Consider the following 288358-nt stretch of genomic DNA (forward strand, 5'->3'; position numbering starts at 1 on the left):
GTTGTTGCTTAAGCTTTTGGTGCTATATCTAAGAATCCACTGCAAAATCCAGGATCATGAAGATTTAACCCTATGTTTTCTTCTAAGAGTTTTACAGTTTTAGCTCTTACATTTAGATCTTTGATATATTTTGAGTTAATTTTTGTCTGTAGTGTAGGTTCATTTACATGTGGCGATCATTTCCCTACTTCTGGAGTATCTTTTCCCTGCCTCATTAGACTGTTTCACACCTTGGCCTCAACTTTGGTATTCTCAAATCAGAACCAAAAAAGTGAAGCAGAGTCAACCCCCAAAGACCAGTGTCAGTGGGAGGCAGGAAGTGCCGAGGAAGCCCCCCATCTCCTGTAGACTGTGAGTTTAATCACTGCCCTCCACTGGGGCTTTTACTGTTTCAAGTCATCAAGCTTTTGTCTCAGCACCATTTGTTGAAAAGACAATTCTTTCCCCGTTGAATTGTCTTGGCATCCTTGTCCAAAATCAATTGAACATGGATACATGGGTTTGTTTCTGGATTCTCAATTCTATCCCTTTGATTTGCAAATTTATCTTTATGTCAGGACCGCAATGTCTTTTTTTTTTTTTTTCTTAAACATCTTTATTGGAGTATAATTGCTTTAGAATGGTGTGTTAGTTTCTGCTTTATAACAAAGTGAATCAGTTATACATATACATATGTTCCCATATCTCTTCCCTCTTGCATCTCCCTCCCTCCCACCCTCCCTATCCCACCCCTCTAGGTGGTCACAAAGCACTGAGCTGATCTCCCTATGCTATGCGGATGCTTCCCACTAGCTATCTATTTTACATTTGGTAGTGTATATATGTCCATGACACTCTCTCACCCTGTCACATCTCACCCCTCCCCCTCCCCATATTCTCAAGTCCATTCTCCAGTAGGTCTGTGTCTTTATTCCCGTCTTGCCACTAGGTTCTTCATGACCTTTTTTTTTTTTTCTTAGATTCCATATATATGTGTTAGCATACTGTATTTGTTTTTCCCTTTCTGACTTACTTCACTCTGTATGACAGACTCTAACTCCATCCACCTCATTACAAATACCTCCATTTCATTTCTTTTTATGGCTGAGTAATATTCCATTGTATATATGTGCCACATCTTCTTTATCCATTCATCCGATGATGGACACTTAGGTTGCTTCCATGTCCTGGCTATTGTAAATAGAGCTGCAATGAACATTGTGGTACATGACACTTTTTGAATTATGGTTTTCTCAGGGTATATGCCCAGTAGTGGGATTGCTGGGTCATATGGTAGTTCTATTTGTAGTTTTTTAAGGAACCTCCATACTGTTCTCCATAGTGGCTGTATCAATTTACATTCCCACCAACAGTGCAAGAGTGTTCCCTTTTCTCCACACCCTCTCCAGCATTTATGGTTTCTAGATTTTTTGATCATGGCCATTCTGACTGGTGTGAGATGATACCTCATTGTAGTTTTGATTTGCATTTCTCTAATGATTAATGATGTTGAGCATTCTTTCATGTGTCTGTAGGCCATCTGTATATCGTCTTTGGAGAAATGTCTATTTAGGTCTTCTGCCCATTTTTGGATTGGGTTGTTCGTTTTTTTGTTATTGAGCTGCATGAGCTGCTTGTAAATCTTGGAGATTAATCCTTTGTCAGTTGCTTCATTTGCAAATATTTTCTCCCATTCTGAGGGTTGTCTTTTGGTCTTGTTTATGGTTTCCTTTGCTGTGCAAAAGCTTTTAAGTTTCATTAGGTCCCATTTGTTTATTTGTGTTTTTATTTCCATTTCTCTAGGGGCTGGGTCAAAAAGGATCTTGCTGTGATGAATGTCATAGAGTGTTCTGCCTATGTTTTCCTCTAAGAGTTTGATAGTGTCTGGCCTTACACTTAGGTCTTTAATCCATTTTGAGTTTATTTTTCTGTATGGTGTCAGGGAGTGTTCTAATTTCATACTTTTACATGTACCTGTCCAATTTTCCCAGCACCACTTATTGAAGAGGCTGTCTTTTCTCCACTGTATATGCTTGCCTCCTTTATCAAAGATAAGGTGACCATATGTGCGTGGGTTTATCTCTGGGCTTTCTATTCTGTTCCATTGATCTATATTTCTGTTTTTGTGCCAGTACCAAACTGTCTTGATTAATGTAGCTTTGTAATATAGTCTGAAGTCAGGCAGCCTGATTCCTCCAGCTCCATTTTTCGTTCTCAAGATTGCTTTGGCTATTCGGGGTCTTTTGTGTCTCCATACAAATTGTGAAATTTTTTGTTCTAGTTCTGTGAAAAATGCCAGTGGTAGTTTGATAGGGATTGCATTGAATCTGTAGATTGCTTTGGGTAGTAGAGTCATTTTCACAATGTTGATTCTTCCAATCCAAGAACATGGTATATCTCTCCATCTATTTCTATCATCTTTAATTTCTTTCATCAATGTCCTATAATTTTCTGCATACAGGTCTTTTGTCTCCTTAGGTAGGTTTATTCCTAGATATTTTATTCTTTTTGTTGCAGTGGAAAACGGGAGTGTTTTCTTAATTATATTTTCAGATTTTTCATCATTAGTATATAGGAATGCAAGAGATTTCTGTGCATTAATTTTGTATCCTGCTACTTTACCAAATTCATTGATTAGCTTTAGTAGTTTTCTGGTAGCATTTTTAGGATTCTCTATGTATAGTATCATGTCATCTGCAGACAGTGACAGCTTTACTTCTTCTTTTCCGATTTGGATTCCTTTTATTTCTTTTTCTTCTCTGATTGCTGTGGCTAACACTTCCAAAACTATGTTGAATAATAGTGGTGAGAGTGGGCAACCTTGTCTTGTTCCTGATCTTAGTGGAAATGGTTTCAGTTTTTCACCATTGAGGACAATGTTGGCTGTGGGTTTGTCATATACGGCCTTTATTATGTTGAGGAAAGTTCCCTCTATGCCTACTTTCTGCAGGGCTTTTATCATAAATGGGTGTTGAATTTTGTCAAAAGCTTTTTCTGCATCTATTGAGATGATCATATGGTTTTTCTCCTTCAATTTGTTAATATGATGTATCACGTTGATCGATTTGCGTATATTAAAGAATCCTTGCATTCCTGGAATAAACCCCACTTGATCATGGTGTATAATCCTTTTAATGTGCTGTTGGATTCTGTTTGCTAGTATTTTGTTGAGGATTTTTGCATCTATGTTCATCAGTGATATTGGCCTGTAGTTTTCTTTCTTTGTGACATCTTTGTCTGGTTTTGGTATCAGGGTGATGGTGGCCTCGTAGAGTGAGTTGGGGAGTGTTCCTCACTCTGCAATATTTTGAAAGAGTTTGAGAAGGATAGGTGTTAGCTCTTCTCTAAATGTTTGATAGAATTCGCCTGTGAAGCCATCTGGTCCTGGGCTTTTGTTTGATGGAAGATTTTTAATCACAGTTCCAATTTCAGTGCTTGTGATTGATCTATTCATATTTTCTATTTCTTCCTGGTTCAGTCTCGGCAGGTTGTGCATTTCTAAGAATCTGTCCATTTCTTCCAGGTTGTCCATTTTATTGGCATAGAGTTGCTTGTAGTAATCTCTCATGATCGTTTGTATTTCTGCAGTGTCAGTGGTTACTTCTTTTTCATTTCTAATTCTATTGATTTGAGTCTTCTCCCTTTTTCTCTTGATGAGTCTGGCTAATGGTTTATCAATTTTGTTTATCTTCTTCAAGAACCAGCTTTTAGTTTCATTGATTTTTGCTATTGTTTCCTTCATTTCTTTTTCATTTATTTCTGATCTGATCTTTATGATTTCTTTCCTTCTGCTAGCTTTGGGGTTTTTTTGCTCTTCTTTCTCTAATTGCTTTAGGTGCAAGGTTAGGTTGTTTATTCGAGATGTTTCCTGTTTCTTGATGTAGGCTTGTATTACTATTAATTTCCCTCTTAGAACTGCTTTTGCTGCATCCCATAGGTTTTGGGTCGTCGTGTCTCCATTGTCATTTGTTTCTAGGTATTTTTTGATTTCCCCTTTGATTTCTTCAGTGATCACTTCGTTATTAAGTAGTGTATTGTGTAGCCTCCATGTGTTTGTATTTTTTACAGATGTTTTCCTGTAATTGATATCTAGTCTCATAGCGTTGTGGTCGGAAAAGATACTTGATACGATTTCAATTTTCTTAAATTTACCAAGGCTTGATCTGTGACCCAAGATATGATCTATCCTGGAGAATGTTCCATGAGCACTTGAGAAAAATGTGTATTCTGTTTTTTTTGCGTGGAATGTCCTATAAATATCAATTAAGTCCATCTTGTTTAATGTATCATTTCAAGCTTGTGTTTCCTTATTTATTTTCATTTTGGATGATCTGTCCATTGGTGAAAGTGGGGTGTTAAAGTCCCCTACTCTGATTGTGTTGCTGTCGATTTCCCCTTTTATGGCTGTTAGTATTTCCCTTATGTATTGAGGTGCTCCTATGTTGGGTGCATAAATATTTACAATTGTTATACCTTCCTCTTGGATGGATCCCTTGATCATTATATAGTGTCCTTCTTTGTCTCTTGTAATATTCTTTATTTTAAAGTCTACTTTGTCTGATATGAGAATTGCTACTCCAGCTTTCTTTTGATTTCCATTTGCATGGAATATCTTTTTCCATCCCCTCACTTTCAGTCTGTATGTGTCTCTAGGTCTGAAGTGGGTCTCTTGTAGACAGCATATATATGGGTCTTGTTTTTGTATCCATTCAGCCAATCTGTGTCTTTTGGTGGGAGCATTTAATCCATTTACATTTAAGGTAATTATCGATATGTATGTTCCTATTCCCATTTTGTTAAATATTTTGGGTTTGTTATTGTAGGTGTTTTCCTTCTCTTGTGTTTCTTGCCTAGAGAAGTTCCTTTAGCACTTGTTGTAAAGCTGGTTTGGTGGTGCTGAGCTCTCTCAGCTTTTGCTTGTCTGTAAAGGTTTTAATTTCTCCATCAAATCTGAATGAGATCCTTGCTGGGTAGAGTCATCTTGGTTGTAGGTTTTTCTCCTTCATCAGTTTAAGTATATCCTGCCACTCCCTTCTGGCTTGCAGAATTTCTGCTGAAAGATCAGCTGTTAACCTTATGGGGATTCCCTTGGGTGTTATTTGTTGTTTTTCCCTTGCTGCTTTTAATATGTTTTCTTTATATTTAATTTTTGATAGTTTGATTAGTATGTGTCTTGGCGTGTTTCTCCTTGGATTTATCCTGTATGGGACTCTCTCTGCTTCCAGGACTTGATTAACTATTTCCTTTCCCATATTAGGGAAGTTTTCAACTATAATCTCTTCAAATATTTTCTCAGTCCCTTTCTTTTTCTCTTCTTCTTCTGGGACCCCTATAATTCGACTGTTGGTGCGTTTAATGTTGTCCCAGAGGGCTCTGAGACTGTCCTCAGTTATTTTCATTCTTTTTTCTTTATTCTGCTCTGCAGTAGTTATTTCCACTATTTTATCTTCCAGGTCACATATCCGTTCTTCTGCCTCAGTTATTCTGCTATTGATCCCGTCTAGAGTATTTTTAATTTCATTTATTGTGTTTTTCATCTTTGCTTGGTTCCTCTTTAGTTCTTCTATATCCTTGTTAAATGTTTCTTGCATTTTGTCTATTCTATTTCCAAGATTTTGGATCATCTTTACTATCATTATTCTGAATTCTTTTTCAGGTAGACTGCCTATTTCCTCTTCATTTGTTAGGTCTGGTGTGTTTTGACCCTGCTCCTTCACCTGCTGTGTGTTTTTTTGTCTTGTCATTTTTCTTATCTTACTGTGTTTGGGGTCTCCTTTTCACAGGCTGCAGGTTCGTATTTCCCATTGTTTTTGGTATCTGTCCCCAGTGGCTAAGGTTGGTTCAGTGGGTTGTGTAGGTTTCCTGGTGGAGGGGACTAGTGCCTGTGTTCTGGTGGATGAGGCTGGATCTTGTCTTTCTGGTGGGCACGTCCACGTCTGGTGGTGTGTTTTGGGGTGTCTGTGGCCTTATTATGATTTTAGGCAGCCTCTCTGCTAATGGATGGGGCTGTGTTCCTGTCTTGCTAGTTGTTTGGCATAGGGTGTCCAGCACTGTAGCTTGCTGGTCGTTTAATGAAGCTGGGTCTTGATGTTGAGATGGAGATCTCTGAGAGATTTTCACCATTTGGTATTACGTGGAGCTGGAAGGTCTCTTGTGGACCAGTGTTCTGAAGTTGGCTCTCCCACCTCAGAGGCACAGCCCTGATGCCTGGCTGGAGCACCAAGAGCCTTTCATCCACATGGTTCAGAATAAAAGGGAGAAAAAAATAGAAAGAAAGAAAGAAAGAAAGAGGATAAAATAAAATAAAATAAAACTATTATAATAAAAAATAAGAAAAATAATTAAGAATAAATTTATTAAGAAAAAATTTTTTTTAATTTTTAAAAATAGATTTATTAATTTTTTTTTCACACACACACACTGTATTTTATTTTTACAAGAGATAAATAGACTGACACCAAGCATTGTACATGGATGACCACAACAAAAGCAACAATGATTGCAATTACCAAACATGAAACACACTCATACTATGTCATAATATTGACATTCAGTCCAGTAATCCTCCACTGTAACAGCTCCTTTACTTTGCAGTGAAAATTGATTTGTATATTTTTTGCCTGAGACCTTGTGGGATTTTTTTTTTTTTAAATTCAGACAGAAAGTCACAAAAATTATACTCATCCTCATCAGTTCACTCAGTCCCATGTAATTCATTTTTTTTTTCATCTTGATATTTTGTTAGCACTTTTATGAGTTCATCAGTTTTTCATTAGAGTTCTGAAAATGCTTATTCATTCAGTTCAGCAGTACAGTCAGTTACCAGAAACCTGTACTTGTCAGAGTCTTTTCCATGAATTTCTTGAAGATGAAACCCTTTTATAGGAACATATTTGCAAAATCATCAGAGTACACCCAGAACTGTCTGTAAATGACAAAAGACTTAAAAATGACCATGGTTAAAGATTTGATGAAAGTTCATAATAATGCAGTTGACAAGAAAATTAGTTATTTCTGAGATATACATTTTAAAGTAATAACTAGGATTATTACTTATAACATTATACCAGAACATATAAGATTTTTAGAAATTTCATGTAATGTCTGAAACATTTATATTAACATATTTCCAAACATATTTCCATACAAATACAAATATAAGATTTTTAGAAATTTCATGTAATGTCTGAAACATTTATATTAACATATTTCCATACATATTTCCATACAAATACAAATATAAGATTTTTGGAAATTTCATGTAATGTCTGAAACATTTATATTAACATATTTCCATACAAATAACCCAATGAAAGTTTAGTATTAGTTGTTTTGTTTGTTTTTTTATACTGCAGGTTCTTATTAGGCATCAGTTTTATACACATCAGTGTATACATGTCAATCCCAATCGCCCAATTCAGCACACCACCATCCACACCCCACCGCAGTTTTCCCCCCTTGGTGTCCATATGTCCATTCTCTACATCTGTGTCTCAACTTCTGCCCTGCAAACTGGCTCATCTGTACCATTTTTCTAGGTTCCGCATACATGCATTAATATACGATATTTGTTTTTCTCTTTCTGACTTACTTCACTCTGTATGACACTCTCTAGATCCATCCACGTCTCAACAAATGACTCAATTTCGTTCCTTTTTATGGCTGAGTAATATTCCATTGTATATATGTACCACCACTTCTTTATCCATTCGTCTGTTGATGGGCATTTAGGTTGCTTCCATGACCTGGCTATTGTAAATAGTGCTGCAATGAACATTCGGGTGCATGTGTCTTTTTGAATTATGGTTTTCTCTGGGTATATGCCCAGTAGTGGGATTGCTGGGTCATATGGTAATTCTATTTTTAGTTTTTTAAGGAACCTCCATATTGTTCTCCATAGTGGCTGTATCAATTTACATTCCCACCAACAGTGCAAGAGGGTTCCCTTTTCTCCACACCCTTTCCAGCATTTGTTGTTTGTAGATTTTCTGATGATGCCCATTCTAACAGGAGTGAGGTGATACCTCACTGTAGTTTTGATTTGCATTTCTCTAATAATTAGTGATGTTGAGCATCTTTTCATGTGCTTCGTGGCCGTCTGTATGTCTTCTTTGGAGAAATGTCTATTTAGGTCTTCTGCCCATTTTTGGATTGGGGTGTTTGTTTCTTTGATATTGAGCTGAATGAGCTGTTTATATATTTTGGAGATTAATCCTTTGTCTGTTGATTCATTTGCAAATATTTTCTCCCATTCTGAGGGTTGTCTTTTCGTCTTGTTTATGGTTTCCTTTGCTGTGCAAAAGCTTTGAAGTTTCATTAGGTCCCACTTGTGTATTTTTGTTTTTATTTCCATACTCTAGGAGGTGGATCAAAAAAGATCTTGCTGTGATTTATGTCAAAGAGTGTTCTTCCTATGTTTTCCTCTAAGAGTTTTATAGTGTCCAGTCTTATATTTAGGTCTCTAATCCATCTTGAGTTTATTTTTGTGTATGGTGTTAGGGAGTATTCTAATTTCATTCTTTTACATGTAGCTGTCCAGTTTTCCCAGCACCACTTATTGAAGAGACTGTCTTTTCTCCATTGTATATCTTTGCCTCCTTTGTCATAGATTAGTTGACCATAGGTGCGTGGGTTAATCTCTGGGCTTTCTATCTTGTTCCATTGATCTATGTTTCTGTTTTTGTGCCAGTACCATATTGTGTTGATTACTGTAGCTTTGTAGTATAGTCTGAAGTCAGGGAGTCTGATTCCTCCAGCTCCATTTTTTTGCCTCAAGACTGCTTTGGCTATTCGGGGTCTTTTGTGTCTCCATACAAATTTTAAGATGATTTGTTCTAGCTCCGTAAAAAATGCCATTGGTAATTTGATAGGGATTGCATTGAATCTGTAGATTGCTTTGGGTAGTATACTCATTTTCACAATGTTGATTCTTCCAATCCAAGAACATGGTATATTTCTCCATCTGTTGGTATCATCTTTAATTTCTTTCATCAGTGTCTTATAGTTTTCTGCATACAGGTCTTTTGTCTCCCTAGGTAGGTTTATTCCTAGGTATTTTATTCTTTTTGTTGTTTTTATAATAAAAAATAAGAAAAAAATTAAGAAAAAATTTATTAAGAAAAAAATTTTAATTTTTAAAAATAAAAAATATGAAAAAACGTATTAAAAATTTTTTTTTAATTTCTAAAAATAGGAAAAAAGTAAAAAATTATTAAGAAAACATTTATTAGGAAAAAAATTTTTTAAGTAAAAAAAGAAAAAAAAAAACAACAACAAAAAAACGGACGGACCTAACCCTAGGACTAATGGTGAAAGCAAAGCTATACAGACAAAATCTCACCCAGAAGCATACACATATACACTCACAAAAAAAGGAAAAGGGGAAAAATTAATATATCTTGCTCCCAACATCCACCTCCTGAATTTGGGATGATTCGTTGTCTATTCAGGTATTCAACAGATGCAGGCACATCAAGTTGTTTGTGGAGCTTTAATCTGCTGCTTCTGAGGCTGCTGGGAGGGATTTCCCTTTCTCTTCTTTGTTCGTACAGCTCCCGGGGTTCAGCTTTGGATTTGGACCCGCCTCTGCGTGTAGGTCGCCTGAGGGCGTCTCTTCCCCGCCCAGACAGAACGGGGTTAAAGGAGCAGCTGCTTCGGGGGCTCTGGCTCACTCAGGACGGTGGGATGGATGGGTACGGATGTGGTGTGAGCCTGCAGCGGCAGAGGCCGGCGTGACGTTGCAGCAGCCTGAGGTGCGCCGTGCGTTCTCCCGGGGAAGTTGTCCCCGGATCACAGGAGCCTGGCAGTGGCGGGCTGCACCGGCTCCCAGGAGAGGCGGTGTGGAGAGTGACCTGTGCTTGCACACAGGCTTCCTGGTGGCGGCAGCAGCAGCCCTAACGTCTCCTGCCTGCCTCTGGGGTCCGCGCTGTTAGCCGCGGCTCGTGCTCTTCTCTGGAGTTCGTTTAGGTGGCGCTCTGAATCCCCTCTCCTTGCGCACCGCGAAACAAAGAGGCAAGAAAAAGTCTCTTGCCTCTTCGGCAGCTGCAGACTTTTTCCCGGACTCCCTCCCGGCTAGCACCGAAGCTAGAGCCTCAGCTCCCAGCCCCTGCCTGTCCCGGCGGCTGAGCAGACAAGCCTCTCGGGCTGCTGAGTGCTGCTCGGCGCCGAGCCTCCATGCGGGAATCTCTCCGTTTTTCACTCTGCGCCCCTGTTGCTGTGGGATCCACGCTGATAGCCGCGGCTCGCGCCCATCTCTGGAGCTCGTTTAGGCGGCTCTCTGAATCCCCTCTCCTTGCGCGCCGTGAAACAAAGAGGCAAGAAAAAGTCTCTTGCCTCTTCGGCAGCTGCAGACTTTTTCCTGGACTCCCTCCCGGCTAGCACTGAAGCCCGAGCCTCAGCTCCCAGCCCCGTCCGCCCCGGTGGCTGAGCAGACAAGCCTCTCAGGCTGGTGAGTGCTACTCGGCACTGATCTTCTGTGCAGGAATCTCTCCGGTTTGCCCTCCGCACCCCTGTGGCTGCGCTCTCTTCCGTGGCTCTGAAGCTTCCCCCCTCTGCCACCCACAGTCTCTCCCCACGAAGGGGCTCCCTAGTGTGTGGAAACCTTTCCTCCTTCACAGCTCCCTCCCACTGGTGCAGGTCCCGTCCCTATTCTTTTGTCTCTGTTATTTCTTTTTTCTTTTGCCCTACCCAAGTACGTGGGGACTTTCTTGCCTTTTGGGAGGTCTGACGTCTTCTGCCAGCATTCAGTGGGTGTTCTGTAAGAGCAGTTCCATGTGTAGATGTATTTCTACTGTATCTGTGGGAAGGAAGGTGATCTCCGCGTCTTACTCTTCCGCCATCTTGCCTCGTCTCAGGACCGCAATGTCTTGATGCTTGGAGTGGAGCTTTTTATGTGACTCATTCCCCCAACTAATGAACTGCTCAGGTGAGGTGCCAACCCAGGCCCTGTCCTCTGCACCTAAGGGTGTGGTGCCTTTTAAAGGAGATACTGCACTAGGTATTAGGACCTGTGCTGTATCTCTGTCCACGTCTTTTGTTTCTCCTCCTTTCCTGCCTTTCTGTGGACTTCGTTGGACATTCCATCACTCAGGAGTATTCCCTTAGGCTGGTGGCAGTGGCTCGTGATGACTTGAAACAGTAAGAGCTCTGGTGGAGAGCAGTGATTAAGCTCACAGTCTATAGGAGATGGGGGGCTTCCTCTGTACTCCCTGCCTCCCCCTGACACTGGTCTTTGGGGATTGACTCTGCTTCACTTTTTTGGTTCTGATTTGAGAATACCAAAGTTGAGGCCAAGGTGTGAAACAGTCTAATGAGGCAGGGAAAAGATATTCCAGAAGTAGGGAAATGATCACTAGGAGGAAAAAGACATGGGCTCAGTTCCTCAACACTTGGGCCTTTAGCCATCAAATGTTCTCTAGCTTTCCATCCCTTTGAAGGGAGGTAAAAAACAGATGCTGAGAAGTGAATCCATTCATCATCAGGAGTACCATGCCTGTAAAAACCTTCCTCAACCTGAAACATTTCCAAAAAGGGAAATTTTACAGACTCGCTAGGGAACATAATAGAATCTGGAACTGGGAAAGCAAGTGAAAAGAAGCAAAGGTCACTGCCTTCAGGAGAGAAATATTGGGGAAAGGAGACATCCCAAAAGAGTGTTTTTCATATGGAAGAGGACGTGCGGAGAGCTCAGGTCATACATCTCCAGAATGAGGTCACTTCAGGTGATTTGCTGGGAACCAAGAAGACCTTATATGATCTGGGAATATCTTTAATGAAAGCATCACTGGCAATGATTTTACACAGAGGAAGTGTTGGTTAATATTTCTCATCTGGAGCCCAGCTGGAACAGGATGGGGTGCAGGAAGGAGTCCAGGGATATCTAGAAGGGCCTCTTTCCTGGATGAGAAAACAGCATCACCATTTTGCAAATAGGAAGTGAAACATAAAGAAGGCAGGGACCACACCAGATTTAAGTTATACAATCAGAATACCAGAGCCCATATCAACACTATACCCACTAGCCCCTGACCCCAGAGGCCATGGGAAGGAAAAAAGTAAAAGACATAGAGATAAGGCCTAGCTTAGACTGGACTGCCATGTCTAGGGTGGCTCACCTTGGCTTTCTCTGTTGGGACACTGAGGCCAGCCTTTTTGTTCTTACCTAAAACAATGCATATTTATAATAAACACCAGGGTAGCCAAGGGGTGGAATGAAGACTCTAAGGGGTCCCCTTTGCACAGTGTGCAGAGGACACAATATGACAAGAGTGTCTAGAGCTGTGCCCTGTGGGGACCCTGGGGCTTTGGTCTGTCCCCAAGGTGTTATAAGCAGGATATTTTTTAATACCTTAACAATTTTCTTACATGTTAATTACATGTTGATTTAAACAGTGCAAGAAACAAAACAAAAAAAAGTGATAATGACCTAGAATTCCACCTGTTAACTTTTGAGAATATTTTCACATCTACTCTCCATGACTTAAAAATATACTCTAACTCACATACACACACACAGAGGCACATATAATTTCTTCAAAAATTGAGTTTCACAGTAGTACGTGTTCTTTTTTTTTTTAACATCTTCATTGGAGTATAATTGCTTTACAATGGTGTGTTAGTTTCTGTTTTATAACAAAGCAAATCAGCTATACATATACATATATCCCCATATCTCCTCCCTCTTGCATCTCTCTCCCACCCTCCCTATCCCACCCTTCTAGGCGGTCACAAAGCACCAAGCTGATCTCCCTGTACTATGCAGATACTTCCCACTAGCTATCTATTTTATATTTGATACTGTATATATGACCATGCCACTCTCTCACTTCGTCTCAGTTTATTCTTCCCACTCCCAGTGTCCTCAAGTCCATTTTATACGTCTGCCTCTTTTTTCCTGTCCTGCCCCTAGGTTCTTCAGAACCTTTTTTTTTTTTAAGGTTCCAAATATATGTGTTAGCATACGGTATTTGTTTTCCTCTTTCTGACTTACTTCACTCTGTATGACAGACTCTAGGTCCATCCATCTCACTACAAATAACTCAATTTTGTTCCTTTTTATGGCTGAGTAATAGTCCATTGTATATATGTGCCACATCTTCTTTATCCATTCATCTGTCAATGGACACTTAGGTTGCTTCCATGTCCTGGCTATTGTAAATAGAGCTGCAAGGAACATTGTGGTACATAACTCTTTTTGAATTATGGTTTTCTCAGGGTATATTCCCATTAGCGGGATTGCTAGGCAGTATGGTAGTTCTAAGTTTAGTTTTGTAAGGAACTTCCATACTGTTCTCCATAGTGGATGTATCAATTTACATTCCCACCAACAGTGCAAGAGGGTTCCATTTTCTCCACACCCTCTCCAGCATTTACTGTTTGTAGATTTTTTGATGATAGCCACTCTGAGTGGTGTGAGATGATATGTCATTGTAGTTTTGATTTGCATTTCTTTAATGATTAATGATGTTGAGCATTCTTTCATGTGTTTGTTGGCACTCTGTATATCTTCTTTGGAGAAATGTCTATTTAGGTCTTCTGCCCATTTTTTGATGGGGTTGTTGTTTTTTTTGATGTTGAGTTGCATGAGCTGCTTGTAAAATTTGGAGGTTAATCCTTTGTCAGTTGCTTCATTTGCGAAGATTTTCTCCCATTTTGAAGGTTATCTTTTTGTCTTATTTATGTTTTCCTTTGCTGTGCAATATCTTTTAAGTTTCATTAGGTCCCATTTGTTTATTTCCATTTCTCTAGGTGGTGGGTCAAAAAGGATCGTGCTGTGATTTATGTCATAGAGTGTCTGCCTATGTTTTCCTCTAAGAGTTTTACAGTGTCTGGTCTTAAATTTAGGTCTTTAATCCAATTTGGCTTTATTTTTGCATATGGTGTTAGGGAGTGTTCTAATTTCATTCTTTTACACGTAGCTGTCCAGTTTTCCCAGCACCACTTATTGAAGAGGCTGTCTTTTCTCCACTGTATATTCTTGCCTCCTTTATCAAAAATAAGGTGACCACATGTGCGTGGGTTTATCTCTGGGCTTTCTATCCTGTTCCAGTGATCTATATTTCTGTTTTTGTGCCAGTACCATACTGTCTTGATTACTGTAGCTTTGTAGTATAGTCTGAAGTCCAGGAGCCTGATTCCTCCAGCTCTGTTTTTCTTTCTCAAGATTGCTTTGGCTATTCGGGGTCTTTTGCGCTTCCATACAAATTGTGAAATTTTTTGTTCTAGTTCTGTGAAAAATGCCAGTGGTAGTTTGATAGGGATTGCATTTAATCTGTAGATTGCTTTGGGTAGTAGAGTCATTTTCACAATGTTGATTCTTCCAATGCAAGAACATGGTATATCTCTCCATCTATTTGTATCATCTTTAATTTCTTTCATCAGAGTCTTATAATTTTCTGCATACAGGTCTTTTGTCTCCTTAGGTAGGTTTATTCCTAGGTATTTTATTCTTTTTGTTGCAATGGTAAATGGGAGTGTTTCCTTAATTTCACTTTCAGATTTTTCATCATTAGTATATAGGAATGCAAGAGTTTTCTGTGCATTAATTTTGTATCCTGCTATTTTACCAAATTCATTGATTAGCTTTAGTAGTTTTCTGGTAGCATCTTTAGGATTCTCTATGTATAGTATCATGTCATCTGCAAACAGTGACAGCTTTACTTTTTCGTTTCTGATTTGGATTCCTTTTATTTCTCTTTCTTCTCTGATTGCTGTGGCTAAAACTTCCAAAACTATGTTGAATAATAGTGGTGAGGGTGGGCAACCTTGTCTTGTTCCTGATCTTGGTGGAAATGGTTTCAGTTTTTCCCCATTGAGGACGATGTTGGCTATGGGTTTTGTCATATATGGCCTTTATTATGTTGAGGAAAGTTCCCTCTATGCCTACTTTCTGGAGGGTTTTTATCATAAATGGGTGTTGAATTTTGTCAAAAGCTTTCTCTGCATCTATTGAGATGATCATATGGTTTTTCTCCTTCAATTTGTTAATATGGTGTATCACATTGATTGATTTGCGTATATTGAAGAATCCTTGCATTCCTGGGATAAACCCCACTTGATCATGGTGTATGATCCTTTTAATGGTGCTGTTGGATTCTGTTTGCGAGTATTTTGTTGAGGATTTTTACATCTATGTTCATCAGTGATATTGGCCTGTGGTTTTCTTTCTTTGTGACATCTTTGTCTGGTTTTGGTATCAGGGTGATGGTGGCCTCGTAGAATGAGTTTGGGAGTGTTCCACCCTCTGCTATATTTTGGAAGAATTTGAGAAGGATAGGTGTTAGGTCTCCTCTAAATGTTTTATAGATTTTGCCTGTGAAGCCATCTGGTCCTGAGCTTTTGTTTGTTGGAAGAGTTTTTATCACAGTCTCCATTTCAGTGCTTCTGATTGGTCTGTTTATATTTTCTATTTGTTCCTGGTTCAGTCTTGGAAGGTTATACCTTTCTAAGAATTTGTTCATTTCTTCCAGGATGTCCATTTTATTGGCATATAGTTGCTTGTAGAAATCTCTCATGCTCCTTTGTGTTTCTGCAGTGTCAGTTGTTACTTCGTTTTCATTTCTAATTGTATTGATTTGATTCTTCTCCCTTTTTTTCTTGATGAATCTGTTTGTCTGTTTTCTATATAGTAGTTTGTATTTGCTAATCCCAAACTCCCAGTTTATCACTCCTTCCCCCTATCCCCTTTGATAACCATAAGTTTGTTTTCTATGTCCATGAGTCTGTTTCTGTTTTATACATAAGTTCTTTTGCATCATGCACATCATTTTTAGTGCTTGCTTAGTATTCCATCCCAGGGATGTATCACAACCTTCAAGTGGGTAGTATATTAGACTAATAATTATAATCAGAGCAACACATTTTTGAGTCTCCTGGGCAGAGCCAGAACAGGGCTCTCTGTTAGACATCCATCTTTCATCTCCCAAATTTTCAGAAAGAAATAGGGGTCTATACAAAGGAGGACTGGGAAAAACAGTGGTCCCATGCCAAGTAAACACTGAATCCTGTTTAAGAATTCCTTATTTCTGATGGTTCCCTTAAGCTTCAGTGAAATTAATGGCTTCCTGGAATAGATAATTTCTAAGTGAGATAACGCATTTAAAGTGATCTGTGAGATATAAAATTGCTATATAATCATAATAATAATGATAATGGTAACAACACAATAATAATAGCATTTTTATTATAAATTAAGTTCTAGACTATGGGTCTACAGTGGGAACCTATAGAAGATTTAGAATTACACAAAGCAATAGCTTGTTTCACTTTAGCTGTTTGTGCTACTGAAAGATTGGGATAAAATAAATGCTTAATAAATTAAATCATACATTCACACTTAACTTGGAAATGGCTCTATTTTCCTTTCTGATTGGTGTTCAATTTTCTCTGCTCTTAAAACTTTAGTTTTAAGTTCTCCCGAGATACTAAGGTTTGGCAAACACTTAAACCTTCCAGGGGAACCTCCTAAAGGACTGGTCTAAGTGCTGGGCATCCTGTTTGCCACCTTCCCCCTCTCGCCATCCACCCTCACCCTCCCAACTGACCCCATCCTCGGAGTGTGGCTTGTATGGACTGCCTTCTACAGTTGCCAGTTCCTCAGGCTTCTGGGTGGGCTTGGCCAATGGGGGCCCCAACAGGAGATCAGAGGGAGCGGGGGGGAGAGGGGTCCAGGGTATTCATTTCTCTGGCTTCCTCCCTGCAAAGTCACCTCTCAGGAAGGCATCCTCCACACAACTCTCTCCTTCCAGGAGCCCATAACTTCTCCTTTCCTCATCCCATTTGGTCTGGTGGTAATAACAGCTCCACTGCCTTAGCCTACACCTTGTAAATAGTACCTTTGTAAAGAAACCCTATTCTAATTGTTGTAATTTGTGTGTGCCTTCTCTTTCCTGTTGGGTCCCTGTCTGATAAAGTCTGGAGGGTTCAGGAATCATTTGACAGTAGATTGCATCCTTCTTTAATTTGGTGGCTAGAATCCAGTGGAGGCTTTGCTATTTCTTTCAAGGGCTCTGTGAATTAAAGATAAGGACACACAAAAGAGGAAGGGCATCAAGGATCTGGGTGCTAGACAGAAATGGCAAAGCCATCAGTGGTAGAAGATCATAGTGGTTAGGCGTGTAAGCTTTGGTGCCATACTGCCTGCATTCAGATAAAGCACTGTGCTTACTGTGGTAACCAGCCTCGATGATGGCCTCCAGTGATCCTGCCTCCTGCATTCTGGCCCTGTGCAATCCTTCCCTTTGAGAGTGGGAGCATGTGACTTCTTCTAACTAACAGAATATGCCATTTTTGTGATTATGTTGCATTAGATTGTAACTTCTTTGCTAGCAGACCCTCTCCCAGGCGGGCTTTGATGATGCAAGCTGCCATGCTGTGAGTCATCATAAAAAGAAGCCCATGAGACAAGGAAATGAGGTGGTATTTGGCCAACAGTCAGCAGGGAACTGAGGCTTTCACCCCAACAGTACTCAAGGATCTGCCACCTCCAAAAACCCTGTGAGTTTGGAATCAAATCCTTCCCCAGTCAAGTCTCCAGATGAAACCCCAGCCCTGGCTGATACCTTGATTGCAGCCTCATAAGACACCTTGAGCCAGATCACTCAGGTAAGCTGTGCCTGGTTCCTGACACAAGAATAATAAATAATATCAGATAATAAATGAGGTAATAAATGAGCTTTGTTTTGAGCCACTGACTTTGTGGTAATTTGTTAGGCAACAAAAGATAATGATATACTTACTAACTGTGTGACTGCAAGGAAGTTACTAAACCAATTTATGTCTTAGTTTCCTCATCTTTAAAACTGGAATTAGGATAATAATTATACACTTCTGCTTTGTAGGGCTGGGGTAAGAATGAAATGGGTGAGCTGTAACATGCCTAAAGCAGCACCTGTCATAGAAGTGGCTGATCACATAAATGCTGGCTAATATTTTTAGAGCAGACCATGTAGTCCCTTCAGGGATATGCCACCTTCCTTGATAATAAGATTCAGTTGACCCTGAGCCCCAACTTTCCTCCCTCATTTGTCTCTTTGCTAAGTCTGGCTTTTAATAACAGATTTTCACAGAGCAGAAAGCTTTTGCAACTTTGCAGAGCCCTAGAGCATGAAAACATTGCCCTGAACTTTTTCTGAGACTCAGTCACCTGCTCTGTCATCCTCTCTATGCATTCTTCCCTGCTGTGATTTCTGAATTCCTTAGAAAATCAGCTGGAGACACAGTTTGGCTGACTTGTGGAGCTCTGGATCAGAGCACAAATCTGGATGTTTGTTTGGTGGCATTTATTATAATGCATCCCTCTAGGGGCCAGCAGAGCATCAGAGACCCGTGGCATTTGGACAACAGAGAGGAGGGTCTTCAGCCCTGCATCTCCCAAAATAAAGTGTTCAGCTCCTTAAGTGCCATTTCACTGTTCTGCCCAGACCTTGGATCCTTCTCTCTTCCTGCGTCTGATAGACTTACGATTTCAAGGATCTTTTCCTGTCGGTCCTCTTTCCCCATACCTTCTCTCCATACACTCCAAACTTTCAGATCCATCTTCTTACCAGAGTGAGGCCTAGGCCTCCAAGCTCCTTCCCTTCTCCTTGTACCCACCCATGCTCCTTTTTCTTCATAGAATTTTACCTTTCCATCCAGTAAGCCCTCTCTGATCCAGATTCATTTTTACCTCCTGTTCCTACCTACCTAGATTTGGTGGACATGGGTTTTCCCCATTGTTCCAAAAGCCACCCCCCCCAAATAAACACACATAAACCTATGCACATATGTGGGATATACTGCCACACATGCTGTGGGAGAGCAAACAGACCAAAAGAGGAAAAATGACTCTTCAAATTAGCCTCCAGCTAGTGGTCATCACCCCAGGAGTAAAATCCAGGTGTCCCGACCCAGAGTAGACACTGTAAGACAACAGATCTGACCTGTCAGCTGGGTCTAGTCAGCTGTGCGATAGTTTTGGTTATTTTTGACCCCATGGGGTAGGGGCAGAGCTGGATGTGGGCAACACTCAGGAAATATGGGCTGACTCAGAGGGCAGGGAAATTAAGTAGTTGGAGCACATTTGGAAAAACAGCCCACACTTTTGGGTGGAGCCTTTCTGGGAGGTGCATTTCATGCATTTCACAATAGCTGTTTACCTTTTAGTGTGCTGCCAGCTCTCAGGGACTCCACCGCATGTGTTCTGTTTCAGTGCCAGGGAAAATGATTCTCTTCATTGCCAATTGTGGTTTTTTAACATGTGAGTAAGCAGCTCCCCTGCATCTTTTAAATCTCCCTTCACTGAGTGCTGGGCTGCAACAGAGAGGAGAGAAAGGGGGAAACAGAGAGGGGATTTGTCCACAGGGATAATTTATTATTAGCAGCAGCACTGCTTTCTCCCTTTTACCCCCCTTTTTTGTGGGGTGGTGGGTAGACACTACAGTCCTGTGTGTGGGTGGGCAGATGAGTGAGTGGATAGATAGAAGGAAGAGGGAGTTTCCTTCTTGGGATTCTCATAATCGGTCTGTGGTTTACATCCCATTCATCTGGAGGGCACCGGGATTAATCAGAAACAGCTCGAGCTGAAACTGCCTCTACCGTCACAAACATGCTGAACTCCGTCAGGGTCTCTTATCTCCTTCCCACCAATCAACTCCTGCTCTATTTTAAACAAAACTCCCTCCAAGTGTCCTTAATCTCAGGTAACCACCACATACAATGCTCATTATTTAAACTAAAAGCAGTACGTACATAGAGTAACAAAACAAAACAAAACAGTACAGAGAAGTGTACAATAAAATCCCAGCTGTTCCCCCCAAAAGAAACTTTCAGAGATTGGACATTTACAGAAAAATGTCAGCTCCTAAACCAGGAAAGATTATATACTTTTTATTTATATAAAAGTAATTTCTCTCTATCCACAACTCTGGCCCTTGCTGATTTTACTTTCTACACATTAGAGCTCTTTCAAATTAGCATGTGATCACTCTAGTTCATTCTTTATAATGGCTGTATTGTATTCCATCATATGGTTGCATCTAATTTATTCAATCAGTTTTCTGTTTATAGTTGTTGTGGTGATTTGCAGTTTTTCGCGTGGCAGCTTCAGTGGCAGAAGTCTCCTGACTGGAATGCGGACCCTGGCAGTCATTGGCATGTTGGTCCTGCTTAAGGAGTCTGCCAGCCAGGCGCTGAGCCCACGGACTCTCAGAGATGTTCCCTCCTGCAGCGAGGCCCCACCACAGGAGGGACAAGGCCCAGGCACTGCATGCTAAAGAGGTGCAGAAAAAGGTAATTGGGCTCCAACACACAAGACCTCCAGAGGGAGCAGGGAGAACATTCTCTGGGAGCCTGAGCCATGGGCTCTGGTCCTACCTCTACAGAAGAGTAAGAAACACAAGGGGCATGGACCAGCAATTCATTGTGCTCTGACTCTGAGCCAGCCACTTTGCACAGGCCGTGGCCCCTCCTCCTCATCACAGGGGGAGGTATCATCAGCCCCTATGGGTGTGGGGACTGAAGCACTGGTGCTAAGTCGCCTGCCATGGGTCAACACTATTTTTGTCCTAGTGGCACATGCCAGGGATCGCTTCTCTGTTAATTCCAAGTTTGAAATTCTCTTCTTCCCAACCTCACTTTGCTCTCCTTTTAGCCACTCTTTTCTTTTTTTCTGCCCTCTCTTTTCTGGATAAACTAAATGAGGCCAAGAAGTTTTTATTGAGCACCTGCTCTTTTCAGAACACTTCTTTTTCTCCTTATCCTGTAGCTTCCCAAATGGGAGGCACGGTTGTCTAAGAGATTCCATGGTCTCAAATCATGCCCATTGGGCCGCAGACTCAAGAAGTCTGTCTTCTTGATGCTCAACATCACTAATTATCAAAGAAATGAAAATCAAAAGTACAATGAGGTACCACCTAATACCGGTCAGAATGGCCATAATTAAAAAGTCTACAAATAACAAATGCTGGAGAGGGTGTAGAGAAAAAGAACCCTCCTACACTGTTGGTGGGAATATAAATTGGTGCAGCCACTATGGAAAACAGTATGGAGGCTCCTTAAAAAACTAAAAATAGAGTTGCCGTATGATCCAGCAATCCCACTCCTGAGCATATGTCTGGAGAAAACTCTAACTCGAAAAGATACATGCACCCCAATGTTCATTGCAGCACTATTTACAATAGCCAGGTCATGGAAGCAACCTAAATGTCCATCAACAAATGCATGGATAAAGAATATGTGGTACATATATATAGTGGAATACTACTCAGCTATAACAAAGAATTGAAATAATGCCATTTGCAACAACATGGGTGGACTAGAGATTATCATACTAAGTGAAGTAAGTCAGAAAAAGAAAGACTCACAGACAGAGAAAACAAATTTATGGTTACCAAAGGGGAAAGAGTTTGGGTGAGGGATAAATTAGGAGTTTGGGATTAGCAGATACAAACTACTATACAGAAAATAGATAAACAATAAGGTCCTACTGTATAGCACAGGGAACTATATTCAATATCCTGTAATAAACCATAATGGAAAAGAATATGAAAAAGAATAGTATATATATATGTATAAGTGAATCACTTTGCTGTACACCTGAAACTCACACAACATTGTAAATCAATTATACTTCAATTAAAAAAAAAAAAAGAAGTCCAACTTTCCAAGGTCTCCTTGGGAGGAAATCACAGGATGCCCTCCTGACGTATAGGACAAGTGGCTTGAGGAGGGGCCTGGTAGTGACGTGGGTCCTCTCTGCCTTCACGGGTCTCCTGCCAATGCAATGAGCCCAGGGCTTCTCTAGGTTGCACTCTGAGCTTCAGTGCTGAGTGTATCAGGGGCTGGGATGCTGGAGGCTGCACCAGGGCTCAGGCCACAGGGGGCTTGGAGGGGAGGGAACTTAGAGATCCCTGGGGCAGGGTGAAGACAGCATGCTGGTTTCTCCAGGGGTTGTATACTGAAGGAGGAAGGATATGCAGTCAGAAGTCAGACACCCACGTCCTGTCCCCACCGCCACCCCACCAGTCCCCATGGGAAATGGGCTCTGAGAGGTGGATTGACAGCAAGTAACACAGCCCCAGGCCCCTTGCTCCCATCGAACTCCTGGGTTGTTAGCAAGGCTATGGGAGCTCCCCAAAGTGCTTCAAAGTTTGAATGAGGCAGTCATTCATTGGGCAGTTGCTGAGGCCAGGCACTATCTAAGCCGGGCCCTTTTCTAAACCCCATAACAGCCCTGCAAGTCAGCTATCAATACTCACATTTTACAGATAGGAAGATAGAAGCTAAAGTAAGTCAACTGTGTGCTCCAGAACCCGGAGCACGTATAAGGCAGGCAGACAAACTGTGTGAGCCCAAAGCGGGGAGGAAACCTGGGTGGCAGCCTGGGGTGGCCAGGAGGTGGCTCTGGCTGGGGAGCAAGAAGCAGCGGCATTATAAGAGCCCTTTGGGCCTTGTCTTCCTTGAATGGGGCTATTTACTGGTGAATCCATAACACTGGAGCAGATTGGACTCTGACAAATCCCTTGGCAGGCTTTCCCTAATGGAATATCCAGAGAGAAAAAGTCCCCTGTCTTCCTACATGTCCCTTGTAACCTCCTCCCCACCACGGGGACCTTGTTTGCTCTGGCAGACAGGGAGCCCATTCAGAGTCCTGGGGTGGCACAGGCAGAGTCTGGCCTGGGAGCCTGGACCCCACGCCTGGTTAGGGGGGTTGGAGTGGCCTCTGGAAGCCTCCTTTGGCTCAAGTGGGGGAGGGCGCTGACCTTATTCTGGCCGATGAGAAGGACTGACTTTACGGTTCTGTCTTGCCCCATACACCAGAAAGCCACTTTGAGCTGGTGGAATGGGGCCTCGTGGGCGGGTGTCTGGTGCCATCCTGCCGTGGGAGGGTGGCTGCAGGAAGGCGATTCTAGAGCCATCAGCAGCCCCAGAGGGTGCCAGGCCGCGTCCACAGGGACAATCTTAGCTGTACCTGCTTGGGACACCACAGCTACCCAGTTTAGCCTTTTATTTACGCTGCAATCATAGGGCTTTCTTTCTTATACAAGGAGGGGCTGCCCAGAGCTTTTAATTTTTCCAAGGGTGGGAAAAACGACCTTACCTTAGGCTCAGACCACATCTGATTATGAAGGGGCTCTGAGAGAATTACACTCAAGCTGCCACACAAACTGCCCCCGGGCTCTCCCTCCCTTGGAGGCCTTGGAGGCGGGACAGGCCCTCATTCCCAGCTCCAGGCACAGGCAGCTCAGCCCCGCCCAGGGCCAACCCCTCAGAGGAATGTCAAGGTCACTGTGAGGAAGGAACATTCACAGCTTTTCCCCTGGCCACAACTGCGTACGACTAGTTGAAGCTTATTATGTTTAAATATTCGAAAATGCTTCTCTAAATACGGCGGCTTGTTTGCTTTTGCTGATAGTAACAGTCTACCCACAGAGCCCTTTCAAACCTCAGCGGTGTTTGGGAAAGTGGACAAGGGACTCATTCAGTGACGTGCAAGTTTGACCGGAGCCAGGAATGAAGCCTGGATTTCATGAAATGAGGAGTAGCCTCAGACCACACACAGAGATGGTTCTGAACCGGCGGTGCCTGCCCTCCCCCCTGCCCCCATCTCTCACACACACACACACACACACACACACACACATACACACACACTCCCCTCTCCTCGCCCTGACAGAGGGCCCCAACTGACAGAAGGAAAGCTCATTGGCATCCACAGCCGAATGTGAAGGGGTGTCCCAGGCTTAGGCGGCCCTTTGTTAGCAACAAGCTGATGAAAAAAATGGATTACTACAGTGTGTGCACCCCATCCTAAAGAGAGCTCACACAAAAGCCAGCGCCACCTAAACACAGCTGTTAGAGAAGAAAATGGAGCCGAATGGAATTGTTGAAATCAATTTTGTGTGGGGAGGCAAGAAACACACAACATTTCCCCCCGAATGAGGTCCATTTTGTGAAAACTTGCCCTGAGTTCCGCGAGTCCAGGGGATGCCTCTTCCCCCCGGCCCCACTTCCTGAAATGTGGGCCCCCCTAAATGAGATTATGAGGGCTCTAGGAGTATGCTTCTTGCAGGAGACATCGGGGCAAAATTATTGTTGTTTCCCTGTCACTGACTGCAAACTTCATGCAGGGTAAACTGAACCCGACTAGCGCCCTGTTTGAAGTTTAGAAGATTTAGGCTTTCTTTTTTTCCCTTTTGAACTTTTATGTAGACATAGGTTCCAATGCATCCAAGGAGCACGAGGCAGTTACACTCAAGAAGCACTTATGGCGCTTCGGTTAACTGGGTGGGTTAGAGGCGAGCTGGGCAGGGTGAGGGAGGGCAGCCCCAGGCCCCAGCCCCAGCCCCCAGTCCCCAACCCGAGTCCCGGTCCCAGGCAGACATCACTGCCACATCTAGCTTGGCAAAAACTGCCACGCTTTTTCACGGTTTTTGTTTTTCCTTCACCATCCACTGCCCACCCCCGCCTCTCCGCGCACCGTGGAGTGGCTGTCCTGGGGGCGGCGTGGGAGGCAGATTGCCGGCGCCTCCTAAGGTTGTCCCCGCTTGCCTCTCACACTAGGGTGCTTCAAGGAGAGTGACCTGGAGGGAAGACTTGTGGTGTGCCTTCTTTCTTCTTACACTCGCACTTTTTGAAAGGAGAAAATGATTTTGCCAAGAATAGGTACAAAGTTGGAAGCCCAGGGGTTCTGGTTTGGTTTGGAACGGGAACCACACAGTTCCAGGATGTCTTAATGGGGTACACAGATTCTTAACCTCAAGCAGTGCAGACGGTCAGGAGAATGAGTTCTCTCTTCCGAGCTTTCTTGGGGTTTTCCTGAAGCTTCCCCTTAGTCTGTGACCATGCTGGTGAAATTATTGACCTCGGCTTCCCTAGCCCAGAGCACAAACCACAGAGATGGAACAAGGGCCAAAGGTTCCTGGCTGAGTGGTCACTTCACATCCAGGAAGGTTTCCTCCCTGCATCCTGGGTTGTTAGAGCCAGCTCCCGCTTCAGGTGATGGTGTCACCTCCCACAGTAAACTCACTCATACTTTAACCCAAGAGCTGCGCTTTAATCCTTCTGCTCTGCACCGCTGGGAATTCACGTCCTTGTTCCCTTGCTAAATAGACACCCAACCTTCTGCTCCCCCGGCATCTCTGCTCCTGCACCTCCACCCCTCCCACTGCTGCTGCTGTTGCCTCCAGAACACCAGGTGAACAGAGGGCTGGGCCTATAGCATCCACGCGTCCTCCTGGAGAGCCAGCCTCTCACACCCAGGTCACACCCAGGTCAACCCTCCTCCACAGGCCTCCCAGGAGGGACAGAAAAATACAGCTTCCCCAAGCAGTAAAATAGAGATCATGAGTCTGATCTTGCAGGACAATGTGAAAAAAGTAAGATCCTCCCTTTTTTAAAGTCCACCAATATTTATCAAATATCTATTACAGGGGCTTCCCTGGTGGTGCAGTGATTGAGAATCTGCCTGACAATGCAGGGGACATGGGTTCGAGCCCTGGTCTGGGAAGATCCCACATGCCGTGGAGCAACTAGGCCCGTGAGCCACAGCTACTGAGCCTGCGCGTCTGGAGCCTGTGCTCCGCAACAAGAGAGGCCACGATAGTGAGAGGCCCGCGCACCGCGATGAAGAGTGGCCCCACTCGCCGCAACTAGAGAAAGCTCTCGCACAGAAACGAAGACCCAACACAGCCAAAAATAAATAAATAAATAAATAAATAATTTTTAAAAAATATCTATTACATTCCAGGTACAGAAACATTGCCAGCTCCCAGTTATTTGGTAAATATTCTGGAACACATTAGCAGAGCAAGGAGTAACATTTTTGAACATTATAACTAGGTGTGGCAGAGACTGTAGTGCTCACCAATCAATACCTGATCCCTGTGATCCTCTCTTCCTGCTGCGCACACCCCTGGAATACAGTCTCAGCCTCCCTTGCTGTCAGGTGGAGCCATGTGACTGGGTCCCAGCCAATGAGATGTGAGCATGTGATGTGTGCCACATCCAGGCCCAGCCCATAAGAACTTCCCACACTTTACAAAAATGAACTCAAAAGTGGATCACAGACTTAAACATAAAACATAAAATTATAAAACCTTTAGAAAAAAACATAGAAGAAAATCTTTGGAATCCAGAGCTAGGCAAAGAGTCCTTAGGCTTGACATAAAATCACAAACCATAAAAGGAAAAAAATCCTTTAGACTTCCTAAATTAGACTTCATCAAAATGAAAGCCTTTGTTCAGAGAAAGACTCTGTTAAGAAGATGAGAAGACAAACTACATACTGGGAGAAAATATTCGTAAACCATATATCCATATATCTAGAATACATACAAACCTCTCAAAACTCAGTAGTCAAAAAGCAAACAATCCAACTAGAAAATGGACAAAAAAACATGAAGAGAGACATTTCACTGGAAAGGATATACAGAATCAAATAAGCACATGAAAGATGCTCAGCATCATTAACCATTAGGGAAATGCAAATTAAAATGACAATGAGATAACCATACCAGAAAACAATTTGGTAGTTTCTTAAAAAAACAGAAACAAAAACAAAAAAACTAAACATGCAAATATCTTCTACCCTAGCGATTCCACCCGTGAGCATTTATCCCAGAGAAATGAAGACTTATGTACTTATGTTCACATAAAAACCTCTACACAAATGTTTACAGCAGCTTTATTCATAGTAGCCAAAAATTGGAAACAGCCCAGATCTCCTTCAGTGGGTGAATGGTTAACAAATTGTGGCACATCATACCATGGCACACTGTTCAGCAATAAAAAAGAACAAACTATTGCTACATGTAACAACCTGGAAGAATCTCCACAGGAATTATGCTGAGTGAAAAAAATCCAGTCTCAAAAAGTTACATACTGGGGCTTCCCTCGTGGCACAGTGGTTAAGAATCCACCTGCCAATGCAGGGGACACAGATTCGATCCCTGGTCCGGGAAGATCCCACATGCCGTGGAGCAACTAAGCCCATGCGCCACAACTATTGAGCCCGTGTGCCACAACTACTGAAACCCACGTGCCTAGAGTCCACAATCACAAGAGAAGCCACCGCAATGAGAAGCCCACACAGCACAACGAAGAGTAGCCCCCACTCGCAGCAACTAGAGAAAGCCCGCACATAGCAACAAAGACCCAACGCAGCCATAACTAACTAACTAATTAAATTTTTAAAAAGGTTACGTACTATATGATTTCACATATACAATATGATTGAAACGACAAAATTATAGAACTGGAGAACAGATTAGCTTGCCAGGGATTAAGGAGGAGATGGAGGTGGGAGGGAAGCAGGTGTGGTTGTAAAAGGGCAACATGAGGGATCCTTGTGTGATGGTACTGTTCTCTATCTTGACAGTATTGATGTCAGCACTGGCTGTGATCTTGAACTAGAGTTTTATAAGATGTTACCATTGGGAAAAACTGGGTGAAGGGTCCATGGGTTCTTTCTGTATTATTTCTTACAACTTCATGTAAATCTACGATTGTCTCAAAACAAGTTTAGTTACTGGACCCCCCAAATACCCCTAAGACACATGATCCAGTGATCTTCCATCACTGAGAAAGATTAACAGAGGAAGGCAAACCCCAAAGTGCCCCTGAATGGCCGTGTGCTGCAAAGTCACTCCCTCAACCTCCCATACTGGGCTGAGATGTAATCAAGAAAAAACTTTTCTTGTGTTAAAGCACTGATGTCTGGGGATTGTTTGTTACTGCAGTCACTTCTACTTCTACTTACCCTGACTAATGACACGTTGAGGATCTGGGACTTTAACCCAAATTCAGGTTCCACAGGGAACTGACAAGTTGTGCTGACTTTCCCATGATACTATTTTGGTCTCTACTGCTGAGAAATTACCCCATCTTTCTGCCTGTGTGCAAACCAGGGATTGACTCCCACTTCAGCACTTACTGGCGGTTGGAGTTTAAGTCACTGGACTTCTCTAAGCCGCATTCTCCTCTGCTGCAAGACTAGGGAGTAAAGAAGTGAGGTACATATACGTGTAATTACCTGTGCATCTGAGATTGGGGGTTGTGTGTCCAGCAGCCTCCTCCTTGTTCTCTTTGTGATCTGACTCTTCTGGTCTCGCAGTAATTCTCTATCTTAGCTCTGGAGCGACCTTTTCTAAAAATGGACCTGATCATTTGCCTCGGTTAAAAAACAACAATAATGACAATGACAAAATGGTAGTGATGCTGTTATTAATAATGATAGCTGCCATTCATCAAGCACTTATTATATTCCTAGAGACACTCATAAGCGACCTCAGCCTTCACCCTAGGGTTTGTGCTGGCATTTCCAAGCCCAGCACCTTCTGAACTGCTCTTCCCCCAACCCTCCTGGGCAGGTCATGCTCCACCAGGCAGCAGTTCTTCCCCTCAGCCCTCCACAACTTGCTCTTGGGGCACTGTGTCCCTCATTTGAGGCTGTGACCTCGGAAACATGTAGGTGGGGCCTGAGCTTTACCCGCTCCCGAATGGCTTTACATGCCAGGCACTGGGCACAGTTCTCGTGTACATCGTCTTACCTGGTTATACGAAATGTCCTTCTGTAGAATGGGAAATTCTGAGAGGCTCTTTCAAGGATGGGCTTCTAAAGCTAGGGGCCCCCCAGACCTCAGTCAGGCCACGATGAAGTTTCACTGGTTGTGCTAGTTTTCTATTGCTGTTGTAACAAATTACCACAAACTTAGTGGTTGAAAACAACATGAATGCATTATATCTTGCTGTTCTGTAGGTTCCAGGTCTCACTGGGCTAAAATCCAGGTGTCAGCTGGGCTGTGTGTTTTCCTGGAGGCTCTGCAGGAGAATCCCTTCCCTAACCTTTCCAGCTTCAAGAGGCCGCCCTCCTGCCTCGGCCCACGGCCCCTCCTCTGTCATCACAGCCACAGCAGTGGGTGGAGGGCTTTGAATATGGCATCACTCCAACTTCCTCTTCTGCCTCCTTCGTCCATTTAAGATTACACTGGACTTGTGATTGCATTGGGCCCACCTGGATAATCCAAGATATTCTCCCCATTTTAAGGTCTGTTTGTGAGCAACCTTAATCCTGTCTGCTACCTGAATTCCCTTTTGTCAGATAAGGTAACACATTTACTGGTTCCAGGGATTAGGAGGTAGCCATCAGACCTACCACACTGGTCCACAGCAAAATGAGAAAAATAACGATGTAATGATTTTCCTATGAAGCTATTTTTAGAAAAAAAATTGTAATTCTGAACGTATGCCTTTGCAATTTGAGGGAGAGGATGTTAAATAGTATGAAATGTCCTTTTGAGAAAAAACGAAAAGTTGGCAAACTGACATTTTCCTGGTCCATGAAGTTCCAACCTGTGGGAAACAATGCTCTGGGCCAAATAGTACCATGGGCATGCTTCCCCAGAGCATCACCTGCATGGCAGCCAGAGGCTGGCAACCTCAGGGTGCTACTGAGGGGACCAGGGGTCCTGAAGGACGCAGCCCAACTGAGAAACATGGAGACGTGAGGGTGTCGATGACAGGGGCTTATCATCCCATTCAGATCGGCTCCCTGATTAGTACTTGGGTTGGGCTGAGGAGTGGGGTCCCAGGCTGTGAGCAACCACGGGATGGCTGCAGGAGGCAAGCTGATATAACATGTGTCACGATCCTTAGCTGACAGGTGTTTGTCTAAGGCTAACGTGGGTCCATGGATGCAATCAGAGGGCTGTGTGGTTTTTGAGAAGCCACTCAACCTCTCTCAGCCTGTTTCCTTGTCGTCAATTAAAAAAAAGAGCATAATACCTTCCTTAAGGGCCTTATGAGGCTAAATGAGATCCTATACGAGAGGAATTTGTGTAGGCCACACACTTATACTATATAAGCAAATTAACAAATACCAGTTTTTAGCTTACCTGATAGAGAATACTCTTGATATTTTTGAGGGTTAAAAATAACTGTAATCTTTAACAAAATGTATTTCTTGGTTTTTGCCATTGTCATTTGTCTTTAGAGAAACAAGTTAAAGCAGACAACTTTAAAATAGCTTCTAAGTCAGCATTTCAGTTTCAAGATGTTGAGAGACAAATTCACTCAAGAGATGGGATAAAATCCAGCCATTAGCAAGCAGATGAATTTAGTTCAAATGTTGTGTGTTTATAATATTTTGAAAATGTTTAATGGTCTATTAGTTGTGCAGGTAAGGATTTACCTACTGGTGAGGGCTTTTAAAATATCAGCAAATGATTTGAAAGGTTAAAAAGAAAGAAAGAAAAATAAAAGGAGAGAAAAAGTTTGGTTTTGGTTGATTACCTTAAAAATCATATAAATGGCTTTTTAAACAGATAGTAAAATTAATATATAGATATTGATGGATATATAAAGAGATTATATAAAGGAGAAAATAATAGTCACTCTTATTCCCATGACCCAGAACGCTGCTAACATTTTGTTGTATTCCCTTCTGTTGTTTCCTTTTTAACCAGCAAGAATAAAGTGATTTTCATACTGTACTGCTATCCCATAGAATCCTACCAGCATAGACAAATGACTTTAGCTCAACAACAGAAAACCTTGTGGGTTTTTCTAATTATTACAGAATCTATATTTACCCTCCAATATTTCTAGATGTCCAGCAATATCTGCTTGGATTCCCCCTATATTTTCCATTTTTCCTCTCTCCTAGAAATTCCTTGAATCTTTCAGTACTCTCTACAGCACTGGTCTAAATGAACACAGCTTTTAGAACCACACTGGGGTTCATCCATGGCCACAGATGCTGAGGAACCCAAGGACAAGGAAGGCAGGGAGAGAAGGAGACACAAGTCCCGTTTCCCTTCTCCCTGTCCTTAGGCATTTATCTCATGACCACCGTGGTAGCATGGTGGCTGGGACTTGGCCCTTGTCCCACCTTCTTCTCACACTCCTGATCTGCTGGGGCCGGAGCACTAAACAACTTTACCAAACTCTCTTGTACCTGAATGTTTTCACATGAGTTCGAGTTAACCACTCAGATACATCTGAGACAGGCTTGAAAGATGGGAGTGAGGCAGGGTTGACGTCTGCGGTTTCTGCAGGCTTGCGGACATCAGGAGCCATGGGCGCCTTCCATTTAGCTGGGGTAGCTGGTAGCGAACAGGTGTGATTTCTGGAGCCTGCCTCTGTAGTGGCTGTTTCTTGATTACAGAAGAGGCAGCAGCCCTTTGGTGGCTCCATTCTGCAGAGTGGCTTTGAGAATCACCTCTGAAATCTCTCCCTAGAGGTGGTTTCAGAATCACCTCCCACTGATTTTACAAGCCATTTTGCTTAATTAAGCCCAACTCACTTACACTAGCTAGAGTGGATTCTATTCTCTGCAACTGAGCCCCCACTGATACAGCTATTCTACAGGATCGATCTATTTTGAGCATCTGCTATGAGTTCACATTGTACTAGGCAAGAAGTAGTCCATCAGAGAAGTACTAGAATGGCTCTCAATGTGCTGCACCAAAGTTACGTTAATCCTCTCCATTGCCTTAAGAGCAAAGTACTATTATCACTCCTATCATACAGAAGAGGAAATGGAGTCACAGGTGAATTAAATAACTTTCCTGAGAGATTTTGAAACCTGAACTCAAACAAGGGACCATAAATCTCTCTCTCCCATTATGTTTTTCCACATAGTCAGGCTCTTTTCCACCCCTCCCTTACACCATCCCCCAGCAGAATGATATTCCATAAGAAGCCTGTTTAGCTCTTAGAAACTGATTTCTTTATGTCCTGCATTTGAAGTCTGGAATATTAACCAAATAGTGCTACTGCAAAAGACATTCTCAGTCTGTTCCTAAAGCGGGCTGGAGTGTGCACTACATAGTTCTTGCTTTCTTTGTAGGGGAGATTAGCAGGGGGGGATTGCTCTTCTTTTCACTCCTCCACAGAGATAATTTATCACTCTTTGAAGAATTGTATGTTTCTGTGGTTTCTTGGTTTGGAACTGCAACAGACACTGAGACTTCTGCAAAATTTCAATTATTTTCTGCGTGGAATGCAACTGAATGCACTGATGTCTTCCAGAGAGTAGGTCAACAAGAATAATTTTCTAATAATTAGTCCTATGAATAACACAATTCTCAGAGCCCCCTTTCACTCAAGCCTTTCCATTGATGGTTTCAGTAGCTCCAGGTCAGGATTTCACTTTACACATCTAAGGCTCCCCGCCTCCCCACCCCTGTCCTGCTCCATCCAGCACAAAAAGAGGCAATGCAAACTTGACAGAAAGGAAAATGCCAAAACCACACATAAGAATCAGGCCTGGGTGTAGCACTCATCTGCCAAGTAAGAAATCTTTCCCCTGAGTGAGTCCTCCACAAACAAGGTCAGTCCCAAAAGCCCACACTACCTTAGCCAGGGAGGGGCCGATGGCGCCATTAAAAACTCTTGCCAGCGGTTACCTCAGACAATGTAAATACAAAACTGGTGCTTGTGTTTATTTAAAGTTATTGGCATCGGGCTCATTCCTGGTAGACAAGGATAATCTTGTTTACAGCAGCATCAGATGACGGACAAGACTCTGTATGACATAAATCAAATGATGCAGGGGGGGCATAGTTTAAACATCCTCCCCCCACCCCGCATAACAACTAGGGGCATAAACAACTTCCCTCAAGCAAAACAAATCCTGCCAAGACTCAAGCTGGAATTCATTTATTATACAGCTTCAAGTTGACTTGTTTCAACATTAAACAACTGCAAAAGCAGAGGGATAAGAACTGATGTCCAAGACCATTACAAGCCTGTCATTTTACTCCTAACATTTTTTGCAAAATGTGTTTTTGGCTCTGCTGTGTGTTTGTTTGGCAATATTCACTTTCCTGCAAATGCTGCCACTCGTGTCACTTCACAGGGAAGGTGTGGCTGTGGACTACGCATGCGTATAGACAGCAGAAAGGGTCAAGGGGGCCACCCGAAGAGTTGCCATTGTCCTTTCAAAGGCATTTGGCCTGGTGGATAAACCTGGACCTGGGAACCTTAGTGAATTTAATGATATAGAGACAGATATTAGGATTTCAGGGCAAATGTACAGAGCTCAAGTAAGGGTCTTGGCAATAAGCTCTGCCTCCTTCTGGGGTTCAGACTTGCTGGAACTGATGGCGAGGTCTTGCTGAGATTTACTCACATGAGGAACTATAGGGCCTCCTGGGAAAGACTCATGTCAGTGAAGATGGAATCTAGCAGACAAGCCAGTCCAGAGAAAAGAGTGGCCTTAGGCCTACCTGGTGACTCAGTAGCACAGACTCTCAGCAGGAGGTAGTGCCTGGGGAACACAGCAACCCCCAGAAAAAAGGGGGTGTGGCCAGGAGAAGGAAGAACAGCAGTGGTGGTGGCACACGGTGTGGGAGGGGCACCCGAGGATAAAGAAACACTGTGTATGGGAGGAGGAAACAGGACGTGAGGAGGAACAGGATCCTGCCTCTGACGGGGAGAACAGTAAATGAATGAAGAGTCCCCTCATCCCAGCACAGCACACGTGACACAGGAATAGGAGGCAGACCAGCTGGGAGGGGCCGGCAGGACTTTGTTTCTCTGAAGCCCGATTCCCATTCTGGGTTTTTCTCCCTTTGCTGTCTGTTTCTCCCCTAGGTTAGGACACGTCTTCATCTCAGCGTCCCTGGTATCCTGCAGATGGTGGGATTCGACACTGGGGATGACTCCATGCCCATCTGTGGCCTGCTCTCTCCTGGCCACACCATCTTCCTTGCAGCCCTCTTGGGGTGGGGGCATCCTGAGTGCCATCCTTGGCTCTGCACAGGCTGTTATGGCTCTACTCTTTGGAAAAACCTCCCTGAAGCCTCAAGCTACCCAGAGATGCCACCTTTACCCCCTGTCACCTATCGGCCTGACACTCCCCCATGCATGTTAAGACCTTTGGCATCTGAAGGTAGGTCTTTCTCTCCACCTTAAGTCCTGCCTCTGTCCTGACTCCCTTTTCTGTCCATGAAACTTAACTCCGCTGTCCTCAACTTTCCTTAACCTTCACCCTGTCCGCCTGAACATGTGCTCCTCAAACAAGAAATCCCACTACCTGACTCCCCTACACCTCACCCCCTCACCCCTACTCCTATACATATGCTCTTTGATTCCTCCAGGCCTGTGCCTTCTCCATCACCTTCTCACCTGAGAGGCGCTTCCCAGCCCTACTTCATTCTATTCTCATGCCACTAATGACCCTATTTTCCTGCCCCTTGACCTCTACCAGGGCCCACCTGCCAAACCCTGACCCTGGATCAGTCTCACTGTCTGCCTTCTCTGCTCTCACACTTGGGCAATATATTGGTTATCAATTGTTACTAACAAATCACTCCAAAGCTTAATAGCTTAAAATAGCAAACACTTAGTTTTCTTTATTTAGTCTCTGTGGGCTGAGCTGAGTGGCTGTGGTTCAGGGTCTCTTGGGAGGTTGCAGTGAAGATGTTGGCCAGGGTTGCAGTCATCTGAAGGCTTGACTAGGGCTTTAGGGTCTGCTTCCAAGGGCTCCCTGTGTGGCTATTGACAGGAGGCCTCAGCTCCCGCCACAAGGACCTCTCCATAGGGTTGCTTGAGCATCCTCAGGACATGACAGCTGGCTTCCCCCAGAACAAGTGATCCAAGAAGGAGAAAGAGCAAAGGAGAAGTCACAAATCTTCTGTGACCTAGAATTGGAAGTCACACACTGTCACTGGCACTTCTGCTACATTCTATTCCTTAGAAGCAAGTTGCTAAGTCCAGCCCATCCTCAAAGTTAGGGGAATTAGACTCAACCTTTTGAAGGGAGGAGTGTTGGGAGCATGTGGACATTTTTAAAAAGCACCACAACTCACTTCATTCCTTTCCTCTCATGACAGCAATCACTCCACTTTCCTGCCTCCTTGACTACAGTCAGAGCAACTTGTGAAAACTTGACTGGGATCAATCTTGTCATCCACCATCTCTTCCGTGCATGGGCAACTGAGCCCTGATGAAGAAAAATCTCACAAATGGGCGATGGGGTTCATGCTGACGCATTTTCTCCAACCTCACTGGGCTCTTCCTGCTTCTGGTGCATCTTCTCTGCCGCCCTAGGTGACTCTCACTGCTGTTTCTTGGTGGCACATCCAAAGTCCGCCTCCCTCCTCCGGACCCTCACACCACATGCTCTCAGCAGGCAGTTGCCTCCCACTTCATTGATGGCATCAGCTTCCTCCCTCTTTCACAAATGAACCTGTATCATAAACTGCCTTCCCTCCTTTCTTAGGGGAAAAGGGGCTTCTCTCCTTTATTCAAGCTTGACCATGCCTGATCCAATGCCCTATTCCTCCAGCAATCAGCACAGATTCCTCTCAATCCTTCACCTTTCTACTGGGTTCCCCTGCCCCTCTCACCCCCAAACTAAGAACAAACTCATGTTTGTTCCAACCTTTTTTTTTAAAAGGTGAGACAAAATAACAATCCACCCTTGGCCCAGTCTCCCCCCTACAACACAAGACACCCATAGTTGGACGGTCTTTTGTCTCTTCTACTTCACAGTTGAGCTTCTAGAAAGGGTGGTCTGCACTCTTGGTCTCTTCTTCCACCCTTCCCACCACCACCCACCTCTCAACCCTTGGCAACCTAGCTTTCCCCTCCCTGGCTTCCATGATGCCCTGGGGGCCACCACACAGCCAGCTCCACAGATTATCCTGTCTTGTGTGGCCTCCACGTAGCCCTGGACTCCCTGTCGAAACGTCATTCCCTCTGACACTCTCTCCTCATTCCTGTCTGTCTCCTCATTCTCCTCTGGCTCCTTTCTTTCTTCCTAGAATGTTCTTGGTCTCTCTGAGGTATCTCACCAAACTCATGTCACCTTTGCCCTGGCCTTCCGCAGCTGCACTTCTAGCCCCGTCCTTGTTAAGGAATTCACAACTTACTGCCCAGCGGTCCATGGCCCTGCTCCACCTGGATGTCACATGCGAACCTTGACCTTGACACGTCCAAAGCTAGACTGATCGCATTTCCTCCCAAACTTGGCATCCCTGTCCACCTGGTCACTCAAACCAGAACCTGGGAGCCTTCCGTCTTACCCCCCATATGACCAATCAATTAAGTAATCTTGGGAAACAAACAAAACAATAATAATTACAAAAGTGGCTGAGGCCATAGTGCCGGGGTTCACAGCTGCCTCGGCCACCTCCTGACCTGCTGGCATGGGGCAAGGCCCGTCACCTCTGTGCCTCTGCTTTCTCCTCAGTAAACTGGGCATAATAACAGTATCTACTTCATAGGGATGTTGTGCTGGTTTCATGATGAATGCACGTAGTGCCAGAGAGTAAGAGCTCAGTAAAGTCTTGCTCTGACCATCACTGCTCTTCACCCCCAGGGATAGACATGGCCTAGGAGTGCTACTCAAGGTCTGGTCCACAGACTGGGGCCAGTTTGGGAAATACTTGTCATTGGCTTGCAACGAGATAAGTTCAGAAGTTGAGAGTAAGCGTGTTAAACTGTTTTAAACTGTTTTAACCCTGAAGTGTTCTAAACTGTTATAGGGTCTGATGGATAATTTTATACAGGTTGAATCTAATGATGAGAAATTGGGGCTTCATCTCACACCCATTGGGGCCACTATCAAAAGACCAGAAGATAACAAGTGCTGGTGAGGATGTGGAGACATTGGAACACTGTGCACTGTTGGTGCAGATGTAAAATGGTGTAGCCACTGTGGAAAAGAGTATTGCAGTTAGTAAAAATTTTTTTAAAAATTACCATACAATTGGCAATTCTACTTCTGGGTATATCCCCCAAAGAATTGAAAGGAGGGATTGAACAGATATTTGTACACCCATATTCATAGTATCATTATTCATTAGCCAAAAGATAGGTGAAACCCCGGTGTCCATTGTAGGATTAAAGGATAAACAAAATGTAGAATATTATTCAGACTTAAAAAGGAAGGAAATTCTGCCACATGCTACAACATGGATGAAATCTGAGGGCATTATGTTGGGTGAAACAAGCCAGACACAAAAGGACAAGTACTGTATCATTCCACTTGAATGAGGTACCCAGAGTAGTCAAATTCAGAGACAGAAAGTAGAAGGGTGGTTGCCATGGGCTGGGGCAAGAGAGAACAGAAAGTTGTTTAATGGGTAGTTTCAGTTTTGCAAGATGGAAAAGTTCTGGAGATTGGTTGCATAACAGTGTGACTGTACTTAATACTGCTGAACTATATATGATGAAAAATGGTTAGGATGGTAAATTTTATGTTGTGTATATTTGATCCCAATTTAAAAACTGTTTTGATAAAAAATTAGGGCTTATATTTTGTATGTTCTTTTAAAATTTTACTTTCTCTGGTAATATGTTTTATAAAAGTATCTGTCCAAGAAGGATTGGAAACAAAACAAACGGGTCTTCCAGTGCATACTACAGATGCTTCCAGAAGTTCTGCCCTGGGTCAGGCTCTCCACCCTTCCTTACTGGTTTGCCTGCCTGCACTCTCACCCCTCTCCAATCCATTTCTCACCCTGTGGCCACAGTGATCTTTCTAAAGGGCAAGTCTAACATTGTGTCTGTCTTGGGCAAAGTTGTTCAGTCGTTTTTTGCTTGCTTTGAGAAAAACCTCCAACTCCTCATCTGGGCACTCCTCTGGGCTCCAGTCTGTGCCCTTGCCCAGCCTCACGGCTCCTCACCCATGGATGGATCTGCCAATCTTCTGAGCATCCCAGGGGGCTCTGCATCTCCTGGTGGGGGCACTGGCTGCCCTTTTGCTTGTAATGCCTTTGCCTCTGTGTCCCATCCACCTAATTCTGGCTTGCCTGTCAAAGGCCATCTTTTCCCAGAAGCCTCCTCTGAAAGTCTAGGAAACCACTAGGAGTATGATTAACCATGGGAAAATGAGCTTCCTTGGCATGGACACGAATTTAAGAAGCTGTAAAGTAAGAGGTCAGGCACTTTGATGTGCTATAGGAGGGAAGCTTTAGGCAAGCCACTACTTGACACTCCCCAAATGATGCCTGGAAGGTCCTCCGCCACTTGCCATGTGTTTTTGTGTCTCTCACTGTTTCCTCCTCCAGATTCTTTAGCAAATCAGGGGTTCTTCAAAGCCAGCGGGCTACAGGCATGTGGCTGGTGTCAGACAACAGGGCCCTGAGGGTGTGAACCTCTGGGGACTCCCAGCCGGGCCCCGCCCTGTCCCCACCCTGCGCCGCATGGAGAGGGCAGACAGTGCAGGGTCCCCTGGGCCTGTCAGGCCCCTGAAGGTTGCTGTCTTTCCTTTCAACTTGGGAGAAGAGAGAGAGGCTTCAGGACAGGTTTCGGATGTGCTTCCCAGCGAGTGGGGAGTGGCCCGGGCAGAGCTGGCTGCCACAACTCAGCAGCTGGGCTGCGCGGACAGCTGGCCCTTCCATGGCTGCTTCCCGCCCGAGGTCCTGCAGTGGCCTTGACCTCCCTGCTCCATCCTGCATGGGGGTTGGGGCTTCCTGCCAGTGCTGGCTCGCACCCTGCTTGGGGTGCCTAGATTCAAACCATGTGCCCAAACCCCCAAATACATTTTTGTAATCTGTCCAAATGATAACTGCTGACAGAAAGGGGCATCTCTTTTATTTTGTGATGGCTACAAGAAGGGGCAGTGTCGTCCCAAGGCCAGCATTCCTTCCCGGATACCTAGTTCCCAGCCTCTTCCTGTGTGGGGCAATTCTTCAAATAGCAAAAAAAAAAAAAGAGAAAAAAAAAATTATTATATGAAGACCCAAAGTAGAAATTAGGAATTATCTATGGTTTCCTGTAATCCTCTCAGGTATAATATGTCAGATTCAAACTGGAAACTATGTCTGGGATGAAATCCTACTTGAAACAGTTTTTTGTGGTTCACAGTAATGACTAGGGACTGGCAGGTTTACACAAACAAAATGAATATTATAATTTTGTGGGTAAGCAAATAAATTACTTTTATAGGATTTAGGCACTTTCCATGGAAGCTTTATCTAAAAATGCACTTATGCATAAAGGTTGCTAAATAGCCAACTTGTGACTCTTGAGGCCTGGTTCTTTGATTAAACAGGAAGTGGGGGCCGTGCCTCTGCAGGCTTTCTGATTAAATAGGGAAATACAGAATGCTTGATAAGTAGAAAGATTCTTGCTTGATTTGTAAGCCAGCTGGGAGCCTTGAGACTTTGGGATTTGACCTACATACAAGGGAATTGCCCTTTTCACAGGCCATCAAGTACCTGATGGAGTCTGTGGAGGACAATGACATTTTAGAGGTGGTCAGCATTGTATCTTGGCCACAGAGAAGCTCTCTCTGGCCCTGCCAGCCCCAGGCTCTCCATGAGATCTCTGCTGTTTTTAAATTGCTGCAAGGTATAATGGGGTTCTTTCGAGTTTTCATAGCTCTGAAGCATGACATTACTGACATATAAAAAGGCTCCGGAAGGATGACTATCAAAGCTGAAGGGCTGTGTTTGTATGAGTACCCAAACAAACCCGCCAGGGAGATATATGGTGGGAGACAAACTTGGAATCTGAGGCAAAGATAAACAAGCCAGTTTCAGCGCCAGAGCCAAATCACCGCCGGGGCTCCTAGGAAATGTTCTCTGAGGAGCTGGCACTGGCACAAACCCTCTGGGGAGAGAGAGGCTATGGAAACAGAGCCTGAGCGAGATGCTACGTGCAGGTTCCACTTAGCAGGCCTCGCTCAGCCCAGTTCCCGTTGCCCCAAGTGAAATGGATCTGCCCTTTCCTGGAGGCTCCAGTGGGAGACATGCTCAGATCTGGGGTCCCTGGCTCTTCCTTGGTGAAGGGAGGTATGTGTAGCGCTGGCCTTGGGGCCCAGGGTATGTGTGGAAGGTTCCCAGTGCGAAATACCCAGACCCAGCCTGGGAGCTTTGAGGAAGGGGAATGTGGAAGCTGTCAGCCCCTCTCTGCCCCCAGGCATACGCATCCCTTAGCTGCAGGCCCCTGGACAGACCTGCATCATGTCAATGACCCGTATTGTGCCACTGATGAGTTGAGGGCCCTGAGATTTCATTTTTCTACCCTTATTTGATTCAAATGTTGTCCAAAGTAAGTTGGATCTTAAAAAAAACTGGTGGAAATGTTGTTTGCTCTTAATGTGGATGGTGGATGGCCAGCCTGCCCTTCCTGGGGTGGGCCTGGGGCAGGGGGCAGGTGGGAGGGCAGTCAGGTCTGCAGTGGCCAGGGAAGGCTTTTGTCAGTGCGGAGCTGAACCAGGCAGTGGGTGCCCAGGGATGGAGAGCAAAGAGGGCTCAGGGCTCTACACACTTCCTTTCTATTTGTAAACAGTTATGTAAGCACATATGCAAGCTGGTTGCTGCCCTGAGGTTTTAGGCAGGTAGCCCAACCATCCCCTGGGTCCTGGTGCTTGGGCACCTCAGCTTTATAGCATTTGGAAGGCAACTTGATTGGAGCAGGCTGTGGACTTTGCTGATGCGGGTAAATTATTTTTTGTTGGATTCAAGCCCTCCTTTGCTTGTTGAGAAAGGGAGAAAATTTGTTCTGGATGAGTACTGGCAGCAGATACGTCATTCTGGTTATTTTGGATGACTCCAGGCACTCATCACAGATCTCTGGGTGCCCTTGGTATACAATCATCTATTCAGGCCCTGGGTCAAGTGTCACCTCCTTAAGGGGAGAACTTCTCTGACCAGTCTTCCTAAAAACCAAACAAACAAAAACCAAACAACATAAAATGACCCATCCTGGCCTATTTCATTCATACCACCTTAACTCTATCTGGAAATATTTATTTCTTTGCTTGTTGATTATCTCTGTCTCATTAGACATGAGCTCCATGAGAGCACAAACCTTGTTTGTATGGTCACTGCTCTATCCTTGGCATCTAAAACTATGCCTGAAATATAGCAGGTGCTTAAAAAAAATTGTGGAATGAATGAATGTACTTTGAAATGTACACAGGATTTGTTTTTATCAGGTTGGTAAGACACGTGGAAATGACTGTCATTAAAGAAGAAGTCTATACTCACAGATCCCTAGAAACTGGAGGCATAGCAGGGCCATGTGGGGAAGCACCAGGGTCCATCAGGAGGCAGAAAGAGAGGGTAAAGCATGGGCTTTAGGAGTGTATTGCCTCTAGGAGTGTAAAATCCAGATAGAGGAGGTGGTTTGGAGTGTGGGCTCTGGATGGGTTAGTTTGCATATGAAAGATATGCAGGTAAGTTGTTTGCTGTCTGGAGGAATTAGCTAATCCTGGGAGGTGCAGTCCCTCACTGGGTCCCCAAAGTCCTGAGATGTCAAAGTATCATAAAATATAGACAACATAAAACATGATTAATACAGAATGACTCTTTGACATGCATAGAAATGTAAAAGTTATGGGTACAGATGTTTAGACAAATGTGATAACCAAACACAGAGTGAGCTAAGACAACTGGGGCTATCATATTGGAGCTATCATTTATATTGGTCCTGAAATCAACATGTTCCCTCTGGGTGGTTTTGCCAATGGAATTGTCAGCGGGGAATGACCTTTTCTGACACCACCCCTCCAAAATTTTTTACTGAAGTATAACATACATACAGAAGAATGCATCCATCATAAGGTACAGGCTCATGAATGTTCACAAAGTGAGCACACCCAGGAAACCAGCCCTCTTGTACCCTGTTCATTTCCAATGGCAACCACCATCCTGACGTCTAATAGCATTGGTTAGTTTTGCCTGTTTTTTACCTTCATAAAAAAGGATTCATATTATGCCTCACTTTTTGTCTAATTATATTTGTGAAATTCATGCATATTATTGCCCATGTGGAAGACAGTCCATTCTCATTGCTGTACGGTATCCCATTGTAGGGATACACCACAATTTATTTATCCATTCAAATGTAAGGGGTGTTCGGGAAACTTCCAGTTTGGGACTCTGGCCCCTCCACTGACTTTTTGCCCACTGGTGTGTCAGGCAGCATTTCAGTTTTGACCAACAGAACTTACACTGGACAACTTGGTTCAAAAAGGTGGGTTTATTGGAACCATTCTAAGGAGCTCACAGAATAGAAGGAAGAGAGGGAACAGCCAGGCTTTGAAAAGGATGTGAGTCAGGTCTCCCCCTACTAGCGGGGGGATCTTGGTAGGGAGAACTTGTGGATGACCTCTTTAGGTGGAATAGTTAGTTGTCCCACCTGCATAGAGCAAAGTTTTCTACCTGTTGTGTGAACACTAGTGGCCCACAGGAATTTTATAGTGTGGCATGGAAAAAAAAAAAAAGGCCCTATGGCTAAGGCAGTTGAAAAAAGTGGTTAAAAAGGTTATGCTTCTCAGGACCTTTAATATAACAGAGTATATATTAACTTTCCAGGAGAGCAATATTTCTCAAACTTGACTTTTTTCATGGAGCATCAACTTCTATCTTAAGGGATACTAGTGTTCCAAGTAAGACAGCTTTGGGATATGTTTATGCAGAGCAGAGCGTGAATGAATGGGGTAGTAGAAAATAAACTTCGGGCTGAATTTTTAATGCAAAGAGGGATTTGGGATGTTTTTTCTAGAAAATAGAGAACTTTGAAAAGTGTTACAATAACAACATTATTTTGTGTGTTTTACAGTTTACAGAGTATCTTCAAGTACATTACTCCAGTCAACTCTGAGGGTGGGAGTTATTAGTCCAGATTACAGAATTGATTATTGATGTAATGTGCTCTGAGAAAGCTGAGGGTTGGAGGGACAGAGGAGGACTGAGGCTCAAGTGCAAAACTGAATCAAGCTGTCAGAGGACTCTCTGATAGTTGCCAATTTGAGACTGGGTTCTAGATCAGGATTGTAATTTAAGTCATGGGTGTGGGTGAGATCACCTGGGAGAATGTGGAACAGAAGATCTAAGAGTAAGGCTTGGACAATACCCATGTATAAAGGTCACGTGGATGAAGATGAACCTGCAAAGAATTCTCAGAAAGAACATCCAGTGACATCTCAGGTAAACCAGGAAAATACTGAGATACAGAAGCCAAGGCAAGATAGAGTCTCAGAAGAAGGGACGGGTCAAATATCTTGATGTTCAGAGAAGTCAGGTGAGATCAAGGCTGGAGGACGACCCTGGGTTTATTGCCACAGTGGCCATGGTCACATGTCAGTACACCACTCAGATCCCCCTGCCAGGGAGGACCTGGCCCAAGGAGTGCAGTTTCTGACACCCTCTAGCTGTGGTGCCCTCAGGATCTGCCTCAGCATTTGAACAAGGCCTGTTCCTCCAGGGCAGCCCTCAACCAGTGGCTGACCAGAGTGGTAGTGCTAGGGCTCAGACTCCCCGAAGCCCAGTGTCCTTCCTACCCTCTCCCCTTCCTGCCCTCTCTTCCTTTACAGGTGTCAGATCTACATCAAAGCGTGGTAGAGGGCTCTCCCTGCCTGCTCCTTCTTCCTGCTTTATCTTTCACAGGTGTTAGCCCCAATGAAACACCTCTAACTCTATCTCAGAGCCTGCTTCTAGAAGTACCTGAATTGACACAGTGGCCATTGGTGACTTCAGTGAGAGATGTTTAGATAGAATTATGAGGCTGGAAGCCAGACTAGGGTGAATTAATATTGAGTAGAAATTGATAAAATGGAACCAGAGTGTATAAACAATTTTAGGAGGCTTGGATGGCCCAAATGCTTTAGGCCATTCGAGGACAGAAACTTTTTGTAAGTATCCTGTAGTCCTCAGAAGAGGTGAGAACCATAAAAAAGAAAATCAAAGTAATAATGATGAATCATTTTCTCTTTTGTAGGTACATCTTTCTCAAAGCTGTATTTTTTTGGATGTCTTTGCATAAAGGACCACCCAAAGAAAAGCAAGTTGATTAACATTGCCTCCTCTTTTCCATTTATTGGAAAGTCTTCAACTCCTCACTTTCTTTACCACCCTTACCAGATGATACAAAAACTGTTCAAAAGCCCTTTAGGATATGAAAGAATTAATAAGGTGCTGAAATCAGCACTTTTCAGAAAAAGATAAACTTAGGGTTTTTTTTCCCCCCAACAGAAGCTACCAAAAGGAAATTCTGGTATGCACTTCAGATAGATGGAAAAAGGGATGGACGGTCAAAGAAGCAATAAGGATTGATGAACAAAGAAAATAAAAATATGGACATAAATGTAAACAGAATTACCTGTATCAAACCCAAATAACAATAATGTTCTGTGGGGTTTTTAAAGAGATAAAACATAATAAAAAGAGCACACAATTTGGGAAGGGAGACTCAGAGTTAAAATGTTCTAAGGTCCTTGAATTTAAGGAGGAGGATAAAAATATTGATTACCCACAGATTTGGTCTGTTTAGTACGCATGCTAAAATGTTTAGGGAAACAAAATAAGGGAAGTAGCGTGTTCAGCTTTTACCCAAGGAGAGATAAAAACCGAAATGATAAAAATACTCCACTGTTTCCAAGGCTCAGGCAGATCTCTTTCCTGGAGTGTACACTTGATATATGGACTCCTGGGTCTGAGGGGTGGCCAAAGGGTATGTATTCGGTGGAACTAGAAGTTATATGCACAGAGCTGGGATGTCCACACAGTTACATGTGAGGCCCCTCTCAGTGACTAATGGAGCCATGGGCAGGGAGAGAAGGAGGGTAAGCTGTAGGCTGGAGCCTCCACATGCAATGCTACCCAGGCCCCACAAGTGTTAGGAAAGGAAGGAAAGAAAAAAGGAAGGAAGGAAGGAAGGAAGGAAGGGAGGAAGGAAGGGAGGGAGGATGGAAGGAAGGAAGGGAGGGAGGAAGGGAGGAAGGCCATTTAAGAGTGCCAACTCTGAATACCACTCATCTTGACCTGGAATGGAACTGCAGGGTCAGCCATTGGTTAAGAGTCGCCAGGGCAGAGGAGGGTCAGGCACTGCTGACTCTGACTCCTAAGTGCAGGAGTATGAAATCCAGGCTCTCTGGCCTCAGGTTAGGATGGCTGTGGGTACAACTTAGCCTCCAGAGTCCCCAGCAAATTCAGATTGAAGCTACATCCACTGGATGCAGCCTGAAATCACATCCTTGCTTGGCTTCCTGCCTCCTCCCCCTCCCCTGGTGGCACTTCTTTAATATATCACATGCAGACCAAACCTTGTCCCAGACCCACTTCTGGAGAACTGGACATAGGCTGAGGAATCTCATGAGCAAAAGCATGGTGTATGTGTGGTGTGTGTGGTGTGTGTGTGTGTTGTGTCTATCTGGTGTGTGTGGTGTGTGTGTGGTGTGTTTATGTGGTGTGTGTGTTGTGTGTGTGTGGTGTGTATGTGTGGTGTGTTTATGTGGTGTGTGTGTGTGGTGTGTTTATGTGGTGTGTATGGTGTGTATGTGTAGTGTGTTTATGTGGTGTGTGTGGTGTGTTTATGTGGTGTGTGTGTGTCGTGTGTTTGGTGTGTGTGTGGTGCGTGTATGTGGTGTGTGTGGTGTGTATGTGGTGTGTGTGGTGTGTGTGTGTGGTGTGTGTGTGTGGTATGTCTATGTGGTATGTGTGGTGTGTTTATGTGGTATGTGTGGTGTATTTATGTGGTGTGTGTGGTGTGTGTGTGGTGTGTTTATGTGCTGTGTGTGGTGTGTGTGTGTGGTGTGTTTATGTGGTGTGTGTGGTGTGTGTGTGGTATGTGTATGTGGTGTGTGTGTGTGGTGAGTGTTTGTGGTGTGTGTGGTGTGTGTGTGTCATGTGTGTGGTGTGTGAGTGTGGTGTGTGTATGTGGTATGTGTGCTGTGTGTGTGTGCTGTGTGTGGTGTGTGTGTGGTGTATAGTCTGTATAGTATACATGTATGTGTTGGTATGTGTTACTAACTCTGGCGTGTGAAGTGGCAGGTAATGGGCTTGGGGCAAAGTCAGCCCATCTGACACTGTTTGTTTCAAGGGTATTCTATCTTCTCTCCATTTGATGCCCCAGAAGAGGTGACTGGGGAGAACTCTCCCACCTTCTCCCATAGCTATGTCTCTTCCCCTGCTGGTGATTCCTGCTCCCAGTCTCCCTTCTCTTTGCCCTTCTCCCCTGTGCCAGTTATTAAGCTCCCAATCCAGTCAGCTCTGCTCTGCTCTGTCCTGTGGGACCATCAAAGGACTCTGACCCTCCCCTCTGTCACTGGCCCCGTTGGCTCTGCCAATAGGGGGCACTAGAGGGAGACTGCAGAGCTGCAGCCAGAAGCAGACCATGCTCCCTTCCTTTTTTTTAATTAAAAAAAAATTTTTTTGGACATCTTTATTGGAGTATAATTGCTTTACAGTGGTGTGTTAGTTTCTGCTTTATAAACATGCGTATCAGCTATACATATACATATATCCCCATATCACCTCCCTCTTGCATCTCCCTTCCACCCTCCCTATCCCACCCCTTTAGGTGGTCACAAATCACCAAGCTGATCTCCCTGTGCTACGTGGCTGCTTCCCATTAGCTATCTATTTTACATTTGGTAATGTATATATGTCCATGCTACTCTCTCACTATGTCCCAGCTTACCCTTCCCACTCCCTGTGTCCTCAAGTCAATTCTCTACATATGCCTCTTTATTCCTGTCCTGCCCCTAGGTGCTTCAGAACCTTTTTTTTTCTTTTTTTTAGATTCCATATATATGTGTTAGCATAAGGTATTTGTTTCTCTTTCTGACTTACTTCACTCTGTATAACAGACTCTAGGTCCATCCACCTCACTACAAATAACTCAATTTCATTTCTTTTTATGGCTGAGTAATATTCCATTGTATATATGTGCCACATCTTCTTTATCCATTCATCTGTTGATGGACACTTAGGTTGCTTCCATGTCCTGGCTATTGTAAATAGAGCTTCAGTGAACATTGTGGTACATGACTCTTTTTGACCTATGGTTTTCTCAGGGTATATGCCCAGAAGTGGGATTGCTGGGTCATATGGTAGTTCTATTTTTAGGTTTTTAAGGAACCTCCATACTGTTCTCCATAGTGGCTGTATCAATTTACATTCCCACCAACAGTGCAAGAGGGTTCCCTTTTCTCCACACCCTCTCCAGCATTTATTGTTTGTAGATTTTTTGATGATGGCCAGTCTGACCAGTGTGAGATGATATATCATTGTAGTTTTGATTTGCATTTCTCTAATGATTTGTGATGTTGCGCATACTTTCATGTGTTTGTTGGCAATCTGTATATCTTCTTTGGAGAAATGTCTATTTAGGTCTTCTGCCCATTATTGGATTGGGTTGTTTGTTTCTTTGATATTGAGCTGCACGAGCTGCTTGTAAATTCTGGAGGTTAATCCTTTGTCAGTTGCTTCATTTGCAAATATTTTCTCCAATTCTGAGGGTTATCTTTTCGTCTTGTTTATGTTTTCCTTTGCTGTGCAAAAGCTTTTGAGTTTCATTAGGTCCCATTTGTTTATTTTTGTTTTTATTTCCATTTCTCTCCGAGGTGGGTCAAAAAGGATCTTGCTGTGATTTATGTCATAGAGTGTTCTGCCTATGTTTCCCTGTAAGAGTTTTATAGTGTCTGGCCTTACATTTAGGTCTTTAATCCATTTTGAGTTTAGTTTTGTGTATGGTGTTAGGGAGTGTTCTAATTTCATTCTTTTACATGTAGCTGTCTAGTTTTCCCAGCACCACATATTGAAGAAGCTGTGTTTTCTCCATTGTATATTCTTACCTCCTTTATCAAAAATAAGGTGACCATATGCGCATGGGTTTATCTCTGGGCTTTCTATCTTGTTCCAGTGATCTATATTTCTGTTTTTGTGCCAGTACAATAGTGTCTTGATTACTGTAGCTTTGTAGTATTGTCTGAAGTCCGGGAGCCTGATTCCTCCAGCTCCGTTTTTCTTTCTCAAGATTGCTTTGGCTATTCGGGGTCTTTTGTGTTTCCATACAAATTGTGAATTTTTTTGTTCTAGTTCTGTGAAAAATGCCATTGGTAGTTTGATAGGGATTGCATTGAATCTGTAGATTTCTTTGCATAGTATAGTAGTTTTCACAATGCTGATTCTTCCAATCCAAGAACATGGTATATCTCTCCATCTGTTGTGTCATCTTTGATTTCTTTCATCAGTGTCTTACAGTTTTCTGCATACAGGTCTTTTGTCTCCTTAGGTAGGTTTATTCCTAGGTATTTTATTCTTTTTGTTGCAGTGGTAAATGGGAGTGTTTCCTTAATACCTCTTTCAGATTTTTCACCATTAGTGTATAGGAATGCAAGAGTGCATTAATTTTGTATCCTGCTACTTTACCAAATTCACTGATTAGCTCTAGTAGTTCTCTGGTAGCATTTTTAGGATTCTCTATGTATAGTATCATGTCATTTGCAGACAGTGACAGCTTTACTTCTTCTTTTCCGATTTGGATTCCTTTTATTTCTTTTTCTTCTCTGATTGCTGTGGCTAACACTTCCAAAACTATGTTGAATTATAGTGGTGAGAGTGGACAACCTTGTCTTGTTCCTGATCTTAGAGGAAATGGTTTCAGTTTTTCACCATTGAGAACAATGTTGGCTGTGGGTTTGTCATTTATGGCCTTTATTATGTTGAGGTAAGTTCCCTCTATGCCTAGTTTCTGGAGGATTTTTATCATAAATGAGTGTTGAATTTTGTCAAAAGCTTTTTCTGCATCAATTGAGATGATCATATGGTTTTTCTTCTTCAATTTGTAAATATGGTGTATCACATTGATCGATTTGCGTATATTGAAGAATCCTTGCATTCCTGGGATAAAACCCACTTGATCATGGTGTATGATCCTTTTAATGTGCTGTTGGATTCTGTTTGCTAGTATTTTGTTGAGGATTTTTGCATCTAAGTTCATCAGTGATATTGGCCTGTAGTTTTCTTTCTTTGTGACGTCTTTGTCTGGTTTTGGTATCAGGGTGATGGTGGCCTCGTAGAGTGAGTTTGGGAGTGTTCCTCCCTCTGCTATAATTTGGAAGAGTTTGAGAAGAATAGGTGTTAGCTCTTCTCAAAATGTTTGATAGAATTCGCCTGGGAAGCCATCTGGTCCTGGGCTTCTGTTTGTTGGAAGATTTTTAATCACAGTCTCCATTTCAGTGCTTGTGATTGGTCTGTTTATATTTTCTATTTCTTCCTGGTTCAGTCCTGGAAGGTTGTGCTTTTCTAAGAATTTGTCCATTTCTTCCAGGTTGTCCATTTTATTGGCATATAGTTGCTTGTAGTAATCTCTCATGATCCTTTGTATTTCTGCAGTGTCAGTTGTTAATTCTACTTTTTCATGTCTAATTCTATTGATTTGAGTCTTCTCCCTTTTTTTCTTGATGAGTGTGGCTAATGGTTTACCATTTTTTTAATCTTCTCAAAGAAACAGCTTTTAGTTTTATTGATCTTTGTTATTGTTTCCTTCATTTTTTTTCATTTATTTCTGATCTGATCTTTATGATATCTTTCCTTCTGCTAACTTTGGGGTTTTTTTGTTCTTCTTTCTGTAATTGCTTTAGGTGTAAGGTTAGGTTGTTTATTTGAGATGTTTCTTGTTTTTTGAGGTAGGATTGTATTGCTATAAACTTCCCTCTTAGAAGTGCTTTTGCTGCATCCCATAGGTTTTGGGTCGTCATGTTTTCATTGTCATTTGTTTCTAGGTATCTTCTGATTTCCTCTTTGATTTCTTCAGTGATCTCCTGGTTATTTAGTAGTGTATTACATAATAGTTCAAGTATTACATAATAGTTCAGTTCACAGAAATAAAAAGCAGGGATTCACTTGAGCAAATGGTAATCAGATGGTTCCTGTTTACCGTCTCGAGTGTCTGCCCATCTTACCTAGGTCATAGAAAGGCCAGTGGAGAGGAATCACCCCTAAGTCGTAGACAGGAAATGGGGGCTAGGGACTCTTGTGGTGCCAGTGTGGGTCCTGGAAAGGGAGCAGGTGCTGTGGGTCATTCCATCCCTGATAGGAATGTCAGGGCTTTCTGCAGTGGTGGAGAAATTGACTGGGGGCCGCATGGGGAGTGGGGGAGGACTGCCTGACTCCAAATTGCCTCTGCTACTCATAAGCTGTGTGATCCTCTGTGCCTCAGTTTCTTCCTTCATAATAATAGATGATAATAATAATAGATAACAATACTTAATAATACCTATCCGGAAGGGTTGTTGGGCAGTCAAATGAGAATATCCACTTGAAGTGTTTAACAAATGACATAGTAAGCACTCAATAAATGTGAGCCGAAGTCCTCAGAACATTTATTCCCCAGCCCAAGCACCCTTAGCCTGCTTAACAGAGGAAATACGCGGTTTACCACCACCGGGGTCCCCTTGTGCTTCAACAGGCTCTTGGAAGCAGTGTGAAAAACGGATTAGGGAGGGAGGAGGAGCGAGAGTAGGAATCCAGGGAGAAGTCTGCAGGCATCCAGATGGGAGGTGGAGGGGCGGGACCTCGGGTCCTTGGCAGTTTGAGTCGTTACTTTGGAGAAATAATCTCCAGGACTTGATCTCTTGACTTTCTAGGCTGGGAAAGGGCCCTTGGTCAAGCACCAGGCTTGGATGGAGGGAGGAAGATGGAAGGTAGGGAGGGCAGGTGCAGGGATGATCTTGGGGGGGAGGGTACGACACGTGCAGTTTGGGACAAGCAGCAGGCCCAGAGGAGGTGGGGAGTGCAGGGATGGAGTTAGGGCAGGAGGTGGGGTATTTTTACACGTTGGGGGCCTGCTTCTGGAGCAGCTGGCTCTGGTCTAGGTGCTGTGCAAGTAGGTGCTAGGCCCCATTTCCTCCCCGGACCGTCGGCTTCGCGGCTGTTGGGTGTGCCTGGACGAGCCGGCCAGGGGCACTCGCAAGTACCGAGCTTGGAACCCGCCAGGAGGAGTTCCATCTAGCCGCTGGCTTCCTTCCTCCCTCCCTCCGCACCTCACCGTCCTCCGTCAGAGCTCCCATTCCGCCCACCTCCCCGGCGCCTCCGCCCTCCTGCTTTGCTTGACCTCAGTTAGACGCGCTGGGGATCAAGCTGAGGCTGATCTTTCGGCCGGCCGCCAGCCAGACCGCAGAAACCGTCGCCCTTCACACCCGGTGGCCGCGCGCCCTCCGCGGCCAGGGCGGGACAGGCGCGGGCGGCGGGGAGGGGCCCCTGTCGGCTCGGTCCCCCAGCCCCGGCGCGGCCGGCAGAGGGTCTCGCCTTTCACAACCCGCAGAGTGCTGACCCCGCCTGCCCGAGCGGTGTCTGCGTGCTGGGCGATCGCGGGCTGCGCGCAGCTAACTGTGGCGTGTGCGCGCGGGGGGAATTCACGCCGCCGCCAGCCCACATCTCTCGCCCCTGTCTGTCCCCGGCGGGGTCGCAAGCTCCCGACTGGTCCCCCAGACCAGGGTTGGGGATTATCAAGCGCTCCCTGCACCCGAAGCTCGAGGGTAAGCAGGACCCCACAAACGGCCGCCCCTCCGCCTTCCTTGCCTCACTTTTCGCGGTGGACGAGACCCCGGGGCGCGGTGGAGATCGGCCACCCATCGTTTCCTGCTTACAGAGGGGCTCGGGGACTTTCCTGAGGCTTGCGGCTAGTGGAAGATCACGCGCCCTCGAGACGCAATCCCTGCAGTTTGCTTCCATGTTTTCCGTCAATACAGCCAGAGCGTAATGTAATTAGCTTTCCTTCTTTTTTCCCCCAAAAGGAGAAAATAAACCTGATTCGGAGGAACAGATTGTCTCCACTGCTTGGGGGGCGGTGAACCCCCTCTCCCGTTTTGTGGCACTGCAGCGGGGGTTTCCAGCGACGATCCTCAGCGGCGGCAGGTGGCCTTCTGGAAACTCGCTGAGGAAACTTCACATGAGCTTTACTTGAAGCAATTTCTACATACACTCTCTAATATTTGCCTGCCGGGCGGGATGGGAAGGCAGAGCCGGGAGTAAGGTGGATTCCCCGACAGCGCTCCTGGGAAAGGGAGTGCAGGGCCGGGGAAAAGCGGGGGCGAGGGGCAGAGCAGAGCGCGCGCTCGCGCTCGGGTCCGCGGTCCTACCCAGCACCGCAAACCGCACCGCGGCTCCACGTGCCCGACACCATCCCACAGAGTAACAGGCGAGGGAGGAAAAGCCCATCAGCCTCCCCTTGCCCAGAGACGGAAATCTGCGAGGTGCTGCCAGTGCCCCGACACTCAGGACTTGCAGTCATTGACACCCGAGCTCTCAGTCTCCCCCTCCGTCCTCTTGTTCCCCGCCCCTCTTACATATTTTGGAGGTTAGGTAAGTCGTCAGAAGCATTTTTATGTTTGGCAGTCCAAAGCTCCAACTTCTCTACTAGGCCCACGTTCCTGCTCATTTAGGGTTTTAAAGGCCAAGGGAGGAAGTGATGTTCTGGCCTTCCCATTCTTTCAGGTCTGGCCACCGACCCATCTCCAGAATTTGGGGGTGACCTGCTCTTATCACTCCAGCCCAAATCATGCTTCACTCAGAGAGCACCCGTCATTTGTGCCTGGGTTCCTTGGCGGCTCTTGTTTCCTTACCCACATACCTTCCTAGGGGACCCTCCAGTCGTCCTGTGACCTGGCTGTCCTCCCCGACATCCCCCAGCACACTGCTGTGCCCTAGGGTGTCTTTTAGGACTATAGGGGCTGTTATGCCTTTCAGGGCAATGTGGCAGCTCTGGGCCATTTCAGGTGGTGAATGGCACCTCTGCAAGGGCCCCACTAACTGGTTGGTTTTCCCTTTTCATGGGAGGTCAGTGAATTGCTGCCTCTGGGGTTGACTTGCCTGGTGATAGGGCCTCTGCAGTGTCCCACATATGACATTCAGAGCTCCTTTGCTGATGGCATTTCCCAATATGTGAAGCCGGAGGGTGAGGTATCTACTAAATAGGGAAATTGGGGAGTTAAGAAGTCTGAGATGCAGGTTTGATGTAGTGTTTGCGGAGAGTGGGGAAAGCTGATTGAAGAGGGGAAGCTATTAGGTTGCTGGGCAGGGCACTGGGGGCTCCATTGATACTGGTGAGCAGGATGCTTGGGGGCAGGGAGGGGTGGGTAAGGACTGACCTGGAAAAAACCTGGGGTTTTGCCAGGCAGTGCTGAAGGGAGGCCACTCAGGGCATTGGCACTGGGTCAGGAAGGCGGTGAGTACTGGCTGATACAGTGAGACAGAGTTGACTGTTGGAAGCATAGTGAGGACGCTGGCAGATGGGCAGGCCAGGCAGACTCTGATCATGCAAAATCAGAAGTTCCCATGACCACATGTTGACATTTATGTTTTGAAAAATTAAGATTTTTTTTTTTGTTTTTATCAATACTTTTATAATGGCTTTAGGAAAGAAGAAAATATATATGAATTAGCTATTATGAGGCTTCTTTTGAAGTCCATCTTTCAGTCCAGTTTCACTTTACAAAGTTTCACTTTACAAAAAATAGAGAAAAACCCAAAGTTAAAAGATATGGGGAGGGGGACAAAAACTCATATTTGACAAGAGGACTCACTGGAGTTTCCTTAGAGATGTATAGGAAATTCCAAGATTTCCTATACATCCAAGATGCACACTTTCCCCCTTGCTTAAATATATAAACAATATAAATTGAGTTTCAGTTATTTCTTTCAATGAGAGGAAGGGGCGCAAAAAGACATCTGTAGAAAGAGGCATTCTTGATTTTTAACTATGAGAGAAAGCAGTACAAAACCAAGAATGTCCACTGGGCATTATCCATGTCAGTGACATAAGGGCATCATGCTCATAGAAATAAGATTGGTCTTAAATTTGGAAATTTAGGGGATAAATATTACCACAAAAATTGTTAACCTACAGTAAAAAAAATAAATAAATGAAGTATTTTTGGTAAAGTTTAATCAGAGAAACAATTCTGTGTGTGGGTATTTTTATGGAAACATAACAACCACTTTGGGGCCTAAAAAAAATACAGGATGGCTCCAGCGTGAGCTCAGTTGCATGTCCACTGGTTTCACGTGGGTTGGGGGCTCACGGGAGAGGTCAAGTGAGTCCTGTCCAGCAACAAAGTCTCAGACAAAACATTAACATATCAGAATTATTGTGAAACTTTAAAAATAAAAATGGGTATCTATGCTGAATCCTAGACCTTCTGAACTAGAATCTTCTGGGGAGGGACCTGGGCACCCGTGTGTGGAAAAGCCTCTGCAGGTAGTTCTGACTTGCCACTTCAGGGCTGGGGACGACACAGACTTAGACTTCTGAAGGGAAGGTCAGTCCGAGTCTCTCCCCGTAGGGGCAGAAAGTAAACACCCAAGTGGCTGTTTTCATACTTAATACTCTGCAAGATCCTGTGAGGCAACGGTGTTCTTTCCACCTGCCACGAACACCACATGGAGCCAGCACTGGGGGAGGTGTGGAGACAGGGCAGTGCATGGGGCTGTCACCCAGGGCAAATGCAGTGTCACCAGTGCCAAGACCTGTTCCTCAGCTTACGAACCTTCCCTTTAAGGCCCTCCAGAAGCGCTGGGTGGAGGATGCTTTGCAAAAGGTGGAGATAGAACTGGGAAACAAGATCACATCAGTGATGATTAAATGAGAATTAGGTGAGGAGCCTAAAAAGTGCTCTGCACTCTGGGCTCTTTGAAGGCCGATGCATCTTATAGGATCTTATAGGTTCACTGGCATCCTTGGTGGGTTCTAGACCCACTGTTAACTGGGTTTATGACATAGTGACCGTGGAGCTCTATTGCCTCATATGTGAAAAATGACCTTTGAGGCAGGCAGTGAACCCATTCTTTTGGATTTTATAGACTAGTAAATGTCAAAACTTTTGGGAACTGACATATGGTTATCAATTTTTATATCAAGTAAGGACAATGAAATAGGCGAAAAACTATGATATGCTATCATTTTATAAAAGATGACTATTTTATATCATGAAGGATAACTTCAGAATCTTAAAACTGCTCATTCAACTTTAAAAACAACCCTATACTGTCCTTGGCTTTCTCATTTTCTATGGATTGATGAAAAGTTTATCACCAACTCATCTCTGCAAACTAAGGCTCTTTCACCTTGAACACTTAGGAGCAGCTGCACTGCTTGCAGATGATGTTAATTTACTCAAAAAAGTGGTTTCAGGGCTTGAAGGGAACTCTGAAGAGTTCAAGTGCAATGGTCTCACAGTATCTTGCCTCAGTTTCCAATACTGATAATTATGTTTTGAGTGCTAGCAGCCAGAAACTCTATTGCTGCTTTGAAGAGAAGTAAAAAATACAGATTGTGGCAAATAGAATCATGGAAACTTGAAGTTGGAAGATTTTTTGGCAATGATCTCATCCCTGTCGTTTTCAAACTAATGCTCCACGGAGCCACAGTGGTGCTGCTTGAATCAACAGACCTCCATTTTAATTCTTATAAATAATTGAGCCTCTAATTACGGTAGAGTTCCTTTGCTTAAAAAAATGCTTGGGGGCTTCCCTGGTGGCACAGTGGTTGAGAATCTGCCTGCCGATGCAGGGGACACGGCTTCGAGCCCTGGTCTGGGAAGATCCCACATGCCGCGGAGCAACTAGGCCCGTGAGCCACAACTACTGAGCCTGCGCATCTGGAGCCTGTGCTCTGCAACAAGAGAGGCCGCGACAGTGAGAGGCCCGCGCACCGCGATGAAGAGTGGCCCCCACTTGCCGCAACTGGAGAAAGCCCTCGCACAGAAACGAAGACCCAACACAGGCAAAAATTTAAAAAAATAATAAATAAAAAATTAAAAGAAAAATGCTTGAACACTACCGATACAGTCCATCTCAAATTTAAAGGGGAAACTGATGCTGAAAGAAACCCTGGGATTTGCCTGTGGTCACCTTCTTAGTTGGGAGAACTTGGTGGCATGACACTAGTGGAGTGGGGAAGGAAGAATTCTTATTACAGTGTCTGTTCTCACATTCATCAATAGTTGAACCAAATCTTCCCACTGCTCCACTGCAAGGAAGGTCAACCCTTAAAGTTACCCTTCTGGAACGTTCTGAGTGGCTCATTTCCATACTGAACCTCATACTCTCCTTGGCAAACCATTCCTACATGATAATTATGACAAACATTTCACTGACAACTGTTGGAAACTAATTTTTAAACTCCAGATCTGTACTTTTGCTCCCATTTTGACCAGCACTGATAAAAATCTAAAATTAAATAGCATTTAATTATATTTGAAGAGTATAGAGGTAATATTTGTATGAACATCATTTTATGTTTCTAAGGTCATGTCTATGTAAAAAAATTAAAAGGTACTTTATTTTATGAAAGATACACTTTGATTAAAATGACTGAACTCTACTGTCTGATATATAAACTGAGATGAAGATGCATCTACTTTCTTTCTGAGCTCCTCGTACAGCTGACCCCACAGCAGTCTAACATTTATATGTCAAGTCTATCACACACTGCACAGCACATTCATTTTGTAGCAAGCTCCTGGTGGTGAAATGTAGCATCTAATAAGTCTGGACACAACTCAGCTGCGAGCAGCAAAAAAAAAAAAAAAAAAAGACTAAGTCTATATAACCTAAAACAGAATTTTTGAACTGCGGTTCCCAGTCACTAGTGGGTCATGAAATCAATTTAGTGGGTTATGAAAGCATTAAAAAACATACATACACAAGAGGCAAAAGTGCAATAGAAGAGAAAATACCAAAATATGTTGCATGCCTTAAGGGTAAATATTATTTCATAAACATTTTCATTCATATATATGTATTAACACGTGTACTGGGTCATGAAATAATATATATTTCACAGCTCTCAACACTGCCCTAGAGAAAAACATACTTGGCCATTCAGTCCCTTAAGAAAAGATTTTTCTTTCTTTTTTTCCCCATTTCTGAGCAATGGCTCCACACTGCGATGGCTGGGTACTCCAAAGGCCCCCTCCCCTCAATACAGTAACAATTCACAGTGATCTCCGAGCACCACCATTTCCTGGTTCACTGCTATTTTCTGGATATTTCCTCCCATCATAGCCCTGCGGGTTCAACTGAGGGAAAGTTGCCACAGTGTATCTGTGTGTGGGTCAGTAGAAGCCTCAGGTCCTGCTACCATGTGCCAGGCATGATGCCAGGGGCTTTACAGACCCGACTCTTTATACATATGGTTTCCTTTGTTTTACTGGTAGCAGTGCCTCACCTGTACATCTCGAGCTCCTAGCACAGCACCCATAGGGGCTGAGTGAATGTTTCCAAATAAGTGAATTCAACAACAAGCACATTCCATTGGTTATAAACTATATAAGTTAAGTTCAACAAAACTTAATAAGAGTTTTAAATAAAATCAAATGTTTACTCGTTTATTCATACTTAAAAAAATGCAAAGTACTATACAAAGCTTTATATAGTTGTACAAAAAGTTGACGCATTGGTGTTCTGTGGCTAATGATAATAATTGTATACTTATTGGATTACTGCAACATATATTAAAGTGATACAACATTAACCCTTTGATTTTGAGTTTATAAGCTTACTATTTTAATACACATCATGTATTCAGTACTAGTTATTACTTTTGTATAAATAATTTCATAATAGTAGTACATGATACTGAGGGAAAATAAAAGTTAATAATTTTCCAAATGGTAGTAAGAAAGAAACTCATTAGTATACATTTGATTTGGGGGGTGAGCATAATTTGGCCTATGACTTAATGGAATCTAGGAGAGTGAAACAAAGCTTTTTTAAACTGGAAGGACACTCATGTGGATCAAGTTCAAGCCCTTCGTCTTTCATGTTAGGAAATGGTTGCACACCAGCCTAAATGACTTATCTAAGGTCACATAATTATACAATAAGAGAGATACCCCAGGTCTCCTGATAACAAATCCAGAATATTTTCCATTTCAAAAAAGAGGTTTATACTATAATACAATCATATTTTTTTAAAAGATCAAATCAGTTATCAAGGAAAACCAATACATGATAACATTTTAGACTTAAAAAGAAAACCCTAGAGCAAGAGTTTATTAAAAATATATGTTGACAACTGTGTAACATAATTAGTGTGGAATACAGTGTTGTAAACGTTGATGGCAGAAGTTCATTGGTTGTAGTAATTTGTGTGTTTATGTATTACTCTTGTGTATTAGTTGTGCTTTCATCTGTATCAGTGGAGTTCAATTTTTTCCACAAAAATTTCTCATTTGATTTCCAAAGAGGAGCTTCAAGATCCTCTTTCCTTTTGGAGGATGCAGCAGAAGGCACTTTTTCACACAGAGTCTCTATTACTGCCAAGTCGGTGAGTTTACTAAGACTCTCGTCATTCTGTTCATTCAAGATGTCCCAGAAATCTTTTGGTCTCTGTTTTGCTTTCTCCATGGGCCCTGAAAGAACTTTCTTTGGCAGTCGTGTGGGACTGTTCCCGTGACTTTTAAAGAGGTCATCAAGAATAGAGGTGTCACCAAGTAAGCTTACCACAGAAGTGTTTTCTAACACTGGATTTTCTATCTTTTTGTTTTCCACTTTGAAAAGGGGTCCATTTCTTGAAACATCCAATCCTGTGAGATTCTGTCGGTTTTTCATGGTATTTTCCAACATTTCCAACTCATACGCTCCAGACTTACTGTTCAGGAAACAGGATGCTACAGTATCTTTGGATGCTTGGCTGTTTTTCCCATTGTTCGTCTCTTGGGTAGAGCTTATAGGTAATTTCTTAGTTTCCACATCATTAGAAAGCACCTCTTCTCTACAGAAACTGTGATTTCGAAACTTAATAGATTTTTCTTTATATATTTTTGGGCTGCAAATTTGAGAAAATTGTTTGGTAGAATTTTTAAATGACAAAGTTACAGAATCTGACACCCTTTCTTTTATAAGAGACTCTCTTTTTTCAGACAGATTCCTGACTCTCTCTCCTTCCTCATAGGCAGATTTAATGCATTCTGAAGGGGAATCCACAAAAAATTCTTTTACCTCTGGATACTGAGAAGCATAAAAGTCTCTTAGCATTTTCTGTCGTTCTTCTGATGTGGCATTAGTTATATATTTAGCAAATTCCTGTACAGAAGACAACTTAAAATAAGAAGCCATTTCTTCAAATTGTTTTCTGAAGATTTAATGAACAAAACCAGTGGTTATTTTTATTACATTTTATTTTTAAAGAGCTTGTTTTCAGTGTTATGCTATGTAGCAACAAAGCAATGTAATCGTATTCCTTTAGCATATATTAGCTTAATTCCATAATGAACATGCATTTTACACTTAGGATAATGTGATCTCTTTCCTTACACTATTGAAAAAAATATTCTAGCTCATGAAATTACCAGCTTTTTAAGTTATTCTGACTTATACTATCAGGCATTTCCTGGGAATTGTGTGATCCCAGCATGCTGCTACTCCAGTCAGCCAATTTATGCCTTACATGAAAATCATAATTTATCTAATCTGTATTTGGAAATCTATATTGCATTCAAGATCCATGAAATAAAACAGTCAAAGAAGGGTCTTAATAAATAGAAAAGAGAAAATGCTGAAAAATTAAGACAGGAATTTTTTTCATCTATCTCCTCTTTTCTCCTTCCACAAATATCAATACAATATAGAAATTGTATTTTTTGATGAGCCTAAAGGAAAGTTCTAAACTGATAAACCTAGATTCTTTTTCAGTATTGATCTGACTTCAGTACAGATAGCTAAACTAATAAGTCAGATGCTATTTGAAGAAATGCGTTTCAGTCCTAGTATAAGATATTAATAAAAGCTGTCATATGCATGTGTGAGGAAATGAGCCTTCTGAAACCCTGCTAAGATGGAAGTGGAAAGGTTGTTTAGGAACCCTGGGCACTAGACTCTGCTCCCTTCCCTAGGTGAGGGTTCTATGGACTGAACTGTATCCTCCCCCAAAATTCATAAGTTGAAGCCCTAAACCCTAGTGTGACTGTATTTGGAGATGGGGCCTTTAGCAGGTAATTAAGGTTAAAAGAGGTCATAAAAAGTCACCAGAGAGCTCTCTCTCTGCCATGAAAGGACACAGTGAGAAGGTGGCCATCTGCAAGCCAGGGAGAGAGCTCTCACCAGGAACCAAATCAGCTGGCACCCTGATCTTGGACTTCCCAGGCTCCAGTACTGTGAGAAGTAAATTTCCGTCTTTTAAGCCACAGTCTGTGGTATTCTGTTATAGCAGACTAAGACAGAGGGTATTGGTTTGCTGATGCTGAGTTTAGGCCATGAGTCAGGAGAGCCCAATGCTTATAAATGTTCTTTTAAACAAAAGCCATAGATAGTGCTGCAGCATATGATTAAAAGTCCCCAAATTGTAGAATTATATCTATTTTTATATAATATTTCCTTACAACATTCATTTATCCACTCAACAAATATTTATAGAGCCCTCTTATTTGCTAGGCACTGTAAAAGAAACTATACAACAGTGAACAAACCCCAGTTCCCTGTCGTCAAGGAGTTTATAGTCTAGTTGGGGGAGAGAGATACATGAAAATCAAACCAGAAGGGAGTGATAAACCCCATGATGGAGGTAAATACGGCACCCTGTTGGCACCCACAGAAGGGGTACCTAAGCCAGTGACTGGTAGTGGACAAGGTGGCAGGGAAGGCTTCTCTGCTGTCACCACAAGCCAGTCAGGTAAAGATGAGCCAGGAAGCCTTCTAGGGAGACAGGGAACGTGCACGGGCCCAGTTCCAAGAAGACTTGGTGCACATAGGGGCAGGAGAATCTGCCAAGAAAAAGGCTGAAAATCATGAGGGATCCGTACGCCAATTTCAGAAGTTTGAATTTTATCCTGTATACAACAGAGAATCCTGAGGGTAAAAAATGATTTTTTTAAATGTACGTAAACGGGAGCTTTATTTAAAGCCACTATTATTTTTGCCACTCAGACCAGGTTATATAAAGTTTGTGTTTCCTTTGATTTTAGTGGCAACCCATGCTGCAAATTCATGACTTTCTCATGTGGCTTCAGACGAGTACCCTGGCTTCTAGTCCTCACCACACCGGTCCTGCTACTTGTTCCAAATCCAGGTACTATCTATGCCTGATCAACAGCCACTCTCATTGCCAACAAAATAGTTAATAACACAAAAACAAGTTTCCAAATTTCTGTCCTGGATATGGCCAGTGTTCTTTGTTGGAAAGCAACAAGTATGTTCTTAAAAGGTTCCAGTTTTAACTTCACATGAAGTAATGAAGTGTCATTATTTTGTTTATTAATCATCTCTGAATCATTTTCATGGCCTTTCTCATAAATATTTGTGCTGTGAAGATTAAGTTATTGGCAGGGTTACAGGCTGATGTCTTTTATTCATCCAAGACTTGGTAGTGTTTCAGCAGTTGCCAAAGTACTTTCACCTTTGCTGTGCTGACCTCATCCATGACCCTGCAAATCTGTCACCTCTGGGAGGAGAGGTGCTTCAGACCTTATTCTACCTGAGTAGTATGCTAGTAAATTGGGCTGTGTGGTTGCCCTTTACAGGATGAGCTATGATTACAATTCATTTTATTTTTGCCTTCTAAACTTGCTTTTGTAATTCTTGGTCTTTCTAAACACTCAACGAATTGCAAGGTACAACCCGGGGATATAAGCTAGCCACCACTTTGTGAAGAAAATGTTGTAGACGCTCATAATCCATTTAGAGAAAGGGGCAGCAGTGGGGCAAAGGAAATCAAAGTTAGGTATCTTTCAGTCTTTCAGCAAGTGTATCAATAGTATTTATGTATCACGGAAAAAATTCAATTTTTCTCCTTTTTTTCTCGAGGAACTGAAGGAGAAGGGATGGAACACAGCTAAAACCATGTTCTTTCTGCCTAAGCTTTCTGAAGTGAAGGTAGGACTGAAACTTCATTCAGATAATCCATGGGGCTACAGCATGGTACAAATTCTTGATTCACGTAAAGTAGGATGGTTAGCAGGAAAGAGGTGCTAGCAGTTTGGACACCGATCCCTAGTTCAGATGTTGGCATTCTAATATTAGACACCCTTCACCTTTTTATTTAGCATGAGGCATTTATCCCTAGGCTAAGTAGAGAAAAAAAAAAGAGGCAAAAACTAATTACTGTTAATACTTTTATTTTTATATACAGTGCTAAAGGGGATAAGACGCTTGTGCTTAAAGACTGGTAAAATGTATATGGTTGGTCTCCTACCAAAAATAATTGCCTGATGAAAATTAACCGCAATTTACCCAAAATCATTGTTGTAAATCTGTTTGTGAGGAGTTGTGTTGCTATAGCAGTGTGGGGTGTTCACCTTTGTGGGCAACGGTGGGCAGCTGAGAGGCGTGCTCCAATCTGCCACACCAGCACCCGAGGAGCTAAGGGACAGGTTGCCTGGGAGTTGCCAAAACCCGAGGGAAGCATCTGGAACACGCAGAGCAACCACCATTTTCCTATTGTCCGTAGAAGTTGTCAGGACCAACTGGACCATGCCTCCTCTCCCTGCTTACCTCAGTCACTACTTCTCAGTTACACATAACCACTGGCTGCTCATCCCCCTGCTAGTCTCTACATCCCTGATCTAATCCAATCCCTCATCCTTCCAGACCATTCCTCGGTGCCCCTGGAACCAGGCTATGATCTACTAACTGTCCTGTGTCTTCTACCCAAGGAGCCCTCTGTCTCCTCCTGATACTGCCTCCCCACTGCAGCCCTCACAAGTCAAGATCTTATACCTCACATCCTTAAACCTCAGGGTTCATGCTTCCCATTGCTGCTTCCAGATCATTTTTTCTTAAAAACTCCTTCCCCTCTTTAAGGTTTGTGCTATCCAGCTTAACCATTCTCACCCTCACCCCACCTTGTTAACTGACTTCCTAGTTGCTTCCTGATAGTGACTGAACACTCAAGATCCTGGATTAATGTTGCTTCCTTTCCCATCTCCTGCCATCATTCTTGATAACATCAGTATCCATGTGGATGTCCCACCCAACTCCTGGCTCACCAGTTTCTTGACCTCACCTCCACAGACTCGATTCCATGTCCCACCCAACTCCTATTCCCAAAGTCATATACCACTGATGTCATTACCATTAACTGCACAACCTCCAAATCCCTGAATTCAATCATATCATGCTCCAGTTCAACTGCTCAATTATCCCAATGACAACAATGCTGGAATATACCCTTCATCTCATCAAGTCCTCCAATTTGCTGACTCTTCTGCTTTCTCACTAACATCAGCCTCCCCTTTTCCAGCTTATGTTCAATTTTATAATCGTTTCTTTGCAAACATCCTTTAGCTTCCTTGCTTCTCTCTCCTTCTCCTGGTAAAACTCAGCTGTTTCCCTATTCTGTGTCTGCAACTGAACAACTGAAGCTTGCTGAATGAAGTCTGCACCACTGCACAGATGGTTTTACTGGAATTACTCTCAAATAGGAACTTAACATCACCCAGGAAGTCTAGGCCCACTAAGCTTGCTTTCCTACTTTATGACTTCCACTAATGACTTCTTTCATAATTTCTCTCTCCCCAAATCTCTTTCCCTCTGTACTGATGACTTTAACTCTCAATTAATTGAGGAAATATCGCTGTATCTGTGCCTTTCTTTATCCCTTTCTCTTACTACTTCTCAAAGGCTAGATCTTCCGCCTGTGGTCTGGATCCCACCCTCTCCTGCCTCCAGGACTTCACTTCTTCTGTTATCACCTCTCTGGCATGATCTCTTTTTTTCCTATTAGTCTTTTTCCTCAACACACAAACAGGTTCTATTATCTTCCCAACTTAAAAACAAACTACACTTCATCCCACAATGCCCTCCAGCTACTGCTAGTTTCCACGTCCAAACTTAAGGAGCAGTCCCAGGGGCTTGCCCTTTCACCGCTTGCCCACCTCACCCTGGCATCTGCCTACTTCGACTGCTCATGGAAAGGTGACCAAAGAGTTCTTCAGCTCCAGGGGCTTTCCCACTTCTTCTGATTCTGGTTCTCAGCAGCAGTCAATAAAGTTAAGTGTTCCCTCCTTTTTGAAACTCTCACTTGTCTTGGACTTTAGGACCTTGCACTGGGCCTCCTACCCAGTGGGCCACAGTCACTCTCCAGGCTCAGTACTGGGGCTTCTCCTCTCCTCTCTGTGTTCTGTTCCTAAGCTGTTCACACAGTCTATGGCTATAAAAACTATCTGTAATCTATTTATAATGTCTATGCTGATAACTTCGAAATTTAGACCTCCAGTCTCCAAATCTCAGAGTAGCATATCCACTGCCCATGTGACATTTCCCTATATCCTCAAATTTAATATGAGCAAAAGAGAACTCTTGATTTTTTTTTTTTACTCCAAACTTGTGTCTCTCCTAGTTTTCCCCATTCAGTGAATCCAGTCTGCTGCTTAAGGCAGAAAATTGGGAGTAATCCTGTCTTCTCCCCTTCTCAAAAACCAGTTCAACATCAAACTGAATTTATCCATTCAGCTCTGTCTCCATGGCAACTACTCTATTGCAAACCACCATCACCTAGTTCCTTATGGTTTCCCTTAGTCCACTCTGCCCTCTTCCATGAAGAAGCTGGAAAAATCTTTTAGAAACATACATAAGATCATGTCATGTTTCAACAGCTTTCTACTGCAGTTGGAACAAAATCCAAATTCTTTTCTATAATCTACAAGGCTTGGCATGCTCCAGCCCCATCTATGTCTCTCCCTTCATCTCATGCCATTCTCTGCTTGATTTATTATGCACTAAGTACACCAGTCTTCTCTCAAAACCTCCTTCCTCTTCAGAAAGTTCTTACTTTGGTTCTTTGCCTCATTATCCTTCAGGTCTTAACTTAAATGTCACTCGTATAGAGAGGTCTTCCCTGACTACCCACTAGAAAGGGAGTTATATCCCTCCCGATCCCATTATTCTCTATAAAGGGGGCCTGTCTACTTTTTTCCTATAACACACCATTTTATAATTATTTATTTATAAGTTTTTTTACTTTTGAAAATTTTACGGTTTGATGCCAACCCCCATCCCACTGTACTGTAAGCTCTATGCCTCTTTTTTTACACTGATATTTAGCATCTAGCAAAATGCCTGAGTGCATATTAGATGCTCAATAAATACTCAATGAGTGAATGAATATAATGCACTTAAGTATTTCATTTATATAAAATAATTTCATGTTTTATCAATTTGGGGATTAGCTTTCTGAAAACACTAAAACATTTGGGATTTTTTTTTTTTTTTTTTTTTTTGGCTGTGCTGCGTGGCTTGTGGGATCTTAGTTCCCCGACCAGGGACTGAACCCAGGCCACTGCAGTGAAAGTGCTCTAAACACTGGACCACCAGGGAATTCCGGGATTTATTTTTTAAAGTGTACAAATTCATATTTCTCTGAAATATTCAGATGCCAGGTATAGTTAAAATTCAAATAATTTGTGTATTTTACTAGGTAGTTATATTTCTTTTGAGAATCATTCATAAAGTCCAATGTTGTTATAGATGACATACCTGCGGATCCCTTTTGGTGTTTCTCCAATTATGAAGGTGGTCTGGCCTGTTCGGTAGACATTTTTCTTCTTCTGGCTTACAGGGTGTGAAATGTAAAGGGGAAAGGAAATGCTGCCTTCACTTGGTTGTTGGCATTCCTTTGTATGTGTCGATGTATCTTCCTTCATTTTTTCCTTATATGTCTGAAAAAAGGATGAAAGCAAAAACTCTGAAAAAACAGTCATTTTTGGTCAAATAAGGAGACTGTCTTACTTTTTCCCAGTATTCTTTACAATTTAGTATATCATATTCTCCAAGTGATATCACTGTCAGATCTTGTTAGATCTTTAAAAAGATATTACTCGTAGCAGTAATGTGATGTTTCTCTTTTCATTGTTTAAGATATATGCTAAAGATATACCTTTCTTAAAGATACAATAAAAGAAATGGTAATATGATGTTTCTACTGTCAAGACTACGGGTATACTGATACACATGCTGGCATCCACTCTCCTAAACAAGGATAAAAATTAATGATTATATAAATAATGGCATAAAAATGGTATATTTAAAATTTTTAATTCAGCAATTTCTCTCAATATTATTAAGCAGACTTTCAGTTATTTAATCTTATATAAGTAGTCAAACTTTTAAGAAATAACAACCTTTATATAATAATGAAATACACTAGGTTTTGTAAATCCTACTTCAATCTCCAGTGGGTTGCAAGAATTACTTAGTGATTGTTAAGATGTTAACTAGAGGTGGTTGAAATTACAGATAGAATCATATTTATTTTACAGGCTAAGGGTGTCTTGCGTAACAAAAATTGTTAAAAATAGTGAGTCAAGAAAAAAATAATTTTAAACTGTATGGTTCCATTTTCCCTGACAAAATGGTAAGGTGAGTATGTGGAAAGTCCCCATCTTATTCCAAAAAGAGAAATACTGGATGCAATTTGACAACAACAACAAAATTATATTTGAGCTCAAAAGTAAGAAAGGAAAATCTCTAGATGCCAAAACCAAGTAACATAGTGGTAAGTGGGAGCTGAAGCTCAGCAGCCCCAGGGATAGGGTCCTAAGTTCTAGTCTGCAGGATTCCATGTGTAGAGGGAAAATGGAAATGATTTAACTCTCTGAATTAAAAAGCAAACAAACAAACAAAATAAAAACACAGCAGGAATTAAATGGATATCCAGTTTTCAAATTAAAGCTAGGAAAGCCCAAACTGGGGGCACAGGATAGAAACAGGCTCCCTTGTTATTCTAGATAGAATCACTGGTGAAAACATGGAATGTCCAGCCTGTGCCATTTGTGGAATCTGATTTTGTAGCACTTGCATTGTATGGAAAAATCTAAGCTAAAAACCAACATAAAAAACTGGCCCAGAACCAGTGAAAACCATAGATCTCAATGAGGAGTGAATACAAAAATATAACATAGGAACACTTTTTAAATCTAGAGAATGCTTGTGATTCCAATGCTGGGGGGAGGGGGAAAAGAGTTCAGGTAAAAATTATAAAGAACATACAAAGCCCACTGCCATGAAAGTGGACAGATACAACAAACGTGAGAATCCATATCTGAGGAATTATAGATAACAAAGCAATCTGAAAGAGACTTTAAATCATTAGCATATCCAGAAAGATAAAGGAAGAACTGGGTATTGTAAAATACCAGATCTGAGAAAGAACCAAATACAAATTCTAGAAAAGAAATATAGGTTTGAAAAAAAATAGACATAGAAACAAACTTAAAATATGGGTTAAGCAGCAGGCTACACAGCCTTACAATGATAGTTGATAAATTGGTAGAGTAAAATTACTCAGAATGTTAGGCAGAGAGAGAGAGAGAAAGAAAGAAAGAAAGAAAGAAAGAAAGAAAGAAAGAAAGGAGGGAAGGAGGGAATAAAGGAAAAAAGGAGGAAAGAAAGGAAGAAAGGAAGGAGGAAAGGAGGAAAGGAAGGAGGAAAGGAAGAAAGGAAGGAAGGAAGAAGAAAGAAAGAAAGGAGAGAAAGAAAGAAGGAAAGAAACAAAGAAAGGAAGGAAGACAGACAAGAAAGAAAGACAAGAAAGAAAAATTAAGAGACAGAAGACGGCAGAAAACATACCAACATTTCTAAAATATTAGAAGGAGATAACAGAAAATGGAAGAGATAATGTCAAAGAAGTAATAGCAGAGAATTGAAGAAGGCATGAATCCTCAAACTAAAAAAGGAGAGAGAATCTCTAGTGTGAAAAATGAAAATAAATCTGTACCTTGTTATATCACAGATAAAGAGAATATCTTAAAAACTACCAGAGAAAAATAAGCTATCCCACAAAGAAATAATAATCAAACTAAAGGCAGACTTCTCATTACCAGTACCACCATCACCACCACCAAGAGAAGATAATGAGAGTATCTTCAACATGCTGGGAGAAAAAAACCGTCAACCTAGAATTCTAAACCCAATTAAACTATCACTTAAGAAATCTGCAGGCATACAAATACTACAAAACACAGATTAGTAACTGTCAATTAGACAGTGATTTTTTCTTTTACAGGAGTTCAATGGGATTGAAGTGGCACATATCACTGAATGTCGGTAGGGAATGGCTTTCATTCCACAAATATTTACTAAGCACCTATTACATTCCTGCCACCATGCTATGCAGTTGAGAACAAAAATATTTACATATACAAAGAGGCCCCTACTCTTAAGGGGCTTAAAAAAGCTGAGCCCCCCCCTCCCTTTTTAGTTTTTTCCATTTTTAAAATAAATCATTTATCTCTTTAATTTATATTCAAGTTCATTTCATTGAAATAAACTGAACAAAAGACATAATTATATGTTCTTTAACAGCAAACCATTTCTAATGAAAAGAAATTGACTTCTTCAAAATCTAGTGTGACTCACGTGGACAAACACAAAATGCCAGGTTGCCATTTTGAACCAGGGCGTTGCTTCAGTCAGTAATGCTGAAAGTACTTTCCTCAAAGACATCATTTCTTAAATCTTAAAACATTATTAATAAAGAGAGGAAAATGCTGATCTTTAAAGATAAATTTGAAAGAGATTTGATGCATTTATTTTACATCACAAGAAAACAAGATGAATGTTAAAAGTTCCTAATAAAATAGCTCATAATCTTTGATGATTCCCAAGAAATAATTATCCATTATTATAAGGAGGGATGGGAATGTTTACATGGGGATAAAGGGAGTAAACCGAAAGAGAAGGAACTGGGCCAACCAAGAACACTCCCTCCTCATATACTGCAATTTCTGAAGCCATGGAGAAATCATGCCAGGCCATGGCAATTTTCAATTATTTACATGATTACTCTGGGTCTTTCTGACCCTGGCAGCATTACAACGCTCATATTTCGAACAGATACATTTTTTTCTTAAGTTGGTTTTACAAATTCTTCAGGGAAATTCAACTTTTCTATTCATAGCTATCAGACATGTGGATCTTTAATTTATGCCAAATATTATACACTTAAAAACCTGGGGCTTCCCTGGTGGCGCAGTTGTTGAGAATCTGCCTGCCAATGCAGGGGACACGGGTTCGAGCCCTGGTCTGGGAAGATTCCACATGCCGCGGAGCAACTGGGCCCGTGAGCCACAGCTACTGAGCCTGCACGTCTGGAGCCTGTGCTCCGCAACAAGAGAGGCCGCGATAGTGAGCGGTCCGCGCACCGCAATGAAGAGTGGCCCCCGCTCGCCGCAACTAGAGAAAGCCCTCGCACAGAAACGAAGACCCAACACAGCCAAAAATAAAAAAAAAAATAAAAAAAAAAACCTGATTATTTTAGATAATAATAAAAAGAGAAAAGCATTTTTTCTCTCACATTGGCTCAATATCCCATCTTTTACTTAAAAAAAAAATCTAGGTTCAGATTTCCATTTTAGTAGGGTAGTTTAACACTTACTGAAACAAGGCTGTGAAACAAAATTTTGTTTACTAATTATTTTAATACACATTTTGATGCCCTTGTTATAAAAGCTGGTTTCACTATTTATAGTAAAATAGTATCTTTTACAATAGCTGATATAAGGAAAATAGTGACAGTGCAGTTGCAATTGAAGGGACAGTTATAATTTATTATAAAGCAAAGTACAAGGCCTGGGGCCAAGATGAAAAGATTCCAGACCATGTGAAATTGGACGCAAACTCTTTCACTACCGCTTATGTCAAAGTTGGGAAGTCATATGACACTGAGGCAACACTATGAAGTAGCAATAGTAATGAAGGGTCAAGTAATGAAAAATTCAGTAAAAATGAGCTGGATTAGGAAATTAAAAGAGAACATTATCACTCCTTAATATTACGGTAGAGGGTGAGATTGCTTGCTCAAGAAAGCAAAATAAACCCACTCTTCTTTCCACCAGAGAACAGAATGGCCAACAACTGGAACACTATGTCTGTATCTGATAGGAAATTTTGAGATCATAACATGAAGAAAGTAGAAAGCCCAGTTTCTGTAAAAGCCCCTAATTGCTCCTAACTTTTTCCTAGAAAGTTTCTTCTAAATTATCCAAGATTTGCTTTGAGAAATTACTTCTATACTCCGTGATTCTGATGAAGGTTTCCTTCCTCTTAAGATTTATGGTTATAATGAAAAGGAGGGAATTATGAAGACAAGAACTTTGTACAGTATTTGTATAGTATAAATATGTCTGCTAATAAGTATTTTAGAAAGTTTGACACTGTTAAAGTTTAATTTATAACTTAGTAATTGCTATGTTCATGATTATCTTCATAAATTAGTGGATATTGTTAGGTATTTCTACTATGGTATTTTTATGAAAATAATCAAGTTCAACTTATGGAATCTTTATTAAAAATAAAACTTAGTAAGTATAAAGAGTGTAGTAATTATTTCTACATAATGTAAACATACAGTTAAAAGATCCATTTGATGATGAGATTAAATGAATGGAAATGTGAGGTTACTTAAGAAACTGAATTTATCAGAGAATATTGAAATAATAATCCTAATTTATGAGTGGTAATATGTCTTCCTCCTTTGGACATATATGTACTATGTGGAGCAGCCAGCTGAACGCTGAAAAAGTAGAAGAAAACCCACCCCCGTCAGAGTTAAACAGGTCTAAAAAGGTAAAAGATCGGCCATGGCTAATTATGTTAAGTCCTAATCTGATTTATATAATTAAAAATTTAAAACATAACATGTTATTGTCAGAAAAGTAAATATTTGTCATTAAAAATAAAATTCGGAATATAAAAAATTATTTAATTCAACAAAAACATTAAATATATATTATTTCTATAAATGGTAATTGTTTTAATATATTTTGGCCAAAATAGTCTCCTCACCTATCCACAATCAAATGTTTAATGTGGAAATGGCTCACTTCAAAGACTTCATGAATAACTGCTTTTTTAAAAATTGAAGTATAGTTCATTTACAATATATTAGTTTTAGGTGTACAACATAGTAATTCAATATTTTTATAGATTATACTCCATTATTATTAAATTATTACATTATTATAAAACAAAGGCTGTATTTCCCTATGCTGCATAGTAATATATCATCAACATCTGCTTTGACTTAATTTTGATAAAGTTATAAAATCATTATTCATTTTTTGAATGTCTCTAAAATATATTTAAAAATACATCATAAAATTACTATTTAAACATGTGTATACAGTCTGTAAAATAAAAGCTATAATTTTAAGTTGTAAAAGATATACATTAGGATTACAATAAATAGGAGGGCACTTTTGTAGGGAAAAATTTCTTCTTTTAGAGTAGCCAAAATGAATTTACACTAGACCTAGTCAACTGTACATAATCCTGTACAACTAATTTCTTACTGTAAACTTTTAGGTTTATATTGGTTCTAGAAGGAAAGTTTATCTTTAGATTAATAGTATGAGACATTCAAATGACCTTTGATAATAAATACTTTCTTTTTCCTTTGGACCCAAAGTGTACTGTCCGTATTTCAAGGCATTAGACCTAAGCCAAATAGCAATATTAATAGCAATAGCCAATTAAAATATTGAACCAGTAGTTATTTTTTTAAAGATATAACTGAAAAAAGATAAGGTATATATAGATTTTCAATATGAAAGAGTAAGAAAAAATAAAACTGACTCTTAAAAAGTTTGCAGATAACAAATTTTAATGTCAGTGCACTGAGAAAAGGAAAAAAGGGAATATTCCCCCTACCTCATGGCCATATGATTACATTAGCATTTTTCTTTTTTCTCTGCTACATATGAAATTTATCTTTATATAATAGAAAACTTCATTGGAATAGTGCACAGAATGTTTAAGGAAAAAAACTCTCTTTCTTTGAAGTAAAAAATAATTTTGGAGGCAAATTACTAAAGAACTATAGAGGGCACCTAGGTAGGAATAGCAAGGAAATGAGAAAAGTTGATAGGAATCAGTTTTTCCCATACTCACCCACCTGTGGGCAACAAATGGGGCAGGAAACATTACAATCCAGGAGACTGAGTTTCAAAAACAGCCATGAACAGCCTCTAGTTCCCATTTTGGCAGGAGAAACACTATCGCAATATCTACCATCTTTCTAAATCTCTTTGGGGCTAATTACGGGAGACACATCCATAGCTGGTACAGATAATGCTGATTCCTTTTCCTCTGCTCATCTGTATTCCCCACAAGTAGAGGAAGCTTGGAGGGGGGACAATGTACAATGAAGAACAGCCTGAAAGAATGGGTAGCCTGTCTATGATAGGCTACCATGATGTAGTGAAATCTTTATTAAGCAATTTTGGAATGGATCTGTCTGCTGAGCCGGTTTCTCCAGAAAACACCTTACAGAGGATATACCAGAACAATGAGCAATGTATATTTAACAGCCACATTCACTGTTTTTTCCATAACTGGATGATCAGCCTTGATGAGTCACTGAGAAAACTGGAGACCGGGGAGGAGATTTTCAAAGGCAATGGAAGGTCCCAATGGCTCTGACTTGTTGAGAAGCCTGAGTTTAGATTCTAAGATCACCAGAGGATCTGCCCATCACAGGAAAGCTCTTTGGTTTACACCTTGCTCCTGAGAATAGCACAGAGCTTCACAAGCCAGTCTATGGTCACGGCCACAAGTGGGCACACCGTGTAGCCAAAGCCCCTCACACTGGCCTGATCACACCAACTTTGCCAGAAAGACTAAAAAACATCAAGTGCTCTTTCATTTTTTTTCTTCATTAAACCTTAAATAGTTAAGTCTGAGAGGCAGCAATGCTTTTGTTTACACATCTGTTCAAACAAAAGATTAAAAAGAAATCTCTCTTTGGGTAAGGGCCAAACCCCATAAACACATAAAAAGTCATAAACTTGCTTGTCTTTGCAAAGCAGGGAATCAGGAGTACCATAAAAACATACAGCACATGTAAATAAATTCATTCAAATGGCATCTGAGAGTCTAAAAGGACAAAGACCTTTAAGTATCTTTGCACAAGTGTGAAAAACCCCTTATCTTTGAAGTAATCATTCAAGATTTCTGCCTGGAGGTAGGAAATATTACTGTAAATGCAGTTTTCCAACATTCAACAAAAACTTAAGGCAAGTATGAGGTACCCCTGAATTGTCTTCACTCAGCCTCTGGAGAAAAGCCAGCTGGTTAGAGGACCCACCACGAATATACGCTGAAGTATAATTTTCTGCATATGTTTAAAAATGTCATTCAAGTCTGAAAAAACAAACACTTAGATTCAAACCTAAAACATTTTTTTTTTTTTGGTGGTGAAGGGAGATTAAAGTTTGTAATTATGGTTCTCTTTTCCTCCTGGAAGGAGTAACCGTTACAATTCAGTTTTTTATATATAGAGATATATATTTTCTTTTTTGATAGTACTTTGCTTGCTGAGTGAGCCACAAAAGGACAACTTTATATTGGCTTCCCTGAGCCTAGCTTCCTTTTTTTGTGCACAGCAGTCCATTTCTCATTGTACAAGAAACTCATCTATCTAAAGGAACGAAGTGATAGCCTCGGGACTGCAGGTGAATACTGTGGGGCACACACGACAAACAGAAATACAAAAGCCCTATCTCCTTGGGATCTGGGAACATGAAGGCAGTGCCACAGCAGTCAACCTGGGGGAAAAAGGCAGGTGAGATGGTGGCAACTACCTTTAAAAAAGCCTGCAGACCAGCAACAGGGAGTGTTGGCTAATATTCCCTCAGTCCTTCATGGGAGGGTGGTCAGGGAGTAAATTCCCCTTAATACCTCCTACAGACAAAGGCAAGGCCTTTTGGGGTAGCTGTCTGAGCACTGGACTCAGCACCACAAGCCCTGGTATCTACTAGTCTTTTTAGGATCTCCAGTAAATAGTAATGAATAGGTCCTTGGCATCTTGGGCCCTGACTCAATTTTAAATCTTTACATATATTATTTATATTACTGTAAAAATGTCTCTAAACACTACTTGAAGGTCCTATACTAAATAATACCTGTCAGTGAAAAGATCACGGAAGGGTGGTGCTGATGGAAAAATTTTAATTAAAGTCTTTCTTGGAAGGCACCCGCCCCTGCTTGCCTTTCCAGTGGCTGGCACTTCCACGGGGAGCTTAGGCTCTCACTTCCTTCCTCCAGGCCTCCAGCTGGGGTAAGTGTAGGTTTCTATGCAGGCTGATTCAGTGACAAGGCCATCGATGGCTCTCCAGTGTCTAGGCAAGAACATTTCAAGCACCCTGCCACAAATGACACCAGGACACTGTAACTAGTTGTGAAGTTGGATGCAGATTATTGTTAATAATAAAGTACTGAAATCTGTGAATAATTCTTTTTAGTAAATTAGAGTGGATTTCCTATAACCACATACTCTCTCCTATTCTGATATGCTTTCTTGAGTCATGTAGAAGACAAAGTAAAGCTTTCCCACAGAGAAAGGCCAACTGAAAGTATGTTCCACTAGAACTGAATTTAATGATCAAGTGACCCCTTCTTATGGTCTAAAATGGCAGTTCTGAAACTTTTTGGTCTTAGGATACCTTTACACTTTAAAAATTATTGAGGACGCCAAAGAGATTTTGTTTATGTAGGTTATATCTATTGAAAGTTTAAAATAATTAAATAACTCTTTACCAGCAAAAAAGTTTATATTTTCCAAGGCAAACAAACAAAAAATTAGCCAGAAGAGTGGCTACATATTACATTTTTGCAAATGTCTTTAATAGCTGGCTTAATAAAAGACAGCTGGAGTCTCATATCTTCTTCTGCATTCAGTCTGCTGCAACAATGCTGTTTTAGTTGGAGTGTATGAAGAAAATCAGCCTCATACAGATATGTAGTTGAAAAAGGGCAGAATATTTTCATAGCCTTTTCAGGTAATTGTAGATATTCTTTTTTGATACTTTATCAAAATTCAATTAAGGTTAGTTTCATGTAATATTTGAAACCATATCAGTGAACTTTTTATATTGTTAAAATTAAAATTCATTGGTATATTTTGTACTTTGGCTGAATTTTTTCCCCATGCATGATTTTGTAGTATCATTCACTGGTCATTTGGAAAATATTAAGTCAGTTATGCAGATCTTCAAAATGTTGACACATTCAATTATACAACATTGGAAAACCATATTTGTTGTTATTACCACCTATGCATCAGAAAAAATCTTTTTAAATATTGGGAAGTGGTCATGGTCACAGTGGCAGACACAAGTTTTTCAATATTTTAATTTTCACTTGAAAGCTTGAATTTTATCACTGGCAACAAGTACTGTCTGTTGTCTTCCTTGAAGTGACAGAAAGTATCTACCAAATACACAAGTCTAAATAACCATAGTTTGTCAGTCATTCTTTCAAGTATTGATACAAATTGTGTTCCATAAAAAAAAGTGGCTAGTTTAGTCTGCAGTTCAATTATACAAGTGCTTCTGTACACTTCCTATTTCATCAAACAGAATATTAAAAAGATGAGTACCAAAGGGTTGAGATTTAAGAAAATTAGTAATTTTTATTGATTCATCAAGGATATTCTTTTTTTTTTTTTTAAGAATCAATTTTATTTATTTATTTTTTGGTTGTGTTGGGTCTTTGTTGCTGCACACAGGCTTTCTCTAATTGCGTCCGGCGGGGGCTACTCTTCGTTGCGGTGCGTGGACTTCTCATTGTGGTGGCTTCTTGTGTTGTGGAGCATGGGCTCTAGGCATGTGGGCTTCAGTAGTTGCAGCACGTGGGCTCAGTAGTTGTGGCATGCGGGCTGTAGAGCACAGGCTCAATAATTGTGGCGCACGGGCTTAGTTGCTCTGTGGCATGTGGGATCTTCCTGGACCAGGGATTGAACCAGTGTCCTCAGCATTGGCAAGTGGATTCTTAACCACTGCGCCACCAGGGAAGTCCCCATCAAGGATATTCTTAAGAGAAACTAAAAGTAGTTTTCCTTTCCTGAAAGTATGCGGTGGTAAATACTAGTGGCCCAAATAATTTTTATGAACAAAGTGAGAAGTTCTTTCTCTTAAAGTATTCATTATTTCATCTGGCCACAGCAACGGGATAGCCTTAAATACTGAATAAAAGTATGATATGGCTTTCTAATTCCATTTTGAAGCAGTTAATGCTAAATAGTCATGAAAGTTGTTTATAGATCAATTGAAATTTGATTCCGATAATAACTTGGTTACAAAATGACTGACACCTTTAAATAAAACATCAACCTACCAACAATTTTGTCGTAAATGCTGTGAGAGCTGACTCTGGTTATGTTAAAAGGGATTATATCTTCATCAGGAAATTTGCAAAAATATCACAACTTCCATCTTAGATCAAGGATCATAGTTCAAACATATTTATCCTGCCTAAAGCTAATCTACTACAAAAGAATTCATGCTTATGCTAATAAATTAGAATAATTCTCCACATTTCTCTGTATAGAATCTCTTTAGTATATACTAGAAATTCAATTAAAATCGGTAAGTTCTAATTGAGTATCTATGTAGCAGGTACTTTTTTAGGTCCTGGGAATAAAAGGTAGAGTAAGATTCACTTCCTAATGCAAAAGAATTTCACAGTCTAACCAGGAATACAGTGCCAGACACTGTGGATGGCCTACTAACAGCCACTGCCTCCCTCTTTGTTGTCTGAACAAAATTGAGGTTCTCTTAGAAATGTGCTCAGGGAAGGTAGATTGCCCTCTCAGTTCTTAGGGGATAAACAAATTAGTCAAGCCAATTATGTTCTGCCAGAAAGATTTTCCTCCCCAATAAAAGGAGAGATACAGGAAGAGAACCACGCCTTCCTGTCTTCGGATACATTTGTAAGAGGAAATAAGTTCTTGAGATGCAGTAGTCATCTTGTAACATAAGGCAAAAGGCCTCATGGAACTAAAACTGAACTTACTGAGGATAGTGGGGCAGAAAATGAGAGAGCCTGAATTCTTATGATGTCATTGGACTGTAGTAATACACCTGGAAATACCTCCCTCCAGCCTTGCTGTTATGTAAATTAGTTCAACAGCCTATTGTATAAGCCATTTTCAGATGGTTATTCTATTCCTTGCAGCTGAAAGCATCCTGTAGATACTTACTTATAAAGTATCACATAATACAATGTGATAAGTGCTATAGCAGACATACATGCACACACAAACACACACACACAAATAAGTAAAGATGAATTTGAGGAAAACATTTATACTGCTTTGGAGAAGACAGGGGACAACTGTCACTGATGATACAAGGAGTAGGAGTTCAACAGGCAGACACAGGTGAAATGGAATTTTAAACAAAAGAACCACAAGAGCAAAGACATGGAAGAGTAAAAGTCCACAGTGTGCTTGGAGACTGATTTATAAACTGAAGGCTGACTAGGAAGAGCCTGATCATCTTTCTATCCCCAGAGTCTAGCACAGTGCCTGGCACATAGTGTCAATAATTCTGAATGAGTATCTCAGAATGAGACTGGAAAAGGAGACTAGCACCAAATTGAGATAGGCCTCATGTGCTATGGAAAAGAAACACAGTTAAGATATTTTATAGAACTTTGGAAGAGAGAAAATTATGCCCCAAAGTGACTGTTCAGATTTGTTACTGCTAGATGAGGAAAGCTTACAAAGTCATGCATGGGTAGGGGTATCTTTCTGACACCATTCTCCATGTTCTCACTTCTCGAGTGGGTGTCTTATACCAGCACTATGGTCAAGAGATGACAGATAATGAGTGAAGATGAAGAATACCAGCATTTATGCTGCTCTAAAATAACTAACATCTTTACATTATCTGCCAGTATATCTCCTTTAACATTAACTTGTGGAGCTAAGAGTTAAGGAGCCTTTACTCATAGTGAAAATGGTTGTGGGGATCTGCCTTATGTAGTACTTTCTTGCAGGAATTACCAGTAACAAATATTTTCTGAACTTCTACTCTGTGCTGCCTGTTGCTAATTGGTGATGCTTACGGACATATATGTCATGGTCCTGATCCTTAAGCAGCTTGTAACATACATGAGAAGAGAGCAAACGTTAATACGGTGTCTGTCATGTCTACAGTGATGACTGGCACAGAGAATGGGTGTGAAAGGAGCTTGGAATAGAGTGATCTCCGAGGACTGAGGCTTCATGTAAGAAGTGAAACTTGAGTGGAGGATCAGCCAGTAGATGATTTACTTGGAGGTGCAGATTGAGTAAATTTATCGAAGACCATGAATGCCAGGCAAGCCTGAGAATACTTCTAATTCAGATAAGGAGGGATTGTTTCCCTTGGCTAATTAAATATATTCAGTAGTAGCTCTGAACAATGGCAGGTCATTGCCAGAGGATTTTCAGGAAAACTATGAAAGTTGTTAATGGAAAAGATAGTTTAAGCCATTTAATTTTCAGAAGATAGTGATGGGGTTCATTATGCGCTGACGACAACTTGAAAACCTAAATTATTCAAAAACTATCAATTTTGTACGAGACACTACTTTAGGTCTCCAGAATTATCAAATGGGAATCTGAGATATATTGTGCTATTTTTTGAAGTCCAGAGTTTATAGAAAAGAAGAAAAAGATGTATACTTACATAACTATGATAAAAATGTGGAAGTCATATGTTAGAATAACAGGCCACATAAAGTACTATTGGGAGAAGCAGAAAGAGTGTAAGGAGAAGGACAGCTTACTTCCATCTTAGGTTGGAATTGGGGCAGGCTTTGTGAAAGAGTGACACATCTGAGGTAGATGCTGAAAGGAAGAGAGGTTTGGAGATTTGGGAGGTTAGAAAAACTAAGGCTGAAGGTTATTTGTGGTAGAGAAAAAGCATAAGTAAAGAGAAAAAAGTAAAAAAAATTATGTCTTTGCCAAAATATCTTTGGCAGAGTAGATATTGCAAACAGTCTTACTATATTTCTTGAGTACAGATAGTTTTAACTATCTAAAAAAATATTTTTTAAAGAGAAAGATGCATTCAGTCCACCTGAATTTTTTGTTTAACTGCTAAAGTGACGGTAATTCTTCACAGGCAAGTTATCTTGGAAAACTAGACTGATTTGTCATATTGGAAAAGCAAAATGGAATTAAAAAAAAAAGTAAAAACCTTCAAAGCAAACTAGAAACCAAAGGAACTGAGGGAAAAGCACAAGAGAAGACAGAAAGATTGAAAGACTACAGGGATTTAAGCTGACTGCCACTGTTGAGCCTGAGGGAAGTCACGTACCCTCTGATTTAAAAAAAAAATCAGTAAAATATTATGTTTGCATTAGTCTCCAAGAATCCTGCACATTATGACCTTATAATTTTGCTTTATTCGTCCTATAAAATTCAGAATTCATATGTATACAGGCAGGATTCTCAGATGACAAGGCAATAGGTGCTTCCATTAAGTGGCCATGTCCAATTGATACCATGGTTTTCAATAGAGGGATAAAATATAATTTGAAAAGGGCTGTTAAGTGCTTAACATTCTCTAAGTCGCTAGGTGGAGTCAATCAGAGTTCAATGAGGCCTTATATCTTTAAGCTTTTATATTGTTACTTAGAAGGCATTATTTGAAGAAATAGTATTTTTAAGCTATTTATAATCTTTCAACTATTCTAAATGGAGAAACTGTTCAAAGAAGCCGTATCAATCGTCTATGCAATTGGAACAATGACCAGCTAGGAGAAGAGTTAGAATCAAGCTACTTCCTAATAAGCAAAGAATATTTTTGTCAGTCTAGGCCATGGTCAAATTAGTTTTTTATAAGTGCTGTCAAATACAATTTTTTTTCTATAGTATTCTTTATGATAAATCAGGCATAGTTCAAGGTGGGCCCTTCATCTATAAAATTTGAGGACTGGACTAGATATCTTTTATGGTATTCTAACATATTCTATTATTGGTGCTATTAACAACAAAAAGAATAACAGGTCATTGCAGAGAATAATAGAAAGAGTTTCACTCATCACCCCTACTAATAAGCAATAATCATAATTACAATAATAAAAATTTATGCCTTTCTTGCAAGGAGTTGAATGTGTTTTGTACACATCAGCTCATTAGTGGCATTATTAATCCTGGTAACGTCACTGTGAGGAAGGATGCCACAGCTTCTCATCACCACCAGCTAGGAGGGGAATAGGTATAGGTGCTTATAGTTAATACCAGATTCTCATTCCTCTAATGAGGTAACAGGTGTTCCTCACAAATGACACACTATCTCTCTGAATCAATCCTAGTTCTAAGGATAGAAACACAACAGCCTTTTTCATGCTAGCACTGGTCACGTAATTTCATACATATACACACACAACTTAAAAAATCCAATCTCTACTAAAATCACTTGAAAGAATAACTTTCTGATACAAACACCATAAAATTAACATCTAGCTATAGAAAGAAAAATCATAAGACCAGGAAAAATCCCACCCAGTAAGAGTTAATTCCTCTACATGCTGAAACCAGAAACCTTACTTACTGGACTACTTCATAAACCAGTCATTTGTGAACAATTACTTTAAACCATCATGCCATTCACTATCCTGAAAACTAGGCTAATGGAATGCTATATCTCCCCAAAGTCTGCTCATTGTAAACAGTCCATCCCTCCTTGCTGACTCCAAAAGCTGTATAAACATACTGCAACTAAATCCACCATAGCTCATAGAAATCCTTTCTTTAAGTAATCTACAAAATGCCAATTTAATACAAATACAAGAAAGAGAAGTTCTAAGACAACATTTTGTATTTACAGTATTCTGAACAGTGCTTAAACCTGCACTGGTTATATAAAAGGCACTCTCTCCCCCATGCCACCCCCGCCTCCAGGCTGTCGGCATGCTTAGTTCTCTCATTTACACCACACTGCAATAACATAAAGAACGGTTTACTATTAATCCAGGTTTTACTACAAAGCAACCCGTTATTTCTCTGTCAAACACTGGCAAGAGTGCCAAATGTCTGTCATCCAATTCAGGGGATTAAGTCTTCTTTTATAGTCTGATACTTGTACCAATTTATAAAAATACAGATATAGTTTCTTCAAGTTGGTCACAGTCTATATTTTGGCTTGGATTCAGGCAGCAGAGGTTGACTATGACAGCTGGCAGGAAACTGAGGGGAGAATACATCCTCCCCCTTTCAGTCACCACGTCTCAGTTGCCATAGTGATTAATCCTTAATCAAATGCTGTCTTTGTACAATTCTTTTTCAGAAAACTTTAAGTAAACTTAAGTTGAAAACATGCAGTTGATTGAAAAAATGAGGTACCATATCACACACAGGTATAGCTAAGTTTTATGACATACTTCCATATATTAAAAGAATAAATTAACTGTAATGAAGTTCCTTCCAATGCTTAGAACATTTCTTTTTGGTCTAAGCTTAAACCTAAATCACACAGGTTTTCCCCCTTGTTATCAGACATCTTGTCTTTTAAAATAAGCTGTCTTCAGAAATGGTTCTAAAATATCCAAGTACAATTGAAGGCAAAGCAAGTTCTAATTTTATATAGTTTGTATTGCTAAATTAAAAAGGTATAATTAGAAATTTATTTTAGGAGATAGGTTTTAATTCAAGACATTTATCAAATATGTTCAAATAAGTAGAAATTATTTTATAAAAGTATAAACTGTAAGAAACCAAAGGAAATATGGAGAAGATAGTATATTCTAGAACTTTTCTTAATATATGGGTGAATTCCATCTGATTCATAGCTTTTGTCATTCTGGTTACCAATAATTACATCAAAGGACTGAGAAACTCTGAAAGACCATAGTATGTTATCTATAATTGTAGTGTACATTACTTCTCTTTTGTAAGTTTTCCATTTAGTATATTCCTTTGCAATTTAGTTAAAAGCTCTTACTTAGACTCAATTACAGTATTCCTTGGAAAGTGAAATACTTGCATATTGTGCCCACTGTTAATCTTGTGTTGCCTTCATACAAATAAATAGGGCTTGTTTTGTTTTCTTAGGAATTGAGGCAACACATCTGCATCTGGCTGCAGACACACAGACACACACAGAGACCACACACAGGCATACACACATACAAACACAAAATCTTTTCAAACACAAAGGTCTCTAATAAAACTTTGGTGACAGACATGAAGCACTCAAAAGAATTCTCAGTAATCAAAAAGATTCTGGATGTGAGCCCCAGATGAAAGATACTGTACTGTAGCTGGGAGGTCTAGGGATTTTTGGAGATTTCAGAAGAAGAGGGTTGTCGATATTTCTAACACTATGGCTGAGACTTTCTGCCTTCATCTTGCTTCATTTACCTTCACCTTAGTTTATTCTCTTTTCTTCCCGTAACGGTTTAAAAGTTTTCCCAAAACTGCAAATCCATTATTGCCAGCCACCACCACAGGGAGAGCTGCAAAACCTCTCAGTGAGTGACATATATATATCTAACCAAAGATGATGGTGTGGTTCAATGATTTACTCATTAAAGGTGTTGAAATAAATACTATCGACCAGATATGATGAAATCAGTGATTGTGATCATTTTTTTCCTTAGAAATTCTGTGAATGGCTTTGACATGTCATCAATATCTCATTTACGTAAAATAATATTTTTTAATTTTAAAAGTCTTCAGAAATGCTTAATTTAACCATCTTTACAAATAGTTTTAGTAAAGAGAAACACAACATTACCATCATTCCATCTCACTGACATTATTAAAGTAGTTTCTAGTTTCCAGAAGAATTATAATGAGGAGAACCCAGAGTAATACGTATAGAGATGCAAAAGGACTAGTTTGATGGCAGAGTGCTGTCTCACTCATTTGAATCTCTGTCAGCAGCTATGGAGATATCATGAATTAGAAGTAGTCACAAACTAATGAATCTAAACAGAAAATAAATCTATCAGCTTTAAGGAGAAAAGTTACTAATAACTTCTACTCTAATACAGAATATCCTAAAACAAAATTAATATAAAGTATAAAGTACTGAGTGACTTTGTTTTCATAAACAAAAACAGTAGTCACATATAAAAATTTGAAAAATAATCTACCATAAATATTCTTGTTTTGTTTTTAAGGAAATTCAAAGCCCCAGATGGACTAGTACCACCCATTCTTTTACTTATAGTTAAATATAGCTGCATACAACTGTTTATAGATTAATTGTTTTTGTTGATCCTCACCCTCCAGGGGAGTTAGAGACCTGACATCAGTCTTATCCATTGGTTGTAGTAACAATACTTATTATTCATTGACTGCTTACTTTGTGTCAGGTACTGTTCAGAGCATTTTACAGGTATTACCTCACTTAGTCTTCACAACAACGATTTGAGGTAAGAAGTATAATTACTTGTATATTAAGCACAAGGAAATTGAGGCACAGAGAAGGTAAGTAACTTGTTCATGGACACAGGAAGTATCAGGTAGAGCTACAATTCAAACTGACAGCCTGAATAGACTCCATGCCATAGGCTAGTTATAACAATCAAAAATTTCTTCTGCCTCTAGAATATTAGAGTTCAACAAACTGAAGATGAGTCTCATTATATGAGTTCTTTTATTTATTTATTTCTAGTTAAACTAAAAGGAGGAAAGCATGAGGTATGTCTCAGGGGTTGCAGTTTTATGTCAAAAATATAGTAGGTTTAGTTTTTGATGTTGGTGAAAAACTAAGAACAACAAAAATATGTATGATCACTAACTATTTTGAAAACTGATTTTATTTTAAAAATTTATTTACTTTATTTATTTTTGGCTGTGCTGGGTCTTCGTTGCTGCATGCAGGCTTTCTCTGGTTGCAGTGAGCTGGGTGGGGGGGGCTACTCTTCGTTGCAGTGAGCGGGCTTTCTCTGGTTGCTGTGCGTGGGCTTCTCATTGCGATGGCTTCTCTTGTTGCAGAGCACGGGCTCTGGGCGCGCGGGCTTCAGTAGTTGTGGCACGCGGGTTCTAGAGCACAGGCTCAGTAGTTGTGGCACACGGGCTTAGTTGCTCCGTGGCATGTGGGATCTTCCCGGACCAGGGCTCGAACCCATATCCCCTGCATTGGAAGGTGGATTCTTAACCACTGTGCCACCAGGGAAGCCCTGAAAACTCTGATTTTCATATACCAAGACTTTTCTTTTTATTTATTTAACTTTTTATTGGAGTATAGTTGACTCATAATGCTGTGTTAGTTTTAGGTGTACAGCAAAGTGAATCAGTTATACATATACATATATTCACTCTTTTTTAGATTCTTATCCCATATAGGCCATTACAGAGTATTGAGTAGAGTCCCCTGTGCTATACAGTAGGTCCTTATTAGCTAGCTATTTTATATATAGTAGTGTGTATCCAAGACCTTTCTTTTTTGATGGTAAGTTTATAATACCATCCCCAAGTGATTGTTTTTTATAGGTAATACATTTCAGCTTTCAAGATGCTAAAGTACAACTATATTATTAACCTGATGTATTAAATGATATAGGTCAAATCTGAGGGATTGAATCTTATTCTGTCAGAATTTTACTGTATCAAGTATTGATTTAAAGAAGTTAGCCACTGAAATAAGTATGTTTATATAGACTATTCTATAATGCCTGCTAGCGTTGGTGGCATGGGACTGGACTTCCTGCTTAATGGCTTTAAAACTTCCCTGAGTATTTTATACCCACCGTGATTTAGTCATTAAACACCAGGTTTCTTCCTATTCCCTGAAAAAGGTCTACTAAATTGGTCTACGTGTGACTGGGGAGATATATGGCCTCAAAGGACATATCAGAAATTCCAGGAGCTGGGTATTCCAATTTGTTTCCTGGTAAGAAATGCCCCTCACTCTGAAAATCACTGTGAAAAGACAAGATTTCTGATGAGACTGTGCTGTTCATCTCAAGAATGCTGGGGCTGAAAAAGGTTGAAAACTACTGGTATTGCTAATGTAAGGATAAAGGAAATCCCTTTGCACACCCACCCCCCCCCCCCCAACTAAAGGCAAAGTATATTTCCAGCATTTTCATTTCTACAATTTTCCTTACGAAGGTTCCAAAGGTACTTTTTATTGCTTCTATATCTAGGGGTTGCTTTTTGGGTCCGTTTTGGGAGGTATTACATGGCTGTAAATTTCTTCTCTGAGAAATATTTAAATAAGCTAGTGACCAATATCCAGTTAAATTATTGCATTAACATTTACTACAGAGTTTGCCAAATTTTCTGACCTTTCACATTAAAATTTGTTTGGAAAAGAGCATGGTTTAAAAAAAAGGCATGGTTTAAAAGAAAGAAAAACCTAATAAAAAATTAGCTGTCTGGGGCTTCCCTGGTGGTGCAGTGGTTCAGAGTCTGCCTGCCGATGCAGGGGACACGGGTTCGAGCCCTGGTCTGGGAAGATCCCACATGCCGCAGAGCAGCTAGGCCCGTGAGCCACAATTACTGAGCCTGCGCATCTGGAACCTGTGCTCCGCAACAAGAGAGGCCGCAATAGTGAGAGGCCCGCGCACCGCGATGAAGAGTGGCCCCTGCTTGCCGCAACTGGAGAAAGCCCTCGCGCAGAAACGGAGACCCAACACAGCCAAAAATAAATAAATAAATAAATAAAGTAAACAATGCGTTAAAAAAAAATTAGCTGTTTAAAAGATTCTGATATGCTCTTCATTTTAATATAGTAAATTTCTGGCAAACCCAGCACATTTCTGCCTACCTTTTTCATATAGCTCCCACAAGGTAGTCAAACTGTAGAAATGCTATTTTACAGCATTGGTTGAGATATGGTATACTCCCAGATCAAATGAGAATATAAAAAGGTGGCATACTTGGGTCATGAAAGTCCTTTCATGAGTTGCATTTTGGAATTGGGCCTTTGGATTACACTGAAAAATGCTAAAAGCACAGCCTTTCAAAGCTCAATATTACATTTACTCTAAGGATATTATAAGACAACTGACAGTTAACTAGATCATTCAGTGGTCCCCATTTAAAATGCCAGGTGACACATTTCTTTCAAATTAAACGCTAGGAAAAGCTTTGCTCCTCCTTAGAAGAGGTGTTTTTTTGTTTTTTGTTTTTCTTTTTTCTTAAGGACAATCATTTAGCTCAGTGTTTCTCAGTAGGGTGTTATGGCATTTTGGGCAGAACAATTCTTGGCATGTGGGATGCTCCCCCCACCCCCCAGGACAGCCATTTAGCATCCCTGGCCTCCAGACATTAATACCAGTCAGGCACTTAGTCATTGTGACCACCCAAACTGCCCAACATTTCCAAATGTACTAGTTGAGAAAACACTAAATACATTGTTCACTTCCTTTGTTTTGTCTACCAGGAAACTCAATCAAGATTTCATTAAAAAAATATATCTGGGAAAGTATAGTATATCCTATATACCTGCATTCTAACTTTCTCCCAGTCTTGAACTTCCGTCTTAATTTATATTTTCCGTGGTCATGAACTTAATTTTGTATTCTGATTTTATTAAGACAATCCAAAATCTTTGTCAAACCAGATGAGGTACAAATAAATGAAGATAGCTTTGATCTTGGGTGGCCTAGGCCTGCAGCGGCTTGAAGCGGGGTTTCGGTTCCCGGCCAGTGACTGAGGTTGGGTCGCGCCGGTGAGAGCACCGAATCCTAGCCACTAGACCAGTGGTCAGTGACAAGGCCCTGGCTGTACGGCTTTGCAGAAAAAGAATTCCCACAAAGACGGAAAGTAGTGAAACAAGTAAAGTATTTATTAGGCGAGAAAAAGAGTATGTGTGGATAGACACACGGGTGGGCTCAGAGAAAGAGTCACACCCTCGTGGCAGTTTGAATCACTTTTATGGGGCATTTCTTCGGGTTTCCTTTGGCCAGTCATTTTGATTTGCCTGGTTCAAAGTCCATATTTGGTAGAGCTCAGGATTTTCCCATGTGTGCGCATGCATCTCTTAGCCAAGATGAATTCTATGCAAGAGGCCTTTGGGTAGGTTTGGACACTTGGCATCACTCCCCTTTTGACCTCCAAGGAGCCTTTCTGCTCATGTGTAGTCTGGGAGGTCTCCTGACTTCAGGAATGAGGAATAAGTGGTCTCTTATCTTCCCTCTGGGCAGGGTCCAGCCTCCTCTCTCAATTGTCCTGTTATTCCTGTCTCAGAGTACCGGTCCACAAGGAACGAACACAAACCGTTTGCCCTGGGGGCCCATCTATCTCCTGTCTCAGCTTGACAGTTCAGATAGCATCCCCACCCCCAACCCCCCACCACCCCCACCCCCCACCCCCGCCCCGTTTCATTCTCAAAAGTAGCACTAACTTGAAACAAAGTGTCATTGTTATATACAATACCAATTTTTTACTTCTACACATAAAGTGGTAGAAAAACTACTCCTCAGACACCTAGCTCTAAGGAATTAAGAAAGAAGAATAAGCCAAAGAGAAGAAAATATTTTTTAAAACTTTTGACAAAAGTGTGTAAATAAAATATCACTTTTATATAAGCCTTATTTCTATATAACAGCAAATTTAAATGAGAAGAGCCCATAGGAAGTATTTATTACTTTTAACATTATAAAAATCCTTTTGTTAAAAATATAAATTCTATATGAAGTTAGTTTTTGTGTGTGTCTTCATTTTAGATGAAAAATTATGGAGGTAAATCTAATGATACATTTTCCTTTTTCCATATGAGAAGTATTTTTGATTCTGATTTAAGTGATTCCCTCAGATTCCTCATTTTTGGCAGACTTTCACTGAGGGAAACTATTAAGCAACTCAACATTATTAGGCATTTAGATATAGATTTGTCTTTTAATATAAAACATCTTTAGTGGATACAGTGCCCCAAATGGTATTCTGTTTTTTACACTTATTTGTAAGTCATTTATAGTCTTGTTGGTACTTTTGAGGGAGTACTTACAGAAGATCCTGTTGAGGAACTTCAGTGAAAATGAGGTTAAAAACTAGAGATACATTATCCTATGTTCTACTTACCTTAGAAGTACAAACAGCTACGTTAGCAGGAAGCTGGGAAAACTGCTTCAATTCAAATACATCACGTGCTGCCCATCGGCTCATGTGATTTTCAGCTTTGCTTGATCCAATCACATTCTGGTTTGAGTGAATGTAAGCCACTTCCTGAACACCACCTAGGAGGTAATTGATGTTTATTAAGTGATGTCTCATGATGAAGCAATATGGTTCAAGGTATACTTTAAAAATTATCAGCAACACATTAAAAACAGGTTATGCTTATTTTATTTTTAATCCTCAAGAAAAACATTGTTTGTATGTCAATATCACAATATTCTTTTTTAAAACAACTGAAAAGAGAAAGAGTTCAAATATATTGGTCTAGGTTAACTTAGAAATGACTTTTCCCTCTCATCAATATAAGAACTTCTGAATCAGGTAACAATTTTTAGATTTAAGCCTGAAATGAGGGTTTTGGCTAAGAGGAAAGTCATAGTGGAAGGTTGTCTCTATGAATTTGTTGTCTCTGTTGATGTAAAAAAAAAAAAAAGTTTACTAATTTAAAAGCAGTGCTAACCTCACCTGTTCCTTTAAACACGTATTTGATTACAGTGACGAAATAGGAGCATGGGGTTTATGACCAGGGAGTTTCGTTTGGTTGGCTTTGTTCAGTTTTACTGTTTGTACACTGTCTTTTTTGTACATATGCCCAGATTTGGAGGTTTTTAGGAAACGAAAAAAATTAACTTACACCTTTTATCTGAAAGAAGTTTAAAAAATGGCTACTTTTTTTACTGCTTTGCTTCTAGGCACCTATAATTTACTTTTAAATTACGGTCATAAAAAAGAAGGCTCAAATTGAGGTCTATAAAAGCTCCCTCAAACAGCTCTGGCAATGAACCTCAATTATGACCTTCAACACTTGTGCTGTTTTAGTCCTGAACCTTTCTCAACCAGAATTGCCAATCATGAGAAAACAAGATGTTGTTAAATAAGATGAGTAAAAGAGTAACCAAGATAATATTCGCCTTAAATTTCAAAATATCAGTAGTAAGTATACCAACAGTTTAAAACCTTCAAAAGGATTCTGGTAGAAAATTTCCCCAGATTTTTCTTAATTCTGATGACACATATTATGCATTATTCAAAATAGAACGAGTTCCACACAAACTATTGACACCTTTTACACAGTAAAAAACAAAAACAAAAAACAGAACTTAGCTGCTCTTTTAAAAAAGTTTATGCAATAATTCCTCAAACCTAAAATCTAATTGTAGCACAGAAACCAAAGGATAGTGCAGTACCGGTATCCCTTAGCTCTTGAAAGTTTGCTTTGCACCACTTAGCTTTTCCAAAAGACCTACGTTAGTACCTGTTTTCACTCTAACAGAAGGAAATCCAAAGAGAATTTTCGCTTTTGTGAAAAAGGGCCAAAGGTGAAAAGTGTTGCAGTGTTTGTTTTGCAGCAAGCCCTTGTAGAGGCAGCACACAGCCCAGCAGCAAGCGTGGCACCACCAAGCTCCTTCCCCAGGAATGACACTCAGCATCTCAGCATCAAGCCATCAAAGCTTTGGACTGTGTCTGTGAGCATCTGTGCTTTATCTGGATTTATTTTGTGCAACCATTAACAAGATGTGTCCTAAGGTAATTGTTTCTTTGCTTTACACCATTTCAGCTTACAAAAAGTTACATAGGAAGGCTATACTTTCGGAGAGCAGGGTAAACCTGTACTTAATTACAAGGGTATCAAAATATATATCATAATGAACTTTTAAATGACACTACTAATAACCACAAAAGAAAGCTTATCAAAATATAAGCTTGCTTACATATCAGATTCTTTCATGTAGTTTTTTTGGGGATGAGTGAGACACTTTTGAAAGCAATGCTAACTCTTAAAAACTACTAATCAGATTCTCAGCAGATGGTGGTAAGGGGAAGCAGTTTTTCAATCTCTCTGAATCCCCACATGAGAACATGAGAACAACTAGACCGCAAAACCAAAAGCAAAGGACAACACTTACAACAAAATTAGATGACAAGATACTCCCATTAGCCCTAAAATACAAGAGGGTGGGTATAACCCACTAATGGCTACACACTCTGCATGGCATCAGGGTCTGTGTAAAAGAAGAAGGAAGCGACAGGGTGGCATCTGATGGATCGGAGAACAGGAGACCCTAGCACGGTGGGTTACCTGGAGATCAGCAGCTGGATCTGGGAAGGTTCTGCATTCTCTAAAGCTGAGTACAGCGTACAGGGGGCTTGTGGTAAGAAGGCCTGAGGGGCTGGGGCAAGCTAGCCCTAAGGAACTCCCCAAACTAACCCTCCAGGGCTCCCAGGCCAGGGCCATACAATGAGGAAAAACTGCTGGGATGGAGTCAAAATGAGCAGAAAAGGAAGAACAGGGATGAGGGAAAGAGATGGTCTAGAGCAAAGCAGGGGAAACAGAAACAGGAAATCCTATCATAGTTTTGAACACTATAGAAAAATAACAAATATGAATGTGAAATTAGAAAAGATTTCTTAAACTCTGCCTCATTTAAAAAAATTCAGGTAAAAGAATTTCTATAAAAATGAGCAAGAGGGTCAAATCTCATAAAAATTATAAAAGAAAATAATATCCTTACAGCAGAATAATATCCTTACAATGAAAATATGCCAGAAAGATATGCTTACAAAACAACAAAATTGTAATTGATTTCAAAATCAGGTAAAACACCTTAAGAAAATGATAAAATATAGGAACCAACAATATAAATCAGAATTAGAATGACTCAGAAATGAGTGGCAGAACTCAGAAAGACATAGAAATTTAAAAAAAAAAATTCAGAAATGGAGACTAAATTAGAAGGAACGTAAGAGAGATACTCTTACACAATAGATACTGATTTAAGAGAAATAGAAGGACATTTTTAAAAAGCAAAAAGAAATGAAAAATAAATAAAATAGGATTTGGGAGAATGTGATAAATACTGAAGACAGGCAAAGAAGACTGAACATCTGAATAACAGAAATTCCTGAAGAGGAAAGTCAAAGTAAAGGAATAGAACAAGTAGCTAAAAATACTAGTACAAATAAGCTTTCCTTAAATAAAAACTGAGTTGAAACTACACTATGAGAATATTGATCCAGACTACTATGGACTGAATATTTGTGTCCCCTCAAAACTCATATGTTTAAGCCCTAATCCCCATTGTGATGGTGTTTGGAGGTTAGGTCTTTGGGAGATAATTAGGTCATGAGGGTGGAGCCCTAATGAATGGGATTAGTGCCCTTATAATAAAAGACATGAGAGATGATTTCTCTCTCGACCATGTAAAGACAGCAAGAAGGCAGTGATCTGTAAACCAGGAAGAGGGCCCTAATCAAGAATCCTTCCTGATCTTGGACTTCCAGCCCCCCAAACTGTGAGAAATAAATGTTGTTTAAGCCACCCAGTCTATGGTAACTTGTTACAGCAGCCTGAGCTAAGACAAACACCAAAATATAATCTAGTAAAATTACTAGAAAATAAGGAAAAGAAAAAACACACTTTGGGCATCTAAGAAAAAAAAAAGAACACATAGCACAATACTTCATGCCAGAAGAAAATGAAGCTACATATTTAAAATACTTAAGAAAAGAAAGTGTAAGCCAAGAATTTTATATCCAGAAAAAATGCCTTTTAAGTATAAAGGGTACAAACTGCTATCAACAAGAATCTCAGGGAATATTACTTTCATGAGTACTTCCTGGGATCTACTAGAAATAAGGGATCTACTAGAAAATAAGCTTCAGACAACCAAAATGACTAGAGAGACATTGACATTAGAGACATTGACTAATGAGAAGCACTAAATTTATAGTTATCTGCAAACCAAGAATAAATGAAGTCTAAGAGGAGAGAGTATAATGCAATATTCATGTGTGTTGACAATGAAGACATAATATATCCATTTTAAAAATGGGGAGAAATGGGAGAGTATATATTAAAAAAAACACCCCAAAACCTTAATGTTTCTAGGAATTATAATATTTTTCTTATTCGACTTTTGTATAACATGGATAAAACATGAGTAATTATGGAACATTATAATTAAATCGTTCCCTATATGCCAAAGAACCGGTATTATCAGCATAGAAGAAGTGGTATGTAAATATGATAGAGAAGAGGTTAAGTAAAAGCTCTATACCCCCAAGGTAAGTACAAATATGTAAGTATCAATATGAATTCATGAAATATTTTATCATCATATATAAAAATACATACATGTACATAAATACATATATAAACTCATATATACCTATATATACACACACACATACGTAACACAAACAATTTATCCACTGAAAGGCCCAAGCGAGTAGTAGCAATGATCATTCCTAGCACCAGACCGTGGTCTTGAAACACACTTTCTCACTAAAAGAAACCAAGATTTCTTAGAGAAATGACTGATTTTAGGTCTGAGGCAAAAAATGCATGATGGAACATCCTGTAATACCTGACAGGTATCAAAGATGATTAGCATCATGTTAAAGATCTCAGGAATCAAAATGCTCATGTTTAAAGGCTCCCACTGTCCAAAGATGGGAAAATTGAGCCTCAATAATGATATTAATTGAAATGGATTTGGACTCATTAAATGTGTTTGAATCAATTAATTCATAATGATTTTAAGAAATCTAAGGATGATAGGAAATCAATTTATACTAAAAGCTGTGAAAGAAATTATTTTTCCTGCCTTCTCTGTATGAACTGTACCACTGGGTAAGTAACAGTAGATGAGGGGAAGTATCTCCTTTCAGAAGCATCCTAACTAACAAATGAAAAAGAAATGAGAGAAGTAGAAAATGTCATTTTGCTACTCTGAATGAATAAATAATTCTAGGCATTAAGCATCAATGGCTGCTAAGATCACAAAGAGAGAAACCAGCATACATTCTGTCAAACACTAACTTTTGTTTTGTCAAAGGAACTGAACCTGAGTTTGATATAGTGTCAGACGCCAACTGATCATTTTCAGGAAATATAGAGGGTGGAAAAATATGTTCAACTGCACCAATCCGCAATATGCAAGTTGCAGAAAACAATTGGCCTGGTTTCTTCAACAGAGAAATATAAATTGTAAAGAAACAAAAGGGATGGAGGAGGAATCCTATACATTAAGCTATATAAAATTTTTTTGATGAGTGAGACTGAACTATAATGTCTAGGGATACACATTTGTATCAACTGTATATACATTTAATAAAGCCATAAAAATGCAAAAAAGTTAGAAAAATTAGTGTATGGGGAAGGTTGTGATTCAGATGGGCCACATGGAAGGGGTCCTGGTCTAGATGACGAAGTTCTCTATCTTGATCTAGGTGGTCTTCCCCTTTATCCTGCCACCACCCACTTCCTCATTTGTGTCTCAATGTAGCATCTTGATTGTAGAGCTAATTCAAGTTAATTCAAGAATCTCTTGCGAAACTATTTGATTGCATGAAACAAATATGCAAAGAAAAGTTTTCAGAATATATCTGCAGTTACCTAAAAATTTATCCATTGATTCACACATCTGATCTTGATTGACAATGCTCTTATTTGGAAATTTCATTGGTTTTCTTGGTATAAAAGTGCTATTTTTCTCATGGCTAGTTAATTTTGCAGAGACACTGATTCTATCTTTTATAGTTTTTGGTCTATGGTTCTGTTTAGAGACACTGATGTGGCTAACAGATAAATCATCATCTGAAGATGTAAACTCATCAATAGCCTGAGAGGTACAGTCTTCATCTGTTGCACACAGTTGGTTTGTTTTCTTCACTGTTTTTGGAAAAGTGTAAAGTTCCCTTTTATTTTCCTCTTTTCTCTTAAACCTCAGAGAACTAGTAGCTCTTTTCTTTCTTACTCTTGACTTGGAGGAAATTTCAATGTCATCAGATTCGTCACTAATATCACTACTGCCTTTTCTTTTTGTATTAGATTTTAGGGTCTTGTTCTCAGGATTTAATTGTTTTGAAATTAGTCCATTTCCTCTGACATCGGTCTTTCTATTATCACCATTATTTCTTATATTTACAGGGTTTTCTGTTTCAGAATCTTCAGATCCATCCACAGGTGGCTTAAACCTTACACTCTTCTTGAGGAATCTTTGAGTTGTGTACTGTGTGGGAAAGATGATATCACTATCTTCTGATTCTGTGACATTCTGTGAAATGCAATGGTGGTCAACTGTATTTTTAAAATTTTTCTCATCATCAGACTCAGAAGAAATATTCTGTTCTAAAACCTCACTTTTATCAAAAATATATTTTCCATTTGGATTTAGGATGTTAGGTAATTTCTGATGCTTTGAAGTACCAAGAGAGTCTTGACTTTTCCGACAACCAACATCTTTGGCTTCTGTTGAAAGGCATGTGGGCTGTTCATCAGAACTTTCATCGTCAGAGGCAGTATTTCCATCACTGTCCTCAACTGCTTCACATTTTGTCTCAAACAATTTAGAGAAACCACACTGGAGTAAGGTAAGCTGTCCAGGAGTACCCGAAGCTTTACTTGAGTCAGATGCTTTGTTTTTAGCAGTCTTTATTATTGAGTGTCCTACTGATTCATCTTCACTAAAATCACTGCAGAGATCACATGCTTCTTTTGCTAGTGGTTCTGCAGGCTGTTCTGGACTTTTGTATTCTTGACAGTCAGGCTCCCTAGCCTATATAAGAAGCAATGGTGGAAACATTAGAAAACGTCAAAATAAGGATATCAAATCTATCACACTGGAAGGGAATTGAATTGGGGCAGATAATTTATGTACAAGTATATTACTTGGTATTTTCTAAAAGTAAAACATTTATTGATAGTAAACAAACATAAAGGATTTAATATTACAGTCTGGTATACTCTTTTAAAGTTGAATAACTTTCCAAATAAATAAAAGTTAAAACTAGAATATCAAATGATCAAATTATTTATAAGGAAAACACAGAGCAGAGCTGTTAGCTTCTAAGATGCAGAGACTGATTCTGGCCTCAAAGTGAAAAGCACACAACTTATTGCTTACGACAGTCCAGCAGATACTTTCAATCATGCGTTAAAAACAAAACAAATTTGTAGGAGCTAAAGAATTCCCAACTGGAAAATGTTTCTAATTGATTAAAAATAGATTGGATAGGATCTTGACCACCATAAATAAAGAAAATATTGAAGCTATTTTGAAGTAAAATTTGCTACAAATTTAAATCCAAAATTTACTTTTTCCACATTAATTAGAGCTAAATATATTCTCAGTTTCTGAAAACTGAGGCTTCATTAGTAAAAGATTTTGGGAAAGTATTATCTGGTAATACTTCTGCCAACATTTGATACTCATGTATTTCTATAAATTTAGAAAAATATTCACCCCATACTTGGTTATATAAATTTATAGGGGTGTTATAAATTTAGTTATCATTGCATATAGTTATCATACAGATTATATGATATACTGTTATATCATATATATATATATGTTATATCATAATATATAGTTATCATAGTTATCATTATATCTTTGGGCTAGTACAAATTTAGAGTTAAATCCCTTAAAAAAAAAACAAGAAAAAAACAGCAATAACAATTTAAAAAAAAATCTTCTATATATATTCTTTACTTTTAAAAAGACTTTAGGATGACAATAAAGTATGTAGTATGTGAGATGACAAACTACCACAAGACAAAGGACTCAAATAAAATATCTGCTTGAGTCAGAGAATGAGTTTGGTGTTTGAATTTAATAATTTTAAATATACATTGATTGCTATTTTTCCATTTAATTTGTTGTGTAGTAAAAAAAGATTATTTAGGTTGGATTGGTCACCTATACAGTGCATTTAATTTTGGATTTACAGTTTGGCATAGTTAAAATTCCAGTTTGGATGTAAACACCTGGTGACTGCTCCTGAATTTTTTTTTATGATATGATATGAAATATTAGCCTAAATTATTAATTTTACTGACAGTCCTCTGACTTTGTGTCCTTGACGTTTTTAAAAAAACATTTTCTTTATGCATTGAAAAATGAAAGAAAAGGAAAAGAAACTTAAAATCTTCACATACATGTTTCCTAGGAGTTCTAGGCTACAGATTCAAAGATTGCTTACTGTTTCTAGTTTGTGTACTGGAGGGTCCTCTTTCAACCATGTTGTAGCTGTCATGACCCCTGCTTCCACTTGGCCTTCTCTCTGTAAAGAATGCAAATAACTGTGTAAAATATAGGGTAGAAACAACCAGATAAACAACAGCAACGGCATGCTAAAACTTAGAGTTAAGAAAATTGAGTACAGGGAATTCCCTGGCGGTCCAGTGGTTAGGACTCAGCGATTTCACTGCCATGGGCCTGGGTTCGATCCCTGGTCAGGGAACTTGAAAGAATGATAAAGAGTTCCTGAATTGCCATGAGATCTTTTCTTCCAGTGCCTAGAGGCTATTACTGTAAGGGAGTGGGAAGCCTCTGTCCGAGAACTCCCTTTTATCTCTTTAACAGAAGCCAAATGGCTACAACAGATGCAACTGGCAGCACCAGAAATCTACAAGCTGTCAGAATCCCTTTGTGACAGGTAAATGGCAACTCCAGTCTTCTGTTGACTTGGAGTCATCCTTAACTCCTATTTCTCATACCCTATCAGACGATCCATCAGTAAATCCTGTCAGTGCTTCAGGGCATCCACCACTACCCTCTGGCCCAAACCACCATCTCTTGGCTGGATTGTTGCAGTATCCTCCTACCTGGCGTCTTGCTTCTGCTCTTGTACTTCTATAGTCCAATTCTTAACATTTAGAATAGACAGTATAGATCAGACTATGTCATTCTTCTGTTCAGAACTCTAATTGCTTTTGTTCTGACTCAAAGTCAAAGCCAAAGTTCCTGCAGGATCTGGTTTCCTGTCATTTCTCTGGCCCCATCTTTTGCTCTTTTGATTACTCCACTCCAGCCACTTTGGCTTCCTTGCCATTTTGAAATCATGCTGGGCATGCTCCTCCCTCAGGGCCTTTGTTTGCATTTGTTCCTCTGTCTAAAACACCTCTTCCTTTCTTGTCTCTTCAAAGAATCAAATGCAATCTCATAGTGCATCCTTCCTTGGCTACTCCATCTAAAATTTTAATGCTCTTTCCTTGACAGTCTCCCTATTTCCCTTCCTTGCTTTATTTTTTTTTTTTTTTGAGATATAATGTACATATAATACTGTGTACGTTTAAGGTCTACGAGGTGTTAATTTGATATATTTATATACTGTAATATGATTATCATCATAGCTTTAGTTAACACCTCTAATATGGCATATAATGATCAATTCTTTTATGTGGTGAGAACATTTAAGATCTAGTCCTTTAGCAGTTTTGAGGTATATAATAATAATAGTATTGTTGACAATACTCACCATGCTGTGTAGTAGATCTCTAGAACTTATTGATCTACTTGCTCTATTTTTATCCTTAGAATCTATCATCATAATATACTAACTTCAGTTATATTATTATTTGTTTCCCCCAAATAGAATGTAAAATTTTGTAGGCAGGGCTTTTTGTCTATTTTATTCATTTCTGTGTGCCTAGTTCTATGATGTATAGTATTGGATATTTAACATATACTCAATAAATATTTGTGAAATTAGCTCTCAATATCTATCTCTAAAGGGAAACCATTAAAAGAAAGTCAATGCAAAATAGAACTAAATTGCCCAGAAATCATCAGATTAAAAGTGTTCTATATATTCAAATTTCTACATCTTAAAACATTTTAAAAGGGATTTTTCTACAACCTTTAAAAATTAAAAATGTATCATAGGAAGTAAAATACTTCTTTTACTTTATAATATATGTTTCCATTATGCAGGGCTTGGACTAATAATATTTTAAAACATCGTTCGGCCAAAAGCACAGCATGAATCTACTAAATTCTGATTGATAACAAATGAGCAATTTTAATTCAAAATTTAATTTAATAATTGAGTGCCAATGATGTGCCTAGCAAGCAGTTAAGCATATTTTACCATAAACAAAATATAAGATATGGAGGGTCCTGTCATTAATAAACAATCCTGGAGGAGAAACAACATATATTTAGGACAACCAGAGAATAAGAGAACTTTCCGTTTCATAACTTGTCATATGGAATGTCTTACCTAACACTTTTTTAACAGAGGAATAGGTGGCTATTCTGATAAAAAAGAGAATAAAACTATTTGATACACAGTAGAAAACAGGATAAGTAATATAATACTAATATATTTTATAGGTAATGATTTCAAATTAGAAACATGAATATACTCTAGTACGTTGGGTAGTACTACCCAACGCTGGAGGTAGGATCTGAGGGGGTCCTGTAGGACAAACAAGGCTATTTACTGATTAGAGAAGAGGAATGGGAAAGAACAAGTCCATCAGAGAAATAGCATATTCAAAACAAGAAAAAGACAGAGAAAGGGGGACTAAATGGGTCACTCAATTCAGAATCAAATAGTTACTATAAAATAAAAACTCAGCAATATACATCAGACATTGTATAATAGTTGTAATATTCACAATATACAAATCATATATACCTTCCTCTTCCCCAACCATTGATGATCACGTTTGAACTGCTACTAAACTTGCTTAACATATGCTTACTGATGTTACGTGTTCTCAGTATGTAAATGTTCTCTTCCACCTCCCATAAAGATGATCTAAGTTCTTTAAGGACAGGGACCAATTGCTCCTTGAACTGTTTTTATGGTACTATTAAATAAATGAAGTACATTAAGGTTTTACTACAAAGTCCTGGAAGTTAAGGGAAATATCCTTAAGTTTTCCAAGACTCAGTTTCCTCAACTGTATGATGATGGGATTGAAAAAAATGACAGTCTAGGATTTTATGATACTCATATCAATATTAACTAAAAAATAGGTTAATATTCTTAGTACTCTGGTATATTAAAGAATTTTAAAGATTTTTTAAAGGATATAAATATCCTGTTAAGAATAAGAAACATCTGTATCCTGAGGATAAACACAACTGGGAGAGTTTGAAATACTGGTGTGGAATTTTTATTGGGAACAGAAAACAAAAATCTCCATGAGACATGAGAGTGCATCTCAGGGAGTATTTGGTAACTTTTAATCAAAACACATTTTATATTTTTGTTTATTTAGGAAAGTCTCTTTTTTTAGTTCCTGACTTCAACAGCTGTTTTCAAAATAATAAATTTCTCTTTACCGTCTGAAAATGGCCTTGGAGGTCATACTGTCTTGTATATGTATCTGAATTTGTGTATGCACATTATTTATAACTATGCATGGGGAAAGTCTTAGTTTAGAGGTACAGTAATTCATTCCCTATTTCTATAAAAGTAGAAATTCTAAACATAAAACATTTTTTAAGAAGAAAACCAAAAATTTCTCTGAAAAGGCACCAGCAATTTTCCTGAGGGAGAAATCCATGTTTAAAGTACTGAAAAGATACGAAAAAAATTTCACACCTCCAGGATGTCCCTTGTAAGACAAGACCCTTGGGACCTCAGTTTGAAGAGATTATAGACCCCAAAAAGCTCTCCTCGATGCTCTTTTGATCCTTGAACTGCTTCAAAATACCGCTTGGCATTTTCACTTCCAACCACCACACAGTGAAGTTGCTATAACAGAAAAAACACAAGATATTTTGAAGTGTTCGCTCCAACAATATGTCAGAATTTCCTGGCATTCCCTGTATATACACAGCTTTAGCTGGAGCAGGCAGAATCTCCGTAGGGAGGAAATTTTATTTTAATTTCCCTGGCAGATGTTGCCATTATGGTGAAATAATAATAATCTGGCCAGTTTTATTAAAGAAGAAATCTTACATTTCCTATTTTATCTGTTTTCTAACAACTGACTCAAGATCATATCTCTATGGACTAGCCACCTGATGTAAAATGTAAAAGGCATACATTTGAATACACTTCTCCTTTCTAGACTCTTATTTCAATAGAAACTACTAAAACTGGCAGAAATAGTTGCTACATCACCAAAGTTAAATTATAATCTAAAGTAATTATACAATAACCATGTTGGTATCAAACTAATTGTGGCCATGGTTACATTGTCAACTAACAGCAAAAACCCAATCATTGTTTAGCAACATTGCATCTCTGAAACAATTCTGAATACAGAAAGAACACTGACATGGAATCCCTAAGGACATATACCACTTTAGTACCAACATAATGTCATCGCTTTATTTACTGTCTATGATGTATATACAATTTGATTAACCCCATGTACACTCTAACATTTCTTGAAAGAAACAAAGAATGAAAAATAACTTCAATCTATTGCTAATGGAAGGATTAGTAAGAAGCGATACTTTATGGTGATTATCATCAGATTGATTTGCACCATAATAAATTACTTTAGGCAAATAAAATTATTCTTATTAATAATAGCTACTATTTATTGAACACATGTGTAGCATTTTTACATTCTCATTTAATTCCTACAACCCTATAAGATATTATCATCTCCCTTTTAGAAATAAAAGAACTTAAATTCAGAGAAATTAAGTGCCTTGCTCACAGCTGCCTCACTAGGAAGCATCATTTCTAGAATTTTTACCTGAGTTTGGCTGAATTCAAAATTTATACTTGTATCAATTTCTCATATCCAGATGTCCCTCTTAAAACAAGACCCTTGGGACCTAAGTTTGAATAAGTTATGGATCAACATACCAACTTGATTAGTTTTATATCAACATCCCAGAAATATGGGCTATAGTCCTGGAAATACAGAATCACAATAGCAATTGATGTACTTGATGGCCCAGTTACCTATGACTTTACCCTTGCTACTGACTCTTCCTTAAACACTGTATTGTCAGACTGCTATACTACTAAATATAATCACCAAAGTAATTTGTAAGCATTAATCTGAATCTTTATAAGTCTCCTACCAAAGTTTTGTCACAAAACTTATAAAAGGCACATTATTTTGTACTTAAGTTTTCCAAAGTGGCTCCAGTAAAAGTAAAGGCCAGATGCATCCATCTGTAGGGTAACTATAACAAAATCATGTTAGAATTCAAGAGGGTAGGGAAAAAAATCAGTATTTGGAAAATGTAGCTTAGTTTCTAGCTTAAGAAGAACCCATACAAGGCTATAAAATGCTTAATTTCTTCACAATATACAAGATATGCAAGAAGTAAAAAAGGAATATTCATCATGTTAGAGTTCATGACCACTTCCTCCATCTTCAAGGCCAGTAATGAGGCATCTTCGTATCATTCTCTGACCCTCTGCTTCTGTCATTACATTGCCGCCTTCTTTCCTCTTTCTGACCCTACTGCTACTCCTCCCTTTATAAGGACCCTTGTGATTACACTGGGCCCACTCACATAATCCAGGTCAGTTCAAGGAATTAGGATGTGGATATCTGTGGGGGGGCCATTATTCAGCCTACCACAGTAAGGAAGTGCAATAAGCATGATGAGGGCTTGTCAAAATGACGCAGAAGCCCCCTTGAAGGGGTTCTCACTGTTCAAAAAATGAGAGTTTGAACATAAAAATAATCAATGATATTCAGTGGGTTACTAAAATCTGTTACTAAAATACTATCCCATGAGTCCACACAGATTAAATAAATGGAAGAGAAGGGAAAGCTCTTTTTTTATGGTAGAATGCCAACAAATATAAAGGAAGTAATAATGGAAATAGAAAAATCACCATCTGACAAACCATCTTAGTAGCAGCTGATTCAGGCGAGAATCATCAGTGAAAGCTAAGGCTGATGAGTACAAGCTTGATGAGGAACAGGATACAGTTGTCCATCATCCCTTGGTATAGGGGGGATTGGTTCCAGGATCCCCATGGATAACAGAACCCATGGACGCTCAAGTCCCTTTTATTAAATGGCATAGTATTTGCATATAAGCCATGAATTATTTCCTATATACTTTAAATCATCTCTAGATTACTTATAATATCTAATACAACGTAAATGCTGTGTAAATAGTTGTAAATACAATGTAAATGTTAGGTAAATAGCACGCAGCAAATTCAAGTTTTGCTTTTGAAACTTTCTGGAATTTTCTTTCTGAATACTTTGAATCCATGGTTGGCTGAATCTGAGGATGCAGAACCCATGGATACAGAGGGCTGACTATATTGGCATAGTCTCTGATGATCTCCCGATAAAATATACACTAATTTACAAATGAAAAAAGTGGTGACTCTGCAGTGGAAAAAGCTGGCAGACACAAACTTGACAGGTGATCAAGGTTAATATCACCAGTGGTGGATCAGGTCACCACCAGGTGCCTTCTGACCAATGCAATGAGAAGAGCACAGCATTCTTTCTGTACCATTCTTGCCAAGGCTTCTTGTCTTGAGTTGGAAGATGAGGAAACATCAAATGGACATATGCTGAGGGAAAGCATATACAAGGAAAGGCTTTACTTTTTTAAAACTGTCAAGGTCATGAAAGACCAGAAAAGCCTGGGTAACTTAAGGTTGAAGAAAACTTAAGAGACACAAAAAGAAATGTAATTATGATCCTGGATTGGATCCTGAGCCAGAAGGAGAAAGGAGACATTGCCAGAAAAGCTGATGAAATCTGAATGGGTTCTATGGATTACAAGGTAATGCTGTATAAGTGTTAGTTTCTTGATTTGGATAACTGCATTTTTGAGAGGAGAGTTGGGGGGAGTCGGTGAGGGAGAAACAAGTTGCAGAACAATATGTAAAATTGAGTGTTTATAATGCATAAAGCTATTTTTATATGTACCTATAAATAGGATGGTGTCCTTATTTGGGAGAAAACAAAGAATTTAAAGGTGATAAATCTTCAACTTCCTCTCAAACGGTTCAGAAGAAGAATAAAGATCATGGCTGAGAGAAAGAGAAAGCAAATGTGATAAAATGTTAACAACTGGGGAATTTGGGTGAAGTTAATGGGGAGTTCTCTGTGCTGTTCTTGTAACTCTTCTGTAAATACATATTAATTTCTAAATAAATTACATATATATGAAAGATGAATTTCTGAATGCCAAATTTTAGATTACATGCAATGCTCCAAACCTGAAGGGGCACAGTTGCTGTATAAGTGATTTTTTTTAAGTATAAAATATACTTTATATTTTATGTTGTGAAGGCATTATCACAACAAACACAAACAAAAACGTCAAAGGGCAAGTCCCCCTTGAATAACACAGATCATCCCTTGACTTGAACAACACAGATCATCCCTTATCAGTCTAACCAACACTGTAATGTTTAGGTTTATCCTTCCTAGATTTTTTTCAATGCAGTTAGAACTATTTATATATACATGTAGAAACAGTTTTATAAATAAACATAATTGACATACTTGTTCTGCAAGTTACTTTTGCCCCACTTAAAATGTCTTAAAGATTGTGCCACATGAGTACATTTGCTCTATAGTCTTTAAAAAATTTTTTTTGCTGTATATGGGTATATCAGAATTTATGTTAATTCTGTTACTATTGGACATTTAGGCTGTTCCTTTTTTCATTTTTCGAACAATTACTAACAATTCTGAATATAAATCCTTGTCATCCTTCACTGTGCATATGTGAGAATATTTCTGCCAGGTAAATAGGGAGAAAGTGCATTTTAAAAATGCTGTTAAATTAGCTTCTAAAATAAGTGCACCAAGTTGTATTCTCAAAAACACTATATTAGCACCTCTTTAAAAATATTCCCACCAACAATAAGCAACGCCAATCTCCTCACCTCCCTAAAAAAACCCCCACAGAACAAAACAAGAAAGTCTTTTGCAGAACGTGCAGAACGCAATCTTATTTTTTACTTCTCGATTATAAGTGTAGTTAAGCATCTTTTCATATACATGTTAACTGTTTGTATTTTTTCTTCACTAAAATGCCTAATCAGTCTTTTTATTAGTTTGTAGGAGTTCTTTATATATTATAGATGCTAATTTGTTTATTATACTTATGGCAAGCATTTCCTCTGGTCTCTCCTTTAATTTGGCTTATAGTTTGTTTGTCATATAGAAGTTTCATATAAAAATGTAGTCAAATTTACAATATTTGCCTTAGAGGCTATATCAGTTTCCTAAGGCTGCTGTAACAAAGTACCATAAACCAGGTGGTGTAAAACAACAGAAATTTATTCTCTCTCAGTTCTGGAGGCTAAAAGTCTGAAATCAAGATATTGGCAGGGCCATGCTCTCACTGAAGGTTCTAAGGGAATATCCTTCCTTTCCTCTTCCTAGTTTCTGGTGGTTGCTGGCAATCCTAGGCATTCCTCAGTTTGCAGCTTCATCACTCCGATCTTTGCCTCAGTCATCACATGGTATCCTCCTTCTGTCTATCTGTATCCAAATTTCCCTCTTATAAGAAATCAGTCATTGAATTAGGGCCCACCGTAATAGAGTATAAACTTATTTAACTTGATTACGTCTGCAAAGACCTTACTTCCAAATAAGATCCCATTCACAGGTACCAGGGGTTAAGGACTTCAACATATGTTTTTTATTTTATTTGTTTTTTGGAGGGGGGCACAATTCAACTTCTAACAGACGCTTTGTTAAAGATTTTTACATTTATGCTCATGAGACATATTTGTCTATAATTTTCTGTTCTTGTAATGTCTTTGCCAATTCTGGCATCGGGATTCTTCTATCTTTCTAAAGTAGGCTGGAATTGTTCCCTCCTCTGTCCTCAAAAAGAATATTAAATGTTTGATAGAACTCACCACTGAAGGAAAAATTTCCACCACTGTGGAAAAGTTTTGAATTAAAAATTCACTTTCTTGACAATATAGAGCTATGATTTCCCCTCATTTGAAGTTATTGCTCCTAAATATCCAGTATTGTTATTAAGAAGTTAGCTAGCTATTTAATTCTAGTACTATTGTAGACAATTTTTTTTCTCTCCATAAAGTTTATCTCTGGAAATTTTAAGGGTTTTACACTTATAGAAAGACAATGTAAGTGTGGATCTATTTTCATTCATCCTATTTAACACTCAGTGGGCTCATATAATCTGTGGACTCTCATCCTTTGGGGCTTCTTCCTTCTCTTTCTTCTGTTCCCTTGCTCAACTATAAGACTGATATTGGAACTTCTAGATCTAGCCTTCATTTCTCCTAAGTTTTCTTACATGTGTTCGTTTTATCTCTGTCTTTTTGCTCTGTAATCTAGAAGAATTGCATGGCTCTTTCTTTTAGATGAAAACTTTGTCCTTTGCTATTCAGCCTATTGCTGGAGTTTCTTGTTTTCTGGATCTCTAATGGATTTTTTTTCTAGTAGTCTTTTGTTGTTCCCAGGATCCTACAACCTCATTTACCTTTTGAATAGTTATATTTCTTTAAAAATCTTTTACTCTTTTCTATTAATTTTGTTTTCTCTGATGTTAATTCTTTTTTAGTGCCTATATGAGTTCCTGTATCTCTTGCAATAAATTATCATAAACTTGGTGGCTTAAAACAACAGAAATGTATTCTCTTACAGTTCTTACAGGAGGCTAGAAGTCTGATATCAGTATCACTAGAATGAAATCAAGTTTTGGCAGAGCCATGTTCTCTTCATAGGCTCTAGGGCAGGATCCATTCCTTGCCTCTTTTCACTTCTGCTGGCTGCCAGCATTCCTTAGTTTATAACTACATAGCTTCAATCTCTTGTCTCTGTGGTTACACTGGCTTCTCTTCTGTCTCTGTCAGATTTCCCTTTGTTTCCTACTTATAAGAATGCTTATGATTTAGGGCCCACCTGGACAATCCAGGCTAATCTCCCCATCTCAAAAATCCTTAATTTAATCACATCTGCAAAGACCCTTTTTTCCATATAAAGTAACATTTATAGGTTCCAGGGATTAGGACCTGGTATCTTTGAGGGCCATTTTCATGGTGTTTATTTTCCTAAACTGTTCAATACTAATTATTTTTTTGGAGGGGTGGGGGGATATTCATCTGTCTTCAAATGCCTTATGGGCTTATCTAGGCCTACTGCAGTAATTATTCAAAGCAGGCAGCAGGTGGAGGGGTTTGCAAGTATTTATTATTTTGGACTTTCTTCTCGATTTCAGCAAAAATTTAGAGCTTTGTTTCCTTCCTTCCAGTATTTCTACTTATTGTTCCTACTTGAGAGCAGACATTTCCATTGTCTACAATCTGGTACAATGGGGGAAAGATCATAAGGGTTAAACCACCTTGTTAGATCATTAATAATACCCCAAAGAGGGGGCATCATAGTTAACTCAAGGCTCCTTTCTTTTTTTAGTATCTGTTGACTCTAAGCTTGGAATATTCACAAGTTGCATCTACCTTTTCCAGTAGTCTTCTTATGACTGAGTCTAGCTTCGTTTCTTCCTTCAATCTCATCTCAACTGCCTTTTGTCTTTCAGGGTTCCTTATCATTTTTGGCCCACAGAGAGAACTCTTTTTTCTTTCCAACATTTTTATAGGATTTTTAAACATCATTTTGGATTGTTTTCCCCCCAAGAGATTTGAGAACACTTGTGAGGCTAGCGTGTGTTTGCCATTTGCACCCTTGGTTCAAATTCCAATCAATGTTTAAATCACATTTATGCCATTTCCTCATATGATTGCCATCTTATCTTTATTTGTGCTTATCAAGTTGTATGGCTGAATGTTCCTTAAGTGGCTTATTTTAATAAGCAATTAGATCATACAAAGTTCTGAAAACTTAAATTACCCTCATCTTCTGAAGCCTTTTTATTACATATTATTATATATTATATAACAGGCCATTTTATTTCATTAAATGAGTCAGATGAATAGGCAAAAAGGAAATACATATAGTAATGGGATCAAGAAAACTTACTACGTGATTGAGGAAAGACTCTTACTTGTGACAAGTCAAAGATAGTATTCTAAAGAGCTGCTCCTAAGATGAAAAAATAATATCTACTTTTTTCCAAGATTAGTTAATGTCTGAAAAAATAATTTTCAAGTAGTTGTGCTATACCTAAGAACAAAAAGATTAAAGGTTTCTTACAGAGCTAAATGCTTTAAGAAAAATAAACACTGCTGTGTACAATTCTATTTTTAGAATTAAGAAAATAGCATAAATTTAAGACTGGATCATTCTTAGGTTAACTACCACCACATGTGGCAGATGTTTGCTCTTAAACAGATTCCAGCTGAATATATAGGGAGTAATTCAAATTTAACATTTATAATTAAACTTGAACCTCATTCCAGATCTTCTCAAGTGGGCAGTTACAGACTAAGTAAACTTTATTTAGAGGCATAAATGGAGTAGTAATTGATACCCTAAGGATATTAAAGAGTTAATGCAATTTTAGATGAATATTAAAAGCACCAGCACAGTAGTTAGTGCGCTTGAGTTCTATTCCTATAATTTCATTTACTGGGGTGTCCTGGATCCCAGTTTCATTATATACAACGTGAAACATTTGTATTAGATATCTCTAAGGTATTCCTCTCCAGTCTTCTTCATGCACACATAGAAAATGGAAACATGTGAACATCTACTCAAAGAGGAGGTTACTCAAGGCTGGAAGCTGGCTTAGATAATCTTGCTGCCCAGAGAGCTATAGGATGTCTGGGTGCACCTGTACCCCATCTGTGGCATACACTTACATCTTGGCCCACAGTTTGGGGAGCTGTGACCTTGCTACTCAAATTGTGATCTGCAGACTAGTACTGTTGGCACTTCCGGGAGCTTGTTAAAAATGCAGAATCTTGCGTTCCACCCAGAACTACTAAATCAGAATCTGTATTTTAAAGACCCCTAGGTAATTCATGTGCACATTAAAGAAGTACTGCTCTAAGCAACTTTCAGCTCTAAAATTCAATGAACCTAAGATTTAATCTGTTTTATAGAAGTGTATTCTAGAGTATATTTCATAATCTTATTAAATTCCTTATTATAGCTAGAATAAAATAAAAAACATATTTGTACACAAATTTATTATTAATTTTTGAAAACTGACAAATGTTTACTTTTAATTAGAAAAAGGGTAATATATTTACCTGCTTGTATACCTGTCGTAAGTACATGATCTCCTCCACAGTTCCCAAGGATATCAGCCTAAGCACTTTGACATCTCTGCATTGCCCAATCCTATATGCTCTGTAAAAACATTAAAAACAAAAGGCAACCAAGATCAAGTGAAACAACTTCGGGTTCAGGAGGTAGCTTTTGGATATAAAAATGAAATATTGCTAAATTTTTAATTTAAAAAGAAATATCTTATGTTTAGATATGCTATATTATTTAATAATAATGTAAAAACAGAAATTCATATAAAAAGGCCAGTCATTGAGGAGGAAAGTATTATAGAAAAAAATATACATATCAACTTCATTTCTGTTACAAACATCGCCTTCTATTGTGCAAAAACTTTTCCTAAATTCAGATTTTTCTTTTATGGCAATCTTAAGCTTATGAATGATTCCATTTATATAAAACTCTCAAAAACGCAAACTAATCCACAGTGACAGAAAGCAGATCAGTGGTTGCTTGGGGGGCCCTGGGAGGGGCCAGATGGATGGATTACAAAGTGGCACAAGGAAAATTTGGGGTGTGATGGATATGTTCAGTATCTTGATTGTGGTAATGGTTTCATGGTGCATACCTACAGCAAAACTTATCAGTTGTACACTTTAAATATGTGCAGTTTATTGTATGTTAATTATATCTCAACGAAACTGTTAAAAACACCTTGGAGGAAAAGCAATAATCAACTGGCAAGCCTATGGAAGTGCAGATTTACAGCCTTCATCCACAGAGATTTCCAAGCAGTCTGTCTGACTGGATCACTCAGTTGATTAGTACCCCAGGTGTTTTGATATGGACTGCAGTGCTAACTAAAACTTTAACCTGACTCACCACACTGATTAACTATAGGTCCAGTCCCTCTAGCTTCTCCCAGGTGGAGGCTTTATTGGATGTTCTGAATGAGGTCACCTGTTTCTAAATACCTGTTATAGTCATGTGGGATCAGGGGCAAGGCCATACTGCTTCATGCTTGAAAATGTTACAATTTGGGGGAAATTTAATTTTGACCTTATAAAGTCACACTGTATTGTTATATTTGGTGCTCCTTCTGCCTCCTTCACCCATTCCTCCTCACAGAGAAGGGCTTTTACTAGAGGACATCTTGGTACTGAAAAATCTTGCATTCCCAGAAAAGAATGGGGGCTCCTGTGACACAGCAAAGCCAGGGGTAAGTTACTACAATTCTCACTTTCATCCTGCAGCCTGGATAGAGAGGGACTCATAATCCCTTTCTCTCCCACAATGGATTTGGGTCTAAAAAAAACAAATATGGATCTAAGGAAATGTCTTTTGGGTGTAAGGCAATTGTTTGCTGAATGGGATAGATTCTGTCAGAATACATATTCTTGAATCTTTACAGACAAAAACCTTATAACGTGTTACACTGGACCTATGCTTCATCATTTTCTAGGTCTATAAAGTACGGATATGTAAATGGTCTTTTATCATGCAAAGACAAGTGTTAAGAAACTGTTATACAGTGTGGAGGTCAGTATTTTCATTTCTCTTCTTTGTTCCTCCTGTCAGAGTAAATGGAAGGAGAGGGAGAGGAAGAGGAATTCTGTTCATTTAGTTTTACTGTCAACTAACTTTCACTGAAAGCTAAAGCACAGTGAACTGTGTTTCGAGGGAACACTGGGATAAATAAGTCTTGATGGCCTAGACGAAAAAGAACAAAATTACAACAAATGTTGTTAAGACAAAAAGAAATGGATATTTTTCTGTGGTTTTCATTTAACTATTTTCCTGGGCAGTTGTCACTGGCAAGAGGCTGGTTAAAAGTGCAGGCTCCGCAAGTCAGACTGTGTGGATTCAAATTTATTCTATCTTAAATTGATACCAACTTAATTTCAATTGCATTAAAAAATTCTCCTTTACAGCTCTGCTTTAAATCATATCTTTATATGTCATGTATTCATTAGCAGATTTATAATTATTTTTATGCATTTGTCTTTTAAATCCTGTAGAAAACAGGGAGAAGAATTGTAAGCCAAAATTATAATAATACTGGTTTTGATATTTATGTACTTACCTGTACTGGAGAACTTTATATTTTCATATGACTTTGAGATACCATTAGAGTCCTTTCATTTGAAATTGAAACTCTCTCCTTAACATTTCTCCTTAGTATAGATCAAGAGAACAGAACAGAGAGCCCAGAAATAAACCCAAGCGCCTATGGTCAACTAATCTATGACAAAGAAGGCAAGAATATACAATGGAGAAAACAGTCTCTTCAATAAGTGGTTCTGGGAAAACTGGACAGCCACATGTAAAACAATGAGAATAGAACATTTACTCACCAACTACAAAAATAAACTCCAAATGGATTAAAGACCTAATGTAAGAATTGAAACTATAAAACTCCTAGAAGAGAACATAGAACAATCTTTGACATAAATCTTAGCAACAGTTTTTGGATCAGTCTCCTAAGGCAAAAGAAACAACAGCAAAAATAAATAAATGGGACCTAATCAAACTGACAAGCTTTTGCACAGCAAAGGAAACCATTGACAAAACAAGACAACAACCTAAAGAATGGGAGAAAATATTTGCAAATGATATGACCATCAAGGGGTTAATATCCAAAAAATATAAATAGCTCATACAACTCAATATCAAAAAAAACAATGTCAAAAAACCCAAACAATCCAATCAAAAAATGCGGCAGAAGAGCTGAAAAGATATTTTCCTAAGAAGACATATACACAGCTAACAGGCACAGGAAAAGATGCTCAACATTGCTAATTTTTAGAGAAATGCAAATCAAAACGACAATGAGCTATCACCTCATACCTCTTAGAATAGCTATCATCACAAAGACCACAAATAACAAATGTTGGCAAGGATGTGGGGAAAAGGGAACACTTGTACACTGTTGGTGGGAATGTAAATTGGTACAGCCACTATGGAAAGCAGTATGGAGGTTCCTCAAAAAACTAAAAAAAGAACTATGCTATAATCCAGCAATTCCACTTCTGTGTATATATCTGGAAAAAATGAAAACACTAATTTGAAAGATACATGCACCACAATGTCCAGAGAAGTATTAATTACAATAGCCAAGATATGTAAGCAATCCAGTGTCCATCAACATACAAATGGATAAAGAAGATGCGGTACATACATAGAATGGATTATTATTCAGCCATAAAAAAAAGAATGAAATTCTGCCAACAGCAGCATCATGGATGGACCTAGAGAATATTATGCTTACTGAATTAAGTCAGACAGATAAAGAAAAATACTATATGATATCACTTATATGTGAAACCTAAAAAATAAAACAAGTGAATGTATATAGAAAAACAGAAACAGAATTACAGATATAGAAAACAAACTCGTGCTTACCAGTGGGGAGAGGGAAGCGGGTGGGGATGAGATACGGGTATGGGATTAAGAGATGAAACTACTGTATATAAAATAGATTAGCAACAAGGAGACATTGTATAGCACAGGGAATTATAGCCATTATCTTGTAATAACTTTCAATGGAGTATAATCTGTAAAAATACTGAATTGCTATGCTGTACACCCAAAACTAATATATTACTGTAAATCAACTATACTTCATTTAAAAAAATACTATAATATGTCAGTTATATCTCAATAATAAAAAATGCAGAAATACAACTTTAAAAATACACTAGAAGGAATTAACAGTTGATTATATGATACAGAGGAATGGATCAGTGAGCTGGTAGACACAGCAGTGGAAATCACTGAAGGAACAGATAAAAGAAAAAAGAATAAAAAGAAAGGAGGACAGTTTGAGACCTCTGGGACTACATCAAGCATACTAGCATTCACATTACAGGGGTCCCAGAAGAAGAGTGAGAAAGGGGCAGAGACCATATTTGAAGACATAATAGCTGAAAACTTCCCTAACCTGGAAAAGGAAAGACATCCAGGTCCAGGAAGCACAAAACAGGATCAACCTAAACAGGAGCACACCAAGAAACACTGCAATTAAAACTGCAAAAATTAAAGATAAAGAGAGAATATTAAAAAGCAGCAAAAGGAAAAGCAACAAGTTACATACAAAGGCACTTCCATAATGCTATCAGCTGACTTTTCAGGAGAAACTATGCAGGGCCAGAAGTGAGTGGCATGATATACTTAAAGTGATGAAAGGGAAAAACCTACAACCAAGAATACTCTATTTGACAAGGCTTTCATACAGATTTGATGGAGAGATCATAAGTTTTACAGACAAGCAAAAGCTAAGAGTTCTGCACCACCAAACCAGCTTCCAAGAAATGTTACAGGGACTTTTCTATGTGAAAAAGAAAAGGCCACATCGAGATATATGAAAATTACGAAAGGAAAAAAATCTCATTGGTAAAGGCAAATATACAGTAATGGTAGTAAATCAACCATGTATAAAGCTAGTAGGAAGGTTTAAAGACAAAAGTAGTAAAATTGTGTATATCCATTATAAGTAGTTGAGGGATACACAAATCAAAAAGATGTAAAATATGATGTCAAAAACAGTAAACATGGTCGGGGAGGAGAGTAGAAATTTAGGGTTCTTAAGTGTATGTGAACTTAAAAGATCAGCAATTTATGTTATCCTTTTGAAGAACTTTTGGTAGCCACAAACCAAAAATCTAAACACACACGAAAAAGAGAAAGGAATGCCAACAGAGCACTAAAGATAGCCACCAAATCACAAGGAAGAGAAGACACAAAAATAATTACAAAAACAACCACCAAACAATTAACAAAATGGAAAGGAGAACATACCTATCAATAATTACTTTAAAAATATATGGACTAGATGCTACAATCAAAAGACACAGAGTGGCTGATTGGATACAAAAACAAGACCCATCTATATGCTGCCTACAAGAGACTCACTCTTGAGCTAAAGATACACAGACTGAAAGTGAGGCAATGGGAAAAGGTATTCCTTGAAAATGGAAAGGAAAAGAAAACTGGGGTGGCAATACTTATATCAGAAAAAATAGACTGTAAGACAAAGACTGTAGTAAGAGACAAAGAAAGACATTACATAATGATCAAGGGATCAATTCAAGAAGAAGGTATAACAGTTGTAAATGGATGTGCACCCAGCATAGGAGGACCTAAATACATAAAGCAAATTATAACAGACATAAAGGGAGAGACTGACAGTAATAAAATAATAGTAGGGAACTTTAACACCCAACTGACATTACTGGACAGATCATCCAGACAGAAAATCAATCAGGAAACACTGGCCTTAAACAACATATTATATCAGATGGACTTAACAGATAAATATAGAATATTCCATCCAAAAGCAGAAAAAATGCACATTTTTTTCAAGTTCACATGGAACACTGTCCAGGATAGACAATATGCTAGGCAACAAACAAGTCTTAGTAAATTTAAGATTGGAATCATATCAAGCATCTTTTCTGACACAACAATATGAGACTAGAAGTCAACTATTAAAAAAAAAAAACCTGCAAAAACACAAACATGTGAGTTTAAACAATATGCTACTAAACAACCAATGGATCACTGAAGAAATCAGAGAAGAAATAAAAATATACCTGGAGACAAATGAAAATGGAAACACAATGATCCAAAATCTATGGGATTCAGAAAGAGCAGTTTCGAGGCTTATAGCATTACAAGCCTACCTCAGGAAACAAGAAAAAAGACAAATCAACAACTTAAACTTACACCTAAAGGAACTAGAAAAAGAACAAACAAAACTGAAAGTTAGTGAAGGAAAGAAATAAAGATCAGAACAGAAATAAATGAAAGAGAGACTTAAAAAAAAAAAGTCAATGAAACTAAGAGCTGGTTCTTCAAAAGGATAACAAAAATTGATAAACCTTTAGCCAGACTCTTCACGAAAAGAGAGAAGACTTAAATCAATCAAATCAGAAATGAAAAAGAAGTTACAACTGATACCACAGAAATACAAAGGATCATAAAATATTACTACAATTATATGCCAATAAAGTGAATAACTTAGAAGAAATGAACAAATTGCTAGAAATGAATAATCTCCCAAGACTGAACCAGGAACAAATAGAAATTTTAAACAGACTAATTACCAGTAATAAAATTGAATCAGTAATCACAAAACTACCAACAAAAAAAAGTGTAGGACCAGACAGCTTCACAGTTGAATTCAACAAACATTTAGAGAAGAGTTAACAATATCCTTCTCAAACTATTCCAAAAAAATTGCAAAAGCACACTTTCAAGCTCATTCTATGAGGCCAGCATTGCCCTGATACCAAAACCATACAAAGATATCATAAAAAAAGAAAATTACAGGCTAATATCACTGATGAACATAGATGCAAAAATCCTCAACAAAATGTAGCAAACTGAATTCAACAGTACATTAAAAGGATCATACACACTAATCACAAGCAATGAAATTGAAACTGTGATAAAAAATCTTCCAACAAACAAAAGCCTAGGAACAGATGGCTTCACAGGCGAATTCTATCAAATATTTCGAGAAGAGCTAACACCTATCCTTCTCAAACTCTTCCAAAATATAGCAGAGGGAGGAACAGTCCCAAACTCATTCTACAAGGCCACCATCACCCTGATACCAAAACCAGCCAAAGATGTCACAAGGAAGGAAAACTACAGGCCAATATCACTGATGAACATAGATGCAAAAATCCTCAACAAAATACTAGCAAACAGAATCCAACAGCACATTAAAAGGATCATACACCATGATCAAGTGGGGTTTATTCCAGGAATGCAAGGATTCCTCAATATACACAAGTCAATCAATGTGATACAACATATTAACAAACTGAAGGATAAAGACCATATGATCATCCCAATAGATGCAGAAAAAGCTTTCGACAAAATTCAACACCCATTTATGATAAAAGCCTTCCAGAAAGTAGGCATAGAGGGAACTTACCTCAACATAATAAAGGCCATATATGACAAACCCACAGCCAACATCATTCTCAATGGTGAAAAACTGAAACCATTTCCACCAAGATCAGGAGCAAGATAAGGTTACCCACTCTCACCGCTATTAGTCAACATAGTGTTGGAAGTTTTAGCCACAGCAATCAGAGAAGAAAAAGAAATCAAAGGAATCCAAACTGGAAAAGAAGAAGTAAAGCTGTCACTGTTTGCAGATGACAGGATACAGAGAGAATCCTAAAGATGCTACCAGAAAACTACTAGAGCTAATCAATGAATTTCACAAAGTAGCAGGATACAAAATGAATGCACAGAAATCTCATATTCCTATACACTAATGATGAAAAATCTGAAAGAGAAATTAAGGAAACACTCCCATTTACCATTTCAACAAAAAGAATAAAATACCTAGGAATTAATCTACCTAAGGAGACAAAAGACCTGTACAGAAAACTATAAGACACTGATGAAAGAAATTAAAGATGATATAAACAGATGGAGAGATATACCATGCTCTTGGATTGGAAGAATCAACATTGTGAAAATGACTATACTACCCAAAGCAATCTACAGATTCAATGTAATCCCTATCAAACTACCAATGGCATTTTTCAGAGAACTAGAACAAAAATTTTCACAATTTGTATGGAAACACAAAAGACCCCAAATAGCCAAAGCAGTCTTGAGAAAGAAAAACGGAGCTGGAGGAAACACGCTCCCTGACTTCAGACTATACTACAAAGCTACAGTAATCAAGACAGTATGATACTGGCACAAAAACAGAAATATGGATCAATGAAACAGGATAGAAAGCCCAGAGACAAACCCATGCACATATGGTCACCTTATCTTTGATAAAGGAGGAAAGAATATACAATGGAGAAAAGGCAGTCTCTTCAACAAGTGGTGCTGGGAAAACTAGACAGCTACACGTAAAAGAATGAAATTAGAACACTCCGTAACACCATACAGAAAACTAAACTCAAAATGGATTAAAGACCTAAATGTAAGGCCAGACACTATAAAACTCTTAGAGGAAAACATAGGCAGAACACTCTATGACATAAATCACAGCAAGATCCTTTTTGACCAACCTCCTAGAGAAATGGAAATAAAAACAAAAATAAACAAATGGGACCTAATGAAACTCAAAAGCTTTTGCACAGCAAAAGAGACCATAAACAAGACGAAAAGACAGCCCTCAGAATGGGAGAAAACATTTGCAAATGAAGCAACTGACAAAGGATTAATCTCCAAAATATACAAGCAGCTCATGCAGCTCCAATATCGAAAAAACCAACAACCCAATCCAAAAATGGGCAGAAGACCTAAATAGACATTTCTCCAAAGACATACAGATTGCCAACAAACACATGAAAGGATGCTCAACATCACTAATCATTAGAGAAATGCAAATCAAAACTACAATGAGGTATCACCTCACACCAGTCAGAATGGCCATCATCAAAAAATCTACAACAATAAATGCTGGAGAGGGTGTAGAGAAAAAGGAACCCTCTTGCACTGTTGGTGGGAATGTAAACTGATACAGCCACTATGGAGAACAGTATGGAGGCTCCTTAAGAAACTAAAAGTAGAATTACCATACGACACAGCAATCCCACTACTGGGCATATACTCTGAGAAAACCATAAATCAAAAGACACATGTACCCCAATGTTCACTGCAGCACTATTTACAATTGCCAGGACATGGAAGCAACCTAAGTGTCCACTGACAGATGAATGGATAAAGAAGATGTGGCCCATACATACAATGGAATATTACTCAGCCATAAAACGAAACAAAAATGAGTTATTTGTAGTGAGGTGGATGGACCTAGAGTCTGTCATACAGAGTGAAGTAAGCCAGAAAGAGAAAAACAAATACTGTATGCTAACACATATATATGGAATGTAAAAAAAAAAATGATTCTGAAGAACCTAGGGGCAGACACGAAAAAAGACACAGACGTAGAGAATGGAATTGAGGACACGGGGAGGGGGAAGGGTAAGCTGGGAAGAAGTGAAAGAGTGGCACTGACATATATACACTACCAAATGTAAAACAGATAGCTAGTGGGAAGCAGCTGCATAGCACAGGGAGATCAGCTCGGTGCTTTGTGACCACCTAGAGGGTTGGGATAAGGAGGATGGGAGGGAGATGCAACAGGGAAGGGATATGGGGATATATGTATACGTATAGCTGATTCATTTTGTTATAGAGCAGAAAGTAACACAACATTGTAAAGCAATTATACTCCAATAAAGATTAAAAAAAAAAAAGAAAATGGAGAAAAAAACAGTTAAAAAAAAAAAAGGATCATACACCATGATCAAGTGAGATTTATCCCAGGGACACAAGTATGGTTCAATATCTGCAAATCAATCAATGTGATATACCACGTTAACACATTAAAGAATAAAAATCATATTATCATCTCAATAGATGTGGAAAAAGCTTTTGAAAAAATTCAATATCAATTTATGATAAAAACTCTCAATAAAGTGAGTAGAGAGGGGACATACCTCAACATAATAAAGGTCATATATGACAAGTCCACAGCTAACAACATACTGAATGGTGAAATATTGAAAGCATTTCTCTAAGATCAGGAACAAGAGAAGAATGCCCACTCTGTACACTTTTATTCAACATAGTATTGGAAGTCTTAGCCACAGCAATTAGGCAAGAATAAGAAATAAAAGTATCCAAATTAGAGAGGAAGAAGTAAAACTGTCAGTGTTTACAGGTGACATGACACTATACATAGAAAATTCTAAAGATGCCAGCAAAAAACTACTAGAGCTCATCAATGAATTCGGTAAGGCTGCAGGATACAAAATTAATAAACAGAAATCTGCTGCATTTCTATATGCTAACAATGAACTATTAGAAAGAGAAATTAAGAACATAATCCCATTAGAATCACATCAAAAAGAATAAAATATCTAGAAATAAATGTAACTAAGGAGGTAAAAGAACTTTACTCAGAAAACTATAAGACACTGATGAAATGGACTGTATAAGAAAGCTGGGTTTCAGTGCTTTATGATCTGGTCCAAACATCCACTGCAAGAACCTTTTGTCAGCCTCATTCCCCACTTATTTATAAAATTTATGAAATGATTCTTTCAGTTTTGATCAAGGAGCACATGTTATAGGTTAATCCCTCTTTATGTACAAGGTGTGGGAGAGGAATTTGTTTTAGAGTCAGCACATTAATTAATTTCCCATAAGGATGTACTTTAGTCTACTCCCATATCCTGAAGTTGCTGATCCCATGCTTGAATTTCTCTGTGCTCTCCTGTTGACTTGGGATTGTGGCTTTTCCCTGCTGGTTCCTTCATCATAAAAATTCTCCCATGAGTTTCTCAAAACTTCTGATCTACTAGTAGTGACCTTTCTATTTTCCTGCAGTACTGGGGATTTATTCTTTCTTCTAAATTAATCTTGTCACAATAATGGGATTTTGAGATGAATGGAAAATTAATGGCTATTATCAGCCTGCCATTTGGATTCAGAAGTTCAGGGTTATCTTAAATAAAAGTTAAAAAAATTTTTACAAGGTCTTCCCTATCTTCTAATCACAGTCACATTGTAAGCAACCTAAAAAATTCAGGAGCATTTTTAGATTAAAAGTATTTGAAGGTCAATTTAAATTTTGTCACCATGGTACCTGTCAATTGCTTGAAGATCATTGGCTGGATTCCATGTAGGATCAAATAATACAACCACATTGGCACCAACAAAATTAAGGCCTAGTCCACCAGCCCTGGAGTAAACAGAATAGAGCACATTAAGACAGCAAAAATAAATTTTGCTCTCTAACTCAATTATGCCAGGTTTCTATAACCAAATCAACACAATATTACATTAACATTATAAAAGTAAGGTGATTAAAACACAAATATGTCACAAGTAAAGCGGCTATGGAACAATTTTTTTTGTACCACTCTAGAATATCCCTAAGAAATTTGAGCATTAGAGACCATGTAAGTAGGTTGTGCTGGTTTTTACATTTTTTTGGATACTCAAATACTATTCTCGAAGATTTTCCTAACATAAGTTTTAAAAACTGCTATTATACTCCAGCTAAATAAATATACACACTTAAAAAAATGCACTCCTCCTTATTCCTCCCACTAAGTGCAGCTAAAAACCCTGGGCATTATATATAAAATAAAACACAAGATTATGAAAGGTAGAGAGAACACAGATTGGCTAGAGACCACAAAACCTAAGGAATGACATGGCAGTGAGTTCCCTGGCTTCATTTTTGCCTAATATATCCCAGATTGGGTTCTGGAGAAGCCAGTGAACTGGAAATGCCAGCAGCCAACAGTCACAGACCAAAAAAGCCCCAAGAAAAGCCTTCTTCCTTTAGCCAAAGAATCAGGAAAGATACAGAGTTTTAAGACCGAAAAATGTTAGATAATAAACAGCCTATTCTTACAAACACCAAAGAAAAAAAATTTGTGGCCCAACCCTAACCTGGTCAGCAAAGGCTAAGTGAGGAGACTAAATTCCCACCTTTGACAGTAATGAGGTACCTCTCATTCTCACTCGGGTGGTGTCAGAGAAGACTGATTGAGGAGCCGGAACTTTTCATTTCTGCCCAGCTATAACCAGGCCCCTCTGTAGTGTGGGTGGAAGCCATGGAGAAATAGCAGTGAAGTGCCTCAAACTCAGGATGTCAACAGAGGCCAAGCAAGAGACACGGATTTCCAGCCCATGTGGCTGGCATGGTGTCTGGGTAAAACAGAAGTTTTAAATAAGATACAGAGTTTCATAACATAATACTCAAAATGTCGAGCATACAATAAAAAATTACTAGTCCTTCCAAGGTCTAGGAAAATCTCAATTTCTATAAGAAAAGACAATTAACATACGACAACACTGCAAAGAATCAGATGTTGGAATTATCTGACAAGGATTTTAATGCAGCCACAATAAAAATGCTTCAAAAAACAATTACAAATATGCTTGAAACAATTTAAAAATAGAAAGTCTCAGCAAAGAAAGAGAGGATACCAAATGAAAATTTTAGAATTGAAAAATAACTGAATTACAAAACTTGCTGGATGGACTTGATAGTACAGTGGAGATGACAAATGACAGAATCAATAAACATAAGAGCACGTCAATATTATTGATATTTACCCAATCTGAACAACAGAAAGAAAATATACTGAAAAAAAAAATAACACTCTTAGAGGCCTGAGGGACAGTAACAGAAGAGCTAACACTTCTATCATTGTAGTCCTGTGAGAAAAGAGTGAGACTGAAAAAATATTGAAAGAAATATAGCTGAAAAATTCCCAAATTTGGGAAAAGAGATAAACTTATAGAATGCAAAAAGTTGCATGAACTCCCAAAATGATAAACCCAAAGAAACCTATGCTAAAATACAGCATAATTAAACTTCTGCAAACAAACGATAAAGAAAAACTCTTGAAAGCAGTCAGAGAGAAATGATACACAACTTTTAAGGAAACATCAAATGACAGTGGATTTCTCATTAGAAACCAAGGTGGCCAGGAGGAAGCAGTGCATTTTCAAGTGCTAAAAGAACTATCAACCCAGAATTCTATATCCAGCAAGAATATCCTTCAGGAATGAAAGGGGAATCATGACATTCTCAGATTAAGGAAAACTAAGAGAATTTGTCGCCCACAGACTTAGAGGAAAGATATAATAAAACAACTAAAAAGCCAACCAATATCCAGTCCTGTCAAATTTACCTCAAAAATGTTTTTTTCATGAGTCCTTTCTCCATTCCTATTTTCACTTGCCCTAGGTCAAGCTTTTATGTCACACCTGTATGTATTACTTCAGTGGCTTCCTGTCTTCCCTTACCTCAGACCTTAAATCCATTCCCACATTACATAAAATAATTCTAAGCACAGAATATAGAAAACTAAGTATGCCATTCCTCTGTTTAAAACCCCTCAATTCTTTGGAAAGCCAAAGCTTTATCTTCACTTAATTGACCTGTGGTTAAAATATACAGTGAAAAGAAGCCACGAAAGATACATGTATATTTTGACAGTTTTTAAAATATGATATTGCTTAATGGATTTGATAGATTCATTTTTCTATCAGTCACAACATGTCAGAATACAAATAATTCATTTTGGAATGAAGTTTATTTCTAAAGATATCTTTTCTAAATGTATCTTTTAGCAAAACTGAATATATAAAATGTTTGTCTACTGAGTTAAAGATTTCAGCTGCCTGCATAGCTTATTAGATTTTACCTAAAAATAACTGTTATCTTCTCATGTTTTGAATTTTCTGGGTCTAAACACCGTACATTTAATAATTATTTTATTATATAATAATGATAAAATTTTGTATTTTTTAAAGGAGAGGTAAAATTAAAATCCAATAATAAAATCATTTTCTTCATTTTCTTCGTTTTTCTAATCTCAACCTTCAAAGCTTTCACTGAGGCTTTCTCTTGCTGATTTTCCCTTTTCAGATGCTTAGACCATCACGTAACTCACACTTAGATAATGCTTTACACTAGATACTAACCATCCAGGGAGGGAAAATGTTAATAATCTTCTCTTATACAGTTTCTATCAAAATAGAAAAAAATTAACATTTATTGAGCATCTACTATATACCAGGAATGGTGCAAGATATTTTCATATATCTTATTCTTTCATCCTCAACACAGCTCTATGAGTTAACTATTATTCTCATTTTACAGATGAGAAAATTGAGAATCTGAAATACTGATTAACTTGCTCAAGGTCTCTGAGGTGGCCAGTGTCTGGATTCAAACCCAAGTATCCTGACTTGTTCAATATTCAATAGAAATTGAATTTTCTCCTTTGGAAAATTACTTATTAGAGGCAACAGCATAAAGATGTCACAGAGACTTGAACTCAAAGAAAGAAGTTAGGTGGGATAAAGAGGAAGTTTGGGAAAGGATTTAAAAAATGGGTAAATTACAGGAGTGGGTGGGATTTAGATACCCAACAAGTAGAAGAGAAGTTAGAAGTTTATCTGTCTATTATGGTGATGGGGAAAATTCTGAAGGAACAAGGTTCATAAGATTATACAATTAGACTAGTTATGTGAAAAATCAACCAGTTATAATCAAAATAAAATTGGAAATCAAGAAGTATTTTCTAACACTTAACACCAAAAGTAAGTCTAGTCAACTGTTCAGTTAGCTTCTTGTCAGTAAGATATGCATGAATTTATTTCAGATGCCCTAAATGAGTCACAGGAAGGTCACCACTTGAGGTAACAATCTTCAAAGATATTCTGAAGTTACAACTTAAGACTGTCCGAGTTAAAGAAGAGGCAATGTTTCTTTTAAAGAAAAAATAATCTCTAAACTCTATCTCTAGAGATGAGATGATTCTCTATTTGACAATAATACAACTCAGACTCATAAATTTTCAAACCTCTCACTCCTCTCATATGGATAACAGCAAAGGCTTACTCCTTAAGCAATAAAATATTTAGAATATAGCCCTCTTCAAGCTGAGGAATGGTATTAAGATAGATTGCTAATAAACATGCAGGCTATTCATTCCTTAGGTCTTCCACATTCTATTTTGTATCAATAAATATGTAAAAAATTGTATTTTAACCATATCTTAATGTTCCACAAAAAAATTCTGTCAATGAATTAAATTTTACTGTTATGTATTAACTATTATAAAAGGTGGAATGAAGTAGTCACTTGAACAAATACTTCTGAGAAACCTAAATATAAGAGATACAATGTTCGTAGATAGGAAGGTTCAATGGCATTAAAATGTCACTTTTCTCCAAAGTCATTTATAAATTCAGTGATTCCAATAAAAATCCCAACCCAAGGAAAAATGCCAGATAACCCTTCCTTAATTAACTGAATGAGATGATTATGGAAAGTGAAGCTTTAAGGTGTTGACATTTCAGAATAAAGATAATTCAGAGAACAAGGGCTTAAAAAAAAAAAAGACTAAAAATCAGGTATTTAAAATAAAATAATAACATCGGAAAATGACATTTTTCAGAATACAGAGCAAAAAAGATAAAAATATGAAGTAAGAGTCCAAGTTCAGAGGTTTAATGAATCATTGTAGGGGAATTCCCTGGCGGTTCAGTGGTTAGGACTCCAAGCTTTCACAGCCAAGGGCCCGGGTTCGATCCCTGGTCAGGGAACTAAGATCCCACGAGCTGCATAGTGCGGCTGGAAAAAAAAAAAGAATCATTGTAGGAGCCCTAAAATCAGATAACCTAGCGTCTGAGAGAAATACCAAAGGAAATGGAAGAGAAGCCATTGTCAAAGAAATAATCAAAGAGAATTTTCCAGAGTTAAAAAATACAAGCCCTCAGATTATGCCCAGCAAAATAAATGAACAAAAACCCAGATCAAGACTCAAATATCATTGTGAAATTTCAGAATACAACAGATGAAGAGAAACTCTTGTGAATTCACAAAGAGGAAGGAGAATCAGATTGGCATTAGACAAAAATTCACCAACACTAAATACCAGAAAACAATGTTGTAATACCACAAAGATCTGAGAGGAAATTATTTTCAATCTAGAATTCTACAGTTGGCCAAAGTAGCAAGTGAGAGAGCACATAAAAGACATTTGCTGATATTCAAAGATAACATAAAATTTACTTTCTATATATTCTGGCATACAAAGTTATTTGTTAAAATAGCTGACAGGCGATATGGACAGGTGACAAAAGTAGAAGGAAGGGTGGATGTGTGCTAATGCTAATACCACACATTACAAGTACTTAAAAGATATTGTAGGAAGTTGCTGGACTAAAAATCAAAGATTGAAGTATATTATTTCAGGTTAAAAAAGTAATTTATAGACAAATAATAAAAATAAAAATAGTAAAGACTGTGTGGAAAATGGGGAGGGAGGAGTGTAACTAAACTAAATCCTCCTCTAACATAACAAAGAGTCCAAGCTGTTTAAAGCTGATAAACTAAAAGATAATGAAGAATTAGGATTCTGGCAAAAATGATGGACTGAGCCATTGTGAAACTCTTTTGTTTCAACACCTAGAAATTAAATATAAATTTTTGCAAAACAAGGAAAACAGAACAAAAACTGAGCATATGTCTTTTGAAAAACATAGCTAAAGAACGGATTTATTATGTCTTGTAAGGTTCTTTATGTAACAAATGTAAGGACTTAGGTAACAAATCACTCTGAATTCAGTCATAGGAAAACAGGAATCCAAAACTCCTCTTGTCCTGGTTGGGATGCCTAACAAAGAAGTCAAAGTAAAACCACAGTAATGGAGAACTCCTACAACCAGTCTCCAAAGTATTTCCACAGAGGAAAGAAGCCCCACTGAAGATAAGCTCAAAATAAAAAATTACAAAATGTGTGAAGAAACCATCTACTATAAGCAAAAGCCAGAGGGAAGAACAAATAGAAGGATTAGCACCCCCCAAGCACAGGAGTTAATAGAGCAAAAATGCCATTCAAAAAGATATTTTAAAAAATGACTAAAATTACTAAAGAAATAAAAGCTAGAAACCATAAAAAACAAAATATATGTAAAACTGATCAGCTAGATTTGAAACATATAAATAAGACTTTTTAAAAAATTGAATATATTCCTATGCTATACATTGCATTGCCATGACTTCTTTATTTTGTACCTTGCAAACCCCTTCACCTATCTCACCCCTTCCCCCCTGGTAACCACTAGCTTGTTCTCTGTATCTATGAGTCTGTTTCTGTTTTGCTATGTTTGTTCTTTTGCTTTGTTTTTTAGATACCACGTGTAAGTGAAATCATATGGTACTAGTCTTTCTCCATCTTATTTCACTTAGATTATTATTTCCATGTTGTCACAAACAGCAAGACTTCATTCTTTTTATGGCTAAGTAATATTCCATTGTGTATATATATGTGTGTGTGTAATCTTTATCCACTTCATTTATCAATGGACACTTAGGTTGCTTCCATATCTTGGCTATTCTAAATACTGCTGCAATGAACACTGAGATACATATATCTATTCAAATTAGTGTTTTGCATTTCTTCAGATAAATGACTAGAAGTGGAATTGCTAGATTGTATGATAGTTCTATTTTTAATTTTTTGAGGAACCTCCATACTGGTTTCCATAGTAACTGTATCAGTTTACATTCCCACCAACAGTGCACAATGGTTCCCTTCTCCCCACATCCTCACCAACACTTGTTATTTCTTGTCTTTTTGATAATAGCCATTCTGACAGACATGAGGTGATAATCTCTTTTTTGTTTGATCTGCATTTCCCTGAAGATTAGTGATGTTAAGCACCTTTTCATGTGCCTGTTGGACATCTGAATGTCTTCTTTGAAAATATGTCTACTCAGGTCCTCTGCTGATTTCTTAATTGGATTGTTTTTTTGATATTGAGTTTTATGAGTTCCTTATATATTTTGAATATTAACCCCTTATTGAACATACCATTTACAGTTATCTTCTCCTATTCAGTAGGTTGCCTTTTCATTTCACTGATGGTTTCCTTCACTGTGCCAAAGCTCTTTAGTTTGATGTAGTCACATTTGTTTATTCTTGCTCTTGTTGTCCTTGCCCAGACAGATCCAAAAAATATTACTAAGATCAATGTCCAATAGCATACTGCTTATATTTTCTTCCAGGAGTTTCATGGTTTCAGGTCTAACATTAGAAGTTTAATCCACTTTGAGCTTATTTTTGCATGTGGGGTTAGAAAACGGTCTACTTTCATTCTTTTACATGTGTCTGTCCAATTTTCTCAATATCATTTTTGAAGAGACTATCTTTTCCCCACTGTATATTCTTGGCTCCTTTGTCATAGATTAACTGACCATGTAAGTGTGGGTTTATTTCTGGGCTCTCTACTCTGTTCCATTGATCCATGTGTCTGGTTTTGTACCAGTACCATGTTGTCTGATTATTATAGCTTTGTATACCACACATTTGATTTTGAAATCAGGAAGCATGACACCCCTAGCTTTGTTCTTCTTTCTCAAGCTGCTTTGGCTATTTGGGATTTTTGTGGTTCCATACAAATTTTAGGACTATCTATTCTGTGAAAAATGCCCTGGGTATTTTGATAGGGACTGTATTGAATATGAAGATTGCTTTGCGTTATATGGACATTTTAACAATGTTAATTCTTCCAATCCATTAACATGGTATATCTTTCCATTTATTTGTGTTGTCTTCAATTTCTTTCATATTTGTGTTATAGTTTTCAGTGTACATGTCTTTCACCTCCTTAGTTAAAATTATTCCTAGGTATTATATTCTTTTTGATGCAATTGTAAATAAAATTGTTTCCTTAATTTCTCTGATAGTTCATTATTTGGTATAGTAATGCAACAGATTTCTGTATGTTAATTTTGTGTCCTGCAACTTTACTGAATTTATTTATTAGTTCTAATAGGTTTTTGGTAATGTCTTTAGGGTTTTCTATATGTAGAATCATGATATCTGCAAATACTGACAATTTTGCTTCTTCTGTTCCAATTTGTATGCCTTTTAATCTTCCTTATCTGATTACTGTGGCTAGGAATCATTGTACCATGTTAAATAGAACTGGTGAGAACTGGGCATCCTTCTTTTGTTCCTCACCTTATAGGAAAAGTTTTCAGCTTTTTACCATTGAGTATATTATTAGCTGTGGGTTTTTCATATATGGCCTTTATTATGTTGAGGTATGTTCCCTGTATACCCACTTTGTTGAGAGTTTTTATGGTAAATGGATGTTGAATTTTGTCAAACTTTTTCTTCATCTATTGAGATGACCATATGATTTTTATTCTTCAATGTGTTAATGTGGTATATCACATTGATTGATTTGTGGGTATTACTTTAAAAAAACATTATTTAAAAAATAAGAATGCTTATGTGTGTCTTATAAAACTTAGCTCAAGACAGGATTCTATGTCATTTAATACTTTGTATTTAAGGACTCATGTGTGAAATTACTTCTTGAATTCATTCACAGGAAAATGGAAATCTAGAGCTTCTCTGCTTGGGCCTTAGTTGCAAGAATTCAAGAATTTTAGTGCTCAACAGTTAAGTAGCTCACTCATCATATATAACACTTGATTCCTCATTTTAAGTAATTTTTTTTTCTTTTTTCTTTTTTAATTTTTTTTTGACCACACCGTGCAGCTTGTGGGACCTTAGTTCCCTGACCAGGGATTGAAACCAGGCCATGACAATGAAAGTGCCGAGTCCTAACCACTGGACTGCCAGAGAATTCCCAAAGTAATTTTTATTTTGACTTAGTTTTTCATTTTTTGTATTTTACATGTTTATTTTAAAAGTCCCTTGAGATTACTTTCTAAAATATACAAACAGCTTATACAGCTCAATATCAAAAAACAACCCAATCAAAAAATGGGCAGAAGATCTATACAGACATTTCTCCAAAGAAGACATACAGATGGCCAACAGTCACATGAAAAAATGCTCAACATCACTAATTATTAGAGAAATGCAAATCAAAACTACAATGAAGTATCACCTCACTCCAGTCAGAATGGCCATCATCAAAAAGTCTACAAATAATAAATGCTGGAGAGGGTGTGGAAAAAAGGGAACCCTCCTACACTGTTGGTGGGAATGTAAATTGGTACAGCCACTATGGAAAACAGTATGAAGTTCCTCAAAAAACTAAAATAGAGCTACCATATGATCCTGCAATCTCACTCCTGGGCATATATCCAGAGGAAACTATAATTTGAAAAGATACATGCACCCCAGTGTTCACTGCAGCACTATTTACAATAACCAAGAAATGGAAGCAGCTTAAATGTCCATCAACAGATAAATGGATAAAGATGTGGTATATATATATATATAATATACACACACACAGTGGAATATTACTCAGCAATAAAAAAGAATGAAATACTGCCATTTGCAGCAACATGGATGGACCTTGACATTATCATACTAAGTGAAGTAAGCCAGACAGAGAAAGATAAACATCGTATCATATCACTTACATGTGGAATCTAGAAAAAAAAAAAAAAAAAGTTACAAATGAACTTTCCAAAACAGAAAGAGACTCACAGACAAAGGGAGGGGAGGGATATATTAAGATGATGGGATTAACATATATACACTACTAGAGATAGACACATAACCAACTGGGATCTACTGTATAGCACAGGGAACTATACTCAGTATTTTGTAATAACCTATAAGGGAAAAGAATCTGAAAAAGAATATATATATATATATATATATATACACACACACACACACATATATATGTATATATATATAACTGAATCACTGTGCTATACACCTGAAACTAACACAAATGACATTGTAAGTCAACTATACTTCAATTTAAAATAAATAAATAAATAAATAAAAGTCCTTTGAAATTCTTTTTGAAAGATAGTGGAAGCACATCTATAAAATACTTATTAGATGCTGAAAGTTACAGATTTGTTACCCCCCAAAAGGGATTAATCTTAGGTGTTTATATCAAATCTTTCTCTAAAGTGAGTGTATTTCATAAAAAGTTTATTGAGAGATTCATAAATAGGTGTTAGAATTGATTTAACTTTTATAAAACCTATAAATGTTGAGCTGCTCTGCTTGAGACCAGGTAGAGACAGAGGAGGGAAACTCCTGGCCCACTAAGCACTGTGGGTTCTCAAGGGCTCCTTGATCACAGTTCAAAAACCACTGCTACCTATCATTCTCAGCTATTTGATTAATAACTTGATTATCCAATTAAGTCTGACTGCTCTAACCACAAGACATGAGTCAAAACAGTACAGAAAATTTCTGAGGAAACATCCATTTTTTGGATTTTTAAAAAATAAAGCCAGACATATAAAGAGAATTCAGTGATAAGGGAACTGAGAGAAAAGTTTAAATAAAACTCAAGATATTGTTATTTCAGTCAAAATTAACAGCATTTTTTTTGCTTCTTCTTAAAGCTAAATGAAACAAAGCAATACAAGCGTAACCACTGAAAATCCAGTACTAGTTTAAAGATTACCTTAAATCTTAAAAGCAATTAGATAAAAATCAAGTTATCAAATTTTATTTTCTTACATTGTGGAGACAAGGCAAATGTTAACATCTTGTGTACTGTTGAACTCTTTCACAATCTTGATTCTTTCCTCTGATTTTGTATTTCCATCAAGTCGTCGGTAATCAAGCCCAGATGCCATACAGTATTGCTGCAGCACATCGAGCAACTAGAGAAAAGATACAGAGACGTGCAAAGACAAATTCATGGTTTAATAAGTTTCATACCATTATAGAGATGAGCTTTACTAAGTATTAATATTGCTGGTCACAATTTCTTATAATTACAAGAGCAACAAATATTTTTCTAATTGCTGACTCATATATATCTTCCCATTATACTGCAACTGACTTTAGTGTTCAGCAAGCTTTGTTTTAAAAAAAGAAAAATCAATCTTTCAGGGGAAAAAAAATCAATTTTTAGTTTTTTAAACTAAAACGGAATAAAAAGAAAAGTATTGGCTAACTCACTTATGTAAATATATTACATTATTTTTGCTATTTTCCACATTCTAAAATTACTTAAATGTCTTAAAGAACACTTTAATTATTAACAAAAACATCAACAGAGAATTAGAAATTTATCTTTGAGTTTGCTATTTGACAGTAAGCAACTCTGATACAATTGAAATTTTAGTATCTTTTAAAAGTTCTTCCTTCATTACCATTTCCTACAGAAGATACATAAGATAGTAAATGTGGCTGGATGCTGTTTTTTTTTTTTTTTTTTTTTCCACACACACACACTGTATTTTATTTTTACAAGAGATAAATAGACTGACACCAAGCATTGTACATGGATGACCACAACAAAAGCAACAATGATTGCAATTACCAAACATGAAACACACTCACACTATGTCATAATATTGACATTCAGTCCAGTAATCCTCCACTGTAACAGCTCCTTTACTTTGCAGTGAAAATTGATTTGTATATTCTTTGCCTCTGAGTCCCTGTGGGATTTTTTTTTTTTTAATTCAGACAGAAAGTCACAAAAATTATACTCATCCTCATCAGTTCACTCAGTCCCATGTAATTCATTTTTTTTTTCATCTTGATCTTTTGTTAGCACTTTTATGAGTTCATCAGTTTTTCATTAGAGTTCTGAAAATTCTTATTCATTCAGGTCAGCAGTACATTCAGTTACCAGAAACATGTATTTGTCAGAGTCTTTTCCATGAATTTCTTAAAGATGAAACCCTTTTATAGGAACATATTTGCAAAAGCATCAGAGTACACCCAGAACTGTCTGTAAATGACAAAAGACTTAAAAATGACCACAGTTAAAAATTTGATGAAACTTCATAATAATGCAGTTGACAAGAAAATTAGTTATTTCTGAAATATACATTTTAAGGTAATAACTAGGATTATGACTTATAACATTATACCAGAACATATAAGATTTTTAGAAATTTCATGTAATATCTGAAACATTTATATTAACATATTTCCATACAAATAACCCAATGAAAGTTTAGTATTAGTTGTTTTGTTTGTTTTTTTATACTGGAAGTTCTTATTAGGCATCAATTTTATACACATCAGTGTATACATGTCAATCCCAATCGCCCAATTCAGCACAACACCATCCCCACCCCACCACAGTTTTTCCCCCTTGGTGTCCATATGTCCATTCTCTACATCTGTGTCTCAACTTCTGCCCTGCAAACCGGCTCATCTGTACCATTTTTCTAGGTTCCACATACATGCGTTAATATACGATATTTGTTTTTCTCTTTCTGACTTACTTCACTCTGTATGACAGTCTCTAGATCCATCCACGTCTCAACAAATGACTCAATTTCGTTCCTTTTTATGGCTGAGTAATATTCCATTGTATATATGTACCACCACTTCTTTATCCATTCGTCTGTTGGTGGGCATTTAGGTTGCTTCCATGACCTGGCTATTGTAAATAGTGCCGCAATGAACATTCAGGTGCATGTGTCTTTTTGAATTATGGTTTTCTCTGGGTATATGCCCAGTAGTGGGATTGCTGGGTCATATGGTAATTCTATTTTTAGTTTTTTAAGGAACCTCCATATTGTTCTCCATAGTGGCTGTATCAATTTACATTCCCACCAACAGTGCAAGAGGGTTCCCTTTACTCCACACCTTCTCCAGCATTTGTTGTTTGTAGATTTTCTGATGATGCCCATTCTAACTGGCGTGAGGTGATACCTCATTGTAGTTTTGATTTGCATTTCTCTAATAATTAGTGATGTTGAGCATCTTTTCATGTGCTTTGTGGCCGTCTGTATGTCTTCTTTGGAGAAATGTCTATTTAGGTCTTCTGCCCATTTTTGGATTGGGGTGTTTGTTTCTTTAATATTGAGCTAAATGAGCTGTTTATATATTTTGGAGATTAATCCTTTGTCCGTTGATTCGTTTGCAAATATCTTCTACCATTCTGAGGGTTGTCTTTTCGTCTTGTTTATGGTTTCCTTTGCTGTGCAAAAGCTTTGAAGTTTCATTAGGTCCCATTTGTTTATTTTTGTTTTTATTTCCATTACTCTAGGAAGTGGATCAAGAAAGATCTTGCTGTGATTTACATCAAAAGAGTGTTCTTCCGATGTTTTCCTCTAAGAGTTTTATAGTGTCCAGTCATAAATTTAGGTCTCAAATCCATTTTGAGTTTATTTTTGTGTATGGTATTAGGGAGTGTTCTATTTCCATTCTTTTACATGTAGCTGTCAAGTTTTCCCAGCACCACTTATTGAAGAGACTGTCTTTTCTCCATTGTATATCTTTGCCTCCTTTGTCATAGATTAGTTGACCATAGGTGCATCGGTTAATCTCTGGGCTTTCTATCTTGTTCCATTGATCTATGTTTCTGTTTTTGTGCCAGTACCATATTGTCTTGATTACTGTAGCTTTGTAGTATAGTCTGAAGTCAGGGAGTCTGATTCCTCCAGCTCCTTTTTTTTCCCTCAAGACTGCTTTGGCTATTCGGGGTCTTTTGTGTCTCCATACAAATTTTAAGATGATTTGTTCTAGTTCCGTAAAAAATGCCATTGGTAATTTGATAGGGATTCCATTGACTCTGTAGATTGCTTTGGGTAGTATAGTCATTTTCACAATGTTGATTCTTCCAATCTAAGAACATGGTATATCTCTCCATCTGTTGGTATCATCTTTAATTTCTTTCATCAGTGTCTTATAGTTTTCTGCATACAGGTCTTTTGTCTCCCTAGGTAGGTTTATTCCTAGGTATTTTATTCTTTTTGTTGCAATGGTAAATGGGAGTGTTTCCATAATTTCTCTTTCAGATTTTTCATCATTAGTGTATAGGAATGCAAGAGATTGCTAGGCATTAATTTTGTATCCTGCAACTTTACCATATTCATTAATTAGCTCTAGCAGTTTTCTGGTGGCAGTTTTAGGATTCTCTATGTATAATATCATGTCATCTGCAAACAGTGACAGTTTTACTTCTTCTTTTCCAATTTGTATTCCTTTTATTTCTTTTTCTTCTCTGATTGCCGTGGCTAGGACTTCCAGAACTATGTTGAATAATAGTGGTGAGAGTGGACATCCTTGTCTCGTTCCTGATCTTAGAGGAAATGCTTTCAGTTTTTCACCATTGAGAATGATGTTTGCTGTGGGTTTGTCATATATGGCCTTTATTATGTTGAGGTAGGTTCCCTCTATGCCCACTTTCTGGAGAGTTTTTATCAGAAATGGGTGTTGAATTTTGTCAAAAGCTTTTTCTGCATCTATTGAGATGATCATATGGTTTTTCTCCTTCAATTTGTTAATATGATGTATCACGTTGATTGATTTGCGTATATTGAAGAATCCTTGCATCCCTGGGATAAATCCCACTTGATCGTGGTGTATGATCCTTTTAATGTGTTGTTGGATTCTGTTTGCTACTATTTTGTTGAGGATTTTTGCATCTATATTCATCAGTGATATTGGTCTGTAATTTTCTTTCTTTGTAGTGTCTTTGTCTGGTTTTGGTATCAGGGTGATGGTGGCCTCATAGAATGAGTTTGGGAGTGTTCCTTCCTCTGCAATTTTCTGGAAGAGTTTGAGAAGGATAGGTGTTAGCTCTTCTCTAAATGTTTCATAGAATTCACCTGTGAAGCCATCTGGTCCTGGACTTTTGTTTGTTGGAAGATTTTTAATCACAGTTTCAATTTCATTGCTTGTGATTGGTCTGTTCATATTTTCTGTTTCTTCCTGGTTTAGTCTTGGAAGGTTATACCTTTCTAAGAATTTGTCCATTTCTTCCAGGTTGTCCATTTTATTGGCATAAAGTTGCTTGTAGTAGTCTCTTAGGATGCTTTGTATTTCTGCAGTGTCTGTTGTAACTTCTCCTCTTTCATTTCTGATTTTATTGATTTGAGTCCTCTCCCTCTTTTTCTTGATGAGTCTGGCTAATGGCTTATCAATTTTGTTTATCTGCTCAAAGAACCAGCTTTTAGTTTTATTGATCTTTGCTATTGTTTTGTTTCTATTTCATTTATTTCTGCTCTGATCTTTACGATTTCTTTCCTTCTGCTAACTTTGGGTTTTGTTTGTTCTTCTTTCTCTAGTTTCTTTAGGTGTAAGGTTAGATTGTTTACTTGAGATTTTTCTTGTTTCTTTAGGTAGGCTTGTATAGCTATAAACTTCCCTCTTAGAACTGCTTTTCCTGCATCCCATAGGTTTTGGGTCGTCGTGTTTTCATTGTCATTTGTGTCTAGGTATTTTTTGATTTCCTCTTTGATTTTTTCAGTGATGTCTTGGTTATTTAGTAACGTATTGTTTAGCCTCTATGTGTTTGTCTTTTTTACGTTTTTTTCCCTGTAATTCATTTCTATTCTCATAGCATTGTGGTCAGAAAAGATGCTTGATATGATTTCAATTTTCTTAAATTTACTGAGGCTTGATTTGTGACCCAAGATGTGATCTGTCCTGGAGAATGTTCCGTGCGCACTTGAGAAGAACGTGTAATCTGCTGTTTTTGGATGGAATGTCCTATTAATATCAATTAAATCTATCTAGTCTATTGTGTCATTTAAAGCTTCTGTTTCCTTATTTATTTTCATTTTGGATGATCTGTCCATTGGTGTAAGTGAGGTGTTAAAGTCCCCCACTATTATTGTGTTACTGTCGATTTCCTCTTTTATGGCTGTTAGCAGTTGCCTTATGTATTGAGGTGCTCCTATGTTGGGTGCATATATATTTATAATTGTTATATCTTCTTCTTGGATTGATCCCTTGATCATTATGTAGTGTCCTTCTTTGTCTCTTGTAACATTCTTTACTTTAAAGTCTATTTTATCTGATATAAGTATTGCTGCTCCAGCTTTCTTTTGATTTCCATTTGCATGGAATATCTTTTTCCATCCCCTCACTTTCAGTCTGTATGTGTCCCTAGGTCTAAAGTGGGTCTCTTGTAGACAGCATATATATGGGTCTTGTTTTTGTATCCATTCAGCAAGCCTGTGTGTTTTGGTTGGAGCATTTAATCCATTCACGTTTAAAGTAATTATCGATATGTATGTTCCTATGACCATTTTCTTAATTGTTTTGGGTTTGTTTTTGTAGGTCCTTTTCTTCTCTTGTGTTTCCCACTTAGAGAAGTTCCTTTAGCATTTGTTGTAGAGCTGGTTTGGTGGTGCTGAACTCTCTTAGCTTTTGCTTGTCTGTAAAGCTTTTGATTTCTCCATCAAATCTAAATGAGATCCTTGCCGGGTAGAGTAATCTTGGTTGTAGGTTCTTCCCTTTCATCACTTTAAGTATATCATGCCACTCCCTTCTGGCTTGTAGAGTTTCTGCTGAGAAATCAGCTGTTAACCTTATGGGAGTTCCCTTGTATGTTATTTGTCGTTTTTCCCTTGCTGCTTTCAATATTTTTTCTTTGTCTTTAATTTTTGCCACTTTGATTACTATGTGTCTCGGCGTGTTTCTCCTTGGGTTTATCCTGTATGGGACTCTCTGCGCTTCCTGGACTTGGGTGGCTATTTCCTTTCCCATGTTAGGGAAGTTTTCGACTATAATCTCTTCAAATATTTTCTCTGGCCCTTTCTCTCTCTCTTCTCCTTCTGGGACCCCTATAATGCGAATGTTGTTGTGTTTAATGTTGTCCCAGAGGTCTCTTAGGCTGTCTTCATTTCTTCTCATTCTTTTTTCTTTAGTCTGTTCCGCAGCAGTGAATTCCACCATTCTGTCTTCCAGGTCACTTATCCGTTCTTCTGCCTTAGTTATTCTGCTATTGATTCCTTCTAGTGTAGTTTTCATTTCAGTTATTGTATTGGTCATCTGTGTTTGTTTGTTCTTTAATTCTTCTAGGTCTTTGTTAATTATTTCTTGCATCTTCTCAATCTTTGCCTCCATTCTTATTCCGAGGTCCTGGATCATCTTCACTATCATTATTCTGAATTCTTTTTCTGGAAGATTGCCTATCTCCACTTCATTTAGTTGTTTTTCTGGGGTTTTTTCTTGTTCCTTCATCTGATATATAGCCCTCTGCCTTTTCATCTTGTCTATCTTTCTGTAACTGTGGGTTTTGGTCCACAGGCTGCAGGATTGTAGTTTTTCTTGCTTCTGCTATCTGTCCTCTGGTGGTTGAGGCTATCTAAGAGGCTTGATGGGAGGCTCTGGTGGTGGGTAGAGCTGACTGTTGCTGTGGCGGACCTGGATGCTGTTTTATCTCTTAGACTTTATGCCTCAGGAATTAGGGTTGAGCCAATCAAGAATATGCTTCAGACAAAACTCACCTTGGTAGAAAAGGAGAAAAGAAGAACTTTATCTTTGTTTTGTCTACAATGGTTTAAAAGCTGCTGAAGGACCTAGAAGGGAACCAGAGAACATCAGTGAACCAGTTTCAACAAAAAGCATACTTTATACATATAAACATCACTTAAGAATTGCTTAAAAATTACTTTTATACAATATAACCTCAGTTATCTTTTATAATTCCCTTCATTTTTTCGAAGTTAGAGAAATAAAGTATTAGATATTACCTGAAATTCATCATCATATTGTTAATAATGAGGTAAAGTTCTCAAAGACCTTTCTTTCATCTCATCTGGTTTTAATAAAAAGGAAGCATTTTAGATTATGGGATGCATTTAAATGGATTAATTTAATTTCCAAATTACACTTTATTTATACCTACAATATGTTCAGAAACTAAATTACAGAGCAGCATTCCTTTTAGGAAGTATTTAAGTTTTCTCTAGATAGATATAATAAAATGTGTTTAATTTCACCTAGGTTCTAAAAGTTCTGATATTTATTTTCTCAGAATAATCAGTCAGATATACACCTCTTCTCATTTTCTCCCGTTTCTCTATTTACAGTAAGCCCTGAATTCCAGATTTGATTTTGACCTCAAAATGCCAATAATTTGCCCCCATATGCAGCGCTTTTAGGGAGGAAACAGATAATCCAAAGCCTGTGTATGACAGTAGTACTGTTATTTTTAAAAAGGCATTTCCGCTCTCGCAATGACAGCTCCAGAACACTGTGGAAAAGCAAACCACAAAGGAAAGAAAAGGAATTTTCTGTACTAAGTATAAGGTTTTTTGAACTATACAATAAACAACTAATTATATTTATTAAATGATAAACATTTAAACTTTTAAATAAAAAAATTTATACTCAATATAAAACTCTTAATAGTTGAGCAAGAAAAGACATTGTGCTAACTCTGACCTCTATGCAACAATCTCTCAAAAAAAAAAAGCTGTGGAGTTAAAAAAAAAAAAAAAAAAAAGCTACTCGGACAACCAAGCAAATGGTAAATAAAAATGTCACAGATCAGGTAAACATTATTTTGATACTTGGAGAACATATAAAGTAAATTTTATTTGTATTAGCTTTATTTTTTAATAAAATAACTGAATAAAGCATGTGCATTTGAATTTCACATAATTCATTAACTTTTTAAAATTAATATATTTTATATTTTAGAGCAATTTTAGATTTACAGAAGAACTGAGTATACAGAGAACTCCCACAGACTCCCTCCCTCCCCCCACTTAGGCCTCTTCCCTGAACAGTTTCCCTTATTATTAACATATTGCATTAGGGTGATATATTTGGCTGATGAATAAATTATTATTAATTAAAGTTCATAGTTTACATTAGGGTTCACTTGTGTTGTACAGTTCTATGGGTCCTGACAAATATATAATGACATGCATCCATGATTACATTATTATACAGAATAGTTTCACTGTCTTAAAAATTCCCTATTCTCTATCTATTCTTCCCTCCCTGCAAACCCCTTGCAACCACTGATTTTTTTGTTTCTCTATAGTTTTGCCTTTTCCAGAATGTCATATAGTTGGAATCATACAGTATGTATGACTGGCTCTTTCACTTAGCAATATGTATTCAATGTGCCTCTGTGTCTTTTTGTCGCTTGATATCCTGTTTCTTTCTATTGTTGAATAATTTTCCATTGTCTGGAGGTACCACAGTTTGTTTAGCCATTCACCTATTGAAGGACATCTTGGTTGCTTCCAAGTTTGGGCAATTACAAATGAAGTTGCCATAACCATCTGTGTACTGGCTCTTATGCAGACATAAGTTTTAAACTAATGTGGGTAAATACCAAGGAGCACGATTAGTGGATCCTGTGGTAAGAATATGTTTAGCTTTGTAAGAAACTGCCAAACTGTCTTCCAAAGTGGCTGTACCACTCTGCATTCTCACCAGCAATAAGAGTTCCTATTGCGTGTTGTCAGTGTTTTGAGTTTAGCCATAGGTGTCTAGTGATATCTCGTTTTAATTAGCAATTCCCTAATGACATATGATGTTGAGAATTTTTTCATATGCTTATTTGCCATCTGTATATCTTCTCTGGTGAAATATCTGTTCAGATCTTTTGTGTATTTTAAATTGGATTGTTTATTTTCTTATTGTTGAGGTTTAAGAGTTCCTTGTATATTTTAGATACCAGTCCCCTTATTGTTTTGCAAATACATTCTTACCAGTCTGTGGCTTCTCTTATCATTCTCTTACAGACATTAACATTTTAAGACAAGGATATCATGCACAGAAATCCACTCTGATTGTTTGAGGGTATCATACCTATTACAATTTCAGGTATTCTTGAACATTTTATAGTAAAAACAAAAAAAAGTAATATGGAAAGTGAATGTTTTTGGACTGAAGGTCTTTATTAGGCTAGTTAAAAAACAAAAAAAACAAAAAAAAACCTTACTAGTTAAATGAATAACTGTAAGCTAAGATTCCTTACTAAAAATTTCAGAAATAACAGTGTGGTCACTATAGTTGGAGTCTTAATAATACAGACCCAATGTTTTGTCACTCAGTTGTCCTCCACAGAACAAGACAATCCACCTGTAAAGGAATCCTAAATTTGAGGATGTTCACAGTTAATGAATCTTAGATCTAATTTTTCTCAAATCAGTCAGGCCTAGAGATGAACATGACCCTTGTATGATTCCAACAGCACTAAATTGGGTTTCCTAGTCTTTTTTCCACCCTCCACAATAAGACTCTGTGGTATTTCCCAAGGGAATTAAAGGGAAAATGAGGATTCTCATCAGGGGAATGAGTGCAACTTTGTGCCCATCCCCTTGAATAGTAGTTGAGGTCAAAAAAGACCTTGGCACTTAAGAGAAAGAGCTGGAGTTCATGAGTATAGCTTTGAGGCTATGATGGGTACAGTAGGTATTATGTCCACAAATAAACTGCAGCTGCAGGCTAACCTATAATAAAAGAAGCAGATCTAGGATCTTTTATCACCTGAATTCAAGAAGTATATGCAATTCGGAGTTCTTAACCCCACAGGCAATAATTCCATTATAAGCCTGTAAGTTTTGTATTACTAGATCACGAGAGGATGTTGCTAATCAAATGATGAAACACAGTCTTGAAAACATATCCCTAGCTTACTACCATCAGTCTCTCTTTTATTGGTGTTCTCCCACAAAACAAGTAAAGTACAGGCTTCCTTCTCATATAAATACACATACCCAGCCTCTGGCAATAATTCCTTTCTAAAAATCATAATAAAAATAAATGTAATAATTATCTTAATCAAACACTATTATTCCTAAATAAGTAACTCTAACAGTATGTTTTAAATCATATAGTTAATGGATATATAAGAATATAAAGTGCAGAGTAATAAAATTCCATTTAATTTCAGGAGTGGTAAATTTTTAGTGAAGAATCACAATGAATAAAATTTAAATAAATAGCCATGAATAATGAAGTTTTCAGAGAAGGCCATGATTTCTGGAAATATTCTATTGGCTTAAATTATAGGATTATAAGTGCTCAGTTCTAAACTAACTGGGCTTTTTACATTTCTCAATTTAAAAATAATTAAATAAAAGTCAATATGGATGACAAAAATATTACTGTTAGGAAATATTGTTAGATTTGAATTATTTGTTGTGATAATAAATCATAGGACATTCTCTCTAATACAAACTTATTTATTTTAAAAATACACAATTTTTATGAAGTGAGTATAGAGGGAACATACCTCAACATAATAAAGGTTATATATGATAAGCCCACAGCTAGTATCATACTTAATGATGAAAAACTGAAAGCTTTTCCTCAAAGATTAGGAACAAGACTACGATGTTCACTCTTGACACTTTTATTGTACTAGAAGTCCTAGCCAGAGCAATTATGCAAGAAAAAAAAAGGCATCCAAATCAGAAAGAAAAAGTAAAACTGTCACTATTTGCAGATGATATGAGATTATAAACAGAAAACCTTAAAGACTCCACCAAAAAAAGTTAGAATACATAAATTCAGTAAAGCTGCAAGATACAAAATCAATATACAAAACTCATTTGCATTTTTGTAGATTAATAAAGAACTATCAGAAAGTGGAATTAAGAAAACAATCCCATTTACATTTACATCAAAAAGAGTAAAATAACTAGTAATGAAGTTAACCAAGGAGGAGAAAGATCTGTACACTGAAAACTGTAAGACACTGATGAAAGAAACTGAAGAAGACACAAATTAATGGAAAGATATTCCATGCTCATGGATTGGAAGAATTAATATTGTTAAAATGTTCATACTACCCAAAGCAATCTATAGATTCAGTGCAATCCTTATCAAAATTCCAATGACAATTTTCACAGAAGTAGAAAAAAAAATCCTAAAATTCGTATGAAACCACAAAAAACTCCAAAAATCCAAAGCAATCCTGAGAAAGATGAACAAAGGTGGAAGCACCACACTTCCTGATTTCAAACTATATCACAAAGCCAAAATAATCAAAACAGTATGATATTGGCATAAAACAGACACATAGATCAATGGAACAAAATAGAGAGCCCAGAAATAAACCGTGCATATATGGTCATTTAATTTACAACAAAGGAGCCAAGAATATACAATGGGGAAAGGCTCTCTTCAATAAATAGTGCTAGGAAAACTGGACAGCCACGTGCAAAAGAATGAAACTAATCTTGAAAAGATATCTGCACCCCCCAGATTCACTGTAGTATTATTTACAATAGACAAACTATGGAAACAATATAAATGTCCATTGACAGATGAATGGATAAAGAAAATGTGATACATATATATGTGTGTGTGTGTGTGTGTGTGTGCGTGTATATATATGCATATATACATATATATATATATATATATATATATATATATATATAAAATACACAAGGAATATTATTCAGCCATGAAAAAGAAGGAAATCCTGCCACTGTGGCAACATGGTTAGACCTTGAGGGCACTGTGCTAAGTGAAATAAGTCAGAGAGAGAAAGACAATTACAGTATGATCTTACTTAGTGGAATCTAAAAAACAAAAAACCTCATAGGTACAGAGAACAGATTAGTGGTAGTCAGAAGCAGGGGGTGGGGAGTGGGTAAAATGGGTGAAGGTGGTCAAAAGGTACAAATTTCCAGTTATAAGACAAATAAGTTCTTGGGGATGTAACGTACAGTATGGTAACTATAGTTAACAATACCACATTGATACCTGAAAGTGGCTAATATTAAAAGTTCTCAGCCCAAGAAAAAAAATTGTAAATATGTATTGTGATGAATGTTAACTAAACTTAATGGGGCAGTCATTTCTCAATATATATATATATATATATATATCGAATCATTCTATTATACACTTAAAACTAATACAATGTCAGATGTCAATTACATCTCAGTAAAAAAAATACACAAGTTTTTAAGGTAATCTTCCTAGCTTTTATTTTGTTTCATTGAATTTAGACATCCAAGCAAACTATTGTGTGCTTATGTACATTATGTTTTAAGAATATTTGCAGGATTTTAAGGGGAAAAAAACCTGACTATTTTAAATTACTTCCTTTTTATTTTTTATTTTTTGCCAAAAGAAATAATTTATTTTTTCTTAATTAAAACATAATAATTGGGAATTGTTCTGTAAAAATCTGAATCCATAAATAAAGTTTCTTGATAGTTATTAAAGGGTTAAACAAACAAATTCTATTGCAAGGTGGCTTGAAGCTGTCAGTATTTCACACAGCTGTCACAGGAAATTCCCAAAGGCCTGGACATGTTTGGAGAACCTAGCCTTACTTTTCACACCCCTCCCTCAGTAATACACCACCAAGAGCAGCACCAACAGGTCAGTTTTCTGGTATACAGCAAATGTCCACGTGTCACAAATGAGATTTAGCAACCTTACAATCTAGGTCAGCAAGTAAAAACAAGAGCCGGAAAATTAGGTCTAGACATAGAAGGCCTGTCCACCTTGAACTCTTCAAGTAGTTCCTTTCTCAAATTTGGAACTACTGGCTATCCTCATCCTCTTATTTGGCATTAACATTTTTATTTCTGGTAGATTACTTCCTTAAACATTTGAAGACAAGATATTATATATGTGGTGACAGCATACATTTTTAACAGGGCATGAATCCAATATATCAATAAGGAAAGTTTGAAGTACACTTGATGTAACTACTACTAACTGAGAAATCTACCATACGCAGGGTTCGTAGTGAGCTGATACAATTATACCAGTTGTCTTTGGTCACTATCTCTTCTGAATGATTGGGCATCTGTTCTGATTAATTGGTGTCCCTGTCATACCATTTGATAAATATATTGTATATCATCCTTGTGTGTATGCAAACTGAAAGAAGAATACTTACCTTCATTTTTCCACTGTATTTCGGGTCAGAAAGTGTTTCAAAGGCTGCATCTTTGCTTTTCTGCACAAAATCTGGGAATCTGGAAAATACCTGATCACATATCTTCTTGATAAGTGTTTCCTTAAGGGGAAAAGGTAGAAGAAAAGAAATCTCAACACAATTTAAACCTGTATAAATTGAAATCATTTATGAAAAAAATCTATTTAGAAGGAATATATATTCCTTCCTAGGTTGAAGATTTGACCTTCTCTAATTCAGAAAACCTTAAAGTGATATGTTAATCATATATGGCTTTGATGAGTTCTGAGATAGTGATATGGCTATTAATTTTGCTGTTACTTTTTTTTAAGATTTCCAAAATAAGGAACTGAATACTTCTCAAAGACCAGTCTTTTAAAATTACATTTGAACAGCCTCAAGCCTATCACACAAAAAGAAAATATAAAATCATTATATAAAAAGGTTTTAAAAAAGATCTTTTTTATTTACATTGTGCTTTAGAATAAGACACAATTGAAATGACTAAAGTAAACGACTGCATGTATGCCTAAATTCTGAAATTACTGATTTTTGCCAGTTTGGGAGGCACTCCTAATATTTAATATACAGACTATTATAAATCCTCATTTTAATCCAGTAGATAAGATAAATGTAATTAGACACATTATTAGTGGAATTAGGACTGACTCATCAAATATCTTTAATTAGTAATTATATCAAAAGATGTTAGGAAAATAAATATATGAACATTATCAGAGGCATAAAAAAGTTATTTTAATTTAAGGTTAACTTTTCTCACTTTGATTAAAAATTTAAGTGCATATACTTCTTTTATACCTAAATTAAAAAACAAGCAAGTCAGTAACCTCTTAAATTTCATACAAAAATAACTTAAGGATATTTGGCTAAGAAATTTTATACCAAATATACAATACTTATTCCAAATAGCATCACAAAGAAATTTAAAAAGCCAACCCAAACCTGTTGTTTGGAGGTGCTAGCAGCCTGCAGTAATGCAACATGGTTAGCTACCTTCTGAAGGACTGCAAGGTAACTGAAATACAAGGTTTTCACTGTGTCGCCATGTGAATTGGTCTGTAACCAGAAAAGTACAGAAAATAAAAATAAGCAAGGGACTAACATGGCTATGTAACTACTTACATCACAAAATATGCCACTTACAATAATACTTATTATCCGGTTACTATTGGCACAATACGCTCTGAGAAAATAATGGTCAATTGATATACAAAATATCCATGAATCTCTAATGTGGAATCGTAGTTTTGGTGAACCATACACAATGATGTTTTTAATAAAAGAGGGGAGAAAGTCCTCATTCCAGGAAGGATACACAGTGATAGAAATGCTGCCATAAGAGGTTCCTGGTCATAAAACTCTACAGTGTGGTGATGGTGTTACAGAGAAGCCTTTACTCTCTCCCCTCACCCATTCCAGTTTTCTAGGAAACTGTGCTATTACAAAAATGTGAAGTGGTTAAAGCCAGCAAAATAAATGACATATGCAATAAATACCAATCTAGATAAATATTTACTTACGGTCCCTCTATGTATGTGGATATGAGTTGATAATAAAGTGGCAAGGTGAAAAAAGGGCAGGAAATACATAGGTTTTTTAAAAAAGCATAAATGAATATTTGCTTCTAAATAAAAATAAAATACTTCACTGTACTGATACACAGTTTCTTTTAAATTAACATTCAATCTCACATAAGAATAATATTTTAAGCCTGCTATCAAAGAGGAAGTATTATCCATTGATGAGAAATTTACTGGAAATGAAATGAAATTTCAAGATTAAAGCAGGATACTTCCCAATAATAGTTGAAAGGGAAGATATAAAATTGGAGCTACTTTTAAAAACTAGTTTTTTGAAAAGATACTTGAATATTGTATTTTGCTGTGATCACTACTTGATATTGTAAAATCTTTTGGAAAATTATTCCCTTTTCGTAACTTACAGCTTCTAAAGATAAAGAACCATGTGAGGAAAAGTTATTTTATCTGCTACTTACTCTGATACTATTAGAATAGAGTCCTGTGTAATCAAAAGCAAGATAGTAAAGATATCATATGGAAATGCTTGCCTTATAACAACAATTTCTCCTTTTTCGGCCACTGCTGCAGGTACAAGGCTCAGAAGACTGAAGTATCAAAGACACATCTTCTGTTTCTAATACTGTTTGATAGACGGCTTTCTGAAAATCTGTCAGAGAACAATATACCATCTGCCAAGATAAAATACAAGGTAACTATTAGTATCTTTTTTATAGCAATAATAATCACAATGCACATCAGGTTTCGTAGACTGTAATAGTGAAAATCGCTCATAAATTTATATTTTTTCTGGATACATCATTATACAGAGGAGAATACAAAAAAATTTCTCCTAATTCTCCCATATTCTATGCTATAACCCTACCCTAAAGTATACAAATTATAACTTACTTTCCAAATAAATCTCATAGTTTGTTCTTTAATTTAAAAAAATCAAAATATGAAAACTATGTAATTTCCTTATAAATTTGTCAACATATTATTGTGGGTCTTTTCAGGGTTCCATATTATTAGCCCATCATGCAAATAAGTGATTAAAGTTTAGGTCAAATAGAAAAACTAGAAAAGGAAAAAGGGAAGATTTTTAGAACAATGGTATGGATAATACTTACTGAATTACTTGAAAATTTAGAAAAAAATGAAAAACTTCCTATTACTGAAAACAGGATAAAGTATTTGTATTTGATATCTTGCTATAAATTCCCAAGATTAGTAAAGATAAGAATTAAGTAAATACACATAAAAGCAAAACTTGTAGAAGTTGCTACTTTGTGCCCAAATTCAAGAAAAGAAAAAAATATAAGAAAACAATGCCACAAAATTATAGTGGATACAGTTTGCCTTATATTTCTGGTAGTACTGGAAATTGGTAAAATTCTTCTACATATAGCTGTATGTAACCAGGGTCATAAAACTAAATATATCCATATCAGGACTTTGAGGAATGTGAATAGGGGAAAAGCCACCTATTCTAAAATACTTATATGTGTGTATCACTACAATAGCATATTACTGCAAACAAAAGACACATTGTGCATATGAGAATATTGAAGATGGGGTCAATGATTAAGGTACAGAGGGAAATCCTGAGTTATTTTCCTCCAGGTTTATTAAGATATATTTGACATACAACATTGTATAAGTTTACAGTGTACAACATTATGATTTGATATGTGTATTTATTGCAAAATGATTACCAGAGCAATAAGGTTAGTTAACACATTCATCACTTCACATAATTACTTTTTGTATGTGTGGTGAGAACATTTAAGATCTATTCTCTTATCAACTTTCAAGTATACACAGTATTGCTAACTACAGTCACTATGCTGTACATCAGATCCCCAGAACTAATCATCTTATAACTGGAACTTTGTACCTTTTGACCAGCATTTCCTCATTTCCCCTAAACCTTAGCCTCTGGAAAACACCATTCTACTCTCTGTTCCTGTAAGTGTAGCTTTTTTTCTTTTTTAAACTCCACATGTAAGTGAGATCATACAGTATTTGTCTTTCTCTGTCTGATTTATTTCAGTTAGCATAATGCCCTCCATGTTGTCACAAATGACAGATTTCCTTCTTTTTTATGGCTGAATAATATTCCATTCTATGTACATACACATTTTCTTTATTCATTCATCTGTCAACAGACAGTAAGGTTGTTTCCACATCTTAGCTGTTGTGAATAATGCCGCAATAAACATAGGAGTTCAGGTATCTCTTCAAGAGTAATTTTATTTCTTTCAGGTACACGATCATCCCTCAATATCTGCGGGGGATCGGTTCCAGGACCCACCTCCCGTATGTTTACCAAAATCTGTGTATGCTCAAAACCCTTATATAAAATAGTGTAGTATAGCTGGTCCTCTGTATCCGCAGATGTGGAACCTGCAGGTGCAGAGGGCCGACTGTATACCTGGAAGTGGGATTGCTGGTAATTCTATTTTTAATTTTTTGATGAATCTCCATACCGTTTTCCGTAGTGGCTATACCAATTTATATTCCCACAAACAGTGCACTGGGGTTCCCTTTTCTTCACATCATCACAGCACTTGTTACCTCTTGCCTTTTTGATAACAGTCATTCTGACAGGTGTGCACTGATATCTAATTGTGGTTTTGATTTGCATTTCCCTGATGATTAGTGATATAGAGCATCTTTTCATGGGTCTGTTGGCCATCTGTATGTCTTCTTTGGAAAAAAGTCTGTTTATTAGGTCCTCTGCCCATTTTTTAATTGGATTGTTTGGTTTTTTGCTATTGAGTTGTATGAGATTTCATATATTTTAAATGAGTCCCTTATCAAATATATGGTTTGCAAATATTTTGTCCCATTCAATAGGCTGCTTCTTCATTCTGTTGATTGTTTCTTTTGCTGTACAGAAGCTTTTTAGTTTGATGTAATCTCACTTGTTAATTTTTGTTTTTGTTGCTGTGCTTTTGATGTCATACCCAAAAAATCATTACCAAGGACTTCCCTGGTGGCACAGTGGTTAAGAATCCGCCTGCCAATGCAGGGGACACAGGTTCAAGCCCTGGTCCAGGAAGATCCCACATGCCGTGGAGCAACTAAGCACGTGCACCACAACTACCGAGCCTGCGCTCCAGAACCTGCGAGCCATGAAAGCCCGTGCACAGCAACGAAAACCCAACGCAGCCAAAAATTAATTAATTTAAGAAAATCATTGCCAAGACCAATGTCAAGGAGGTTTTTCTCTGTTTTCTTCTACGAATTTTATAGTTTCAGGTCTTACATTTAAATCTTTAATTCATTTCGAGTTAATTATTATGAGTGGTGTAAGACAGGAGTCCAATTTCATTCTTTTGCATGTGAATACCCAATTTTCCTGGCACCATTTATCAAAAAGACTGTCTTTTTTTCTCCATTGAGTACTGGCTCCCTTCTAAAATATTGGTGGACTGTTTACACATGGGTTTATTTCTGGGTTCTGTATTCTATTCCACTGGTCTATGTATCTGTTTTTATGCCAGCATCATACTGTTTTGATTACTGTAGCTTTGTAATATAGTTTAAAATCAGGAAATGTGATGCCTCCAGCTTTGTTCTTCTTTCTTAGGATTTCTTTGGCTATTTCAGGTCTTTTGTGGTTTCATACAAATTTTAGGATTTTTTTTTCTATTTCTGTGAAAGATGTCATTGGAATTTTGATAGGGAGTGTACTGAATCTGTAGATTGCTTTGGGTGGTGTGGACATTTTAATATTAATTCTTCAAACCTAAGAATATGGAAAATCTTTCAATTTACTTCTGTCTTCTTCAGTTTCTTTTATCAATGTCTCATAGTTTTCAGCATATGTGTGTTTCACCTCTTTGGTTAAATATATTCCAAAGTATTTTATTGTTGAGTTGCTCCTAAAACATGTAGTAATGTTTACTGAACACTTCTTACATGTCACACATTTCAGAGCAACCATGTGAGGCAAGCACCATTGTTATCATTCCCACTTAAAAGATAAGGAAATCAAGTTTTGAGAGATTTAACAAATTGCCCAAGGTGATAAAACTAATAAGTAGGGGAGCCAGGATTCAAGTCCATGGTATTTGATTTCAGAGACCAAGTTCTAAACCTCTATGCACAACTCTTTCTTCATATACTTAAAATTTATTGTTCCTACTAGATAGATAACTAAAATTACACAAAACATTTAAAAAGTGGGGTTCAAAAAATAAACAAATGGGACCTAATGAAACTTAAAAGCTTTTGCAGAGCAAAGGAAACCATAAAAAAGACGAAAAGACAACCCTCAGAATAGGAGAAAATACTTGCAAATGAAGCAACTGACAAAGGATTAATCTCCAAAATATACAAGCAGTTCATGCAGCTCAATATCAAAAAAAACAAGCAACCCAATCCAAAAATGGGCAGAAGACCTAAACAGACATTTCTCCAAGGAAGATATACAGATTGCCAAAAAAACACATGAAAAGACGTTCAACATTACTAATCACTAGAGAAATGCAAATCAAAACTACAATGAGGTATCACCTCACACCAATCAGAATGGCCATCATCAAAAAATCTACAAACAATAAATGCTGGAGAGGGTGTGGAGAAAAGGGAACCCTCTTGCACTGTTGGTGGGAATGTAAATTGATACAGCCACTATGGAGAACAGTATGGAGGTTCCTTAAAAAACTAAAAATAGAACTACTGTATGACCCAGCAATCCCACTACCAGGCATATACCCTGAGAAAACCATAATTCAAAAACAGTCATATACCACAGTGTTCACTGCAGCACTATTTACAATAGCCAGGACATGGAAGCAACCTAGACGTCCATTGACAGATGAATGGATAAAGAAGATGTAGTACATATATACAACGGAATATTACTCAGCCATAAAAAGAAATGAAATTGAGTTATTTGTAGTGAGGTGGATGGACCTAGAGTCTGTCATACAGAGTGAAGTCAGAAAGAGAAAAACAAATACCGTATGCTAATACATATATATGGAATCTAAAAAAAAGAAAAGTTTCTGATGATCCTAGGGGCAGGACAGGAATAAAGACACAGACGTAGAGAAGGGACTTGAGGACCCGAGGAGGGGGAAGGGTAAGCTGGGACGAAGTGAGAGAGTAACATTGACATATATACACTAGCAAATATAAAATATATAGCTAGTGGGAAGCAGCTGCATAGCACAGGGAGATCAGCTTGGTGCTTTGCGACCACCTAGAGGGGTGGGATAGGAGGGTGGGAGGGAGATGCAAGAGGGAGGGGATATGGGGATATACGTATGTATATAGCTAATTCACTTTGTTATACAGCAGAAACTAACACAACATTGTAAAGCAATTATACTTCAAAATAATGTTAAAAAAAAAAGTGGGGTTCATGAAGTATTCCAACTGAATGATAATATATGCTTTAGATCAAAAAGTCAAATGTTGTATCAGTTTCCCCAACTTGCATATCAAGATCATATTTTCCTTTCAAATCTATTTTTTAAAGTAATAATCAACAGGATATCCTAAGATTAGGGTATTTGATAGGACTGCCCCTATTGAGGACAATATTAATTAGATTTAATTCACAGTAATTTTTAGAAACTTTATTCCATTGCCTGAGCTAGAAGAACCACACAATTAAAAACTATAAAAGACCACTATATTTTAAAAAAATTCTCTTAAGGTTAATGCCTCAAATTTTCTTATACAATTAACAGAATTTAATTGTAATTTTCCTACAAATTCTTAAAATTAGGTTAGTTGTGTAACTGTACATTGCATTCTACAAGAAATGTACCTATATAAAAAAAGCTTTTAACAACTTTGGCCTGTAGTTAGAATTAAATTGCCAAAGAATATACTGGGTTGTAGATGGTACACAGTTAGGAAGGACAAAATATGAACAGAAAACACATTAGGGAAAGAAGTTCTTCTTCTTTCATTGAGGAAGAATTATATTAAAAGCCTTCTTGTTCTAAAATAAGAGAAATGAGTTTAATGTATATTAACAGTAAACCTGTTGGATAAAATGTTAGTAAAGTCAGTGAGGAAGATGATTGGGCTCAATTAATATCTTATGAAATTCTGCACATAACTTTTTTTCACACTGAGTAAAAGGCAAAATACTATATTCATAAAATACCACAGGAGGTAGGTTTCCTCTTCAAAAGGAATATTCTTAGAAAAAATAAAACACGACAAGAAATTCATAATATACACAAAAGCTGTTCTCACCCGGTCTTCCTTCTTAGGCAACTGATCCTTGATTAGAGTCTTGGTACGCCTGAGAAACCATCCAGACATCTTTTTTGCAAGCCTTTGCATGGCCTTTCGGCCAGTAGCTAGTTCTCTTTTTGTTGCTGTGTGTCTCTGACCGTGTTCTACTTGGTCAGAAAACCGCTTCTTGAAATGGATCCTGCTACCTAAAAGTCCTGGCACAGCCCTTTATAAAGGCAATAAGAAAAAATGTTAAGGCTTTATTAAACTATCTAAATAGGAAATCACTGACATCTTTTTGCTTTTAAGAAATATACTAAGTCACTTGTTTATTAATGATAACAATAACAAAAGGTAAGAAAGCAGAATGTTCTTTATGACAATTTTAGTGAACAACTATAAGAAGATGATGGAATTGGTAAATTAGTTCAGATATTTACTTCAGGGACCAAGAATAATAAAGATAGGCTTTCATGGGACACTCTACTCTGTATACTATGTTTGAGATCAAACACTTCTGTAAACAGACAATTGTTTTTCAGAAACAAATAATTAGGAAACAAGGTAACATTAAGTTAAGGAAGTATTAAATAATTTTCCAAAAAATAAAAAGTGTTTTTACTCACCAGTCCATAACACACCACAATTCTTTCATGTTGTTCTGAAGAATGGTTCCAGTGAGGCCAATTCGGACATTACATTTTAAAGCTTTCATAATTTCTGTTACTCTAGCCTTTGGATTCTTGATTCTATGAGCTTCATCTACAATGACAGCTGACCATTCCAAACTATAAAGTGAGGAAAAAGGGAGGAAAGGTTGAAAAAACTTCCCTTTCTTAGTCTATATACTTTTTAGAGTGCAGCTTTCTCTACCAAAGTTTTGAAGTTTTTTTCCTCTTTACTCTTTGTTGATACCACAGAATTCTCACCTCCTTATTTAAATGATCACATCTTTGGACAACCCATGAAAATTAAATGTGTAGGAAGATAAAAAGAAATAGAGATTCTGTTTAGTAACAATGAAATGAAATAACTCATTTAAACATGACTAAAATGACAAAAAAGGAATCTTCTAAAAGTAATAAAGCAGAGAAATAAATATAAAATAAAAGAAGCAAAACTTACCATGTTAATTATGAATGAAAAAATATCAATATAAACTCATGATTTTTAAAAGTTGTACTACATAGCTCTGTCTGCTAAAAAGGTTTGGAATTGACTGTTACCCCAGTAGCAATGAACAACCATAGTGGTCAATCCACTAAAAGGAAGCAGATTCCCATGGTGAAACAGTTGATTTCAGGTGTGCAGCAGGGGAAATACTGGAGAGTGAGAAAGCACAGATGTATTCAAAGACAAATGGGGGCATGTCCAAAGGACACAGGAGCCAGACTAATTAGAAAATTTAAGCATGACTATAGGATAGTATAAAACATTGAATAAATAAAAACCCAGGAGTTGTATGAAAAAATTTACTTTAGACCTTTACCTCACACCATATACAAAAACTAACTAAAAATAGATCACAGACTTAAATATAAAGCTAAAACTATAAAAGTTACAAAATGTAGGAAGAAATCTTGTGACTCAGTTAGGGAAGAATTTCTTAGATATGACACCAAAAGCATGGTCAATAAAAAAATTTTGATAAGTTGGACCTCATCAAAGTTAAAAACTTTTGCTCTTCCAAACACACAATTAAGAAAATGAAAAGACATGCTACAGACTGGGAGATAATATTGGCAAATCATAACCTGATAAAGAACTTGTATACAGAATTATATAAAGAACTATTACAACACAGCTGAAGTTAAAACAATCCAATTAAAAAGATGGGTAGAAGATTTTAATAGACATTTCACCAAAGAAGATATACAAAGGGAAAATAAGCACATAAAAATGTCATCATTAGAAAAATGCAAGAAAAACCCAAGAGATACCACCGAAAACCTATTTGACTGTCAATCAAAAAAAGACTGACAATATTAAGCACTGGCAAGGGAAACTGGAAATCTCATACACTGCTTTTGGGAAAGTACAGCTATTTTTCTAAAACAGTTTGGCTGTTTCTTAAAAAGTTCAATTTCCTCATACCACCCAGCAATTCCATTCCTAAGTATCTATGCAAGAGAAATGAAAATTTACATTCACACAAAGGCTTGTACATAAATGTTCAGAGCAGCATTATAGGTAACAGCCCAAAAGTGGAAACAATCCAAACGTCCATTCACTGGACAAACAAAATGAGGTATGTATATATGTGTGTATATATATATATATATATATATATATATATATATATATATATATATACACACACAAAAAATAGTACTGTTCAGCAATAAAAAGGAATAAACCACTGAAACATCATACATGATGAACCCCAAAAAACATATTAAGTGAAAGAAGCCAGACACAAAAGACTACATATTGTATGAAATTTATATGAAATTTCCAGAAAAGGCAAATCTATAGAGACAGAAAGCAGATTAGTGGTTGCCTGGAACGAGATGGGACCAGAGATTGACTGAAAACAAAAAACTTTTTGAGGTGATGGAAATGTTCTTAAACTGGATTGTGGTGATAAATGCACAACTTTATAAATTTACTAAAAACCATTCTATGCTTAAAATGGGTACATTCTATGGCATGTCAATTGTACCTCAATAATCTATGAGTCCATAGTGATACTCAAAAAACAGGGGTTGGGGGGTGGGAGAGAAACTTTGCTATCATTGCAAATGACCATTGTACCAATTTGTTAGTCTGAAAATTGGAAATTAAAGCAAAAGAATCAAGCATCATTCACCTTGCTTTGCCAGTTGAAATTATAGTTAATTTCTAATTATAGGAGAATGCTGTTAATAAGTGTAGAAGAAATGATAAACTTAAGAAAATATTATTTTGCAAAACCCAATAAAATAACTGATTCAGGCAAGAATAACTTCTGTATGCTAATACCACTAAGTAAAAGGATTGAGGAACCAGGATATTCAAATGGTAGCAAAGCGTAACCCACAAAGTACTTCTAATTGTAAAGGGAGAAACATGTCTTTACAATGGAGAGACCTGATGATCACCTCCTTAGCCTATGGGACAAACTTCGCAACATTAATAGTAGAACAACTTGACATTAATATCTCCTGAAATAATGTAATATGAAGTCCACAGCATCATTTATGAAGTATTCTTGTCAAAAATGTCTGACCTGAAGCTAATTAAGTCTTTAGACCAAAATCAGCTTACAAAACTACATATGTTAGAGGAATACACAACTCCTTGAGAAAGCAATCAGACAAATCTAATGTGAGACATCCTAAAACACAACTGGCCTGGTCCCCTCAAAATGTCTTATAATAAAAAAATAAAGTTGAGGGAATGTTCTAGATTAGAAGAGACTAAACAGACTTAATAGTCAACACACACACATTAACTTATATCTTGCCAACATATATACACACACACACACAACTGGTGAATATAGGTGTTGAGTATATAGATGTTCATGTACTATTACTTCAGTTTTTCTAAAGGTTTGATCATTTTCTTAATATAAAGTTGAAAAAGGATAAGAGATCAAGAACAAAGGAAAAGAGGAGAAAACAATCACAAAATTTTCAAAGCAGGGAAGAAGATGAACAAGACAACTTATAAAAACAGAGGATTATCCCATGCCAGTAGTAAAGAAAGCCAAGAAACAATCTGATTCATATTATTGAGCTCTTTCTTAAATGGTAGCACCAGATGCTTCTGGAAATTGGAGTTAGGTAAATGTTCAACAGTCTGTTTAAGAAGTTGTTGGAGCTCCTATATACTATTCATTATCCCACAAAATAGCCAGCCAGGACACTGTAAAGTAAGCAAAAGAAGGGCAAAATACAGCAAAATCCTCATTTTTCCTTAAGAGGAAATCAACAAGTGATGTTAAAAACTTAAAGGACGGGCTTCCCTGGTGGCGCAGTGGTTGAGAATCTGCCTGCCAATGCAGGGGACATGGGTTCGAGCCCTGGTCTGGGAGGATCCCACATGCCGCGGAGCAACTAGGCCCGTGAGTCACAATTACTGAGCCTGCACGTCTGGAGCCTGTGCTCCGCAACAAGAGAGGCCGCAATAGTGAGAGGCCCGCGCACCGCGACGAGGAGTGGCCCCCACTTGCCGCAACTAGAGAAGGCCCTCGCACAGAAACGAAGACCCAACAAAGCCATAAATAAATAAATAAATAAAATTAAAAAAAAAAACAAATAGAATCAAAAGTAACTTTAAAAAAAAAAAACTTAAAGGACAATTTTTAAGTTGCAGCATGAACATGTTCTTTGAGATATGGAAGTAAAAACTAGGAAGATAAGTTAAAGAGTTGAAGGTGACTGTCTCTGAACAACAGCTAATGGGGGTGGCAGACAGGAGTGAACAGTGTTCATATTTGGCTCTTTAAATAATATGCATATATAACTTTGATAAAAATAAAAATGAAGTAAAACATAATAGTAATAACAAAGAGATATAGCTCACTCATAGAGTGTTTATCTACTCTATGGATTATCTATGATAAATGTTTAATACTGGTCTATCATATACAGCATTCTCACAAAAATTACTTAATATTTACTCAGATTGAATATAAATTATTTCAAATATTGTTAAAAATAAAACCATTCAAACAAATAAAGGAAAACTAAATACAACAAAAACTGTAACATTTGATTTTTCTAATTTTGCACAGAAACCTGATTTATATTTATATAACTTAGAATTCCTATTTAATATTTATAACAATCACAGAAAATAACCACTTAACACTATTATATGCTAGAAGTGTAATAAGCACTGAAATACAGAAATTATTCTATATCAAAGACCTCACAGTCTAAAGGAGCAGTTAAACAAAAATTAAAATATGACTGGTGCTATGATAAATGAATTTATTACATTTATCTAACTATAGAATATCTCTTATATAATACATTGCATAAAAGCCCAAAGTCAAGGTTTAAATCTCATGTCCACCACTGACTTAGTTGCTGTAGGCTTGGGTAAGTTACTTAACTTCATGTCTCAGATTGTTCCTGTCTTCTGACAGCATCCAGGAAATAGTAACAGGCAAACTTATGAGCTTGTAAGTGTAGTAAAATAAAATCCTAGAGCTTACAAAAATGGTAGCTCTAAATCCAACTTTACAAAGTAATTACATTAAATATAAATGGACTAAACACTCCAAATAAAAGGCAGGGATTATCAAAAAGGATAAAAATGCAAGACCCAACTATATGCTAACCACAAGACACTCACCTTAAATATAAAGAACAGATAAAAACAAAAAGTTGGAAAATGATAAACATACAGTAAGCATAAGAAATCTGTATTGTCTATATTAATACCAGATGAAACTTCAAGATTATTAGATATGAAAAGGAACATTTTTAAAGATAAAAGGATCAATTTATAAGGAAAAAAATACTAATCATCAATGTGTTTGTACCTAATTACAGAGCTTCAAAATATATGAATTGAAAATTGACAGAACTGAAAGGAGAAATAAACAAATCCATAACTATAATTGAAAATTTCAACATTCCTCTCTCAGAAATTGTAAGCCAATTAGAAAGAAAATCAGTAAAGATAGAGAATACTTGAACAACACCTAACCAAACTGACTTTACTGATATTTATAGAACATCACATCCAACCACGGTAGAAAAAACACTTTTTTCAAGTGTACACAGATCAGAAAAATGCAAATTACACTGCAATGGGTTACCACTATACACGCTAAAAACAAAAAGACTGACGATACCAAATATTGGTGAGAATATGAAACAAATGAACTTTAATAGGTTGCTAGTTGGAGTAGAATAGTACAACCTCTCTGGAAAATGGTTTATCAGTTTCTTCTAAAGTTAAACCTATACTTACCATATAACCCAGAAATCCCACCCCTAGGAATTTACAGAAGAGAAATCAAAATATATGTCAAAAGAAGGCTTATACATAAATATTACTTAAATTTTTACTTACAGTAACCAAAAACTGGAAAACCCAAATATCTATCCTCAAATGAATGGGTAACAAAATGTGATATATTCATAAAATGCAATACAATTCAGCATTAAAAAAGAATGATCACTGATACATTCAATAACATAGCTGAATCTCAAAAACGTGATGATGAGCAAAAGATGCCAGACACAACAGTTCTGGAGGCTCGAATTCCAAGATCAAAAGTGTTGGCAAGTTTGGTTTCTTCTGAGGTCTCTCTCCTTACAGATTGCTGCCCTCTTGCTGTGTCTTCATGTGTCCTTTCCTCTGTGTACATGAGTTCCTGGTATCTCCTTCTCTTCTTCTAAGGACAACCAGTCAGATTGGACTCCCAGATTAAGTCCCACTATAATGGCTTCATTTTAACTTAATTACCTTAAGTTACATTCTGAGGTTCTTGGAGTTGGGACTTGAACACATGAATTTGGAGGGGACACAATTTAGCTCATAACAAGCCTCCTAATTGGTCTTTCTCCATTCAATTCGGCTCTACTCTGCACAGAGCAACTTGGTTACTTATAAAATGTAAATCTAATCATTTTTATCATAATAGTAATCTCCTGAAAACACTTCAGGGACACTCTGCTGCTCTAAGGATAAAGACCAAAATCCTCTAAGAGGCTTTCAGTATTCTTTATGATCTGTTCCTTGCTTACCACACTGGTGTTGTCTCCTGGCCACTTCCTTCTTACACTCTAGGCTACAGTAATTACATGCAGAAAACATCAGAACTGCTTTCATTTATTAAAAAGTGCTGTGATCTTTGTTGACTGAAGGCCTCTACATTTTTTTTTAAGGGATAAATTTATTTATTTATTTTTGGCTGTGTTGGGTCTTTGCTGCTGCACGCAGGCTTTCTCTAGTTGCAGCAAGCAGGGGCTACTCTTGGTTGCGGTGCTCGGGCTTCTCAGTGTGGTGGCTTCTTTGTTGCGGAGCACGGGCTCTAGGCACACTGACTTCAGTAGTTGTGGCATGCAGGCTCAGTAGTTGTGGCTTGCGGGCTCTAGAGCACAGGCTCAGTAGTTGTGGCGCACGGGTTTAGCTGCTCCGCAGTATGTGGGATCTTCCCAGACCGGGGATGGAACCCGTGTCCCCTGCATTGGCAGGCAGATTCTTAACCACTGCGCCACCAGGGAAGTCCTCTCTGCAAATGTTGTTTGTTCCCTCTTCCTGGATTATTTTCCTACTCTTTCCTATTCTTACCCATCCTTCAATTCTCACTCAGCTCATAGGTCATCTTCTCTGGGAAGCTCCCTGACTACTCTCCTCACTCTGCAGCAGTCAGGCTCCTCATGTGCTCCTATAACATCCCCTGTTTCATATTATAGCATTCACATGACTTTATAATTGCTTGTCTCTAGATTCCCCACTAAAATCTTAAGATACAGTTCATTTCTTTTGGGTACTTATAGTCCTGGAATAGTGGTTCTCAATATGTATATGTATTTTTTTTAATTAATTAATTATTTATTTATTTATTTATTTTTGGCTGTGTTGGATCTTCGTTTCTGTGTGAGGGCTTTCTCCAGTTGCGGTGAGTGGGGGCCACTCTTCATCGCGGTGTGCGGGCCTCTCACTATCGCGGCCTCTCTTGTTGCGGAGCACTGGCTCCAGACGTGCAGTTTTTTTTTGTTTTTTTTTTTTTCAAGAGGGACGTAACTTTATAAAATAAATTCGATATGAAAGAACACAGCATAAACAATGTTAAAATACATGGGAAAACATTCACAACACATTTAACAGAAAAATGATTAATTTCCATGACATAAAAAGTGCTCAGTAATTGTGGCTCACGGGCCCAGCCGCTCCACGGCATGTGGGATCTTCCTGGACCAGGGCTCGAACCCATGTCCCCTGCATTGGCAGGCAGACTCTCAACCACGGCGCCACCAGGGAAGCCCCTGTATATGTATTTTTTGCCACTCTATATTCACAACAGACTCCCATAATTAAAATAATTCATGAAAATCACTGTTTTAGTCCAGAGGTATCATACTCATAAAAGGCTGTACATGAGATTTAGGACAAGTCCTATGCATTAACATGCATTGTTTGGAGAGGTAATAGAGGAAATAAAATAAGGAACTGTAGAAAATCTGACTCAGGTTTTTCTTCTTAGAAAATAAGTTAATTATTATAAACTGTCTATTTCAATAATCCTGAAATCAAGTTAAATCATGCTAAAGAATATTTAGAGCTTTAAAAAAATCACAATATAAAGGGATAAATACAACTGACGTAAACAGAATACTAATGCAATCATTCCCATTATTCCGATTACCTGTTAAGTTCATCCAGACATAAGCGCAGTGTTTCATATGTTGTTAGAGCAATTTCACATTTCCTCTGTTTCACACGAGTCAGTTCATTGTCTTTTTTGTTACCATGTAAAATAGTGACTCTGAAATATCCCCAGGTGTCCAGTTCATCCCTCCAGTTGTAGAGGACAGAAAGAGGAGCAACTATTAAGAACATCTGTAAGAAGAAGAAAAAAAATTTAATGATATAATTTTTTAAATGAAAAAGAACCCCAAAGTTAAATCCAGAATATCAATAGTCCTATTCCTTGATTTTTGACACTGTAGTTAATAAGTATAAACACAACTGAGAAATTGAATATATCTGGACTTAGAAGACCATCAAAAAATACTTTGTTGTTTACTTAGCACCTTATTAGGAAAAAAATAGATACCCAACCTTGTCCAAAGGAGCAGCTATTTTTTATTTTCCCCCCAAAAGGAGTTGAGAGATAAGAAAAAAATAATTCTCCAAAACAGAAAAAGAGTATAATCAGGATCCCAATAATAACTTCAAGGGCCATGTGGGTAATAGAAATATGCAAAGCAGGCCAGGTTTTTTTCTTGAAATGTATGGTCTTCCAGAGCTCTCTTTCCTTTTCACTTTCCTAGTCCATTTCCTGTCCCCCTCTCTCAGATACTATCAGTTGATAACCTGGAAAACTCACTGGAAAATTGACGCAATTAGAAGAAAACCTCCTCTTCTCTTATCACTAGATCAATAACCTACCTATATTTACTTCTATATATTCTGCCCTCCCACCTATTACCATGGGTGAACTGTCCATGTTCTCTTCTAAAGACAAACCCTGAACTTATATAGTGCCTCCAATCACTTCCTGTCAACCTGAAGTCAATGATGAAGAAACTGTCCCCAGTTTGCCCAACATGATTACATTTTGCTTTTCAATGGACCACATACAACCTCAAGCAAACAAATTCTAATATATATTTCTCAGCGTTAAAAAACAAACCAAACAAACAAAAAAATTCTTCCTTAAACCTACATCTCTCTCTAGCTATCCCCCATTACTTTACTTTCTTTATAGAAATGATCCTCAGGAGTTATCAATACTTGCTGTCCATACTTACTCTCCTCCTGTTCTCTCTTAACTCATGTAAGTGGGACTTCTGCCCTAACCCATTAAGATTAACAATATTTCTGTTTAATCTTGAAATAAATGTTTTGGGGTTTCACCGACATTTCCTGTACTAATCCCAAATCCTGTTGTCATCAGCCATTTTAATTTTTAATGTTTTTATCTCTTACTGTTACCACTATTCCTAAGCTATTATCTTTAATAGGGTTTTAAGTAAGTTTTTTTTCTGAAGTTTTATACTTGTCCTACTTGATAAAGACGAACCAATTAAACATACATTCAAACAAAAAAATAAAATAACAAACAAAAAAATAATACAATACTACTCTAAATCCTACACTCTCTTCTATGAAACATTTCAGCTGGGCCATTTGTCAGCTGTAAGATGTCAAATCTGTGACTTTGTTTTAGAAACAGGAAAAAGAAAAAGAAGGGAAGATTAACCTACTAAATGTGAGAGTTCCTTTTTTCTACCCCAGCATCAAGCATATATAAGTACTTTTTCATCATACGTGATTCATCTCAAATAGTTTCATCTTCTGGCTCAGAATTTATCCTATGAATTCCATTTTTCTCCTACTACCTTCAAATAAAAAATTTGGGCTCCAAGTAATAAGCCCAGTTATTGTCTCTGCCCGACCCCCCAACCTTTTTACTTTTTAATATTATAAGATGAAAATGTTATCCAAACTCCAACTGAGCACTTTGAGCAGTTTTCCACTCGAGGGGTTATTCATCAAAGATGCCAATGAATCTACACTTCATTGTACAGAAGAAACTAACACACCATTGTAAAGCAATTATACTCCAATAAAGGTACTAAAATAAATAAATAAATAAAAATCCCAAACCTAAAAAAGAAAAAAAAGGTGCCAATGAACCTGAAGATTCCTAGAATTGGCCCTAAGATTCCAGAAGTTGTTTAAAAATTAAGACATTCCTTATAGACATTATTGGTCTTCAAAGTTGTGAAAGGTAAATCAAATGGATCAATAACTCATTTTAATACTAAAAGAAGTAAGAGAACTGAGTTATGCCATTTAACAGACATTAACCCAAGGACTTCACATAAAAACGCTATAAAGTAAAAATATTTATTATTTCCTTTTTAGAGATGAGAAAACTAAAGTATAGAGATGTTAAATAATATGCCCAAGGTCATAATGTTATTAAGTGGCAAAGTAAGTATTTGAACCCATGTCTGTGTAATTCCAAAGCTCTTAACCAACAATGACATATCATGTTAGCACCTTAAATCAGAAAGCCTATGACCTTGAGACGCATAACTTTCTTATTTGCCACTGTAACCATGGTACTTTGTGCTGTGCTTAGAAAACAAAGGTGTTCAGTTGATAAATGAAATAATGAATAAAAACATGTGTCAGTGGCAAGGTAGGAATAGCACTGTCTATTCAGAGGACAATGACAGACCACCAGAGCCAAAGTAAAAATTTCACATTGGAGGAAGTGCGATATCAAGCTGAAAAATAAAATGTACCTATATTGAGAGAACTTACAGACCATAAAATTGGAATTTTTTCTATTTAACTCAAAGCTCTAAAGCATATTCCCTGTAATTAACTCTACAATCTTAATTCTTTCAAAAATGCCAAATCTAATTAATTTACATCCTAATTGTGCATAATTGATAACTTTTTCTTTGGTATATTATGGCTATTTTATATATGGAAATTTAAGTTGAGAATCCACTCTAGGAGCCTCTGCAAATCCTTTTTAGAAAAGCAGCATAATAGTAATACCAAAACTTGATAAACAGTCTAACAAAGTAGAAAATTATAGACCAATATCACTTAGATCAATGGATAGCAAAACAATAAATACCATCTCTTCTAATTAAACAAAAGTAAATAAAACATGAGTATGGAAATGACAAGTAAAATTATAACTATTTGCAGAAAACATAAGTAAAGCAAATAAATGAACAGTAAATTAACTAACAAGAATATCAAAGAATTAAGAAAGTCAAATTTAAAAATATATGTGGCACCTTAAATGACTTAGACCAGATTGACTTATAACTTATATACAGATGATTCCAAAAGCAGCAGAATATATTCTTAAATTCACATGCGACATTCTCCAGGACAGACCATACATTAAGCCACAAAAAAGTCAATATATTTATGAAGGTTGAAATCATATCAAGCATCTTTCCTGATGACAGTGGTATAAAACTAGAAATCAATTACAAGACAAAAACTGGAAAATTCACAAATTTGTGGATATTAAACAACATGCTACTGAACAACCAATGAGTCAAAGAAGAAATCAAAGGAGGAATCAAAAAATACCTTAGGACAAATGAAAGCGGAAATATAATGTACCAAAATTTATTGCTGCAGCAAAAGCAGTTCTATGAGGAAAGTTCATAGTGATACATGAGTACCTCAAGAAACAAAAAAATTCTCAAATACACAACCAAACTTACACCTCAAGGAACTAGAAAAACACAAACTAGAAAATGAAGACTAAAGTTAGTTGAAGGAGGAAAATAATAAAGATAAGAGTGGAAATAAACAAAACAGAGACTAAAAAGATGACAGACAAGGTTAATGAAACTAAGAGCTGATTCTCTGACAACACACACAACATTGGCAAACCTTTAGCTAGAAGTAACAGAAAAAAAGATAGAGGGCTCAAATAAAATCAGAAATAAAAGAGGAGAACTTACAGTTGATACCACAGATATAAAAAGGATCATAAGAGACTACTACGAACAATTTTATGTCAACAAATTGGAAAACTAGAAGAAAGGGAAATATATTAGAAACATACAATGTACCAAGACTGATCATGAAGAAATAGAAAATCTGAACAGAACAGTTTCTAGTAAGGAAATTGAATAAGTAACCAAAAACCTCCAAATAAACAAAAGTTCAGGACCAGACAGCTTCACTGGTAATCTATCAAACGTTCAAAGAAGAATTAATACCAATCCTTCTCAAACTTTTTGAAAAAATAGAAGAGCAGGGGATGCTTCCAAACTTATTTTATGAGGCCCAATACCAAAACCAGACAAGGATACCACAAAAAAGGAAAATTATAGGCTATATCCCTGATGTACATAAATACAAAAATCCTCAATGAAATATTAGCAAAATGAATCCAACAATACATCAAAAATGATCACAAATTATGATCAAGTGAGATTTATTCCACAGACGCAAGGATGATTCAACCTATGCAAATCAACTGCATGATACACCACACTAACAAAATGAAGAATAAAAATCATACGATCATCTCAATAGAGCAGAAAAAGCATTTGAGGAAATTCAACATCCATTTATGATAAAAACTCAACAAACTGGGTACAGAGACAACATACCTCAACATAATAAAGGCCATATATGACCAGCACACAGCTAACATCATACTCAATGGTGAGAGTTGAAAACTTTTCCTGTAAGACAACGAACAAGACAAAGATGCCCACTTTCACCACTTTTATTCCCACAGTACTGAAAATCCTAACCAGAGGGGGAAAAAAAATCCAAATTTGAAAGGAAGTAAAACTGTCACTGTTTGCCAAAGACATAGAAATACACAGAAAACCCTAAACATTCCACCAGAAAACTGTTAGAATTAATAAAGAAATTGAGTAAAGTTACAGGATACAAAGTCAATACAAAAATCTGTTTCATTTTTACATACTAACAACAAACTATTAGAAACAAAAATTAAGCAAACAATCCCATTTACAGTTGTATCAAAAAGGATAAAATAACTAGGAATAAATTTAAACAAAGAAATAAAAAAAACCTGTACACTGAAAACTATGAGACACTGATGAAAAAGATTTTAAATGTCACAAATAAACGGTAAGATAATCCATGCTCATGGAAGAATAAATATTGTCAAGATATCAATAAATGGTGCTGGAAAAACTGGATAACCACATGCAAAAGAATGAAACTGGGTCACTATCTTATACCATACACAAAAATGAACTCAAAATGGATTAAAGACTTGAAATTAAGACCTGAAACCATAAAACTCCTAGAAGAAAACATAGGCGGTAAACTCCTTTACATCTTGACAATGAGTTTTTTGATTTGACACCAAAGGCAAAGGCAACAAAAGCAAAAGCCAAAAAGTAGGACTATATCAAGCTAAAAAGCTTCTGTACAACAAAGGAAACCATCAACAAAATGAAATCTACTAAATGGAGAAAATATTTGCAGACCATGTATATAACAAGGGGTTAATATCCAAAATATATAAACTCAGCAGCAAAAAATCAAACAAGTAGCATCATTTGCAAGATAATAAACTAAAGAAATAGTGTATAGTAAATAAAATACTGGAAAATTTTTTGTTTAATCACCATTGAAATTGCATCTGATGCTGGTACTATGACTGCTAGAAAAATCCTCCCTCTCTGCATTAATACTGATTATGAATTTTACACAGAATCTTTAAAGTTTTATCATACAAGATAGTAGTATTTTTAAAAGAATTTACTTTGATTCATTTTCATAAAGACTGAATTCCAATCTTAATAGCCTAAATCTAAAGAATCATTCCAAGAATATTTGAAATGCATAGTTTGTATCTTTTCCTTTAAGAATTTATTCTTGGCACAAAACATCTATTTCACACATTCTTAGATGATTTATTCACACTTGAAAAGGTTAAAAATATATATAAGATGCATCGTGTATCACACATACATACCTCAAACCCATCACTCCTTAATTGATAACATTTAAATTCATTAAAAAGATTTTTTTCAAGTAGTTCGAACATTAATTTTTCAAGATTCCATTGCAATTTTTGCATTAGCATAATAAATATAAAGAAATTTATTTCTCTTCTAGCTATTTAATAGACTATCTTTTAAAAATGCACAGAGTTTTTAAATGGATCAAAACAAATTTATCTTTTGTAAATTTCATCACACAAAATTATAAGTTTTGTTTGGATTTGCTTCTGGGGAATACTGTAGGACATTACTGGTAATCTCATTAAAAACTTTCTTTATAGAATTCCAGTTCAAATGATTAACTAAACATATGTATTTATTGATGCCAATAAAACAGAAGAACAAATATAAAAATAAATCCATAATAGCAGTAAAATGCCTGGAAGGGCACTACCGGATGATCAGAACACTACAAGAGCAGATGAGAACTGACATACTTGAAGACCTGAGGAATCCATCCTTTACCTATGTAAGAGAAAACTTCCAAAAAAAAAAAAAAAACCCACAAAGTGAGTTTTCCTAGAAGAAACTTAAATATGACAACAACCAACAAAATAAAACAACAACAAAAAACTCAATGAAGAACAGGCAGTTGGAAAGACTGGGTAATGGAAACGAATGGAACATTAAATGTAAATAGATTAAATTCTCAAATCAAAAGACATAAAGAGGTTGAATGGATTTAAAAAAAAAGAGACCCAAAAAAATAAATAAATAAATAAATAAATAAATAAATAAATAAATAAAAGAGACCCAAACACATATTACCAACGAGATTCACTTCAGCTTTAAAGACACATATAAACTGAAGGTGAGTAGATGGAAAATGATATTCCATGCAAATGGAAACCAAAAGAAAGTGGGGATAGCTATTCTTAGAGACAAACAAGGTCATTAGATCATGATAAAAGGGTCAATTCATCAAGAGGATGTAACAACTGTAAATATTTATACACCCAATATCAGAACACCTAAGTATATAAAGGAAATATTAACAGATGTGAAGAGGAAAAAAATAACAACAATAAAATAATAGGGGACTTCAATACTCCACTTTCAACAATGGGTCACTCAGACAGAAAATCAACAAAGAAACAGTGAACTTAAACTACACATTGGATCAGATGAACCTAGTGACATATACAGAACATTCAACAGCAGCAGAATACATATTCTTCTCAAGCACATATGGAACTCTCCAGGACAGATAAAATGTTAGGAGACAAGACAAGTCTTAATAAACTTAAGAAGACTGAAATCATATCAAATATCTTATCACACAATGATATGATATCAATCAAAGGGGAAAACTAAAAAATCCACAAATATGTCAAGATTAAATAATATGCTCCTCAACAACCAATGGGTCAAAGAAGAAATCAAAAACGAAATAAAAAAATACCTTAAGACAAATGAAAACTGAAATACAACATACTAAAACTTATGGGACACAGCAAAAGCAGTTCTAAGAGTAAAGTATATAGTGATAAATGCCTATATTAAAAAAAATTTTTAACAGCCATATATACAACCCAACTTTATACCTTAAGAATCTAGAAAAAGAACAAATTAAGCCCAAAGTTAGTAGAAGGAAAGAAACAACAAAGATCAGAGATGATAAATGAAATAGAGATTAGAAAGATAATAGAAAAAATTAATAAAATTAAGGGCTGTTTTTTGAAAAGATAAACAAAACTGACACCCTTAACTAGACTAAGAAAAAGAGAGAAGGCTCAAATAAATATAATTAGAAATGAAACAGGAGACATTACAAATAATAACACAGAAATACAAAGGATCATATGAAATTACTCTGCACTATTATACACCACCAAATTAGATAAACTAGAAGAAATGGATAAATTCCTATAAACAGACAACCTACCAAGACTGAAATATGAAGGAATAGAAAATCTGAATGGAACAATTACTAGTAAGGAGATTCAATCATTAACCAAAAACCTCCAAACAAACAAAAATCTAGGACCAGACACCTTCACTGGTAAATTCTACCAGATTAACACCAATTCTTCCCACATTCTTCCAAAAAACACAGAAGACGAAGGGATACTTCCAAACTCATTTACAAGGCCAGCATTACCCTGATACCAAAACCAGACAAGAACACCACAAGAAAGGAAAATTACAGGCTAATATCCCTGACAAACATAAATCCTCAGTGAAATACTAGCAAACTGAATTCAACAATACATTAAAAGGATCATACACCATCATCAAGTGAGATTTATTCCAGGGATGCAAGGATGGTTCAACACATTCAAATCAATCTGAAAGCAAAGCTAAAAACAGTACTTGAACTCTTGAAAACTTAAAACACATTAAGAATTATAATGCTTCTTTAGGATCAAATTTAAATTGACACTAAGAATGGACCTATGCTATTGAAAATAATAGGAAATTTAAAGTAATAAGATTTTTTAATACCTTAAGCCAATACCTCTCAAAATTTTACACTGAAATGCCCGTAATCATAGACAAGAGTAAACTTGGACTTCTCAGCAATCTTATATATAAGAAATATGTAAAAGACACTGTTTAACAATGTGTAGGAAGTGGTTCATCACCATAACATGATAAGGATTTCACGAAATCAGTTAAACTTTATTTCTATCCAGTTTCCTGGATGCTGAGGACAATATAAAAGTCAGACACATACCTATAGTACACCTTTCTTTTTTGCATTTCTTTTTTTTTAGACATCTCTTATTTTTTATAAGAATTATGTATAAGATATTTATAAACACACATTTACAAAGAAGAAAGCTGAAGAATGGATATGAATAGCATTAACAGTCACATGGGCAGAGACAGTGACAAGCCTAGACCTTACTTAGCCTTTCTGATTCCAACTTTGATGTTCCTTGTATAGGAAGGATTTGTTTCATATATTCAGGAGGTAATTATTCTGCTAAGCAACTTCATCATTGATGCACCTTTGTTAGCAATATCTACTACTGTCTGCATTTCATTCTCACATAAATAAAAAACAATACAATGGACTTCAATTAACTTTATATACACATTCATGGAAATTTAACAAATTAATCAAATTAAGTCATGTAAATCTTGCCAGGCAAAAGATTGAAAGCCCCACCCCACCCCCAAAATTCAAACTGAAATTACATTTTGCTATTTTCAGAGTCAATCATATCTAACTTGAGGACAAAACTGATAATCCTTCAGAAATTAGGTCTATGAAAGAAATGTTTAAATAACATCTTTAAATCCTTATGTTTTAAATTTATACTGTAATGTATAATGTTTAAAAGTTTCCAGACACTTTTGCAATACCAGCTTCATGAACTGCACATTTCTAGATATCTTACCTTTTTTGCTGTAGAAGAAAGGGGTTCCTTTTTCATACTTCTTAGTAAAAACTCTGGCATGTTATTTTCAATATCTTCACGAGTTCCCTTTTTACCCAAAACTGCAGCCAAAAATGAAATAACCTAGGAGAAAAAGTCCAATTTTTTCAATCACTGTGTATCGTGATGGACAAAATTTTACTGTTTACCTGAATACTCAGTAAGTGACAATTTGAGTAAGTACAAATAGATTTGCTGGGAGGAAACACAATATGAACCACTAGTATTTGTTTTCTTTATTTGTATTAACAAACAAATCTATAATATAAAAGTTACCCTTGAATGCAGTAAAAAAAATTAAAATAAAAATTCTCACATTGCCATCTCTTTCATGATAAGTTCTACTTACTCAGTGAATTCTTTCTTGATCTCATCAGTTGAGATATCATATTCTCTATCACAATAAACTGTGTACATTCCTTTTTCCTTGTAGAAAATAAACTCATTAAGGGGGTAATACTTGGCTCATAAATTTGTACATTTTTCTGTATCCAATACATATAGGTGCAATGATAGAATGTTATTTTAAGATAAACTAAGGCAATTCATCATTATACACACCATTCTGAATAATAGCTATTCTCCAAATATCAAGTGAGAAAGACAAAAAGACATAGGAAAAAAGGAAATGTAACTTCATATAATGAAGAGCAAGAGATATTTAAACTAGACCTTGGTTCAAATTTCAACCTAAGTTGCTTGGCAGATATGTGAACTTGGGCAACTAAGTTAATCTCTTTGAATAACTAAAATTATATGAAAACACCAAATATAATACTGGAAGAGTTGTTTTAAATATTAAGGGGAAAATATATGAGGTATACATATATATGGGGGAAAATAACTGATCATTACTTTAGAAAAATAAGTTATACAAATATTAAAACCTAAAGAAAAAATATGAGAGAATTAGAAAAACTATCAAAAAATAGTGTTTTCAACATGGTGTGGATACCTACAATGTGAATCTCAAATGATAGAAGAAAAAGAATGGTGCAGAAGTATTTGAAGAGATAAGGGCTGAAAGCTTTCAAAAACTGATTTCAAAAATCAAGCCATACACAGTGGTTAAGAATCCGTCTGCCAATGCAGGGAACAAGGGTTCAACCCCTGGTCCGGGAAGATCCCACATGCCACGGAGCTACTGAGCCCATGCACCACAACTACTGAGTCTGTGCTCTAGAGCCTGTGCTCCACAACAAGAGAAGCCACTGCAATGAGAAGTCCGCATACTGCAATGAAGAATAGCCCTTGCTCACCGCAGCTAGAGAAAGCCCGTGTACAGCAAAGAAGACCCAACACAGCCAAAAATAGATTAAATAAATAATTTTTTTAAAAGCCATATATTCCATATCGACTAAGAACATGAAGCCAAAAAAAAAAAAAAAATCCACAAGTAGTTCCTGCAGAGAAAAAACTGCTCAAAATTTGGGACAGAAATATATTAAAAGTGGTCAGAGGAAAAAACAACAGATTATCTATCTATTAAGTAAGCAACAATTAGACAAATAGCTGATCTTGCAGCAAAAACAGTGGAGACACTATACAACGGAGTGATATTTTTATTTAGGTCTTTAATCCATTTTGACTTTATTTTTTGTATATGGTGTTAGAGAATCTTCTAATTTCATTCTTTACATGTAGCTGTCCAGTTTTCTCAGCGCCACTAATTAAAGAGACTGCTTTTTCTCCACTGTATATTCTTGCCTCCTTTGTCATAGATTAATTGACCACAGGTGCATGGGTTTATTTCTGGATTTTCTATCCTGTTCCACTGATCTATGTCTGTTTTTGTGCCAGTATCATATGCCTTTGATTACTGAAGCTTTATAGAACAGTCTGAAGTCAGGGAGCCTGATTCCTCCAGCTCTGTTTTTTCTTTCTCAAGATTACTTTGGCTATCTGAGGTCTTTTGTGTTTCCATACAAATTTAAAATTTTTTTGCTCTACTTCTGTGAAAAATGCCATTGGTAATTTGATAGGGATTGCATTGAATCTGTCACTGCCTAAATGTAAAAAAACTCCTACAGAAAAACATAGGCAGAACACTCTTTGACATAAAACGCAGCAGTATCTTTTTTGGATCCGTCTCCTAGAGTAATGGAAATAAAAATAAACAACTGGGAACTAATTAAATTGTAAACCTTTTCCACAGCAAAGGAAACCATAAACAAAACAAAAGACAACCTACATAATGGGAGAAAATATTTGCAAACGATGTGACTGACAAGGGATTAATTTCCAAAATATACAAATAGCTCATACAGCTCAACATCAATAAAACAAACAACTCAACCAAAAAATGGGGAGAAGATCTAAATAGACATTTCTCCGAAGAAGACATAAAGATGGCCAAAAGGCACATAAAAAGAATGCTCAACATCACTAATTATTAGAGAAATGCAAATCAAAACTACAACGAGGTATCACCTCACTCTAGTCAGAATGGCCATCATCAAAAAGTCTATAAATAATAAATGCTGGAGAGGGTGTGGAGAAAAAGGAACCCTCCTACACTGTTGGTGGGAATGTAAGTTGGTACAGACACTATGGAGAACAGTATGGAGGTTCTGTTCACAATATGTGTGCCACTTACACAAACAACATCTACAACAAGAGGTAGAGAAAGACCATGCAAACAAAAACTAAACGAAAGTTGATATAGCTATATTAATATCAGATAATACTGAGGCAAAAAGCATTACTAAATTAAAGAGGCACGGAGATTAACCAAGATGGCGGAGTAGAAGGACGTGCTGTCACTCCCTCTTGCGAGAGCACCAGAATCACAACTGGCTGCTGGACAATCATTGACAGGAAGACCCTGGACTTCACCAAGGAGGATATCCCACGTCCAAGGACAGAGGAGAAGCCACAGTGAGATGGTAGGAGGGGCGCAATCAGAGTAAAACCAAACCCCATAACTGCTGGGTGGGTGACTCACAGACTGGCGAACACTTATACCACAGAAGTCCACCCACTGGAGTAAAGGTTCTGAGCCCCACGTCAGGCTTCCCAACCTGGGGGTCAGGCAACGGGAGGAGGAATTCCTAGAGAATCAGACTTTGAAGGCTAGTGGGAATTGGATTGCAGGACTTTGACGGGACTGGGGGAAACAGAGATCCCACTCTTGGAGGGCACACACAAAGTAATGTGTGCATCAGGACCCAGGGGAAGGAGCAGTGAGCCTGGGGGAGACTGAACCAGACCTACCTGCTGGTGTTGGGGGGTCTCCTGCAGAGGCGAGTGGTGGCTCTGTTTCACCGTGGGGATAAGGACACTGGCAGCAGAGGTTCTGGGAAGTTCTCCTTGGCGTGAGCCCTCCCAGAGTCTGCCATTAACCCCACCAAAGAGCACGGGTAGGCTCCAGTGTTGGATTGCCTCAGGCAAAACAGCCAACAGGGAGGGAACCCAGCCCCACCCATCAACAGTCAAGTGGATTAAGGTTTTACTGAGCTCTGACCGCCACAGCAACAGGGAGGGAACCCAGCCCCACCCATCAACAGTCAAGTGGATTAAGGTTTTACTGAGCTCTGACCGCCACAGCAACAGTCAGCTCTACCCACCACCAGAGCCTCCCATCAAGCCTCTTAGATAGCCTCAACCACCAGAGGGCAGACAACAGAAGCAAGAAAAACTATAATCCTGCAGCCTGTGGACCAAAAACCACAGTTACAGAAAGATAGAGAAGATGAAAAGGCAGAGGGCTATGTCGCAGATGAAGGAACAAGATAAAACCCCAGAAAAACAACTAAATGAAGTGGAGATAGGCAACCTTCCAGAAAAAGAATTCAGAATAATGATAGTGAAGATGATCCAGGACCTTGGAATAAGAATGGAGGCAAAGATTGAGAAGATGCAAGAAATGATTAACAAAGACCTAGAAGAATTAAAGAACAAACAAACAGAGATGACCAATACAATAACTGAAATGAAAACTACACTAGAAGGAATCAATAGCAGAATAACTGAGGCAGAAGAACGGATAAGTGACCTGGAAGACAGAATGATGGAATTCACTGCCGCGGAACAGACTAAAGAAAAAAGAATGAAAAGAAATGAAGACAGCCTAAGAGACCTCTGGGACAACATTAAACGCAACAACATTCGCATTATAGGGGTCCCAGAAGGAGAAGAGAGAGAGAAAGGACCAGAGAAAATATTTGAAGAGATTATAGTCGAAAACTTCCCTAACATGGGAAAGGAAATAGCCACCCAAGTCCAGGAAGCACAGAGAGTCCCATACAGGATAAACCCAAGGAGAAACACGCCGAGACACATAGTAATCAAAGTGGCAAAAATTAAAGACAAAGAAAAATTATTGAAAGCAGTAAGGGAAAAACGACAAATAACATACAAGGGAACTCCCATAAGGTTAACAGCTGATTTCTCAGCAGAAACTCTGCAAGCCAGAAGGGAGTGGCATGATATACTTAAAGTGATGAAAGGGAAGAACCTACAACCAAGATTACTCTACCCAGCAAGGATCTCATTTAGATTTGATGGAGAAATCAAAAGCTTTACAGACAGGCAAAAGCTAAGAGAATTCAGCACCACCAAACCAGCTCTACAACAAATGCTAAAGGAACTTCTCTAAGTGGGAAACACAAGAGAAGAAAAGGACCTACAAAAACAAACCCAAAACAATTAAGAAAATGGTCATAGGAACATACATATCGATTATTACCTTAAACGTGAATGGATTAAATGCCCCAACCAAAAGACATAGACTGGCTGAATGGATACAAAAACAAGACCCATATATATGCTGTCTACAAGAGACCCACTTTAGACCTAGGGACACATACAGACTGAAAGTGAGGGGATGGAAAAAGATATTCCATGCAAATGGAAATCAAAAGAAAGCTGGAGTAGCTATACTCATATCAGATAAAATAGACTTTAAAATAAAGAATGTTACAAGAGACAAGGAAGGACACTACATAATGATCCAGGGATCAATCCAAGAAGAAGATATAACAATTATAAATATATATGCACCCAACATAGGAGCACCTCAATACATAAGGCAACTGCTAACAGCTATAAAAGAGGAAATCGACAGTAACACAATAATAGTGGGGGACTTTAACACCTCACTTACACCAATGGACAGATCATCCAAAATGAAAATAAATAAGGAAACAGAAGCTTTAAATGACACAATAGACCAGATAGATTTAATTGATATATATCGGACATTCCATCCAAAAACAGCAGATTACACGTTCTTCTCAAGTGCGCACGGAACATTCTCCAAGATAGATCACATCTTGGGTCACAAATCAAGCCTCAGTAAATTTAAGAAAATTGAAATCATATCAAGCATCTTTTCTGACCACAACGCTATGAGATTAGAAATGAATTACAGGGAAAAAAACGTAAAAAGGACAAACACATGGAGGCTAAACAATACGTTACTAAATAACCAAGAGATCACTGAAGAAATCAAAGAGGAAATCAAAAAATACCTAGAGACAAATGACAATGAAAACACGACGACCCAAAACCTATGGGATGCAGCAAAAGCAGTTCTAAGAGGGAAGTTTATAGCTATACAAGCCTACCTAAAGAAACAAGAAAAAGCTCAAGTAAACAATCTAACCTTACACTTAAAGAAACTAGAGAAAGAAGAACAAACAAAACCCAAAGTTAGCAGAAGGAAAGAAATCATAAAGATCAGAGCAGAAATAAATGAAATAGAAACAAAGAAAACAACAGCAAAGATCAATAAAACTAAAAGTTGGTTCTTTGAGAAGATAAACAAAATTGATAAGCCATTAGCCAGGCTCATCAAGAAAAAGAGGGAGAGGACTCAAATCAATAAAATCAGAAATGAAAAAGGAGAAGTTACAACAGACACTGCAGAAATACAAAGCATCCTAAGAGACTACTACAAGCAACTTTATGCCAATAAAATGGACAACCTGGAAGAAATGGACAAATTCTTAGAAAGGTATAACCTTCCAAGACTGAACCAGGAAGAAATAGAAAATATGAACAGACCAATCACAAGTAATGAAATTGAAACTGTGATTAAAAATCTTCCAACAAACAAAAGTCCAGGACCAGACGGCTTCACAGGTGAATTCTATCAAACATTTAGAGAAGAGCTAACACCCATCCTTCTCAAACTCTTCCAAAAAATTGCAGAGGAAGGAACACTCCCAAACTCATTCTATGAGGCCACCATCACCCTGATACCAAAATCAGACAAAGACACTACAAAAAAAGAAAATTACAGACCAATATCACTGATGAATATAGATGCAAAAATCCTCAACAAAATACTAGCAAACAGAATCCAACAACACATTAAAAGGATCATACACCACGATCAAGTGGGATTTATCCCAGGGATGCAAGGATTCTTCAATATACGCAAATCAATCAATGTGATACACCATATTAACAAATTGAAGAATAAAAACCATATGATCATCTCAATAGATGCAGAAAAAGCTTTTGACAAAATTCAACACCCATTTCTGATAAAAACTCTCCAGAAAGTGGGCATAGAGGGAAGCTACCTCAACATAATAAAGGCCATATATGACAAACCCACAGCAAACATCATTCTCAATGGTGAAAAACTGAAAGCATTTCCTCTAAGATCAGGAACGAGACAAGGATGTCCACTCTCACCACTATTATTCAACATAGTTTTGGAAGTCCCAGCCACGGCAATCAGAGAAGAAAAAGAAATAAAAGGAATACAAATTGGAAAAGAAGAAGTAAAACTGTCACTGTTTGCGGATGACATGATACTATACATAGAGAATCCTAAAACTGCCACCAGAAAACTGCTAGAGCTAATTAATGAATATGGTAAAGTTGCAGGATACAAAATTAATGCACAGAAATCTCTTGCATTCCTATACACTAATGATGAAAAATCTGAAAGAGAAATTATGGAAACACTCCCATTTACCATTGCAACAAAAAGAATAAAATACCTAGGAATAAACCTACCTAGGGAGACAAAAGACCTGTATGCAGAAAACTATAAGACACTGATGAAAGAAATTAAAGATGATACCAACAGATGGAGAGATATACCATGTTCTTGGATTGGAAGAATCAACATTGTGAAAATGAGTATACTACCCAAAGCAATCTACAGATTCAATGCAATCCCTATCAAATTACCAATGGCATTTTTTACTGAGCTAGAACAAATCATCTTAAAATTTGTATGGAGACACAAAAGACCCCGAATACGCAAAGCAGTCTTGAGGCAAAAAAATGGAGCTGGAGGAATCAGACTCCCTGACTTCAGACTATACTACAAAGCTACAGTAATCAAGACAATATGGTACTGGCACAAAAACAGAAACATAGATCAATGGAACAAGATAGAAAGCCCAGACATTAACCCACGCACCTATGGTCAACTAATCTATGACAAAGGAGGCAAAGATATACAATGGAGAAAAGACAGTCTCTTCAATAAGTGGTGCTGGGAAAACTGGACAGCTACATGTAAAAGAATGAAATTAGAATACTCCCTAACACCATACACAAAAATAAACTCAAAATGGATTAGAGACCTAAATATAAGACTGGACACTATAAAACTCTTAGAGGAAAACATAGGAAGAACACTCTTTGACATAAATCACAGCAAGATCTTTTTTGATCCACCTCCTAGAGTAATGGAAATAAAAACAAAAATAAACAAGTGGGACCTAATGAAACTTCAAAGCTTTTGCACAGCAAAGGAAACCATAAACAAGACGAAAAGACAACCCTCAGAATGGGAGAAAATATTTGCAAATGAATCAACGGACAAAGGATTAATCTCCAAAATATATAAACAGCTCATTCAGCTCAATATCAAAGAAACAAACACCCCAATCCAAAAATGGGCAGAAGACCTAAATAGACATTTCTCCAAAGAAGACATACAGATGGCCACGAAGCACATGAAAAGATGCTCAACATCACTAATTATTAGAGAAATGCAAATCAAAACTACAATGAGGTATCACCTCACTCCTGTTAGAATGGGCATCATCAGAAAATCTACAAACAACAAATGCTGGAGAGGGTGTGGTGAAAAGGGAACCCTCTTGCACTGTTGGTGGGAATGTAAATTGATACAGCCACTATGGAGAACAATATGGAGGTTCCTTAAAAAACTAAAAATAGAATTACCATATGACCCAGCAATCCCACTACTGGGCATATACCCAGGGAAAACCGTAATTCAAAAAGACACATGCACCCGAATGTTCATTGCAGCACTATTTACAATAGCCAGGTCATGGAAGCAACCTAAATGCCCATCAACAGACGAATGGATAAAGAAGATGTGGTACATATATACAATGGAATATTACTCAGCCATAAAAAGGAACGAAATTGAGTCATTTGTTGAGACGTGGATGGATCTAGAGACTGTCATACAGAGTGAAGTAAGTCAGAAAGAGAAAAACAAATATCGTATATTAATGCATGTATGCGGAACCTAGAAAAATGGTACAGATGAGCCAGTTTGCAGGGCAGAAGTTGAGACACAGATGTAGAGAATGGACATATGGACACCAAGGGGGGAAAACTGCGGTGGGGTGGGGATGGTGGTGTGCTGAATTGGGCGATTGGGATTGACATGTATACACTGATGTGTATAAAACTGATGCCTAATAAGAACCTGCAGTATAAAAAAACAAACAAAACAACTAATACTAAACTTTCATTGGGTTATTTGTATGGAAATATGTTAATATAAATGTTTCAGACATTACATGAAATTTCTAAAAATCTTATATTTGTATTTGTATGGAAATATGTATGGAAATATGTTAATATAAATGTTTCAGACATTACATGAAATTTCTAAAAATCATATTTGTATTTGTATGGAAATATGTATGGGAATATGTTAATATAAATGTTTCAGACATTACATGAAATTACTAAAAATCTTATATTTGTACTTGTATGGAAATATGTATGGAAATATGTTAATATAAATGTTTCAGACATTACATGAAATTACTAAAAATCTTATATTTGTACTTGTATGGAAATATGTATGGAAATATGTTAATATAAATGTTTCAGACATTACATGAAATTTCTAAAAATCTTATATGTTCTGGTATAATGTTATAAGTAATAATCCTAGTTATTACTTTAAAATGTATATCTCAGAAATAACTAATTTTCTTGTCAACTGCATTATTATGAACTGTCATCAAATCTTTAACTGTGGTCATTGTTAAGTCTTTTGTCATTTACAGACAGTTCTGGGTGTACTCTGATGATTTTGCAAATATGTTCCTATAAAAGGGTTTCATCTTCAAGAAATACATGGAAAAGACTCTGACAAGTACAGGTTTCTGGTAACGGACTGTACTGCTGAACTGAATGAATAAGCATTTTCAGAACTCTAATGAAAAACTGATGAACTCATAAAAGTGCTAACAAAAGATCAAGACGAAAAAAAAAAATTAATTACATGGGACTGAGTGAACTGATGAGGATGAGTATAATTTTTGTGACTTTCTGTCTGAATTTAAAAAAAAAAAAAAAAAAAAAAAAAAAAAAAATTCCACAAGGACTCAGAGGCAAAGAATATACAAATCAATTTTCACTGCAAAGTAAAGGAGCTGTTACAGTGGAGGATTACTGGACTGAATGTCAATACTATGACATAGTATGAGTGTGTTTCATGTTTGGTAATTGCAATCATTGTTGCTTTTGTTGTGGTCATCCATGTACAATGCTTGGTGTCAGTCGATTTATCTCTTGTAAAAATAAAATACAATGTGTGTGTGAAAAAAAAAAAAAAAAAAAAAATTAAAGAGGCACACTTGATACTGATTAATTCATTTGGAAGTTATACGAAGTGTAAACTACTAAAGAAGAAAACATTTACTGAAACAAAAGTAGTCAAATCGATAAGCACAATGGTAGATTTTGAAATAACTTAGTAAGAACAAAACAAAGAAATCAGTAAAGATACAGAATATTTGAAAAAAATGGTAAGCAAACTTGACCTAATAAACATTTGATAGACCACTGTAAACTACAGCAAAACAGTTTCACTTAAAGTACACATAAAATATTTACCAAAGTTGACATGCAAAGTCATAGAGCAAATCTTAATACATCCAACAGACAAAAATCATACAGAATATGTTCTTTGGTCACAGTGCAAGAAATCAGAAATAACAAAAATATAAACAGAAAATCCCCAAATATTTGGAAAGTAAGGAATATCTTTCAAAGTAGAACTCACAATGGAGATTAGAAAATATTTAAGTTGAATACTAATGAGTAATAATTACATATTAAATTTATGGAATACACTTAAAGACATGCTTTATGGACTTAAATGCATATATATTAGGACAGAAGAGAGCCTGCTAATAAAATATCTAAGAATCTATCTGAAAAATATATAAAAATAACAGAAAACTTAACACACAAAAATAGAATTATAAAACATGAAAAAGCATAAAATAAAAAGATTGACAAAGCCAAATGATCATTCTGTGAAAAGATTTTTAAAAGTGATGACCCCTAGAAAATTGATTTAAAAAAAAAAGAGAAACTAAGAGAACAGGCAACACACAAAAAAATATGTATAAGACATAATAAACAATGTTACGCCAATAACTGTGAAATTTTAGGTGAAATGGATGAACAGAACTTAACACTGAAACAAGAAGAAACAGAAATTTTACATATTCAAATAACTATTATCGAAATCTAAATACATAATTACAAACCTTCTACAAAGAAAACTAAGGGTCAAATAGCCACCAATAAAGTCTACCAATGCTTAAGAAAGCTATAATGCCAGTCTTAAACTCCTCCAGATTTTAGAGAAAGGGAGAAATATTCTCAACTCATTTTATGAGTTCAACATAACCTTGATAAGAAAATCTAACAAAAATATGGGACATTTACAGGCCAATTTCTCATACTCACATAGAAGCAAAACTCTTAAAATATTAGCAAATGGAACATAGAAATGTAAAAAAGAAATATATACTAAAACCAAGTTGGGTTGACTCTGGAAATGTAATGTTGGTTTAACCTTCAAAATTTAGATATTAGATATGTATTAACTAGTATCTTAGGTATTACACTTAGCTTTCCTAACTCTTAGTTTCCTTAAAATAAAAATAAATTAAAATAGGACAATCTATTGGGTTGGCCAAAAGGTTTGCTCTGTTTTTTCCATAAGATGGTTCTAGTAGCACTTAGTTGTCTTCTAACTTCATTCAAAACAATTTTGTTAGATTGTATGTGACAGCTGTGATATCAGTGTGTATTTTAAAAAAAAAACATCAAAATTGGTGAATTTTTGTGTAGCCATTTTAATATTGAAGATGGAAGAAAAAAAGCAACATTATCGGCATATTATGCTTTATTATTTCAAGAAAGGTAAAAACGCAACCGAAATGCAAAAAAAGATTTGTGCAATGTATGCAGAAGGTGCTGTGACTGATTGAACATGTCCAAAGTGGCTTGTGAAGTTTCGTCCTGGAGATTTCACCATGGTTGGGTAGAGCAGTTGAAGTTAATAGCGAGACATTAATTGAGAACAATCAACGTTTTACACCATGCAGAAGATAGCCAACATAATCAAAATATCCAAGTCAAGCACTGAAAATCATTTGCACCAGCTGGGTTATGTTTAATCCCTTTGATGTTTGGGTTCCACATTAAGTGAAAAAACCTTCTTACATTTCTGCATGCAATTCTCTACTTAAAAGCAATGAAAACGTTCCGTTTTTAAAACAAATTGTGATAGGTGATGAAAAGTAGATACTGTACAATGATGTGGAATGGAAGGGATCGTGAGGCAAGTGAAATGAACCACCAACAACCACACCAAAGGCCGGTCTTCATCCAAAGAAGGTGATGTTGTGTATGTGGTGGGATTGGAAGGGAGTCCTCTGTTATGAGCTCCTTCCAGAAAACCAAACAATTAATTCCAACAAGTACTGCTCCCAATTAGAAAAACTCAAAACAGCACTTGACAAAAAGCATCCAGAAGAAGTCAACAAAAAACGCATAATCTTCCATCAGGATAATGCAAGACCACATGTTTCTTTGATGACCAGGCAAAACTGTTACAGCTTGGCTGAGAAATTCTGATTCATCCACCATATTCACCAGACATTGCACCTTTGGATTTCTATTTATTTCGATCTTTACAAAATTCTCTTAATGGAAAAAGATAGAATTACAAAGCTGCCTGAAAAATGGCAGAAGGTAGTGGAACAAAAGGGTGAATACATTGTTCAATAAAGTTATTGGTGGAAATGAAAAATGTGCCTTTTACTTTTACTTAAAAACCGAAGGTACTTTTTGGCCAACCCAATATTTCACTTACATTTTACGTGAAGTGATACATTATTAGCTTTAAGCACATAGTAAAAAGTTGGGAATGTATATCTTTATCACTAGAGGAAACATGAAAAAATAATAAACAGAGCACAGTTAAAAATCAATAGAAGAATTAAAATGGAATTCTAAAAAATATCCTATCAACCCCAAATAAAGGAGAAATATTAAAACAGAAAGCAATCTGTTCAAACAGAAAACAAACAATATAACCAAATCCAAACATAACAGGAATTATATTAAACGTAAATGGACTAAACACTCCAATTAAACATCAGAGGCTGTCAGGATAAATAAAAGACTTGTCTCCAAGAGAGACATTTTAAATATAAAGACATAGATAGCTTAAAATAAAGGGTTGGAAAAAGACAAACCATTCAAACAGTCAGCATAAGACTACTGGAGTGGTTATCTTAATATCAGATAAAGTAGATTTCAAATTGTATTACCAGAAATACAGAAACACTTAACAAAGGGGTCAGGAAGAAATAGTGATCATAAAAGTTTACGACCTAATAACAGAGCTTCAAAGTACATGAAGACAAAATTGAGAGAATTAAAGGGAAAAATAGACAAACTCACAATCATAGCAGGAGATTTTAACTTTCCTCCCTCAGCTATTAATACTAAAAACATAGAAAATCTGAATATTATCAATTACCTTGAACTGCTAATTGGTAATTATATAGAATAGTACATCCAACTGCAGAAACAATTGCAGAATAATTGCAGAACTCAATGAAGTAGCAAACAAACAACAGAGAAGATTAACAAAGCTAAAACTTTATTCTTTGAAAAGATCAACAAAATCAATACCCCTCAAGTTATACTAATTAAGAATAAAATAGAGGCTACAAAAGATCCACATTAAGATGCAGAGAGGTATTACTCAGATCCCACAAATACTAAAAGAATAAAAAAGGAACATGAAGAAGTGTTTATGCCAATCAATTTGACAACTTAGATAAAACAGATAAATTCTTTGAAAAATACAAGTTACCAAAATTGACACAGCAAAAAATAGAAAATCTGAATGGCCACATATCTATTAAAGTAATTGAATTCATTAACAAAGAACTTCCCTTAAAGAAAACTCCAGGTTTAAAAGATTTCACTAGTAAATTCCATCAAATATTTAAGTATAAAATAACTTAAATATACAACATTTTTAGAAAAGACAGAAGAAAGAAACACTTTGCAATTTACTTTAAAAGGCCTACAAAACCCAGATACAAAAACCAGACAAACATATTGCGAGAAAAGAAAATTACAGACCAATATCCATAATAAATATAAATGCAAAAATTATTCAAATATTAAAAACTGAATCCAGCAATATAAAAAAAAAATCTGATGATCAAACTGGGTTTAATCCCAGGAATACAAAATTAGTTTAACATTTAAAAACCAACTAATAGGGCTTCCCTGGTGGTGCAGTGGTTGAGAGTCTGCCTGCCAATGCAGGAGACACGGGTTCGAGCCCTGGTCTGGGAAGATCCCGCATGCCACAGAGCGGCTGGGCCCATGAGCCACAGTTACTGAGCCTGCGCGTCTGGAGTCTGTGCTCCGCAACAAGTGAGGTCACAGTGGTGAGAGGCCCGTGCGCCGCGATGAAGAGTAACCCCAATTGCCACAACTAGAGACAGCCCTCGCATACAGACAAAGACCCAACACAGTCATAAATAAATAAATTAAATTAATTTTTAAAAAAAAGCTTGCCTTCAATTTAAAAAAAAACCAACTAATATAAATCTTAGTGATTTATATAATAATATATTAACAGAATAAATGGGGAAAAAACATGATTATCCCAATAGGTGTCAAAAAAATATTTGATAAAATTCAATACACATTAACTATAAAAAAACCTCAGAAATAAGGACTAGAAGGAAACATCCTAACTCTGATAAAAGATACTAAGAAAATCCTACAGCTAATATACGTAATGTTGAAATATTAAATGCTTTCTCTGTAAAAGCAGGAATGAGATAAGGATGTCACTCCCACTAGTTCTATTCAAATTGTACTGAGATCATACCTAGATAGTGAAATAAGGCAAGAAAAAGAAATAAAAGGCATAAAAATTGAAGAAGTAAAACTCTATTTGTGGATGACATGATTGTTTACATAAAAAAATCTAAGGCATCTACATAACAACTACTAAAACTAATAAGTGAAGAATTTAGCAACATACAAAACATACAAAAATAACTTTGATTTTTATATAATACCATCAAAAAATTTGGAAGTTAAATGGAAAAAATCCATTTACAAAAGCATCAAAAATATAAGAATTAATTTAACAAAAAATGTATAAGGCCCATGCACAAAACTATAAAACACTGCTGAGACAAATTAAAGACCTAAATAAGGGAGCTATCACTTCATGTTAATTCTCCCCAAACTGTTGTATAAATTCAATACAACTAAACTCCACAATCCTAATCAAAATCCAGACAGATCTGTTCATTGAACTTGACAAACTGATTAAAACTTTACATGGAAATGCAAAGGGATAAAAAGAGACAGGAAATAACAAGAAGGTACTTAACACAAAATTGAGTGTAAGTGGGATTGATTCAAGATGGTGGAGTAGAAGGACGTGCTCTCACTCCCTCTTGCGAGAGCACTGGAATCACAACTAACTGCTGAACAATCATGGACAGGAAGACACTGGAACTCACCAAAAAAGATACCCCACATCCAAAGACAAAGGAGAAGCCACAATGAGACAGTAGGAGGGGCGCAACCACAATGAAATCAAATCTCATAACTGCTGGGTGGGTGATCAAAAACTGGAGAACACTTATACCACAGAAGTCCACCCACTGGAGTGAAGGTTCTGAGCCCCACTTCAGGCTTCCCAAGCTGGGTGTCTGGCGATGGGAGGAGGAATTCCTAGAGAATCAGACTTTGAGGGCTAGCAGGATTTGATTGCAGGACTTCAACAGGACTGGGGTAAACAGAGACTCCACTCTTGGAGGGAACATACAAAGTACTATGCACATCGGGACCCAGGGGAAGGAGCAGTGACCCCATAGGAGACTGAACCAGACATACCTACTAGTTTTGGAGGGACTCCTGCAGAGGCAAGGGGTGGCTGTGTCTCACCAAGAAGACAAGGACACTGGCAGCAAAAGTTCTGGGAAGTACTCCTTGGTGTAAGCCCTCCCAGAGTCTGCCATTAGGCCCACCAAAGAGGTGGGTAGGCTCCAGTGTTGGGTCACCTCAGGTCAAACAACCAAAAGGGAGGAAACCCAGCCCCAGCCATCAACAGACAAGCGGATTAAGTTTTACTGAGCTCTGCCCACCAGAGCAGTAGCCAGCTCTACCCACCACCAGTCCCTCCCATCAGGAAACTTGCACAAGCCTCTTAGATAGCCTCATCCACCTGAGGGCAGACAGCAGAAGCAAGAAAAACTACAATCCTGCAGCCTGTGGAACAAAAACCACATTCAGAGATAGACAAGATGAAAAGGCAGAAGGCTATGTACCAGATGAAGGAACAAGATAAAACCCCAGAAAAACAACTAAATGAAGTGGAGATGGGTAACCTTCCAGAAAAAGAATTCAGAATAATGATAGTGAAGATGATCCAGGACCTCGGAAAAAGAATGAAGGCAAAGATCAAGAAGATGCAAGAAATGTTTAACAAAGACCTAGAAAAATTAAAGAACAAACAAACAGAGATGAACAATACAATAACTGAATTAAAAAATACACTAGAAGGAATCAATAGCAAAAAAACTGAAGCAGAAGAACGGATAAGTGACCTGGAAGACACAATGGTGGAATTCACTGCTGCACAACAGAATAAAGAAAAAAGAATGAAAAGAAAGGAAGACAGCTTAAGAGACTTCTGGGACTACATTAAACGCAACAACATTTGCATTATAGGGGTCCCAGAAGGAGAAAAGAGAGAGAAAGGACCCGAGAAAATATTTGAAGAGATTATAGACGGAAACTTCCCTAACATGGGAAAGGAAATAGCTACTCAAGTCCAGGAAGCGCAGAGAGTCCCGTACAGGATAAACCCAAGGAAAAACACGCCGAGACACACAGTAATGAAATTGGCAAAAATTAAAGGCAAAGAAAAATTATTGAAAGCAGCAAGGGAAAAACGAAAAATAATATACAAGGGAACTCCCATAAGGTTATTAACAGCTGATTTCTCTGGTGAAACTCTACAAGCCAGAAAGGAGTGGCATAACATATTTAAAGTGATGAAAGGGAAGAACCTACAACCAATACTACTCTACGGGCAAGGATCTCATTCAGATTCAATGGAGAAATCAAAAGCTTTACAGACAAGCAAAAGCTAAAAGAATTCAGCACCACCAAACAAGCACTACAACAAATGCCAAAGGAACTTCTCTAAGTGGGAAACACAAGAGAAGAAAAGGACCTACAAAAACAAACCAGAAACAATAAAGAAAATGGTAATAGGAACATACATATTGATAATTACCTTAAACGTGAATGGATTAAATGCTCCAACCAAAAGACACAGGCTCCCAGAATGGATACAAAAACAAGACCAGTATATATGCTGTCTACAAGAGACCCACTTCAGACCTAGGGACACACACAGACTAAAAGTGAGGGGATGGAAAAAGATATTCCATGCAAATGGAAATCAAAAGAAAGCTGGAGTAGCAATACTCATAACAGATAAAATAGACTTTAAAATAAAGAATGTTACAAGAGACAAGGAGAGGAAGAGCTTCAAGATGGCGGATGAGTAAGACATGGAGACCACCTTCCTCCCCACAAATACATCACAAATACATCTACATGTGGAACAACTCCTACAGAACACCTACTGAACACTGGCAGAAGACATCAGACCTCCCAAAAGGCAAGAAGCTCCCCACGTATCTCAGTAGGGCAAAAGAAAAAAGAAAAATCAGAGACAAAAGAATAGGGACAGGACCTGCACCAGTGGTAGGGAGCTGTGAAGGATGAAAGGTTTCCACACGCTAGGAAGCCCCTTCATGGGCAGAGACTGCGGGTGGCGGAGGGGGGAAGCTTCAGAGCCACGGAGGAGAGCGCAGCAACAGGGGTGCGGAGGGAAAAGCAGAGAAATTCCCACACTGAGAATCGATGCCGACCAGCACTCACCAGCCCGAGAGGCTTGTCTGCTCACCCGCTGGGACAGGTGGGGGCTGGGAGCTGAGGCTCAGGCTTCGGAGATCACGTTCCAGGGAGAGGACTGGGGTTGGCTGTGAGAAAACAGCCTGAAGGGGGCTAGCGTACCACGGCTAGCCGGGAGGGAGTCCGTGAAAAGATCTGCAACTGACAAAGAGGCAAAGGATTTTTTCTTGCCTCTTTGTTTCCTGGTGCGCAAGGAGAGGGGATTAAGAGCGCTGCTTAAAGGAGCTCCAGAGACGGGCGCAAGCTGCGGCTATCAGCGCGGACCCCAGAAACGGCCATGAGATGCTACGACTGCTGCCGCAGCCACCAAAAAACCTGTGTGCAAGCACAGGTCACTATCCACACCTCCCATCCTGGGAGCCTGTGCAGCCCGCCACTGCCAGGGTCCAGTGATCCAGGGACAACTTCCTCGAGAGAACACACAGCACGCCTCAGGCTGTTGCAAAGTCACCCTAGCCTCTGCCGCTGCAGGCTAGCCCCACACTCCGTACCCCTCCCTCCCCCAGGCCTGAGTGAGCCAAACCCCCTAATCAGCTTCTCCTTTAACTCCGTCCTGTGTGAGCGAAGAACAGACACCCTCATGCAGGGCCTACATGCAGAGGCAGGGCCAAATCCAAAGCTGGATCCCGGGAGCTGTGCAAACAAAGAAGAGAAAGGGAAATCTCTCCCAGCAGCCTCAGGGGCCGTGGATTAAATCTCCACAGTCAACTTGATGTACCCTGCATCTGTGAAATACCTGAATAGACAACGAATCATCCCAGATTGAGGAGGTGGACTTTGGGAGCTATGATATATATATACTTTTCCCTTTTTCTCTTCTTGTGAGTGTGTATGCATATGCTTCTGTGTGTAATTTTGTCTGTATAGCTTTGCTTTTATTATTTCTCTTAGGGTTCTGTCTGTCCGTTTTTTAAGGGGGGGTTTTATTGATTTATTTATTTTTAGTATACTTTTCAGAGCTTGTTATCACTGTTGGATTTGTTTGTTGGTTTGGTTGTTCTCTTCTTTCTTTTTTGTTAATTACTTAAAAAAAATTTTTAATACTTATTTTTTGTTTTTTATCTTAATAAGAGTTTTTTAAATTTAATTTCATTTTATCTTTTTCTTTGCTTCTTTCTTTTTTTCTCCCTTGTATTATGAGCTGTGTGGATGACAGGCTCCTGGTGCTCCAGCCAGGCGTCAGGGCTATGCCTCTGAGGTGGAAGAGCCAAGTTCAGGACATTGGTCCACCAGAGACCTCCCAGCTCCATGTAATATCAAACGGCAAAAATCTCCAAGAGATCTCCACCTCAATGCCAAGACCCAGCTCCACTCAGTGACCAGCAAGCTACAGTGCTGGACACCCTATGCCAAACAACAAGCAAGAAAGGAACACAACCATACCCATTAGCAGAGAGGCTGCCTAAAATCATAATAAGGTCACAGACACTCCAAAACACACCACCAGACGTGGACCTGCCCACCAGAAAGACAAGATCCAGCCTCATCCACCAGAACACAGGCACCAGTCCCCTCCACCAGGAAGCCTACACAACCCACTGAACCAACCTTAGCCACTGGGGACAGACACCAAAAGCAACGGGAACTACGAACCTGCAGCCTGTGAGAAGCAGACCCCAAACACAGTAAGTTAAGCAATGAGAAGACAGACAAACACACAGCAGACGAAGGAGCAAAGGAAAAACCCACCAGACCAAACAAATGAAGAGGAAATAGGCAGTCTACCTGAAAAAGAATTCAGAAAAATGATAGTAAAGATGATTCAAAATCTTGGAAATTGAATGGAGAAAATACAAGAAACGTTTAACAAGGACCTAGAAGAACTAAAGAGTAAACAAACAATCATGAACAACACAACAAATGAAATTAAAAATTTTCTAGAAGGGATCAATAGCAGAATAACTGAGGCAGAAGAATGGATAAGTGACCTGGAAGAAAAAATAGTGGAAATAACTACTGCAGAGAAGAATAAAGAAAAAAGAATGAAAAGAATTGAGGACAGTCTCAGAGATCTCTGGGAAAATATTAAACGCACCAACATTCAAACTATAGTGGTTCCAGAAAAAGAAGAGAAAAAGAAAGGGACTGGGAAAATATTTGAAGAGATTATACTTGAAAACTTCTCTAATACGGGAAAGGAAATAGTTAATCAACTCCAGGAAGCACAAAGAGTTCCATACAGGATAAATCCAAGGAGAAACACAACAAAACGCATATTAATCAAACTATCAAATATTAAATACAAGAAAAAATATTAAAAGCAGCAAGGGAAAAACAACAAATAACATACAAGGGAATCCCCATAAGGTGAACAGCTGATCTTTCAGCAGAAACTCTGCAAGCCAGAAGGGAGAGGCAGGACATATTTAAAGTAATGACAGGGAAAAACTTAACAACCAAAATTACTGTACCCAGCAAGGATCTCATTCAGATATGACGCAAAAACTAAAACCTTTACAGACAAGCAAAAGCTAAGAGAATTCAGCACAACCAAACCAGCTTTACAACAAATGCTAAAGGAACTTCTCTAGGCAGGAAACACAAGAGAAGGAAAAGACCTACAATAACAAACACAAAACAATTAAGAAAATGGTAATAGGAACATGCATATCGATAATTACCTTAAATGTAAACGGATTAAAGGCTCCAACTAAAAGACATAGACTGGCTGAATGGATACAAAAACAAGACCAGTATATATGCTGTCTACAAGAGACCCACTTCAGACCTAGGGACACATACAGACTGAAAGTGAGGGGATGGAAAAAGATATTCCATGCAAATGGAAATCAAAAGAAAGCTGGAGTAGCAATTCTCATATCAGACAAAATAGACTTTAAAACAAAGACTATTACAAGAGACAAAGGAAGACACTACATAATGATTAAAAGATCAATCCAAGAAGAAGATATAACAATTGTAAATATTTATGCACCCAACATAGGAGCACCTCAGTACATAAGGCAAATACTAACAGCCATAAAAGGGGAAATCGACAGTAACACAATCATAGTAGGGGACTTTAACACTCCACTTTCACCAATGAACAGATCATCCAAAATGAAAATAAATAAGGAGACACAAGCTTTAAATGATACACTAAACAAGATGGACTTAATGATAGTAATAGGACATTCCAACCAAAAACAACAGAATAGGGCTTCCCTGGTGGTGCAGTGGTTGAGAGTCTGCCTGCCAATGCAGGGGACACGGGTTCGAGCCCTGGTCTGGGAAGATTCCACATGCCGCGGAGCGGCTGGGCCCGTGAGCCATGATTACTGAGCCTGCGCTCCGCAACAAGAGAGGCCGCGATAGTGAGAGGCCCACGCACTGCGATGAAGAGTGGTCCCCACTTGCCACAACTAGAGAGAGCCCTTGCACAGAAACGAAGACCCAACACAGCCAAAAATAAATAAATTAATTAATTAAAAAAAAAAAAAAAAACAGAATACACTTTCTTCTCAAGTGCTCATGGAACATTCTCCAGGATAGATCATATCTTGGGTCACAAATGAAGCCTTGATAAATTTAAGAAAATTGAAATCATATCAAGTGTGTTTTCGGACCACAACGCTATGAGACTAAATATCAATTACAGGAAAAAATCTGTAAAAAACAAACACATGGAGGCTAAACAATACACTACTTAATAACCAAGAGATCACTGAAGAAATCAAAGAGAAAATAAAAAAATACCTAGAAACAAATGACAATGAAAACAAGGTGAACCAAATCTTATGGGATGCAGCAAAAGCAGTTCTAAGAGGGAAGTTTATGGCAATACAATCCTACCTTAAGAAGCAAGAAACAACTCAAATAAACAACCTAAGCTTACACCTAAAGCAATTAGAGAAAGAAGAACAAAAGAAACCTAAAGTTAGCCAAAGGAAGGAAATCATAAAGATCAGATCAGGAATAAATGAAAAAGAAATGAAGGAAATGATAGCAAAGATCAATAAAACTAAAAGCTGGTTCTTTGGGAAGATAAACAAAATTGATAAACCATTAGCCACACTCATCAAGAAAAAAAGGGAGAAAACTCAAATCAATAGAATTAGAAATGAAACAGGAAAAGTAACAACTGACACTGCAGAAATACAAAGGATCATGAAAGATTACTACAAGCAACTCTATGCCAATAAAATGGACAACCTGGAAGAAATGGACAGATTCTTAGAAATGCACAACCTGCCGATACTGAACCAGGAAGAAATCGAAAATATGAACAGACCAATCACAACCACTGAAATGGAAACTGTGATTAAAAATCTTCCAACAAACAAAAGTCCAGGACCAGATGGCTTCACAGACGAATTCTATCAAACATTTAGAGAAGAGCTAACACCTATCCTTCTCAAACTCTTCCAAAATATAGCAGAGGGAGGAACACTCCCAAACTCATTCTACGAGGCCACCATCACCCTGACACCAAAACCAGACAAAGATGTCACAAAGAAAGAAAACTACGGGCCAATATCACTGAGGAACTGAGATGCAAAAATCCTCAACAAAATACTAGCAAACAGAATCCAACAGCACATTAAAAGGATCATACACCATGATCAAGTGGGGTTTATCCCAGGAATGCAAGGATTCTTCAATATACGCAAATCAATCAATGTGATACACCATATTTACAAATTGAAGGAGAAAAACCATATGATCATCTCAATAGATGCAGAAAAAGCTTTTGACAAAATTCAACACCGATTTATGATAAAAACTCTCCAGAAAGTGGGCATAGAGGGAACCTACCTCAACATAATAAAGGCCGTATATGACAAATCCACAGCAAACATCATTCTCAATGGTGAAAAACTAAAAGCATTTCCTCTAAGATCAGGAACAAGACAAGGATGTCCACTCTCACCACTATTATTCAACATAGTTCTGGAAGTCCTAGCCACGGCAATCAGAGAAGAAAAAGAAATAAAAGGAATACAAATTGGAAAAGAAGAAGTAAAACTGTCACTGTTTGCAGATGACATGATACTATACATAGAGAATCCTAAAGATACCACCAGAAAACTACTAGACCTAATCAATGAATTTGGTAAAGATGCAGGATAGAAATTTAATACACAGAAATCTCTTGCATTCCTATACACTAATGATGAAAAATCTGAAAGAGAAATTAAAGAAACACTCCCATTTAGCACTGCAACATAAAGAATAAAATACCTAGGGATAAATCTACCTAGGGAGACAAAAGACCTGTATGCAGAAAACTACAAGACACTGATGAAAGAAAATGAATATGATACAAACAGATGGAGAGATATACTATATTTTTGGATTGGAAGAATGAATATTGTGAAAATACTATACTATAGTATTTATACTATAGTATAAATACTATAGTAGTATAAATACTACTATAGTATTTATACTATAGTATAAATACTATACTATCCAAAGCAATCTACAGATTCAATGCAATCCCTATCAAATTACCAATGGCTTTTTTAACAGAACTAGAAGAAAAAGATCTTAAAATTTGTATGGAGACACAAAAGACCCCAAATAGCCAAAGCGGTCTTGAGGGAAAAAAACAGAGCTGGAGGAATAAGACTCCCTGACTTCAGACTATACTACAAAGCTACAGTAATCAACACAATATGGTACTGGCACAGAAACAGAAATGTAGATCAATGGAACAGGATAGAAAGCCCAGAGATAAACCCACGCAGGTATGGTCAACTAATCTATGACAAAGGAGGCAAGGATATACAGTGGAGAAAAGACAGTTTCTTCAATAAGTGATGCTGGGAGAATTTGGACAGCTACATGTAAAATAATGAAATTAGAACACTCCCTAACACCATACACAAAATTAAACTCAAGATGGATTAGTGACCTAAACGTAAGACCGGACACTATAAAACTCTTAAAGGAAAACATAAGAAGAACACTCTTTGACATAAATCACAGCAAGATCTTTTTTGATGCACCTCCTAGAATAATGGAAATAAAAAGAAAAATAAACAAATGGGACCTCATGAAAGTAGAAGTTTTTGCATAGGAAAGGAAACTACAAACCAGACGAAAAGACAACCCCCAGAATGGGAGAAAATATTTGCAAAGGAATCAACGGACAAAGGATTAATCTTCAAAATATATAAATGGCTCATGCAGCTCAATATTAAAAAAACAAACAACCCAATCCAAAAATGGGCAGAAGACCTAAATAGACATTTCTCCAAAGAAGACATACAGATGGCCAAGAAGCACATGAAAAGCTGCTCAACATCACTAATTATTAGAGTAATGCAAATCAAAACTACAATGAGGTATCACCTCACACCAGTTAGAATGGGCATCATCCGAAAATCTACAAACAACAAATGCTGGAGAGGGCCTGGAGAAAAGGGAACCCTCTTGCACTGTTGGTGGGAATGTAAATTGATACAGCCACTATGGAGAACAGTATGGAGGTTCCTTAAAAATCTAAAAATAGAAGTAACATATGACCCAGCAATCTCACTACTGGGCATATATCCAGAGAAAACCATAATTCAAAAAGACACATGCACCCCAATGTTCATTGCAGCACTATTTACATTAGCCAGGACATGGAAGCAACCTAAATGCCCATCAACAGATGCATGAATAAAGAAGATGTGGTATATATATACAATGGAATATTGCTCAGCCATAAAAAGGAACGAAATTGGGTCATTTGTAGAGATGTGGATGAATCTAGAGACTGTCACACAGAGAGAAGTAAGTCAGAAAGAGAAACACAAATATCGTATATTAACGCATATATGTGGAAACTAGAAAAATGGTACAGATGAACTGGTTTGCAGGGCAGAAATTTAGACACAGATGTAGAGAAGAAACGTATGGATACCAAGAGGGGAAAGTGGCGGGGGTGGTGGTGGTGGTGTGATGAATTGGGAGATTGGGATTGACATATATAAACTAATATGTATAAAATGGATACCTAATAAAGAACCTGCTGTATAAGAAAATAAAGTTAAATACAAAAAAACCAAAAAAAATTGAGTGTAAGTACAGTAAAACTGAACAAAGACACAATAAAAAGACTAGAATCAAGACTCATACATATATGGACAGCCAGCTCAACTAAAAAATGGGCAAAGGACATGTATCTTAGTCACTTTGCAGTGCTATAACAAATTACCATAGACTGGATGGCTTAAACAACAAACTTTTATTTCTCACAGTTCTGGGGGCTAGGAATTTCAAAATCAATGTGCTGGTAGATCTGATGTCTGGTGAGAGCCCACTTCCTGTTTTGCAGATGGCAGTCATCTTGTATCCTCAGATGACAGAAAGCAGACTGAGGGGGTAAACTCCCTAGTATCTCTTCTTACAAAGCCACTAACACCATCATGAGGGTTTCACACTCATGACCTAATTACCTTCCAGGGGCCCCATCTCCAAACACCATCACATTGGGGATTAGAGTTTCAACAAATGAATTTTTGGGAGATGCAAACATTCAATCTATAGGAACATGAATATACAATTCTCCAAAGAAGATATACAAATGGCCAAAAAGCACATGAAAAGTTGTTCAACACTATTGATCATTACAGAAATGCAAATCAAAACCACAGTGAGGTACCACTTCATATGCACTAGGATAGCTACTATGAAGAAAACAGAAAATAACAGTGTTGAGAAGGATGTGAAGAAACATGAAACCTCATACATTGCTAGTGGGAATGTAATACGGTGCAGCCATTGTGGAAAATGGTTTAGCAGTTCCACAAAAAATTAAACACAGAATTACCATATGATCTAGTAATTCCACTCCTAGGTATATATACAAGGGAAATGAAAGCATACGTCCACACAGAAACTTATACACAATAGTCAAAACGTAGAAACAACCCAAATGACCATCAAAGGATAAATGGGTAAACAAAATTGTTGTATTTACATGCAATTGAATATTATTCAGCCACAAAAAGGATGAAGTACTGATACATGCTACAACTTGGATGAGCCTTGAAAGCATTACACTAAATGAAAGCACCAGACACAAAAGGTCACAACTGTATGATTTCCTTTACATGAAATATTCAGAAAAGGCAAATCTATAGATGCAGATCAATTAGTGGTTGGCAAGGGATGGTGGGAAGGGGAAAAGAAAACTGATTACTTAATGCATGTGGGGTATTGTTCTGTGGAGATGCAAAAGTTGTGAAACCAGAGAGAGATGGGGGTTGCACAACACTGTGAATGCACTAAATGCCACTAAATTGCATAAATTGACATGGTTAATTTATGTTATGTGAATTTCACCTCAATAAAAAAATTGTACCTTACAGTTTTATGAGTATGCATTTATGTATGATATAATCATTATTATTTTAGTTCTTGAGAAAAAGAGGAAAAATATGTAAAATGTCAAGCTAGTACATAAGAATGATTCAATAAACAAGAGCTATTTTTGTTAGCATCATTTCACTGAGGTAAGGAGGCTTTATGCCCTGAATACGATTTATGTCAGAGAATGTTTTGCTTATGTTCTCTTCTACAAGTTTTATGGGGTCATGTACTTAGGTGTTAAACCACTTTGAGTTTATTTTTGTATATGGTGTGAGAGAATGTTCTAATTTCATTGTCTTCATGTGGTTATCCAGCTTTCCCAACACCACTTGTTGAAGAGACTCTTTCCTCCACTGTATATTCTTGCCTCCTTTGTCGTAGGTTAATTCACCACAAGTGCATGGGTTTATTTCTGGGCTCTCTATTTTGTTCTATTGATCTATATGTCTGTTTTAGTGCCAATACCACACTCTTTTGATTTCTGTAGCTTTGTAGTATAGTCTGCAGTCTGGACGGGTTATACCTCCAGATTTGTTCTTTTTCCTCAGGATTCCCTTGGCAATTCTGGGTCTTTTGCGGTTCTATAGAAATTTTAGGATTATTTGTTCTAGTTCTGTGAAAAATGTCACAGGAATTTTACAGGGATTGCAGTACTTCTGTAGATTGCTTTGGGAAGGATGGCCATTTTAACAATATTAATTCTTCCAATCCAAGAGCATGAGATAGTTTTCCATTTCTCTGAATCATCTTCAATATCTTTTATCAATGTTTTATAGTTTTCAGCATATAGCAGTGGTCCCCAACCTTTTTGGCACCAGGGACTGGTTTCATGGAAGACAATTTTTCCACAGATGGGGGGGAGGAGTGGTTCAGGCACTAATGCAAGCGATGGTTCAGGCAGTAATGCAAGCAATGGGGAGCAGCAGATGAAGCTTTGCTCGCTCACCTCCTGCTCTGCAGCTCGGTTCCTAACAGGCTAAAGATCAATACCAGTCCATGGCCCGGGGGGTGGGGACCCCTGGCATATTGGTCTTTCACCTCTTTGGTTAAGTTTATTACTAGGGGTTTTTTTTTCTTTTTTAATGCGAATTTTAAATGGGATTTTTTTTTTTTACTTTCTTTTTCTGATATTTCATTATCAGTGTAAAGAAATACAACAGATTTCTGTATATCAATCTTGTATCCTGCTACCTTCCTGAGTTCATTTATTAGTTCTAATAGTTTTTGGGTGGAGAATTTTGGGTTCTCTATATAGAGTATCATGTCATCTGCAAATAGTGACAGTTCTACCTCTTCCCTTCCCATTTGGATCTTTTATTTCTTTTTCTGGTCTGATTGCTGTGGCTAAAACTTCCAGTACCATGTTGCATAGAAGTGGTGAGCGCGGGCATCCTTGTGTTGTTCCTGAATTTAAAGGAAAGGCTTTCAGCTTCTCACAGTTGAGTATTACTTTGGCTGTGTGTTTGTTGCAAACGGTATTTATTATGTTGAGATATGTTTCCTCTATACCCATTTTATTGAGTTTTTTTTATCATGAATGGATGTTGAATTTTGTCCAATGCTTTTTCTGTCTATTGAGATGATCATGTAGTTTTTGTTTACTTTTGTTAATGTGGTGTATCACACTGATTGATTCACATGTGTTGAAACATCCTTGTGACACCAGAATGAATCTAACTCGATCATGGTGTATGATCCTTTTTATGTATTGTTGGATTTGGTTTGCTAAAGTTTTGTTGAGGATTTCTGCATCTATATTCATCAAAGATATTGGCCTATAATTTTCCTTTTTGTAGCCTCTTTGGTTTTGGTATCAGGGTGATGGTAGCTTCATAGAATGAATTTGGGAATGTTCCCTCCTCTTCAATTTTTTGAAATAGTTTGAGAAGGATAAGTATAAGTTCTTCTTGCATGTTTGGTAGAATTCTCCAGTGAAGCCATCCAATCCAGGACTTTTGTTTGCAGGGAATTTTTTTTTTTTACTATTATAGATTCTATTTCACTTCTAGTGATCAGTCTGTTCAGATTATGTTTCTTCTGGACTCAGTTTTGGCAGGCTATTTCTAGAAACTTGTCCATTTCTTCTAGGTTGCCCAATTTGTTGGCATATAACTGTTCATAGTATTCTCTCATGATTTTTTTGTACTGCTGCAGTATGGGTTGCTATTTCTCCTCTTTCATTTCTTATTTTGTTTATTTGGGGCCTCTCTTCTTCTTGGTGAGCTTGGCTAGAGACTTGTCAATTTTGTTTATCTTTTAAAAAAACCAGCTCTTGGTTTTATTAACCTTTTCTATTGTGCTTTATTGCTATTTTATTTATTTCCTCTCTGATTTTTATTATTTCCATCCTTCTGCAGACTTTGGATTTTGTTTGTTCTTCTCTAATTCTTTTAGGTGGTAAGTTAGGTTGTTCGAAATTTTTCATGTTTCTTGAGGAAGGCCTGTGTTGTGATGAACTTCCCTCTAAGAACTGCTTTTGCCACATCCAATAGATTTTATAAAGTTGTGTTTTCATCTTTTTTATCTCAAGGTATTTTCTGATTTCATCATTGACCCATTGGTTTTTTGGTAGCATGTTGTTTAGTCTCCACATTTTCATTATTTTCCTGTTTTTCTTTTTGTGGTTGATTTCTAGTTTCAGACCACCGTGGTCACGAAAAATGCTTGAAATAATTTCTATCCTCTTACATTTGTTGAGGCTTATTTTGTGACCTTATACGTGATCTACCCTAGAGAATGTTCCATGCACCCTTGAAAAGAATGTGTACTGTGGGGTTTTTGGGGGGTTTTTTTTGGAATGTAGTGTCCTTTAGATATCAATTACATCCAACTGGTCTACTGTGTCATTTATGACTTCTGTGGCCTTACTGATTTTCTGTCTGGATGATCTGTCCATTGATGTCAGTGGGATGTTAAATTCTCCTATTATTTTATTATTGTCAATTTCTCCCTTTATGTCTATTAGTATTTGTTTTATATACTTAGGGGCTCCTATATTAGGTGTGTATATGTTAACAAGTGTGACATCCTCTTTTTGTATTGATTGCTTTATCATTATACAATGCCCTTCTTTGTCTTTCTTCATGGCCTCTGTTTTAAAGTATATTTTGTCTGATATGAATATTGCTACCCCTGCTTTCTTGTCACTTCCATTTGCATGAAATATCTTTCCATTCCCTCACCTTCAGTGTCTGTCTCTTCTGCTCTGCAGTGAGTCTGTTGTAGGCAGCATATTGGAGGTTCTTGGTTTTTTTAATTCATTCTGCTACTCCATGTCTTTTGATCAGAGCATTTAGTCCACTGACAAACTAATTATTGATAGGTATGTACTTATTGCCAATTTAATACTTGTTTTCCAGTTGTTTTCATAGTTCTTCTTTGTTCATTTCTTTTTTTTTTTTTCCTTTTGTGGGTTGATGAATTCCTTTGTAGTATGCTTGAGTTCCTTTCATTTTGGTTTCTATGAGTCTACTATACATTTTCAATTTGTGGTTACCATGAAGTTTATGTATGTTGAACCATAACTATATCTAATTGCTTTAAATTGATATTTACATTCAAACACGTTCTAAAGATCTACGTGTTTATACTCCCCTCCCCCACATTTTGTGATTTTGATGTCCTATTTTACATCTTCATCCTTATCCTTTTACTGTTTATTGTAGTTGTAATCACTTTTATAATTTTTTAATTGGTTTTTAACCTACATACTGGCTTATTTATATGATCTTCAATCCTGTTATATATTTGCCTTTCCTAATGTGATTTTCCCTTTCCTATAGATTCTTGCTTTTTCTCGATTTAGAGAAGACCCTACAATATTTCTTTTAGGGTAGGTTTAGTATTGCTGAATTCCTTTAGTTTATGCTTGTCTGAGCAATTCTTTCTCTCTCCTTCTATTCTAAATGATAATCTTGCTGAGTAGAGTATCCTAGGTTGCAGGTTTTTCCTTTCCAGGTATTGGAATATATCATGCCACTCCTTTCTGGCTTGCAAAGTTTCTACATAACTTTATGGGGGTTCCCTTGAAACTCTTTGTTTTTCTCTTTAACTTTTGCCCTTTTAATTATGATTTGTCTTGGTGTGGGTCTGTTTGGGTTCATCTTGCTTGGGACCCTCTGTGGTTCCTGTACATGGATATGTTTCCTTCTTTAAGTTTGGGAAGTTTTCAGCCATAATTTCTTCAAATACATTTACTATCCTCTTCTTTCTTTCTTCTCCTTCTGGAACCCCTACTTTGCATAGGTTGGCATGTTTATATTATCCCATAGATCTCGTATGTTGCTTTCATTTTTTTTTTTCTTTCATCTTTCTGTCTGCTGTTCTGTTTGGGTGATTTCCATTAACTAGCTTTCAGATCACTTATTCATTCTTCTGTGTCATTTAGTCAGCTACTCATTGTTTCCAGATTGTTTCTTACCTTGGCAATTGAATTGTCTGTTTTTGGTTGGTTCATCTTTATAGTTTCTCGTTCCTTGTTACAGTGAGCTGCATTTCTATTGATAATCTTTCTTAATTCAGTTAGCATTCTTATTACCACCTTTTTGAACTCAAGGTCTAGTAGACTGATGAGCTCTGTTTCATTATTTGTTCTTTCAGGGGATTTCTCTTTTCTTTTAATTGGGAGTAGTTCCTCTGTCTTTTCATTTTACTTAACTTTCTCTGTCTCTATGAAGTTAGGAGAAACAGTTATCTACTGCGGTCTTGAAGGAATGTTTTTATGTGGGAGTGTCCCTCTGTAGACTGTGTATCCAATGTTTTTGGTGCAAGGGCTGGCTTTGGTATGGATGCCAGCCACATCTTTCCTCAGGGTATGCTGGCCATTATCCTCTTGAAAGGGGGTGTGGTTGGTATCGTCAGAGTATCTAAAGCTTATGAAGGTGTGAGGCGTAATGTCCTCTCTGCTCTGTGGCTGTTGCCACTCTGTCAGGGGTGGGGTTTGCTGCCCAGTTGTTGGAGTAGAAGCCCTGAGGGTCAGGTTCAATCAAGCTCCATTGTCCTCGAGTGCATGCCCTGCCCCAAAGGTTGTGATTGCTGAAGCAAGTGAGGCTCATGTACTCCAGATTACCTGTGCATAGCCTGTGTAGGCAGCTGCACCTCTGCTCAGAAGCAGCCCGAATTCACATCCCTTTCTCTGTTGTGTTCATCCCACATTTAGTGCAAGGCTAGGGTGTGGTGTGGGCTGGGGGTCAGGGCATTGTGGCTGCAGGAACTCAGGTGGCTGTACAGCTGCCAGACATCTGGGCTGCCTCTGAGGCAGTCTTCTCCCATGACCTGTCTGTCCCAGATCTAGCACTAAGTTGTGGTGTGGACTGCGCAGAGGCAGGGCGTTCTCACTGGGAGAAGAACCACTGCATACTCCTGAACATACTGACAATAGCCACCACTGTCCTTCCCAGATCACACCTCAGGCCTCCCAGGCTGTCTGCATAGCTAGATTGAGTCCTCTCCCAGGGCCTGTCTGCTTCAGGTTCAGCACTTAGCCACAGTGTGTTCTTGTGGCACTGACCTGTGCATGCCATGACAGTGGCTGCAGCAGTCCTGCCTGCTGCCTCATGTGTGTGCTGACAATGGCCGCCACCCCACCTAGATCACACACCAGGCCCCCCTGGTCTGTCTCTGTGTAGCAAGATTGAGTCTTTTCCCAGGGCTCGGTTGGCCATGCTGCAGTGTGGAGTGAACGAGGCTGGGGTGTTCTCCCAGCTCAGATGGGGAAGTGCATCAAAGCGGCAGCTGTAAGTGCAAGGCTTTCTCCGCCATGACTGCTGGCAAGCCAGCATGCACGCATTCCCTGGAATAGAGTCTAGATTTCTCCAGTGCTTCTGTCTGTCCCAGTGGTTTTTTCCACAGGCAAGGGAGCCTGTCTCCTCCACACAGGATGCCACGACTGGGATACCCAGATTGTGCTTCAACCTGCTCGCTCCTGAGGAAAGGGTCTGCCCATGTGGACCTTCTCTTTCTTTCAGATCCTTCCCAGGCGTGCAGGTCCTGACCTGCCATTTTTTCCCATCCTACCTGGTTATGTGGTGATCTTTCTTGCAGTTTTGCTTGTTAGGAGTTCTTCTGCCAGTTTCCAGTTAGTTTTCCGTGAGAATTGTTCCACACGTAGATGTATTTTTTATGTGTCTATGGAGGGGAGGTGAGCTCCACATCCTCCTACTCTGCCATCTAGATCCCACCTCCTGATAAAAGATCTTTGATGCATGCCCACTATTTCCACTTTATAATTTTTTTAGTCAATTTAAAGTTATTTACACTTTGTATTCAAAGATATGTAACTTAAGTTTAGAATTTACTGAATTCACAGATGATGTAAGTATTCATAACACCTTGGGTTCTCAACACTTCCTAGAATGTAACTTAAAACAGAAAGAATCACAGAAAATGTATAATAAAAAGTTTAGGCAACTGGGGTATTAACTGTAAAAGAACACGGGGAAACTTTCTATGGTGAGGGAAATGTTCTATATCTTGATTACAGTATTGATTACAAATATATATATACACACATATATATATTTGTCAAAACTCATTCATCTTAAGGATGTGTACATTTTACTGTTTGTAATCATACCATCACACACACTGATAGGTATATTCTTTTGAATTATAGGCAACTGGTCTTCAAAGGTTACTGAAAAGGCAAGAAAAAGATACCTATTAGATACCTATTAAATGAGGCAGTATAAGACCTAATCCATTGCTTTCCTCTTAACTCATCTCAGATTGTTTCATTATAGGAAAACTACAGGCATACCTCATTTTATTGCACTTCACTTTATTGCACTTCACAAATAATTGTGTTTTTTATAAATTGAAGGTTTGTGGCAACTCTATGTCAAGCAAGTCTATCAGTGCCATTTTCCCAACACCATTTGCTCACTTCATGTCTCTGTGTCACATTTTCGTAATTCTCACAATATTTGAAACGTTTTCACTGTTATTATATTTGTTACAGTGATCTGTGATCAGTGATCTTTGATGTTATTATTCTAATTGTTTTGGGGTGCCATGAACTGCGCCCACATATGGTAGCAAACTTAATCAATAAATGTTGTGTGTATTCTAACTGCTCCGCCAACCAGCTGTTCCCCTCTCTCCTTCTTTCTCCTTGCGACTCCATATTCCCTGAGACACAATATTGAAATTAGGGCAATTAATACCCTACAGTGACCTCTAAGTGTTCAAGTGACAGAGAGAATCACATGTCTCTCACTTTAAATCAAAAGCCAGAAATGATTAAGCTTAGTGAGGAATGCATGTGTAAAGCCAAGACAGGCCAAAAACTAGGCACCTTGCACAAAACAGCCAAATTATGAATGCAAAGGAAAAGTTCTTGAAGGAAATGAAAAGTGCTACTCCAGTGAACACATGAATGATAAGAAAGTGAAACAGCCTTATTGCTGATATGAAGAAAGTTTTAGTGATCTGGATAGAAGATCAAACAAGCCACAACAACTCCCTTAAGCCAAAGCCTAATCTAGAGCAAGGCCCTAACTCTCTTCAACTCTACAAAGGCTGAGAGAAGTGAGGAGGCTGCAGAATAAGAGTTTGAAGCTAGCAGAGTTGATTCATGAGGTTTAAGGAAAGAAGCCATCTCCATAACGTGAAAGTGCAAGGTGAAGCAGCAAGTGCCGACATACAGCAAGTTACCCAGATCTAGATAACTAATTAATGATGGTGGCTACACTGAACAACAGATTTTTAATGTAGACAAAACAGCTTTATATTGTAAGAAGATGCCATCTAGGACTTTCATAGCTAGAGAGGAGAAGTTAATGCCTGGCTTCAAAACTTCAAAGGACAGGCTGACTCTCTTAAGGGCTAATGCAGCTGGTAACTTAAGTTGAAGCCAATGCTCACTTACCATTCTGAAAACACTAGGGCCCTTTAAAATGATGCTAAATCTACTCTACCTATGCTCTATAAATAGAATAACAAAGCCTGGATGACAGTACATCTGTTCACAACATAGTTGACTAAATATTTTAAGCCCACTGTTGAGACCTACTGCTCAGAAAAAAAAGATTCCTTTCAAAATATTACTGCTCATTGACAATGTACTTCTTAACCCAAGAGCTCTAATGGAGATGTACAATAAAATTAGTGTTGTTTTCATGTCTACTATCACAACATCCATTCTGCAGCCCATAGATCAGAAGTCATTTCAATTTTCAAGTCTTACTATTTAAAATATATACTACATAAGGCTATAGCTGTCATAGATAGTGATTCCTCTGATGGATCTGGGCAAAGTAAATTGAAAACCTTCTGGAAAGGATTCACGATTCTGGATGTCATTAAGAACATTCATGATTCACGTAGAGGTCAAAATATCAACATCAACAGGAATTCGGAAGTTAATTCCAACCCTCATAGATGACTTTTGTAAGGTTCAAGACTTCAGGGGAGGAAGTACCCACAGATGTGGTGGAAATAGCAAGAGAACTAGAATTACAGGTTGAAGATGTGACTGAACTGCTGCAATATTATGAGAAAACTATAGGGATGAGGAGTTGCTTCTTATTCATAAGCAAAGAAAGTGGTTTCTTGAGATGGAATCTACTCCTGGTGAAGGTGCTATGAAGACTGTTGAAATGACAACAAAGGATTTAGAATACTACATAAACTTAGTTGCTAAAGCAGTGGCAGAGTATTTTTTTAATTAAGGTATGTACATTGTTTGTTTTTTTAGACATAACACTATTGCATGCTTAATAGACTACAGCATAGTGTAAATATAACTTTTATGTGCACTAGGAAACCAAAAAATTCGTGTGACTTGCTTTATTGTGATATCACTTTATTGCAATGGTCTGGAACTGAACCCACAATATCTCTGAGGTATGCTTATATAGTCCTAATTATGATAATTCATAATTCAATCTGTTCATCTATCTGATATACAACCTTAGCTCTAACTTGTCAGATTCCATGAAACAAAGATATATAAAATGTCTATTTTACTGAAAAATCTGATCTTTAGAAGAAGTTCCATAAAAGATGATTAAATTTGTAAGCTCTAATTATGGATTAGCTTTACTTAATTCACTAAATACATTAATGATTTTAAAGAAAAATTTTGCATCCCTTTAAAATAGTCTACACTACCTCCTAACAGATTATTCACCTACCCCCTAAAATGTAAGTTAAAATGAAAATAAATTTGAATTTAGTTGAGAATACACACTAAATAGAGAGGCTAACTTAAAACCACTGACAAACTTTTTAGCTCATTATACTGAGATAATGCTAGCAGTAATGTGTCAACATCCAGAAGGCAGACAGAGAGAGAGAGAGAAAATGCAAAGAATAGCACAGGTGGATTTTATGTACCAAGATTGTAAATAGCACTCATCACTTCCACCCTCATCTCTGTTGACAAGCCCAAGACATGAAAGGGGAACTGGGAAACCTATTCTTTGTCATTTGGCCACAACTCCAAGAAGGCAAAGGGAATACATAATTTTGATGTAGATCTAGCCATCTCTATCACTCATACTAGCATAGGAGAGGTCTATCAAAATCTTAATTCACAGAAGGAGAACAACATATTTACAACGCAGGTTTACAAAACTAATCTGAAAAAAAAAAACAAAAACAGAACATGCTTTAATGTGGAATACAGTAGTTCTAAAATTATGGTTAAAGATGAAAAGAACAAAAAACTATTTAATCAGCTACCTATAGAACAGTAAAAGGCCAAAAACTGCATTTCAGAAATGATATATCACTCTGGGAAAGCTTTGTTTTTACAGGCGTTCCTTTGAAACTGTCAGGCAAACATTTTTATAGGCCATCTTTTCTCATACACAGTCAGCTCATGATATATAGCATAAGTCAGAGACAGGCAAATAACGCAACAAACCTCCTCTTAGACCAACAGAAGGCAGAGCAAAAATCGTTTATTTCTTATAAGATTAAAAAAAAAAGCCTACTTTCCTTATTTTTCATCTCCCTGGGAGATAAAAAGGTAAGCGAGTACTTTGGAATCATACTTCAAAAAGTATGATGATTTTTTGCTTGCTTTAAACAACAGAAACAACAAAGTGCTATTTTAAAAGGGGACCTAGCCCATTTATCTTTACAAACTTCTACTCCTAAAACCTGAAGTACATGCCAAAACAAGAAAAGCAATTTATCTTCAAAATGCTAAGACATTTTTGTTTCTGCTTTAAAGGCTTTGTGCCTCTGGAGGTTAATTGACCTTTCACATTGGATGTCATGGCATTTTCTCCATGAATGAAAATAAAGACAATATGATTATTTTCTTTATTACTATATTCCTGAGTGAACAACATGACTTGTGATCTAAAGAAATTTTAAATTTTAGTATAGCTTTTGAATCAACTAAAGATCATATTATCCAAAAAACAGTATTGAAAATAACCTAAGAAAGCTATAATTATCAGCAATCCCACCATTTCTCTCAGGATTGAGGTTTACTATACCTATATTTTTTAAATGTATAGTAATGACATTTTTTATAATATCAAATAATATAAAAACAAAGATTCAAAGAATATCTTTAGAGTTTGCAAAATTTTATCTCTCCTCTGCTGCTCAAAAAGTACTAATACCATCTTCTTCACATAGGATGGGGAAATAAACATGTAAAACACATATGTACTTATTTAATAGTAGTGTTTTAAGACTTTGTGCCTATGAAAGCTAATTACCAAATTAAGATTTTCAAAATCACTTTGATTCAATGAATGAGTTCTTTTATGATAAACCTTTTGAACACTGTACTAGAACTATGCCATCAGTGAAAAAAAGAAACAAAAAAAACCTCAACGTCCTAACTGATACCACTCAAATTAGTTTTAAATTTTGGTGAACTTTCAAAAGCAAACCCAACAAAAAGCAAAGGATGAAAATACCAACTTCCTGGGAAGCCTTCCTTGACACCCCCAGGCAGGCTTGCTTCTCCACTTAATTCCACTAAAATATCAGACTGGGTGATGGCCCCTTAACTACATTTCTTTCCATCATCATCTGTGAACTCTGTAAGGGTAGTGATCATGCACATTTATATTAGACTCTTCAGTGCCTATCACAGGGCCTGGACCACGCTAAGTGCTTAATAAATGTCAACTAATTGAATGAATGAATACAGTTAATTAAAAGCTGAACAAAAGGTTGCAAGATGGAGGCAGCAAAGGGAAGAGAAAAAAGGGGAAAAAAAGTACTAGAATGGAAATTAAAATGGTTACTTCCTGTATATGTCCTTAGAGGGAAGCCATTTAGTACTCCTGTGCCTCAGTTTCTTCATTTAAAGAAGCTGAACAAGATTATCTCCAATACCATTTCTGTTTCTAAAATTTTATTTTAGAAATGAAATGGTCATCTTATGTATAAATATTCACATAGACTAAACACTCTCTTAATCAACCTTCACTGAACCAACTCACCAGATTAACAAGTTTTCCATCACCTCTGAAAAATGTATAGTCTGAGCAAAGGTTTTTAAACTTTAGTGGACCTCAAATTGCCTAGAGGGTTTGTTAAAACACATTGCTGGGCCCCACCCCCTGAGTTTCTGATCCAGTATGTCTGGGATAAGACCCAAGAATTTACAATTCTAACAAATTCCAGGTAATGCTGATGCTGTTGGCCCAGAAATCACACTTTTGAGAAACACGGCCTTATAGTAAATGCCCATTCAACTCCATTCCTATCATTTGAGCTGTTTGATTATCAAAGGTCAGTTTCCCAAACCCGTATATTCCAGTTGAAACTGTTTATTATAGTTACATTAGCTGTTTAGATATCATGTAAATATATAGAGAGTCATTTTCAAATTACCTTTGAATTAGGTGTGAGATTTCTGTAAAACACTAAGAAATTTTCATAAAAATCTAGGATTTTGCATTCTTTCCCAATTTAACTTCTTAGTCCAATTAAAAACTAAAAGTGAAAATAGTGGTGATAGAATTATTGGTGTTGAAAAAATCATGGGCACAAATAGACATGAGGAAACTTTTGGAGTGATATATTATTTTGATTGTGGTACTGCAGTGATCATTTCTTGGGTGCAAATATATGTAAAACTTATCAAATTGTACACTATAAATTTACACAGTTATTGTATGCCAATTATACCTTAATAAAGTATGTAAACAACACACAAACTTACACACATACACACACCCAACAAAAATTTAATAAGACTGACAAAACCAAATTTTGTGAGGTTATGGAGTAACCATAACTCTGATACATTGTTGATAGGAATGAAAGAAAAGTGTTTCCAAAGTGTCAGTTTCATACAAAACTAAACACACATCAGCTTATGACCAAGTAATTCCATTCCTAATTATTTACCCAAGAGGAAGGGATACACAAGAGATTGTTCAAGAAAGTTCTTAACAGTTTTATTTCTAAGAGCTAAAAACTGGAAATAGCTCAGGTGTCCATCAGCAGGAGAATGGATAAACAGAATGCAGCATCCATACAACTCAGCAATACTACTCAGCAGTAACAAGAAACAAACTACCCATGCACTCAATAACAAGATGAATCACAAAATATTATGCTAAGTAAAAGAAGCCTTATATAAGAATACATCTGTATGGTCCCATTTATATGAAAAGGCAAAACTAATCTATGATATAAAAAAGCAAAACAATGATGTCTCTTGGGGGTGGCAGGAAGGAATGTGAAGACATCTTCTGGAGTGATAATGCTCTATATCCTGAAAGACCTTACACAGTTTAGCCGGATTACACAGAGACATGTATTTGGCAAAACTCATGGAATTGTGGGTACATTTTAGATTTCTGCATTTCATTGTAAATCTTACTTCAAAATGAAAAAAAAAGAATTATAATTAAATATTGAACCTTGGTAATGATATGCATGCTCAAGTGTTTGGGGATAAAACATACTGATGTATGCCACTTTAAAACGCAACAAAAGATGGTGGGATGGATGGATATGTGAATAAGCCATATATAATGAAATGTTAACAGAATCTAGGTGGTAGGTATGTGGGTATTCATTGTACAATTGTTCCAGCTCTTCTACGTGTTTGAAAAGCTTCATAACAAGATGTTGAGGAAAAATCAGTTTGTAACATAGTAGGGATTCCAATTTTTGCATATTTATGTATGTCGGTGTGTTCATCGACATGCACATATGAAGCATATGCATGTATATATTTATGTATGTTGTATATGCAACTATTCCCTCTCAATCAGATCCTTCCAATTCACTTTAAACATGCTCAAGTTCCCCCTATCCCCAAATGGTACAAAACAAACAAAAAAGAAATTCCCTCAAAATTCCATCCTCCTTCAGCTACTACTAGGTCATGTAAAGAGATGAGCATACTTCTGGTGCCCATGTCTTCACCTACTCCATTCTGGCTTGTGCCCCCAATACTCCAGCAAAATGGCTCTTACTCAAAGATTTCAATGATTTCCAAGTCAGTAGATCAAATGGATATTTTTAAATCCTCATCCCTTGAAGAATGTAAAATATTAAATTTACCCACTTTTCAATTTGAAATGAGGGACGCAAACTTTTTTGGTATGTAAAACAAGCATTTTTAAAAAGAAGAGCTCAATTTCCTACTACGGCCAAGTTAGAATGTAAGAAGGGGAAAACTTAAGGGGAAAAAGGAAAAGGAAAAAGGAAAAAGAAATGAAGAAGTTACTACTATAGTTCAAAGAGTAATTGCCAATGGTCTATTTTCATAGACCATTTTCACCTAATTCTACTACATTTTGAAATTCTAGTGAACTCATTAACTATTGTTCACATTTCTTCAACTGGTTTAGTCATCCTATCTACAGAAGCTCTATCTTAAATGGATCTCCCCAAACCACCTATTTATGTAGAAATTATTTTCTGAGTTACAAGAATAATAACCAGAGAACTAGGTCCCCAAGGATCAGATAAATCCAGCTATGTATCAAAATTAGTACAAAAACTATTTCCTAATCTTCAGAAGGTGAGCCCTCAAAGTTATTCATAGCAGCACTGTCACAGCATATAATACAACTCAAAGCCTTCCAATGATTTCAGTGTGTTAGATAATATAAAATTGGGCAGTAAAATCACTTTTAAAATAATCTTATAAAATGTAAAATAAAGGGAATTTCTTTGTGACATGAGCTTCCGAGATGAAAGCTTAATATGAGCCTAAAATGTGTAGAAGAATCTGAATTGTATTTAGTAGGTTTAGGGTGGGGTTTCCCAAATTGCAGGTCACCTTTTATAGCACCCTCATGTTTCTGATTTTGAAGATGAACAGACATTGACTAGTCAAAGACATGTGGGAAAGAACATTCTAGCATGGGCAAAAACAGTAAAAGTATATGTAAAGACAGTTACAGAAGGGCTTTATTATTTATTTTCCTTTAATATTCATCTGCATATCTTGGTCACAGATGGTAGTTTCCAAAAGGCTCCTATCTTTTTATTCTTGGAACCTGTTCTCCTGAGAAAGTAAATTCGTTTATTCCACAAGCAATTATTTAACACCTTCAATGTGCAAGCCTAGAACTTTGTGCATTGCCTGAGATTAAAGGAAAATAGATTATGGCTAATAGTAATACACTATGATTACTGAGGGACTTAATTTTACCCTAGTTTTTTACACCAGAGCTTTATACATAGCTATTATTTGCCTATTTTCAAATGTTAAACTTAATTTTTCGCTTACCTTTGAACTCCACTAACAATGGAGGTGTCATGAAGAATAAAGTAGCTTAAATTCAATTGTAAAGAAGGAAACACAGAAGGACTTGATCACACTAGACAAACACTCCTGAAAATCCAGAGTGATTGCTTAGTATAAAGTCTAGGTTCAGAACTCTAATCTTTTTGGATTATAAACCTTTGTGGTACACAGCTTCTGACAAGGCTCCCAATAATCCCCACCTCTTGGTATCCATTACTTTATTTAATGTCCCCCCTTGAGTATGAGCTGAACTTCACAACCTACTTCTAATGATGTGAATATGGCAAAAATGAAGGCTGTCTCTTCTGTGATTAGGTTACAAAAGACCATGACTTCTGTCTCACTAGTGCTCTCTCTTGCCCAATCACTTGTTCTCCCTGTTGAAGCATGCTTCCACACTGTGAGAAGCACCATGAAGAGGCCCACGTGGTAAGGAACCAAAGGAGGGCTTTGCCAATAGCTCACGAGAAACAGAGGCCTCAGTCTAAGAACCCACAAGGAACTGAATCCTGCAACAACCACATAAGCTAGGAAGTGAATCTTCCCTAGTCCAACCTTGAAATAACTGCAGCCTTATGAGAGGCAGAGCCAGAAGACCCAGCTAAATGGTACCCAGATTCCTGACTCACAGAAACTGTAATATGATAAATGTGTATTGTTTTAAGCTGCTACATTTTGGAATACTCTGTTATACAGCAATAGATAACTAACATAGAGCCTATCTGCAGAAAAGTATATAAATATACAAATTCTGGCACACATTTTAGAGAAATAGGAGGCCTCTCTGAAGTCCACCAACAGAACTCCTAGTGGCCCAGAGATCCCAGACTAAGAAATTTATGCTATGATAAACTCCAAACAATATGTACAAAAGGCCTGCAGAAGTCAATTTAACCATGCTATGTAGCTTAACAAATGTCAGAATGCTTTCCTTCCATAAAGTATTACTAAGAAAGTTAAATTACTCTAAATATAATTGATATCTTAGTACTAGTATTACCAAAGGTAAAAACAAGTCAAGTTCTACTATAACATCATTTTAAATAATGTATTTCATAGGTACTAAATAAATATTGAGGATAAAATAATGACTAAACACCATCCTTAAGTACTGTGTGAGACAAACACACACACACACACGAAACAATTATAAGATCTGGGATACAAACAGAAATTTGCATATGGTATCCATTCATGTATGTAATATATATGATATAATATGTATGACTTTACTGAATTTTAATTATAAAGTAATTAAAATAAATACCTGTACTGTTTTTCCAAGTCCCATGTCATCACCAAGAATACATCCTCTTCCTTGGATGAAGTGTTCATAGAGAAACAGGGCTCCTTCCCTTTGGTAGTCTCTCAAATACCTATTAATAGTATAAGGAATAGAGTCTCCATTTTCAGATAATTGAAAAGCAACAGCAGATGATGGAAATTTTCTGTCTGGGAAATAAGGTTTTTCCAAATCTTCATCATCAAATATAAAATTCCTGGAGCAATCTTTAACAGATTTCACTTCTTGAAGTCTTTTAAGAGGTACTTTCCTTTCTTGAAAATCTGAATATAAGATGACTGCAAATGACTTCCCATTTTCATCCACTATGACAGATTTTATGCTTGCTTCACAAAGTTTTTCATTATCTGGAGAAGGGGCGAGACATCTTTCTCCTGGATGCCATATATCTATAATAATAAAAGAGAAAATAAACTTTCCGAATCTAACTTATAAAGTAACACCTCATTTATCCACTGCTATGAGAAAAAAGTGTTCCTCACATAAATACCGTTTCCAAAATCTGAAACAAGATAAATTATAACATGTATAAATATTTTCCTAAAGTATATTTTCCTCAAGTATATTATCATAATAAAGGGTACATAATTTATTTCCAGTTTTTCTCACCTTGGCTGTGTGTCATAATCTCCCCATATATGCTTCGTCTGTTGATTCTGATTCAGTGGATATGGACCATGGGCATTTGATTTTATTATTGTGTTTGGTTGTTACTGCTGAATTCAAAAGGTGACTCTGATGCACAGCCAGGATTGAAAACCACTTATTTAAATATTCATGATGACTCATGAACATTAGGTATAACGTTCATGATATGGTAGAGTAACACTGAATAGGACTTGGTAACAGGTAAGCTAAAATCCTCTGAACAGCAATATTTTTGTGATTCTTCTGTCTGCTTTTTTAGTTACTCCATCTCCTTTCTCTGAAGACAGCTGTTTCTTCTCACTGTCAATATTGCTGCTTCTAAAATGTTGCTTGAATCTGTATACAACTAATCAAGGGAATCTCCAACTCAACTACAAAGTGATATGTACCAGCTTTGTCACAGCTTTTTCCCTTCTAGGTTTTGAAGAGCCAAGGTTCTTAAAAAAGAGATGAATTCTAAGATCTCTTTCTGCTAAGATTCTATTATTCTTTGAAGAGTCTGACTTGTCTCTATGTACAAATTTATTCTGTGCTTAACTGTAGAGCTATTTTATTTTCTATTCAGAAAATATAGCACTGTGAATGAGGAGGAGGGCCTCTACAGAGTATACTGTTGGTACAATTAAAAGGTACCAAATAGAGGAAATTAAGTAAAAATAATTTTCCAAATGGAATTTCTTAGAGCAAGAATCCCAGAGGAATTGTATGGCTACAATTGTAAGGATACTAGGAATTATTTTTCTCACGTATTTCTCATTGAGATCATATGATCATTGGCAGTTTCCCAGGGACTTCCTAATGATGCTGAATTAGGCTTTTAAAACATTCATGATTATAACTAGTACATCTATATTCTCTTTAGCAAGAAGAGCTCATTATACTATTTCTCATCAGTTGTTCCTCAAAAGTAAAACCATTATTCTAATTTTGATAAGGTTGTTTTTATATAACAATCAGCAAAAAAAATCTGTTCTCCCACTCTAATCTTTGCATCCAAACTGTTTGAGAATTGTTACATTATTCTAAAAGACAAGAGTTTTAATGTGAAAATAAAACCTTTATTCACTATACAGGGATAAAAAATAGGTTGATGGGCCCTATTTTCATAACAGTACTGTTTGAGCCTTAAAACCTACGTTAAGCCTTGCAACAATTCTTAACACATTATTTGTTTCACATGCTTTGTCTACCTATCCAGCAAACACCTTCTAATTTTTAAAGACTTAATTCATTAATTTATTATTCAACATATATGATTTAACACCAATTATTTACTACAACTGTACCACACAGTTAAAATGAAGAAAACCAATGTCAAAAATGATAGTGATTAACCCTTGCTTAGAACTAGTCTTTCCAAATCTCATTAAAAGGCATCACTGTCTAACCAACTTTTCAAGGTAGAAAACCTTTAGTCAGCCCTTATTCCTCTTTTTATATAAGTCCCTACATCCTCTCCATCAGAATGTCCTGCTGGCTCTACCTAAAAAAGAAAAAAAAAGCATCACTTTGCTCCATGCCACCATCACTTTAAAACAACTGTTGGTAAACTTTTTCTGTAGAGTCAGATTTTAGCTACTTGTTATTTTACATCTTGCAGGCTATACTGTCTCTTGCCCTTGTAACACAAAAGTAGCCACAGACACATAAACAAATGGGTATGGCTGTGCTCCAGTAAAACTTTATCTACAAAAAACAAGTGTCAGGCTGAATTTGGCCTTGACTGTAATTTGCCAAACTTTGGCTTTCTCATAAATTACTGCTACAGACTCCATTCTCTATTCTCCATTCTCTAACCATTCTCTCTGCTGACACTATTTCCCTCTATAATCCATTTTCCACATAGCAGCAATAGTGACTATTTAAGAATATAAATTATTAGTAAATCTTTAATTTAAAATCTTTTAATAATGACCCACTGCACAAAGAATAAAGTCCAAGCTCCTTACTATGGCCTATAAGACCTTGTATGATCTTCCACTACTTACCTCTCCAATTTAATCTATCAATTTTTCCCTTGACTCAAGCATATTAAGCCGGTCTTTTCTCAGGTGTTTTTATGTCATGGCCTCAGAGATTTTATCTTAGACCACCTTATTTAAAGTAGGGAACTCCACTATTCTGTACTATTTTATTGCCTCTATAGCATATATCACAATGTTTAATTATCATGTTTACTTTTTTTATCTGCCTCTCTCACTAGAGAATAATATCTTTTCCAAGAAAATGTCTGTATTCTTCAAAATTTTATCCCCAGGACCAGCACAGAGTAGGCACTCAATAAATGAGCTGAATTTATTAACAAAAACACATCCTTGATCTCATAGAACCTTGACATCTAGTGAGAGAGACAAATACTCAAAAGTTCACACACATGAAATTGCTATAAGTGCTTTGGCAGAACAGAGTGCTGTAAGAAAGAGGTACTGAGGAAACAGTTTAAAAAGTAAGGAGATCTAAGAAGAGAATGTCAGTCAGAGGGCACATACAGCATGTGCAAAATCCTCATGGGCTTCACACAACTTATAGAAGTCTGTTTGGGTAATTTCTAGAACTAAATATTAATAGATTCAGTTAAGTTTGAGCAGGGCGGTTATCTCTCAGTATTCAAACTCCAGAACAATTAGCTTAAATTAGGATGATTTCCTTTTGGACTGAATAGGGGTAAGGCTCCTTTTGATCTGGTCCCTGTGTTCCTCTTTAACTTCATTTCCTCCCTCTCTCCTGATTTCATTCCAAACTGGCCTCCTTGCTATTCCTCAATCATGGTAAGCATACTCCACCTTAGCCCCCTGAGATTTCTGTTCCTTCCGCCAACACTCCTCCTAAATACCAAAGTGACTGATTCTTTCACTTCATTCAGGGTTCTGTTCAAATGGCATCTCCTCAGAGGTATCTTCTCTGACCACCCAATCTAACATAGCACTCCCCGCCACTCTCTCTTCCTTCACCCTGCTTGATTCCATTTTCAGAGAAAAATATGAACTGTCTGGTATTGTTTATTTCAACTTAAATATAAGTTCCCCAGAGCAGGGACTTATGTTCACTGCCATATTCTGGGCACCTAGGACAAAGTTTGAAACTCAAATACTTGTCAAATTAACAAATATTTATATATAGCTAACATTTTGAGGGCTTATGTGTGCCAGACATGCAATTTAGATGTAGTAGTTCATTTAAGCCTCACAGCAACCCTTTCATTACTTCATGTAAGCAATATTATTAGTTCCATTTTACAAATGGTGAAACAGATAAAGGTTAACCATGGTCACATAGCTAGAAAGTGGCAGAGTCTGGATTTGAACCAAGCTATCTGAACTTGTAGCTACAATGCTGTAGCAGTTCACACATGAATGAACAATTCCTTGGAACTGAGTAGCCCTGCCCCTTTTAAATGAGGTATGAGCATCCCAGTTACTATAATCTCCACTCAGCAGCTTCATCCATTTATTTCACCTGCCAGGTTTCTATAGGTATTTATATTTGTGGTCCCCGAATTATAGTGTCATCAATTCCTAACCGTCAGAGCTGAGGCTTGTTACTTAAACGTCTCTGAACTTTAGTTCTGAATCCCTCATCTATTTAATGAGATCAATATCTTCCTCAAAGGAAAACATGTACATTAACAATTAGCATATTTCTGGGCACAGAACAAGCACTCAATATCTGGTAGCTTTTGTTATGCCACTATTAATAATGAAAGCTGTTAATTTAGGGGCAAGAAGCCATCCCAGATGACTTGTGGCAGATAACCATACCCTCCTTAAATTCTCTCTTGGTGACCCAGTAAAGGTGATCCTGACTCAGTACATCATATATTAAGCTCTTTGTGTAATAAACTGAACTAAATATCTCAACCTTTATTCACTTACTTAATAACAAATCTACCATTCACTAAGAACTGAGGCATACAAGAACAGAGAATAAAAATACCAAACGTTTACTTAGGGTTTACTATGAGCCAGACACTGGGTCACATAAATGCTTTGCTTAACACCATCTCATTTAATAATCACAAGAACTCACTCAGCAAAGATCTCAGTTTTACAGACGAGGAAACCACCCAAAGTTACTCAGCAAATGACTGTCAGAGTCAGCACTAGATCCAAGGGCAGTCCGACTTCAGAGTGCAGGTTCTCAACTCTGAATCACAAAGAACTGGTCCCAGCCCTAGAGGTGGTTCACAATCTCCAGCTGTCACTCACAGGAGCCACAGGGTAAAACCCCAACCCCAAGGGAACTGGCAGGAACAGGTCCAACCCTACGCAGTAAAGACAGTTGTCTGGGGAGAGAGGGGAGCTCGGAGCTTATACCTTTGCTGTTGGTTTCCGCGCGGGGCTTCGGGACAGAGAGATCCATCTGGCCAGGGGGAAGGGCCTGGCAGCATTTAACACCTGACAGGCGGCGGAGGACCGCCAGGAGGAGGCTGGCGGGCGGACGGCGGCCAACTCCACCTGCCGCCGCCCTCTGTACATCGAACCCCCCCCCCCGAAGCCCGACGTCACGGGACGAGAGGGAGCAAAGGTGGAGCCTGACGGGGTCCAAGGAGAACGGCCGGTGGCGTTCGAGACAGCGGCAGAGCCGGAGGGCGCTGTGGAAGCTGGCAAGGCGGTGCTCACCTAATCGTCTGGGTCTCCGCCGCCGGGGGAGGACAACAAGCAGGCAGGTCGACCCCCTAGCCTCCCTCTCAGTAACGGGCCTCCCTCTGGGACCCACCGCAACTTCCAGCCCTGACTCGGAAAATCCCGCGAGAACTGGCTCCCGAACTGTTTTCGGGATCTCACGAGAACAAAGTCTTGGTTGACATGGGCGGAGCGATCTTCCGGCCGTCTTTCCTCTAGGAAGCCGGTAACGCAAAGATCCGCGATAGTTGCAAGTATCGCGAAGTTTGATATCGCCTGCTAGCCTGCTGCGGCTCTTGTGGCTGCGGAAAGAGGCAGGATGCTCGTGGGCGTGGATCTGCTGTGGGTCTTTTAAGGACCGGTAAGGAGGGTGACGGCCTGGCAGGAGACCGTCGTCCCCGCGATCGTATCTTGTGGCTTATATTAGGCTCTTGGTTCCTTCGTCGTGTTGCTGGACGCCCAGGGACTTTAGGAGGCGAGCGGTTCCCTCTTGGAGTGCCGCCTCAGCCGTGTGGACTCCGACGGCTCAGGACACCCATAGAAGGCATATTTTCTTAGGTTATATACTAAAATGTAGTAAGTTATAAATAACTTCTCTGAGTACAAAACCTGCAACACATGCCCTAAATAGAAGGCAAAGGTAAAGATACTATGAAAACTTAAAAGTGTTTTTTCGTGTACCATCCCAAGTTACCAGTGGTTTGTATAACACGTTATGGGTAAACACTAAGCAAACCATCAGGCTGTTTTGGTAAGCATCTTCAGGGCAGCATACCACTCAGGAATTAATGAATACTTCTCATCTAATACTTTTCCAGACGTTGTATGTAGATTAATCCAAAAATGCTTCCTCACATGTTAAAATGTTTTTGTGTGCTGTAGGATATTTCACTGAAGTAGATTAACCTGCATGGGCCTGTATTAGTTTCCTATGGCTGCTGTAACAAATTACCAAAAACTTAATGGCTTAAAACAGCATAAAAGTGTTATCTTATAGTTCTGTAAGTCAAAATCCCTACATTGGTCTCATTAGGCTAAAATCAAAGTGTCAGCTGGGTTGCCTTCTTTTCTGGAGGCTCTGCAGAGTATCTTTCCTCGCCTTTTCCAGCTTCTAGAGGCTATACACATTCCTTGGCTCACGGACACCCTTCTGTCTTCAAAGCCAGCAATGTTGCATCCCTCTGACCTTTCCATAGTCACATCTCCCTTTAATTGCAGCAGGGAAAGACTATTTGATTTTAAGGGCTCACATGATAAGATTGGGTCCACCAATAATCCAGGATAATCCTCCCATATCAAGGTCTATACCCTTTTTCACATCAGCAAAGTCCCTTTGCCATATAAAGTAACATATTCATGGGTTCCAAGGATTAGGATGTGAATATCTTTGGTGGATCATTATTCTGCCTACCACAGGGTCTTAATAAGAAAAACTATATGGCTATTTGCTCTGTAAATAGGTATCCATTCTCTGACAGATACTAAAAATTAGCATGTTTTCATAAAATGCTTCATCTAGAATAGCACTTGTTTCTGTTTACCAGCAGGTAAAAATTTTGTACAGAAGAGAAACATCTAATTCATCCATTATGTTGGTCCTCATACATGGTTAAGAGGTTAAGTCATTTAACCCCACTGCTTCAGTGTCCTCACCCATGACAGATTAATAATAGGGTTACTGTAAAAATTAAATAAAATAAATAAAACACCTAAAACAATACCTAGTCTCAGTAAGGATTTAGTATTGCAATACACTATTGTTATCAATAGAATGCATCCACTTGAAAGTTGAATTCTGCATAGCCATTTCTTCAATTTAATATTTTGGCTAATAGTTGATAGTACATTATTAATTAGATTAGAATTTTAGACTAGATTCTAACTTAAACATCATGGATTATAAGGCATATTTTCTAGGTGCAGCTGAAAAAAACTCATTATAATTGTTACTCTTGATTTTAACATGCATCTTGATATTGGAAATTCTAAAATGTAGGGAAAAATCTTCTTGGAATTGGAATTGATGAAATATATCTGTTTTACTTAAATTCTGTTCACATTGTCCCTAAAATCAATAGCAATTGGAAATTTCAGTCAAGCTTACTTTTTTTTTCTGCAACTATCAGAGAAGAAATTTGATTTTTTTCTCATACTGAAATGACTAGTTATGTAATATTGTCTTATTTTTTAATGTCTTATTTTTCCAGAGGTCCACTGATTTAAGATGTTCATTTTTAAAGAGCTGACCTCTAAATAGGAGTGATTAGACAAATCACAAAGAAGTAAATATTGATTTAAATGAAAGAGATCATCTGGGTGATGGAATACTCTTGTGACTAACAGAAGTGAAGGGGGCCTCAATTTCTGAGTGTTTCTTATTTAATCTCACCACCATGGTTATGATACATGGTGAAGCAGAAATAATCATGACATAAAAATTTGTCTTAGTGAATTACATGCCTCACAAAATTAGACATCCTGAAACATTCCTTCCCCCATTTAACAGTAGCTTTTGTCTGAGCCCATTAGAGTGACATCCTTGTCTAGGTGCTGATATTTTAAGCATCCAACACTGTAAAACTGCACTGCAAAGTGAAATTGAAAGCCTTGCAAAATATTGAGGAATTACCAAAAGTCAATAAAAATGATATTGGATAACTAAGTCGGATGCAAAACCATTGGGAAAGTATGATCTAGCAAAATTAAGCCTGTAAAATCTACAAAAAGAGAAAAAACACAGATGATGATAGCATGGGCATTTCAAAAGAGTATTACTTGAATATCAAAGAGGCCCTTGAGAAAGAGGATTAAACCTTTTAATATTTTACAAAAAAGTAGACTTTATATTCACACTGCAGAAGTCAAATATGAATCTATCTGTGGTTCATAGACCTCCAAAATTGTGAGTTAATCCAGCAAAAAGGCTCAAGAAAAAAATAGGTATGTGTCTTAGTCCATTTTGGTTGCTGTGACAAAATTCCACAGACTGGGTAGCTGTGGATAAACAGCAGAAATTTATTTCTCACCGTTCTGGAGGCTGGAAAGTCCAAGATCAATGTGTCAGCATGGTAGCATTCTGGTGAAGGCCCTCGTCCAGTTCATAGCTGGCCCTTTCTTGCTGTGTCCTCACATGGTGGAATGGGCTAGAGAGCTCTGTGGTATCTCTTTTTTAAGAGCATTAATCCTGTTAATGAGGGCTCCATCTCATGAACTAATCACCTCCCAAAGACCTCACCTTCTAAAACCATCACAATGGGCATTAGAATTTCAACATATGAGTTTTGAGGGACACAAACATTCAGACCTTAGAAGTATGAAAACATAAGACAACATAAGAAATTGAGTCTAAGCGTTTTAGTTAGCTGATTTTAGGTTGTAACATTTCTCCCCGATACAGTTTTCCAGCCATTGTATCAAGGGGAAGAAAGGAAGAACAGATGAGGGCAGGGTAGAGATGATAGAAATAGATGTGTCCTTGTTTGCCAATAAGTAACCTAAACCTTAAAGTTTAAAAGTCAATGTTATGCAACAGTGTGAATGTACTTAATACTACTGAACTGTACACTTTAAAATGGTGAAGAAGGTAAATTTCATGTAATACATATTCTTTTACTCTCATTAAAAAACAAAACAAAAAACTTGGGTCAACAAAAGGACAATTTGATTCTTGAGTCAGGTGTAGTGAAAGATATATAGTGAATGGCAGGTTAGTGTTAGGAATGTGATGAGCATTATTACCTCTTGAACCTTCACCAATGCTGTTTTTACTTCATAGACTCATTATGTATTAGAACTTGAAGAAATCTAAGGGATTCCTTGATCCTGTGCTCTAATTTAAAGACAAGAAAGTAGTTTTGAGAAATGTTAGGTTATTTGCCCCTGGTCACAAATAGCAAATAAAATCAGGACTAGAACATGATTCCTGATACTCATTGCAATATGATAAGTATACAAAAATATTTCACAGAAGATACTTTTAGATTTGAAAAATTAAATGCTGTGATTCAATTTCATGTAATACTTCATATCACATGTCATAGTAAGCCTAACAAATCTGCAACAAAACACGAGGGACTGCAGGTTGAAATAATTTTATAAAAATACTCAAAATGCATAGCAGACCTTGCAAAATAAAGTATGTAAAATACTCATAGGCCAAAAGTAAGGAGGGAGGTGAAAACTAGCTTATTAAGCTGGCGCTTATGCCACTGCTGTCCTGGAAGCATATGCCCATCTCAGTTACCAAAAGGTCTGAGTTTTAACAGTTTTGTGGGGACAGAAGACATGGTCTTAAGCTCTCATAAGGTCCCAAATTGGAACTGAGGCTCTCATTTGAAATCAGAAACCTTGAAAGGTAACATCCTCAGTGAAACAGTGGGCTAGAAGAAAACTCTGGAGAGCACAAAACAGGGAGGATGAAGAAGAGAGACTTGTTTTTCTTGGCATGGGCTCTTTGGACAGGGTGTGTGTGTGTGTGTGTGTGTGTGTGTGTGTGCGCGCGCGCGCGCGTGTGTGTACTTCCTCTGACATTTTGAAACCACAGCCATGCCCCCAAATGGATTACAATTTGAATTCACATAATCTGCATGATCTAGGAAACCCCAAGCCATGATAATAGCATAATGTAGTGCCAGTTTAATTACATCCAGGTTGGGAGAAAGAAAATAGCATATCCTCTCTAAAAGAAAACATGTTAAAACAAAGACCCCTCAAAATTCTTAGAGATAAAGCCCTATAAAACAGTTCACAGTCCCCAAACTGCAAAACACAAAAATGAGCCACCATGAACAAAAGCCAGTAGGAAAAACATGCAACAAAGATAGACCCTTAGTAATTTCAGTTATTAGAAGTATTAGATAAAAGTTTGTGTGTGTGTGTATAGATAAAATACGTACTGATATTTTAAAAAATGAAACTGAACATGAGAAAGAGAAAAGACACAGTCAAAAAACAGCAAATAGATTTTTTTAAAAGGACTAGAACTTTTGGAAATGACAATTTTAATTACTGAAATTAAAAACTCAATCGTAAGTTAAATGGCAGATTAAACACACCATAACATACCATATAACACAGGGAACTATATTCAATATCTTGTAATAACCTATAATAGAAAAGAATCTGAACTGACTTTGCTGTACACCTGAAACATTGTAAATCAACTATAGTTCAAAAAAAATAAAAACTAAAAAATATAAAATTAAAAAAATAAAAGCAGAGTGGACATATCCCCCCCTCCCAAAAAAAAGAAAGAAAAGAAAGAAAAAACCCTAATAGAGAATTCATGACCTGTAAGATCTAAAGAAATGACCCCAAATGCAGGACAAAATGTCAAGTAGAGGGAAAGTACAAAAGAAAGGTTAAGAAAAATAGAGGCTAGAATTGGATTTCCAGAAGTAATGAATAGAGAGAATGAGGAAAGAAAATTTTCTAAGTAATGATAGCTGAAATCCTCAGATTCAGGAAGCACAATGAATTGGGTGCAATATTAAATATATATATATACCAGTAGTTGCACACATTGAAGTAAAATTACAGAAGAAAGTAACAGAGAGTCTTGAAAGCAGCCATTAGAAAAGACATTACCTATAGAATAGAATGACAATTTAACTGATAACACTAGACTTCTCAATATTAGAAAGGAAGCTAGGAGACAATGGGATAGTAACTTCAAAGTGCAAAAAGAAAATAGCTGTCAACCTAGAACTTCATAGTCTGCTACACTATAGTGAGTGCAAAATAAGAATATTTTCAGACAAAATCAAAAGCATAAAACCAGTGGACTCTCACTACAAGATCTTTTTAAGGATTTTGAACTCAGAAAACAGATCTGAAATGTAAGAAGAATGATTAGCCTAAAAAAAATTAGCAAACAACCATTAACTGTGTAAAACTATAGTAATGATGTAATTTAAATATATAAAAAATAAAGGAAAATTAAAATGCTGGACAAAAAACTTGAAAATATGATAACAGTGAAAGAATCTAAGGTGTTTAAGATGTTTCTGTTGGAAAAGAGGAGAGTAGAGATACTGATGATTTTTACTAAGTGAAATATTCACATTAAATGTCAGGGTATATGTAATGAAATATTAAAGGAACATATAAGTTCTTAATAAAAAAGTGGATTATAAAATTCAATCAATCCAATACAAAGCAGGAAAGGAGAAAAATAAAGCAAAAGCATGATTAATAGCTCAAAATAATAAAAATTGATCCATATATTTTAGTAAAAGCAATAAATGTATTTAAAAGATTAATTTTCCTGGTAGAAGGTACTTTCTGATTGGATAAAAATGAAATCCAGCTGTATGTCAGTTACAATACATACTCTTAAAAAAGTAAAGGCAAGACTGAAAGTAAAGTAAAAAGATATAATAGAGAAATAGTGGAGGGAAAAGACAATTAGAATAGCTCAGAATATTAATATCTGACAATACAAGCTTTAATGTGAAAAACCTTAAGGACAAAGAAATTAGCCACAGAAATTATAAAAGGCATAGTTTACCAAGGAGATAAAAAAAGGATCTCTACTTATAACCACCTACCAATATTCTCAAATATATAAAAGTTGTCAGAATTTCAAGGAGTAACTGGTAAGGCCATAAACATTGTAGAAATTTTTAATATTCTTCACAGTAATTGTCAGATTAAAAAGAAAGTAGAATCAAGCCACACAATTAACTGTCTTGATCTAATGGACATATATAGAGTACTCTTCTATTATTAGAGAATAAACATCTTCACAAGCACATAGGGAACATTTATAAAAATTGACTATAAACTATGTCATAAAACAAGGCTCAACAGCTTTCCAGCAGTCTGCTTCAGACAGATGAATTAAGTCCCATGAATCTAGTCCCATGAATTAAGTCAGAAATCAATATTTCAAAAATGTTTTTAAAAGATGATATATTTGGAAATTTAAAAACACTTCTAAACTTATGGGTCAGAGAAAAAAAATCATGATGGAAATTAGATAATAAATATGTAATAATTAAAAGGAACAAGTTATAAGACTTCTTCAGCTGAGGCCCTAAAATGACAAACCTCACATTTAATGTAAGATAGTCTTCCATATAAGATTTCCAAAGGAAGTCAACAACATAGATTTTATGATCCTAATTCCTCATCTACATTGAGTATATGAAAGTGTTGGATGGAAGGGATTAGAGGATGGGGATGGGAGGTTAGAGGAAGAGAAGAAAATGTTTTTGATAGAGGTATTGCAGAGCTAAGTTCCACACCTCAAGATAAGCAAAAGGAGCTTCAGAGGAATCACTTGGAATATTTAATATGCATCCCTTGGAATTTTTGGAACATGGTGGACTGTTTGACTCAAACCTTAAGAATCTGAAGGGCAAGTGCTGTGGCTGGCTAACTGCTCTGAAGTTGAGTAAGAAAGTTTAATGTGTTTGGGGAAATATAAAAAAAGCAGGAAAATGTAAAATAAGAAGAAAGCTCCCAAATCAACAACTTTAACTTTACAATTTAAGGAACTAGAAAAAGAACAAACAAAACCCAAAGCTAGCAGAAGGAAGGAAGTAATAAAAATTAGAGCAGAGACAAATGAAATAAAGAATAGAAAAACAGTAGAGAAAATCAATGAAAACAAAAGTGGTTTTTAGAAAAGACCAACAAAATTGACAGACCGTTAGCTAGATGGGCTAAGAAAAAAGAAGACTCAAATTACTAAAATCAGAAATAAAAGTAGGGACATTACTAGAAATCTTACAGACATAAAAAGGATTATGAGAGTACAATGAACAATGGTATGCCAAAAAAATTGAATAACCCAGATGAAATGGACAAATTTCCCAGAAACATAAAACTAACCAAAACTAAATCACAAAGCAATAGAAAATCTGAGTATACCTATAACCAGTAAGGAGATTGAATCAGTAATCAAAAATCTGCCAACAGAGAGAAGTTCTGGACCTGAGGGTTTCATTTGTGAATTTTGTCAAACATTTAAAGAGGAACTAATACTAATACTTCTCAAATTTTTATAAAAAATTAAAGAGGAGGGAACACTTCCTGGTTTATTCTATGAGGCCAGCATAACCTAATACCAAAGTCAGGTAAGACATTACAAGAAAAGAAAACTACAGGCCAAATCCCTATGAACACTGATGCAGAAATCAACAAAATACTAGCAAACAGAATTCAGCAGCATGATGAGTAGAATTTATTCCTGGAATGCAAAGGTGGTTCAACATATAAACTTTGATCAATGCAATATGCACATGAATAAAATGAAGGATAAAAACCCACATGATCAACTCAATGAATGCAGAAAATTATTTGACATCCTTTCATGATAAAAACACTCAACAAACTAAGGATAGAAGGAAAGTACTTCAACATAATAAATCCCATTTATGGAAAGCCTACAGTTAACAACACATTCAATGGTGAAAGACAACACTTTTCCTCTAAGATTAAGAGCAAGGCAAGGATGCCCATTTTCACCATTTCTATTCAACATAGTATTGGAAGTTCTAGTCAGAGTAATTAGGCAAGAAAAAGAAATACAAAGCATTCAACTTGGAAAGAAAGAAGTAAAATTATCTGTTTGCAGATGATATTAAGTGTAAAAAAAGACTACACACATACCCATACAAAAGCTGTTAGAATAAATTAATTCAGCAAAATAACAGAATACAAAGTCACTAAGTAAAAATCAGTTGTATTTCCATACACAAACAATAAATAATCTGAAAGGGAAATTATAAAACATTTCCACTTACAATTGTATCAAAACTAAAAAAGTACTTAGGAATTAACCAAAGAGATGAAAGACTTATACACTGAAAACTACAGAACATTCCTGAAAAAACTTAAAGAAGAAAAAAATAAATGGAAACACATCCCAAGTTCATGGATTAGAAAACTTAATATTGTTAAGATTTAGTACTACCCAAAGCAATCTACAGATTCAGTGTAACCCTTATAAGAGTCCCAATAATTTTTTTTGCAGAAACAGATAAACCCATCCTAAAATTCAGATGAAATCTCAAGCACCCTGAATATCCAAAAATAATCTGGAAAAAGGAGAAGAAACCTGGAGGACTTACACTTCCTGATTTCAAAACTTATTACAAAGCTACGGTAATCAAAACTGTTTTGTACTGGCACAAAGACAGACATAGATCAATAGAATAGAATAGAGAGCCCAGAAATAAACCCTCACATATACGGTCAAATGATTTTCAACAGGAGTGCCAAGACCATTCAATGGGGAAAAGACAGTCTTTTCAACAAACGGTGCTGGGAAACTGGATATTCACATGCAAAGAATGAAGTTGGACCCTTACCAAACACCAAAATGGATCAAGGACCCAAATGTAATACCTAATATAATAAAATTCTTCGAAGAAAACAGAACAAAACTTCACAACATTGGACTTGGCAGTAATTTCTTGGATATGAAAGAGGTATGAATGGCCAATAAGCACATAAAAAAGATGCTCAACATCACTAATCATTAGGGAAATGCAAATCAAAACTAAAATAGGTACCACATCACAACTATTAGGAACACTTACATCAAAAAAATAACTTGTTGGAGAGGATGTGGAGAAATGTCACCCTTGAGCACTGTTGGTGGGAGTGTAAAATGATACAGACACTGTGGAAAACAGTATGACAGTTCCTCAGAAAACTTAAAATGGAATTACTTTACCATTTGATCCAGCAATTCCACTTCTGGGTATATACCCAAAAGAATCGAGAGTAGGGTCTCAAAGAGATATTTGTACACCCAAGTTCACGGCAGCGGAGTGGACAATAGCTGAAATGTGGAAGCAGTTCAAGTGTCCATTGATCAATGAATGGATAAGCAAAACGTGGTATATACAAATAATGAAATATTACTCCACCTTAAAAAAGAAGGAAATTCTGCAATATGCTACAACATTGATGCACCTTGAGGACATTATGCTAAGTGAAATAAGACAGTTAGAAAAAGACAAATACTATATGATTCCACTTACATGAGGTACTTAGTGTAGTCAAAATCATAAAGACAGAAAGTGTTAATGATGGTTGCCAGGGGCTGGGTGGAGGGGAGAATGGGGCGTTATTGTTTAATAGATAGAGTTTCAGTTTTATAAGATGAAAAGAGTTATGGGGATGGATAGTGGTGATGCTTGCACAACAATGGAAATGTATTTAATACCACTGAACTGTACACTTTAAATGGTTAAGATGATAAATTGTATGTGTATTTTACCACATTAAGATAAAAAAAACTATTATTCAAAGACAATATGAGAATTCACATAAAAATAAGAGAATATGCAGATAATATTTTAGAATAAGAGAATTCAAGTACAAGTGCAGTTTATAAAAATCAACTGCATTCCTATACACTAGCAACACAAAATAGGAAACATAATTTTTAAAATATACTATTTATAGTGTCAACTAAAAATATATAAGAACAGTTAATAATTATCTTTTAAAATGTATACAAGATAGTTGTAGAAGGAATAATAAAGTTTATTGGAAACATACATGAAAAAGAGATACACTATGTTCATGGTATAAAAATTTAATATGATAAAGATGTCAGCTTTCTCCAAAATTAATCTATAGAGTCAATGAAATTCACTATCAAATTACTGGCAGAGCTTTTTCCTGTGGACCTTGACAAGGGGATTATAAAGAAGAAGTATAAAGTGCCAAGAATATCAAGACAGTTTTGACAAGATACCAAAAGGAAAGGAGGAACAGTTCAATAAGTAATTGTTCAAAACTGGAACAATTGAGTTTTCACAGGGGAGAGAAGTGGAGTTGAATTTGTTTCCAACATTATACATAAAATTAAATTAAATTCCAAGTAAATGAAAAACCAAATGTAAAATGAAAAACTTTAAAATTTTTAGGAAGTTTAAAATTTAGAAAGAAAGAAAGAAAAAAACCCACCAACCCAACAAATTCTTTTCACATATTCAAAATTTCTGGTCAGCCCAGCACAGCTATCAAACACCAAATGAGTGGTAAAGTAATAGAATGATAAACAAAGTGGTATAATTATGCCATTTGTACGACTATGTACAAGGCAGTTGCCTTACTAGACATGCCTTTATTCTAACTCTTCAGACAACTAGAACAGTATTTTATTGTTTACATGTCAAAATTTGCATAATAATGATGCATATATAGTTATGTTTGAAGTATTTCTTTTAGCATACTTTTATTTAACATAAAATTTTAATTATATCATATATGATTAGCTTATTCTGAAAACAATCAGCATAAAACTAGTATATCCATGTAAGAACATGCTATTCAACTTTATCGTTATAAAAACAAAATAAGTTGTTTAAAACTTAAATGTAAATCGATAGGCTAGTATTGCTTTAAATAAATACAACAATTACAGGCTTAATTGCAATGATATTGCAAAACTAACTTTTAAAAACTAAATTGAAAATTGAATACAATTTTAGATAAAATATTGAAAAACAATACTTGGACTTAACCCATATGTTCCTTCCCTCCTATTTATCCAAAAGTGTGGTAGCATAAAAAATTAACTGATATAAGTATCATAGAAAGACTTTTTGCCCAACTAAAAAAATACTAATGAAGATGTATTTTTCCAAGGAATTAAGTAAACTCCAAAACTTCATTACATATTCATAATGTGATTCTCTTTTCCACAAAAGATTCTAGTTAAAGTAATGGGAATTACATTTAAATAACAGTTAGATAATGCAAAAAATGTAGATTTGCCTTTGCTAAGCAGGATAGAAACATTAAATATCTGAATCACATTAAAAATTTTAGGGTGAAAGATGTTTTCAATCCTTACCATGTGCTCCCCAAATGGTTTTCAGATTACATGATCTGTAGTGTCCATTTTAAGTCTAAAATTCTGTGTAACTTCTGTTAAAGGTAACTTTTCCTCAAGTTATTTTAGCCCACATGGCCTCATTGTTGGTGACTTTACCTGCATTTTCATTGCTTAAATTCTTCAAACAAGGCAACTGTTTCAAAAGGGAAGATATATAGACATGGTTTAAAATGTTAAAGTTCAAATTTTAAAGTATGCCTATATACTTTGTAAAGATGGTTGCCAAAGTTTTAATTTTCAAATATGTTCCCAAATGGAATGATACCTTAGGAACCATGAAACAACAGTAAAAGGGAATTCTGTGGTCATTACAGGATGTACAGACTTGAATAGAGGTTTATTCTGAAAGCAAATATTTTATTATACTTCCTTTATGAGAATCATTTTTACCACCTTGCTCTACATTCATCAATATATTCTAATGAAATAGCATGGGCTAGGAATAACTTGAGGAACTAGTTTAGACAGGGAAATATGAAAAGTATGTAAAAGTTAAATGAGTTTATTTTTAAACTGATTACTATTATTTAAAATATAAGGCAACTCTGCTCTGTCCAATTTATGCATATATTATTTGACATACTGGTTGAAATATCCCATACCACTTTTGCACAGTAGCAATGCAAAATCCAAATAATTCATATTTTCAAGTCTGTTAAAACCTTCTCAAATTTCTGTAATTCATTCAAGTTCTGTAGAAAAACATAGGCTTTATTTTTTTTACTGTTAGTTATTTATACAGTTCAGTGTTACAGATTCTAAATATCTAAAAACCTGCAAGAATTCCACCATCCAAAGCATATTCTTAAGATCTTTTTGCATTTACCACTGTTGTCACAATAATGTCTTTTGTGGCTGTGAATTATCATTAGACTTTCTATATTCACAACCATGAGAATACCTGTCTTTTCTTTTTCTATCAACCTTTTTATTACTTTTCTTCAGGAAAGATTGTATCTGTTTCTAAATCTGTGACAACTTTCAAATGTATAGGACTGTTAAAAGTGGACATTACTGATATTATTTTATTTTTATTTATTTATTTTTTAACATCTTTATTGGACTATAATTGCTTTACAATGCTGTGTTAGTTTCTGCTTTATAACAAAGTGAATCAGCTATACGTATAGATATATCCCCATATCCCCTCCCTCTTGTGCCTCCCTCCCACACTCCCTATCCCACCCCTCTAGGTGGTCACAAAGCACCGAGCTGATCTCCCTGTGCTATGCGGCTGCTTCCCACTAGCTATCTGTTTTACATTTGGTAGTGTATATATGTCAGTGCCACTCTCTCACTTCATCCCAGCTTACCCTTTCCCCTCCCTGTGTCCTCAAGTCCATTCTCTATGTCTGCATCTGACTGCTGTTATTTTAGATGGTAGTTAAGAGAAGCAGAGAATATGATGGTGGGGGCTCACACATGGTTGTTATCATTAGAAAAAAATCATACCACTAAGCATAATAAGCTTAGAACCATAACAAAGATGATTTAAGAAAGAATGTCCCCCATTCTCTCTTCCATTCTGTCTTTTTTTTTTAACTTAGCATTCATTGATGTAAGTGGATATTCTTTTTTTATTTATTGAGATGTAATTGACATACAACATTATATTAGTTTCATGTGTATGACAAAATAAATCGATATTTGTTCATATTGAGAAACAATCACCACAGTAAGTCCAGATAACATCCATCACCATATAAAGTTACAAAATTTTTTTCTTGTGATAAGAACTTTTAAGGTCTATTCTCTTAGCAACTTCTAAATATATACAATGGTATTATCAACTATAGCTACCATGCTGTACATTAAATCCTAAGTGGATATTCTTGAGGGAAAAAAAGAAAACTACCACTTCTTTCCACTTTTAAGTATTTAAGTTATTATAGTGGTACATATCACTAGTCTAAAGAAGTGCAGTACAAATCTTGTCATATACAGTACTCCTTCAAAAACAGGTTGTCCCTCCAAGTTGGTCACAGTTTAGTAGGAGAGGAAGGGCTGTAGACCAAGTACAGTGTGATAAGTGACATGTACAAAGGGCTGCTGCATTTATGACTGAGACTTTTATCTTTTAGGCTCCAGATTTGTGTAGAAGCCAATGATAATTTGCATGATCCTTTTCCTGACTATGTATTTCTTATATTTCATAGATCATTTAATGGAACTAATTCAGTTTACTGTTAAATTCTATTAAATGTCTATTTCTCACATTTCTGCCATAAAAATTCCCTAGCTATTGAGATAAATTACAGAAGAAATATTAATAAATTTTATAGAATCTTAGGAAAATTGGCAGTTCCCTTAGTATCTATTCATTTAGTCATTCATTCATTCAACAAATGTTTATTTAGCACACCTGTCATATGCCAGGAACCCTTCTTGGCACTGAAGATAAAGCCATGAACCAGAAAGACATGACCCCTACCCTCATAAAACTCAAAGTCAATAACATGCCCAAAATTAATACTTTAAAACATGGAGATTACATAGACTCTCACACAGTTAAATAAGACAGATTGCTGTTATTTGGATAGTTTTCATACTTTGCCTCACTTTAGTAAAATTTAAGAATATCAAAAATAAAGAAAAACTTCCAGAGTGAAAGAGCAGATCACTTACATATGACCAGGCAATATACTCATTTTAGACATTTCAAAAACTTTTGTAAAAAGATAACTGAGTTATACGTTTTAGTATTGTAGGGGAGACAAATTTCTGATGCTAGAATTTTGCACTTATCCAGATCATCATTTAAATATGAGAGTACAATAAAAAATCATCTCAGCCATTTAAGGCCTCAGAAACATTGCCACACACAGACTGTATTAAAAAAAAAAAAAAAAAAAAAAAGCTCTTTGCTACAATAATAGCAGAGGACTTTAATAGCCCACGTTCAATAATAGATAGAAGAACTAGACAGAAGATCAGTAAAGAAAGCATGGACTTGAATAACACTATAGACAAATTGGACCTAACAGACATATACAGAACTCTCCTTACAGCATAATATACATTTTTCTGAAATGCACAAGGAGCATTCTCCAGGATAGACCATATGTTAAGGCCACAAAACAGTCTTAATAAAGTTTAAACGATTGAAAACATACCAAGTGTCTTTTCTAATCACAGTGGAATGAAACTAGAAATCAACTGTACAAGGTAAACTAGAAAATTCATAAATATATAAATATTAAACAACACACCAATATGTCAAAGAAGAAATCACAAGGGAAATTAAAAATATCTTGAGAAAAATAAAAATGAAAACACAGCATATTTAAACTTATGTGATGCAGCAAAAGTAATGCCAAGTGGAAAGTTTATAATTGTAAAGACTTACATTAGAGAATATAGGTCTCAAATCAACAACCTAACTTTACAACTTAAGGAACTAGAAAAAGAAGGACAAACAAATCCAAAGCCAGCAACAGGAAATAAAGATTAGAGCAAAAATAAATAGAGAATATAAAAATGATAGAGAAAATGAAACCAAGAGTTCTTCAAAAAGATCAACAAAAATGACAAACCTTTAGTTATATTGACCAAGAAAAAGAAAGAATACTGAAATAACTAAAATCAGAAATAAGAAAGGGGGCATTACTATTGATTTATAGAAATAAATAGAATTATAAAAGTGTATCAATAACTGTACACCAACAAATTGGATAACCTAGATGGGATGGACAAATTCATAGAAACATACAACCTAGCAAGACTGAATCATGAAGAAGTAGAACATCTGAATAGACCTATAACCAGTAAGGAGATTGAATCAGTAATCAAAAATGTCAATAAACAAAAGTCTGGACAAGATGGCTTCACTGGTGAATTCTACCAAATATTTAAAGAAGAATTAAATCCTTCTGAAGTACTTCCAAAAATTTGAAGAGAAAGGAACACTTCCTAGCTCATTTTAGGCCTGCATTATCCTGATATCAAACTCAGACAAGAAAACTACCAACATTATTCCTTATGAATATGAATGTGAAAGTCCTCCACCAAATATTAGCAAACAGAATTCAGCAGCATAGTAAAATGATCATACACCATGACTAAGTGGGATTTATTCCTGGAATTCAAGGATGGTTCAACATACAAAAATCAATCAATGTAATACACCACATTAAGAGAATGAAAGACAGACCAAAAAACAAAATGAAACGTGATTATCTCAGTTGATTCAGAGAAAACATTTGAAAAAATTCAACACACTTTCATGATAAAAACACTCAATAAACTAGGGATAGAAGGAAATTACTTCAGCATAATAAAGCCTATTTATGGAAAACCCACAGCTAACATCATACTCAATGATGGAAGCCTGAACATTTTTCCTCTAAGATCAGGAACAAGGCTAAGATGCCTGCTTTCACCACTTCTATTCAACATAGTTCTGGAAGTCTTAGAGCAATAAGGCAAGAAAAAGAAATAAAAGGCATCCAAACTGGAAAAGAAGAAGTAAAATTATCTCTGTTTGCAGATGATATGATCTTGTATGTAAAAAACCCTAACAACTACACACACATAAGCTTTTAGAACTAATAAATGAATTCAGTGAAGTAGCAAGATACAAGTCAACATGCAAAAATCAGTTGCATTTCCACACACTAGCAAGGAACAATCTGAAAACAGTCCATTTCAAAAATGGGCAAAGGACCTGAATAGATGTTTCTCCAAAGACAATATGTGAATGGCCAATAATCACATGAAAAGATGCTCAATGTCACACATCATAGGGAAATGCAAGTCAAAATCTCACTTTACACCCATTAGGATGGCTATTGTAAACAAAAAACAGGCAAAAACAAAACAACCCACACAGAAAGCATCAAGTGTTAGTGAGAATGTGAAGAATTTGGAACCCTTGTGCATCGGTAGGAAGAATGTTGATGTAAAATGGTGCAGCTGCTATGTAAAACAGTATGTCAGTTACTCAAAAAGTTAAACATAGAATTACCATATGATTATAGAATTAGCATAGATCCAGCAATTCTACTTCCAGTTATACACCCAAAATAATTGAAAGCAAGGACTTGAACAGAGATTTGTACACTCATGTTCATAGTGACATTATTCAAATACTGAAAGATGGAAGCCACCCAAGTGTCCATCAATGGATAAACAAAATGTGGTATATACATACAATTGAATATCATTCAGCCTTAAAAAGGAAGGAAATTCTGACACATGCTACAACATGGATGAACTTTGAAGACATTATGCTAAGCGAAATAAGCCAAATACAAAAGGACAAATACTATATGATTTCACTCATATGAGGTACCTAGAGTAGCCAAATCCATAAAGACAGAAAGTAGAATGGCCATTGCCAGGGGTTAGAGAGAGGAGGGAATGGAGACTTACTTTTAATGGGTACAGAGTTTCCGTTTGGGAAGATGAAACAAGTTCCTGAGACAGAGCTGTGATGGTTGCACAACAATGTGAGTGTACTTACACTACTGCACTGTACACTTAAAAATGGTTACAATGGTAAGTTTTATGTTATGTGTATTTTGTCACAATTTAAAATAGTTAAAACTGTAATTTTATGCCTTGTATATTTTACCACAATTAAAAAATACATGAAAACTTCTAGAAGAACTCTAATAAGAGAAATAAATTCGGTATGATATAGAAATAGGGGAAGAAAGAGTGGGCAAAAAACTTTTAAAAATTATTATTGTCTAAAAGTGTAAGGACAAAAAATAAAGAATAATAAGGGGAAAATGACAGAAAATGGAGAAAAACACATTTACAACTGAATTTCCAAAACTGAAATTCTAGATGATGTGAACCAAAACACTTCAGGGAGAAACTAGAAAGAGATGAGAGAATTCTAAATCATTTGTATTGTTTGAGGAAAGATATTGATAAACTTGGGAAATAGAAAAATATGAAAAAGTGTAACAATCAGTCTTAATAAGTTAGGGATAACCCATTAAAAGAATAAAACTGGAATGTAAATCTCAATTTTTGATATTTGAAGAAATTTGATATTTGAACAAATTTTTATCTATGTGAAAGAAAGAATAGGAAGAAGAAAAATAAGCAGCATAGCAAAGGGAAATATGAAATGCAGAAATAAATCTGATATAACAGTAATTACAGTAAATGTAAATGTTACTCATATTGGATAACAAAACAATATACTAAATGCAAAAATAAGAGATTTAAAACAAAAAGATAAAGATGGAAATTTAAATCATTAATAAAACATACTAAAATATAAACAACAGTAAAAAGGGCTAGAGTACCAATCTTAATATCTATCAAAAGAGAATTCAAGGCAAAATATTATAAAAGCCAAAGAGCAGTATTATATATGGATATTATAACAGCTCAAGAAAGTAAAACAAATCAAGAGGTTCAGCAAAGATGCTGGGTACGAGATCAGTTTTTAAAAGTCAGTTAACATTTCTCTATACCAGCAATGATCATCTAGAACAGGGGTCCCCAACCTCCAGGCCGTGGACCAGTATCGTTACTTGGCCTGTTAGGAACCAGGCTGCACTGCAGAGGTGAGTGGCAGGCAAGCGAGCAAAGCTTCATCTGCTGCTCCTCATCGCTCCCCATGGCTCGCATTACCACCTGAACCATCCCCACCCCCCATAGAAAAATTGTCTTCCACGAAACCAGTCCCTAGTGCCAGAAAGTTTGGGGACCGCTGATCTAGAAAACACAATAGGTAATACAGAGCAGTAGAAAAACTATGAAGTGCCTAGTAATAAACTTTTAAAATAATATGCAAGACATCTATGGAGAAAGTTTTAAAATCCAATTACAGGACATAAAGATCTAAATAATTAGAGAAATAGATTATCCTCATGGATAAGATAATTTAACATTCTGAAATATATTGAATATATTAAACGCCTGTATTCATGGGATCATTTTAAAGAATATTCCACTTGTAGCAAGTGAGGACATAGGCGGTCTAGGGTTCTTATGGTCATTTTTTTCTAGTCTAGTCTTTTAAAATAAATGTTTATTAAGGAATTTGTCTTTAAGTTCTTTGTATTTGCAGTTCCTTCAGCCTGTACTATTATTTCCCTAGATATTCTTATGGCTCATTCATCCAAAGTAGGGACCGTGGATCCATATATGACTTTATGAGCATTACTCCTTTTCTTGGCTGCTTGCCGGGGGATGGATACCAGATCTAGACCACTGAGATCTGCTAAGGAAAGGAAGGGAGAGGAGGTACAGTTGGGACTTTATAGCACTTATCATTACCAGATGTTACATTTTATGTATTTTAAGTGTTCATTGTTCATCTCCCTTAAGCACAGTGAGGGCAGCGACTTTTTGTTATTGATGCTCTCTGTTATGGGCACAACATTAAAAAAAAATTCCTGGATGTAGTAGGCACTCAATAAGTACTTGTTAAATGAATTAATTGAATACAAGAATAATTTGTTCCTAGTGGGCAAATATATTCAAGAAGACTATCAGCTAAAATTAAGATTAGAAAATTGGTAAATTAACTTTTAATAAATTTTCAGAACATTGGCCTCCTCTTCCCGATACTGTACCTCAAGGGCTTACCAGCTCTCTAATTCTCAACTTAAATGACTAATTAAATGGATGAAAAATCTCCTTTTCTGGCTTTAATTCTTTTCTGTACTATACATAATGATTCTCTGATGCAAGGTGCTGTACATTTTACTGTGTCTTTTTGTAATTGAATTTGTGCCCTCTGGGCCAGAAATATGTCTACTATTTATAAAAGTTTAATTTCTCCCCAATATCTAGTTAAAAGGTGAATCTTAAAAAGACTAAAATGTTGCCCTAAAACAAATACTGTGCATAGTCAAATCAAACATAAATAAACATTCCACTTTTATGTTCTTTTGAGAAGAGCCTAAAGAACTAACTTATAAATTGTAATAGATTTGTAATTAGTTTAATTTGCAGTCACTGAAACATTCAGACATTGGTTTTCCAGATATTCATAGTTTAGATTAAAAATTTCACAATTTTTTATAGACTATTTTACTTCATGATACTCATTACACGTTATAGAAATAGCATACAGATTTCCCTCACACTTCATTGGTACACTAAAGAACTTCGTTTTTATAAAATGCATTCATTCTAATGTATTCATAATATATATTATTATTCTAGAAGCAGATAACCAGTTGTTTAGATAGTTCTAAGATTTTAACTGCATATTAATACAGGAGAATATATTAAATTAAAATCAAAAACCAGATAATACTAAGAAAAAATGATGGCACACTGACAGGAAAATAATAATTTTTAGTGTAGTATACTACATTCTAAATGAAAATGTTTGGATGAGAATGCAAAGAGGATGAATATGAATAGTATGATTCAACTGCTAAACGTGCAGTGTATGTTTTGCTAAGAAATCATAAAGCACAGGAGAGTGGTCTCACTAAATGGTATTACATTTTATGAAATTAGAAAGACTTTAGTTTATTGGATAAGGCCAAGTCTTATGTACATGTGATAATAAAAAATATCAACATAAGTGAGTGTAGCTAGATCACATGTTTAAGATAGACTTAAGGGACTCAACTGAGTTCACAAGAAACACACAGGAGAGATGAACAAGTTAAATGACACTATGAAAAAATAAACAGATTGGGAACGTGGAACATATACAAAAAAACTGGCCTGAACACTTTAAAAGTCCAATGCCAAAGAAAAGAAAATGTGTGTGTGTTGAGGGCAGGGAGTGCTAGGGAGAGCACTGTTCTAATTAAAAGAGACTAAGGGTGAAAAAAAAAAAAAAAAAAAGAGAGACTAAGGAGACACACACAAACCAGCTATACAATATATGACATAAAATGTGTTTGCGGAACAAATGAAGAAATTTGCATGTGGTCTGGGTATTAGATAATATTATAGAATTAATGTTAATTTTCTTGGGTGTGTTAATGATGTGATTGTGTAGTGGAATGCTGTTTTAAGGGGATGCAGCTAAAATCTTTAGGGAAGAATATCATCAAGTCTGCACTTTGAAACGGATTCAGCAAACACACACATACACACACAGGCACGCACACCAGCTTATATGGAAAAATATTAACAATTGTTGAATCTAGATGGTACGTGTATGAGTGATATGAGTGTTTGTTGTATTTTTCTTCCAAATTTTCTATATACTTGAAAAATGTTCATAGTAAAAAGTTGGGAAAACAAAAGTTATTTAAGCATTTATAATAAAAGACAGAACTTTTTAGAATTTTTTAAAAAGAATCCAAAGGAATTCTCTATTAAAGATATAGAGCTAAGCTCAAAAATGAACTAGCACTCTTTACAAAGAATGCCATTAACCTATTACTAAATAAGTGCCAAGAAAATAATGGTGATCATCCTTAAGACATAGGCAGCTGGCATCACAGTACCAGTTATCTGCGTTTCTAAATATGTATTCTCTCAGGATAAATATGGATGCTAATGGCCTAGAGCACTGCACAACTTGAAGCTCATAGAGGTCAGTATGTTTTTAATTATTTTCAGTATCACAGACATCCACCTTTACATAAGTTTTAGATAGGCATTTGATGAAATTCTGACCTAACGTAAAATCTAACAATTTTTGTAAGTAGAATGACTAAGTAAATAGTTTACCATTTAGCTAACATAGCACAAGAATTAGTTGAATTTACCTGAGTAAGTATGGATCTCACTGAAGTTGTGTCTTGGCATCTCTGTAATACTGCATTAATTGCAAAGCTTCCCAGAAGATGCTGCTTTTTTACAGCCCAGGCTGGAGAAACAAACTTAGTAGCAAATTGGTTTATCTGTTAAATATAAAAGTGAAATATTGAGCTGAAGAAACATCTGTTAGTGTTGTGCAATGGTGATAAAAATTACTCCCTTAATATCTGGCATTGACATTTGTTTATACAATAGTAAGCAGTGTGATCAAGGATATGTTTCTTACTAATTCAGGGGCTTTTGACAAAATGTAAAGATAATCATATTAATTTAAAATAAGGTTTATGCATCAATTATGTCATATTCTATGACCTAAATTAAAATGAAAAAGCTAAAATTAAATAAAGTTAAATAATTTTAATTATCCTTGCTATCACTCTGCAATTAATACTCAATTATTCTTTTTTTTTTCCATTTATCTTGCTTGTATTCTACTACCCAGGATACCTTTCTCTTCCCCTCACTTTTCCCCTTCACTTTAATACATGTGTTGAAAATATGTCATGATATCCTGTGATTTCCAACAAGCCCTGGGAAGACCAAGTTCTAAATTATGGTCCCTCCATCATATTCTCAAACCCAGTCCATCACTGAAGCTTCATCTTATACTAGAGCTCCCATAACTGTCAACCCCTTCTCAGATGCCTTGATGATCCAAGTCTGCTCTGAAATCCACTATGAATAATATACAAGGTTCTTCAAGGTGGTTAGGAAGATAGGACCCGGATCTTAAAGCTAATATTAAATATTAGCTTTCTATTTACCTTCAACTGAATGTAGATTTCCACCTGGCATGCAAAACCCCGCCTTTCAGTCTGGTACATTCAGATGACAGCTTCTTAGGAGGAATGTTCTTATTTTTTCTGAAAATCTGAAACAGGAAAAAGTTTTATTCTTGGGTGCCAAGTAAAAAATTCTTTTAAAAATCCCTACAGTAACAGAAAATCGTTGTCTTCTACCATTTTGAGAGGTAGAACTTGGCAGCAGTAAGCACTTTACGTTAATAAGACATTCTGATCTCTCGAAGAGAAAGTTTTGCATTATAGAATTGATCAGTTGTTAGTTGTTGAGGTGAAGGCCACCTGAAAGGAAACTCCTACACAGTAACTCATTTCTTCTACTGGAAGATGTCAAAAGTAGAAGCTGCTTAGTCATAGTGAGATTGCTTATCGCCAGTGAACATGTCAATTGAGTCATACAAGGAACATCTAAAATGGACTTTTGAGAAGTTGAAAGTGTCCTTTACTTGATCAGTAGTGCAGGGAAGGGAGAAATAGGCATTCAATGACTAACGGGTAAACACCCCTTCCCATAGACTCAGGAGAGCTGAAGAAGCCCATGAATGAATAAATCAGGGAGAAAAAAAAAAAAAACAGTGCCAGTATAGAAGGTAATTACCTCTTCTTGTTTCTACAAAGAATGTCTCTGTCTGCTGTTCCTTATCACTGCAACAATCCAGAGAATAGAGGAAGTTACACAAAAGATTAAAGCAATACTTTAAGAATTGCCTTGTGTATAATAATGTTTTTATAAATTTTCTATCTCAATTTGCTAGAAGTTTAGACCCAAGTCCTTTGCAAAATTTTGAAATAGGGGAAGTTTGTAACAACCTTTCCTTCTTCCTTGTGGTTGCTCTTGTAGACCCTGTCCCTCCCTCGCTGGTGTCCCTTCTGGTCATTTCCCCTCTGTACTCTTCTCTGATTCCTTCGCCAGAACATCTGTGTTCTCTCAAGGATGCACTAAATGGCTTGATAATCTACCCCACAGAGGATCTGAAACCCTCCATTTGTATTTCATGGCATGGTTGCTTATGGACTACATGAATTTTGGTTTGAAATAAAAACAGTAAAGCATATCTTTCAAGTGAATTCTATTTTGTGATGTGATTGTTGACTATCATTATAAAGAGATATATTTTCCTGGAAGTAATTTAATATCTGAATAAAGCTCTTAATACAACAGCTGTTAAAATCACATATTTAAATAAACTATTATAGGTTAAAATATGAATGGTTCTCAAAAATATTAATAATTTCTAAAACATTAGGAAAATATCATCCAGTAATAACTGGAAATAAGATGTCCCAAGTGCAATATTTGTCAAGTACCTAAAGTTTGGTACTTTTCACACGTTGTTCACATGATTGTGGCAATTCTTTATCTTTGCCTTTAAAACTTGATAGCAATTTAGTTCACTTTCTCCCAGCTTGAAGTGACCTTAAGCTTTTAAGCTTATTTTCTGTGTGAAAGCATGTGCCTTTTTGAGCACACTGAGATTTTTCCCTGCTTTATAACTGGAGCCCTGCCCCAGAAAATCTGAACAGCATCCTGATCCCATTTTAGATGAGAGAGAGGTTGGGTTTGACCTCTTCCTGGGGGATCTAGCTGTCCAGATGAAAGACCCCTGAGTATGCATCTTCTCCTCCTACACAGGCCTACCTCATAGAAAGAAGAAATACTCTTTTTACACTCATCTTGGGGCAACAGGCACCTAGAATTGTAAAAATTACATTCTGATCCAAATATGAGCCTGCCTTATTTTCTTTTCATAAATAGACAAAAAAACATCATTTTTCTCCTGTTGTCTCCTCATACACTCTCAGGACCCTGACATAATATGATGACCACCACATGTCATTACAAAATGTCCTACATTCAGGATGTGCATTTTTTTGCAAGGCCATGCTATTATCTGACTAAAAACAGACCATAGTGATAATGACAATTCCCTGTCTGCTCTGTGGGAACTCAAGATTCTCATATTCCTGCCAGATATTTTGGGCAGCTGTTGGAAGACACTCATTCCCCTCTCCTGAGGTTTCCAGGTAGAGGACAGCTGTTTGTGCGGCACAGTGCTGCCTCACTCTCCTCCTCTGAAAGGTAGCACCTCATCTGAGTAGGGAGCTTCAGATAATGAACTGGGTACTTACAGCTTAGCTCCTTCCTCTTTCTTTATTACTGGTGTATGCTTGCCTGCAGAAGGCATGTGTTTTAGGCTGCTCTTGATCATGAGGTAAATGATAAAGGCTTTGTCATTGCAGGGGAGCAGGGGGCTGTGATTTCCCAGCACTGCCTCTAATTATGAGGTTAAGTATTGGGTATCTAATTCTTCTCATGTTTCTATACCTTCTTCTCCCATTGATCTATTAATAATGAGGCTGACATTTGCATTCCATCTGTCTGGTTCCACATTCTATCTCAAATGGTTCAGAACTCTAGTGCAAAAGGGCATAAATGCATTGACCTCCTTGTGTGACAGCGGTCTTCAGAAGGAGTGGTCTCCATGAAGTGGTTCTCTTGGACCCCACAAAGTAGCCTCCATTTTTCTCCTCCACCTCAGTGGTGAAATCTCTAGTGCCTGTAAATATCAAAAACAGCTGTGATTCCCCCAGTGTTACAACAGCTTTAACTAATGGTGCTGCTCCTGCTATTGATGTGGGAATCCAAGCTGCAAATGCCTGAAGGTGAGGACACTACTGTCTATACAGAGGACCCTTTACATTGCTGCTGGTTGTGCTACCTCCTGTTATTACCAAAGCTGCTGACACCTTGGGATCTCAATGTCCTGTAGGATTTCAGCTGATGAACTCCATCCTGGGACCCAGGCCAAAGTATATGAGAACCAGGCTGAAGGACACTCTGAGGAAAAGATTCCATGCTGTATAGTGAAGTGCACATATCTTAAGTGTACAGCTCAATGAATTTTATATATGAATACACCTGTGTAAATAACACCCACATCAAAATATAGAACATTTTCAGCACTCCAGAAGATTCTCTCATGCTTCCTCTTAGCTCAACCTCCCCCCAACCAAAGGTAATCATGATACTGATTTCTATCATGTTCTTAAACTTGATGTAACTGGAATAATAAAATATATACTCTCTTGTGTCTTTTATGTGAGACTCACCTATGTTGTTGCATGCAGCTGTAGTTTGTTATTTTTCATATTAATATTAGTATTGCATTGTGTGCAGATGCCACCATTCATATTATATTTCTATTCTGCTGCTTTGATTATTACAAAATATGTCTTTTGATGAGCATATGTATATTATTTGTTTTGTTTTATTAGACTTTATTTTTTTAGAGCAGCTTTAGATTTACAGCAAAATTGAGCGGAAGGTATAGAGATTTCCCATATATCTCCTGCCCCACCATATGCACAGCCTTTCCACTCTCAACATCCTCTACTAGAGTTGTACAATTTAAAAATTGATGAACCTATAATGACACATCATTATCACCCAAAGTCCATAGTTTACACTAAGGTGAGACATTCTGTTGTACATTCTGTGGGTTTTAACACATGTATAATGACAGGTATCTACCATTACAATATCATACAGAATAGTTTCACTGTCCTAAAAATCCTATATTCTCTGCTTATTCATCTCTCCTTCCTCCCTAATCCTTGGCAACCCCTGATTTTTTTTTATTGTCTTCTAACTTTTGCCTTTTCCAGAGTGTCAAATGGTTGGAATCATACAGCATGTAACTTTTTCAGATTAGCTTTTTTGCTTGGTAATATGCATTTATTTCCTCCATAGTTTTTCATGGCTTGCCTATTTTCTTTTTAGCACTGGATAATATCCTATTGTCTGGATGTACCACAGTTTATTTATCCATTCACCTACTGAAGGATATCTTGGTTACTGCTAAGTTTTGGCAATTACGAACAAAGCTGCTATAAACATCTGTGTGCAGGTTTTTGTGTGGACATAAGTTTTCAACTTCTTTGGGTACATACTAAGAAGTACAATAGCTGGATTGTATGGTAAGAGTATATTTAGCTTTGTAAGAGATTACCAATTGTCTTCCAAAATGACTGTACCATTTTGCATTCCCACCAGCAATGAACAAGAGTTCCTGTTGCCCCACATCCTCACCAACATTTGGTGCTGTCAGCGTTTGAAATTTTGGCCATTCTAATAGGTGTGTAGTGGTATGTCATTGTTGCCTTAATTTGCATTTTCCTAATGGCTCATGGTGTAGAGTACCTTTTCATATGCTTATTTGTCATCTGTATATCTTTGGTAAGATGGCTGTTTAGATCTTTGGCCCATTTTTTAACCTGGATGTTTGTTTTCTTATTGTTGAGTTTTGAGAATTCTTTCTTTGTATGTTTCGGAAAATAGTCCTTTATGAGATGTTTCTTTTGCAAATAATTTTTCACAATCTGTGGCTTATCTCCTCATTCTCTTGAGTGACTTTTGCAGAGCAGAAGTTTTTAATTTTTATGAAGTCCATCTTATCGGTTCTTTCATGGGTTGTGACTTCGGTGTTGTACATAAAATCATTGTCGAACCCAAGGTCACCTAGATTTTCTCCTACCTTATCTTTCAGGAATTTTATAGTTTTGCTCTATGATGCACTTTGAGTTAATTTTTGTAAATGGTGTAAAGTCTGTGTCTGGATTCATTTATTTACATGTGGATGTCTAGTTGTTCTAGCATCATTTATTTAAAAGACTATATTTTCTCCATTGCATTGATTTTGCTCCTTTGTCAAATATCAGTTGACTATATTTGTGTGGGACTATCTCTGGGGTTTCTGTTCTGTTCTATTAACCTATTTGTCTATTAAGTTTTTCTATTCACCAAGACCACGGTTGATTACTATAGCTTTATAGTAAGTCTTAAAGTCAGGTAGGGTCAGTCCTATAAATTTCTTCTTCACCTTCAGTACCGTGCTGGCTATCCTGGGTGTTTTGCCTCTCATAAAAGCTTTTGAATCTGTTTGTAGATATCCACAAAATAATTTGCTAGGACTTTGATTGGGATTGAATCTATAGATTGAGTTGGAAAGAACTGACATCTTAATGATACTGAATCTTCCTGTGCATGAACATGGACGATCTCTCCATTTATTTAGTTCTTCTTTGATTTCTTTCATCAGAGTTTTGTAGTTCTCCTCATATATATTTGGACATATTTATCAGATTTATACTTAAGTATTTCTTCTTAAGGGTTCTAATGTGAATGATATTGTGTTTTAAATTTCAAATTCTACTTGTTTATTGCTGGTATATAGAAAAGTGATTGACTTTGTATATTAACCTTGTATTCTTCAACCTTGCTATAATTACTTATTAGTTCCAGGAGTATTTTTGTCCATTCTTTCAGATTTTCTATATAAATGATCATGTCATCTGTGAACAAAGACAGTTTTATTTCTTCCTTCCCAATCAGTATATCTTATATTTCCTTTTCTTTCTCATTGCATTAGCTGGTACTTCCAGTACAATGTTGAAAAGGAATGGTGAGAGGACCTAATCTTAGCAGGGGTTTTTAGTTTTTTGCTGTTAAGTATGATGTTACCTATAGGCTTTTTGTAGATATTCTTTATCAAGTTGAGGAAGTTCCCCTCTGTTCCTAGTTTTCTGAGAGTTTTTATCATGAATAGGTATTGGATTTTGTGAAATGTTTTTTCTGCATCTAATGATATAATCGTGTGATTTTTCTTCTTTAACCTGTTGATGTGATGGATTATATTAATTGATTTTTGAATGTTGGAATAGCCTTGTATACCTGGGATAAATCCCACTTAATCATGGTGTATAATTCTTTTTATATATTGTTGGATTTGAATTGCTAATAATTTGTTGAGGATGTTTGCATCTAGTTTTATGAGGGGTACTGGTCTGTAGTTTCCTTTTCTTGTAATGCCTTTTTGTCTGCTTTTGGTGTTAGTGTAATACTAGCCTCATAAAATAAGTTAGGAAGTAATCCCTCTGCTTCTACATTCTGGAAAAGATTGTAGAGAATTGGTATAATTTTTTTTCCTTAAATGTTTAGTAGAATTCACCAATGAGTCCAACTGGTCCTGGTGCTTTCTGACTTGGAAGGTTATTAATTTTTAACCCAAGTTATTTAATAGATATAGGTATGTTCAGACAGTCTCTTTCTCTTGTGTACATTTTGACAGATTGTGTTTTTCAAGGAATTGGTTCATTTCATTTAGGTTATCAAATTTGTGGGCATTGAGTTGTTCATAATATTTATTGTTCTTTCAATTTCCGTGGGATCAGTAATGATGTCCCCTCTTTCATTTCTGATATTAGTAATTTGCATTGCTATCTTTTTTTTCTTGTATAGCCCAGCTAGAAGCTTATTAATTTCACTGACCTTTTCAAAGAACTAGATTTTGGTTTCATTGATTTTCTCTATTGATTTTCTGTTTAAATGTTATTAATTTCTTCTCTAATTTTTATTTCTTTTCTTCTGCTTATTTTGGATTATTTTGCTCTTCTTCTTCTAGTTTCCTATGGTAGAAGTTTAAATTGTTGACTTTAGATCTTCTTTTCTAACACATGCATTCAGTGAGATAAATTTCCTTCTAAGCACTGCTTTTGTTGAATCCCAAATTTGATAAGTTGTATTTTTATCTTCATTTAGTTAAAATTATTTTTAAATTTCTCTTGAGATTTCTTCTTTGACCTATGTTTTATTTAGAAGTGTGTTGTTTAATCTCCAATTATTTGGGTATTTTCCATCTACCTTTCTATTATTGATTTCTAGTTTAATTCTACTGTGGTCTGAGAGCAGACATTATATGATTTTCTTCTTTTAAACTTGTTAAGGTGTGTTTTATGTGCCATAATGTCTGTTTTGGTCTGTTTTGATGCATGTTCCTTGTGAGCTTGAGAATATGTATTCTGCTGTTGTTGGACTAAGTAATTTATAGGTGTTAATTATTTATGTTTGATTGATGGTTCTATTGAGTTAAATTATGTCCTTACTAATTTTCTGCCTACTAGATCTGCCCTTTTTGTTAGAGGAGTGTTAAGTCTCTAAATATAATGGATTAATCGATTTCTTCTTGCATTTCTACCAGCTTTTGCCCCATGTATTTTGCAGCTCTGTTGTTAGGTGTATACATGTTAAGGATTGTTATATCTTCTTGAAGAATTGACACTTTATCATTATGGAATGCTCTTCTTAACTCCTGATTACTTTCCTTGCTGCAAAATCTGTTCTGCCTGAAATTAATGTAGCTACTCCTGCTTTCTTTTAATTAGTGTTAGCATGTTGTATCATTTTCCATCCATTTATTTTTCATCTATATATGTCTTTAAAATTAGGGTGGTTTTCTGTTGGACAATATATAGTTGAGTTTTGGTTTTTGATTCCTTCAACAATCTCTTTTTTAATAGTATATTTAAGCCATTGATGTTTAAAGTGATTATTGATGTGGTTGGATTAATATCTACCAGATTTATTACTATTTTCAATTTGATGCTTTTGTTTTTTGTTCCTTTTTTATTGTGGTATGCTTGATGTATAACATTATCAAAAATAGAACTACCATATGTCCCAGAAATCCCCCTCCTGGGTATATATCTGGAAAACATGAAAACACTGTTTTGAAAAGATACATGCACTCCAGTGTTCATAGCAGCATTATTTACAATTGCCAGGATATGAAAGCAACCTAAGTGTCCATCAACAGATGAATGGATAAAAAATTAAAAAAATATATATATATATGTATACACACACACACACACACACACACACACACACACAATGGAATACTACTCAGCCATAAAAGAAAGAATAAATTTTGCCATTTACAGTAACATGGATGGACTTGGAAGACATTATGCTAAGTGAAATAAGTCAGACAGAGAAAGACAAATACTGTATGGTATCATTTATATATGGAATTTTAAAAATTCAGCAAACTAGTGAATATAACAACAAAGAAGCAGGCTCACAGGTAAAGAGAACAAACCAGTGGTTACCAGTGGGAAGAAGGAAGGGGGGAGGGCAATATAGGGGATTAAGAGGTACAAACTATTAGGTATAAAATGAGCTACAAGGATATATTGTACGCAGATGAATAATAAAGAAGATGTGGCACATATATACAATGGAATATTACTCAGCCATAAAAAGAAATGAAATTGAGTTATTTGTAGTGAGGTGGATGGACCTAGAGTGTGTCACACAGAGTGAAGTAAGTCAGAAAGAGAAAAACAAATACTGTATGCTAACACATATATATGGAATCTAAGAAAAAAAAAATGGTCATGAAGAACCTAGAGGCAAGACGGGAATAAAGACACAGACCTACTAGATAATGGACTTGAGGATATGGAGAGGGGGAAGGGTAAGCTGGGACAAAGTGAGAGAGTGGCATTGATATATATGCACTACCAAATGTAAAACAGATAGCTAGTGGGAAGCAGCTGCATAGCACAGGGAGATCAGCTTGGTGCTTTGTGACTACCTAGAGGGGTGAGATAGGGAGGGTGGGAGGGAGGAAGATGCAAGAGGGAGGAGATATGGGGATATATGTATATGTATAACTGATTCACTTTGTTATAAAGCAGAAACTAACACACCATTGTAAAGCAATTATACTGCAATAAAGATGTTTTAAAAAAAGGATATATTGTACAACATGGGGAATATAGCCAATATTTTATAATAACTATAAATGGAGTATAACTTTTAAAATGTGTGGACTTCCCTGGTGGTGCAGTGGGTAAGACTCCATGCTCCCAATGCAGGGGGCTGGGGTTCGATCCCTGGTCAGGAAACTAGATCCCACATGCATGCCGCAACTAAGAGTTCACATGCCGCAGCTAAGGAGCATGCCTGTTGCAACTAAGGCCTGGCGCAACCAAATAAATAAATAAATCTTTAAAAAAACAAAAAAAAAAACCAGGGCTTCCCTGGTGGCGCAGTGGTTGAGAATCTGCCTGCCAATGCAGGGGACACGGGTTCGAGCCCTGGTCTGGGAAGATCCCACATGCCACGGAGCAACTGGGCCCGTGAGCCACAATTACTGAGCCTGCGTGTCTGGAGCCTGTGCTCTGCAACAAGAGAGGCCGCGATGGTGAGAGGCCTGCACACCGCGATGAAGAGTGGTCCCCACTTGCCGCAACTAGAGAAAGCCCTCGCACAGAAACGAAGACTCAACACAGTCATAAATAAATAAATAAATAAATAAAAGAACATGAATTTCTTTAAAAAAAAACAAAAAAGCAAAACTGGGCTATTCATTTCAGTAACAGTCAAGTGGTCTTAGTTTGCATTCAATTTCCAATCAGTTAAAAAAAAAAAGTGTGAATCACTATATTGTACACCTGTAACTTATATAATATTGTACATCAACTAGGCTTCAATAAAAAAATAAATAGTAGAAAATTTAAAGCAAAAAAATCCAAAAAAACCAAAACATTACTTTTAGCTATACAACATAATGATTTGATATTTGTATATAGTGCAAAATGATCACCTCAATAAGTCTAATTAACATTCATCCCTATACATAGCTACAAATTTTTTTTCTTGTGATGAGAAAGATCTACTCTTGGGACTTCCCTGGTGGTGCATGGTTAAGACTCCGTGCTTCCTATGCAGGGGGGCCAGGTTCCATCCCTGGTCTAGGAACTACATCCCATATGCATGCCGCAACAAAGAGTTCACATACCACAACTAAGGAGCTGGCAAGCCACAACTAAGGAGCCCGCAAACTGCAACTAAGGAGCCTGCCTGCCGCAACTAAGATCCGATGCAACCAAATAAATAAATAAATAAATGTTTTAAAAATGATCTGCTCTCTCAGTGACTTTCACTTTTTTCCTATCTTTAAATTCCATTCTTTTTCTGTCATTTGTAGTTTTATTGAGCTCCTTATATAGTTTCATTTTTTCTCTTTTCTTAGCATTATACATTATACTTCTTTTTTAACTTTTTTTATTGGTTGCCCTAGACTTTGCAATATACATTTACACCTAAAACCAAGTCCACTTTAAAATAGCACTATGCCACCCCTGGGGTAGTGCAAATAACTTATAATAACAAAATAGTCCTAATTGCTCCCTCCTATTTCTTGTATCATTTTTATCATTCATTTTACTTATATATAAACATATATATGTAAAAGTACATTATCAAATACATTGTTACTATTATTATTTTGAACAAATTGATCTCTTAGATCAATTAAGGATAAGAAAAAAAGTTTTAATTTTACCTTCACTTATTCCTTCTCCAGTGCTTTTCCTTACTTTATGTAGATTCCAGTTTCTGACCTATATCATTTTCCTTCTCTCTGAAGAACTTTTTTTAACATTTCATGCAAGGTAGGTCCATTGGCAATAAATTTCCTATATTTTTGTTTGTCTGAGAAAATCCTCATTTCAGGTTCGCTTCTGAAGGATAATTTCACAGGATAAAGAATTCTGAATTGATGAGATTTTTCTCTCAACACATCAAATATTTCACTCCACTCTCTTCTTGCTTGCATGGTTTCTGGTAGGAATCTGATGTAATTCTTATCCTTGTTCCTTTATAAGGTGAATTTTTCCTCTGGCTTCTTTCAGGATGTCTATTTATCTTTGATTTTTGTGAAATTTGAATATGATATGCCTATGTGAGTTTTTTTGTTTTTTGGCATTTTTCCTGCTTGGTGTTCTCTGAGATTCCTGTATCTATGGTTTGGTGTCTAACATTAACTTGGGGAAATTCTCAGTCATTATTGCTTCCAATATTACTTCTGTTCCTTTCTCTTTCTTCTCCTTCTTGTATTCCCATTGTGCATATGTTATAACTTTTGTAGTTGTCTCACAGATTTTGGATATTCTGGGTTTTATTTTTCAGTCTTGTTACCCTTTGCTTCTCAGTTTTGGCAGTTTCTATCACCATTTCCTCAAGCTCAGAGTTTCTTTCCTTAGTCATGTCCAGTCTACCAGTAGGCTCATCAAAGGCATTCTTCATTTCTGTTACAGTGGGGTTTCTTTATTTTTTTTTAGCCTTGCTTTTTGATTCTTAAAATTTTCATGTCTGCTTACATTACACATGTGTTCTTTTATGTCATCTACCTTTTCCACTAGAGCCCTGTGATATTGTGATATAATAAGAAATATATATTTCATCTTCCTGGTACAGAGCTTCTAAAATTCTTGTAAATTCTTGAATAATAGGAGTTATAGGAGTGTCTTTTGTTACTCATAATAAACCTGTTTTAACCATACAGGAGTTTATGCTAATAATGTGGAGGATGGGGGCTGGTTGCCAGAGGAATCAACCATGTAATTAGAGGGTTGAAACTTTTGGCTCCATGCCCTGAGGTCCAGGGAAGGGAGGAGGCTGGAGATTGAGTTAATAACCAATGGTCAATGACTTAATCAATCATGTCTACTAAATGGAATCTCCATGAAAACCCTAATGATGGGGTTCAAAGAACTTCCAGGTCGCTGAAGACATCCACTTGCCAAGAGTGCGGCACATTCCAAACTCTATGGGGACAGAAGCTCTTGTCCTTGGGACATTTCTGGACCTCATCCTATGTACCTCTTCATCTAGCTGTTAATTTGTGTCCTTTAAAATAAACTAGTAAATGTAAGTAAAATGTTTCCCTGAGTTCTGTGAGCCATTATAGCAAATTATTGAACTTGAGGGGACGGTTGTAAGAACTCCTGATTTGTAGCCAAGTTGGACAATCTGGGGACTCAATACTTGCAAGTGGCAAGTGAGGCACAATCTTGTGGGACTGAGCCCTTACCCTATGGGGTCTGTTCTAACTCAAGGTAGCTAATGTTAGAAATTAATTAATTATAGGTCACCCAGTTGGTGTCCACAAAGAACTGGAAAATTCTGGGAAAACCCACACATTTGATATCAGAAGTATTGTGAGCAGATAAACAATTTTCCTTTAAGCTCTTAGTACATTAATACAGTTGTTTTAAATTCATGGTTTGATAATTCTAATATCCTTGCCACAGCTGAATCTGGTTCTGATGCTTGCTCTGGCTCTTCAAACTGTGTTTTTGCCTTTTGGTATGCCTTGTAATTTTTTCTTGATAGCTAGATATGATATAGTGAATAAAAAGAACTCCAGTCAATAGGCATTAATGCTGTGGTGTCAGAGGAGGGAAAGCACTCTATATTCCTGTGATTAGGTCTCAGTCTTTTAGTGAGCATATGGCCTGGGCTATAAACTTCGCAGGTGCTTCTCTGTTTCCCCCCCACTCCTTAGGTGGGACTGGATGGTTAAAGTGAGCTGGATTTTGGTATTTCCCTTCCCCCAAGTCAGTTAGGCTCTAATAACCCAATAAGCTAGGCTTCAGTAAAAGAGTTTCTCATGAGAGCTGCCCTTGTTAAAAAGAACAGAATGCTCTGGCTTATTTCATAATGGCTTATTTTCCCCTCTCCTTTGCAGGAAGCATGAGAGGATTTTTCTGATATTCACTATCAGTACCTGTTAGAGCTTACAAAATTGTGTCCTCCCCCCACGACTAGCCACCCATCTCCTCTAGAGTTTTTAAGTCTCAGACTTGTCCACATTGAGCCGCCAGCAATTCGTTGGTTATAGTTCAGGTTTTCCTACCTTGGTACTTGTTCCCATGGAGGTTTCTGTGCATGGGTTTCAGCTCCCGTAAAAGCTGTGATGCTGTGTATTTGCCTGTTTGTCTCTCCAATTTTGAGGGCAGCACTTTGTCGTGTGACTTCACTTCTTTGGCAGATCTAAGAAGACTTGAGTTTTCTGTTTGTTTAGCTTTTTACTTGTTGTTAGGACAAAGTGATGACTTCCAAGCTCCTTACATTCCAGACTAGAAACTGGGATATGCACTTATTTTTGTCACCTAGAAATGGAATTGCTGGGTTGTGAAGTATATGTATCGATATGTTAATACTGCCAAAGAGTTTTCCAAAGTGGTTGTACCAACATACACTACCTTCAGCAACGTGTAAAAGTTCTAGTTGTTCTACTTCCTCACCAGCTCTTGGAACTGCTCATCTTCTCATTTTAGCCATTCGACTGTGTGTATAGTGGTTATCTAATTTGTGTGATGACTAAGGATGTTGAGCACATTTTCATTTCATGCTGTGTTTAACTTCTATTTAAGTCCCTTCCATTTGGATTTATTTATCTGAAACTCCCCTCTTGCTTTTAGAGGTTGGCTCTGAGGTATCTGGCTTATATACCCCATTTACCTTATACCTGCTACTATTTGCCTGCTCTACCCAGTGAATCATGCTCCAGCTTCCATAGTACTGAAGTCTGCCTCTTTCTGCTCCAACTACCTGTGAGGATAGTTAAGAAAGCACTAAATGCCAACACTTTTTTTCCTACAATAACCCTGACCTCCAACCTCCCACAGAAGCTCCTTGGATTCCCATGTGAATAGACCCCTAGGATCCCAGCAAGATCTCTCAACATGTCTGATTATGTCCATGTCTCATGGTGAGTATGGCACCATCTCAAGTTGGGGTTCTGCTACACTTAAGTAATTCAGAGGCACAATTAAAGAATTTCAAAAAATTTGATTTTGTGGATTTTTATTGAATATAAAATACCAGAGTTAGAAGTTAACTCCTCTTTGACATGGCTATGAGTTTCTTGTGAAAGCTAGTTAGAATTTGCATTTCACAAAGACCCCAAAAATCAAAATTTAACTATTGAGTGACTGTCATCACTTTCTACCATTGAGGACTAGTTATCGTGAAGCCACAGGCTTACTAAAGGCCTTTTGATAATAGACGTTGTCTTGTAGCTTTGTGCTAACAAGAATATATCTTTGCCTAGGGATGATTTTAGTATTAGAAAGCTAATAAAAGTCAGTAATAGAATAGCCTTAATTTGGATAAAGATGGTTTTGAATTGCAGCACTCATGCCTACTACTGGTAACTATATTTAATTGAGATTCTTATTCTTTGACCACAATAAAAGCTATAAATTCTCCTCACTTAATTATGATAAAAACCATAAACCTTACCAAGAACATACAGAATATATCAAATATAAGATGAAAGAAACAGAGAATACCATGAGTTTTGAACTTAAGTTAGAAAAATCTTTTAAAAAGATTATTCTTTTTTTTTTAATCAGTCATCAATTTTATACACATCACTGTATACATGTCAATCCCAATCGCCCAATTCAGCACACCACCATCCCCACCCCACTGCAGTTTTCCCCCCTCGGTGTCCATACGCTTGTTCTCTACATCTGTGTCTCAACTTCTGCCCTGCAACCCGGTTCATCTGTACCATTTTTCTAGGTTCCACATACATGCGTTAACATACGGTATTTGTTTTTCTCTTTCTGACTTACTTCACTCTGTATGACAGTCTCTAGATCCACCCACGTCTCAACAAATGACTCAATTTCATTCCTTTTTATGGCTGAGTAATATTCCATTGTATATATGTACCACAACTTCTTTATCCATTCATCTGTCGATGGGCATTTAGGTTGCTTCCATGACCTGGCTATTGTAAATAGTGCTGCAATGAACATTGGGGTGCATGTGTCTTTTTGAATTACAGATTTCTCTGAGTATATGCCCAGTAGTGGGATTGCTGGGTCATATGGTAATTCTATTTTTAGTTTTTTAAGGAACCTCCATATTGTTCTCCATAGTGGCTGTATCAATTTACATTCCCACCAACAGTGCAAGAGGGTTCCCTTTTCTCCACACCCTCCCCAGCGTTTGTTGTTTGTAGATTTTCTGATGATGCCCATTCTAACTGATGTGAGGTGATAACTCATTGTAGTTTTGATTTGCATTTCTCTAATAATTAGGGATGTTGAGCATCTTTTCATGTGCTTTGTAGCCGTCTGTATGTCTTCTTTGGAGAAATGCCTATTTAGGTCTTCTGCCCATTTTTGGATTGGGGTGTTTGTTTCTTTAATATTGAGCTGAATGAGCTGTTTATATATTTTGGAGATTAATCCTTTGTCTGTTGATTCATTTGCAAATATTTTCTACCATTCTGAGGGTTGTCTTTTCGTCTTGTTTATGGTTTCCTTTGCTGTGCAAAAGCTTTGAAGTTTCATTAGGTTCCATTTGTTTATTTTTGTTTTTATTTCCATTACTCTAGGAGGTGGATCAAAAAAGATCTTGCTGTGATTTATGTCAGAGTGTTCTTCCTACATTTTCCTCTAAGAGTTTTATAGTGTCCAGTCTTATATTTAGGTCTCTAATCCATTTTGAGTTTATTTTTGTGTATGGTGTTGGGGAGTATTCTAGTTTCATTCTTTTACGTGTAGCTGTCCAGTTTTCCCAGCACCACTTATTGAAGAGACTGTCTTTTCTCCATTGTATATCTTTGCCTCCTTTGCCATAGATTAGTTGACCATAGGTACGTGGGTAAATCTCTGGACTTTCTATCTTGTTCTATTGATCTATGTTTCTGTTTTTGTGCCAGTACCATATTGTCTTGATTACTGTAGCTTTGTAGTATAGTCTGAAGTCAGGGAGTCTGATTCCTCCAGCTCCGTTGTTTTCCCTCAAGACTGCTTTGGATATTCGGGGTCTTTTGTGTGTCCATACAAATTTTAAGATGATTTGTTCTACTTCTGTAAAAAATGCCATTGGTAATTTGATAGGGATTCCATTGAATCTGTAGATTGCTTTGGGTAGTATAGTCATTTTCACAATATTGATACTTCCAATCCAAGAACATGGTATATCTCTCAATCTATTTGTATCATCTTTAATTTCTTTCATCAGTGTCTTATAGTTTTCTGCATACAGGTCTTTTGTCTCCCTAGGTAGGTTTATTCCTAGGTATTTTATTCTTTTTGTTGCAATGGTAAACGGGAGTGTTTTCTTAATTTCACTTACAGATTTTTCATCATTAGTGTATAGGAATGCAAGAGAATTCTGTGCATTAATTTTGTATCCTGCAACTTTACCAAATTCATTGATTAGCTCTAGTAGTTTTCTGGTGGCAGATTTAGGATTCTCTATGTATAGTATCATGTCATCTGCAAACAGTGACAGTTTTACTTCTTCTTTTCCAATTTGTATTCCTTTTATTTCTTTTTCTTCTCTGATTGCTGTGGCTAGGACTTCCAACCTATATTGCATAATAGTGGTGAGAGTGGACATCCTTGTCTTGTTCCTGATCTTAGAGGAAATGCTTTCAGTTTTTCCCCATTGAGAATGATGTTTGCTGTGGGTTTGTCGTATATGGCCTTTATTATGTTGAGGTAGCTTCCCTCTATGCCCACTTTCTGGAGAGTTTTTATCATAAATGGGTGTTGAATTTTGTCAAAAGCTTTTTCTGCATCTATTGAGATGATCATATGGTTTTTCTTCTTCAGTTTGTTAATATGGTGTATCACATTGATTAATTTGCATATATTGAAGAATGCTTGCATCCCTGGGATAAATCTCACTTGATCATGGTGTATGATCCTTTTAATGTGTTGTTGGATTCTGTTTGCTAGTATTTTGTTGAGGATTTTTGCATCTATATTCATCAGTGATATTGGTCTGTAATTTTCTTTTCTTGTAGTATCTTTGTCTGGTTTTGGTATCAGGGTGATGGTGGCCTCGTAGAATGAGTTTGGGTATTCCTTCCTCTGCAATTTTTTGGAAGAGTTTGAGAAGGATGGGTGTTAGCTCTTTTCTAAGTGTTTGATAGAATTCACCTGTGAAGCCATCTGGTCCTGGACTTTTGTTTGTTGGAAGATTTTTAATCACAGTTTCAATTTCATTGCTTGTGATTGGTCTGTTCATATTTTCTATTTCTTCCTGGTTCAGTGTTGGAAGGTTATAGCTTTCTAAGAATTTGTCCATTTCTTCCAGGTTGTCCATTTTATTGGCATAGAGTTGCTTGTAGTCTTCTCTTAGGATGCTTTGTATTTCTGCGGTGTCTGTTGTAACTTCTTCTTTTTCATTTCTAATTTTATTGATTTGAGTCCTCTCCCTCTTTTTCTTGATGAGTCTGGCTAATGGCTTATCAATTTTGCTTATCTTCTCAAAGGACCAACTTTTAGTTTTATTGATCTTTGCTCTTGTTTTTTTTTTTTGTTTCTATTTCATTTATTTCTGCTCTGATCGTTATGATTTCTTTCCTTCTGTTCACTTTGGGTTTTGTTTGTTCTTCTTTCTCCAGTTGCTTTAGGTGTAAGGTTAGATTGTTTACTTGAGATTTTTCTTGTTTCTTTAGAAAGGCTTCTATAGCTATAAACTTCCCTCTTAGAACTGCTTTTGCTGCATTCCATAGGTTTTGGATTGTCGTGTGTTCATTGTCATTTGTCTCTAGGTATTTTTTGATATCCTCCTTGATTTCTTCAGTTATCTCTTGGTTATTTACTAGTGTATTGTTTAGCCTCCATGTGTTTGTGTTTTTTACGTTTTTTTCCCTGTAATTGATTTCTAATCTCATAGCATTGTGGTCAGAAAAGATGCTGGATATGATTTCAATTTTCTTAAATTCATTGAGGCTTGATTTGTGACCCAAGATGTGATCTATCCTGGAGAATGTTCCATGTGCACTTGAGAAGAAAGTGTAATCTGCTGTTTTTGGATGGAATGTCCTATATATATCAATTAAATCTATCTGGTCTATTGTGTCATTTAAAGCTTCTGTTTCCTTATTTATTTTCATTTTGGATGATCTGTCCATTGGTGTAAGTGAGGTGTTAAAGTCTCCCACTATGATTGTGTTACTGTCAATTTCCTCTTTTATAGCTGTTAGCAGTTGCCTTATGTATTGAGGTGCTCCTATGTTGGGTGCATATATATTTATAATTGTTATATCTTCTTCTTGGATTGATCCCTTGAGCATTATGTAGTGTCCTTCCTTGTCTCTTGTAACATTCCTTATTTTAAAGTCTACTTTATCTGATATGAGTATAGCTACTCCAGCTTTCTTTTGATTTCCATTTGCATGGAATATCTTTTTCCATCCCCTCACTTTCAGTCTGTATGTGTCCCTAGGTCTGAAGTGGGTCTCTTGTAGACAGCATATATATGGGTCTTGTTTTTGTATCCATTCAGCAAGCCTGTGTCTTTTGGTCGGAGCATTTAATCCATTCACGTTTAAGGTAATTATTGATATGTATGTTCCTATGACCATTTTCTTAATTGTTTTGGGTTTGTTTTTGTAGGTTCTTTTCTTCTCCTGTGTTTCCCACTTAGAGCAGTTCCTTTAGCATTTGTTGTAGAGCTGGTTTGGTGGTTCTGAATTCTCTTAGCTTTTGTTTGTCTGTAAAGCTTTTGATTTCTCCATCAAATCTAAATGAGATCCTTGCCGGGTAGAGTAGTCTTGGTTGTAGGTTCTTCCCTTTCATCACTTTAAGTATATCATGCCACTCCCTTCTGGCTTGTAGAGTTTCTGCTGAGAAATCAGCTGTTAACCTTATAGGAGTTCCCTTGTATATTATTTGTCATTTTTCCCTTGCTGCTTTCAATAATTTTTCTTTGTCTTTAATTTTTGCCACTTTGCTTACTATGTGTCTCGGCGTGTTTCTCCTTGGGTTTATCCTGTATGGGACTCTCTGCAGTTCCTGGACTTGGGTGGCTATTTCCTTTCCCATGTTAGGGAAGTTTTCGACTATAATCTCTTCAAATATTTTCTCTGGTCCTTTCTCTCTCTCTTCTCCTTCTGGGACCCCTATAATGCGAATGTTGTTGCGTTTAATGTTGTCCCAGAGGTCTCTTAGGCTTTCTTCATTTCTTTTCATTCTTTTTTCTTTAGTCTGTTCCGCAGCAGTGAATTCCACCATTCTGTCTTCCAGGTCACTTATCCGTTCTTCTGCCTCAGTTATTCTGCTATTGATTCCTTCTAGTGTAGTTTTCATTTCAGTTATTGTATTGGTCATCTCTGTTTGTTTGTTCTTTAATTCTTCTAGGTCTTTGTTAATCATTTGTTGCATCTTCTCGATCTTTGCCTCCATTCTTATTCCGAGGTCCTATATTATCTTCACTATCATTATTCTGAAATCTTTTTCTGGAAGGTTGCCTATCTCTACTTCATTTAGTTGTTTTTCTGGGGTTTTTTCTTGTTCCTTCATCTGGTATATCGCCCTCTGCCTTTTCTTCTTGTCTATCTTTCTGTGAATGTGGTTTTTGTTCCACAGGCTGCAGAATTGTAGTTTTTCTTGCTTCTGCTGTCTGCCCTCTGGTTGTTGAGGCTATCTAAGAGGCTTGATGGGAGGCACTGGTGGTGGGTAGAGCTGACTGTTGCTGTGGCGCTCAGAGCTCAGTAAAACTTTAATCCGCTTGACTGTTGATGGGTGGGTCTGGGTTCCCTCCCTGTTGGTTGTTTTGCCTGAGGCAACCCAACACTGGAGCCTACCTGGGCTCTTTGGTGGGGCTAATGACAGACTCTGGGAGGGCTCACGCCAAGGAGTACTTCCCAGAACTTCTGCTGCCAGTGTCCTTGTCCCCATGGTGAAACAGAGCCACCCGCCGCCTCTGCAGAAGACCTTCCAACACTAGCAGTTAGGTCTGGTTCAGTCTCCCCCAGGGTCACTGGTCCTTCCCCTGGGTCCCAATGCGCACACTATTTTGTGTGCACCCTCCAAGAGTGGGGTCTTTGTTTCCCCCAGTCCTGTCGAAGTCCTGCAATCAATTCCCACTAGGCTTCAAAGTCTGATTCTCTAGGAATTCCTCCTCCCGTTGCCGGACCCCCAGGTTGGGAAGGATGACATGGGGCTCAGAACCTTCACTCCAGTGGGTGGACTTCTGTGGTTTAAGTGTTTGCCAGTCTGTGAGTCACTCACCCAGCAGTTATGGGATTTGATTTTACTCTGATTGCGCCCCTCCTACCGTCTCATTGTGGCTTCTCCTTTGTCTTTGGATGTGGGGTATCTTTTTTGGTGAGTTCCAGTGTCTTCCTGTCGATGATTGTCCAGCAGCTAATTGTGATTCTGGTGTTCTCGTAAGAGGGAGTGAGAGCACGTCCTTTTACTCCGCCATCTTGGTTCCTCCCGGATGCAAGCTCTTTAGCCTTCTCGGCCGTGGCCCTCCCTGCCCTGTCTGTCTTTGATGTTTATCAGATGTCACTTTCTTTTCAGCCAGACTGGCTGTACCTAGTGTGTGCCACGCAGGGGATTAGGCACCTAGGGTGCTACCAATGCAAACGGCATGCCTGCCTTCACAGAGAGACCATTTCCCCAAAAAAACAGAAGGCAGCGAGAACTCCACCCACAGTGGAACAGAGCTCATGAACTGGGCTAAAAGTTTATTCTTGATTTAAAAACTGTATCCAAAAGTAAATTGCTCAGTTTTCTTCTGTGTAGCATTGTACTACTTCCTAAATAAAAATTAAAGAATTGGTCTCAAACCCATTATAGTTAGTGAATCTTTTGTCTTTTAATAAGTCTGGAACAAAACCCACAAAAATCAATCATTATGCATCTTTGAAATGTAGAAAATTATTGTTTTGAAACTTAAAATGAAACTTAAGGGTTTCAGCAGATCTTATTTTAGCACACAAATTGTAGCATTGGCTTCCCAAGGTGAGTTCTAAACCAGGTTCTCCAACAATAATATGCACCTTGGGATCTTGTTAAAATGTAGATTCTGGAGGTCGGGGCAAGATGGCGGAAGAGTAAGACGCGGAGATCACCTTCCTTCCCACAGATACATTAGAAATACATCTACACGTGGAACTGTTCCTACAGAACACCCACTGAACGCTGGCAGAAGACGTCAAACCTCCCAAAAGGCAAGAAACTCCCCCACGTACTTGGGTAGGGCAAAAGAAAAAAGAAATAACAGAGACAAAAGAATAGGGAGGGAACCTGCACCAGTGGGAGGGAGCTGTGAAGGAGGAAAGGTTTCCACACACTAGGAAGCCCCTTCGTGGGCGGAGACTGTGGGTGGCAGAGGGGGGAAGCTTTGGAGCCACGGAGCAGAGTGCAGCCACAGGGGTGCAGAGGGCAAAACAGAGAGATTCCTGCACAGAGGCTCGGCACCGAGCAGCACTCACCAACCTGGAGAGGCTTGTCTGCTCACCTGCCGGGGCGGGCGGGGGCTGGGAGCTGAGGCTCGGGCTTCGGTCGGATCCCAGGGAGAGGACTGGGGTTGGCGGCGTGAACACAGCCTGAAGGGGTTAGCGCACCACAGCTAACCGGGAGGGAGTCCGGGAAAATGTCTGCAGCTGCCGAAGAGGCAAGAGACTTTTTCTTGCCTCTTTGTTTCCTGGTGCGCGAGGAGAGGGGATTCACAGCACCGCCTAAATGAACTCCAGAGATGGGCGCAAGCCGTGGCTATCAGCGTGGACCCCAGAGACGGGCATGAGACGCTAAGGCTGCTGCTGCTGCCACCAAGAAGCCTGTGTGCAAGCACAGGTCACTCTCCACACCGCCCCTCCCAGTAGCCTGCGCAGCCTGCCACTGCCAGGGTCCCATGATCCAGGGACAACTTCCCCGGGAGAATGCACGGTGCGCCTCAGGCTGCTGCAACGTCACGCCAGCCTCTGCCACTGCAGGCTCGCCCCGCATCTGTACCCCTCCATCCCCCCCGCCTGAGTGAGCCCGATCCCCCGAAGCAGCTGCTCCTTTAACCCTGTTCTGTCTGGGCGGGGAACAGACACCCTCAGGCAACCTACACGAAGAGGCGGGTCCAGATCCAAAGCTGAACCCCGGGAGCTGTACGAACAAAGATGAGAAAGGGAAATCTCTCCCAGCCGCCTAAGAAGCAGTGGATTAAAGGTCCACAAACAACTTGATGTGCCTGAATCTGTTGAATACCTGAATAGACAAGGAATCATCCCAAATTCAGGAGGTGGACTTTGGGAACAGGATATATTAATTTTCCCCCTTTTCCTTTTTTTGTGAGTGTACATGTGTATGCTTCTGGGTGAGATTTTGTCTGTATAGCTTTGCTTTCACCATTAGTCCTAGGGTTTGGTCCGTCCATTTTTTTTTTTTTTTTAACTGAAAAAATTTTTTTTTCTTAATAAATGTTTTCTTAATAATTTTTTGCTTATTTTCTATTTTTAAAAATTAAAACAAAATTTTTAATAAATTTTTTCATATTTTTTATTTTAAAAAATTAAAAATATTTTTTTCTTAACAAAATTTTTCGTAATATTTTTTCTTATTTTTTCTTATAAAAATTAATAAATCTATTTTTTAAAATTAAAAAAACTTTTTTCTTAATAAATGTATTCTTAATTTTTTTCCTTATTTTTATTATGATAGCTTTATTTTATTTTATTCTCTTTCTTTCTTTCTTTCTTTCTATTTTTTCTCCCTTTTATTCTGAGCCGTGTGGATGAAAGGCTCTTGGTGCTCCAGCCAGGCATCAGGGCTGTGCCTCTGAGGTGGGAGAGCCAACTTCAGGACACTGGCCCACAAGAGACCTCCCAGCTCCACATAATACCAAACGGCGAAAATCTCTCAGAGATCTCCATCTCAACATCAAGACCCAGCTTCATTCAGCGACCAGCAAGCTACAGTGCTGGACACCCTATGCCAAACAACTAGCAAGACAGGAACACAGCCCCATCCATTAGCAGAGAGGCTGCCTAAAATCATAATAAGGCCACAGACACCCCAAAACACACCACCAGATGTGGACCTGCCCACCAGAAAGACAAGATCCAGCCTCATCCACCAGAACACAGGCACTAGTCCCCTCCACCAGGAAGCCTACACAACCCACTGAACCAACCTTACCCACTGGGGACAGATACCAAAAACAACGGGAACTACGAACCAGCAGTCTGTGAAAAGGAGACCCCAAACACAGTCAGATAAGCAAAATGAGAAGACAAAAAAACACACAGCAGGTGAAGGAGCAGGGTCAAAACACACCAGACCTAACAAATGAAGAGGAAATAGGCAGTCTATCTGAAAAAGAATTCAGAATAATGATAGTAAAGATGATCCAAAATCTTGGAAATAGAATAGACAAAATGCAAGAAACATTTAACAAGGACATAGAAGAACTAAAGAGGAACCAAGCAACGATGAACAACACAATAAATGAAATTAAAAATACTCTAGACAGGATCAATAGCAGAATAACTGAGGCAGAAGAATGGATAAGTGACCTGGAAGGTAAAATAGTGGAAATAACTACTGCACAGCAGAATAAAGAAAAGAGAATGAAAAGAACTGAGGAGAGTCTCAGAGACCTCTGGGACAACATTAAATGCACCAACATTCGAATTATAGGGGTCCCAGAAGAAGAAGAGAAAAAGAAAGGGACTGAGAAAATGTATGAAGAGATTATAGTTGAAAACTTCCCTAATACGGGAAAGGAAATAGTTAATCAAGTCCTGGAAGCACAGAGAGTCCCATACAGGATAAATCCAAGGAGAAACACGCCAAGACACATATTAATCAAACTGTCAAAAATTAAATATAAAGAAAACATATTAAAAGCAGCAGGGGAAAAACAACAAATAACACCCAAGGGAATCCCCATAAGGTTAACAGCTGATCTTTCAGCAGAAACTCTGCAAGCCAGAAGGGAGTGGCAGGATATACTTAAAGTGATGAAGGAGAAAAACCTACAACCAAGGTTACTCTACCCAGCAAGGATCTCATTCAGATTTGATGTAGAAATTAAAACCTTTACAGACAAGCAAAAGCTGAGAGACTTCAGCACTACCAAACCAGCTTTACAACAAATGCTAAAGGAACTTCTCTAGGCAAGAAACACAAGAGGAGGAAAACACCTACAATAACAAACCCAAAACATTTAAGAAAATGGGAATAGGAACATACATATCGATAATTACCTTAAATGTAAATGGATTAAATGCTCCCACCAAAAGACACAGACTGGCTGAATGGATACAAAAGCAAGACCCATATATATGCTGTCTACAAGAGACCCACTTCAGACCTAGGGACACATACTAACTGTAAGTGAGGGGATGGAAAAAGATATTCCATGCAAATGGAAGTCAAAAGAAAGCTGTACTAGCAATTCTCATATCAGACAAAATAGACTTTAAAATAAAGACTATTACAAGAGACAAAGAAGGACACTATATAATGATCAAGGGATCGATCCAAGAGGAAGGTATAACAATTGTAAATATTTATGCACCCAACATAGGAGCACCTCAATACATAAGGCAAATACTAACAGCCATAAAAGGGGAAATCGACAATAACTCAATCATATTAGGGGACTTTAACAACCTAGAAACAATAGCTAGAAACAAATGACAATGGAGACAAGACGACCCAAAACCTATGGGATGCAGCAAAAGCAGTTCTAAGAGGGAAGTTTATAGCAATACAATCCTACATCAAGAAACAGGAAACATCTCGAATAAACAACCTAACCTTGCACCTGAAGCAATTAGAGAAAGAAGAACAAAAAAACACCAAAGTTAGCAGAAGGAAAGAAATCATAAAGATCAGATCAGAAATAAATGAAAAAGAAATAGAGGAGACAATAACAAGGATCAATAAAACTAAAAGCTGGTTCTTTGAGAAGATAAACAAAATTGATAAACCATTAGCCAGACTCATCAAGAGAAAAAAGGAGAAGACTCAAATCAATAGAATTAGAAATGAAAAAGGAGAAGTAACCACTGACACTGCAGAAATACAAATGATCATGAGAGATTACTACAAGCAACTCTATGCCAATAAAATGGACAACCTGGAAGAAATGGACAGATTCTTAGAAATGCACAACCTACCGAGACTGAACCAGGAAGAAATAGAAAATATGAACAGACCAATCACAAGCACTGAAATGGAAACTGTGATTAAAAATCTTCCAATAAACAAAACCCAAGGACCAGATGGCTTCACAGGTGAATTCTATCAAACATTTAGAGAAGAGCTAACACCTATCCTTCTCAAACTCTTCCAAAATATTGCAGAGGGAGGAACACTCTGAAACTCATTCTACGAGGCCCCCATCACCCTGATACCAAAACCAGACAAAGATGTCACAAAGAAAGAAAACTACAGGCCAATATCACTGATGAACATAGATGCAAATATCCTCAACAAAATACTAGCAAACAGAATCCAACAGCTCATTAAGAGGATCATACACCATGATCAAGTGGGGTTTATTCCAGGAATGCAAGGATTATGCAAGGTTTATTCCAGGAATGCAAGGATTTATTCCAGGAATGCAAGGATTCTTCAATATACGCAAATCAAATATACGCAAATCAATCAACGTTAATACATCATATTAACAAACTGAAGGAGAAAAACCATATGATCATCTCAATAGATGCAGAAAAAGCTTTTGACAAAATTCAACACCCATTTGTGATAAAAGCCCTGCAGAAAGTAGGCATAGAGGGAACTTTCCTCAACATAATAAAGGCCATATATGACAAGCCCACAGCCAACATTGTCCTCAATGGGGAAAAACTGAAACCATTTCCACTAAGATCAGGAACAAGACAAGGTTGCCCACTCTCACCACTATTATTCAACATAGTTTTGGAAGTTTTAGCCACAGCAATCAGAGAAGAAAAAGAAATAAAAGGAATCCAAATCGGAAAAGAAGAAGTAAAGCTGTCACTGTTTGCAGATGACATGATACTATACATAGAGAATCCTAAAGATGCTACCAGAAAACTACTAGAGCTAATCAATGAATTTGGTAAAGTAGCAGGATACAAAATTAATGCACAGAAATCTCTTGCATTCCTATATACTAATGATGAAAAATCTGAAAGTGAAATTAAGAAAACACTCCCGTTTACCATTGCAACAAAAAGAATAAAATATCTAGGAATAAACCTACCTAAGGAGACAAAAGACCTGTATGCAGAAAATTATAAGACACTGATGAAAGAAATTAAAGATGATACAAATAGATGGCGAGATACACCATGTTCTTGGATTGGAAGAATCAACATTGTGAAAATGACTCTACTACCCAAAGCAATCTACAGATTCAGTGCAATCCCTATCAAATTACCAATGGCATTTTTCACAGAACTAGAACAAAAAAATTCACAGTTTGTATGGAAACACAAAAGACCCCGAATAGCCAAAGCAATCTTGAGAACGAAAAATGGAGCTGGAGGAATCAGGCTCCCTGACTTCAGACTATATTACAAAGCTACAGTAATCAAGACAGTTTGGTACTGGCACAAAAACAGAAATATAGATCAATGGAATAGGACAGAAAGCCCAGAGATAAACCTACGCACATATGGTCACCTTATCTTTGATAAAGGAGGCAAGCATATACAGTGGAGAAAAGACAGCCTCTTCAATAAGTGGTGCTGGGTAAATTGGACAGATACATGTAAAAGTATGAAATTAGAACACTCCCTGACACCATACAGAAAAATAAACTCAAAATGGATTAAAGACCTAAGTGTAAGGCCAGACACTATCAAACTCTTAGAGGAAAACATAGGCAGAACACTCTATGACATAAATCACAGCAAGATCCTTTTTGACCCACCTCCTAGAGAAATGGAAATAAAAACACAAATAAACAAATGGGACCTAATGAAACTTAAAAGCTTTTGCACAACAAAGGAAACCATAAACAAGACCAAAAGACAACCCTCAGAATGGGAGAAAATATTTGCAAATGAAGCAACTGACAAAGGATTAATCTCCAAGATTTACAAGCAGCTCATGCAGCTCAATAACAAAAAAACAAACAACCCAATCCAAAAATAGGCAGAAGATCTAAATAGACATTTCTCCAAAGAAGATATGCAGATTGCCAACAGACACATGAAAGAATGCTCAACATCATTAATCACTAGAGAAATGCAAATCAAAACTACAATGATATATCATCTCACACTGGTCAGAATGGCCATCATCAAAAAATCTAGAAACAATAAATGCTGGAGAGGATGTGGAGGAAAGGGAACACTCTTGCACTTTTGGTGAGAATGTAAATTGATACAGCCACTATGGAGAACAGTATGGAGGTTCCTTAAAAAACTAAAAATAGAACTACCATACGACCCAGCAATCCCACTACTGGGCATATACCCTGAGAAAACCATAATTCAAAAAGTGTCATGTACCAAAATGTTCATTGCAGCTCTATTTACAATAGCCAGGACATGGAAGCAACCTAAGTGTCCATCATCGGATGAATGGATAAAGAAGATGTGGCACATATATACAATGGAATATTACTCAGCCATAAAAAGAAATGAAATGGAGGTATTTGTAATGAGGTGGATGGAGTTAGAGTCTGTCATACAGAGTGAAGTAAGTCAGAAAGAGAAAAACAAATACAGTATGCTAACACATATATATGGAATCTAAGGGAAAATAAAAAAGGTCATGAAGAACCTAGTGGCAAGACGGGAATAAAGACACAGACCTACTAGAGAATGGACTTGAGGATATGGGGAGGGGGAGGGGTGAGATGTGACAGGGTGAGAGAGTGGTATGGACATATATACACTACCAAATGTAAAATAGATAGCTAGTGGGAAGCAGCCGCATAGCACAGGAAGATCAGCTCGGTGCTTTGTGACCTCCTAGAGGGGTGGGATAGGGAGGGTGGGAGGGAGGGAGATGCAAGAGGGAAGAGATATGGGAACATATGTATATGTATAACTGATTCACTTTGTTATAAAGCAGAAACTAACACACCATTGTAAAGCAATTATACTCCAATAGAGATGTTTTAAAAAAAAAATGTAGATTCTGATTCACTAGGTGTGGGGTGGGGCCTGAGTGTCTGCATTTTAACAAGCTCTCAAGAAATGCCAATACTGCGGGTCCACAGATGACACTTTAAGTAGGAAGGGTAGGTGACCTCTGATGAGCCTTAATTATCTATGTAAACACAGCTGGGAATGGTTAGGAAGGTAATGTGTTGCAAAAGAAAGAACAATGCCCCAGTATCAAATGCCATTAGTTTAAATTTAAGTCCTGCCACTTGCTAACTATGCATTCGTGAACAAATTCATGTAATGATTCTGAGATTTAGTTTCCTTATCTATTATATGTGTGTAATACCTGCCTTACATAGCTCAAAATACAGTGGAGTTTCTTCTAATTTGAAGATTCGGTCCTAAATAAATGTGTAATGCAGAAATGTATGTATGTATGTACATATATATGGTATATGGTGTATGTGTATGTATACGTATATGATATATATGTATATCCTTGGAAGTGCCTTTACATCTCCCATTAAATACACCTTTTTATTAAATCCAACACAGGTAGGTAGAGGCCTTGCATACTCATCTAGTGATCTCTTCCTAGAAATTTGGCATCATGGTTTGTTGTAACATCTTTCAGTCCCATGAGGTTCAAATTCCCTTCTATCACCAAGAAGGGGTGGAGAGTACAGTAATAGCACAAATCCCCTATGGATTGCCCCCTGATCCCGGAATACACAAGAGTAGTTTCAAATTAACTTTCAATACATTTGTGTAAACTGCTGTATCCTTTTTCAGAAGGAATAATCCACAACATTCACTTAAAAACAGAAGTTTAAATTGCAATGGATATTTTTCTTTTTGAAAAGGCTCTTGAATTCATTGACGGACCTTTGCCTAAACTGATGAATTAATTTGTTTGGACCAGATTTCATAAATCCTGTAATAATTCTTCCCTTTATACATGTTGACTTGATTTTTTTAAATCTATAGCCTGTGGTTTAAATGTTTTAACCTTTACTACTTTAATCAGCTAACATTTATTTCAGGGTTGCATGATGACTGACCATTGAAAGATACAGCTAACTAAAATATAAATTCTAATTTGTCAGTTAAATAAACCTGAATATCTAAATAATAAGTAGAAATCAATCTATGTCACTGAATTTTGAAATGTTTGATGTAACTCTTTCTCTTCCAGGGCTATGTTGAAGATAAATTTCTAGGTATTGCTACAAAGCTTGGACATATCATTGCCCCACTTAGATACGGCTGGTTTAGCTTGGCTGTATACAAGCAGACTTTTAACTGTATATGTAGATTTATTTATGATGTGTTAGACTCTTTTTTCGTTAATGCATGAAAGCTAAGTACCAATTTAGCATGATTCAAATCAGGCTTTAGTACAAAATTCAGCAGAGCTTTAAAATTTTTAGTCTTGCTAACTTACTACACTAAACTTGAGATGCACATTGCTTACCATAAACAAGTTTAAAATCAAGTTTGGTAAAAATCTTTCAAAGACTGTATATAAGCTTTTTGAGTGTCTGTTAGAAAATTGTATTTCTAGAGCCCAATTAACCAAATGTCATGGGTCTTTTCTTATGGTTAACTGTAACAGGGCAATGAGAGAAATTCAGTGGATCACTTATTGGTCATAACAAGTATGGATTTAAGTTGGTAACATTTTCATTTTTGTTAAGAGCTCTCTCATTGTCTAGGATTCCCATTAGGTTACTGCAGTGAGATTGGTAATAATTTTCAAGATAATATGCCTTCTATGCATTGGGAAGACCATTTGATTATGACTGTTCCAATCTTAGGTTGGTTAAGTGTAAGATAAAGGATAAAGCACAGTTAAAATGAGTATGCATTGGAGTTACCTCAAGTCCTAGTTAAAACAAAGATTGCTTCCAGAGTGTCAAGGTTATTCAATGGGGAAAGGACAGTCTTTTCAAAAAATGATGCTGGGAAAACTGACTATCCATATGCAAAAGAATAAACCTGGACCCTTATCTTCAACCATAAACAAAAATTAATTCAAAATGGATCAAGAACCTAAATACAAGAGCTAAAAACTCTAAAGCTCTTAGAAAAAAACATAGGGGGAAGTTTTAATGACCTTGGTAACCTCTGTTACCAACCAGGGCTCTTTGGTTTTTTTTTTTTTTGGATTTGGCAATGATTTCTTGGACATGACACCAGAAGTACAAGAAACAAAAGAAAAATAAATAGATAATTGAACTTCATGAAAATTTAAAACATTTGTGCATCAAAGGATGCTATCAAGAGAGTGAAAAGATAACCCACAGAATGGGAGAAAACACTTGCAAATCATATATCTGATGAAGAATTAATATCCAGAATATAAAGATATATTAAAATATAACTTTAAAAAGATACATATAAAATATAAATCCTAAAACTCAGCAACAAAAAATTAACAACCCGATTCAAAAAGTGGGCAAAGGACTTGAATAGATATTTCTCCAAAGAAGATATACCAATGACCAATAAGCACATGAAAAGATGCTTATGTCACTAGTCACTAGGGAAATGCTTATCAAAACCACAGTGAGATACTGATTCACACCCATTAGGATGGCTATTATTAAAAAAAAAAAAAAAAAGATTAAACAGCAAGTATTGATAAGGATGTGGAGAAATTAGAACCTGTGTACATTGCTGGTGTAAATGTAAAAAGGTGCAGCCACTGTAGAAAATAGTTTGGCAGTTCTTCAAAGAGTTAACACAGAATTACCATATGATCCAGCAATTCCACTTAGTATATACTCACAAGAAAGAATTGAAAGCAGAGACCCATATACTGTACACCAATGTTCATAGCAGCATTATCCATAATAGCTAAAAGATGCAAACAACACAAATATCCGTCAATAGGTCAATGGCTAAACAAAAGGTCTTCTATACATACAATGGAATATTATTCAGCTGTTAAAAAAATGAAATTTAGATACATGCTCCAACATAGATGAATCTTTAAAACATTATGCTAAGTGAAATAAGCCAGACACAGAAAGACAAATATTGTATGATTCCATTTATGTGAGGTATCTAGAGTAGGCAAATTTATAAAGATAGGCAGTGGAATAGAGAGACTGGGGAGTAGGGTGGAGGAAATGGGGAGCTGTTATTTAATGGGTATGGAGTTTCTGTTTGAAATGATGGAAGAAGTTCTGGAAATGGATAATGGTGATGGTTACACAACAATGTTAATGCACTGAACACTACTAAATTGAACACCATACAAATGGTTTAAAGGGCATGTTTATCTCATGTATATTTTGTCACACACACACAAATACCCCACAGATTCCTGGGTCCTATTCCCAGAGTCTCTGACTCTGGGTTGGAGCTAGAGAATTTACATTTCTAACAAGTTTCCCAGTGATACTCATGCTGCTGGCCCAGAAACCACACTTGAAGAAACCTCTCCTTTAAAGACTAGTTTTTCCCACCCAAGAAGAGAAGAAATTCAAAAGAAGATTAAAAAAAAGTTGAAGGTAGTAGATACTGGAAACTCAGTGTTAAGAAGGATTCTTGAGTCATGTCCAGTCTCAATGGAACAGAGCTCTAGGACAGAGTAATAATGCACACTGTAGGTACAGGAGGAGCAACTGACTGCACATGCCACACATTCATCATCCACAGGTTGACTGGTTTTAATCTTGTTTATAGTACAATCTCACTCTTACACTCAAGTTTAATTCACATCACAGAATTATACCTCTTTGGTATAAGGCTTCAGCAAAAGTTAAGTCAAACCGACCCAGCCAGGGTGTTGGGTTTTTCTTTTTCTGGGAGGGGTTGGGGAGAAGTGTGAGGTAGGGAAATGGAGGAGGAAAGGAAAGGACTAGAATAAAGTGAAGGAGACACAAGGGCAAAACTGACAGAATCAAGTTGGAGAAGAGAGTGGCAAACAGAAAAGTGTGTGCAAAGATTTCTTGTGGATTCCCAAGTACTCAATTAAAAGCAGGCTGAAGCTTGAGAACTGGGTTGAAGGCTAAAGACTGTGAAGCGGGTAAGGGTGGTCAATGCATTTTTCAGCCAGCCCCATCACTGGCTCAGAATCTCTTAGACATGGCTCCTCTTAGGCAAATTGTACCAGAAGCCCAAGTTTCATCTGGAATTTAAGAACTCTTCATGTTTTGAATATGGCCCAGAGCAGGGGTCCCCAATCCCTGGGCCGTGGACTAGTACCAGTCCGCTGCCTGTTAGGAACTGGGCCGCACAGCAGGAGGTGAGTGGCGTGCCAGCAACCGAAGCTTCATCTGCCGCTCCCCATTGCTCCCCATTGCTTGCATTGCTGCCTGAACCATCGCTCGCATTGCCACCTGAAACATCCCCCACCCCCCCACCCCCGTCAGTGGAAAAATTGTCTTCCACAAAACCATTCCCTGGTGCTAAAATGTTTGGGGACCACTGGCCTAGAAAACACATGTGGTCCACAGGCTGCATTTTTGCCACCCACGACTTTTGGGCCACATTTACAGGAGCCAGTGAAAGAATCAATATGCTGAGTCAGAATAAAATCTAACACTTAAAAAATAGTATCCAAATATACATTTATAAATGTTGCCATATTAAGCACTCAAGGGGTCCCATTAATAATAAACTCTTTAGACACAAAGGGCATTTATGTCACAAATTATGTTACAAGTTATAAATAAAAGGTAAAGCAGCTGAGAATGTAAAGCCAGGAATCCTAAATTCTGTTACTGGCTTAAGCACAGGCCTAAAAAAAAGGCGTTCACTTCTCTGTTACCAACCAGGGTTCTTTGTTTTTTTGTTTTTGTTTTTTCACTGTTGTGTCCTTGGAGCTAGGAAAGCTTCAATAAATATTTATTGAGTGAATGAATAAAGGCATTTAGATTTGTTATATTAAGGACCACAGTGCCATGATAAATTCTTTTTTTAAAACATCTTTATTGGAGTATATTCCTTTACAAAGGTGTGTTAGTTTCTGCTGCATAACAAAGTGCATCCACTATACATATACATATATCCCCATATCCCCTCCCTCTTGCGCCTCCCTCCCACCCTCCCTTTCCCACCCTTCTAGGTGGTCGCAAAGCACCGAGCTGATATCCCTGTGCTATGTGGCTGTTTCCCACTAGCTATCTATTTTACAACTGGTAGTCCAACCAGGGTTCTTGGCCTTCTCCAATCAATAGAAACTGACTAGAGACCAGACAAGAAATTCAGGCAAGGCTTTATTTGGGTCCCTGCTGCAGCAGAGGGGAGTGCTTGCTCACTCCCCAAGGGTGGGGCAAGCTTGTTTCTTACATGCGGTGAGGGTAGGGGCGTGTCCAAGGGTCTAGCCAGAGGGGTGGCTTAGGTGTTTTGCCCACCCGTTAGGTGATGTTGTGTGCAGGGGGCATGCGCAGTACCCTGCTTTTGCTCCCCACACCCTGTTTTTACTCCAGGCTCTTTAAAAGTGGCAGTGGGATTTTTTGGTCTCTGTATCTTTTGGGTCCAGAATTTGCTCCAACTGTGAATGCACACAATTATTTTTAGTCCCATACAATTTCTTTGTATTTTATTGCTTGAGGAGAGATGTGTCCAGGTACAAGCATTGCAGCACTGCAGCAAAGGGTCCCAGGTCCCAGCAAAGGGCCCCAGGTCCCAGCCTGTCTCAAATTCAGTTCAGTTTAACACTTTTTGTCAAGTACCTACGAGGCACTTAGACAAATGATATAAGACCAAGTGTCTGTCTTGAAAGTGTTTAAAATCTAATGAAGAGGGTAAGATAAATACACAAATCAATAAATGCAAGACATGGTAATAACTGACCAAGGTTTAAAAACAACGACAACAACAGTGAGTAAGGTGTTAACTTCTCCATATTCCCTTAGACTACTCTTAGCACATTCAGTTCCCAATACAAAGTAGACATTTGATAAATGGCTTTTTGAGTGAACTAAATGATCATGTCTCTTCCCAGGCCTAAACAGTCTGCCCATGGCTTAGTCTACAATTTATTCACTCTTAATTTGCATAAGTAGGCTCAGTATATACTGCTGTGCCACAAAATCATGGACAGTTAGTGCTTTAATAATCGCAAAATGCTTTATAGTCTTGGGCTCTTTTATTTAAGAATTAAATAAAAAATAATTCAAAGAGGAACTTAAATAGAAGAGGATATTGAGGGAACCATGAATACAAATATAGTAAAGGAGGGATTAAAATCTGTATGTAGGGTCAGTAAAGTTGGGGGAAATGATTATTTACTGTTTACCTCCAAAACTCACATTTGTTTCTACCAGAGAAGCATGGAATAATTCTTAAAAGAAGGTTTTCAGAAGTACTGAGAACTGTGTGTGAGTCAGTCATCCAAGTTTCTCTTAGCATCCAATTCATACCATATATTGTATTTGGCACACTGACCCATTTTTCTAGGAAGCCAAAGTGGAATGTTTCTGATAGTTGAAATCCTTTCATTTTGCACACTGGAGGGTAATTCCTGCAGTTTCCAGCACCGTTCATATGCTGGCAGTATGGAGCCTATGTTGCAAAGGAAAAGCAAAAGGAGTTGAGCTGCTTGGAATGTCTTGGCAGTGGAAAAAAGTTTTTTTAAAAGTGACTTCAAGGCAATGTTCTCAAAAGTTAGGAGGTTCTTAACATCTTTTAGCAATTTTTTTAAAAAAAGGAAAAGCCCAAGACTGATTAATTTCTGTTCTTCTGAAGAATACAATAAATATGTTATGGTTCTTAATCTTATTAGGCGAAATTAATCTTGCTAATTACATGAACAAACATGAGTACAGACAAGGCTAGTGAAACTGATGCAGCAAAGCAATGAATGGAGAGAAATCAGGCCTTTTGGCAGAATATTATGGGATAATGCTGTAATACAGGATTTTATTATCTGCTTCACAGTGTTTGTAATAATAAAATTATAAGTCCTTTCACTTTTCTCTATAAAGCAGCATGTACTTAATGCACTACTATTTGACAACTAAGTGAAAGTCTAAGAAAATGACAACATAATATCACATCTTACCATATAATTTATTTGGTAATAATAAAGCATTCCTTCAGATGCTGACCTCATGTCCACACCTAAGGATTTACCTAGTTTCCCTATTTTCTGTTTTACTTTGTGTTCCCCCAGAAACAGACGCCGAAGAAAGGATTTGCATGCAAACAGTTCATTTAGGAGGTACAGGGAGTCGTGTACTGGAGGAAGCTCATGATGCCTGGGAGAACTGACTGTGCACATCTCTCCTCAGTTCCATGTTCAGTGATGTTGCATTAGGAGCTTGAAATACACCAAGCAGCAGTATTCACACCATGGAAATCAACAGGTGCTACACATCAGGGCTGTTTTTTGTTTTCTTTGTGTTTTGAGCACCGGTTTACCAGCACAACATTAGCAGAAGAAACACAGTAGCAGAGTGAAGTAGTAAAACAGGGAAGGGACACATTATTAAGGGCACATTATTAAACCAGTTGCCCCTAAAATTAAGCTGGAACTTAATTCTGTCGAGAAGCTGTGGGAAATATAACAAGACATACTGAAAAGGTGTAACACACTGCAAACGTGTAACACTGCAAACGTGTAACACTGCTGAGGATAGAGGGAGCTGGCGTATTTATACATCAACTGAAATCAGTCATGGTAAAGGGTGGTTGATTCCCCTTGGTAATTCTGTCTCCAGTGAGTGGGGAAGAGTAGCCTTGCCTATTTCCAGCAAAGAGATATGGCTCTGGGTAGCGGGAAAGTGTCAGGCCAGCAGTGTAGTGATAAGACCCTGTATGGGTGGGGCACAACAGCATCTGCTACAATTTATTTGCCTATAAAATAAAAATAAAAACATCTGCCATCTCGGGCTTCCCTGGTGGCGCAGTGGTTAAGAATCCGCCTGCCAATGCAGGGGACACGGGTTCGAGCCCTGGTCTGGGAAGATCCCACATGCCATGGAGCAGCTGGGCCCGTGAGCCACAACTACTGAGCCTGCGCGTCTGGAGCCTGTGCTCCGCAACAAGAGAGGCCGCGATGGTGAGAGGCCCACGCACTGCGATGAAGAGTGGCCCCCGCCTGCCACAACTGGAGAAAGCCCTTGCACAGAAACGAAGACCCAACACAGCCAAAAATAAATACATTAATTAATTACTTAAAAAAAAATCTACCATCTCATCTCACATTGACTTAATGGAAATATTCTAATGTAAATATATATAAAATATATATGCTTTATATATAATTATATGCTTTTATAGAAATTACTTGGCATTCCTAAAAGAAAGGTAAGATATTTATTCATTGTATTATAATCATTATAAAAATAATAATGAATAATATACCCCATCAATCTAGAAAACAAGAGGAATAAAAAAAATTCCTTAGCAGAAAGTCTAGTTAATTTTTTTCATACATAGAATGTCACTGCTGGAGACCGGCAGTCTATGAAGCTGAGGTTGACAGGAAAAATAGTATACAATTTGGGGCATAGGCAAAGACATCTACTTAAAATTACCTTCTCCTCTGAACTATTCTGATTACAAACATTTCCTCTACTGGTTCCCTCTCTGGTTTTGGAACATGAAAGGCCCTGGTGATGATTAAGTAGGTCATTTTAAAATAATACATGACGAAGGAAACAGTAGCAAAGATCAATAAAACTAGAAGCTCATTCTTTGAAAAGATAAACAAAATTGTTAAACCATTAGCCAGATTCATGAAGAAAAAAATGGAGAAGACTGAAATCAACAGAATTAGAAATGAAAAAGGAGAAGTGACAACTGACACTGCAGAAATACAAAGGAACATGAGAGATTACTACAAGCAACTATATGCCAATAAAATGGACAACCTGGAAGAAATGGACAAATTCTTAGAAAAGCACAAGCTTCCAAGACTGAACCAGGAAGAAATAGAAAATATAAACAAACCAATCACAAGCACTGAAATTCAAACTGTGATTAAAAATCTTCCAACAAACAAAAGCCCAGGACCAGATGGCTTCACAGGTGAATTCTATCAACATTTAGAGAAGCGCTAACACCTATCCTTCTCATACTCTTCCAAAATATAGCAGAGGGAGGAACACTCCCAAACTCATTCTACGAGACCACCAACACTCTCATATCAAAACCAGACAAAGATGTCACAAAAAAAGAAAACTATAGGCCAATACCACTAATGAACATAGATGCAAAAATCCTCAACAAAATGCTGGCAAACAGAATCCAACAGCACATTAAAAGGATCATACACCATGATCAAGTGGGGTTTATCCCAGCAATGCAAGGATTCTTCAATATACGCAAATCAATCAATGTGATACACCATATTAACAAATTGAAGGATAAAAACCATATGATAGGGAGAGGCTTCAAAATGGCGGAAGAGTAAGACGTGGAAATCACCTTCCTCCCCACAAGTACATCAGAAATACAGATTTACATGTGGAATAACTCCTACAGAACACCTACTGAACGCTGGCAGAAGAACTCAGACCTCCCAAAAGGCAAGAAACTCCCCAAGTGCCTGGGTAGGGCAAAAGAAAAAAGAAAAAACAGAGACAGAAGAATAGGGACGGGACCTGCACCAGTGGGAGGGAGCTGTGAAGGAGGAAAGGTTTCCACGCACTAGGAAGCCCCTTCGCGGGCAGAGACTGCGGGTGGCGGAGGGGGGAAGCTTCGGAGCCACAGAGGAGAGCGCAGCCACAGGGGTGCGGAGGGCAAAGCGGAGAGATTCCCGCACAGAGGATCAGTGCCGAGCAGCTCTCACCAGCCCGAGAGGCTTGTCTGCTCACCCGCCGGGGCGGGCGGGGGCTGGGGGCTGAGGCTCGGGCTTCGGTCGGGTTGGATCCCAGGGAGAAGGCTGGGGTTGGTGGCGTGAACACTGCCTGAAGGGGGCTAGTGCGCCACAGCTGGCCGGGAGGGAGTCCAGGAAAAGGTCTGCAACTGCCTAAGAGGCAAGAGACTTTTTCTTGCCTCTTTGTTTCCTGGTGCGAGAGGAGAGGGGATTAGCAGCGCTGCTCAAAGGAGCTCCAGAGAAGGGTGCGAGCCGCGGCTATCAGCGTGGACCCCAGAGACGGGCATGAGACGTTAAGGCTGCTGCTGCCACCACCAAGAAGGCTGTGTGCAAGCACAGGGCACTATCCACACCTTCCCCTGGCCTACCACTGCCAGGGTCTCGTGATCCAGGGACAACTTCCCTGGGAGAACACACAGCACGCCTCAGGCTGGTGCAACGTCACACCTGCCTCTGCCGCCGCAGGCTCGCCCCGCCTCCTCCGTACCCCTCCCTCCCCCCCGGCCTGAGTGAGCCAGAGCCCCCGAAGCAGCTGCTCCTTTAACCCCATCCTGTCTGAGGGAAGAACAGATGCCTGCAGGCGACCTACACGCAGAGGAGGGTCCAAATCCAAAGCTGAATCCCAGGAGCTGTACGAACAAAGAAGAGAAAGGGAAATCTCTCCCAGCAGCCTCAGGAGCAGCGGATTAAATCTCCACAATCATCTTGATGTACCCTGCATTGGTGGAATACCTGAATAGACAACGAATCATCCCAAATTGAGGAGGCGGATTTTGGGAGCAAGGATATATATATATTTTTTTCCCTTTTTCTCTTCTTGTGAGTGTGTATGTGTATGCTTCTGTGTGTGATTTTGTCTGTATAGCTTTGCTTTTACCATTTGTCCTAGGGTTCTGTCTGTCCATTTTTGTTTGTTTGTTTTGTTTTTGTTGTTTTTTTTAATTTTTGAATTTTATTTTATTTATTTTTTTATACAGCAGGTTCTTATTAGCCATGAATTTTATACACATCAGTGTATACATGTCAATCCCAATCGCCCTATTCATCACACCACCATCCCCAACCCCCACCGCCCCGTGGCTTTCCCCCCTTGGTGTCCATACGTTTGTTCTCTACATCTGTGTCTCAATTTCTGCCCTGCAAACTGGTTCATCTGTACCATTTTTCTAGGTTCCACATATATGTGTTAATATACGATATTTGTTTTTCTCTTTCTGACTTACTTCACTCTGTATGACAGTCTCTAGATGCATCCACGTCTCTACAAATGACTCAATTTCGTTCCTTTTTATGGCTGAGTAATATTCCATTGTATATATGTACCACTACTTCCTTATCCATTCGTCTATCGATGGGCATTTTGGTTGCTTCCATGACCTGGCTATGGTAAATAGTGCTGCAATGAACATTGGGGTGCATGTGTCTTTTTGAATTATGTGTTTTCTCTGGGTATACACCCAGTAGTGGGATTGCTGGGTCATATGGTAATTTTTTTTACATTTTTAAGGAACCTCCATAGTGGCTGAATCAGTTTACATTCCCACCAACAGTGCAAGAGGATTCCCTTTTCTCCACACCCTCTCCAGCATTTGTTGTTTGTAGATTTTTGGATGATGCCCATTCTGACTGGTGTGAGGTGATACCTCATTGTAGTTTTGATTTGCATTTCTCTAATAATTAGTGATGTTGAGCAGCTTTTCATGTGCTTCGTGGCCGTCTGTATGTCTTCTTTGGAGAAATGTCTATTTAGGTCTTCTGTCCATTTTTGGATTGGGTTGTTTGTTTCTTCAATACTGAGCTGCATGAGCTGTTTATATATTTTGGAGATTAATCCTTTGTCCATTGATTTGTTTGCAAATATTTTCTCCCATTCTGAGGGTTGTCTTTTCATCTTGTTTATGGTTTCCTTTGCTGTGCAAAAGCTTTTAAGTTTCAATAGTCCCATTTGTTTATTTTTGTTTTTATTTCCATTACTCTAGGAGGTGGATCAAAAAAGATCTTGCTGTGATTTATGTCAAAGAGTGTTCTTCCTATGTTTTCCTCTAAGAGTTTTATAGTGTCCAGTCTTACATTTAGGTCTCGAATCCATTTTGAGTTTATTTTTGTGTATGGTGTTACGGACTGTTCTAATTTCATTTTTTACATGATGTCCAGTTTTCCCAGCACCACTTATTGAGGAGACTGTCTTTTCTCCATTGTATATCCTTACCTCCTTTGTCATAGATTAGTTGACCATAGGTGCGTGGGTTTATCTCTGGGCTTTCTATCTTGTTCCATTTATCTATGTTTCTGTTTTTGTGCCAGTACCATATTGTCTTGATTACTGTAGCTTTGCAGTATAGTCTGAAGTCAGGGAGTCTGATTCCTCCAGCTCCTTTTTTTTCCCTCAAGACTGCTTTGGCTGTTCAGGGTCTTTTGTGTCTCCATACAAATTTTAAGATGATTTGTTCTAGTTCTGTAAAAAATGCAATTGGTAATTTGATAGGGATTGCATTGAATCTGTAGATTGCTTTGGATAGTATATTCATTTTCAAAATATTGATTCTTCCAATGCAAGAACATGGTATATCTCTCCATCTGTTGGTATCATCTTTAATTTCCTTCATCAGTGTCTTATAGTTTTCTGCATACAGGTCTTTTGTCTCCCTAGGTAGGTTTATTCCTAGGTAGTTTATTCTTTTTGTTGCAATGGTAAATGGGAGTGTTTCCTTAATTTCTCCTTCAGATTTTTTATCATTAGTGTATAGGAATGCAAGAGATTTCTGTGCATTAATTTTGTATCCTGCAACTTTACCAAATTCATTGATTAACTCTAGTAGTTTTCTGGTGGCATTTTTCAGATTCCCGATGTATAGTATCATGTCATCTGCAAACAGTGACAGCTTTACTTCTTTTCCAATTTGGATTCCTTTTATTTCTTTTTCTTCTCTGATTGCTGTGGCTAGGAATTCCAAAACTATGTTGCATAATAGTGGTGAGAGTGGACATCCTTATCTTGTTCCTGATCTTAGAGGAAATGCTTTCACTTTTCCACCATTGAGAATTATGTTTGCTGTGGGTTTGTCGCATATGGCCTTTATTATGTTGAGGTAGGTTCCCTCTATGCCCACTTTCTGGAGAGTTTTTATGATAATGGTGTTGAATTTTGTCAAAACTTTTTCTGCATCTTTTGAGATGATCATATGGTTTTTATTCTTCAATTTGTTAATATGGTGTATCACATTGATTGATTTGCATATATTGAAGAATCCTTACATCCCTGGGATAAATCCCACTTGATCATGGTGTATGATCCTTTTAATGTGTTGTTGGATCCTGTTTGCTAGTATTTTGTTAAGTATTTTTGCATCTATATTCATCAGTGATATTGGTCTGTAATTTTCTTTTTTTGTAGTACCTTTGTCTGGTTTTGGTATCAGGGTGATGGTGGCCTCATAGAATGAGTTTGGGAGTGTTCCTTCCTTTGCAAATTTTTGGAACAGTTTGAGAAGGATGGGTGTTAGCTCTTCTCTAAATGTTTCATAGAATTCACCTGTGAAGCCATCTGGTCCTGGACATTTGATTGTTGGAAGATTTTTAATCACAGTCTCAATTTCATTACTTGTGATTGGTCTGTTCATATTTTCTGTTTCTTCCTGGTTCAGTGTTGGAAGGTTATACCTTTCTAAAAATTTGTCCATTTCTTCCAGGATGTCCATTTTATTGGCATAGTGTTGCTTGTAGTAATCTCTCATGATCGTTTGTATTTCTGCAGTGTCAGTTGTAACTTCTCCTTTTCATTTCTGATTTTATTGATTTGAGTCCTCTCCTTCTTTTTCTTGATGAGTCTGGCTAATGGTTTACCAATTTTGTTTATCTTCTCAAAGAACCAGCTTTTAGTTTTATTGATCTTTGCTATTGTTTTCTTTGTTTCTATTGGATTTATTTCTGCTCTGATCTTTATGATTTCTTTCCTTCTGCTAACTTTGGGTTTTGTTTCTTCTTTCTCTATTTCCTTTAGGTGTAAGTTTAGATTGTTTATTTGAGATTTTTCTTGTTTTTTGAGGTAGGCTTGTATATCTATAAACTTCCCTCTTAGAAATGCTTTTGCTGCATCCCATAGGTTTTGTATCATTGTGTTTTCATTGTCATTTGTCTCTAGGTATTTTTTAATTTCCGCTTTGATTTCTTCAGTGTTCTCTTGGTTACTCAGTAACGTATTGTTTAGCCTCCATGTGTTTGTGTTTTTTACGTTTTTTTCCCATAATTCATTTCTCATCTCATAGCGCTGTGGTCAGAAAAGATGCTTGATATGATTTCAATTTTCTTAAATTTACTGAGGCTTGATTTGTGACCCAGGATGTGATCTATCCTGGAGAATGTTCCCTGCGCACTTGAGAAGAAAGTGTAATCTGCTGGTTTTGGATGGAATGTCCTATAAATATCAATTAAATCTATCTGGTCTATTGTGTCATTTAAAGCTTCTCTTTCCTTATTTATTTTCATTTTGGATGATCTGTCCATTGGTGTAAGTGAGGTGTTAAAGTCCCCCACTATGAATGTGTTACTGTCAATTTCCTCTTTTATAGCTGTTAGCAGTTGCCTTATGTATTGAGGTGCTCCTATGTTGGGTGCATATATATCTATAATTGTTATATCTTCTTCTTGGATTGATCCCTTGATCATTATGTAGTGTCCTTCCTTGTCTCTTGTAACATTCCTTATTTTAAAGTCTATTTTATCTGATATGAGTATAGCTACTCCAGCTTTCTTTTGATTTCCATTTGCATGGAATATCTTTTTCCATCCCCTCACTCTCAGTCTGTATGTGTCCCTAGGTCTGAAGTGGGTCTCTTGTAGACAGCATATATATGGTTCTTGTTTTTGTATCCATTCAGCCAGTCTATGTCTTTTGGTCGGAGCATTTAATCCATTCACATTTAAGGTAATTATCGATATGTATGTTCCTATGACCATTTTCTTAACTGTTATGGTTTTGTTTTTGTAGGTCCTTTTCTTCTCTTGTGTTTCCCACTTAAAGAAGTTCCTTTAGCATTTGTTGTAGAGCTGTTTGGTGGTGCTGAATTCTCTTAGCTTTTGCTTGTCTGTAAAGCTTTTGATTTCTCCATTGAATCTGAATGATATCCTTGCCGGGAAGAGTAATCTTGGTTGTAGGTTCTTCCCTTTCATCACTTTAAGTATATCATTCCACTCTCTTATGGCTTGTAGAGTTTCTGCTGAGAAATCGGCTGTTAACCTTATGGGAGTTCCCTTGTATGTTACTTGTCATTTTTCCCTTGCTGCTTTCAATAATTTTTCTTTGTCTTTAATTTTTGCCAATTTGATTACTATGTGTCTCTGCATGTTTCTCTTTGGGTTTATCCTGTATGGGACTTGCTGCATTTCCTGGACTTGGGTGACTATTTCCTTTCCCTTGTTAGGGACGTTTTTGACTATAATCTCTTCAAATGTTTTCTCTGGACATTTCTCTCTCTCTTCTCCTTCTGGGACCCCTATAACATGAACGTTGTTGCGTTTAATGTTGTCCCAGAGGTCTCTTAGGCTGTCTTCATTTCTTTTCATTCTTTTTTCTTTAGTCTGTTCTGCAGCAGTGAATTCCACCATTCTGTCTTCCAGGTCACTTATCTGTTCTTCTGCCTTAGTTATTCTGCTATTGATTCCTTCTAGTATAGTTTTCATTTCAGTTATTGTATTGTTCATCTCTGTTTGTTTTTCCTTTAATTCTTCTAGGTCTTTGTTAAACATTTGTTGCATCTTCTCTATCTTTACCTCCATTCTTTTTCCAAGGTCCTGGATCATCTTCACTATCATTATTCTGAATTCTTTTTCTGGAAGGTTGCCTATCTCCACTTCATTTAGTTGTTTTTCTGGGGTTTTATCTTGTTCCTTCATCTGGCACATAGCCCTCTGCCTTTTCATCTTGTCTATCTTTCTGTGAATGTGGTTTTTGTTCCACAGGCTGCAGGACTGTAGCTCTTCCTGCTTCTGCTGTCTGCCCTCTGGTGGATGAGGCTATCTAAGAGGCTTGTGTGTGTTTCCTTATGGGAGGGACTGGTGGTGGGTAGAGCTGACTGTTTCTCTGGTGGGCAGAGCTCAGTAAAACTTTAATCTGCTTGACTGTTGATGGGTGGGGCTCGGTTCCATCCCTGTTGGTTGTTTGGCCTGAGGCAACCCAACACTTGAGCCTACCTGGGCTCTTTGTGGGGCTAATGACAGACTCTGGGAGGGCTCACACCAAAGAGTACTTCCCAGCACTTCTGCTGCCAGTGTCCTTGTCCCCATGGTGAGCCGCAGTCACCCCCCACCTCTACAGGAGGCCCTGAAACACTAGCAAGTAGGTCTGGTTCAGTTTCCCCTGGGTTCACTGCTCCTTCTGCTGGTTCCTGATGTGCACACTGCTATGTGTGTGTCCTCCAAGAGTGGGGTCTCTGTTTCCCCCAGTCCTGCCAAAGTCCTGCAATCAATTCCCACTATGGTTCAAAGTCTGATTCTCTAAGCATTCCTACTCCCATTTCCAGACCCCTGGGTCGAGAAGCCTGACGTGAGGTTCAGAACCTTCACTCCAGTGGGTGGACTTCTGTGGTATAAGTGTTCTCCAGTCTGTGAGTCACCCACCCAGCAGTTATGGGATTTGATTTTACTGTGATTGCGCCCCTCCTACCATCTCATTGTGGCTTCTCCTTTGTCTTTGGATGTGGGGTATCTTTTTTGGTGAGTTCCATTGTCTTCCTGTTGATGATTGTCCAGCAGCTAGTTGTGATTCTGCTGTTCCTGTAAGAGGGAGTTAGAGCACATCCTTCTACTCCGACATCTTGGTTCCTCTCCTGTTTGTTATTTTAGTGTAGTTTTCAGTGCTTCTTATCATTAGTGAATTTGTTTTTTGGTTTGGTTTTTCTCTTCTTTCTTTCTTTTTTTTTTAATTACTTAAAAAAATTTTTTAATAATTTTTTTGTTTTTATTTTAATAACTTTTATTTTATTTTATCTTTCTCTTTCTTTCTTTCTTTTCTTTTCTCTCTTTTATTCTGAGCCGTGTGGATGACAGGCTCTTGGTGCTCCACCCAGACGTCAGGGCCGTGCCTCTGAGGTGGGAGAACCAAGTTCAGGAAACTGGTCCACTAGAGACCTCCCAGCTCCACGAAATAGCTAATGGCAAAAATCTCCCAGAGATCTCTATCTCAATGCCAAGACCCAGCTCCACTCAATGACCAGCAAGCTACAGTGCTGGACACCCTATGCCAGACAACTAGCAAGACAGGAACACAACCGCACCTATTAGCAGAGAGGCTGCCTGAAATCATAATAAGGTCACAGACACCCCAAAACACACCACCAAACGTGTACTTGCCCACCAGAAAGACAAGATCCAGCCTCATCCACCAGAACACAGGCACCAGTCCCCTCCACCAGGAAGCCTACACAACCCACTGAACCAACCTTAGCCACTGGGGACAGAGACCAAAAACAACGGGAACTATGAACCCGCAGCCTGCGAAAAGGAGACTCCAAACACAATAAGTTAAGCAAAATGAGAAGACAGAAAAACACACAGCAGATGACGAGCAAGGTAAAAACCCACCAGACCTGACAAATGAAGAGGAAATAGGCAGTCAACCTGAAAAATAATTCAGAATAATGATAGTAAAGATGATCCAAAATCTTGGAAATAGAATGGAGAAAATACAAGAAGCCTTTAACAAGGACCTAGAAGAACTAGAGAGCAAACAAACAATCATGAACAACACAATAAATGAAATTAAAATTTCTCTACAAGGGATCAATAGCAGAATAACTGAAATAGAACAACGGATAAGTGACCTGGAAGATAAAATAGTGGAAATAACTACTGCAGAGCAGAATAAAGAAAAAAGAATGAAAAGAATTGAAGACAGTCTCAGAGACCACTAGGACAATATTAAACACACAAACATTGGAATTATAGGGGTCCCAGAAGAAAAAGAGAGGAACTGGGAAAATATTTGAAGAGATTATAGTTGAAAACTTCCCTAATATGGGAAAGGAAATAGTTAATCAAGTCCAGGAAGCACAGAGAGTCCCATACAGGATAAATCCAAGGAGAAACACACCAAGACACATATTAATCAAACTATCAAAAATTAAAAACAAAGAAAAATATTAAAATCAGCAAGGGAAAAGCAGCAAATCATATTCAAGGGAATCCCCATAAGGTTAACACCTGATCATTCAGCAGAAATTTTGCAAACCAGAAGGGAGTGGCATGACAAATTTAAAGTGATGAAAGGGAAAAACCTACAACCGATTACTCTACCCAGCAAGGATCTCATTCTGTTTTGATGGAGAAATTAAAACCTTTACAGACAAGCAAAAGCTAAGAGAATTCAGCACCACCAAACAAGCTTTACAACAAATGCTAAAGGAACTTCTCTAGGCAGGAAACACAAGAGAAGGAAAAGACCTACAATAACAAACCCAAAACAATTAAGAAAATGGTAATAGGAACATACATATTGATAGCTACCTAAATGTAAATGCATTAAATGCTCCAACCAAGACACAGACTGGCTGAATGGATACAAAAACAAGACCCATATATATGCTGTCTACAAGACCCACATCAGACCTAGGGACATATACAGACTGAAAGTGAGGGGATGGAAAAAGATATTCCATGCAAATGGAAATCAAAAGAAAGCTGGAATAGCAATACTCATATCAGATAAAATAGACTTTAAAATAAAGACTGTTACAACAGACACGAAAGTCTCTGCATAATGATCAACAGATCAATCCATGAAGGAGATATAACAATTATAAATATTTATGCACCCAACCTACGAAAACCTCAATACATAAGACAAATGCTAACAGCTATAAAAGGGGAAATCGACAGTAACACAATAATAGTGGGGGACTTTAACATCCCACTTACACCAATGGACAGATCATCTAGACAGAAAATTAATAAGGAAACACAAGCTTTAAATGACACAATAGACCACATAGGCTTAATTGATATTTATAGGACATTCCCTCCCAGAACAACAGAATACAGTTTCTTCTCAAATGCTCATGAAACATTCTCCAGGATACATCATAACTTGCGTCACAAATCAAGCCTTCGTAAATTTAAGAAAATTGAAATCATATCAAGTATCTTTTTCGACCACAATGCTATGACACTGGATATCAATTACAGGACAAAATCTGTAAAAAATACAAACACATGGAGGCTACACAATACACTACTTAATAACGAAGTGATCACTGAAGAAATCAAAGAGGAAATCAAAAAATACCTAGAAACAAATGACAATGAAAACAAGGTGACCCAAAACCTATGGGATGCAGCAAAAGCAGTTCTAAGAGGGAAGTTTATAGATATAAAATCCTACCTTAAGAACCAAGGAACATCTGAAATAAACAACCTAACCTTACACCTAAAGCAATTAGAGAAAGAAGAACAAAAAAACCTCCAAAGTTAACAGAAGGAAAGAAATCATAAAGATCAGATTGCAAATAAAAAGCAGTGAAGGAAACAATAGCAAATATCAATAAAACTAAAACCTGGTTCTTTGATAAGATAAACAAAATTGATAAACCATTAGCCAGACTCATCAAGAAAAAAAGGGAGAAGACTCAAATCAATAGAATTAGAAATGAAAAATGAGAAGTAACAACTGACACTGCAGAAATACAAAGGATCATGAGAGATTACTACAAGCAACAATATGCCAATAAAATGGGCAATCTGGAAGAAATGGACAAATTCTTAGAAAAGCACAAGCTTCCAACACTGAACCAGGAAGAAATAGAAAATATAAACAGACCAGTCACAAGCACTGAAATTGAAACTGTGATTAAAAATCTTCCAACAAGCAAAAGCCCAGGTCCAGATGGCTTCACATGCGAATTCCATCAAACATTTAGAGAAGAGCTAACACCTATCCTTCTCAGACTTTTCCAAAATATAGCAGAGGGAGAAACACACCCAAACCCATTCTATGAGGCCACCATCACCCTGATACCAAAACCAGACAAAGACGTCACCAAAAAAAGAAAACTATAGGCCAATATCACTGATGAACATAGATGCAAAAATCTTCAACAAAATGCTAGCAAACAGAATCCAACAGCACACTAAAAGGATCATACACCATGATCAAGTGGGGTTTATCCCAGGAATGCAAGGATTTTCAATATACGTAAATCAATCAATGTGAGAGTCTATATTAACAACCTGAAGGAGCAAATCCATATGATCATCTCAATAGATGCAGAAAAAGGTTTTGACAAAATCAACACCCATTTATGATAAAAATCCTTCAGAAAGTAGGCATAGAGGGAACTTACCTCAACATAATAAAGGCCACATATGACAAACCCACAGCCAACATTGTTCTCAACGGTGAAAAACTGAAACCATTTCCTCTAAAATCAGAAACAAGAGAAGGATGCCCAATCTCACCACTATTATTCAACACAGTTTTGGAAGTTTTAGAGACAGAAATCAGAGAAGAAAAAGAAATAAAATGAATCCAAATTGGAAGAGAAGAAATAAAACTGTCACTATTTGCAGAACGATACTATACATAAAGACTCCTAAAGATGCTACCAGAAAATTACTAGAGCTAATCGATGAATTTGGTAAAGTAGCAGGATACAAAATTAACACACAGAAATCTCTTTCATTCCTATACACTAATGATGAAAAGTCTGAAAGAGAAATTAAGGAAACACTCCCATATACCACTGCAACACAAAGAATAAAATACCTAGGAATAAGCCTACATAAGAAGACAAAAGACAGAAAAGTATAGGACACTGAGGAAAGAAATTAAAGAAGACACAAACAGATGGAGAGATATACCATGTCCTTGGACTGGAAGAATCAACATTGTGGAAATGACTATACTACCCAAAGCAATCTACAGATTCAATGCAATCCCTATTAAATTACCAATGGTGTTTTTCACAGAACTAGAATCAAAAATTTCACAATTTGTATGGAAACACAAAAGAACCCGAATAGCCAAAGCAACTTTGAGAAAGAAAAAAGGAGCTGGGGGAATCAGGCTCCCTGACTTCAGATTATACTACAAGTTACAGTAATCAAGACAGTATGGTACTGGCACAAAAACAGAAATATAGATCAATGGAACAGGATAGAAAGCCCAGAGATAAACCCACGCACATATGGTCACCTTCTTTGATAAAGGAGGCAAGAATATACAATGGAGAAACGACATCTTCTTCAATAAGTGGTGCTGGGAAAACTGGACAACTACATGTAAAGGAATGAAATTAAAACACTTCCTATCACCATACACAAAAATAAACTCAAAATTGATTAAAGACCTAAATGTAAGGCCAGACACTATAAAACTCTTACAGGAAAACATAGGCAGAACACTCTATGACATAAATCACAGCAAGATCCTTTTTGACCTACCTCCTAGAGAAATGAAAATAAAAACAAAAATAAACAAATAGAACCTAATTAAACGTAAAAGCTTTTGCACAGCAAAGGAAACCTTAAACAAGAGGAAAAAAGACAACACTAAAAATGGGAGAAAATCTTTGCAAACTAAGCAACTGACAAAGGATTAATTCCAAAATATACAAGCAGCTCAAGCAGCTCAACATCAAAACAACGAACAACCCAATCAAAAAATGGGCAGAAGACCTAAATAGACATTTCTCCACAGAAGATATACAGATGGCCAAGAGGCACATGAACGGATGCTCAGCATCACTAATCATTAGAGAAATGCAAATCAAAACTACAATGAGGTATCACCTCACACCTGGCAGAATGGCATCTTCAAAAAATCTAGAAACAATAAATGTTGGAGAGGGTGTGGAGAAAAGGGAATCCTCTTGCACTGTTGGTAGGAATGTAAATTGATACAGCTGATGTGGAGAACAGTATGGAGGTTCCTTAAAAAACTAAAAGTAGGACTACCATGTGACCCAGCAATCCCACTACTGAGCATATACCCTGAGAAAACCATAATTCAAAAAGACACATGTACCCCAATGTTCACTGTAACACTATTTACAATAGCCAGGATATGGAAGCAACCTAGATGTCCATCGACAGATGAATGGATAAAGAAGATGTGGCACATATAGACAATGGAATATTACTCAGCCATAAAAAGAAATGAAATGGAGGTATTTCTAGTGAGGTGGATGGACCTAGAGTCTGTCATACAGAATGAAGTAAGTCAGAAAGAGGAAAACAAATACCATATGCTAACACATATATATGGAATTTTAAAAAAGTTTCTGATGTTCCTAGGGGCAGGACAGGAGTAAAGACTCAAATGTAGAGAATGAGCTTGAGGACATGGGGGGGGGGAGTGTAAGCTGTGACGAAGTGAGAGAGTAGCACTGACATATATACACTACCAAATGTAAAATAGATAGCTAGTGGGAAGCAGCCGCATAGCACAGGGAGATCAGCTCGGTGCTTTGTGACCACCTAGAGGAGTGGGTTAGGGAGGGTGGGAGGGAGACGCAAGAGGGAGGGGATATGGGGATATATGTTTATGTATAACTGATTCACTTTGTTATAAAGCAGAAACTAACACACCATTGTAAAGCAATTATACTCCAATAAAGATGTTAAAAAATAAAATAAAATAATACATGAACCCACAAGCTTCACTGATATCCTTGCAACGATGATTTGTCAGATTACTGGATGCTAAGAAAATGGAGAGTAAAAGAAGGTTTTACAATAGAAGGTCAGGAAAAGTTCAGAGCCTGGAATGCTGGTTGAGGACAAGGCACGTGCAGAATGGGGAAATCATAAAACAAATGGCACTCCATACCCAGATTTGCCCAGAATGTCCCTGTCTCAATTTGCCCTCCTGTTAATTGGGTAACACCGCCAGGGCCTGGCCTTTAATATTAAAGTCATTTGGTGGTAACTAACCTTGAAATACCTCTCTTACTCGTTCTGATGCCTGAAATTCTACTGTTAGATCTTCATTTGGGGGGCTTAAAATAGAAATCCCATTGAGACCGTAAGCACCTGAGCCTTAACAGTAAGTAAGTTAACTGTTTGCGCTTGGGTGTGTGAGTGAGGCAAGAAGGCAGAGGAGAGGAGAAAACTGAGAAACAGAAGATATCATGAGGGCACATGATCGCTGGAAGGTCTGTATGGTTTAAAAAAGATTTACAGAGAGAAGATAAAAGGAAGAGCACTAGGAAAAGAAGAAACAGACCATGAACCCAGTGTAGGTGTGTGTTCCAAAAGGACTGAAAGCCAATTTGGCCATACGCCACTGTTAGGTTCCCTTTGGTCTTAGATAACAGCAGCTGAGGAAGAGTTTTATGTGGATAAGGGTTAGTAACTTAAGCACAACCTTACTATCAGGTTATTATGGAAGCAAGTCTCAAAAAATTCTGCTACCTTACAAACATTTATCAAACACATTCTCAGGTAAACAGGCCCTAAACACTTCTTATCACCTGTTTCACAGGCTCCACAAAGTTCCAGCTTCATAGCCTTTTAGTACGCTGACCACTACATTGCATGGAAGGCTCGTTGGAAAAAAAAACAGGGCAATGTTCCAGAAGCAAGATTTTGTTACCCTTATTAGTTCGTTCATCAGAACCTTAACCAATGACTGGACACAGGACTCCTTGGAGATCAAGCATAGATGTTATGGCAAAGTACACAGGCTACTCATTAGATTCTTACATCCCTTACATTTGAGGGGGGGAAGTTTAAAAAAATTTAAAACTTTTAGTTTATTTGTGCATCCTGAATATCTTTAACTTCAACATTTAGAGCTTATGTATAGTGTTTATCATGATAGTCAACAGGCCACTATTTTCATCAATAAAAACCTGTTTTCAACATTCACTATACTAATTAGAAAATCCCCAGGTGTTGGTCATGGAGTAGCCCCTGAGTCTGGCCTTTCTGGTAGAATGAAGCTCACCATCTTAGATTATGGATATTTGGTTAGAGCAATTGATACCCCCTGACTCTGCACAAGTATTTTGTAGTCAATTGTAGACATCGTAATCTTTTGCATTTGGAGGGGGCAGGGAAGAAAGTGCACATAAAAGACAAAAGCCACATACTTTACAATTTTGAGTAAAACTAGCCAACTGACAAGTTTCCCAACCAAACATTTTTCTGTTATTTTATTAAACACATCCTATCAATTGTGATTCCTCAGGTCTTGGATTTTCTAGGAAAATAAAACTGTTGGCTGTTCCCCAACAAAGAAAAATGTTTACTCTTTTCTTATCACCACTGAAGACATGCATTTTTCTTACCTCACTCCTCCTACAAGATAAAAAGTTGAAATGATAACAAGCTTCAAAGAATATATTTTAATCTTACCTCCTGCTTACATAGCAATTACTGGTTAACTAGCTGATTTTTATAAAATCGTCTGTAACATATCTTTCAATAACAATTTGAAATTAGTGACTATTTTTCATTGCTGTGCCTTCTTGGAGCTAAGACACCGAAACTGCAGAAATATCATGCTGAAACATGCCAGATTGGAGGCATTCTGTATAAACAATCTTCTAAACCTTACTAATTTGGGCAATGGTTCTATTAATGTTCTACCAATAAATAATATAAATGGAAAAACTAAGTTAGGAATCAGAGGAGGAGTAGTCAGAGAAGGAAACACTTATCCAAATTCATGTGTAATCACAAAGTAGTACTGTTCATTAGCAGAGAAGGGCAAGAAAACTTACTGTCACCTCTCATCAACAGATTTAGGGATTACTTATAATTAGTCAATAAACTGGGCTGCAAAATCACCTATTAGTTCTTAAAATCTCCTTGAGCATTCAGGCTCCTAAGGCTAACTAATCATATAAGTAGAATAAATACAAAGTTTAATGAAACTAAAACAAAGTGAGGGTGTCCTCAAGTTCATAAAACTTATTTGGTGGAGCAAACAATTCATGAGCATCAATTTGGCTGTT

The 288358-nt window shown here is 37.4% G+C and overlaps 1 protein-coding gene across 6 annotated transcripts; it reads right to left on the bottom strand.

Annotated features, from left to right (window-relative positions):
- Positions 1 to 11615: 11615 nt before the first annotated feature.
- On the bottom strand, positions 11616 to 213907 carry ERCC6L2 (ERCC excision repair 6 like 2). Of its 6 annotated transcripts, XM_059924459.1 has the most exons (21): positions 213456 to 213599; positions 208459 to 208883; positions 166640 to 166762; positions 157451 to 157644; positions 149763 to 149924; positions 149155 to 149362; positions 143478 to 143618; positions 142352 to 142465; positions 141371 to 141490; positions 134985 to 135056; positions 128293 to 128438; positions 117924 to 118019; positions 107314 to 107413; positions 98824 to 98976; positions 95467 to 95547; positions 92879 to 94040; positions 87385 to 87539; positions 65112 to 65293; positions 27986 to 28123; positions 19113 to 19266; positions 11616 to 11874 (listed from the first exon to the last, which is right to left on the bottom strand). In XM_059924459.1, exons 1-20 carry the CDS (start codon positions 213499 to 213501, stop codon positions 19134 to 19136), a joined length of 3951 nt encoding a protein of 1316 aa, XP_059780442.1. In that variant the 5' UTR covers positions 213502 to 213599; the 3' UTR covers positions 11616 to 11874; positions 19113 to 19133. The 6 variants fall into 6 exon arrangements, with proteins under 6 accessions (XP_059780442.1, XP_059780441.1, XP_059780439.1 ...); XM_059924458.1 differs by lacking the exon at positions 11616 to 11874 and having other exon boundaries at positions 18965 to 19266; XM_059924456.1 differs by lacking the exons at positions 11616 to 11874; positions 19113 to 19266; positions 27986 to 28123 and adding an exon at positions 57030 to 58776 and having other exon boundaries at positions 213456 to 213907.
- Positions 213908 to 288358: the final 74451 nt, after the last annotated feature.

The sequence above is a fragment of the Balaenoptera ricei genome, chromosome 6 (assembly GCF_028023285.1).
Source record: "Balaenoptera ricei isolate mBalRic1 chromosome 6, mBalRic1.hap2, whole genome shotgun sequence".
Taxonomy (NCBI): Eukaryota; Metazoa; Chordata; class Mammalia; order Artiodactyla; family Balaenopteridae; genus Balaenoptera; species Balaenoptera ricei.

Excerpts from the sequence above, each read along its gene's own strand:
- ERCC6L2 (XM_059924456.1), bottom strand. The coding sequence starts at position 213,501 with ATGGATCTCTCTGTCCCGAAGCCCCGCGCGGAAACCAACAGCAAAG. Across the intron at positions 166,763-208,458 it reads GACTTGGAAAAACAGTACAG|GTTATTTCATTTTTGGCTGC; the intron begins GTATTTATTTTA and ends TTTTTCTCCTAG. Across the intron at positions 128,439-134,984 it reads TTTTCTCCTTTTCTACCAAG|TTGCTCGATGTGCTGCAGCA; the intron begins GTGAGTTTTGTC and ends TCTTTTCTCTAG.